The sequence below is a fragment of the Periplaneta americana genome, chromosome 12, assembly GCF_040183065.1.
Source record: "Periplaneta americana isolate PAMFEO1 chromosome 12, P.americana_PAMFEO1_priV1, whole genome shotgun sequence".
Taxonomy (NCBI): Eukaryota; Metazoa; Arthropoda; class Insecta; order Blattodea; family Blattidae; genus Periplaneta; species Periplaneta americana.
This window is the reverse complement of record NC_091128.1, coordinates 76,766,486-77,054,843: the sequence shown is the minus strand read 5'-3', so window position 1 is coordinate 77,054,843 and position 288,358 is coordinate 76,766,486. Positions and strand designations below refer to the sequence as shown.

General features: G+C 35.8%; 2 protein-coding genes across 12 annotated transcripts in view; both read left to right on the top strand.

The window, feature by feature from the left end:
• Positions 1 to 145,416, top strand: part of Tmem131 (Transmembrane protein 131) — a 178,636-nt gene extending 33,220 nt beyond the window's left edge. For both annotated transcript variants that reach the window (XM_069841568.1, XM_069841567.1), the window contains exons 4-24: positions 41,846 to 41,929; positions 50,189 to 50,312; positions 50,398 to 50,511; positions 55,663 to 55,785; positions 62,542 to 62,705; positions 68,674 to 68,854; positions 68,982 to 69,090; positions 72,334 to 72,590; positions 75,636 to 75,812; positions 81,778 to 82,002; positions 87,874 to 88,065; positions 107,133 to 107,382; positions 115,208 to 115,592; positions 119,465 to 119,820; positions 123,372 to 124,516; positions 127,436 to 127,835; positions 130,490 to 130,798; positions 134,118 to 134,263; positions 138,632 to 138,764; positions 143,625 to 143,911; positions 144,304 to 145,416. In XM_069841568.1, the coding sequence (XP_069697669.1) occupies positions 41,846 to 41,929; positions 50,189 to 50,312; positions 50,398 to 50,511; positions 55,663 to 55,785; positions 62,542 to 62,705; positions 68,674 to 68,854; positions 68,982 to 69,090; positions 72,334 to 72,590; positions 75,636 to 75,812; positions 81,778 to 82,002; positions 87,874 to 88,065; positions 107,133 to 107,382; positions 115,208 to 115,592; positions 119,465 to 119,820; positions 123,372 to 124,516; positions 127,436 to 127,835; positions 130,490 to 130,798; positions 134,118 to 134,263; positions 138,632 to 138,764; positions 143,625 to 143,911; positions 144,304 to 144,393 (5,251 nt within the window). In that variant the 3' untranslated portion in view covers positions 144,394 to 145,416. The remainder of the gene's footprint in view (positions 1 to 41,845; positions 41,930 to 50,188; positions 50,313 to 50,397; positions 50,512 to 55,662; positions 55,786 to 62,541; positions 62,706 to 68,673; positions 68,855 to 68,981; positions 69,091 to 72,333; positions 72,591 to 75,635; positions 75,813 to 81,777; positions 82,003 to 87,873; positions 88,066 to 107,132; positions 107,383 to 115,207; positions 115,593 to 119,464; positions 119,821 to 123,371; positions 124,517 to 127,435; positions 127,836 to 130,489; positions 130,799 to 134,117; positions 134,264 to 138,631; positions 138,765 to 143,624; positions 143,912 to 144,303) is intronic.
• Positions 145,417 to 159,778: 14,362 nt separating this feature from the next.
• LOC138710572 (uncharacterized) lies at positions 159,779 to 284,415 on the top strand. Of its 10 annotated transcripts, none has more exons than XM_069841561.1 (3): positions 159,779 to 159,935; positions 276,722 to 276,849; positions 282,177 to 284,415. In XM_069841561.1, exons 2-3 carry the CDS (start codon positions 276,730 to 276,732, stop codon positions 282,447 to 282,449), a joined length of 393 nt encoding a protein of 130 aa, XP_069697662.1. In that variant the 5' UTR covers positions 159,779 to 159,935; positions 276,722 to 276,729; the 3' UTR covers positions 282,450 to 284,415. The 10 variants fall into 10 exon arrangements, with proteins under 10 accessions (XP_069697662.1, XP_069697665.1, XP_069697659.1 ...); XM_069841564.1 differs by having other exon boundaries at positions 159,781 to 159,935; positions 276,725 to 276,849; XM_069841558.1 differs by lacking the exon at positions 159,779 to 159,935 and adding an exon at positions 159,956 to 160,001 and having other exon boundaries at positions 276,725 to 276,849.
• Positions 284,416 to 288,358: the final 3,943 nt, after the last annotated feature.

Here is a 288,358-nt window from a genome sequence, read left to right as displayed (position 1 = left end):
CCTGATTAAGTCCTCATCATTACGAATGGAACATGGGTTTTCTCTTAAATTGTTAAGTGTTCTAAATTTTCTCAGACCTTGAGAAGTACTTCTATTGATTCCACATGCGGCAGCCTCACTTGTTTGCCTCGCTGTGTCGTTCTTTTGGTAGCGAGGTACGAATGCGAAGCAACATGAGCCCCCAGGTAGTGCGCGGAAACTGAGGCAGTTAACATCGGGTTACGTGTTGGCAGTTTTACTGACGAATAGTCCACACGGAGCGAGTTAATCACTGCGAGGCACCTCTGATCGCTTCCAATAACCGACCGGAATTGGATCACGAGTGAGATTCCTTGTGATGCTACCACGCATTATTGCGAGGCAAGGTATCCACCGAGAGTAGCAAGCATCATGAGGCAGCCTCGCTTTGTGGGCACGTGGTTTAACATTCAATGATATAATCTGAACCATGGTTTGAAACTTATTTTAGAAATACTTGCAAGTAAAATGATTTAATGCAAATCAAGCTTTCAGGTATAACTCCCTGTAAAGTTGATTTGAATAATTTCGAGGGAAAAAATTGTTCTCGGGCTGGGCATCAAACCCGGGACCTTTGGTTAAACGTACCAACGTTCTACCAACTGAGCTACCCGGGAACTCTACCAGACACCGATCCAACTTTTCCCTCTATACCCACAGACCTCAAAGTGGGCTGACAACATACGTTTAACCAAAGGTCCCGGGTTCGATACTCGGCCCCGGAACAATTTTTTTCCTCGTAATTATTCAAATCAACTTTACAAGGAGTTATACCTGAAAGGTTGGTTTGCATAATATACGTCACTGTACGTTACAGAAAACAACAATTTAAGTCACACACAGTTAGTGTGCACTCAATCTTTGTTGCTTGACGGTTGTCAGCCCACTTTGAGGTCTGTGGATATAGAGGGAAAAGTTGGATCGGTGTCTGGTAGAGTTCCCGGGTAGCTCAGTTAGTAGAGCGTTGGTACGTTTAACCAAAGGTTCCGGGTTCCATGCCCGGCCCCGGAACAACTTTTCTCTCGAAATTATTCAAAAAGGTTTAGTGTTTCAGTCAACAAAATAACAATTAAGGAAGTACAAAAATTAACAAATAAAAAACCCCATTGTTCATCCAGTGATATATGTTTTTCTACATAAAATATTGTAATATTGTATACATAATGTTTTAAAGTTTGAAGTGACTTTTGAATTGCTTATATGTATATAAACTAGTTTCTAGTAATTATCGTGTTTTGACAAAACTACTCAAACTATCATATTGCGACAATCCTAATACGAAATTTGGCATTTCTTCTGTATTGCACAGCAATAGGGAGTATGTATAGCAGTGATGTAAGTTTTAAGCAGTTTATGAACCACAGGCGTAGCTCAGTCGGCAGAGGCGCTTGCATCGTGATCTAGAGCTGCGCTCCGATTCCTGCTTGGGCTGATTGCCTGGTTAGGTTTTTTTCCGAGGTTTCCTCAACCGTAAGGTAAATGTCAGGTAATCTATGGCGAATCCTTGGCCACATCTCGCAAAATACTGTCTCGCTATCACAAATTCCATCGACGCTAAATAACCTTGTCGTTGGTACAGTGACGTTATATAACCGACTAAAAAAAATTAGTATTTTGCCTGATCTGAGAAAACTCAGACATATCTGCTTCTTAATTTTGATACACTATTTGGGGTGGGGGAAGGTCTCATATTAAAGGAAATGCTATTTTGCACGTGATTAAAATTCGAAAACTTGCCTGTTCTGTTTCTTTTCCGTGACATCTGAGATCTATGGAAGAGGAAGCTGGAACACACGTCCTCTTAATTTGCATTGAACGCCTATAAAAATCCGTAAACAAATCTGTGACATTGATATGATAATTTCTCCTTGTTCGTGAATGTGTGTATTAGCAACTGTACAGTCTTAGACAAAAAATTATCATCTCTTGTAGCGTGCCACTTCGAGCAGCATCTAGTTCACACGGCTAGGGAAAGTATGTTTATTTTGGACCTAATTTATCCCTTGAATGTATCTTTGTTATAGATTAGTTACAACTAGGGAACGGATTTCTAGGTGCTAAAAAAGAGAGATTTAGAACTCTGTAAAATCCAGTTTGGGACTTTTAGGAGTTTATATAAAATTAACAATAATTTTAATGTTAGTAAATATTTAATTTTAGGTGGAATTTAAGTACAAAGAAGGACTGGTGTTGACAGTGAGTACTACTGAACCAAAGACTCAAATTATATCAGTGGAAGAGACTTATTGCCGACTGGTCAGTTTCATTTCGCATAACATGGTTGCGTTGACGTGAAAACTAATTTCTAAGCTCTCGCCTAACACGAACAACCTACCACCCCTTTTATGCTAGATGGACTTTTCCAAATCAACTTCATTTCAAGGAAATTAGGTAAAATCTTCTCTTCCCTTCTAAAACCAATATGGGACGAACTTGTCAAACCAGTGTTTGTAGAAGTACTGTTACACGTCGCTACTTTTGCTGCGCAACTTTTGTACTGCAACTGCAAAAGTTGCGTGTCGTGTTCACACGTAAGCCAAAAGTAGCGCGCTGCACGCTACTTTTCGTGCTGAGCAACCCGAGCGCTGCAAATGTTGCAATTGGAGGTTGCGAGTCTGTTCACACACAAGGCGCTACTTTTGCAGCCGCAGTCTAGCTGCAACTTTCCATCTCCGTGTTGACTTTTCAACATACATTTTGTGGTTATGTTCGCATTAGAGTTTCGGATTATGAAACTCATGCGATAGCTTACTTATCTATTATTTGTTTTCGTGTTCTAACTAGTATTCAGAAATTGGCATTATTTTTTTCTATAAAGCTATTAAAAACACCTATATACGTAAATGATAACCAACAGCATATTCACGTAATCAATGTTGGCAACTCTCCTGTTTGAAACTACGCTACATAAAATTAATAAAAATGAATTATATCGTCAGAAAATATACTCAGACTGTGTTGTGCATTTAGTAACTGTTACAAATCATTTATTTTCATCACATCTAACATTAAAATATATCCAAACAATAGAAGTATCATTGGCACATTTTGGTGGCAACACTGGTCGCAACCGCAGCAATAGTTTCAACAAATCCAATATCAAAAATGCTGCGGCTGCAACCCTGATAACCCTGTTCACACGTCGCTACTTTTAAGCTGCGCGCAGCATGAAAAAGTAGCGAGCAGTAGGTTCGGCAGCCGCTACTTCTCGGGTTGCACCATTGTTCACACTTCGCAGTACGAGATTTGCCCAGTTTTTTGTACTGCAGCGCTGCAAAATTAGCGATGTGTGACCATATCTTAAGATGTTTTTTTTTATATTTACATTTTGAATAACATTTTTGTAGTTATCTTGGCATTTTTTTCATTTTTGATACCGGCATTTTTATTTTAAATGTACGCAAAATACTAAAAAGGCGCTTTTCAGGCATAAACATAAGTATTAGGCATTTATAGGAGTTTATGGTTCATTTAGGTATTTTAGACCCCATAGAATTTTAATAAGGGGGTACTGTGTACATGAAACCCCATGTATCAGATTGATCAGCCTTATAGGCTTTGACGGCAACAATTTTTATCATTTTCACTATGCTGTCATCTAGCTACTGCATAAGAAGTCACATAACTCTTATTTGAATTGCATGGAGCAACTGTACTTCCATCTAGCGGTCGTTCCCAGTGGACTGTGGCGATCCTGGTGGTTGTTCTGTTCCACATGTTAATGCTTTTAATATGAAGATGGCTAATGTGTTATATAATGTGATCAGGGATGAAACGTAGAAATATCTTGAATAACATACGTCTAGTACGTAACAAACAAAATATGCACAGAACTAGAAATACGTTCCCTAGTTATAACACTTGATCTATAAACGGACAGAAAAAGCAACAAACAAAACAAATCAAACAGAGCGGAGTCGTGCGTAAGAAATTCGTTCACGTGTAAACCTAAGCTAGGGTTGCCAACCCTCCAATATTTCCCGGGATCTCCCGTATTTAGCCCTAATTTTTAATAGTCTCCCGACTCCCGTATTTTTCTTCTCTACGAGCATTTTTCTCCCGTATTTCCGCATAATGTAAAAATGTATTTGAAACATTTCATTTCCAATGATTGAAGGTGATTTACAGGATGGATTCTGTTGTTCCAGAGATGCACTAAAAATGTGCAGTCTCTGTAGAAGCTAATATAGTCCGGGTCAGCTTACTTCATACCCTAAGGGTGAAACCTAACCATTTTCCCCCATTACTACATATGCCAGTGAATTGTGGTTATTTTATAGTTTGTAGGTTGAACTTTCTTTTGCCAACTTCGTTTAGAATTTCAGTACTGACAAGTACTACAAATGGTAGTGATTTTGTAACTGGTATGTTGGCAGCTGAGACAGACGTTGTCGGTACTGGAGTTCCATGAAATTAAAATTGTACTAGATTTCTGAGCCGGTTACTGGAAGCTAGTGAAATTTTAACATACTAATAATTAATTAATTAATATCAGTATTAATATTAATACATAATAGTTATTTTATGTGTTGCGTTGTGGTTATAGTTCAAGACTATAGTCAGGTAAGTTTTTGGAGTTAGTACTAATAATTTCATGTGGTCAAACAAAATACATTTTTTGGTTAGGTCTCGTAAATCAATTGTTTAGTCAAACCAATGAATTTCATATTGCCAGACAAAATACCTAACATGTTGATCTCTTTCTCGTATAGTTTGCCTACGAAAATGTGTTACAAATTATTCAATTATTTAGAATAACCTTCCAACATGAAGGTAGAGTACGGTAAGTAAATAAGTCATTCAATACGTAGGATCGTGTGATATCTGGTAACAGTTGGCAATACTGACAAGACGGCAATATTTGCTGTTAGGAACTGTTCTTACGTGACCCTCACTATACTTGCCAAAAATAGTTTCAGGGCTCACTAGTTTAAAATCGAACAATGTTAGAGTTACAAATTTAGAAGAAAAAAATACTATCCAGGTAGTTTTGTTGTAAGCACACTAGACAGCAAAGCTCATGTAGAGAGTATTTTCTCTTATTGACAGTAAGTGAACAGATGTTCGAAACAAGAGCAAGACAATCTAATAAAATCAGAACTGCAAATCACAGTCAACTTCAACTGCTCATTTTGTTTGAAACTGTTACGTGAGGCAGAAGTCTCAAAATACTTTTAATTTAAGCCTAACTAGCTAAGTGTAGAATAAAGTTGTTTTTAGACCTACCGCAAACTGAATTGAATAATTTGTCAATTTTCTATGTGAAATATTTTAGATCGTTTAGTCTCTCGTATTTTCTTCAAAAACAGTTGGCGACCCTAACCTAAGTTCTCACGGAATCAATCGAAGTCTTCCGAAGGGGACTTAGCGTATGGCAGCCGGCCATTTTTTTCTAAGATTATATAATCTTAGTTTTTTTTAACACGAAATGTTTATGCACTTGACATTCGAGAAATCTGGTGACAGTTTCTGTTAAAACGGTGATATCACAGTCTACACCAGGGGTTCTTAACCTTTATTGGCCAAGACCCAAAGTTAACTGGCCAATAAACGTGCGCGACCCATGGGTCTGTTTTGAAGTTAAACAGTGCTATTGTAGTAATACGTAAATAAGTGTAGCAATTATTTATTAAGAGAGTTGTAATATTTCATAATAAGCAATAATTATAAAAATATAATCATAATAACGAGTACTTTTTCGGGAAGCTACGGGGACCCATCCCTAAAGCCACGGCGACCCTTGTTTGGGTCGCGACCCATAGGTTAAGAACCCCTGGTCTACACTGACGTGGACTGCAGGAAGAACAGATAGCTATAATAGTATATCCCGTGTTTGATTTTAAATAGGAGCTTCCGGCATTTGTTTCTGTGTATCCATGAGGTCATCATCACAGAGCGAGTTCAATCGTCAAGACACAGATAGAAAATCTATTTGCAGGCCCTCATAGTTATTGACATTGGGTATTATTCTTTTATTTTGCGAACAATTGAATGCAGCCGTGTATTCAAAACAAGAGATAAATGTCATCCATGTTATTATTGCAACCAAACTTCATTTAATTTTTAAAAATATTTCTTAAGGGTGAAATAATTGTCACAACAGAACATTTCAAATTTATTATTGAAACTTACTTCTGCACGGGAGTTTTAGTTGAAGTGCAGTATTGTTATGATGTTGATCATTACGTGAATGAATTTCTGGCCAATTGAATATAATTCTAGCAATTTTCTCGACGAAACCTCAGAGGCTAAATTCAATATTTTCTTGTTCACGTGACAAATAATACATGCTCCTAAAAAGTACGCAAGCCTAATTACAAAAATTAAAGTACACTACTAAGTGGGAAACTCAGACATTCGAAAGTACCACAGATCATTAAATCTGTAAAATCGGCTGTTTTTGGTTAGGCTCGGCAAACGAACCTGTGACATCATGAACATATAAACAAGTGTTGGAAACTCCCATTCAAAATCGAACATAGGATATTACCGGTAATAATTTTATTATTAAATACATCCAACATCTGATATCACCTTCTCATTACTTAGGCAGGGCGAGTGATGTGGCTGACGGGCGAGTGAAAAGTGAGCCACACTATAAGAATTATTTGACGAGTCCACTTAGACAAGGGGAGTATGGGAATAAGCAGAACAGTCCTTTTATGCATTAATAAAGTGAATTAATTCTTAAAATGAACGAACCCGCTATGCATGCAAACAGTGGTGTATTTATAAAAAAAAAAGTACTGCCCTGGCTTTCGGATTTCGATAGTACGAGCGTCCAGTAGTAGTGGTGGTGGTGGTGGCGGCGGCGACGGCGACGGTGGCGGCAGCAGTAGTCCCCACCACCACTTCCAAAGGACTATCTATAGAATGTCAGAAAAAATCTAATCTAGATAAAGAGGTTAGATCTCACCGTGAAATTTGTATAAATACGAATAAACCATATGTTTTATACATACAAAATTTGACGATAATATGAAAATAGAAAAGTGCTCTGCACCGCCCGGCCTCGAAAAATAATTCGTTGACCACGCTAGGCGTGTAATACACAACTGCATGCAAATGTAAGTCATTGAGTTTTAATGATAGGTATATGTACAAATTTCACAACAACAACACACTGAAATAAACGTTTGATGTAATTACAGAGACTTTATGAATCCCCGTTACTTTTTGAAAGCATTATTACATTTTTATAAACGATTTTCAAGGTTTTTTAAGATTACAAAGATTTTGAGGCGAAATTTCAAATGCTTTCATGGAATTAAACAATGGTATACAGTGACAGTCGCAATCTTTGTAATGCGTATTTAACCCTTGTACTACTAGATATTTTTGTGACACTGAATACCATGGGGTCAATGCTGATCCCAGTATTAAAAAAAATAATAAAAAAAAGAAACTTATATTTTCAATACTGACATTTATGCACAGAATTGGATACTTTAAAGTAGAAGGGTGCAAAGTGCCAAAATGAAACATTGGAGCTAAGATAAAAAAATGTAGCTATAAGAATAATTGTACACATATTTGTGTCACTTTTTTTTACTGATAGAAAACAGCAACAGTACAGTGTTTACTCATTAATAATAGTGGTATGTAAAGACATTATTTCTCCATATTTAATTATATAACTCAGATTGTGAAAAGGGTTAAGTAATGGGTACAGTTGCAGTAGAATGGTGCAAAGTCCAATACCTATTTATTCCTATTCTGGAGCAATTTTTACTCACAGATCTGCCTGTAGAACTGCCTATGCTCCTCATTTGGAAGATAGGGAGTCATTGCTATTAAATCCCCCTTCTTTTCTTCAGTAATTTCCCTATTTTATGCTTTAACTTGAAACAATGCTGACTGAACATCTTTCATATATATATTTTCTTCCTTTTTAAGCACTTTAATGGTATCTACTGCTTCATTATCATAGGACTGTTTCACAGAAACACTACCTGCTTTACTAACATCATACTGAATGCAACATGCCTTAGAAATATTGAAATTCTTGATGGAAATTAGTTGATCAGTAACACCTTGCATATTAAGGAAATATGACTCTAGCATTGAAACGGTTTGAAATGGTTTTACAACTTTAGAGTCGTGTGCGATTTTAAGCAGGTCACTAGGAATGAAGGCTTTTGTCACTTTCTATCATTTTTCAATCAAAGCGAAATCAGAATCGCATTGCAAGAAACTGTGGCCGCTGAGAAGGAAACGTTGTTCTATGTGCTCAAATAAACCAATGGCAACTAAAAAGAGACACATGAAAATCATTACACGATTTGTTTTCAGCTGCACAGTTATCAGATTCTTCTTGTTTGTTAAGTCCATATTCATCAGTTTTTTGTACACACGAGGAAATCTCATTGGCACCTCTACTCGCGATGCTTTCATCCCACATAAACATGTAAGACTGCATTGTATCACATACACAAACTCCAAAGTTATAACGCGAAAGCTGACATCTGTAAAACATTTCGCTGTGTGTAACTTTGGGCACAAACATAACCTGTTGAAGATCCATTGCATTCTATGATGCAGCTCAAGAGGGCGCTTACCGTCTGAAACTGCATGGTGCTGGCAACGTAACATCTAAATATCTCGCTTAAGAAACACAACTGGATGTAGCCTCTTTCATACATCATCCTCCTAGGCACATTGCACTTTTCTGCATAATAATTTCGTTTTCTATGATTTTGGCACTTTGCACCTTTCTACTTTAAAGTATCCAATTAGTCTTCAGCCATTGTTTTCATCATAATTTATTCTTAAAATAATTATTTAACTACAATATTAACATTTTTATTCAATTATTGATTCTGATGTGTAGAGAGGTAATACATTTTTTCAAACATTTTTCATATATGCTTCGAAGGACTTCTCCAATCAATTACTACATTGTTTGCATATCAAATGGTCTTGACATGTAATCTTTGCAGAACTTGAGCAGAAGTGTCCCGATAAAAGCCTTAACCTTCCAATTTTATCCATCACAATTAGAGAGAAGGACAGTCTGTCAGCTTTCCCAATAACGGGACTGCCTTATTGGACAAAGCATAACAAACACACAGAGTGAAAACAAAAACAGACCACAAAAGAGAAATGTGGAGAACGAACAGAAAAAAAGGGGAATTAAGTACAGATAATAGCATACACATAACAGGCCTAAACATAGTAAACAAATAGATTAGACGTTCAAACAAAAGTTCTTCCTTTTTAGGAAACAAAGTACAGGTGGTATTTTAAAATGGCAAGTGATCCTCGGAATTGAACCCTAGAGCACCTAGTGATAGGGACACGCGCTAGCGTTGATAAACTGGAAGGCTTTGTTCTATTTTAGGATATTTTACAGTAAGGATATGACTAACTTGTTTGTACTAGGTTATTTAACGATGCTGTATCAACTACTGGGTTGCAAATCTAGCTTTCAAGTATAATTCCCTGAGAAGCTGATTTGAATAATTTCAAGGGAAAAATTGTTCCGGGGCCTTTGGCTAAACGCACCAACGCTCTACCAACTGATCTATCTAGGAACTCTACCAGACACCGACTCAATTTCTCCCTTTATATCCACACACCTCAGAGTGGGCTGACAAACGTCAAGCAACCAACAATGAGTGCACACAAACTCTGTGTGAGTTATTGTGGTTTTCTGTTAACGAACAGTGACGTGTATTATGCAAACCTACCTTTCAGGTATAGCTCCCTGTGAAGAAGATTTGAATAATTTCAAGGGAAAAATTGTTCCGGGGCTGGGTAACGAACCCGGGACCTTTGGTTAAACGCACCAACGCTCTATCAACTGAGCTACCCAGGAACTCTACCAGACACCGACTCAATAGAGTTCCTGGGTAGTTCAGTTGGTAGAACGTTGGTGCGTTTAGTCAAAGGTCCCGGGTTCGATACCCGGCCCCGGAACAATTTTTCCCTTGAAATTATTCAAGTACTGGGTTATCTAGCGTCGATGGAACTTGTGATAGCGAAATGATATATGGCGAGATGAGACAGGATTCGGCATAGATTACCTGACATTCGCCTTAGGGTTGGGGAAAACCTCGAAAAGAACCCAACCAAGTTATCAGCGCAAGCGGGAATCGAATCGACGCCCGAGCGCAACTCCGGATCAGCAGGCAAACGCGCTACCGCCTGAGCCACGCCAGTGACCATGACTTGAAAATGCGTTGGACAGCAGCAGTCAAAATTTTCATCCTCACCGTCAGACGAGGACTCGATACTTGATGCACAATAACTACTCGAAGTATCACCGTCTTCAAGACTTTCAATGGCGTTAATCTCCCCATCGTCATCAGAAAGGTTCTGGTCATCGTTCGTCAACAACGTAGCATCACCATCGCATCATTTTGTTCTAACAAAATTTTCATACTTCATGATCGAGCAGATTTAGACTTACAGCAGCCGTAGTGTAGTCGCTCAGACCGCAAAACAAAGACAGTAAAGTTAAGGCTGGTTCACAATAAACCGGGAACGGAAACGAGAACGAGAACGGAAACATTGTTAAAATAAATGTAATGTAATAAATGTAATAAATACATTTATTTTAACAATATATTCACAATTAACTATTGTGAATGCTCACATTTAAATACATTTATTTTAACAATATATCCGTTCTCGTTCTCGTTGTCGTTTCTGTTCCCGGTTTGTTGTGAACCAGCCTTTAATTGCTCAAATATTAGTGAAATCTTGCCGAAAAAAATAAGAACTTAACTAAAGAGTGTCATAATCTGCCACTATGTAGCATCAGAGGTAATTACGAGTGGTTTGTCCGCAATAAATAATTATAAACCACACAAAATGCCGTTTTAGGGTCAGTGTTGACCCCGCGATAGCCTACTATATGTAATTAGATCAGTATTTCAGAAACTGAAAATGGTAAACGAGAAATAATTTACAGGAGTGTCATTAACCTAAAATAAAAGTCAAAAAGGGAAAAAATATATAATTTTTTTTTAAGGAGATACGAATGCCTGGAGTCATCTTTGACCCCACAGGAGGGTTAAGCGATTAAAAACGAATAACAGTGCATCCGTTTTTGGTGATCTGATGACTGCCAGTTAGATCTTAGGTTTGCAGGTTCAGACTTAGCTGATATTAATTTTAAAAGACATTAAAATCCTAGGCATGACATTCTCTAGGAGGGAAGTAAAGCTGAGAGGTCTGTATTAAAGATTTATAGCACGTAGAAGAAACCTGTTTCTGAAAGAGGGCTCCATGTAGAATTTCCCAGCCATATCTCATTCAAGTCAAAAGTTAGAGGTAGCACAGTAATCGGATTACTGTAATCCCATATCAGTGACCTAGATAGTTCACCTTTTGCTGTCTGTCCATGCAATTCAGTAACAGTGGAAGTGATAAGAGAGACATAATGACTCAGGTTGATTTCAAGGCGATTCCATGTAATTCGCCTAGTTATAAAAATGAGTGAAATGTGAGAAAATTAAATTCAGAAGTTAATTCGAATAAATCCTTTCGTTTATGATAGCATGTACACACTTTGACACGAAAATTGGTCGCTGTTCGAAAACTATATTCCACTCCGGAATAGCTCGGGGATCATTGCGTACATTGTGTTCACTCGCGTCCAATTCTTTAATTTCAGTGTCATTTTACTTTCAATACGGCCGATGGAAAACGTGATTTCAGTGAAGGATGACACTCCATAGCTGTATGCCGAGGCCACACAAAGCGCGATGTTCGCTACGTTTGGAAGAGAAATATCACAGTTTAGTGTATAGAGTTGCGAAGCTCATTACTTAATAAATAGTCCTATGCATACATAGATAGTTGCTGACCACCAGGATCGCTACTATCGCCTCAGCAAAGACCCTTTCCCGAGGAGACGATAATGTATGTTCGGGTTTTCTATTTCAGTGCATGGAGCTCAGTGAAATATTATATTATAACTTTATTGCGTAGACTATCATTGCTAAGTTTTATTTAGTGTAATGTGTCCATAAGTTCCGTTTACTTCTTATTGCATATAATTTGTTGCAGAAATAATTACAGAACTGTGTTATTTTAATATGAAGAGAATTTTACATGTTAACATAATCTATTCGCATCAACATTTTAAGATTAGAATGGAAGCTATTTTGAGGTTTAATAAAAAAAGAATTTATATTGTTATTTTAATTTAGCACATCTACCTTCCTTAATTGTAGATAGAAAATTTACCATACCACTCCTATGAAAATAGTGTACGTACGATTGTGTTACTTCGTCTCTTAGGAAGTAGATAAATACAATAATTCAGTACGTTGTCGATTGTAGTATTAAAATACAGACAAATTGAATGTGCGGCGTATCATACATGACATTATGCTTAATTATAATGTATAATTGCGAATATATGAATATAAATAATAACCTATAATTTCCATATGACATAACATAGGCCTACATATGTAATGGCAGGGCATTGGAGACTTTGTAAATCTAGTTGCTCTAGTAATAGCGCTGTGAGGTTACCGTATTTCAATATAGTCCAGTGTCCGAAGGCCAATAAGGCAGCACCTGAGAGGATAAAAAGAAAGGAGAGAGCGATCCAAGGGGAAATGCTTGAAAGCGATGGGACGGATGTGACGTCAAATTACACCTTTTGTCCCATAATTCTCCGCGAAATACCGCCAAGTATTTAATTTTGCTACAGGCGTTATGTCACATGGTGAAATTTAAATGTCTAACTCACATTTTAATAATGGTTAGTTGTTGCGTTTGTGGTGTAACAGCTAAACCAAAATCTTCAGGAAATGCCGTGACCTTTCATATCTAAGCATTATATTGTTATATTTATGTATAATGAATGGAATTGATATAATAGTATGTAGGCCTAACCATTATGGCTTACGTTCTTTACATATTTCCGAAAGATTTAAGTCGTAAAAATGAATGGCTAAAATTTATAAATAAGCCAAATTGGCAGCCAACGGCAAGAAGCGTTATTTGTTCGCAACATTTCCTGGAAGAATGTTTTGACAGGTCCTCCTCCTGCTCTAGTGTTAGACTGAAATCATATGCAGTTCCAACTTTGCATGTGGAAAGACTTAAATATGTAAGCATATCATCCACCTATATATATTTAGAATTAAACGATGATAAAGTACAGTGCATTTAATTATGGTCTATAAGATTTCATATACAAATTAGCCTAGTTTTTTTCTCTTCCCTTTGAGGTTCGGTATCATAATCCAGAGACTCTAAAAGAAGTTCCTTATATAATTTCAACATCATCAGAACTGCCATCAAACTCTGACACGCCAAGAAAGTTGGGCGAAAAGGAGGTTAAAAACGACACTGGATAGTATCACCCCCCAGTCTGTTATAATTCTACACAGAATTCCAGCACTTTTTTCTGCAGAAGAAAAGCACTGGCTATAGCCTATGCAACAAATGCACACTTTTCTCATTTTTCTGTAAATTTAGGCATGGTAAAGTATAGCTATATAACTTAGTACTGTGTTAGACCATATATTGATCCACCTATATTCAAGATAGGCCTACTACATAACCTATATAAAAAATGTTGCCTACACTTTTCTGAACATTTAATAAAACAATTGATCATTAAAGATGTAATTTAGCATTATAATAGGACTGTATATATTCTTTGTACTGTATATAAAAATGTAAAATATTTTAGCCCATATTTAAAAAATAATGTAATTTACCAGTATTAGGCCATGTGGCAACTACACGATAAAAATAATAGCCTACACTCTTTGAAAATACTTTATTGTCGAACAGCCTTACGTAATTATATTTGACATGGTTGACCTTCAACTTGTACTATAAAAATGTACTTTTCTGTATAGTAACTTACGGTATTTTTAAAAAAATTAGACTCAACAGCACAATATGTCCACCTATGCTCTATCTAACATAATATGAAGCTTCAAAAATTATATTTTGTCTTACGTAAATGGCTTAGAATGGATGTGGAGAGAACAGGAGTAAATTAATAGATTATTATATCAATGTACATTTCACTGTAGCTTTATTAAACGTATTATGGTTGTTACATGGACTGAACACTTCATTTCTACTTTCTTTTATTGCTGTTCACTATATTCACCAACAGAAAAGAATATTAGCTTTTATAAAAATAACACCCGCTTAATGTTACTAGACTTTCAAAATATTCACAACACAAAACAGAAGTCGTAATCGTAATACTACGAACATAACAGCTGTTTAACACACCGGAAAAAGATGTGAACTATGGGTAATTTGGCGGCCATACTAGTACACCTTTTTGGTTCCACCGTTTCAAGCTTACTGCCCGGGGTTGGGCAGCACTCATAAAGCGGTGGAACTAGCGCTGATACACCATGCACTCTGATCATGAAATCACTCACTACCGCTGTCACCTCTCGCCGCAATTAAGCTGTTCGTGTGATTCCTGACGCACGTGACGTCATTAAAATTCGTTATCAGAGATCGGAAACAACCATGTATAACCGGAGATAGTTTGATCGAAGGAAGTGGTGCACGCGATTTTTCGAAAATTTCGTAATTTAATATCTGCGGAAATACTGATTTTTATAAAGAAGAATATGAAGTAATATACACGGGTTAAATTTATTTTAGCGTTAAACATGTCCGAAAATGTTTAAAAAAAGAAATCGGAATTAACAATGTCAAATCTTAATCTTTTGGAATGGAATGGCTCTTATGCTAAACAAGAAACTAATGACGAATACTTGACTTTTCGTCATTTACCCATATGATACCAGTTCTGTAGACCAATTTACTGACAGAGTCGATGCCCAGGGTGTGCCATAGGAGGCCGGTCTACGTTACATCTGCGATGAGATGAGATGATTTTGGAAATTTTTATTGGAATATCACAGAGGAACCGGAGCTCCCGGAGAAAACCCCTGTGTTACCTGGACCACGAGCTTGCCCAACACAAGTTTATAAATCGTGGGTACGCTGGGGATCGTACTTGGATTCACAGGATTATAAGTCCAGCGCTCTAGCTACTAGACTAAACCACTGTGGCGACGATATGTTCATAATATTGAAAGCATCAGAAAATATTTTTTATGTTTAAAAATTAGTAACTGGAGGATTTCTACATGTTGTACATCCTATAAACTTCACCACAAAATCACATCCCTACTTATACAGCTGGAATACTCTCAGAGAATAAGAGCTTCACTGAAGTAACTAATTACTTATTCATAATCTGTATAAGAATGTCTTTCCTCACTTCCTTGTGCTTCCATGGAAAGTTGATTAGTAGTAGGAACTTCCCAGTGACTTTTGATAAGGAATATAAGAGTACAGACTGTGGTTAAACAGTCTTCACTGCAATGTATGGGCTTTCCTGGTTGCTATTTATGTGATTGACTTAAAATGTTAACTGCATCATGGTCTTCCGACTTTGAATGCAGGAAGTTGAAGAGAAGCGAATAGAAGCACTTGAAATGTGGGTATGGAGAAGAATGGAACATGTGAAAAGGACAGACAGAATAAGAAACGAAGCTGTGTTGGGAAGAGTAGGGCAGAAGGAGACATCAAATAACAGACTACATTATGATACATGGATCATATTTATGCAGAGACTAAAAGGAAGGCAGAAAATAGGAAAGATTGGAGAACGCTGGGTTTGCAGTGTTGTTCTCGAAACGCAATGTTGGATTGTTTCTCATGTTTTAAATTTAGTATAAGTTTTAATGTTTCTTGAAAAATGTGGGGAAAGGCTTCAGTGCGTCGAATCCCTCTGCTTACGCTACTGCCAGTTAACCTCACTGAGAATTTTCATAATTGGTTTTTAGTGATTCTAAGCAAATTGTGGGGGAGAACTTTAGTAGAATATGGCAATCTTTATATTTTAAATTCCTTCCTTTTGCAGATTAATAAACATTTCATTTCACCAACACTGCATGACCTCTGCACTTGAAACATAGATTATTAATTTATCACGTTTCACATGTTAACAGCTTCCTGTGTTCCTTCAGTGCACTAAGGATTTTCGTAATTTGTCTTGATTATTCTAGACAAATTTCTGGGATAGTACTTTGAAATAGTCCATAACCTTCTTTCAAATTCCTTTTTCAAATTAATAATTATACAAAAATGGCTAGATCACGTAGACAGAATGGATGAGAGAAGATACCCAAAGAAAATATTAAATTATATACCAGAAGGGAAACGAAACATAGGAAGACCAAAAAAACGATGGAAAGACCAATGAACTAATAATTTGGAGCGCGCAACAAGCCTTTGTAGGGCTTAATGCATGAAGAAGAAGAAGAAGAAGAAGAAGAAGAAGAAGAAGAAGAAGAAGAAGAATTAATAATTATTGCATTTCATCAATAATGATGAACTTTTGAAGTTCAAAACATCATAAAGTTAATGTTTTATTATTTTCCTCTTTCCTAGCTGTTCTGTTGCACTTCTTTATGTTTCTGTTCTTCTCATCTGAAGGTGGATTCAAAACTGTGTTACATAATCCTGAAACAGTTTTACAATTAAAGCTGCTTCACAAATGTATCGGTAACGGTTTCATAAAGAATGTCCCTGTTTTGGTTCAATGGTTTTAACTCTCTTGTTCAAGCAATCATTCCACAACATTTACAACAGACATCCATTCACTGTTCCATAGCTGGCAAAGGCACGACCCGACATATCTATCATTTGAGCATTTTATAACAATTCGCAAAATTCTTTTAAAAGAAGTTGAACCAATCACAGTCCTTTCAATGCTAAGTAATAGTACGAAGTCAATTTATTACCTTCAGGTCAATAGTATTAAGTCTTCAGGCAGCAAGGTGGTTCTTGTTTAGTCAACTTCCGAAGACAGGTTTGAGCCTCGTGACACCAAGAAGGTATCACTCGTGAGGCAATTAAGCTAGAAGATAATAGGGTAGGGTGACCAGTTCCTTTCCCCCCTCCATTGCATACGTCACTGACTAATAACTTATACTAATCAGACTTCAGATGTGTACAAACAAATTGTTCTTCCTCTGACACATATCGTCAAGTGAGATGTACTGCCTCTGTGCGGTGGCTGAATGGTGAGACCTTCAGACTGCCACGCAGGCGGCCCGAGTTCGATTCCCGGTCAGGTCGGGGATTTTTGTATTGAAAAATGCATAATGACACTTGTGGCGGACAAGGCCGCAGTTTGGGGTTTTCCGGGGTTCTCCCGTTTTTCTCCAAATTAGGCATTTACATCATTCCGTCACCATTTCTCCATTTCATTATCATTCCGTAGCATTCCCTAAACGCCGGCCGGCGGCGCATGGAGGGTGTTGGTCTAGGGTCGAGTAGAGCGGCTGCTCGAAACCTGGACCAGAGAACCTTAGTGTGGTCGGCCGGTGTGTGTTTGGGAATATATTGTGGTCGGCCGGTGTGTGTTTGGGAATGCGTCACCAGAGGGCTAGAGCAATAGATTTGCACAAGGCCGCAGTGCTGGATCATAGTGCCACCTTCCATTAAATTCAATTCAGTTCAATTCAAAGAGATGTACGGCTTGATAATAGGTGTATTTTTAAGTAGGTCATTTTACGACGCTTTATCAACGTCTGAATGAGATGAAGGTGATAATGCCGGTGAAATAAGTCCGAGGTCCAGCACCGAAAGTTACCCAGCATTTTCTCATATTGGGTTGAGGGGAAAACCCCCGAAAACCCTCAACCAGGTAACTGCCCCGACCGGGAATCGAACCCGGGCCACCTGGTTTCGCGGCCAGACGCGCTAACCGTTACTCCACAGGTGTGAACTAATAGGTGTACAGTTTCCCAAAAAATGAATGAGACGACTCTTGGTCGTCGAAAGTTGAAGTTCTACAGCGCGATTCACGCGATATCGACGTAGAAAGGAAGACATCTGGTCGTGCATGCGTAAACATATTTTCATCCTACTCCAAAGTATACACCTGTGCAAAAGTTATCAGTTGTCTGTTTATTTCTGGTATATGTTTTTCTTTACGTCCTTGATCGTGTACCTTTTGTGAAAGTTTGAGATATACCGTATAACACGAAAGTCATTCGCCAAAGAGGGAGAATAATATTAATTTCGAAATTATAAATGTAGACCCACGTAAAACACAGCAAGGAACATTGCAAGGACCACGACAAGGACCAAGATCAGGTCCACGATAACATATTACAAGAAACACCACAAACGCCACGACAAGGATTATGATAAATACCACGACATGAACCACGATAAGGATTATAAGGACGAGAACCTCGAAAAGGACTATTAGAAAGACAAGGACGATAAGAATCATGACAAAAATATCAACGACCTTCATAAGGACCACGAAAAGGACAAAGATATGAATGACAAGGACCACAATAAGGACCACGACATGAACCACGGTAAGGAAAGCGATAAGGATCACAACGTGGACGACGACAAGGACGATAAGGACTACGACAGAGACCATGGTAAGGATCACGACATAAAACACAAGCTTCAAAATAAAAATCACAATAAGGACCTCAATATGGACCACGATAACGATCACATCAAGGACCACGATAAGGATGACATCAAGGACCACGATAAGGTCACGACAAGGACGACGATAAGCATCACAACATTGACCACGATAAGGATCACAAAGACCAGGATAAGGATCTCAGCGTGAACCGCGACAAGCACCATGACAAGGATCACGATAAGGACTCCGACATGGGCCACGATAAGGATCATAAATATGGACCACAATTAACACCACGACAAAGATCACGATAAGGACCGCGACATGGAAAACGACAAACAAAACAAGGATCACGGTATGAACCACGACACGGACTACGATAAGGACTTCGAAGTTTACTAAGATAAGGATCGTGACAAAAACAAGAAATACCACTATAAAGACCATGACAAGGACAAGTGGAACGATAAAGGACATTACAATGGCAACAAGCACTATAAGGACCACGGAGAAATCAACTAACAAGGACCACGATAAGGATCAAGACATGGACCATGATAAACACCACGACAACGATTACGATAAGAATCACGAAATGGAGTATGATAAATATTACGATAATGATCACATCAAGGACCACGAAAGGACTATTATAAGGACCAAGAAAGAGCAATGAAAGGACCACGAAAGAATCACGAAAAGATCGCGGTAATGACTGCGTCAAAGATAACAAGGACCACGACAAGGACAAAGCAATGACAAATACCACGATAAGGATGCCGATATGGGACACGAAAAGCATTTTGAATGGGATCAATGTAAGTACCACGACAGTGATCACAAGGAGGATTATGATAGAGATCACAAGGATCACGATTGCGATAAGAATTATAGGAACGACGAGCATAAAGACTAAAGACAAGGACAACGATAAGGACAAAGACAAGGTCCACGATGAGGATCATGACATGGGCCACGACGAGCACCACGAGAATGATCGTGAAAGGCACCACGACATTGGGCCACGATAAGGATCACACGGAACAGGATTGCGATAAAAACTATGAGATTGACAAGGACCAATATATGATCACGACAATAACAAAGACAGGGACCACACTAAAGATCCAACATGGACCACGACAAGCACCACGAGAATGACCACGATAGGTACAACGACATGGCTCATGATAAGGATCACGATAAGAACCATGATAGGGACAATGACAAAGACAGATACCTAATAAGGACCATGACAAAAGCAGCAAGAAAAACGATAAGGACTGTTGCAGTGCCAACAAGGACCACGATAAAGGCAACAAAGATTGCGATAAGGGACGTGTCAAAGACAGCAAGGACCAAGGCAAAAGCAATAAGAATCGCGATAAGGACCATGACAAAGAAAACAAGGACGAATATAAGAAACCCGACAAGGACAAAAATAAGGGCCACGGTAATAATTACGAAATGGATCACGATAAGGACAAAGTTCACGATAAGGGTCATGACATGAACCACGATAAGAACCAAGACCACGATAAGGAGCAAGACCACTATAAGGACCATAACATAGACAACAAATACCACGATAAGGATAATGATAAAGACAACAAGAACGATAAGGGCCATTGCAGTGGTAAGGATAATGATAAGAACCACAACAAAGACAACAACGACCACGATAAGAAACATGACAAAGACGACCGTGACCACGATAAGGACCGTGGCAAATACAACAAGGACCATAAGATATACCATTACTATCACGATAAGGACCATGGCATGGATCACGATAATGATCACAAATATCAAGACACGGATTATGACAAGGACCGTTATTCACGTCGTGATACTTTGGCCTATCGTGGTTCTTATCGTTGACTTTGTCTTAGTCCTTAGCGTGGTCTTCGTCTTTGTCAGGGCCCTTATGCTAATCCTTGTTGTCTTTGTCGTGGTCCTTACTATGATCCTTGTCTTTGTCATGGTCATTATCGCGACGTTTATTGTGGTCCCTACCATGGTCCTTATTTTCTTTGTCAGGGTCGTTATCGTGATCTTATTCATTATCATGAACCTTATCGTGGTTCATTTCGTGGTCCTTATCGTGATGTTTGTTGTAGTGCTTGTCACAGCTCATGTTGTGATCCTTGTCGTCGTCCTCGTCTTTGTCCTTGTCATGGTCCTTGTTGTTTTTATCATGCTCCTATAATTGTCATTTCAAAAAATAATAATGTATTTCCCTTTGGAAAGTGACTATTGTTTCACACGGTAGATAATGTCGTCCTCAAAGCGGTGCTGTATGGCAGCCTGACCGATCACAGATTTACTCAGGATATTTTCTACAGAACACCATGTAACTAATTTTGAGGTGAGCTATACTATAATAGAGGAGGCAAGACCTGCCCTGTAACCTTATCATGTGCCGTGGCTATGTCACCAATGAGTATAGAGTGGGAAGACAGATGAACTTTCGTGTTTTTATTTTATTGGGTTATTTTACGACGCTGTATCAACATCTGAGATTATTTAGCGTCTGAATGATATGAAGGTGACAATGCCAGTGAAATGAGTCCGGGGTCCAACACCGAAAGTTACCCAGCATTTGCTCGTATTGGGTTGAGGGAAAACCCCGGAAAAAACCTCAACCAGGTAACTTGCCCCGACCGGGATTCGAACCCGGGCCACCTGGTTTCGCGGCCAGACGCGCTGACCGTTACTCCACAGGTGTGGACACTTTCGTGTCAGTAGATTCGTATAATATATATTAACCATCATAAAACAAACTCTTTTTCTGATATCTCATTCTTTCCCCTGCCACACAGCCCATATGCCATATCTCGCCCCCTCATCTATATAGTACAAAAAATTGTGCAATTGTAATCTTACAAAATTGTGACTTATTCCACATCTTAAAGCTTCGATGCTAATGTAGGCTAAGATCTATAGAAAACAGTAAATGAAATGAAATTTAAAAACTTGATGTAAAGCCTTCTTGAGGTGGGGAAGTCAGCACTCTCACTCGCATGTTTCCCCTCTTGGAACGCCTTCCTAAATTGCCAAGGCTATAATATTCTTTGTCAATATTTTGAATGGGAACCCTGCTGTGAGACTAGAAAGCTGGATAAATGTCTATCCGTCTTGTCTCCGTGGCTGATACGGTTAATATTTAAATGTAGTTACGTATTTAAAACCAATTTCTTAATCCTTATTGTTAGAGTAGTTTACAGTTTTCAATTTCATTGTAATTGTTAGTTTTCAGTATATATATATATATATATATATATATATATATATATATATACATATATATATATATATATATATATATATATATATATATAAATTGGTTAAGGCGCTTGCATGCCGTTCTGAAGTTGCGTTCGAGCGTGGGTTCGATCCCCGCTTGGGCTGATTATCTGTTTGGGTTTTTTCCAACCGTAAGGTGAATGCCAGGTAATCTATGGCGAATCCTCGGCCTCATCTCGCCAAATACCATCTCGCTATCACCAATCTCATCGACGCTAAATAACCTAGTAGTTGATACAGCGTCGTTAAATAACCAACTAAAAATACACTGTATATAGTTGTAGGCCTATAAGTGTGTGTGTATATACATATATATATATATATATATATATATATATATATATATATATATAGTGTAATTAGTACATTCATTAAATTAACGTTTATAATATTATAACTTGTAATTTTGTATTGTCTGTGATCATTAACACTTAATCTCATGACTCTGTAAAACTGTATTTCAACGTTAATCAGACAAAAAATGAATCGTTGATACAGACTAAGAATCAACCTGCTCTCTTCTGTACAATACGCAGAAGACTTAGCGTCTGGGCTATTGAAACGATACGAAAGTTTTGATTTCTGCGCGGTGTGTCGATCTAGTCATGAAGTTTCAAATGTCGATTTAACTACACGATTTATGTATATATTTATCTATTATTTACGCCATATTACCATATTTTTTTGCAGTTTTTGAAGTGAATTTCGGAACGATGCCAGCAACTAACCAAATAGCAACCAGCAACTAACTCAAATATTCGTTATCTTGTGTATCAGTGCTCTGGACTCCGATCATGCGCAGTGTTTTACATCTGAGACTTAAGAATATTCCATCGTCTCATTCAGAAATATTCCATCGTCTCATTCTTTTTGGGGGAACTGTATAAATTAGCCAGAACCGCAATCAGAGGTAGCAGCAAGGTTATAATCGCATAATGTAACACATTCTGCTCTGTTGTAGTGTTGATCAAGTGGTTCCAATGTGATTGATCGTAATCTGGTTATCTAGTCATTGTGACTATGTAATTATAATATGAGTTTTATGAAAATAGATTTATCAGTAGTTATTTTGGTATCATGACGAGGGATAGTGAAAGAACATTATTGCCGTACAAACTTCAAAGTACTCTTTTGGAACTATTATTTCGGAACCATTTGAATACCGAGATTGCAACATTCGGAAATATAAAAAAAAAGAAAAAAAGGAAATAAAGAAAGGAAGAGGGAGAGAAAGAAAGAAAGTTAGGTCTTCATTAAATTGTAGTCACCATCTTCAAGATCTTCTCTCGCACCATTCTTGAAATCTCTTCCATTTATTAGTGTTTGATCTCTGTTTTTTACTTTTTCGAGTTCGAGTTCATTAGATTACAGTACTGTACTTCTCTTGGAGTTTTAAATCCAATTATTTATTCTTTTTATACGAAGTATAGAAAAAAATTGTGTTGCGAAATATCGATATGTTCATGGAAATAGTCGGCCTTGGTAACGTAGTTGGTACAGCGCTGGCCTTCTATGATCGAGGTTGCGGGTTCGATCCCGTCCAGGTCAATGGCATTTAAGTGTGTTTGAATGCGACAGACTCATGTCAGTAGATTTAGTACCATGTAAAAGAACTCCTGCGGGACAAAATTCCGGCACACCGGGGGCGCTGATATAATCTCTGCAGTTGCTAGCGTCGTTAAATAAACCATAATTTAATTTAATTGTATGGAAATACGCGTTTTCAACTTGTTATCGAAAAAGTTGTTTTGGATATGCCATCTCTCTGTTTGTCCATAAGCGATTTGTTTAAAACTATTAGGTTTTGTTCATTGTCAGTATCTGCTAATAAATTTATCTGGAAGTGACTATCATTAAAAATAGTCATTGTTAGTAAATATTAATACGTCTTTATTTCAAATGAAAATCACAAAAATGACAATGAATTTTATTTTTATTTATTTTAAATTTTGTTCCTTGCGTAAGATCAAGAGGTAACTGGAATGAGCATTGCAGTATGCCCCACTTTTTTTTCATCGTTCATTCATAGTTTTGTGCTCATAGCAGGTCCTTCTTGGTAGTGTTTTGAAACAAGTTGTGACCACACTTTCGATAGTTATGAGACTTGGGAGATGGCAGAAGATTTGACTGCGTTGATAGTGTTATGAAACAAGTTCTGACCACATTTTTAATATTTATGAAAAATGGGGGATGGCAGAAGGATTGATATTGTTCTTAAACAAGTTCTCACCACACTTGTATTTACGAGAAGTGGGGAATGGCAGAAGGTTTGACTGGGTTGATATTGTTCTGAAACAAGTTCTATCACACTTTCGATATTTATGAGGAGTGGGGGGATGGCAGAAGGATGGACTGGGTTGATAATGTTCTGGAACAAATTCTGACGACACTTTCGATATTTATGAGAATGGGGGATGGCAAGAGGTTTGAGTGGGTTGATCGTGTGGGGTTGATAGTGTTCTGAAACAAGTTCTGACCACACTTTCGATATTTGTGAGGAGAAAGGGGATGGCAGAAGGATGGACTGAGTTGATAGTGTTCTGGAACAAGTTCTGGCCGCAATTCCAGTATTTGTGAGAGGTGGAGATGGCAGAAGAGTGGTTTGGGTTGTTTGTATTTTGAAACAAGGTGTAATCGCAGTTTAAATACGTATTTGCATTGTATGTGGAGTTGCTGGAAGTGGGCTATATTCGTAGTGTACTGAAACAAGCTTTTATTGCAAATTCAGCATCTTGTATGTAGTGGGGAAGTGGCAGATAGTGTTAATGGTTTCCTGAAACTAATTTTAATGGCATTTCACTATTTATGTGGAGTGGATTGGCAGTAGGGTAGTCTGAATAAATGTTTTAAAACTACTTTGACTGTCTTTCAATATTTGTGCGAAGTGATAGGGTGTCAGTATGATGAGCTGGTTAGAAGTTTTCTGAAACAAGTTTCGGCTGCACTTTTAATATTTGCATTTAGTGGCTTGGTGATGGAGGAATGAGTAGGGTTATCTTTCGAGAAGTCTTTAAATCTACTCTGTCTGCATAATAACTAATCCTGACAAATTTTCGGTTTATTTTAATTTACAGGTACTGATGTTTGCTTTACGTATTCTTTGTTACGAGTTGCAGTGTTGACTCTCCTTCCACATTTACAGTTAATGATAATTAGGCTATACATTTGTTATCTCATCACTCGATGGAGTCTTTGTTAACTTGCTGCCCATGTTAGTTTCATTTAAAATATTCCGGAGGTCATTCTGCACAGCAGTTGTTAAACGTTGTCTCGACATTTAAATGTGTGAAGGTTCGGTTTTTATGTCACTTGTATATCATGACCTTAAAACATAAAGCTCATTTTCTGTACTCTTACACAAACTGAAGATAAAGACAACGTAGAAGAGAAGATGATTTAAAGGAGAAAGATTATGTATGAGATGGATATAATGTAGAAGATAAAGTTGTTGTATTTGTGTAAAAGATGAAGTCAATGTAGATTATGATAAACATAGTGTAGAAGTTGACAGTGTGAAGGGTGAAGATAACACAGAAGATGAAATAACGTAGAAGATGAAGACATTGCAGGATATGAAAATGTAGAAGATGGAGACAACGTAGAAGGTGAAGGCACTGTAAAAGATGAAGATAATGTGGAGTATGAAGACAAAGTAGAAAGTGAAAGAAATGATGAAGGTGGGGGTACTGTAGAAGATGAAGGAAGACACTGTAGAAGGTGAAAGCACTGTAGATGATGACGGCACTGTAGATGATGAAGATACTGTAGAAGGTGACAACGTAGAAGATGGAGGCACTGTAGAAGACGAAAATGCAGACAATGGAACACGATGTAGAAGTTTGAGACAACATGGAAGATGAAGACACTGTGAAAGACGACTCTGAAGAAGACAATGTAGACGATGGTGGCACTGTAGAAGACGTAGAAATTGTAGAAGATGCCAACGTAGAAGATGAAGGCACAGTAGAAGAGGAAGACATCGCAGAAAATGAAGGCACTGTTGAAGATGAAGAGAACTTGGAAGATGGAGGTACTGTAGATGACGAAGAAAATGTAGAAAATGGAAAACAACGTAGTTGAAAACAATGTGGAAGATGAAAACACTCTAGAAGATGAAGACAGTATGGAAGATGAAGACACTGTAAAAGATGACTTTGAAGAAGATGACATTGTAGAAGATGAAGAATTGTAGAAGATGGAGAAGAGATGAAGACGTAGAAATTGTAGAATATGCCAACGTAGAAGATGAAAATACTGAAGAAGAAGAAGAAGAAGAAGAAGAAGACATCGCGGAAGATGGAGGCCCTGTAGAAGATGAAGACATCGCAGAAGTTGTAGACAACGTAGAAGATAAGGGCACTGTAAAATACGAATAAAAGTATAAGATGAAGATAGTGTAGAAGATGACAACGTGGAAGATGAAGACATTGTAGAAAGCAAAGACGTTAATTTAATAAAAATATTGTTATTTAAACCAAAAATAAGAGATGTCTTTTGAAACTTTGGAGAGAAATTGATGTAGAATATAAAGTCAATAGAGAAGAGAAATATGATGTAGATGAAGATAGTGTAGAAAATGATTATGATGAAAATGATGACGGTGTAGATCATTGAAGACAATTTATGGTTTCAGAAACAATTACATGAGTGTTACGAAGGTGACACATACTTTCTCATTATACAGGGTTTCCATAAATTATCCGTACAACTTCAACACTGAATTAAAAAATAATGAAATAAGATATCGATGTGAGGCTTTTGCATTTGACAGAGAATCTCTCCAAGTTTTTAAGATAATTTTTGTTTTGTGTCAGGTGTGACTACTAATTGATGACTGCAAATTAAGCGAAATGACTACTTCAGAAGACAAAACCCAGTGCGTTTCTTGGTTTTTTTGAGACGAAATTAGACATACAAATGCAAATAAATTTTTTCAGGACCAGGTGTGGAAAGGATCCATCTTCGTTATCCTCTGTCCGGGAGTGGCACAAGATGTTCATGGAAACTGGCAGCGATCTGCAGCTGGAGGGTGCTGGTCGATCAAGCACGAGCGCGTGCGTGATGTGTACCTGCGTATCCCTCATAAATCAGTTCGCACTCGTACCAGACAATTGCTAGTACGATCGGCGATTCACATAGTTCTCCACAAGCATTTGAGTCTTTATGCCTCCAAACTGCAGCTGTTGTGGGCCCTTCAGACAATAGACCACGACGCGACGTACAGAGTTTGCTATTGAAATGGTGGTTCAAATTGACAATGATGAAACATTCCTCAAGCGTGTTCTCTTCACTTATGAAGGAACATTTCATATGTCCCAGTTACTAAACCGCCATAATGTTAGGATCTGGGGCTGAGAAACCCCCATGACTCACGTGAACTAGTGCGCCACAGCCCAAAGGTAAATGTGTGATGTGAAGTCATGTGCAATTGAATCCTTGGCTCACTCTTACAGAAAAGACAATCACAACCAATGTGTACCTGAACATGCTCATTGAATTTTGATCCTGCAACTGGAAGACGTTCAGCTGGTCATCCTCCAAGAGGATGGAGCAACTGCACGCCGGGGTTTGGCTGTGCGTAAAGTTTTGAATGAAAGTGGATTGGCAGAAATGGCCTATTTCTATAGCCACCTCGCTCGCCAAATTTCACCCCTCTAGACTTCTTATGGGGTTATGTCAAAGATGTCGTGTACCGAACACCTGTTAGCGCTTTAAACGATGTAAATCAACGGATTGAGGCAGCCATTACGATTGTCTATGAAGGAACGCCTGCGCGAACTGTCAGGAACTGGAGTATCGCTTGGATGTCCTACTTGCAACATGGGGTGCACGTGTAGAGGTGTAGTAATTTTTGCTTAAAACTTGAGATGTCCTTTCAAATGCAAAAGTCTCACAGCGATACAATGTTTGGTTATTTTTTAATTATGTATTGAAGTTGTACGGGTAATTTGTGAACACTCTGTATATTTTACGCATATCTCAATACTTCAATTTCTTCATCTTGTTGATGACGGTATTACCGTTTATAGTTTCTTATTTAGAACTGTATTATTCAAAGAGTATATCTAAACAATCCATTTAATATTGCTCCCAAATAAGGTTAACTTTCGTTTGTTGGATTACAGGCGAAATGTTTTCTGCCTAATATATAAAATATAATATCTTTTACTTCATTTCTGAATTCTCGGTTTAAAGGAATATTTGTAATTAATATTGTACAAATTTTATATAAAATAACTGTACATAAATTGTAATCGTTCTTAATGTATATATTATATTCACGGAAATGTTTATTTAAAAGTGCATCACTCAACCATAACAAAAGTGTGTAACAAGGGATGCTAATCCTGCAGATATGAGATCTGCTTGAATTGATGAAGTGCGGGAGCTTTTGAAATTGTGACAAAATTCGCAACGAAAAGTAGAAATAATTCTATGTATAATAATTAATTTCTTGAAACCTAGGAGTCTGGGGACACAGCGAACCTTAACATTGACAGCTGATGTGGGTAAGAATGTACTTAGCCGGAGCCAGCATAATAGTTTACTCTGCTGAACTAACAGCTGCTAATAATTTAAGAGAAAGGAGTATGCTTAGAGTTGCATTATAAATAGCTCTTTTAATAATAATATTATGTCACATCTAAATAGAAAAATAATATTAGAAAACATGTTTCCCATGTATATGAATATCTGATTATGTAAAATTGATATAGGGCTACATCTACTAAAGCCACACAGTTTATAAAGTCAAATATCTTACTACTTTAGCAATATAAAATAATACGTTTTTTGCGGTTCATTAGGAAAGTACAACGTATTTAAGAATGATTCTATTTGCGTTTTTTCGTGGTAAAATAGCAGTGGAACCAATGGTTTCAATATATATATATGTTTTTATTCACAAGTTAATTTAAGGAAATAATTTGTTATCAAGGACAGCCATGGTACTGTTTCCACACAGGATGATGCAACACTCAAGCTATTATTGTTAACAAGCTGCAAGCCCTTTATAATTAGGCTATATTATGCCTGTAATTTCCAGACTATTTTCCCAACCTAGAAACTTATTACCTACAATTTGATCAGCAGTGACCAAACTGAGTATCGTGATTACATCGTGTAATCAAAGACATTCATACTGGTAAGGGGAGTTTCCTGTACATTTTTTTTATTGGGTTATTTTACGACGCGGTATCAACATCTAGGTTATTTAGCGTCTGAATGAAATGAAGGTGATAATGCCGGTGAAATGAGTCCGGGTCCAGCACCGAAAGTTACCCAGCATTTGCTCTATTGGGTTGAGGGAAAACCCCGGAAAATACCTCAACCAGGTAACTTGCCTCGACCGGGATTCGAACCCGGGCCACCTGGTTTCGCGGCCAAACGCGCTAACCGTTACTCCACAGGTGTGGACTTACTGTAAATTGCTCTCTGTCTCGCTCACGTACTGATGGTGAGCAGTGTCGGTACCATGTCGCTCTACAAACCCTCTGTCTCTACGAGCAGGAACAGAAGGTTTCGTACAGAATGGGAAGAGGAATTTATTCGCTGTTCTGTCGGAGAAAATGTAATGCGTTGATTTGTTCAACGGTTCAATTAGTAGTAGTATATACTGTAGAAGCGACATTACAGGGCATTACTCTGAATACATGGGCATAACAGGTATTATTATTATTATTATTATTATTATTATTATTATTATTATTATTATTTATCAGCAAGTGTTACCATAATTCTTATATACGTACCTGAATATATAGGCCTACATCTTCCCTTGAAGGATAAAATAATTACTACGCTATATCCCCATTTTTATTTATTTTTTTAATCTTTTGATGACTATTATCATTTATTTACTAGTTATTGATTTAATAATAATAATAATAATAATAATAATAATAATAATAATCATCATCATCATCATCCTTCATGCATTAGGAAATCGATTCCTGTAGCAGCTACTGAAATAATAATAATAATAATAATAATAATAATAATAATAATAATAATAATAATAATAATAATAATATAGAGAAATTAATTGAATATTACATGCTAGTGTAATAATAAAACGAGCTATTAAACTGCAAGAACTAAAATCAGCCTTAAATCATCGTGATGAAGAGGAAGATGACATAAATGAATGTGGCGAACGAAATAGCTCGTTCTCTTAAGCCTTCCAACGAAGGAGAGTTTTATAAAAGCGTAATGATCAAGGTGGCTGAAATAATTTGTCCAAAGAAAGTTGTTAATTAATTAAAAAAAAAAACTGCACGTCTCGACTAAATATCCAGAAGGGAATTCAGGAAATTTATTCTTTTATTCATGAGGAATATTTAAAAAAAGCAAGAAAATTTGTATATATTTTTTATTGGCTCTTGATGACAGTAGTGATATTACTGATACAGCAAAGCTTGCGAGTTTTATTCGCGGGGTTGATGAAGAACTCAATGTTAGTGCACGAACAACCACTGGTTGTAGTTTTCATGCCATGTACAGTAGTGGCAAAAAAAAAAAAAACTGGAGCGACCCTTGTAGCTGATTTCAGAGCTTTGTTCACTCCAGAGGACGATAGGCTGGTAACTAAGACTTTCGTGGTTCTTATCCTGCCTGGGAAGGAAACTTTTTTTGTTCCTTATTCGAATTTATTCCCAATACTTTTTGATTGCAGCGATATTTTACTAATTAATTAACTTATTATTCTCAGAACATGAATTTTACCAGCAATCGAAAAGTATTAGGAATAAATTTGAATAAGGAGGGGGGAAGCAGGATTCGAACCACGAAAGTCTTAGTTACCAGTCTGTCGTGCTCTGGAGTGAACAAGGCTACAAGGGTCGGTCCGATTTTTTTGCCACTATTATACCTCTCCCAGTCTCCTTACTTCTTAGACTTTCCTCGCGTGTAATGACTGCCGTTCGAGTTTTGGTCACCGCTGATCTAGATTCATCTCATATCTATAGAGATGAACCGTAAGTAATGTCATTAATTTCAAGGGGCCGTTGTTTGAGATATTTCAAACAAAAAAGTTTAATACTGTTTTGCTCCTTTTTACTTCCTTTTCGAGATAAAAATAACTTTATATTAAACATTGCATAGCGTGTTTTGGGAAAGCCATTGATTGAATTCGCAATATCCTCAGTCAGTTGAAAGAGTGGTGTATTTATGCAGAAATTTGATCTGAACAATAGTAATATGCGTTACAAGAGTGGTATGTTGAAGTTTTCATGTTCGAGGAAAAGTTTGAAAAAGCGAAACGTAGTTGAGCTTTTTTAATTTCCGGGAATTGAAAGAAAATATACCGGTCGTGTATCGTGCATTATTTTGTGCGGAGATAGTTTATTACATACCTAAAAGAGGAATTTCTAATTAGTTGCAATGAAATCTTCATCTTGGTTTCTGTTCAATGACGGCAAATTAGCAAAACAAAAATATCTACAACATTGTTGCTTTAAAATGTTTTCTGTGTTTACTATACTCCAGCAGGCCGTGATATACGTCTGTCTTTTTTTTCCCCCAGTCTATAAATGCGAACTTAAAACAAACGGTAAGGTTATGTAATGATTTATTTTTCATTTTAATATTTTAACAATATTATTTATATAACATATTGCAGTAATAACATCGGCATCTGGAATCTTGTTGATTTTTTCACGGCTTCCTTAATGTTACTGTCACGAATGCAGTAACTTTAGTGGAGTTGTAGAGTTTACTTAATTTTTGCAAATATTTAAAAACAATAATTAACAGTGCAATTTAGGTGAAATTGCAGTGATAAGTTTCCAATTTATAATTATTACTATATTGAACGTCTCTAAAAATAATATGTTAAAAGCCTAAAGCAGTCAAATCAATATGTCACTTAAGCGGTAAGAAGAGGGAAATTGTTATGTGTGTTAGGTTGGGAATACTGAATGTGGAATTTTAGACTTTCCGCGGATTGGTTTTGTGTGGAAACCAAGCAAATACGCACAATCTCGCACAAATATTAACTTTTCGTTCTTCAAAAAAATTTCAGAATGCTACATTTGTTTGAATCAAATTTCTGCACATTTAAAGAACAAAGCTAAAATTCTTTCACTCGTTTGTTATCATAATACTCCACTCTCTTAAATTTACTGAGCATATTGGGAATTAAATCAATTGTTTTCCAAAAACACGCTATGAAATGTTTCATCTAAAACAATTTTTATCTCCAAATGGAAGCAAAAACAAGAAAAATTGTATTAAACTCTTTTGTTTGAAATATCTCAAAGAATAACATCTTGAAATTAATGACATTGCTTACGCTTCAGCCTGTAGTGTTCTAATGGCAGGTACTTGCTGTCCATCTCCATCTCTAAACGTGATTTAAACATGATTCACTGTGCATTTCTTTTGCATGTTATATCACAATGACAATAAATGTTATAGAAGTTTACATTATGAAGTACATAGTTTTAAACATCTCGATTTTGCATTATAGTTAGTTATCCTTCCCTTACCATTTTTAACTTTCTGCGAGGTCCGCCGCATGTGACATTACTGAGCAATTGACAGTAAAATTTGACGAATCGCTGCATCTTACACATTTTCGTGGCTTATACTTCCTCTCGTCAGCATAGACGTATTTACGTCAGAAAGAAAAATGATTTAAGCAAGAGTTTCTACTTGTTGGGGTCGTTACAAACAACTTCATTGCCAGCAATGGAAAAAAGTCCACTTTGTGTCTCCTCTATACAAAGCTTATTTATTTTGAGTGCATAGTAAATGAATATATTTACTGTATATATGAAGGGTATTGGGGAAAAAACAAGGAATATCCATTGTAGCTATGTTATGGTATGTAGCGTATTTTATAAGTGGCAGTTGTGCTGTGCCTACAGAACTGTTCAATCACAAAGAGTTTAAAATTGGACGTGTCCGTGTAAGACAACATTAAACATCTGGTACACAGGTTAAAAACCAGGCACGTTAAGTATTACAACTTGTAATAAACTATAAACGGTAATGCCGTTGGCAATAGAATATCATAATTGTTGCAAAACGCGTGAAAGGCGTAACCGGAAAATGTGTGTCACCTTCCTGACACCAACTTTTATTTTCGTTTGAGCTGAGCAGTATTAGTACTGTTGAGTTTCTAACCGAGTTGAAGCAATTGCTCTTTATCAATGTTTTTGAGTTATGTATCCTTAACTACACACTATGTAACATATTATCAGCCTTCGTAAATCAATGTGATATAGCTTCAAGGCACTGCGCTTAACCTTCTTCTGTAAACTGGAAAGACGAAGCTATCTCATTTAGAGGCCCTAAGAGGCTTCATGGGTTGTGGGACTTTAAGTCTTCCAACTCGTGAGTTAAATGGCATTGATTAGCAGTAGGGATGTGTCAGTTCTATGTGCTGCCCACCATTGCCTCCAAGGAAGTAACCCTGCTATTTATTTCTATTTGATGCTGAGTGAATCCCATAGCCGTAATGAGGCCGAAAGGATTAAATCAATGAAGAAAAAGTCTTGACTGCATTAGGTATCAAACCCTCGACCTTACGGCTTAATAGTTATGCCTTAATGCCTTAATAGTTGTGTTGTTGCACGTCCCCGAGTAAACAGATAGCAACAAAAGTAGCAGTGGAACCGTCGATGTAAAAATACGCTTTTGTCCGTAATTTAAGGAAATAATTTGTTATCAATACAGCCATTACACTGTCTCTACATAGGATGTTGCAGCACTTAAGCCGTTATTGTTAAGAAGCTGCACGGTTAGCACGTCTGGTCGCGAAACCAGGTTGTCCCGGGTTCGATTCCCGGTCGGGACAAGTTACCTGGTTGAGGTTTTTTTTTTCCGGGGTTTTCCCTCAACCCAATATGAGCAAATGCTGAGTAACTTTCAGTGCTGGACCCTGGACTCATTTCACCGGCATTATCACCTTCATCTCATTCAGACGCTAAATAACCTAAGCTGTTGATAAAGCGTCGTAAAGTAACCTACTAAAAAAAAAAAAAGAAGCTGCAAACGTCCTTATTTGTACAATTATATGTCTGTAATTTTCAAACTATATGCCCAACCTGCAAACTAATTACGGACTTGAAAACGCCATGGTTTTTCACATATTTTGTACACTACATATCTAAATTCTTTGATGGGCGATCATAAGAGTACAAGTCAAAAAACCTTATTTTACAGGAGAGCAAAAAAACTGTTTAACATCGTACATGATTTTGAAGATACTGTTATGTGTATCAGAGAATGCGGCGTTCTACAGCAGGTTTTGACTTGTACTCTTTTTACCAGACATAGATATCGAGCTGATGATGACAAAACTGTACATATCTCAATTTCGCCAAAAATTGACTTTTACTCTTATGATCGCCCATCAAAGAATTCATCTCTAATATTTAATGGTATACATTTAAACACAATTCAACATACTTTTTTTTTGCACCTAATATTATAAGGACAATACGAGGTGCGTTTGAAAAGTTCGTGGCCTGTATTTGTGGCTTGTATTCAAATTTAAGTCTTTCCCGTGAGTGGCGCCATGATAGCACTTCTTCAAGATGGCTGCTGTGCTTGACATTTGTCAGAAGCAATATGCTGTTATTGAGGTTCTGTTCTGTGAGAACGAGATAGTGGGAAATATTCACAAGAGGTTGAAAAAGGTGTATGGAGATGCAGGTGTCAATCGCAGAACAGTCAGTGAGCAAGCAGATTATCTGGTGAAAGAGGGCACACCAATATTCGGGATGCTCCTCACAGTGGCAGATCTTGCACTGCACGGTCCTGAGAATGTGCAGCACGTTAACAACATGGTTGTGGCTGACAAACGCACAACAGTGAAAGAATTGTCACTCCAAGTTGAAATAGGAGAAGCAGGTACTGTATGTGCAAAATATTGAAATAGTTGGAGTTAAAAAAGGTTTGTGCCAGATGGGTTCCGAGGATGTTGACAGAAGCCCACAAAGAAGTCGAAAAACAGTCTGCAGCGAACTTTTAGACCAGTATGAGAATGGTGGAGATGACTTTTTTGCAAGAATTGTGACAGGAGATGAAACATGGCTCCACCATTTTGGACCTGAGACAAAGAGACAGACAATGGATGGCATCATGCAGATTCACCAAAGAAAAAGAAATTCAAAACTGCGCCTTCGGCAGGAAAAATTATGGCTACTGTGTTTTTCGATTCAGAAGGACTCTTGCTTGTGGACATAATGCCACACGGAACCACCATTAATTCTGATGCATATGTGGCAACTCTCAAGAAACTTCAAGCTCGACTGAGTCGTGTTTTACCACATCAGGAGAAGCAGGATGTTCTGCTATTGCATGACAACTCATGACCACATGTCAGTCACAAGACCACAGATCAGATCTGAAAACTTGGTTGGACAACACTGAAACATCCACCGTACAGTCATGCGATTACCATCTCTTTGGTAAACTGAAGGAATCCCTTCGTGAAACGAGGTTTGAAGATGCCAACTCCCTCGTGCACATTGCTAAAGAGTGTTTGTCCAGACTTTCACCGTCCAAGGTGGCATAAGGCAGTTGAAAGGGATTATGTGGAAAAGTGACTTTTGTTCCTAAATGATGTATCTACATTCTGTGAAAATAGTCAAGCTGTACGATAAAAATGTAATTTTTAAATAAATGTTGTGCATTACTTTTGGAGTGACCCTTGTATATATGTACATTGAGATTCACTAAAAGCATACTTTTGTCTGTCAGTTAATAGCTTGACCACTCATTGCTTTCGGCCTGTATGAACACAAAAGAAAAATTTTAACGTTACTTAGTACAATTTGTGAAACAAATCCGCATATTTTAACACAAAAGAGAGAATTTAATGATATTGTACGTGTATTCCAGGCAGTGAATATTTGCAAACTATTTTAATTCTATTTGGTATGTTTAATAATTAGTTCAAAATGTGAAGCGATGGTGTGAGAATGGGATGAAAAACCGAGAATTATCTGAATTGGATAATTTCCATACATGCTCAGACTTACCTTCCAGTCTTATAGTTTACAAAGTAGTCGTAAGAGGTCATTAAAAGCAATAATTTCTCTTGGAGAAACCGCTGACTCGAGAAATACTAGGCTTACTCCATTGTTCTACATTGATAGAAATGCGTGAGAATAGTTTCTTAAATCTATACTGTACTCTCATAGTTTGCCACCATTTCAGTACAAGAAACTGCTTGAAATGAAACAATGATAAAATCTCGATAATCCATGTTGAATCTTTCGTACACTACTTTTAACACTTGAATATATATAATTGATTAAATGACATGTGTGGACTTTAGTCCTACGTTCATAGACATCTATGACGTAGTGCAGAGAGCGGCCACTAGAGGGAACCCAAGAGTTGGAACTTAAACTGAGACGATTCTGTCTGGTGCTGGGGTGGGTATCCGGTGTGGCTTAGTGGATAAAGCATCAGCACATAGAGCTGAAAACCCAGGTTCAAATCCCGGTGCCGGAGAGAATTTTTCTCCCTTCCATTACTCTTTCATCATATGATGACGCAGAATATCTGCATGGAAATATCATAATATGTACTTCAGTACATTAAAATAATATATATGATATGCGTAAATCACTTCGTGATTTAAGACGGCGCTTATTCCATCGGATCCCGGCCAACTAGTCACTCATAACGAGTGCACCTCAGCACATGTGTGGACTTTAGTCCTACATTCATAGACATCTATGACGTAGTGCAGAGAGCGGCCACTAGAGGGAACCCAAGAGTTGGAACTTAAACTGAGACGATTCTGTCCGGTGCCGGGGTGGGTATCCGGTGTGGCTTAGTGGATAAAGCATCAGCACGTAGAGCTGAAAACCCGGGTTCAAATCCCGGCGCCGGAGAGAATTTTTCTCCGTTCCATTACTCTTTCATCATATGATGACGCAGAATATCTGCATGGAAATATCATAGTATGTACTTTGGTACATTAAAATAATAATATTATTGGTCCTTTCTAGCCTCTTTTTAGGTCCTAATGGCTTTTTTATGCAACTTCATCTTCTTTTGACTACATTTTCACTACCATTTTTACAATTCACCACGAGATCTCACTTACTTCAAGTATGCACCAATGACATCTGTTGATGTGGAGAGAAGTTTCTCAATGTTTCACAACGTGCTGTCAGAAAACTGACGATTCTTTACACCTAAGAACCTAGAGAGGACTGCTGTGATATACTGCAATGCTAACTGAGGTAAAGTTTCCGAAGTCCAATTTCTGTAACCCTAGTGTGGTTAAGCCAGATATTCTAGTTATACTAATTTCAATTTCTTTCTCCAGGATGTCCATCGCGGGTTTGCTGAATTCATTCTAGGTGGCAAAAATCGTTCATTCTAAATTCTCCAAGTATTTTTTTAACAAACACGAAATTCCTTTTTCAAATTATGTTAACCTAAAAAAAAATATATAATGTCTAAAAGAAGAAGCATTTCATTCACATAATGTTTTTCTCTTTTTAAAGGTATTTTTAGATAATTTATAGGTCTTCAACTTCCGAGCCCTAGTAACAGCTTTAATTTCATGTGAAATCTCATTTTTAAATCACTGGTAGTATCAAGTCAGTTCTGTAATAATAATGTGTTCTGTTGGACTGGATAAACTTGTTGATGTGTTGTTTGCAATAATATTTCTGCATCTGATTCTGAGTTAATTTAAAAAAAAGTTTGTGCTTTCACTTTCGGCACTGCGATACTACTATCTTTGTTCTCAATACTCTGTAAATTCTCTGCCAGTACAGGTGGTTTCATCGTGTTCAGTCTATACAAAGTCATGCTCCATGTCAAACTTAGCAGTATGATGAAGTAAAGTGGTTATTAGGCATATTTTGTTTGTAATAATACTATATATAAAAAACTTTTTGTGTAAATATGTCTTTGGTGAGGGGACATTTGAGAGAAAGTTTAATACACGAAAATATGTAAAATCCAGAGCTATGCCAACTTCAACTGTCAATAATTGCTCAGTAAAGGGTCCCATACACACCTGAACGTAAGTTTGTACAAACTTAAATCCACAGGAAAATTTCTTTGTGTGTGGGCGAAAAATATTACGTATGACTTTCGGTCTTTAGATAAATTTCAGAGTTCAGTGTCTGCTTGAGTTTTGCCAACTGCAGCGCTCTCCAAATTAAGAGGGAGAAAAATTAAACATACAAATAAACGGAACAGCGAGCATGTGGTCGAGATTTTATCAATAATTGATTAAATGGCGATCTTACTCGTGTTAATTATGTAAGCATGTGTGGCTTACAGCTGTTTCAGTGGTACTTGACACCATCCTCAGAGCCTATGTACTAGATCTCGGCGCTATCTCAACTTCGCTGCCTGTTGTGTGGGTGCGTTCGTGTGATGAAGAGTTGTGTCAAATAGTGTGTGTGTTCTGAAATTGATCTGTGTGTTGAGAATTTGATTAGGGTGTGTTTTAGTGTGTCTGTATATTTCATATTGTTCTAGTGTGTTGAGTTTTTGGTTTACTAGTGACTAGTTGGCCGGGATCCGACGGAATAAGCGCCGTCTTAAATCACGAAGTGATTTACGCATAATATATATATTATTTTAATGTACTGAAGTACATATTATGATATTTCCATGCAGATATTCTGCGTCATCATACGATGAAAGAGTAATGGAACAGAGAAAAATTCTCTCTGGCACCGGGATATGAACCCGGGTTTTCAGCTCTATGTGCTGATGCTTTATCCACTAAGCCACACCGGATACCCACCCCGGCGCCGGACAGAATCGTCTCAGTTTAAGTTCCAACTCTTGGCCACTAGAGGGAACCCAAGAGTTGGAACTTAAACTGAGACGATTCTGTCCGGCGCCGGGGTGGGTATCCGGTGTGGCTTAGTGGATAAAGCATCAGCACATAGAGCTGAAAACCCGGGTTCATATCCCGGTGCCAGAGAGAATTTTTCTCCGTTCCATTACTCTTTCATCGAAGGACCAATAAGCTGAAAAATGTCGAAAAAAGGCAAAAAAGGGCAAATGAAACCTACCATTTTCTGGCCTACAATGACCCAAAATGATCATTTATTATGTTGGGTCTCGTCTTTGGAACCTGGAAAAAGAAAGTATTTCTCCTCAACTTCCGAATCCTAGCTATTACATTAGCCTCTCCAATATGAAGAAGAGAAGAGTAGCCGAGAATATTTACAATTGGATCTGTGGGAGTGACTCAGGTGCTGTGTTTACTGCAGAGAATTTACACAGTACTTAGCACTGTATAAAAATGCTAATCACTATGACGAGTTAGAGGCAATTAGAACAGCATTCCATGATATTTTATGTAATCGTTGTGTACATTAGATATGTTTTATTCTTGTTTGTAAATAAGACAGATGTTGAATCTCCTATGCTTAATTTACTCTTAAAGTGTTGTTGAAATTATTCAAACAGTAGACTTATTGTTCTGTATCATGGATAGAACTAAGGATGATATTATGTTCCAGTTAAGATTGAAAAAAGAAAAGGTTATATTTGAAGTAGTTAAAGATGATATGTTTCTAAAGTATCTGCTGGGAATTCGAAGGGTTGCATACTGTTTCTTTGTAAAAATAAAGGAATTCAAGGAATTGATAGAATTTAAACAGTCAATGTATTTCAGATCTACACGAGGGTTCACAAAAGTTTATATCATAATTATAATTGAAGAGTATAAATAACAAAGATTGTTTAGTGTGTAAACAACAAAAGTCACAGAACAAAATTTTTCAGGAGAGACATTTTTGTCTATCCAAATCATATATGTACTGGTGACAACTGTGATTGTCTAGGACCTACTTTCACTTAGAATTTCAACATATGACTTTTGCAAGTTATCAGGCTTCACACATATGTACAACATGTTTTTACAATCACTAAAAAAATGACAAAAGTGGCTGTTACAATCTTTGTTGTTTACACTCTTCAAATTGTACAGATATGGAATTAAAATTTGGAGGGAGTCTTAATGGAGTCCACCTGCATGTAGCAACAGTTTCATACAACTGTCCACAAGTAGCATATAGGGTAGGCTGACCAGATTTTTTATGGTCCAGCAGGGGACATCGGCAATTTCAAGAAAAACCATAAACGCTTATCTAGTCACTCTCCGTTGAACTGTTGCACAAAATATATGTAACAGTAGATACAATAATAGAACTTTGCGCACTAAATTTTTAGAGTATCTTAACTTTTTTAACTAAATGCATAAACACACTAACTCCTATACATAATTATAGCCACTAAGAATTCAGTTTCAGTACTGACGCATGCATGGAAGTCTTTCACATAATATTGTACACACAGAACTCTAACACACATTTTACAAGTACTTGTCTGAAGAATAAATCTTTTTAAGGATCTGTTCATTCTCATACAGTTTCACACTAAGTTCTTTACATGAGAAATGAAAGTTTGCTTTAACTGTTTCAATTTTTATTCTTGATTTTTCATCAGTTCAGATTGAGTTCATTGTGTAGAAAAAAAAGTCTTTCAAATGATGAATTACTGACTGAAAGACACATGGTTAATGATACTATTTTGAGAAGATTTTCAAATGGAATGGAATTTTTTTTGAAATGCTGAAAAACATCAGACCACTTCTCACCTGTTGGTTTGTCACAAAACTCCTAATTTTTAAGTACTTAAAAATGACACTGCGGCAGTTCTAACACTTTTGCGCAACGCAAATAAAGACAAAGATGCTATGTTCTTCTCAAAGTGTGCAGAATATCTCATCCTGTGCTCGCTGGTTCTTCTGTCTCATACTGAGAACCGTTCAGAAATGTGCATGAATCGCAACAGTTTCAGCACGATACTTAAATATTTACATGTAAAATGTTATTGAAACAAAATCAAAACTTCTGGGACGAAATTAATTTCCGGGGACAAAAATGAGGACATTTGCTCGCCAGGGACAGCAAGTCAAAACCGGAAATTGGGGATGGTTGGTCAACCTAATATAGGAGCTGTTGTTTACTACACATGCGCAGTGTGTTGTCTGTCCCTTGGTCACTGCAGTAGGGTTATCAGACTTCCTAATGGCAGGAAATAATGATATGTGTTAATCTCTTTATCTAATTTGCAAGAAAACCGTCCATTTTATTTAAAAACCGCAAAGGGATAAAACATTCCTTGTCACTTTCTCTGATAATAAGTGGAAAAATCTGACTTGTGTAGGTAGTACCCATGAAGTAAAACATGGTTAACATTTAGGGGAAAACAATTATTTTTTCTGATAAAAATATTCATTTGGGACTAATATGGTATGGAATTTTTTGTTGTACTCTCTCCGAGGAATAAGCTGTTAAAATGTTCACAGTCATATTACTTCCACTGTGTACACTAATCTACATTGGAAAGAGTACAGTAAAGACAAACTCCAACATATAAATAAAGCAGATTCTAAGGTATTGTGGTGAAATGGTATTAATTTCATCAGCTCCTAAAAATAGATACTAGAAAATACGCAAAATCAGTCTTTGCATTTCATAACTCATGCAACTAACTATTTGACAACTGATAATTCAAGATAAGGTGTCCGTGGTTTGTTCTGTATTCATTAACATTATGATCCATAACAACCCGGATTGGAACACAGGAAACTTACTGAGGCCATTGGAAACAAATTTAATGAATTTAATTGTGACAAGATAATAATATGATGTTTCCATTATTGCCCTGAAAGAAGGCAAAATGCAAATTGGAAATTAGCAAACTTTCCCCAGACTAAGACAATTTGTCAAGAATTGTAAGAAATCAAAACAGTGGTAATTGATAATCTTTGTTTATGATAGTGATGGAATTGTGCCCAAAGTGTTCGTATTGAGTGGCTAGATCATTACTACTGCTGCCCACTATTTGGACATTTTTGGTATTGATAAGAGGACAGTTGGTTCCTGTTCCATGTGATTTCACAGCAGAGAGACAGAAAAATATGGACGATGGGAGATTACAATAAATTAAGTGAAAATACAGGAAATATAGGAGAACTGGTAGCTCTGTTTATTGAACTAAAAGGAAGACTTATTCGAATTTCTTGACATTGGATGTATAAGAGGAATAACTATTACCATTTACACTACTTAATGTTTTTGTTTGTTTCAGGGTGCCAAGTTTAGAAGAAAATTCTATGTATAATAATAAACTCCATTTAAAATTTGATCCGCCGCTTTTAGACTTCAAAGAAAGGTTAGTATGAATTTTATTTTGCAATACTTTTTTTTCTACAACTCTTAATATTTGTATTTCAATGCTATAAGGAAGTGTACAGTCCCATGTTGAAACTGTGAAACATCTTGTAAATACGTAAAGATAATTTTTTGGTCCTACAGAATTATGTGTTATGGTTACAATTGGTTATTAATGGAAAAAAATTCGCTCCGGCACCAGTGGTCGAACTCTGGTTCTCAGTTCTATGCACCGAGCTCTCTAACCATTGAGCTATACCAAGACTCAATCCACAGCACCGGATCGAATCTTCCTCCTTATTAAGGGATTATTCGCCAACAGTGCATATACTGTGAAATCCCAGCCACTAAGTTACTCAAATGAGTGCGCTCCTTGTATGATGATAGTTGACTTAATATATGTGTCAACCTATGCCACATCAATAAATTTAGGAATGCAGTTATATTGTCAGACTCCAAAGCAGCTATTCTATCAATCGTCTCTAAGCACACACCTTCATCTCAAACAGCAGAAATAACTAAAATGCTCTCTCAATTAATATCACTCAATAAAAGAATTGTATTCCAATGGATACCATCCCATTGTGGAATCCTGGGAAACGAGAATGTGGATGCTTTAGCAAAGAAGGGCAGCACTGCTACTTACAGACCTGTTACTAAATCTACGTATTACTCTGTGAAGAGATTTATTAAATCTACATACTTAGACTTTAACAAACAAAATTTGATAACACAATTCCAAGGGGGAAAATGGAACTCTCTGCATCAAAATCCACAGTTAATTCCCGATTTACCACGAAAATCGTCTGTAGCTGCATTTAGATTGGCAACAGGCCATGATTGTTTGGCTAAACACCTGCATAGAATTGGAATATATCAGTCCCCTAGCTGCCCATTGTGCAACTCAAACCAAGAAATGGATTCGGAACACCTCAAAATCTGTGCTTCATTGGCTGGTCATGATAATATCTTTGAAAAATATTGGAGTGCAAGAGGTCAAATGACTTTATTGTCAAACGCCTGGCATTAGAAAACAACAACATATATGTGTCAACATACATGTCGAACATTGAGTAAGGTCACAATATCTAAGGAGAAAGATTCGATCTGGTGCTGTGGATTGAGCCTCAGCGTAGCTCAGTGCTTAGAGCACTTGGTGCATAGAACCGAGGACCTGAGTTCGATCCCTGGTGCTGGAGCGAATTTTTTTCCATTAATAACCATCTTGTAAATAGCCTGTGTCCCAGGAATGACATAAGAAATAAGAATAATAGTGTAATAGTACATATGAAATGTTGTTTGAAATGTTGTTCGAAACGTACTATAAGGGATTGCAGTTTTAATATAGTGTACTCAGGTTGCGAATTAAGATTTCTGATGAGGGGGATAGAATCCTAGATAGAAAATACTATACATAAAATTATTATTATCCTCATTTGATACCGCTCAATACTTGGTCACACTGAGTTGCTCGATTATTTTAATAATATATCCATGAGCAGGCTTAAGATAAGATGTGTAATTCCTAAGTTATTGATTGTTGTCATCTTGCTGTGATGATAATTTATCAATATTATTTTATTTGCTTACTTTATACTGTACTTTATTAAGTATACTCGTATTAAAATAATTATATTTTGTGAGGGGTGTAGAAGTTATCCCTGGCAGGGATGTTAATATGAATTTATGAGAGGGGGATGACTTTCCAACAGGGGGGATATCCCCCCGTTAATTCGCACCCTGAGTGTACTGATTCCTTTTACTAGTATTTTGTCTCCCCTCGTCCTCTAGCAAAAAGTTGAACAGGTTTCAGCAGTGCCACGAAATTTCTTCTGTTGGGATGTAGATTTAACAAGAAGATATAAGATATTACTTTGTGGGGGGGAGGGGAGGGGGGGGAGAATACAGTTCTGCACTTTACATAAACTTTTATTTCTAGCTTGTGAGTTATGAATCCGTAATTTTGTGGAATAGGGCCATAGGAGAGTCCATTCAAATGCCATTTTAGAAAGCCTACCATTTGTCTTTTTTTTCTTCTTCTTTTTTGTATGAACATACTAATTTAATTGTTTATATTTGTAAAATTCACAAAAAATATTTTAATATTTTGAGCTTTGGAGTTTTGTATAATCACATTCTTCCTTGTTTTGTCTCTCTTAAGAGATCATCAGTGATGAGTTTTGTGGAACATATGAAGTCTGATCAACATTTTAGAAAGCCTACCATTTGTCTTTTTTTTTTTCTTCTTTTTTGTATGAACATACTAATTTAATTGTTTATATTTGTAAAATTCACAAAAAATATTTTAATATTTTGAGCTTTGGAGTTTTGTATAATCACATTCTTCCTTGTTTTGTCTCTCTTAAGAGATCATCAGTGATGAGTTTTGTGGAACATATGAAGTCTGATCAACAAGTATCCAGATTGTTTTCATTGTTGATAATAATTGATGCAACCTAGCGGGAAGCAGCTTGTCACATGTTGACCTTGGTACTTACTATGCACTAGCCTTAAGTCACCTCTCGTATTCTTTTCTGTACCTTTGCAGTAGTGTTTTTTCTCTTACATGTTTAGCTGTTTATCATCAGATTTGTCATGAACTCATGATCAACGAATTTGCATCAGTTTTTGTAAAAAATGTGGCCAAAGATACACACTTAAAGTTGCAAAAAGTATATTGGGGGAGGATTGTATGGATTATGCACAAGTTTATGAGTGGTATAAAACGTTTCAAAGATCATTTTGAAACTGACGAGAGCGATGAATGTTCTGGGAGGCCTACAAGCCGTAAATATGAAAGAAATATCAGAGCTGTGCACACATCTTTGCTTTAAAATCATCTAATCACGATTCGTTAATTATCTCAAGACTTAATATTAGTTTTGGTTCAGTTCAGTCGATTCATACAAAAGATTTGAGCATGAGACATATGTCAATCAGATTTGCTCTCAATTTAAAAAGAGGTTCGTGTTTCAGCTGTTTGTGATCTGCCTGACTGTGTCGAAAATACTGGAAATATTTTTAAAACTATTATAATAATGATAAATTATGAAACTTTATGGATACAACCCAGAAACGTAGGCTTGGTTTTCATAATGGAAGACATCACATTCTCTCAAACTGAAAAAAAAAAAAAAAAAAAAGTGCCAGAACCAGAGCAAAAACGATGCTCATTGTTTTTTGTTATAGGGAATCGTGCATTTTGATTACTGTCCACCATACCACACGAAATAACTACCACGTTATTTTGTGGCATTTCAGGGATGCAGTTCATCGCAAAAGTCTGGCATTGCATGAGTTGGAAGTGGCGCCCTGAAAACACACCTACACAAGCACAGTAAAACTCCTATTTAACGTTTTTCAGGGGACAATTTTTTTTACCTTAAATGGGGATTTACACTAAATTGAGATATTATTATTTTCAGTCAATAAGATACACAATTTTTCTAGAAATCTCTCCATATAATTAACATAGGTAATAGCAGCTCGTAACCTCGGAAAAATTATTATTACATTTATTATTATTTTATTTTTTTGCATTATTGATCTTACCTTAACTGCACAACTGTAGTTTTAGAATGCGGAAAGTATAAGCCATTAGGTAGTAGTGTGATTATTTTGTAATCAACGAAATACGCGAAATGTTTGTATTAAAAAAAAAAACACGAATCTCACGAAGGTAATCTAGAAAATAAATGTCATTTAACTGCGAAATGTAATGAAGTCAACGAAATAACCTCATAATTACGAAATTGGTACTTGGATTTTTTCACGAATACTCGCGAAAACAAACAATCATCCTTTTAAATAAAATAAAAAATTGAATTTGACTGTCTTCTGAAGCTTCATGTCAGCTGTAAACAACAGTCCTACAACGTCTTTGCAGAGACCGAAGAGTTTGCATACTGGTTATAATTTACAGTCTCTTTGAATCAGACGAGGAGGATCCAAAGATGTCTTATTACTCCACAGAGTGATAGAACATCATTGCAAGGATCACAACAATTTTGCTTCAACATGTCTTCGAGTGCTATAATTTTCTGTCTCAAACATTGATAGTAAGAGAGGATTTACAACACATAAAGATATTTTATCTGGTCGACTAATTAGTTTGTCATGTTCAAATGTTGAAACTAATTTCAGCCTTTACATTCAAGAGCAGAATAGTTAAATGCTGTAAGCCGATATACAAGATTTGCTGCTTCAGGTCAAATAGAACTCCCCCCCCGGTTTGTGGATTGGTAAGAATACTATTCAATACTTTTTCGAAATATGTGTAACTTATGTTAAGCAATGATTAGAAGTAAGTCAACTTTTCAAGAAAAAATGGTATTTATGTTCTTGAATATTCGTAATATTGAATGTATCAGAAAGTTTGCAAAATTAAAATTACTAACTGGATTTCTACAAGTTGTACATAATACAGGATTATTCTAAAAGATGGACCCAATTTCATTAATTTGTATTTCACGACATACAACTTGGACATAAACAGTCTACATACCGAACGAAAGAGGAAGTTCCAAAGTTTTGTTTTCCACCGCTTGGGCGGTGATAGTTGCGTAAACGGCTGCTAGGGTACTCGCGCCAATAGGCAGGCATTTCGTGTCAGTTGTGAGTAAGATGGCTACTATGCAGCATAAGGTTTTCTGTGTTCTTGAGTTTGCACGAAGTGAGTCGGCAGTTACAGTGCAGCGGGTGTTTCATCTCCAATTCAGCATTGAACCACCAACTAGGAAAAGCATAAACCATTATGGACCATTCTGTTTTTCGGGAAGCACTGTAAGTGAAATAACGTACCTGGACATATTGGAACAATGGCTTTTTCCTCAACTTACCGAAGATTCACAAGACTTCATTTTCCAACAGGATGGAGCTCCGCCCCATTGGCACCGTGATGTTCGAGGATTTTTAAATCAATCCTTTCCTCAATGATGAATAGGTTGCATGGGAAATCAAGACCTGGCTCTACACTTCTGGCCACTGAGATCTCCTGATCTCACACCATGTGACTTTTTCTTGTGGGGCTATGTTAAGGAGGCTGTTTACGTCCCACCTCTACCAACAACTCTAGCTGAACTGACTGAGGAACCGTGTCATTACTGCGGTGAATGCAGTAACACAAGACATGCTTCTTCGCGTGTGGGACGAGTTTGGCTACCGCTTAGATGTTTGCCGTGCAGCAGAGGAGGGACACATTGAACATTTATAACCTGTGTTAAAAGAACTTTGGAACTTCCTCTTTTTATTAGTATGTAGATTGTTCATGTCCAATTTATACTTCATTAAATACAAATTAATGAAATTGGGTCCATCTTTTACAATAACCCTGTATTTTGTGTGCTGTATCCTATTTTCACGAAATATTAACTCAGATCTTGATATTTCCACGAAATATTCACCAAAATCAAGATAAAATAAGCACCAAAATAGAGGTAAAATAATCATCACAAAGTCACATTCTATCTATAAGGCTGAAAAAGGTAGAGAGGGACTCAGTAGAAAGAGACGGAGGGTGCAATCGCCGCCCAGCAGTTCAGTAGGAATTTTCACTCCTGCCTCTGCCATCACTACAAGTACGTTTTAGCTACTTCACTGTGTATAATAGCCATATAACACCATCTGACTCCCCCATCGTTCTGTCTTTAAAACCAGTTGTCAGGGTGTTCAGTCCTACTTCTGCCAGTTCCTACTTGGCAAGTAACTTGCACATCAATATGAGCACAACTCAACCAAATTTTGGTATGCATATTAATGCTAAAGCATGTATATTCTCGGTTTTTACTAGTGAAAGAGAATAAGATTTTTTAACAAAAAAATTATAGGGGGTTCAGTAAACCATTGAACACACAGCACGAACTGCGTCTGAACATAGGCAATTAATATTTGGCAAAATTGTAATATACCAGGCACCAAAAATGTACTCAAGTTAATCTGGATATTTACGAACAAAAGATAGGTAGGCTACTTAACATACCTCAGTTTATTAAATAGTAGTCCAAAATTGTTGTTTGCTTGTCCCTTTCTTATTGGTTTACCCTGGCTACAGAGTCATCCACTTTAAATGATGTTACATAGTACATGGTTTCTGGCAGTGCCAATACTGGCAACAGTTTCACTAATTGTTGAAATAGGTTTTATTTCTGTATCCTCTTCCTCTTCTTTGTTTTCATCATAATCACTACCATTCTGTCTACTTCAATCACCACAGATTTTCTGTACATCAGTGATACCTGTTGTGATTACATTATCATCACAAGCCACAAAGTCATAAGATGTATTGTGTATTTGTACCCAATTTTCGGTGTCCATTCTTTCACAGTCATCCTCTTCATTTACTTCTTTACTGAATCCTTATTAAACATCATCTTACTGAAACATACGAACCCAAACTTGAAACTTTCACAGTTGCTATTGTGAAGTGCATAATAGAAAGTCAAGTCCAAAGGCCAAGCAGCCTTCAGATTCAAACCACTTGAAACATTGTCATACTTTGGCTCTGCTCAGGTATGTCTGCACTGAAACTTTCAGGTACCGAATGACAGCAAGCTTGAGCATTCTATTACATTTTGAAAACATTGAAATGAAAAAAAATTCGGGAATTCCTAAATTTTTACACTAAATATTGGTTTTATTCTAAAACAATTTACATTAAATCAGATATGAAAATATATTTCTTTTATGGACTCATTTTTGGGACCTAAAATTTCTTACGATAAATTTGGGATTACCAGTATGTTAATTCGAAGTCACACAAAATCGGGGTTTTGCTGAATTGCAACTTTAGTAAATTCTCGTTAAGCATTGCATTTAATAGGTGTACCAGCCGCCCGGTTTGTCAGATTCCACCACTTGCTAATTTTTCTCCTGCCGAAGAACAAATTCAACTTGAAAGGAAAATATTTTAAGATATTGAACAGAAAGAAAATGGGTCGAAGAAGCTGTTTGCTATTTCAAAAGATGGTTTCAGAAAGTGGAAACACTGCTATGCTATGTATGTGGCTTTGGAAGGGGACTGCTATGAGGGCAATTGAGTCCAGTCTGGATACTTCTTGATCAGACCTCGTAGTTTTGGTTCTGTCTTTAGAATCTTTTAATTATCTCATCTGAGATGAACATAGGATATCCAAATAAAAGCTTGGTCCACCTGCAAAACATGTCTTGAATAGTGATTACTAGGGGGCGGATGTTGATGACCTAAAAATCTGCTTAAAATGATCATTAAAATGCCCTTAAACTAATAGAAAAATGATATGAAATTAAAAGAAAATGGCATTTAAATAGGCCTATTATCCACCGTACTCGCACCACAACTTCTTAAAAATTAGTCACTTTGTGTCAGTGACTGCCCTGAATATCTCGGAGAGAGGAGGCAACTTCCTGGAATTTGGCTAAGATAAAGGAAAAGAACATGCAACAAAATTAAGGTTTTAAGAGAAAATTGTAGATTTTAATGAGGGTTTATAATGTGTTTCAATCAGGGGTGGTCCATGTCATTGCCTTCATTCTCTGTCTTCTCCTCCTTCCGCGCTTCACTTTTGTTACCAGATCTTCCAGATGAGGGAGTGTGAATGACAAAACAAATTGTGGCCACAGCGTGCATTCTTGAAATCTTTATGTTAAAAATACTGTCTACTACAGTAGATATCCCTTTCAAACCAAGTTGAGGACACAACGTTCAGTCCAGGACATGGTGAAAGTTTCTCTTCTTTCAAACAAATTCTAAAGACACCCTCGTACCAACAAAAGAACAGTAGCGGTCAAAGTCCTCACTTAAACAAAGCTGCTGTCAAGCATTTTATATTAATTCCGTTGTATGAAGTGAAGCCTTAGTGGAATGAGTGATGGACTTTAGAGTCTGTTCCAAACTATAAAACTCAAACTTCACTGTTATTCACTTATTCAGTAGGTAATTACTACTGACCTATTTGGTTAGAAAATGATTTAACAAACCTATCCGTAAAGAAAAAGTAAAATACATTCAGAATTATCTAAAAGTTCTTCAAAGTATTAAAAATGACCAAAAAATGCCGAAAAAAAAATATAAAATTGACCTATTAGTTCAAAAACGTCAAAAAACTTAAAAAATGCAATATAAGAAATTACTTTTTACGTTGATATTAACACAGAAAGGATTTCTATATTAATAGGCATCGTCTTAATGTGAAAAATAAGAAGATGACTTTTCATCATCTGCCCCCCCCCCCAGACTGATTACAGTGCTGAGTGTAATATATTGAATGTTTCTGGTTTGTTTCAGACATCTTGGGATGCCCCATCATGAAAAGGTTACTCTCTTCAACGTGAATAATAATAAAACAATACATATGTCTTCAATATCGGGCAACACAGTTCATTTTCACAGTTCATTTTTTGAAGACAAGGTAAGACTTGGAGCTCTTTATGTATGCATTGTTCACAAAAGCTTTTTGCATTGAAAAGGAATGATTGTCATTCTTTGACTTGCAGATCATCCCTCCCCTTGGGAACACATCATTTAACGTTGTTTTCCTTGGGAGAGAGGAGGGCGAGATAGAAAGTAACCTCTTCATACATACATCAGAAGGAAGCTTCAAATATCAGGTGAATATTTTTAAACTGGCTGTACAATGCACCATTAGTTACCCATAAATGATTACAGGATTGGATTTCCATGTTGGAGAACGAGGTTCAAACCCCAGTATGTCAAAATGAAATTCATGGTGAACAAAGATAGTATTATGCACATTTTCTTGAGTGTTGCTATCATTACTCTTCTTTCTTCATGAAGTCCCAATCAAACTGTTCCAGCTCCTACGTTCTATTTCGAAACTTCTTACTGTTTAATTTGTTATATATGAACACAACCTGTGATCAGTGTATTTCGGTTAATCTACATGTTCACCTAATGCTGTGAACTATACAGGATGTTTCATAAAGATTGTAAAAATCTTCTTGGGCTTGTACGGCAGAACATTTGGACCTGTTTGAAGCAGGAAATGCATATTTGCTGAAGCCTCCTTTCAAAGCTACGTTTTTCAAATATTTTTTTAAAGTAAGTTATTTTACGATGCTTTATCAACATCTTAGATTTATTTAGCGTCTGAATGAGATGAAGGTGATAATGCTGGTGAAATGAGTCCTGGGTCCAGCACCGAAAGTTACCAGCATTTGCTCATATTGGGTTGAGGGAAAACTCCGGAAAAACCTCAAACAGGTAACTTCCCTGACTGGGAATCGAACCTGGGCCACCTGGTTTCGCGGCCAGATGCGCTAACCATTACTCCGCAGGTGTGGACTCAAAGCTGCGTCATTGTAAAAGTACTAATCAATGCAGAAAAGGAAGTTGCTTGAAATTAAGGCTCTTTAGTGTGTCCATGTAGGAAACAACAAGCAAGCAATACTGTAGTCGGCAATTAGGTACATTTGGGTTATTGTAGTAGGCAATATTGCTCTCCATGCATCAACAGTAGGGGTAATATGTCCGTATCATCTATTACCCTGAGTTGTAGTCTATGCTGACAGTGCATCATTATTGCTCATTTCTCCCTCAGGCCTATAAACAGTGAAGTGGCGACAAGAGAAGAGTGAAACATTGTGAGTTGTTTACCTTCTACTGGGTGTTCATTTCAAAATGTGTCATGACGTCACTGTTGTTGGGTCACCGATTTGAAGCGAGTTTCAGCTTATATGTTACAGAAGTTGCCTATTATTTAAGGCGTTCTTCAATCTGAACTTGAGAACGTGTACGGTATAACTTGAACGTCGTAGCAACAGATGGCGGTCTGTACGGTCTGTGTGCTACCATAACCTCTTTCGAACTGTGTTTTGCGCCGGCAAGTCGTACGCAGGGTATTTGTTATCATCGGTTGCGTACGGTAACATTCCACAACACAAATCAAATGCTCCGTGTCCATGTTGACCGTCGAAGTTAATGTCAACAAATACGTAAGTAATCGTCTTAACCCTCTCCCCATATCCCGACAGTACGTATTTCCAAACAGTTCACATTCCTGCCACTACTGGCGTTACCGTACGTATCGGCACGTACTCTTCAGAATGAACGCCGTACTTGCTAGCCAACTTCTCTGCCTCTTAGGTTATACACCTGAGCTGCGGAAGTGTAGGAAGATTGAATTCTCTAGGCTCATCAGCTAGCCACATGACGGCATACAGCGAGCCAAGACACATTTTGAACTGAACACCCAGTATTTATTGTGAACTGAGACACTAAACCTATTTCATGGTGGGATTGTTGGTTTTATAAACACAGTACAGTGTTAATTTATGTTTTGGCGAACATGCATTCCTGTCTCAAATGGCTCAAAATATCCTACCCTACCAGCCCACGGAAGCTATTTATAATATTTTTAAAACATGGACACAGTTACCATGGACCAAAATGCCCATCAGTTTCAAGAAACTCTGCTACCTGCAAAGATTAGCACTTTTTACAGTGACATAGCTCTGATAGGAGGCTTTGGCGGACATATATTCTCTTTCTCAAACAGCTTCAAATTTCTTGCTGTAGCACCCCACTAAAGTTTTTATAATGTTTATTAAATATTCTGTATACAATAAAATCTTGCTTAGCCAGATATCATTTTTAACCGAAACCCATCTTAACTGAAAGGGAATTAAAAACGCATACTGTAATTTTGGACCATAATACGCACTTTTTTCTTAAAAAATACTGTCTTAAAATTTAACTGCGTCTTATGTTCTGAAGGTCTGCCAATGCTTGCCAATGACACAGCTACCATCTTGTTTCACCCCACAGCAAGGCTACAAATAAGGGTGAATGCCCTTTAAGGAGTGCAGTAGGTAAAGAAATATGCTTTGCATACCCTCAGTTCACTTTGTGTTCGGAGCGTCTAATGGGTGTACATTAGCTCCCATCAAGTGGAAGTTATTCTTTGTTTACTTTCATTTTGTCAATCTACCCCCTTCCCCTACCTTGAGAATTGTGGAACCAGTTACGGCTGAGTAAGAGGTGACAAGAGTTCCCGTGTGTGTGTGATGCTGTTTCTGTTAAGCAGTTAGTACAATATCAGTACCAGAAATAGTAGGCTACTCTTGGATTATCTGAAAAAAAAAAAAAAAATTAAGTTCTCCGAAATGGCTCTGCCTCCTTTGGTTCAGATAAATGCATCTGGTCCTCCCTACTAAGTGTGTTTCCTTCTACTCCCACATCTTATCTCAAAGTGTAGAAACTGGGTGAATAGATTGTAGAGAAACCACAGTGCGGTCACCTGGTTCATGGCTGATCCTCTTGCAGACTCCAGTTAATGCAGAAAGCTTGCTATTGCTGATATGCAGTGCAGTATCGTCAATTCGACACACCAAAAACTTCTTCTTCCCTAATTGTGCCGCTAATGCAGCGTTAAGGGATTGCTTCGGATCTACACACCAAAAACTGTTATAAAATATTACTAAATGTAAGCAGTTAAAACATCATTTACTCACCAAAGTAAGAAAGATGCTGAAACTATCAGCCTTCTTGTTCTAAAGATTTGTCACACCTGTTTAAAAAGTGACACGTCACTTCCTACAGTTCTCATTGAGAAATGGAAGTGATATTTTTCAGATGCTATTTTCAGTTCATTTAGGGTGTGTGAACTGTTTTTATATACTTTGCAGTTTCCTAGATATAAAAGTCGATCAAGGGGCTGCACATTTCTTCTGATAATTCCATCCTTGAATAATATAATCTGTGAAGTTCGTCCATAGAATAGTCACCTGTATGTTCTGTCACAGAGTCTTGTTGGAGAGGAATGTGCTTTTGCCTTTTTTTTGCAACATACAGCTGACTATTTAGTTATTTGTTTAGAGTCTTTCAGTCTATAGTTTGCAGTTGTTTCTGGTTTCAAATAACTTGTGATGGCTGAAAAATGGGAGAAAATATTTCTGGAAATAAAACAAAATAGCCTAAGTAGTTGAGAAATTCGAGAATGGAGATCAGCTTTGGAATAGAGATACAAATATACTGCGACATTAAGGAAAGCAGAATGAAAGTGGAGAAATTTATGTAAAAGTATGATGGCAATGGTGGCCATTGAAATTGTTAATCAAGGCTAACCTATGAAGAGTTAGATGTATTCCTTCTACAGTGATTTAACAAAAAATAAATTAGATGAATTATTACTTGTGTATGTGTGCTGAGAACGCCAAGATTTTTCACCATGCATTGAGATTAGTGGGGGATTCTACAGGGTGTTACTCATCTGGAAAATCAGGAGAATTTGGTAAATTATGTAAAACCGGGAAATATTAGGGGATTATGGAAAAAGTTCTAGAGATGTTTTCTTCTTCCACTTATTATTATTTTAACTACTTCGGTTGATAATGATACATGTATTCGTTGATACTGTAACTTTAAATAATCTAGGTGCCTAGTTTTTTTTCTGTTTTAACCCGAAGAATACAGAATATGAGAGACACATATAGGCGTACCAAGCAATACATTAAGTTTAAGTCAGCCACCATTCAGTGAGGAAAGGCTGTTATATTTAGTTATTAAGACAGTTTTGACCAATGAGGACATTGGTTTTGTAGGTACTTACATGGTGTAGCACACATTCTTATTGTAGTTAATTTCACAAAGATCAAGATACCAAGCGATTTGGCTCAAACTGTAGCATTTGAGACTCACATTTGGGAGATCCTGAATTCAAATGTCGTGACCGACCAATCTGACTGGGGTTTTCCATGGTTTCCTTCAGTCATAAAGGCAAATGCCATATTGGAAATTTATGTGCCACGATTCATCACTGCCTCAATTACCAATATCATAAACATAAATAAAAAAAATCTATAATCAGTTACATGAACACAAAGCCATCTAGAACACATAATAGAAATGGAACTGAATAATAGTAAATATTGCCTATTGGTATACCCACAGATCCTAAATACGCTATATGATTACAGATGTTTTTAACATACAATTGAAAAAAAAAAAAATTATATATACTGTCATTTCCCATAACTATATTCCTGGAACTCAACCGTGGTCCATGATACAACCATTCAAATTTTGTACTCCATAACTTAGTACCTTGTATATCTATATTTTTGTTGTACTGTAGTTTGAAGTCAAGTCACTGCAGCTATCTATGAACGGTCTATGTTACTTCTACAATGTTCTTTGAATGGTTGTATCATGGACCATAGTTATGAAAAATGACAGTATATATTTATTTAGCTAGCAAAGTGAGTACAAATTAAATTTATAAAACAAAAATGTTTCTAGCCACTACCATAAGAGCCAGGCTCATGTACGATGTGATCTTAGCCAATAATATAACGTATATAATATATATATTTTTTTATTATTTGAAGGGTAGGTACTTTGTTTTCAGCTTAGCTTCATTTTATAAATTGTAACTCACAGAAATAAGATTTGTGTCTGGAAAACAGAGAAATGTAAGGGAATTTAAAAGTAGAGTTGGGTGAACATCCTCTTCATGGGATTTTTTATTTCCTTCCCCTGCCCTCACCGAGAATCGGTGAAACTCCTCCCCTTCATTAATAATGCTTAATTGGTGGTTTACTGTCTTAAAAACGTGTATTTACATTCATATTTCAAAGTCTATCTTTTGTTCTAACAGAATCATCAAAGAGCTGTGGTAGATGTTGCTACCACCACTTTCAGTGAATATAATCTTTCAGTTTTCTGGAATTTTATTCAGGTTTGATGTAAACAAACTGAATAATTCATGGGATTGTTGGTCATGAATTGAAGTTTTGTTACAGGTGAAGGGGGCAAGTGTGAGCAGTCCCTATCGGCTGAGGCCATTGGTGGGTGTGCGAGTGCCTCTCAACTCTACATACTCTCCACTTATTTATATGCACAATCCTCACACAACTCCTATGCAGGTAAATCAAATATTTTTTTTTATTTTGGTTTACATATTTCTTATCGTGATAGATGTTAAATCTTTGAAAGTTATTCATTAAGAAGTACAACTTAATTCTCTGTGTTTTTTTTTTACACATTGTTTCCTACTCTGTGATAGTTAATATTTCTCTCTTTGTTATCTATGTAATGTAGTGTTGCTCATATAGATGATCATTCTCAGCTAATATTTCTTCAGTTAGATATTTGATGTGCTAACGTGTTAATTACCAGGTATTAATTTATTTTCCTCCGAACTTCTGGACAGTACAGACTGATTATTTAGTCCTGACAGCTCAGCGACGCGAAAGAGGGGAAGTAATAGGAGTAGTGGGGAGAGTTCTGGAGTTGAGATAAGGATGAGCATCGGTAAAGGAATGCAGTACATCTTAACTGTACTGGAAACACAATGCTATACTGCATGCGTGACATCAGATCGCTCTGACTGCAGGCGACAGCCTAACTTTAACATCCCTTGGTGTAACTTAATGGACTCGCCTGACCCAGGCGCACATTGCCAGTGACTGTCAGGACTAAATAATCATACTGTACATTTCAACTTAGTACGGGACTTCGAATCTTGAGCCCTCCCATCATGTGCTGGCTGTTTCCCAATCTTTTGCTAGTCTTTTGCCCCAGATCACACATATATTACTTGTCTGAAATTTCTTTGCCACTGTTGAGGGAGTGCGCTGTCATTTGTTGACATCTGTATGTAGGCATTGCAGGGACTGTGCGGAGCAAGAGGGAGGGCATGTACATTCCGCATCAGAGAGTTATTAGCACGACTATTGTGTCAGCACATATAATCACATGCTGTCCTGCACTTGGACACAATATAATAATACCAATACAATAATAAAATTACTATATTGATACAAACACCTCTTTTAATGTCAATTATTACTTATAATATTTCAGTTTATTTCATTTTACAATACTGTAATATATCTTATTGTGAACCTTTGGGGAGGCTGAGATGTAGATGGGAGGATAATATTAAAATGGATTTGAGGGAGGTGGCATATGATTGTAGAGACTGGATTAATCTTGCTCAGAATAGGGACTAATGGCGGGCTTATGTGAGGGTGGCAATAAACTTCCGGGTTCCTTAAAAGCCGTAAGTAAATAAGTAATTCTTATTGTGAAATCATTCATATAATGTGCTCCATTAGCTAATTGAATTATCTCTTATCTATTGTAATTATAGTCCTGTGTTCATCTTATCTATTGTTATATATAGTCTTGCAGTGAAAGTGTAATAAATCATGTGTTTACAATATTCAGAATGTGTACTGTCGAGTGATTAAGCTAATTAAGTTGAATGTCGATGAATGCTGATAACGAGAAATTACATCATAGCTTCTATCTCTGTTTATTATTTCGAGTCACGAATTGCAGTTGAAATGCCAATTGCAGTTTCTTTTACCATCTCTCAATCTGCCATAAATTACCATAAATACTTCTTACTTCCTACAGCTGCTAAATCAGATGTTTCTGGTGTACTGGTTTGGTTGGTTTACGCAGTGGAAGCAATAATTAATAAATGCAGTAATAATAACGTAATAATATAATCTGACTGAATGAGTAACAATTACAACAATAATGTACAATGAGTTGATCAGTGAATAACAAAGGTGCATGTAACTGAACGATGAAAAGGTTAACATACAATAATACTAAATCTAATATACACAATGGCCACCACTCTTACAAAAATTCGTTTCAATTAACTTCTATAAAATACGATCCTCTCATAATATTCCTTTCAGTTAAGTTCCTGTACAATATGATCCTGTTACAGTATTCTTTTCATATAGATTACTGTAGAATACGTTCATACAATTCAATTCTTTTGAAAGTACTTCTCATACAATACGATCATACAGTATAAACTTTAACTATCTCTCATACAATATGGATCATACTATTTTAACCACAGCCATTCATAAACTTTGTCCACAGATCTGTACAATAAACTTTACAACTCTGGTTTATCATGACGAGAGGAGGAAGGAAATACTCATACTTCCAATCAGCTAGTCAGTCTGTTTTCCCATTTTAACTACTCTTTCAAATACAATTACTTCGTTGTGATCTAGAAACTTCTATATCATAACTAACAGTATTCTCGTATGTTCCACCAATTCTCAATACTACGTAGCATTGTCTAAACTCCGCGCAATTCTACTCGCTACGTTATACCCATACAATCGTCGAACCTCAAAATATTCTGCAATCTAACCTCACTGACTACAACCATTGATATACCGACTCACTGGTCCTCAGTATACTATACCAAAACACAATTCCACGACAATAATATGCACCAAATACCACAATATATCTTCGACCATTATCACCAATACAACTATGTTCTCTCATATCACGACGACTATTACTTTACTAGAATGCAACCATATTCGTATCCCACGAATTTAACTTAACACACAATTACGCGAGTCAGATTTCTAAATGACCTCAATGCTGTTTCCCAGGTCTGTTTTCTATTATGATTTCCGTTCTCTTTTCACCACTTCACAATAATTTAATACATGAACACAACCATTACAAGAAATGTTCAATGGTATTTGTAGCTTCAGCTCTAATTAACAGTAACAACAATCGAGGTTGCCAGGCAATGATATAAAACAAAAGATGTGAAATAAATGAATGAGTTGTATAAACAATTGAATGCTCTTTCATATTTAACACTGCCTGCTGAATCACATTCTGTGGCTGCTTACACTGCCTGCCCAATCAATGCTTATATGCGAGTAAATGCTAGGTGGCAGGTAGTGACTTTGCATATACTGATAATGTTAATGGCGGTGGGTACTGCCTGCCACCTAGCGGCAAAATAACTTTGATTGAGAAGGCAGTTTATGCAGCTGTAAGATGCGATCAAGCAGGCAGTGATATTCAAGTATAAAAATATGGTGGTGCTATTTGAAATTTTTAAAGGGAAGTGGCTGGAGGGTGGGGGGTGAAATCTAAAATGCAATTAAGCCTGGTTTCAGATTCCCCATCAATATCTAAATTGACTTCATTTAAATTGAATTCTGGGCTTTTGCTCCATTATACTAGGACTCAACTTAACAGTGAAATAGACAATAGAGATTACTCTACAATGTTTTGATCAAACTATAAAGTAATAATGTATATTAAATGCTATCATTATGTTCAATTTTACCTTAATTGATAACAAATATTCGAAATAATGTCCATATGCTTATAGACAAGCTATGGATTCCTTCAATAAATTGTTGAACACTAGGTCCAGTTCCTCTTGTGTAATGTTATGAAGAATCTAGCCTCACTTCGTCAGTGAAAATATCAGTCCTGGACTCACAATTCCGTAATTTATAGATTGCAGAAGCCAGTTACATAACTGAATTCTGGTGTCACTACTGATATGTCAGTCTTTGAACCACTGAAATCTTACATTGTCACAGTTTCAGTTATTTTGTTGCTGTGTGAATCTACTTAAAAACTGCACACTGTACTGCTAGATGATTGACAGATTCTCTTGGATTTCTTGTTAATGATTCAATTTGTGTAGTTTCTCTTCTCCTGTTTCCTTTCGTGTCCAACATGGAACCAGTAGTGCAAAATGACTTATGAAGTTTCTTTATCATTAATTTACTTGGGGTACTTACACTAGGAAATTTTCTCGTAAATTTAAATCTTCACTCACAATTCGATCTATACCAAGCAGAAGTATGTACTAATAACACACTCTGTTCCACATTATGCTTCATATTTTAAAGTCTTCCTCGAACTCAGATACTATGGACTGGAATAAGAATAACTGATGATCCAAGTAACAGGTTTCATATAGTAAACAGTAAGTGTACCATCTGTTTGATCGTCTGAGTGTTGGGAATCATGGATGTACTTCCCCATATGAAGTTTACAAGAGAATGGGGCACTCGAAATTGGTAGCTCTATAAAGTACAGGAGAGTATTGTGTGTTTTGATTTATGAAATTGAGGTTACTGAACATTTTTTCCTTTTATAAAATTACTATTTAAGAATTCTATAAAGCCATGATCACGTTCACAATCATTATAGGAGATGAAGTGTGAACATTATTCTCATGCTAGGCACAGTGTGAAAATTTATTGTTATGACCAATTGAACTCCTTCGAGTGTAATTCAGTCAGTATGATGATTGACAGGTGGCAAGCTTTGAGTTTAATGCAAAGAAGGCCAAGAGGCCTTTAAGTTATCCTGTATCATTCCTTTGTTTTCCAGTGGTCAAAGTTCAAATACTGTATGTTGCTGCTTTTCTCACTCAGTTGTCAGTTGTGTTTTTATACATTGTAATGTCTTGTGATATTTCCTGTCTAGAGCAAATGTGGCAGCTACACTATTCCTTTTCGTATTCCTAGAGCATGTGCCAGCCACATGGAAGGAATGTGGCAATTTATTTTAATCTCAACTGTCGTCCATCATAATGACCCAATTATGACTACTGTTATTTTACACTTGCATACTGCAGAGAGTATTGTGATGTCAGTTGTTACTAAAAGAAATTACTTTATTAGGTGGGATAATGTGGCTTAAGTAGGGTGACCAGATTCACATCGATAAAAAGAGGACACAAAGCTTAAAAAAGGAGGACATTTTTCGAAAAAAAAAAAAAGAGGACAGAAAATATGTACTTAGATAGGCTTGGCCTATATTATACTTTAAATTACATCAATATCTATTCTGTTACAAAATATTTACAGTACAGATTTAGGCTTATATCATGCTTAAAAGTATGTTAATATCTATTTTATTACTAAATTACAAAATAATTACGAAAAAACTTAATAATAATGATTTTACAGTTAGGTACATACGAAAGTTAAGGAAACTATAATTATTAAAGAGAACAGAAAATATTTATTTCTCGATTTATCAGGTATCTGTGAGCAACGACCATAACAAGGAGCAAAGAGAGTTATGATCGTTGGCAAACAGTATATTCCATTGATACTGCTGCCACCTACAGGCAAATTACTTGAAAAAAGGCATCAAATCAGATAATTTCAAAATATCAGGCATACAAGTTACGAAACGGAGGACATTTCTTGATTTTTTTTAAATCTGCCCGGACCCCAGACAAAGGCCTAAAAAAAAAGGACATGTCCGGACGAAAGAGGACGTCTGGTTATCCTAGGCTTAAGTAAACAAGTAATTAAATACTCATATAAGTTGTACATTAGCATATTATTTTATCAATATTATTATTGATATTATAATTAATTTATTATCATCAACATATTCATCACCTGTGGAGACCTCAGAAAGGTGAATTTCAGTTGTCCAATAAAAATTTACGAAACACAATCTGTTCACAGGAATTTTATTATGCACTAGGACTGAAATTTCAGTTCAATTTTTTTGTTCCGTGATTTTTAATGTTTCTATTAAGAGTTGAATTGAAGTTGTGAAACATGGGTAGATTGAGTTGAAAAGGATAGTCGGTTAAAATGTATGGAGAAATTCGGTTTTTACTTTCTTTTTTCTTTCTTTTAATTTAGTATATGTTTTTGCAGGAATCATTATGGCATTATTTTTTTTTTAATAATTTGAACGGACTCAACATACCTATCTTGTACGGATAAACTTGCTAGAACGCTGTATGTATTAGGAAGAGAGTGAGATAGAGATATTATATTTCACTCTTTCTTCTAATGGAGGCATCTTGCGGCAACAGTGTACTAGCCAAGACCTGTAAGACTAATGGTTTTTTCTTAAACTGGAATATTCTATACAGCTACATACTAATTGTCATCATCACAATATCATAGTACTCATCAACCACAATCATATCTTCACTGTAATAATTCACCAACCACCACTACCACCCACCATACTATTAGTAAGCTACCCCAGCAGTTACCATCACACCATCATGTAGTACCACTGCTGCTGTTACTGTCATTGCTACTGTCACTACACTAAGGCGGATAAAAGAATGACCCTTACAGCTCCTTTGAAGATTGGTTAAAAGAAGTTTCAGAATTTGACCTGTCTACCCATTACAGAGTTTCGTTCATTCATTCATTCATTTATTATGTTCCATAGATCTTACATGAGCAATGAAGCTTTAAGATGTGGAGCAAGTAAAAATTTTACAATATTACAGTTACAATTTTTACAATATTTGATAATTTTTACAGTTTTACAATTTAGTAATTTTCTACAATTTTTTATAATATTTTGGCGAGATGTAGTGAGATGAGATGAGGTCCAAGGATTCGCCAAAAGATTACCCGGCATTTGCCTTTTGGTTGGAGAAAACCTCGGAAAAAACCCAACCAGGTAATCAGATCAAAGGGGTGAAATGAAGTGATGCCGAGGACTCGCCATAGACCATCCGGCTTCAGTCCCATGATTATGTTACTGTGGAAATTCTGCTGTGTTGTCATATTTCTATGAAACAGAAGTATGTGTTTCATTCATCTTGATCTTACAGTGTACACAAGGAAGGCTTTTGTGCTTTTTTAAATGTATTTTTTTTATTTGTAGATTTTATAAAGTCTCACATTTATACGAAGTGCTGACTATTATCAGTTGACAACACAACAGAGAACTAACTATAAGAGCCGTTCTTCTGGCAATTTATTATTAGTGTATTCTTATCTGTAGTATGCAGTAACCAGATTTATGGACTACTCTCATTTTAACATACATACTTACATAATGATCTCACAATTGGTACGATTTTGTTTACCTTGTAGATTGTGGAGGTATACAGCAGTGGAGGTGAGTTCCACTTGGAACTTCCATCTGGGGAACTGGAAGGCCCCAAACATTTATGGGAGATACCACCTTTTCATACAAAACCTGTCATCAGGATTCGCTTTGTTGCAAAAGCAGAAAAAAATCATACAGCATATATCAGGTATATTTTTCAGTAATAAATATAATATTCATTCTTTAAATTCTAGACAGTGTTATAGGATTCAAATTCTTCACAAATATAATACATTTAATATCAATATACTTGATTTGATAACTTTTTTACTTATCAGTAAATTACAAAACTTTCTAGTTTTAATTAATTACAAATAGCAGTTTTATGTTCTTCTGTTTTCTATGTATTCAGAGATTTAGCAATTAATATTAATGTTTCCTATATAACATTAAAATAAATGGGTAATTCAATAATTAAAGAGACAAATTAATATAACATGAAATAATGTGATTGGCTTTGTATCATATTTTGTGAACATAAATTGGCAGACTTGGCCATTCTTGCACAATACAGTATCTACCAAGATAAGCAATACATGTAAAATTTAATATCCTGGACTAATTGTAAAAGCTGATATGACAATCATAAGAGTTATGGTTTGTTGTAGCAGAAGGTATAAAACCTACACAAATCCATTCAAGAATGTGCGAGCAATGCAGTATCACATCTGTGAACTGTGCCAATTTCTGTAAGTGGGTTGTTATGTTTAAAAATGGTAGGATGAGTGTTGTCTAGCAAAACAGAGGGGGTTTGGAATTGAATGGGTTACATCAGCTACTTGTTTATGCAGATGACGTGAATATGTTAGGAGAAAATCTACTAACTATTAGGGAAAACACAGAAATTTTACTTGAAGCAAGTAGCTTGGAAGTAAATCCCGAAATACAAAATATATGTGTATGTCTTGTGACCAAACATAGTATGAAATGGAAATATAAAAATTGCAAATTTATTCTTTGGAAAGGCAGAAAAATCCAAATACCTTGGAGCAACAGTAACAAATATAAATGATACTTGAGAGAAAATTAAACACAGAATAAATGTGAGAAATGCCTACTAATACTCGGTTGAGAAGCTTTTGTCATCCAGCCTGCTTTCAGAAAAACTGAAAGTTGGAATCTATAAAACAGTTATATTACTGGTTGTTCTGTATAACTGTGAAACTTGGACTCTCAAGGCCCATTCATAGTGAAAATTAAACATAAATGTAACAGCTACATGATATGTAATATAATGGAACCGTTCACAATGGAACATGTAAACAAGAATGTGAATGTTCAATTAAACATTAACATAGAAGCTTGCAAGTTCCAAGCTTCTGCATTTATGGTTATGCGAAACATAGGAAATCAGCCAATCAGAATGCACTTTGTTGTTTGCAGTTGCATAATGGCGTTTTTGGATGAAATGTTACGTGAATTGAATTGTGAAGTAAATATATACTTTATATTCATATATGAGGACTTCGCCATCTTCATTGAATAATCAATGACTAATATGTAATCATACATGATGATATATATTATTGGAGAAAAATAAAAATATGTTTTACATTAATGTTAACTAATGAATGAAATTAATGTATGCACATAATCTATTTCATTTTGTTACATTTTGCAACGATTTAGTTATTTATTTTTATTATTGAGTATTGTAAATGCCGCAGAATCAGAAAGTACTTTGAAATTGTAATTTTTATTTTATAAAGAAATTCTGCATTTTTTACAGTTGATGTTTGTGAGTCAAGAATGAAACTGTAACAAAAACGATACAAGTAGCCATTTTGAATCAGCTGTCATCCTTCCACTTCTTTCTCTTTTCTGATTGGCTAATACATTTGTGTCTTTCATTGTGAATGCCTACATCGCAGTAATTTTACGCGTTTAAGTTTTATGTTCTTACATTTACATTTAATTTTCGTTGTGAATGCGCCTTCACTTTGAGAGAGGAACAGAGGTTAAGGGTGTTCGAGAATAAGGTGCTTAGGTAAATATTTGGGGCTAAGAGGGATGAAGTTACAGGAGAATGGAGAAAGTTACACAACACAGAACTGCAAGCATTGTATTTTTCACCTTACATAATTAGGAACATTAAATCCATACATTTGAGATGGGTAGAGCATGTAACACATATTGGTGAATCCAGAAATGCATATAGAGTGTTACTTGGAAGACCTGAGGGAAAAAGCCTTTTGGGATACTGAGACGTAGATGGAGGATATTAAAATTTATTTGAGGGAAGTGGAATAAGTTGCTAGGGACTGGATTAATCTTGCTTAGGGTAGGGACCAATGGCGGACTTATGTAAGGGTGGCAATGAACCTCCAAATTCTCTAAAATCCATTTGAGTGACTCAGTGTCAGAGTTACCTAAACCGCAATTACACTGAAAAAAAGTTACTGAAGTCTAAATTTAGATGTCGTTTTTTAAACAATTGGAAATTATTTCTCCTTTACCATAATCTAATATTGGCACACACATTAATGATAATTTACAGTCATTCTATGCAGAAATCAGGGGCTTAAAAATTTGTGGGTTAGGCAACTCTGGCACTGACGTGAGTCACTCATTTGTAAATAAGAATTAGTGTTGTGGATGAAAAAGACCACAAAGATTGGTCAAAGGTTCAACACCAACACTTGAATAGAATATTGGTAGGATGATTCGTAAATATAGGAGGCTAACTGTTCAAATGGCATTGAAATTCATATAGCTATGGGAAATGTGTGTATAATTACATGCATTTTTAGGCTTTTACGTGAATATGATCAGAAATAGACTTCTGGGTATTCTGATGTTTCAACTCTATCTGTGGCTCAAGTGCTAGCATGCTGGTCTTTCATTCAGAGTTCCGGGTTTGATTCCAGACTAAGTCATGATGAAACTTGTAGTGTGCAAAGCAGACATTATAGAGGGCTTTTCTTGAAGTTCTCCCATTTCTCTGTGTTATTTCACCAACTGTCCCCACCTTCCCCTCATTTCATTTATCATCTGTAATAGTTAAAAATATGGTGAAGTGAAGTTTTGGGGGTTGTATAGGTTTCCAGTGCTGATATAGGAAGGGCTTGGGGCTTGTCAGGTACTCGGCTGAGGATGAGATTTGGCTCTGTCAGGGCTGAGACAGGATGGCCCACCTGTAAGCATCATATTCACGAATACCATCCAGGCCACATGTCTGACTTGGACAATCATTGCTTATATAGAGTGCACATTGGACCAAAACAGGCCTAAGTGCAAGGATCTGTTCCAAGTCTAGCCTTTGAAAAGCCAAGCCACATTTCACCATGTCCTGATTTAACATTTTTAACATTTCTGAACTATGTACAGGCTCCATTATCAGGGTAGAAAGATATGAATATCTGTTGGACTTATTTTGTCTGACTATTCCAAATAATTGAGTATATATTTTTCCATAGCATTCACCCTTACCTGTTATGATATCAACTATCTGCAGACAAAACAGTGATAGCATTGTTTTATATTTTGTAAACTAATTTTATGTTGTCAGCAATCAGCTGGATAGATTAAGAAGATTGATTGATTTTTTAACTAATGGTAGGTATTTGATTGTTCGCCATTCACCCATATGAAGCCAGCCAGTTGTGTAGACTAATTTACCGACAGAGTCATTGCCCAAAGTGCATCGTAAAAGGCTGGTGTACAGGGTTGTTTCCGATCTCTGATAACGAATTTGAATGATATCATGTGAGTCAGGAGTCACACGGCAGCTTAACTGTGGCGCGAGGTGACAGACCAGTAGTGAGTGATCTCATAGTCAGAGTGCACGATGACTCACAGCAGAAATTTCCAAGAAAATTGAGCCTTTTTGAGATGGGTAGAACAACCTTTTCTGATGCCAAGTACAATTAAGTGAAAATAAAAGAAGCCTGCAATAAACGAGGTTTCGTTATTTCCAAGAAAGGCATCTTCTGTGTACTTAATACGATTGGTAAAGCTCGAATGGAATTAATTTGTATCATCTCATGGGGTGCGGCGACTTGTGACAGGGGGTGGATTTGCTTTTTCACTTTGGACTTAATCCCATCCGAGCTTTGCCAGTCTTATTAGGTATACACAAGATGCCTTTCTTGGAAATAACGAAACCACGTTCTTTGCAGACTCCTATGATTTTCACGTAACTGTACTTGGCATCGAAAAGAGTTATGTACCCCTCTCAAAAAGGCTCGATTTTTTTGGACATTGCTACTGTGATACACCGTGCACTCTGATTATGAAATCACTCACTACTGGTCTGTCACCTCTCGCCGCAATTCAGCTGTTGGTGTGATTCCTGACACACATGATGTCATTCAAATTCGTTATTAGAGATCAGAAACAACCTTGTATGCTACTAAAGGAGTAACTTACTGTGTCTTAGGAAAATCAAAGAAAAGGGAAAAGACTTCTTTTCTCTCAGGATAACGTTTGTCCCCACTGTGCCTATATTACTCTTAAATGCATTGCCTAAGAGATTCTGCCATACCTTCTTTATAATTCAAGTCTCGCACCGTGAGACTTGTGTGGTGTTAAGTTACGAAAAAGAAAACAAACTAAACAAATTCGGTGGTAACGATAAAGTTAAAACAAAAAACTAACTGCAATAACATATAAAGATTTTTTCTGTATAGTAGTTACAAAGCTTATAGAGTGACAAGACAGATGTCTTCTTGTAGAGGAGGAAGGAAATACATTATATTGAAAAGTGACAAAAGTTAAGGGTTTCTAAAGTAAGTACATACTCATTTGTTCTGATTTTTCTCTTTATTTATTGGATTATCTAGTATTTGGATCAGAAAAAAGTATTACAGTAAAATTTCTTTCATACATTTCACACTTATACACTTTTTCTTTAATTCTCAGCAAAATTCCTATACTTTCCATGTCAATTTATTTCGGTTATAAATTTTTCGTTTATAGTTTTTTTTTTTTTTTTTTTTTACACTTAAACGATCGTATTTTAAACTCCAGGAGATACGAAACGTAATTTATATGTTCAAATCAATTTTGCTTGAAATTAGGTTTGCCATTAAAATGTAAGGATGCGAAAATACAATACGTGTTATTGTTAAAAAGATGCCCACTTTGAAATTCGTGGAAATTCGAAGCTGCCCATGCTTTCCATGTCCTTTTAATGATGCTGTTACTGTTTTAGAAACAGTGAAACATTTTGTAACACCATGATGCAACTGAAGAAAATGTGGAACAATTATCACAATTTGAGAGCATTGTTTATTCCTTAGAAGCAGGCAGTCCAAAATAACTGTCTTTTTTCTTTTTTAAATTAATCAAATGTTATTAAATGAAGATCACATGGTAAGCCAGTGTAGTAAAATTTTCTGGAGTGCAGTTTGAAATGTAATTATATCAGCCAGCTTTGGCTGTAATCAGCTAAGATTTTCTACAAATAATCTTACAGTTCTCAACAATGTGTGTTATAAATTTTAGTACTATATTATAAATTCAAATATGGCTTAACTGTGAAGTTATAAATTTCTCTTGTGAAAAAATTTTACTAAATTGACTTAACTAGTTCTCCCCATATAGTCCTCAAATGCTATTTCATAAGTATGTTATTAAATGAAATTTCAGTTATAAGTTTTTCTCACTTAATACATTTTTGTCTTCAGACCTCCATAAAATGTATAAATGAAGTTTTAGTACATATTAAAAAATTAAGCATTTTCTGAGGCATGAAATCTTTGCTTTATTATTAAGGGCCGCCTGTTGAATGTAATGGGTATCAATTTGGAAGAATTTAAGAATTTGTGTCAATGAGTGTGTAATTTTCGTTTTGTTTGGAATTAAAATTGTGATTCATCTAAGAACATTCCTTATGAAATTGGCTAAATATTTACTGGGTGGACAGATTAATGGTAGGAAGACAGGAAGACTTGGACAGTCAGACAAACAGATAGACACACTGCATGCCAAAATCCATATTTTGATATGAGAAATACTGAAAATATGTATTTCTCTAAAACTTTCAAAATTGATTTTCATATCAAGATTATATTTTGTATTTTTTTATGAAGTGATAATTTATAAAATGTAAACAGTGTAAGTGATTGATAAAGAGGAGACACAAGTCATTGTGTTTGGTGTTTGTTTTCCTTCAGAATCAAAGTAAACAAAAGTGAAGAAGTGCTGGTTGTGCCGTTGGAAGTGGAAGTAGCACCTCATGCAGGACTGTATTCACCTGATGACGTGCTGGATTTTGGCATTGGAGGAAGCAGAGATAAACCAAAAGAAGTCAGACTCCTACTTTATAACTCGTGGAAGAAAATGATTCGAATACAAGTATGCTCTAGAAATATCTGTGGGGATATTTTATCTTGTACTATCTTCAATATGTTGTGATAAATGTCTTAATTTTGTATTTTTTGTTTTCCGAAATATTACTGTCTTTTTATTGTTTGCTTTTTAGAATATTATTACCACTCCAGTGTCAAAAGCTTTGAAAATTGATTTTCAACCTGTGAAAGTTCCTCCGGACTCAAAATCACCGACACAAGTAGCTGTTTTAACATTTGATTGTGAGTATTACTAATTGTCCATATATATTTTTATAACAATATGTATATATTCATATAAGAAGCCTCGCCAACCTCATTGAATAATCAAGACTACTTTTTATAAGCAGTCAACATGTAGATACCTATTATTGAAGATAATACAAAGGAAGAGAATTTGGCCAGCACCATAAGTTGGGTCTCGGCATAGCTCAGATGGAAAGAGCACTCAGCGTGCAGAGCTGAGAGGTCCTGGGTTCGATTCCTGGTGCCAGAACGAATTTTTCTCCAATAATAGGTTTCTATAATTTTTTTATTGAAATGGAATGTGATTCAATTTCCAATTTATATTTTGCTTGTGAAACATAAATTGATTAACATTATGGTACTGAGACACCACTTCATTTCTTTTGGATTAATTTCTTCGAGTTTTATGATTCATGTACTTACAATTTATTGTAGCTAGAGGATTCAGTTTTCGTCATTATGACTAAAATGTTTGTTCTTATACAGAACATTCAAAAGAAAGACAGCTTTTGAGAGATATTTGTGTTTTTGTTTGTGTGTGCATGCACATTCACTTCTGTTTGGGCTGTTATGAAGAAAGAATGAACCAAGAAATATAGAGAAGTAAATCCTACAATTTTAGTGTTTGTACAGACACAGAAAAAAATTTTGGGCCACTGAGCATGCACAGTATGTTATAACTGGAACTTCAGGTGATCCAAATTTTGTTTCTGGGTCTGAACTACTTGATACAGCAATGTGAGCATTTTGTCTGCTAACCATAACTTTAAATGAAACATTAAATAGATTCATATTTGGTCAGCATCCTCTTCTTTATTAATTACAGTTGTTTTTACTGCTCTTTGCTGTTCAATTTCCAAGCATTACTGTAGATCTAGTTTACAGTGTACTATATATTCCTTCTGCTCTATGTCTAAACATTATAAAATGGTAAATGTACAGTCCAACACACATAGTAACAAATGTTAGCAAGATTCAAGAAAATTCCGATTGTAGTAAATTTTCGTCATATGCGAATTGGTTTACGTAAGAGTCTATTAGTAATTAAGTAAATGTGTGTATACATAAATTATTATCTCTTCTCATTTGTCTGGAAACAGGCTAGCCGCATTGAAGCTTAACTTTTTTTACTGTAATTATTAGTTTGATTATGTATTGCTTTTCTGCATTGGTAGAGATGTGTGCTAATATTGCTAATAAAATGTTAAAATAGCTCTGAAATATGAATCACATGATAGAATTAAGTTAAATCTGTGAAACAGCTCATTTAAAAACTCTTGGCTTAACCATGGTCTTATTCCAACTGTGACCTTGTCTCTATTATTGTGGCATGTAATTGAGGGTTGAATGTAATTACACACAGATTGGAAGATCATATAAAGGGGGGGGGGATTATAATTAGAATTCAATTTTTATATTTAACATTTAATTCTGATTGTAGATTGTACACCAAAAGCCTTCTTAATCTTCTCATTGGTCTCCGATTGAATGCTGCTGAGTTTGTGGCAGAACTTTGTGTAGATTCTCTGATCAGTGTACTAGAACATAACAAGCATTTATAGACCATACAACAATAAATATGCATAGTAATTTCTAAGGGCACACACCACAAAGTCCTGCATTCATATTGTAATTATTTTAGGAGCAATAAAATATAGTCCGATACTTTTGATCATGCCTTATGTATGTATCCTTTCCAGGAAAGTCAAAATGATATGAACAAGGATCTCCTGCCAACATGTGAAAGTTTAATCAGAGATATCATAGTAAAACAACAAACGAGAGTCGTAAATGTTGTATTACTTAAAGTGTAATTTTCCTTATAGACAAATAAGTTGCTTGTCTTGTATCTTGATTATAATAATTATTATATCCATGAGCAGGCTTAAGATAAGATGTGTAGGCCTAATTCCTAAGTTATTGATTGTTGTCAGCTTACCGGTGATGATAATACATCAATATTATTTTCTTTGCTTACTTTATATTGTACTTTATAAAGTATACTTGTATTAAAACAGTTATATTTTGTGAGGGAGGATAGAAGTTATCCCTGGCAGGGATGTTAATATGAATTTATGAGAGGGGGATAACATTCCAACAGGGGGGAAAATCCCCTCCCCCCCATCTTCCTCGTTAAGTCTCACTCTGTGACAGGTACTGTACAACCAAGTGGTGATCAGTACTGGCTGACACACAGCAAAACATAAAAATATTGTTTTCTGTCGCATCATTATGTTACGTAAAATGAATCATGCACAAAAGTAATTCATAAATGATGACTGAATCAAACGAAACAAGATTTATAACGATACTTACTGAATTGCCTTGGTTTCAATCGGTTTAGGTTTAGTTGAATCATGGCACAGCAAACAGAAAAGAGTTCCAACTGACTTTTTTAACGAATGAATGCTGATTTAAGTTTGAATTAATTATCAGTGATTGTTGACTGCTAGAAGCAACGAACACTACTACATTGCACGTCCTGCTAATTGTTGTCGGTATTTACAAACAAACTGACCACTATTGTATGCTGACCTGTACTGCAAGACTTCCTCCTATTTCTCATATTTCTCCCTGAAGGAGCACGTAACGATTTATCAGTTAAATGAAATGTTCAACCCCAATGCATACCACATGTTACGGTTTATGGTTTAAAATATTCGTATGAATATAATGTTTGAACATTGAACTGAAAACCATTGACAACACATTTCTCTGCTACCCAATCTGTTCACAACAATAGCCTGTGTTTATTAGATTCAAACCTAACATTATTGCCAACATCTAATTACTGACCAATTAAACAAATGTGACTAATACTAACTGAAATTGTAAATCAGCTGTACTGAAAGACGATTTTATAATTCAGTAATATTATCAGTGTTATAAAACTGACGAATTCTGTAAATTATGGATATTTATAATATACCGGTACTTAAAATAGTCAGATTGGCAACATTAATAACCAGTTTCTTCATTTATTCCCATTGTCACACAGCTAACACACTGTGTCCACAAAGCAGCAAACTAAGGAACTTCTGTGAGAATACATCTTAGATCATAAGAGTTAAATTCCCCTGAATTTTGTTCTCACTTCATTGAAATTCTTCTATATAAACACTGTTCTTTATATTATGATTTAAATTTGTGCACCTTTAATAGGTAAATTTTAATGTACAAAATATATTGTTGGCATTTTAGAATGGTGTTATTTTAATTACTGTTGTTTCTTGTTCCCAGGGAAAGCTTCATTTGAAAGTAAACATTTCAGTGGTAAGCTTGTGATAAAAAGCAAACAGAGTCAGCATAAGGTAGTGATACCTTATATAGCGCATGTGCTGGAAGGTGGTCTGGAGTTTAATGCCTCAGTCACGCAGTATTGCTCTGACTTGGGCTTGAATCTGGGTGTTAGAAATTTCACCGTCACAAATGCATTCAAAATACCAGTCGCCTTGGTAAATGTTTCTCTTCCTAAGGAAGCACAAGCTCATTTCACGGTAAGAAAACCATTTTAAATTGTTGCTCTATGTATATGTAGCATTTACCTACGAGATATCATCAAGCTGACATATTCAAGTTAATAATAAAATTTCTCCTAACTGTTGTCACTATCACCACTATATTTAACTCCAAGGTATGATCAAACAAATCAGGAGTAACTGTATTGGCTTGGTTTTGTCATTCCTAATTGCAATCAGTTGTGACTGATACCAATAATTCGACAGTACAGTAAAATTCCTCGTAGCCGGCAACTGTGGGATAAAGCCAGTGCCGGCAACTGATTTTGCCGGATAATTGGAAAATACGTTTATAGGTTATGTAAAGACATATCGTACTGCACAGACATTTTTTCCCATGTTGAAATTTAGTAATTTTCATATAGATATTTAAAAATAAAGTTTTGAAATATGTACAATGTTTATTTTTAGTACTGAATACAGTAATGTACATTAATCAGTTCATAATTATTGTAATACAGTAATACATAACAGCGTAAAAAATACTGAAAGTTTCGTAACCTTATGACAGTTTTAAATGGCACTCATGTGAGTCATGTGACGTTAAGAGCAATGTAGCCAACATTGAACTATGAAGACGATGAAGTAGCACTCAATGGTTTGAGTGTTAAGAACATTTTGCAGAATCCATTGTGCAGCAGCAGCAGCAGCAGCGCTTAGCGGTAATAGCCATGATATTATCTTTCACTCGAATGAAATTTTTGTGCTCTGTAGGGACAGAGAATTTTACATTTTCCTATTTAGACTCATCCACCCCTTTGAAACGGGTGCATTGTTTGCAAGGTCGAAGTGACAGCTTACCGATGCTACCCAATATACTCCGGGACATAATTAGTTTTTTTGTCTATGTTTTCACAATGAACAATATAAAGAGTACACAATATGCGGCATGTGTGATCCACGAAAACCACTCACATCTTTGTCTGACACTTCTCTTTCACATGAATGACTATTTTTTTTTTTTTTTTTTTTGGCTTAGCCAAAAGTGCCGTTGTTTTGGTATTGTCGGTTATTTGGGTGCCAGATACGAGGGATTTTACTGTATTTGATTGTGTGTTCATAAAAATGCAATGTATATAGGAAAAATTTGTTACAGAAGGAAGATAAATCATTATTTAATTCTGTTGTTCTTAGTTGTTATTCTTGTATTATTTTTATTTTTGAACAAAAGACACAATTTAATACGGTATAATTCTTGTATAATTTCTATTTTTTATCCAAAGACGTAATTTAATATAGAAATTATTTAAGTTTCGTGTAGTATACAGAATGAAAAATATACAATTAATTTTTATTGAAAATTACACTTTTACTACGTCATACTACTTTTGACCAGTTAAAACGGTACAGAACGACATGTTTCGACCAATCATGACTGCTTATCCTACAATTGTTATCACTTCCCTAGCATTTGTTTCTTTATTTGCCAGCATTGTACTTTCAATAATTGTACTTTTTAAAATGATTCATGTTTATTTCGTCATCCTTAATTAAAACTTTTCTATCATTTATCTTGTTTATAGTATTTAGGTTATGAGATTATGGATAGTTACGTATCAGAGATTGTTTAATATATATTGATAATTGAAGTGGAATGCAACTGTTTTAATAAAAATGAAACCTGAAAGAACAAAACCTTCTTGACTAGTAATCGTTCATAGAGTTCAATGAAGATTGTATAGTTGGCACAACTCATAACAAGAGAATAGCTAATTACAACACACTACTTTCATCTAGCGGAATATAGTACAATAATACATTTTCAAGACAGTTTATTATTTTAGTAAGTCAGTTAATATTTTATTGTATTAGAGTACTTTATTTCTTCTAATCGTGTAGTAATCAATTAAATCCCACTCGAGTTTTGATTTGCCCTAGATAAATCAAAACCTCTAGTTAGATTACTTTGGGTAAAACATTTAAAAGACGAGAAAAATGTGAAGTTGAGCACAAAATGTGGTAAATATAATGACAAGTCAGAACGATCATAAATATTATATTACTTTATCCTTCATATTCTTACAGAACATGTTTGTTGTTTAGTCAACTGTCCGAAGACATACCAGCATGCCATCACTTATAGCCCTAGCTAATTCATTAGGTCACAGTAAGGAGTAATGTAGGCTATGTGCTCTTCCGAGTAAAAATTTAAATGATTTCCGGTTACTTGAAGCGAATCTCTTTTTATACGAGCATAGTTCGCTCATTAACATGGTTTAGAGCACTCTTTGCTTGAAGGAAATGCCCTCCAATGCAGAACCTTCGAACCAGTATGAGCAAGCGGAACATTTGCATTGCAGTACTCTGGTAGTAAGGATGGCAGTCCTCTGTGCTAGTCACCCTCCCCACAGTAAAATGTCCCAGGTACTCATTTCTGTTAGAGGCTATTTTTTTTCTTTCAAGAAGCATTGTTGATTGCAACACTCAAATAAGCAAGTTTCTGCTCACCTATCCCTCCAGATCTTCAACTGAAGACAGGGAGCTTGCCCTTGAAATTCTCTCTCAACATTTTGTTATGCAATACCAATAAAAATGATGAAGTGTTTAGATTGAATGTTGTATTTAATTCATAGCAAATACTTTTCATTGTCGTTCAGGAATTGTTAAATGGTAGGTATGAATATTGTAATATACTGTGTGCTTTCAAGCTGTGAAAAGAATATGACGTGATTAATTTGTGTTTTGTAATAAACATCAAATTATTTCCTTCTCCTTATAAAAGGTGTGAGATAATATTGGTTTTGACATGTGATACAATAACACAAGTTTTAAACATAATGGCACACTAAAAACTTTTTTCTCTTTCTTTTTTCCTTCCCCTCCCTTCCTTTCTCTCTCTCTCTCTCTCTCTCTCTCTCTCTCTCTCTCTCTCTCTCTCCCTCCCATCTCCCCCTCTCTCTCCCTCCCTCCCTCCCTCCCCCTCCTTCCCTTCCTCGAGCTCACAAAACCAAAAAATTCGGGTGTTAAATTAGAAATGGAAATCTTTACAGAAAGAGTTTGGTGATCGTGATCTTCACTTTTCAGATTCAAAATTTTTCACCAACAATCCTGGCTCCAGGAGAAAAAGTAGTACTCTTCCAATTAACTATCAAGAAAGAAACAATCGAATCAGAGCTAAAACTTGAGTCTAATTTGCTTCTTCATACAAATATTTCTACAGTTTCAATACCACTTCTATGCTATAATGGGCGCTTAATGAAGGTAAGTATGCATTTTGGTACTAAAATAGTGAATGCACAAACCTTCTGGCACTAAGATATTTTTTATTGTCCAATTGTCTATGTTATTTTTCTACAAAAATATTGCAGTATTGTCAGTATTATGTGAGAGAACGTAGATTTATTGACATTAAATTACTTATTGAGACGTAAATTTTGTTATATCAGAATATTTGTAGACTATAATGAAAACTAGTGAAAATGGTGACATCCGAAAATAATATCAGATAGTAGTGAAGTATAAAGCTATTGTGAATTTTGGTACAGCAACAAATATTCAAAGGACCTATTGTTCCCTTGCAAAATATCAGAATGTTATGTAATGTTTTGTTCTTAAGGTAAATGCCTTTTCCATCACCCTGGTTGTTTTTATGCTGTAGTAGAGACATTCTTATTTTCGCCATAGCCCCGATTACTGCATTTTTTAGGTTAGATACGACTTCTCCACACAATTGGATATTCCATATTTTTCCAGTCTCGTCAGCTGGTTGGCAAAAAGTCATTGTCAACCTAATCTTCTGTGTTAATTGTAAATCATAGTAAAGAGTTGTCAGTTTATGTGTGTTATAGTTTGTATTATGTTGTGTTATAACTGCTATAGTATTGGATTTCATCATAAAATGTCACTGAGAAGTTGAAAAACTATCAGCATGCAAGGCAGAGAATACTACGTGAACGGCTGATCACATTAAATGAGTAGACTTGACAACGCTGGAACATTTACTGTGAGCATAGCATCATTGGCAGCCAGTGTTAGTGAACTGTCATGTTGCTGTCCAGAACTGTTCTTTGATTTGATGCCAGAAATAAGGTCTGTACTACATATAGCAGCTCGTCGAGTTTGCACTGATAGTCTGAGATGATTTTTGTAGTATGCAGAATTATTGTCTTTTTTGAAGAAATTAAAAGATGCGCCATATATTTACATTTAAATGAGCCAAAATGTCATCCATTTCGAGGATCTTTTCCTATTCTCACTCACCAAATCATTTCATAAATCTTAACTTTGAACTCGAGCATCATAGAATTTTTGTTTTAGAAATTTATCAACACAAGTATTGAGTGACATGATAATGGATTCTAGCTCATTTTGCTGATGATATTGCAGTGCTCAGCAAAGGTACTGCTGAAATGGCATTTAGGCAACTTCAAGACTCTTCTAATGAAATTTGTATTTATTGCAACAGATAGAAAATTGCCATGAAACTTTGAAATCTGAAGTTGTAACATTTACATGCGAGAAACATATTCTCTCTTGTTCACTAACTTAGGAACAGTACCTCTTTGGAAACCTCAGTCTGTTGGATATTTTGGCCTCACTCTTGATGCCAAACTAACGTAGCAGTTACACTTATCTGAAATATTAAAAATGCAGGCCTTGTATCCACCAGCTGAAAAATTTATCACAGAAATCATCACTGGCTATGCAATATAAATGTGTTGTATATTTTTCTCTGATCAGGCTAATCTGGGTTCTTCTATATGAGGTTCTTCTATTTACATCAGATCAAGGGAATTGAAACCATTCAAATTAGGTACCTCAGACTACTATCAGGAATACCCTGGTCCACCCTACATGCTGATCTAGGCTTTACAAAGTTGTCCACAATCCTCCATATAAGCTATAGAAGATTGCACAACACTTTTGACTACAATGATTATCATCTGGTTTGCCGAATTCTTGAAAATTAGCCTCCTGACCCATCAATAAGAAGATTAAAAAAGGAAGAGTCATACTGATTGATTTAAGACTGTAAACCTCTTTGTTGATATCAGGACTATCTTCACTGGATGGCTCCCTGAATATATGTTTCATATTTTAGTAATTTATATTAATTTGGGCACAACTATAATGTATAATTTATACAATAAAGTTCTTGCTATTAAAAGAAAAAAAGAATTGTGAATGAAACCCAGAAATTAACATGAAGCATTTGAAGACATTGTCAAATTTGCTTAACATCAATCACTTGAAGCTACTAAATAGGAGGCGGATGTTGATGAAAAGTCATCTTATTTTTCACATTAGGACGATGCCTATTAATATAAAAATCCTTTCTATGTTAATATTAACGTAAAAAATTAAATTCTTATATTGCATTTTTTGCATTTCTTACATTTTTGAGCTAAGATCATTTTTATATATTTTTTTGGCATTGTTTGGTCATTTTTAATACTTTGAAGAACTTTTAAATTATTTGGAATGCATTTTACTTTCTTCTGCAGATAGGTTGTTAAATCTTTTTCTAAGCAAATAGGTCAGTAGTAACTACCTACTGAATAAGTGAATATCAGTGAAGTTTGAGTTTTATAGTTTGGAACAAACTCTAAAGTCCATTCCCCATTTCATTGAAGGCTTCGCTTCACACAACGAAAGTAATACAAAATGCTTGACAACAGCTTAGATTAAGTGAGGGCTTTGACTGCTATTGTTTTTTTGTCAGTACGAGGGTGTCTTTAGAATTTATATTTGGAAGGCGGGAAACTTTCACCTTGTCCTGGACAGGACATTGCATCTCTAACATAGTTCGGAAGAGATATCTACTGTAGTAGACAGTACTTTTAATACAAATATTGCAAGAATGCTCACTGCGCTCACAATTTGTTTTGTCATTCACACTCCCTCGCCTGGAAGATCTGGTAACAAAAGTGAAGAATGGAAGGAGAAGGAGACGGAGAAAGAAGGCACTGACATGAAGCACCCCTGATTGAAACACATTGTAAATTCTCATTAAAATATATAGTTTTCCCTTAAAACCTTTTGTAAATTCTCATTAAAATGTATAGTTTTCCCTTAAAACCTTCATTTTTGTTGCATGCCCTTTTCCTTTATCTTTGTCAAATCCCAGGAAGTTGCCTCCTCTCTCCGAGATTTGCAGGACAGTCATTGAAACAAGGTGACTAATTTTTAAGAAGTTGTGGTGCGAGTACTTTGAATAATATTTAAATATCATTTTCTTTTATTTTATGTCATTTTTCCATTATTTTAAGGGGATTTTGATTATCATTTTAAGTAAATTTTTAGGTCATCAACATCCGCACCCTACTAATAAATTAAATCCCTCTAAGATCAGCCCTTAATATCTTATATTTGTGACATAATTTTTTATTGTCTTTAGCTAAAGTGCTAGCTAGTGTACTGGTCTTTCATCTAGGCGACCTCGGTTCAATCCCCAGCCAGATTGTGATGGAATTTGTGGTGGACAAAGCAGATGTTGCAGAGGGTTTTTCTCGGGATACTTCCGATTTCCTCTGATTAGACCAATATTATCCATCTCCCCCTCATTTGATCTATCATCTGCAATAGTAGAAATAAGCTGGGTTGAAGTCATGGGGATAGTATGGTTTTCTGATGCTAATATAGGAAGGTTTTGGAGCTACTCATTGTGGATGGGACCTGGCTCTATCAGAGTGAAAAGCCCACCTGTCAGCATCCAATTCACGAATGCTACCTGGGCCATTTGTCGTATTTGAGCAATCATTATACATATAGACACACAATGGACCAAAGCATACCTAAGTGTAAGAACCCGTCCTGGGTCCAGCTCTTGAAAAGCCAAACCAAAGCCTAGCAAAGACATAATTTGTCCATTGCTGTGGAGTAATGGTTAAGCCTGTCTGACCGTGAAATGAGTGGGCCTAGGTTCAAATCCTGGTTGGGACAAGTTACCTGGTTGGGGGTTTTTCCGAGGTTTTCCCTCAACCACTTGAAGCAGAATTGCTGGGTAACTTTCGGCGTTGGACTTCGGAATCATTTCGCCTTCATTAGCATCATTTCATTAATCATCTTCAATAGTTAACAGGTTGACCAGGAGGACGTGGCGGCCATGATTCCAGGATCTCCTACAGGTGGCTTCTGTCTGCAGGAGCTGCACATCCAGAGATACTGCAGGAGCTTCAATCAGTGGACTGCAGTAGACAGGGGGAGTGTAGGTCCCTCGGATAGATGGCACCTTGGTGAATCATGGAATCGATGGCAGCTTGTCCCTCTGTTTAAGGATGCAGCAGATTCAAGCATGTGAATTGCGAACAGATGCCATCAATCTGAAGAGGCTGCAGAGGAACGTCACAGGGAGGTGGAGGGGCGTTACTGTTCATGTGGACTCTGTCAGATCTGGATGCTGTGGCTGAATCGTTAAGATGGCACCAGGCAGTGAATCATTTGCTTGATGAACCATTCTAAGGACTTCAGAAATCATCCCAATAAAGGAGATTGCACAATAAGCCTAAGGCCTATATTACACTATCAAATTTCTGTATTACAGAAGTTTGATAATTCATTCATTCATTCATTCATTTATTTTATTCCATAGATCTTACATGAGCAATGAAGCTTTAAGATGTGGAACATGTCAACATTTTACAATATTACAATTACAATTTTTACAAATGTTTATAGTTTTACAATTTAGTAATTTTCTACAATTTTTACAATGTTGTACAATTTTTTTACATTTTGGCGAGATGTAGTGAGATGAGATGAGGTCCGAGGATTCGCCAAAATATTACCCGGCATTTGCCTTTTCGGTGGGGGAAACCTCGGAAAAACCCAACCAGGTAATCAAATCAAAGGGGGATATGATAAAATCTTTTACAGTGTAATATAGCATTTTTGATCACATCTAGCTGTGACATAGTTCTGTGATAAAAGTTATGGTCATCATCATACCTTTGATAAAATCTGTGATTGAGAAGAAAGAAAATGGCGGCCATAAAGTACACATGCTCTGTGAAAACCACAAGATTTTTAATATCACATTATAAGTCACATGTAATGTTTCATCGTCCATTATTAAATACTTAGTATGTATAGGATTTCACATCTTCACATTGAAGTTCTCTCAGTAGAATTTGATGGGTTCCTTTTGTATCTTTTCTCCCTACCCCAATCTCTAACCCAAATCGTCGACTAGAGTGTAAACCTGCTAACTAACAAAGAGAAAATTTTACAGGAGAAACAAAAAACTGAGTATAAATTAACTATGAGCATATTCCAAGTCTCAGGGCTGAGCAATCTGATGGCATCACGGTGTTCCACATTTCAACAATGACGTCACTGATGCTCCACCAGTGTCGCACTGGTGCCATCAGCTTGCAGAGGTGGTGGCAGTCTCCATCAGCCGCCATCAGTGAATCTGATTGGTTCTTGTACAGGGCAGGAATTAGCAGACGAATGACATCGTGCACTGTTGTGTCATGGCGGTGTGTTCTGCTTAGATTCTGGTATATTGTTTGTAATGAGCACAACGTACAAACAATATGTTAGTGGCTTATAAACGAACATGTCAACAGACCAGTTATTACTACTGGTTCAAGAAATAAATTGTTTATGCTCTCTTTTCTTTGAACGAGATGACAGTATGGAAATTTCGCAAATTCTTGCTAACGTAGCACAGACAACAACTAGTACAGCCGCCATGATAGCCATCGAACCTTCCAGCAGTTTTATTCCTATTTCACTGCAGCATGACATCATTGTTGTCCACCGGTCCGTGAGATTCGGAATACGCTGTCTGAAACTTTAGGACCAAGTCTGTAAATTTCCATTTTATTAGTTAGCAGGTTTACACACTAAGCCGACGAAATATGTCTTTTCTTTGATTTCTTCTCTAGTATTAATGCAATATACATTACTGCATTTACAGTTGCAACAAGCATAGAACTGTTGTGGATTATTATTATTAGAACTGTGATGAAAGATATGATAAAAGCTTTGACATAGTGTAATATACTCAAAATCTTATATCTGATCAAAAATTTTATCGTATTCTGTGACACAGAAATCTGATAGTGTAATATAGGCCTAAGGCTGCGGTGCTTGCCTATGGGCACTCCTCCAAAGGGGGGAAAAAAAAAGACAATTTTGGGAGTGAAAGCTACTGAAGTAGCTGATTGTGTGTGTATGTAATTGAGTGTGGTTATGCTTAATAATGAATATTAATTTACAGGTGATTTTATCGGGATTCAATGAATCAGAATTAAATTTCGGGACAGTAGGAAGCACTAGTCAGAAAGAAGCTCATTTTGCAGTTGTGAACAACAATCCCGTTGCAGTACTTTTGAAAAGCTGGGGTACAAATATGACTGGTGCATTGGTGGAGTTGGTAGGAGTGGAAGAAGGAAACCGTTCAACAGTGCTGCAGCGCCACAGTTTTAGTAACATGAGCACCACTGTAAGTATTACTACACTTATGAAATAAAATATACATACAGTAGGTCCCCGTTTACCCGAACTGAAGGGAGTGGGACCATTTCAAATAACATGTTTTCTCGGATAATTTTGTGCCTCCAAGGTAAAATGTGATGTCATTTTTTTTTTGTAGTTTTCCAGGAGTGAGAATTTAAAGTTTGAATAACTGTATAAAATCATACATAACAACGGATTTGAGAGAAAAGTAATAGAAATTTGCATATTATCTTTTGCCACAATGAAGATACCTTCTCGATGCACCACAATATCACAAAGTTTCAATTTTTGCCGAAAATTGATCTGTCACCTCTTTCCTTGCAACCGCAGAATTCATGGATACTATTTTCAGTAGTGAAAAGAAGACTCTGCAGTGTTAATACGTGTAACAATGTAAAGCAAAGCATGCACTTTATTATGACAGACGCAGAATCAGCTATCACCCCTCATTCAGCCATAATAGTTCCTCAATTCATAGGGTAGTGGTAGGTAGAACATAAGGTATGTAAACAAGGAATAACTTTCACTTGACATGACTAACGTACACCTGGTGCTTGCTACTGAACACAAATGACCTGAGGTTGTGGAAAGCAGATTTCTCGACCTGCTGCATTCCTTAAAGGGCATTCACCATTATTTGTAGCCTTGTTCTGGGGTGAGAACAAGATGGTAGCTATCTTATTGGCATGCGTTGACAGATCTTCAGAACATAAGATGCAGTTATATTATAGATAGTATTTTTTTAAGAAAGAAGTGCGTGTTATGGTCCAAAAACTACTGTGTGTATTTTTACTCCACCATTTCGGTTAAGTGTAGCTTACTTAATAGAGCAACTGGCTAGACTGAAGCTCTGGTGACTGAATTTTTTTTTTTTATCCAATTTAATAAACCCTATTTCACCCTAAAGTATATTAGGGTTATAGTTGGCATCAAAATACATATTTTATAACCAATAAACAATAGTAAAGTTATAATATAAAATAGTGGTCACAGTTAAAATTCACATGAATTATGTAGAAGAATGCACCTTAATAAAAAATGGATCCTGTTAAAGACTGACTGAATTTTTCTCATTGCCAAAACTTCCAGAACATTCCCAAGGTTCTTTCAGCCTATCAAATTGAATACTAGTCTTTCCCAGGAGTAAAAGGCAGTCAGAATGGTACCAACTATATCACCTCATTGTAGTGCTGAGGTTAAGAAAGCATGGAGCTGTACCTCCAATGTTCCCGCAACACCTTCATTGCGTACATAGGGAATAGGCCTATTTTTACCTTTTTATTTCGGTTAAGCCAAGTTTTAATTAAATTAAGTCTGGGTAAGCAGGGTTTATTGTACTTAGAAAATGTAGAGCAATTACAGTAGAATTAGGCTGATAATGTAACTTCTCAGTCCTTATTAGGTAATACTGAATAGAATCCATCTTGAAAATCGTTTGAGAAAAATCAATTGTGAAATTCCTCTTTGATTGCTTACGAATGTTGAACAAGGTTAGGTTAGTGAATGGAGTTTTTGCCATCTCAGAGCTTCTGTTCGCCTTATTTGCGTACACTGGTGTTTAAAGGTACCTGATCCCTGCTAATCGATAATTTGTTCGTGTAAGTGTGGCTTCCTTAGTTATTATATGAATAGATGGTGAAGATAATAGTCAGTGTCACCAGTAGTACTTAAAATATATCTGCACTGTAGAATTCAAAATTTCACCCCTCTCTAACGATTGTGAAAAACATTAGGTATAGTGGGAAACCGATGATACTGTCAATTATGAGAATAATATACTTACACTTATACTAGAAACCAGTCAAGAAAAAACCTGCTGTAAACAAAAAGACGGACATGACACAGCACCTAAGTTTATGTATATATATATATATATATATATATATATATATATATATATATATACAGGGTGTATCAAAAATACGTGTACAAACTTCAGGCATGGGTTCCTTACACCAAAAGAAGGAAAAAAGTTCATATGAACATATGTCCCATAATCCTTTGTTTCCCCGTTAGGAACTGTTCAACACATTGGTACACTCATAATGTGCCAACACACAAAACTCATAACCAATGCTCGAAATGTCCTCCTCTTGCTTCTAGACATGCATGCACTCATCGAATCATGGACTGTCGCACCCTTTCAAATACTCCGGGATGATGTTGAATGGTTTCGCAGGCTTCCGTGACACGTCGATGAAGAGTTTCTTGATCCGGGATGTCTGCTCCATAAACCAATTGTTTAAGGTGCCCCCAAAGATAAAAATCCAAAGGATTTAGGTCGGGAGAACGTGCTGGCCATTGAACTGGTCCTCCTCTGCCTATCCATCTGTCATGGTAGACACCAGTCAGTGTATCTCGAACAAGGCGACTAAAATGTGCTGGAGCCCCATCATGCATGAACCACATGTTTTGTCTTATGTTCAGAGGCACATCTTCGTACAGTAATTCTGGAAGAGTGTTTTGGATAAAGTCCCTGTAGATAGCACCTGTAAGACGTGCTGGTAGAACGTATGGACCTACCAGACAGTCACCTACAATTCCAGCCCACACATTAATCCTAAATTGTTGCTGATGTCTAGCCTGAAATACAGCACGAGGATTCCGATCTGCCCATACGTGTTCATTGTGGAAATTGGTAATTCCATCTCTCCCAAACGTTGCCTCGTCTGTAAACAAAACTGATGAGACAAACAATGGATTGGCGAACCAACGCCGAGAAAGCCTCAAATCATACATACAATGGATTGGCTATTTGTGCTAGAAACCATCGGCAAAAGTTCTCCCGTGGTGGATAATCGGCAGGCGAAAGGCCCTGCACACGTTGCGGATACAAGAGCTGCTCGTGAAGTACCCTCCATGCTGTACTGTGTGATGTACCAGTTACCACAGCCAATTGTCTTGTACTGATACCTGGATCGTCTTCGGCACAGTGTAAAATGTCTTCTTCGAGGTTCGGCGTACGAACAACTCTTGGTCTTCCTCGATCACCAGTCTGTGGTGCAATGGTTCCTGTCTCAGCAACGCGACGATACACAGCAACAAAGGTTTGATGATTCGGTTGTCTTCGGTCTGGAAACGCCATCTGATACAGCCGTACAGCCTCGCGTCCATTACCATTTGCGCGACCATACATAAAAATGATGTCAGCCTGCTCACGAAATGAATATCGTCCTGCCATGGTTGAACGAAACACGTTAACTCACTCCACGTTCACAATTGCAACGTTGAAGACAGACTAATGACAAATGACACATGTAAACAAGTTTCCATGGCAACACTTCGCCATCTGCAGTCCATTTCTGATACAACGAGTCACAGCCTTCTATGAATGAGTGCATAAAGAAATGAAGTTTTGAGGTTGGACCTCGAAGGCCGTTGAACGCAAACTTTTAGTAATAAATGAATAACGGGGAAACAAAGGATTATGGGACATATGTTCATATGAACTTTTTTCCTTCTTTTGGTGTAAGGAACCCATGCCTGAAGTTTGTACACGTATTTTTGATACACCCTGTATATATATATATATATATATATATATATATATATATATATATTTGTTTACTTGATTATTTAACGACGCTGTATCAACTACTAGGTTATTTAACATTGATGGGATTGATGAAAGCGAGATGAGGCTGATGATTCACTACAGATTACCTAACATTCGCCATACAGTTGGGGAAAACCTCAGTAAACAGTCCAAGAGAGAATCGAAACCGCACCCAAACACAACTCCAGATCAACAGGCAAATGCCTTAGACGACAGAGCTACTGCAGTGACCTAAGTTTATATTAAATGTTAAATGTTATGTTTTATTTAACGATGCTAGCAACTGCAGAGATTATATCAGCATCGCCGGATGTGCCGGAATTTTGTCCCGCAGGAGTTCTTTTACATGCCAGTAAATCTACTGACATGAAAGCACACTTAAATGCCATCGACCTGGCCCAGGATCGAACCCGCAACCTTGGGCATAGAAGGCCAGTGCTGTACCAACTCGCCAACCAGGTCGACTAAGTTTATATTAATGTTATGATTGGCTAATGGTGACATAATACACAAAAAGTAGTCCTAATTAATCTACTGGATATTAAGGAATCAAAGAAAAGAAGTCAAAGGTTTGTATATTGAGAACTACTTTTATAGAAGTTATAATGTCTAGAAATTCGTCTTTCCTAATAAAATCACCAAGTTTATTATTAACTGCAATATTTTAAACAGTACTGCCGCATCCAATAAAGCTATACTATAATTCTGCCTCTCTTTGTAGACTAATAACTTGTTCTTTGTATTATACAGTCATCTGCACAGCAATGAAATATGATATGAAATAAGCCCTACATGTACAACACAACGAAAAATGAACCATTATTGGACATATATTGTAAAGAAACACATTTTTCATCCATGATGCGAAAAGCAAAACAAATCGTAGGAAAATTCGCATTCTTGTCAACTATGACTTGCTATTGTGCAATGAAACAGATCCGGTTTATAGTAGTTCGAAATAGAGAATGCCTTTCATTGTTTTAATAAATCATGAACTCGTGCGTCCGAAATTGCTATCTGTAACATGAAAAATGGATTAATTGTGATCTACAAGGCTTTCTGAACTATAGGGTTTTGAATATTGGTAGTACTGTACCTGTCTGTTGTTAAGGTGGAGCAGTACTCAGAATAAGGACATATTTTTCTTCGTGTTTATAACTGTATACTTCATCTTGTGTTGTATATGATACAGTATAGTGAAAATGAATGTTGCACCTGGTCCTTTGTCTCTTGTTAAAAACAAAAAGAAAAAGAAGTAACCCAGAATGATTTTCAAGACAAGAAACAATATTTTAACCTAGTGTTAGGTCTGAACACACCATATTATGTCATTAAACCAGACTATACAGAATGCACGTGCTAATTCGCGCATTATGATTGTACAAACCATGTTCAGAATTTTAGCAGAGTAATACACTTGCCATGTTTGTTGACATTAGGTTTTTTCTTCGGTGATTTGTAGTATAATCTACTTCATCATTTTCTCCAACATTTCTTTTTACGCATCCCAATAATAGTGCCACCAATTGAGAACTAGCAGAACTATTTCGAAGTTTGTAAATTTGTCATATCTTTGGTTCTGATATCCCATGATCAGAAAGTTCGCTTACACGATCAGCAAATTGTAGATGAGATCTTTGAATGCCAGTGTACTAGTCCTACTTTTCATACAAGTGATAGTGGACGTATAGTATAGTTCTTATCATTTTGACTGTTGCTTAACCAGCTAGGCCAAAGGTTTTGCTCTTTGTTGTACAAGAATAGAGAAATTTAATTCCCAACACTAAATTGAATTCCCATTACTTAAGATTTAATATTTTACAGGATCAGAAAGATATTTTATAGAACCTCAACCCCTATTTAATTTGTTTTATAAGTCTGTGAAGTAGGCTGTTAGGAACTAGATGATCAGAAAATGCAGAAAGTATTGGAAAACTCGAAAATTGCAAGTATTCAAAGCTCTGATTAAGAAACCAAATAAGAATAGAGCTTTTACACTACTGGAAGCAAACAGAAAACTGCTAAAATAGATAGTTAGCCTGCTAACATATACTTGGGTGAAATATCGTGTATACAATCGTTAGTAAATTAATATTAAAAACTAAAGGTAATTCTAATTGACAATTGTTCATTTCCGTAAATACATTTCATACATAACATTAATTTTCAATTTTCTTTCATATAAAAGCAGTCCCTTGACTATATGTTTGTTAATCTAAAATACATTTTATGACTTTTCCTTTGCAACATCGTAATTGGAGAACTACTATTCATTTGAATGATTTAAATTCTTTTTTATAGTTGGTGCTGATGCCAGGGCATTACGCTGTGTTCAGAGTGTTTGTGGAAGCTCCAAAGACAGAGGGGGCAATATTGGCAGAAGTGTTTGTAAAGACACAGTTCGAGCGTGTGGTAATTCCAGCTAGGATGACAGTTGCACACGGAAATCTTGAGGTTCTTCCAGAATCTCTTGTATTAGATGACTGTTTTCCTGTAAGTACCCATAATTTTGTTTCATTTATGGACAATCTCCTTGGTGTGTGTGTGTGTTTAGTATATTTGACCGAATTTAGCTCAGTCACATGGGATGTTTTAATCCCAAATGTTGCCAGTTCAATAAAAATATGTTTTTTTTTTTTTGTCTCTCTGAATGTTTGGGGTTATGTATGATGTTTTTACAATTGAGGGTACTATTTGGTGTGCTGAATTATAGAATTTCTCTGTAGAAATGGTAGCAATTATTACAGGTTACAAATGTAATTAGAATTCTGTTATGTTAAAATCTTCGCAAATTTTCACTTTGCACTTTTCAAGTTCAGTAAAGAGAAGTATTTTGTGTTTCACCACAAGACACAAAGAACTCTCAAACCCAAATTTTTGTATCTCCATTTTGTGAAGTCTGCAGGGATTACTGTACTAATGTTGAGAAAGATTTGTGTACTTTCATATCTTTAATTGTTTACAATTACTTATTTACTTCTTTATTAATACATAACTATTTATTAGCTATTAATTTGACTGTTTATTTCTGCATGATTTTTTATATTCTTTTTTAATTTGTTTATTATGTGAATAATAGAAGTAATTTATTATTTTATTCATGTGTCTCCAAATGAATAACAAGTTTATAAAATTTATAAAATTTATTTTTAGGTTCTCCACTACTTAATTCAGTTTTAAAAGATAAGTTGCATATAACACATTTTAATTCTCTAGCTATATTCTCTATAAAATTTTGTATAATTTATTCCTATTTAAATATTGCAAAAACTATTGCTTCTTAAAAGAATATAGTGTAGTTAGTTTTCAACTGTTGGTTGCACTTTGCAATATTTTATTTCAAAAGTTTGAAAATTAAAGAAAATTATGAAAAGTAATGATGGAACAAGATCTACAGTGAAAGTTCGCAAATTTTATGGGTGAAATACGAGCTTGGTCATTAACATACTCAAGTACAGGACGTGTGTAAATGACAGCAGATTTTAGGTTTAATAGCAGATAAATTACAGATTACACTCAAGAGACAAAAAATTCGATATTGTCTTTTAGCACCTGACTTTGGTAACCGTATGTTTAGGATCAAGGCTTAAGTGAATCTATAAGGACCGTTACACACTATACTGAGAGATGTTAATGTGAAATGTGCATCGAGAAATGCGCGAAATCGAAAGCATTGTTTTAAATGGAATGTCACACACTACAATGAGTTTGTCGCTCACCTCGCATGAGGTAAACACATTTCTTGCTGTGATTACCAGCCCAGCGAATTTTCAAGACACGTTTGGCCTCTGTCAATGATTATAATTACACACAGAGATCAGGAGAACATTTTTCAGCTGTTTTAAATTCATTATTCAGAAAACACGAAAGACCACGAAAGCGCTGGCATGAGACCGTAACAGATCCTGTAGGGTCTAATACGTGATGGATATGATGATGATGATTCAGAAAACATAACAAAATGGCTTCTAATGTGTCAGAGCAGCTCATTGAAATTATTCGGTATCATACTTCTTTGTATATAACTATATATATAAAACTATAAAAATACTAAATTAATTAAAAGAAGAAATCTGGAAAAAATAAATATCGATTGATTTAAATATCAGATATTAGGTTAGGCTTCTGATTTGCAATGTTAATCAATATTCCGGTGGCTATGAATGAAATTATATGACTTTATTATCAAATAATATTTAGCAATGAACATATAATAAGATTATTTTATAAGTAGATATTACCGTATGTATTACATACTAGTTAACACGATAATATATTAAGGATTCAGTTTTCTTCATTGTACCCATGATACAGGGGTTGAATTATTGGACCGGAGTGAATGTTGTTCCTCTTCATGAAAGAAGTGAACAGTATCATTCCGTTTCGTGATAAAGTAAGATACAATTTGCTGAATACTGTTTAATATAATGAGGAAATAACGGTATTTCTCCAGAAAAGCTACACCGAAGAAGATACCATTCTCTTTTGCTTCACTGACTTGTATGAGATGTATGTAGGGGTAAAAACGTGGTTTTAGTTTGCAGTCAAAAATACTTTCAGTTTAAAATCTTTTGATACTTTTATATTGTAATGCTCTGTTGTAACCCCCAACTTATTACAATATAACACTCAATAGTTCCAAGATGCAATACTATGGAAGCTGGCCATTTTTCTAGCAATTTGTCCTGGACCTCTCGCATGTTATGTTGATAATTTTGCCAAATATTTTATATAATTGGCATCATGAAAAAACTTCGCCTCCTCTTATAACCACATAGTCATAGTTACTGAAGGCCTTGAAACAACTGAAAACACATAGTTTGTATTACAAATTTCTCGGTGCAGTGTGTAGACAATGCTCTCTCTCCTTGCTTGCGCATTTTTTGGCATACATTTCACATTACAAGTCTCTTGGTATAGTGTATAACAGTCCTAAGAAGAGATAAAATGCTTTGTTTGAGAAGAGAATTAAAGGTCGTTTAGATTTGGGTCATTGAAAGGAAACTTTATCCATATTGTAAAAAGGATTAGACATATTTTACTTAACATTGTAAATGAGGGATAAAGCAATGATGAGTTATTCAGATGAGATTTCAGTTGAGCTTTTTCCATTGCTGATGAATACACACATGCATTGAAAGTAATTTAATTCTAAGGTTCTGAGATCAATAATCACGTGTTTTTCAATTACAAAATTGTAAGAGACCATCCAATGATAAGTCTGAAAAAGTTTACAGTTACTAGACTAGACGGCAGTTCGGAAGGCGGTCGGCTCCTACATGCGCTGTAGCATTTCTGATACGTGACATCACAAGCTTGTACAGTAGAACCAATCAGAATCATTCCATAATAAGTACTTCCAGAGTTCGTTTGTTCACATGTAAGTGTTTCAATACATTGAATAATTAAAACTAACATTTACTGTGTGTGTGTAAGATAAATAAATGGAAGAAGAGATTGTGAAAAGACAAGTATTGCACAGGCAGGCGCAGAAAGTATTGTTTAAGGTGTATAATTATTTTAAAAACGTTGACGAGCAGAACGCTGCTGGCCATCTTGATGCTGGCTGCAACATTGCCAATGCACAAGAAACGACTGCAGAAGCATGTGATGTGAGATTGAGAACTGTGCAAAGAATATTATTAGTGAAGGAAAGAGTTTATATTTGATGTCATGCTTACATTAATCAACGGCTAAGGTCATTATTGTATTTTGATAATATTTGCACTATTTATATTGCACATGGCATGAAGTATGATGTGGCAATGTTGTACGCTGCCTTGCTCTATCTGTCTCTCTTGATGCAAATGCTAGCAGACTACCGCCTTCCCAATTGCCGTCGACTCTAAACAATAGAAATTAGCCAAAGTTATGTTAACATATTTATAACGTCACTTTTTAATTTTAATTTGCTGATTATCTTAATTTACAGTAGTTTGAAAAAGAAAATGAAGCTTCAGAATTAATCTCCTAACTGCACATGTTATTCAGTTCGTTTCTATATCACTGTATGTGATGCCCCTGATTGCTTTTTTTATTTATTCTCTGTTACTTCTTATGCTTGTATGGCATTACAATTTGTCAGATAAATAGAAAGTGTAGAGAAAATAATGCCATAGAGTTTTGGAACATCTGTTCTAGATTTTCCTATTTTGTCCACTTTTCTAATATCTCCGAAGATTTTCACATTATGTTTTTTTTTTTAATATGTTCCTTTTCATCCATCATAAAGATAGGAGTTTTGAAAAGAATATTAGAATAAACGAAAATTGACAAGACACCGCACTGCATGTGAAACAACTTGAATGTATTCGAAACTCGAAGACTCACAGTAAATAAGTCTGATTTGGTAATTATTTTGTATAGATAATTTCATTGTTACAAATATGAATACACTTCAGCAATTATACAATAGTACATGGTTTTCAGGTGAGTTTGTTACAAAATTTGGGAAGTGATCATAGGTGTCAAAAGGAATAAGTATCGTTCAGAGAAAGTTCTGAAAATGATGTCCATTCAGCTCGTTGCACACAAAGCATTGTTCATTGGATTCATTCTAAAATTAAATTAGTTTTGATTTCATCAAAAGTGGTCAAGATTTTCGTCAAAAATTCCTCGTTGTTCACTAATATTTCGTGGATTAGGCTTTTGACAAAGTCCTGGAGAAAAAATTTCAAGTCTGGGGAGCGTGATGGTCAACAAACAGAATTTCCTCTTCAGATCGCCTTTTCAGGATATCCTTGATTCAGATGTGACACTTTCATACTGAGTCCCGCACCGGGGCGTCATGGTCTAAGGCATCCTGCCTAGGACTCGCACTATGGAATGCGCGCTGGTTCGAATCCCCATGGGGGAAGAAATTTTTGCATGAAATTCCGGCCAGTGTATGGGACCAGCTTCTATCCAGCACTGTGATGCACTTGGGGAGCTATGATAGGTAGCAAAAATCCAGTTTCGCAAACCAGCTATAATGGCTGGGGGGATCATCGTGCTAACCACATGATACCTCCATTCTGGTTGGATGATCGTCCACCTCTGCTTCGGCATGTGGACGTGAGGCCAGTAGCCAGCTGGTCGGTCTTGGCCCTTCAAAGGGTTGTAGCACCATGGATTTACTTTACTTTAGTGTCATACTGAAATGCTGTTGGATGTGGGTTCATATTCAGAAGCTTTTCCTTTTGATACCTGCTATCACACTCCAAAGGTGTAACAAACTCACCTGAACACTTTGCATATATCTGTATAATTTCAACAGGGTAATAATGAATAATTTGAATTATATGCTACCTTGAATTGGCAATTTCGAAAAAAAGAACTTTTATTGTGTATAAGTTCACAGTGTCTCGAAGGTTGGTTCTGTCTTTGTCTTAAAGTGAAAAAATTGTTGAGAGGAAAAAGTACCATATTTATTGGAGTCATCACACATGACTAAATACAATTGACTGAATGACTAGTGAGAATAGAAGGCAAGATTTGTTACACAAAAAAAAAATCAAGGGATTATATATATGAAATGAATGTGAAAGATAAAATTAACGGAAAAGAATCATCGAAAAGTAAAAGCAGATTCAGAGTGCAGCAGAAAATAATACAGGATGAATCTAAATTCAACCAACAAACTTCCAGGAGTTGCAGAGAGGACACCCAACTAAACAATAAGAGATAGGAAGCCAGTGGTCAGAAACCAATTGTTCACAAGATACAGAGTGTTATTTTATTTGAAAATTAATTTATGCTTTATCACCTTACTTTTAACTTTACTTGTAACAAGCCGCAATTAGTTAACAAAAATTCAAATTGTAGTTTTTTTTATTATTATTTTACTAGGTTATTTTACGACGCTTTATTAACATCTTAGGTTATTTAATGTCTGAATGAAATGAAGGTGATAATGCCGGTGAAATGAGTCTGGGGTCCAGCACCGAAAGTTACCCAGCATTTGCTCATATTGGAATGAGGGAAAACCCCGGAAAAAACCTCAACCAGGTAACTTGCCCTGACCGGGAATCGAACCTGGGCCACCTGCTTTCGCGGCCAGACACGCTAACCGCTACTCCACAGGTGTGGACTAAAATTCAAATTAATATTAATACTGTAGAATTGTACATACAAAAAGCAAAAAATTAACATGCACAACAAGCTAAGAGAAACAAATTAGTGCAGATTTTGTTACAAGTGTTATACTCCTGATCTGATGGAGTCTCTGCACCTCATAATTATTGACCCCCTGACCATCGCAAACAAATCAGGAATTTCTCTCAACTCATGGGCTAAAACAACGAGCCATGCTACAAGATCTTCAGTTCATGCAGCTAGAGTACGATAAACTTTGGTCTTCATGTGATCCTATACAAAAAAGTCTTAATGGGCTTAAATCAGGTGACCTAGCAAGGGAGGATACTGGACCACCACACCTAATCCATCTATCATGAAAAGTCTTATCTAGGTACCTACCTATGCCTGCCTAAATATGTGCTGCACTGTTTCGGTAATGGACTAAGTTGAAGTACAGTGCAAGTGGATACATCCTACAGGAAGTAATTTTATTGTTGGATTCTTTCCTGGACACTTTCACGCCATGCTTCTAAGAAACAAATGGTTTCGGACATGTGATTACTACTTCAAAATGCTTTAAATGATGTCTTCTATCAGGCAACACAGTTTATCAGTTGAATTTAGATTCACCCTATATAATGAATCACAGGTTGCGAAAATAAAAAAAAGTAGAGAAAGTACTGTCACTCTAGTGAATTGAGTAATGAATTAACCAATAGGAACCATAAGTTTTTCCTGGTTTTATTAATTTCATCTTTGAAGTGTAGTAGCTAAATATTTTGAAAGCCACTGACGTGGCTCAGTCGGTTAAGGCACGTGCCTGCCGGTCTGAAGTTATGGTCGGGCGCGGGTTCGATCTCAGCTTGGACTGATTATCTGGTTGGATTTTTTCCGAGGTTTTCCCCAACCGTAAGGTGAATGCCAGGTAATCTATGGCGAATTCTCGGCCTCATCTCGCCAAATACCATCTTGCTAACACCAATTCATCGACGCTAAATAACCTAGTAGTTGATACAGCGTCGTTAAATAACCAAATAACAATAAATATATATTTTGAAGATTTAAACTAGATTCCTGTTGAGGCTATTTGTGCAGCCTCTTCATCCTGCTTCCTCTGCCCACTTGAAGACGAAGACAGATCTAAACTTTAAAACTTGGTGAAGTTACATCAGCAGAGGAAAAAGTGAATATTATTAGCCGTTTCTTTTCCATATCAAAATTAATCTGTGTTGACCATCGTTCTAATGCTAGGGGTAATGAATTCTGCCTTGCAGGTAGCTCTACCAGAGATGTAAAATTCTTCATTCGCCAGGCTAAAAGAGACAATGTTTGGAGACGTATAAATAAGCTGGTCATATTGAGTTAAGGGTTAGAGCAAGAAGGGAGAGAAAAAGGCGGGAAAGTGATAAGAATGAAGGGAAAAGAAGAAGAATTTAGGTATTTAAATTTGTGTAACGTGTGTTGTTACAAAATTATTTTGGTTAAATGAATATGCGCAATAGTGTAAGGGAATTCTTTCAGAAAGAAAATGTGTTTCTTATTGAGAAACGAAAATTATTTAAAATAATCTGGTTTATTGTGTTTTCTTTTTCCTTGAACATAAATGTAATAAATAAAGTGAATGGTTTCATTATGCTCTTCGTAAAAAGAGACAAACGTTGTACATTTATTTCCAAAGTAATTACAATTAAGGTACAACTCATTTAGTTTAGTAATGAAGAAAACTGTTAAAAATGTTCAGTAATATTCTTTTTTGGTGAAAAGGATAGAAACTGGAATACTGCAAACATGTATATTTGTTTGTCACTTATTTTTGAGTGGCGAGAGGATAGTGATTAGAATAGAAGTGGGTTCACTAGTCTTAATGTTTCATTTAATGCTTTTTGTGATACATTTATGTAAATGTGAGCTCAGCAAAGGAAACTGCTTATTTGATCATGAGTGAAGCACTTAATTTTATTTTATTTGAAATGAAAAGTTGTATTGTAAAATCATTGGATTTTGTTTCTCATGAAAAGCATGTTCTTTTATTGAGAAATATGATACAATCTCATTATAGATACATACAGTACTCTCTCATAATTAATGTCGGTTTTGGAGCAAAATTGTAGCTGGAGTGTGTTGTGATAAGAAATTAATCTAATCTTCAAAATAAAGGCCATTAGATTCTATGGTCATGAGCCTTGTTTAAGCGAAGTTTGTTATCTTGCAATGTTACCGGTTTCTGGTTTTTATGCAAAGAATTCAGTGATAACTAGGGGGACAGATGTTAATGACCTAAAAATCTACTAAAAATGATCAATAAAATGCCCTTAAAATAACGAAAAAATGACATGAAATTAAAAGAAAATGACATTTAAATATTATTCACAATACTCACACTACAACTTCTTAAAAATTAGTCACCTTGTTTCAATGACTGTCCTGCAAATGTAGATAAAGGAAAAGGACATGCAACAAAATTAAAGTTTTAAGGGAAAACTATAAATTTTAATGAGGCTTTATGATGTGTTTCAATCAGGGGTGGTCCATGTCAGTGCCTTTATTCTCCGTCTCCTCCTCCTGCTTTTCACTTTTGTTACCAGACCGTCCAGATGGGGACTGTAAATAGCAAAAAAAAAAAATTGTCGCACAGCGTGCATTCTTGCAATCTTTGTGTTAAAAATACTGTCTACTATAATATATCCCTTCCAAACCATATTGGGGACACGACTTATTGTCCAGGAAATGGTGTGAGTGATGAGATAGACAGTTATAAATTATAACAACAAAGATGGAACAAATACAGTTTAAAATAAAATAAACTTACAAATGGCTTTTATGGAACCTGCAGGTTCATTGCCACCCTCACATAAGCCCACCATCGGTCCCTGTCCTGTGGATAATCCAATCTCTACCATCTTATCCCCCTCCCTCAAATCCATTTTAATATTATCCTTCCATCTACGTCTCGGCTTCCCCAAAGGTCTTTTTCCCTCTGGTCTCCCAACTAACACTCTATATGCATTTCTGGATTCGCCCATACGTGCTACATGCCCTGCCCATCTCAAACGTCTGGATTTAATGTTCCTAATTATGTCCGGTGAAGAATACAATGCGTGCAGTTCTGCATTGTGTAACTTTCTCCATTCTCCTGTAACTTCATCCCTCTTAGCCACAAATATTTTCCTAACCACCTTATTCTCAAACACCCTTAACCTATGTTCCTCTCTCGAAGTGAGAGTTCAAGTTTCACAACCATAAAGAACAACCGGTAATATAACTGTTTTATAAATTCTAACTTTTAGATTTTTTTGACAGCAGACTAGATGACAAAAGCTTCTCAACCGAATAATTATAGGCATTTCCCATATTTATTCTGCGTTTAATTTCCTCCCGAGTATCATTTATATTTGTTACTGTTGCTCCAAGATATTTGAATGTTTCCACCTCTTCGAAGGATAAATCTCCAATTTTTATGTTTGCATTTCGTACAATATTTTGGTCACGAGATATAATTATATACCTTGTCTTTTCGGGATTTACTTCCAAACCTATCGCTTTACTTGCTTCAAGTAAAATTTCCGTGTTTTCCCTAATTGTTTGTGGATTTTCTCCTAACATATTCACGTCATCCGCATAGACAAGAAGCTGATGCAAAATAAAATAAAACCAGAATTAAATTAACAATGTACACTACTGAAAAATACTTAGTTCTACAGAAGAATCGAAAGATTCTTTAATATTAAAAAAGTGTTTTCTATTAGTGAACATTGCACAATGGACTTACATGTACTCATCCTAGTACACGACATAACTCTCCACAGAAACACATCATGCATAGTGTGGCCCACCAAAGTGGTGTGCAACTTGAAAATGGGTCACAGTCGTACCATCTATCTGCAATATGCGGAACCCGAATCTTGCAAGTGAAGTGGGTAGGCATTAGATACACACACATTGCAAAATGGTTTTAAATCTGCAAAAATATACGTGTCCCTACTGTGTCAATTTATTGAACATAGAAACTGCAGTCGAGCTAAGCAATTCCTTGATTTGTTCATTTGGTTTGTTGCTTTAGTTTTACACTTAAAAACTAACAAATCACCATGCAGCCAACAAAACAAGTTTAGTCTCAATCATGGTCAACTAGAAAGAGTTAAAATACACTAGTACATGAGATGAAGAGATACAGACATAAAACCATGCATATTATCCCTCTAATTAAGATTAATATAGGCCACCGGCATAGCTCAGGCACATTAGCCTGCTGATCTAGAGCTGTGCTCAGGCATGAGTTCAATTCCCGCTTGGACTGATTATCTGGTTTGGTTTCTTTCCGAAATTCTCTCCAACCATAAGATGAATATGGTGAATCCTAGGTCTCATCTCGCCAAATATCATCTCACTGTCACCAGTTCCATCATTGTTAAATAACCTAGTAGTAATATAGTGTCATTAAAATAATAACGAACTAAAAATAGGATTATAGAATCTGTTTAATAATAATAATAATAATAATAATAATAATAATAATAATAATAATAATAATAATAATAATAATAATACATGTTCCCCATTACCAAATTTCATGAGTGCCTACAATAACAATATTTAGCTTTGCATGCAGGAGACTTGGCTTTATTTCCTGGCAAGTCCAAATAGAATTTGTAGTGAACAGGGAGGATAATCTCATTTCCTTTGCTATTAATATAGCTAGAGCAGCTGGCTACGGACTGGAAGGTCCGGGGTTCGATCCCAGGTGGTGACAGGATTTTTTCTCGTTGCCAAACTTTCAGAACGGCCCCGAGGTTCACTCAGCCTCCTATAAAATTGAGTACCGGGTCTTTCCCGGGGGTAAAAGGCGGTCAGAGCGTGGTGCTGACCACACCACCTCATTCTAGTGCCGAGGTCATGGAAAGCATGGGGCTCTACCTCCATGCCCCCCAAGTGCCTTCATGGCATGTTATGGGGATACCTTTACCTTTTTACAATTCTTTCATTCACTACCATTCAGGTAATGAAATAAATGAACAGAATTTTAGAACACACTGTGGTGTGGCAGCAGTTTGTGCGATTGATGATGGATTCAATAATTACACATGCATGATAGATACTTGTAAACTTGTGTATTGAACCTCATAATGGCGACACCAAACTGTGTAAACAGAACACATCCTACCCTCTTGGTTTACCATTACAAAACAGACCATAATTTTGATTTCTTTCCTTTATGTGTCATATGTGCAGTTTCCTTTGCTAGTTTATAATTTACATCCTTCTGTATTTCTTTCTTTTTAAATTTTTATTTGTGTATTGTGAAGTGAAACATATGTACTTATTAATATGGTGATAAATTAATGCAGTTTTATCATTATTATACAGAGTTCGGCAAAAAGATCTGATGTTTTTAAGTTGCCTAAGACAGTCGTGCAGTGGTGGGAGAATAGGGACTGAACGCCATTATTGATGCCATTTCAGTTGCAATGCATCTGTGGAATGCATCACATCGAGCATTTGCCGTGGAGATGTTTTTCAAAACAAATGATTCAGTAGTTCTTACGCAGTTAGATTCCGAAAAGATTTCAGTGTGGGTCGACATGGGCGAGTTCCCAGCCAAAACATAATTTTATTGTGAGTAAACAATTTCAGAATGACTTCTTCAGCATCAAAACGTAAGTCAACAGGAAGGCTAAGAGACATGGTAAGGCAGTGCTGAACTTCAGGTTTCGGGAGTGCATTAGAAAAAAATGGACATCATTTGGATGGTGTAATTTTCAAAACCTAATTTTGTTCTTTTGCGTCAGTAAATAGCAATAATCATCTCTTTTCGATAAAAGAATAAAAACCAACTTACATTAAAATACAACTGTGTTGTTTCATTTAAAAAAAAGTCGGATCTTTTTGCCAGACCTTGTACAATATATTATGCACTCATTAACAGGTTAGTGTGTGTATTAGTCATTGCTGTGTGCAGTTGGGCTGTGCAAAATGTTAGATTGTGTGTACCAATTACTGATGTTATTTGTGTAAAATTTACTTACTTGAATCTGAAAAGATTTATTGATGGAGACCTGAACATAATATCTAGGACACTACTCATATAGACTGGTTTAGAGCACACTATAATGTGCCCACAGTTTGTGTGATTATTGATAGATTTAATTTAATCGTACCTGAATAAATGTCCACGTTGTATTAATGAAAGTTTATTTTTATAATATTATGTTTTGTAGTATTTAGAAGATGTGTGCAAAATTTTTGAACCATACCTTATTCATTTCTAAAGTAATAAGTAAAAAATGTAATTTAAAATTTCTTACCTGACATTTAAATGGGCGCGACTTATTAAAAAGACAATTTTAAGGCTTAAAAATACTTGTGGCAATATGAATTCTATATATTTTTAATCTACAAGAAAATTCTGAATTTTATTGAAGTTGAAAACCGAAAATGTAGTTTTTGGTCATCTACACTACCCACTTTCCTTAATTTGTTTAAGGTTCTAGTTCTATATTTTAAAGACTATACCTCCGGGTTTCTTAAAAGCCATAAGTAAGTAATATTCATGAGTTTACTCCAAAAGACAAGAGGCATAATCAGTGTAAAGCAATTTATAAAGAAACAAATGCAATAATCTCTTATATAGAGTAATAGTAATAATGTTTAGTAGGACACATCAGCAGTTATTACTATCACTGTGAGCTAAGTTGTTAAAAACAAACAAAATCTCATGTAGAGCTCCATTTGAAGTTATCGCAGATGTATTTGGATTATCAGTTTTAAATTCACAACTTCATTTCTTGTAGCATGTTAGTAAAGTTACTGAATTCAGATCACTGGGCTTATAAATCTCTTCATATTTAGATAGGCTTAATTTTAGAATTTATTTTTTGTCATATAATATGTGTGTGTCCTGGTTTAACAACACTGCAGTACGTGTATTGCACATTTTTCATTTAGTAATTGGCGACTATGTAATTTGTGGCAGTAATTTCAAGAGAAGTGTTCTTAATTTGTGTGTGTTTATGTGGGGGAAAAGAAAACTGTGGATGTGTATGTATATGTACAGTATATATGCGTGTACATACATAACCACAGCACTTTTTAGATTGTTTCGGGATTTCTGCTGGTTGAGGACCTGCCAGAACATTTCTCCCTCTTAACTGACGTTTGGCCACCTTTGAAACAATGATAATACCACAGTCTAGTATATATAGTCACGAAGCTCAGTACGTAGTAAATATGCATCCATATATAGTTGCTGACCACTAGGATCGCTAATATCGCCTCATTACAGACAATGCGAAATAGTACCGACACAGTCTTTTGTTCCTAGCACCCTCACAACTCAAGCTTTGTGACTGTATATACTAGACTGTGATAATTCTCAATCTGCATAACACCTATAGCTTCATTATCAAAGGCCTAATTGCTTGTCATTGAATTTTTTACAAAATTTAATGTTAATATACTTTATCAGATCTCTTACATTAATTTACAGTATTTATTTCGAGGATTTTTCATACATATGTGTGTACGGGGTTGGTCTTATCCTTTTCCTAGAAGTCCAACATAAAAGCAAATCCATATAAACACACTTGGCTATTATCTTCTTCTTCTCTTCAAGTATTAGGCCAAATGGCCTGTTACAATCTCACAGTTGAATTTTCAATCCAGCGCTTCTTTGGACGACCGAGAGATCTCTTCCCATTTGGACTATAGTGGAGCATGACTTTTGGGATTCTATCTCTATGCATGCGATGCAGATGATATATCCAGTTGTTCTGATAATGTTTTACGTGATTAATTACAGGTTCTAGTTGTAATTCTTCCATTACATCTTCATTGCGTTTGTGATCCCATTTCGTATATCCTGCTGTATATCTCATAAATTTCATTTCATTAGCCGTTATTCTGCTTTCGTCTTTCTTCCTCAATGTCCATGCCTCACTGCCGTAACAAAGTACAGGTCTCACTAAGGTCTTGTATAGGCGAAGTCTAATATGCCTTTGTACTAGGGAAGGTTTCATAATGTTGTTAATTATTCCCATTGTTTTGGTGTATTTAGAAATTTTCTGTGAAATGTCTACTTCATCGAAAAAAGATAATGTGTATCCAAGATATGTAAAATAATTTACTCATGGCTATTGTAACTTCTTTAATTACTCATTCCACATTAGTAATTTGTGTGTCCATCATTTGCCTCCCAGACAGCACGCAATCTTTAGGATAGAAGCATAATATTGTGACAAAAATATCTGTATCTCATTCCACGTCATTTAGAACCACTGTAAAGTGAGCAATCAGTTCCAAGAATATCTATGATGTCCTCATTCCTGCATCATCAGAGTCTCTACTGCATGTTCCCGAATAAATCAATGCCGCTGTTGTGTTTATCTTAAAGCATAGTGCTTCATCATGCAAGAAATAAACCTCCTGAGAATCGAGTTTGCCCCCCCCCCCTCCCTTATTGAGGAGGGCCCGAAAACTTGCACTGCAGCTTGAAGCTTATTGTGCCAACCTCCTTATTATGAGGATGATTGTTGAAGTCCTCAGGACCACATTCCTGTAAGTATCGTGATTCACTATTTGGTGTCATCTGTTGATTTAGCTACAATGCCCACATCTAACGGAGCCAGACTCCTTTGCCCCCCTCTGGACTTCTGTAACTTCCTGAGATCAATGCCATCTGTATTTAAGTTATGATACTACATCCCTGCTGCATCCTATATTTTGACCTGAAGATGGTATTACTGTATAATGATTAGCTATTTGGTGCCATCTATTGATTCAGCTGCACATCATCCAGGTCCAACACAGTCCACTAAGAAAGCCCCTTCATTCTCCTGGTACTTACGCAGCATCCTTAGATGTCATTTGTGTACAAATTATGATACTACATCTTCAGTCGACTCGGAACTATTAAGAGGTGATAGAATAAGTTGAAATTAATATGAAGAAATGAGCCCAAGATTCAACGTCAGAAGTTATCCAGAAATTCTGCTTCAATTCGTTGTGGGAGGAAAACCTCGGAAAAAACCCCAACCAGGGTTTAAACCCAGGCCCGCTCGTTTTGCAGTCGGACATGACATTACTCCACAGTAGTGGACAGTCAAGGGTGTTACCAGAATCCCTCAGAAATGAAAACATTTTGTTTTCTAAAATGATATTCTTGAAAAAGTTGTCATTCCATGATGCACATATGTAGTCGATCTGAAACTACTGAAAGGTGACAGATGAAGTTGAAATTATTAATGACGAAACAAGTCCAAGATCCAATGACGAAAGTTACCCAGAAATTCTGCTTCAATTGGTTGAGGGGGAAAACCTCGGAAAAACCCCAACCAGGATTTGAACCCAGGTCCACTCGTTTCACAGTCGGACATGATGTTACTCCACAACAGTGGAAAGTCAAGGGTGTTACCAGAATCTGTCAGAGACGGAAATACTGTGTTTTCTAAAATGTTTTTCCTGGAAAAAAATCGGTATTCCATGAAGCACATTATTGTTTGATACATAACATTGCATGCTGCCCGAAAGGCAAATGATGGGTACACAAATTATCGATGTGGAATATGTGTGAAAATGAATAACTAAAGATGTTACATTAGCCAAGTGTGTTTATATGAGTTTACTTTTGTGTCAATGGACTTCTAGGATAAGGTTGCCTATAAGTTACTAAAAGCCAAGAATGCCACTGAGTATACTAGAGTGGACGTGATGACCATTGGGAGAGCTTTCTATAGGTCTGATTCACAGGTCTCCGAATTCTAGCCGTAAGTAAATGAGCCACATGGACATAGGGTGACCAGACATTCTCTTTTGTCCGGACATGTCCTCTTTTTTAGGTCTTTGTCCGGGGTCGGGTGGATTTTTAAAAAATCAAGAAATGTTCACCTTTCGTAACTTGTATGCCTGATATTTTTTAATTATCTGATTTGACTCCTTTTTCGAGTAATTTGCCTGTAGGTGGCAGCAGCATTGACGGAATATACTCTTTGCCGATGATCATAGCTCTTTTTGCTCCTCCTTGTCATGGTTGTTGCTCAGAGGTAGCTATTATGGTCGTTGCTCTGAGGTAGCTATTAAAATCGAGAGATTGAGATGCTAATGTAAATCTAAATAGTTATTTTCTGTCCTCTTTAATAATTATAGTTTCCTTGATTTTCATATGTAGCTACGTAACTGTAAAATCATTATTATTAACTTTTTTCATAATTATTTTGTAATAAAATAGACATTAACATACTTTTAAGTATGATATAAGCCTTAAGAACCATAACACACTACACCGAAAAATATGAACTATGTAATTTGTGTGGAGACAGCTAGCAATGCCTTGTCAGGTAATCTGTGGCAAATCCTTGGTCTCATCTCGCCAAATACCATCTCGCGATCACCAATCCCATCGACGCTAAATAACCTCGTAGTTGATAGAGCGTCATTAAATAACCAAGTAAAAAAAAAAAGCTAGCAATGCTTCTCTCTTCACAATATAGCGAGAAATATGTTGCTACACAGTGGAGTTATCTCTATATAGATAATTAAAACACGAATTTTATTATGCCATATGGAAGGCAGTTTGATCAAAGACCTTGTATATAATATTATTCAAGGTCTTTAGATTTGATTTGCGCTGATAGAAATAAAGTTACATAACATTGAACACCTGACTTTCTATTAATTGTTCAATTTCATTCACATAATATAAATTTTATAAGCTTCAATTAGGTCAGGTTACCTGTGAGAGCAGGAAACATAGGTTTTCAAAAAATCGCTAGCCGACCAATGTCAGCTATACCTTATTTCAAGCATTACCCGGTGCTAAAGGAAAGTATTTTCCATAGCTCGACAAATGCATTACACATTTCTTGCTGTAGTTTGCTATGGGCTTAAATCTGTACTGTAACTATTTTGTAATAAAATAGATGTTGACATAATTTATAGTATAATATAGGTCTAAGCCTAAATCTAAGTACATATTTTCTGTCCTCTTTCTTCGAACAGTGTCCTCCTTTTTAAAGCTTTGTGTTCCTCTTTTTTTATCGATGTGAATCTGGTCACCCTACGTGGACTGCAGCATGAATCTTGTAAACCATATGCTGACGTATAAAATATGAGTAAGACTAATGGTGTAAACAAAAATACAGACACTAATTGTTAACAGTCTTAACTGTTACATACACATCATCACGCAGTTTAAAAGATGCATGCTGCATTACATGTGACTCATTAACCTATTATATCAGACTTCGGAGACTTGTGAATCTGGCTTAGAATTTCCCAACTGACACCACGTTGACCCTAGTATACTTTGGTGACATTCTTAACTTTTAGTACCTATAAATTCAATGTCTAGTTATGAGCAGCCATATATATATATATATATATATATATATATATATATATATATATATACACACATACATACATATACTAGGTGTTTCAGATCACCCATATCAGCCTTTTTTCTCGAAAACTAAATGATACTGGTTGTTCATGGAAAAAATTTTTATAACCAAAACCTATGTAAAGAATCGATTGGTGGCAGTACCATTTCCCGTAACAAACCGGTAGTAGGTGTACCTGTAGTAAACTTCGAAATTTCAAATGAGAACATGGGTCATTAAAGGTGCCATTGGAAACTACTTTTAAAAAGAAACAACTTTTACTGAAACTTTTTTTTTTTCTAACTTTTATTGTTTACTCACAAAATGACTAAAATGGTATTTTCTGAGAAATGTTGTATGTTGTTTATGTACGTACACTCTTCATAGTAAGTGTTAAAAATGTCCACCATCCTGTGCAAAACAATGTTCTGATCTCCTCCTTACATCTGTGATTGCACGGAGATCTTCAGCACAGCTGAGAGACACATATGGTGTGGCTTGTCTAATTCTTTGTTTCATATCTTCTCTAGTTATTGGGCGCACCTAGTAGAACATGTCTTTAATTCTCCCCCACAAGAATAAGTCATTTGGAGCAAAGTCAGGAGATCGGGCAGGCCAGGCTACTGGTCCTCCTTGTCCAATTCACCGTAGGGGAGTAACTGGTTAATAACTCACTGAGTCCTACGTGAAAAGTGAGCCGGACAGCCGCCTTGCTGAAGCCACATTGTTAACCGGAGTGCAAGGGAACATCATGAAGCAACTGGTGCAAAATGTTTTGGAGGAAGCGTGCATTCTACCATTCAAGATCTCCTCAAAAAAGTATGGTCTTATGACTCGGTGGCCGAGGAGGCCACACCATGTGTTGAGGCTCCATACGTGTTGGAAATCCACTTCACGTAGCCAGTGTGGATTAACTGGAGACCAGTAATGGGAATTGTAGAGATTCACCTGACCATTCCTTTTGAATTCTGAGGTCGAAATCACAGTCCATGTTTAGAAATCAGTTGCAGATATCAACACGAATCTGGAAGTCAAGTCGCTCAAGTTCCTGATGGAGATGAATATGGTATAAATGAAATTTGTTGTCTTTGAGAATTCTAAACACTGTATTATGATGCAATCCTAAGTCATGTGCAATCCTTCTTGTGGGGAGAATTAAAGACATGATCTACCAGATGCATCGAACAACTAGAGAAGACATGAAACAAAGAATTAGACAAGCCACACCATGTGTGTCTCTCAGCTGTGCAATCACGGATGTTAGGAGGAGATCAGAACATTGTTTAGCACAGGGTGGCGGACATTTTGAACACTTACTATGAAGAGTGTACATACATAAGCAACATACAACATTTCTCAGAAAATACCATTTTTGTTGCTTTGTGAGTAAACAATAAAAGTTAGAAAAAAAAGTTTCAATAAAAGTTGTTTCTTTTTAAAAGTAGTTTCCAATGGCACCTTTAATGACCCATGTTCCCATTTGAAATTTCGAAGTTGACCACAGGTACTCCTACTTCCGGTTTGCTACGGGAAATGTTACTACCACCAATCGATTCTTTACATAGGTTTTGGTTATCAAACTTTTTTTTAATGAATAACCAGTATCATATAGTTTTCGAGAAAAAGGCTGATACGGGTGGTCTGAAACACCCAGTATATATATATATATATATATATATATATATATATATATATATATCTCACTATAGAATACTAGTAAAAGACAGAAATTGTCACTGTTCCTCCAAAATCTGCTATATGCATTTAAACAGATTTTTCACGAAAAAGAAAAAATCATCACTTTTAATTCTCTTGATTTTCAATGGTACAGTTCCATCATTTTTCATGTAATGTTTGAATTTATACAGAAAGTAGCTTTGAAAATCAAGAGAATTGAAAGTGATAATGCTTTTTCTTTCTCCTGAAAAATCTATTTAAATGCACATAGTGGATTTTGGAGGTGCAGTGATGAAATTACATTTGCTGCTACTTTTTCCTGAAAGCTGGTAGGGTTGTGGGACTGCACCTTGGGAGTAGATATTCGTGCACCTTGATGTAGATTTGCACAGTTCTGTTGTACACAGTTAATTTTTTTAGTGTGAGTAGTCTGATTGTTGATGTGTTTTGTCCCAGGGGAAGTTATGCATGCAACAACTTCAGGTTCGGTCACTATTCAATCGGGAGATGGATGTGACCAGTATTACAAGTGTGCCACCAGACCCTCAAGTGAGCTATGAGTACAGGAAGGAACGCGACATCTCCTCCACCTTACATGTAGCTCGCATATCACCACTAAACACCAGCTCAATCGGCGAGCTTAGGTTCAACCCAGCCATTGGCTGCAGGAACCAATGCTATCTTGGCATATCACCAAATTCCACAAGTAAGCAGTGGAAGTTAATATTGTCAGAAAATGATAAATATATGCATGTTTTTGTGTTTTTTTTTTTTTTTTTTTTTTCCTACATCAAAAGCATTTTATGAGACACTATTATCTTCCTAACTCTTTTTGCAAAAACTGTTCCCTCAGTTTTCTAACTAAAAGAAGTGGCTTTGTTAGTTTATTATATATTTTATGTTCTTATATATTATATATATAATTTTTTTTTCTTTAGAAATTTTGATAATATAAACGATAATTAAAAATATATTGTTTAATTTTTGTAACTCTCTTAAAGTTTGCACCTCTAATGTTATAAGGACTATAATTTTCATATTTGATATATTTCTCTGTGTGTCTCTCTGTCTCTCTCTCTCTTAATCTGCATCAGTTTCAAGATGCTGGTTACATATTATGTCTTTTGTGAGTCACAGTGTATGTTCTTGTGCTAGATGTTTGACTAGATGCTGATGTAGAATTGGTGGTATGGTTGCAGTGAACTTCAGCAGTATCTGTCTGTGTTCATTGAGTAATTTTATTATATGTCATATTCCTTTTTGATTTTCTCAGCAATATGTAGCTACATAAATGAGTAGCCTAAAACATTATTATTATTGTTATTATTATTATTATTATTATTATTATTATTATTATTATTAATCATCATCATCATTATCATCATCATCATCATCATCACTACAATAGAACCTCGATTATATTGGCAGATTTTCCGTCTGTCTTTCCCGTCCTTTTTTGTTGCAGAAAAAATATCGAGTAAGCTTTTACTCTTACATAGTAGGCCTATTGTATGTTGTTCAAGTGGCTGTACTGTATAACCTGTATGAAAATGTCTTCCACGGGTGTTAAAAGAAAACTGTTGTGCTAAGTATAAAAAAAAAAAAAAAAAAAGGCAAATAATTGAGTGGTTTGGTAGAAGGAAAACTGTGGTTCATCTCGCATCAGAATACGAGATTCAAGTTACAACTGTGCGAAATGTAATAAAGAAAACAAGGATAAAGTGTATTAATTACGTAAATCTACAACGTGACACCTCTACTATTCTTATCTTTCCACAAACAGCCATCATAAGGAGTTTCTTTTGTCCTTAAAATCTTGACATTGACAACCAGGCTTAAATTAGTGAACTTCTGATCCATTATCTAGCGTGTTGAAACACAAGATCATGGAGAAAATTACGAAACTGTGTTATGCACTTCATTTGTAAAAGTCATTTCAATTAACTGTTCAACCCACCTCTTCATTACCTTGGATAGTAGAGGTTCTACTGTATTATTATTATTATTATTATTATTATTATTATTATTATTATTATTATTAATATTATTATTAATTTTTTTCAGTGTATGTGTTTTTGAAAATTATTTATACCATATTTACCCGCATATTGGACACACCTCAATTTTTCGCGTTAAAATGAAAAAGAAAAAAAATTCCCTGCATATTAGACACATAGAGGAATATGAATCTGTGACAAATGATAGCAGTGATGTTGAACCTGACAGTGAATGAGTTAAGACTAGTGTTAATAATAACAATACTGTAAAGTGTCTTGTCTTATTTTTGCTGCATTCATTGTTACAAGTTATCTGTTTATATAATTGCTGCTAACTATCGATCGTCTTAAGTGTGACATAGTCAATATATAAATTAGTCACGGTCCATATATCATTACATATTTTATTAATTACTTCAGCATTTGAACTTTTTTCCTTGTATAAAGGACGCACCCTAGTTTTTTGTTATAAAAATCGAAAAAAAAAAAAAGTGCGTCTATTACACGGGTAAATACGGTATATTTCTCCTTCCATTTTTGTTTATTGTTGATTTTTTTGTTCTGTTTTTGTCACTTTGGTGAGTAAATAATGTTCATGGTGGAATTATTATGATACAATTAAATGTATAATAACTACCGGTATTTAATGTAATTGTACTAAGAATTTAAAGTTGATTTCTTAGTTGCATGATTTATGCAGTATGGTGTGATATATGCAGTGTCCAAGGTTAAAAATCGAAATTCAAGATTGTGAGCATTTTTGTGTTCTTTGTTTATACATTTTATAATGTTTAAAACAACTTTTATATGTGATATTAGAGATTTTTATAACTTTATGCTGTATTCAAAACATACTTTGTTAAAGCCAGTTCTGCTATCCATTATTGCATACAATGAGCATACATCCTAAAAACGTAACAGATAATAAATTATGAATGGAATGTTTTTACAAAGTAGTAGTGTTTAAGAGTAGCATATGCTGTGAACTTGGATAAGATCATTTTTTGTTGTAGGTGCTTAAACATACAAAAGAATGGGATTGTTGAGAGCCTGATAGAATCAAAAACCCATAAAAATTTCCCTTTTTTATGGCTCAGTATTTAGTTAATAATTTTAGCAGACCTGGGACACAAATGATCAATATGGTTGTGTAGTCACCTTTTTCGAAAATCATCTGAAAGGCTGTCTCAGAAGTTCTATTTCTACAGGTTTGCTACTTATTCGTCTTTGAATTGTTAAGCAACATTGAATGTTAATACTGTTCTGCAGCATGTTTTTAAAAATAATGTGCAGTAATTTCATACATTTTGCGATATAAGGGGCATACCTCTTTTTGGGTCTTCTTTCTATCATCATAGCTGATCATCATCATGATTATTTCAATTCATTCTCTGTTTGTAAGATTTGCCATGATTAATAACATATTATTCAATAGTCTTTGATTAGCTTTTTTGTCTGTGATTATTTACTTCATGGCATCCTTTTTCCTCATAGTGATAAATTTATATACTGAAGTATTTCTCTTTGTTATGTACACATACATTGGGATCATACATTTGAGGCAGTTTTACATAATAATAGTTTTATAAATAAAAAAAAACGTGGTAAAACATACATCACACTTGGAAAATCAAATAAAGAAAGGAAGCACTGGCTTTATTCAGACTGGGTACAGGTCATGATTGTTTAGCACAACACCTTCACAGATTAAAAATCTTCAATTCATATCATTGCACACTCTGCAGTAGCTCATGAACACACTCACACCACAGAATGCTTTACAAGTCAGACTCTACACTTGTGGTTCACTTAAAACAAAACAAGTAACTTAAAAAAAATAAACATTACTGTAAAATTAGCTGCAAACATGAGGGAACCGAGACTAAGTCAGAGACAAGGCAAGCTGACTGAAGTTGTCTAGTATCGCCTTTTCACAAGTTTCCTATCTGCATTCTTCTATGTTTCCATCTTGTTTTGTAACTTTCTGTACATTCTTTTTGTATGTCAGGGATTTTACTACTCAAGCCACAATCTACATATATGTGATCTACATATGTCAATCAAGATCTGTCTGTATTAATTATATTTATAGGAAATGTATTGAGAAAAATATTGTAAACATTTTGCAGTGTAATTCACAAAGTGTTTTTACTGTTTTATTAAATCAGTAATAATGAAATTTGTTGTATCACCGCAAGGTATTTGAGAAAACTTTGCCTCTGTGTCCTGTCATGCATATCTTTCATATGCTCACCATCGCAATTTTTTTCCTTATTTTTCGTCTTCTTCTTCTTCTTCTTCTTCTTTTTCTTCTTCTTCTTCTTCTTCAGAATGAAAAAGGTTTTTATGTCAGGGTTACCACCCGTTCCTATTTTTTCGGGACAGTCTCGACTTTGTTGTCCTGCATTCTTCCATGATGTCAGTCAGAATGCTAATTGTCCCGATTTTTGGGACTATTATAATTTAATTCACTGAAGTATCTTTCCCCGTTTTATCACATGTAATTTATTTGCATTTTCTTCTTTATAAGGCACATATACTCACGAGCAGAAGCACACCTCATTCCAGTGTTATAATATCATCAAAAAGTGATTTTTCTTAAGGTTTATGAAAATGGTATCTTGTATCGTCAGAAGAACTTCGATTTCCCTGAAATAGCCTTTACAAAAACTTGAATCATTACCATTAAAAGGAAACAATGAAATGTCTTTGAAAAACATTCAAGAAGAAGCTATTGCACTGGGAATTAGTGTCAATTTAATGCTCTGTTTGTAGATTATTGTGTCTTAAGAAACACACTGCCAAAATTTTTAGAAGGATGAGGGAGCAACAAGAAATGGGTGAGGATTTTTAAACAAAAAGTCTAAGTGGAAGCACTCTTAAATGTAATATCATTGTGTCTGATTTCTTTGCATTACCTGCTATCTTCAGAATTATTTTAGAGTGTACTATTTGAGTTTTATTTCAATCCTTGTTACTAAGACAGGATTAGTAGTTATATTTTGTGTAAAAAGAGTAGGTAGATATTACATATTAGGAAAAGCTTGGTACTTATAATTCTTAATTTTTTTCTCTACTTCTGAAAAATGAAAGGTTGCAACCCTATTTTATAGCCGTGTTATGTATTTTCCTTCACAAGTATTTTAGATTTGGGAGACAATATGAAAACAGAAGTCATATGAACCAATCAGAGATCTGTGTTGTTGATTAAGTAACATCAGAAAGAAATGCAGTACTCTGCCCATACAAAATTACAAAATCCTCACTGGACTCTAATATTCTGATGCTTGAGGCAGACAAACACAAATCATAATATATGGCTAGCCAGAAGTGTTGAATAGTTGGGGATTGCCGTCCTCAGTGTGTTCCTTATTTATATTGTTCTACTTCATCCTTCACCAGCTCTCTACTCTATCAAAACTGCTGTCTTTACTTCTGTATTTCCTGCATGGAATGTTGTAATGAGGGTTAAATAGCCATGGGTTACTTTGTAACACTTTCTGTTCATATATTGCAATTTTTACATGGGCTGCAAGACACTTTCTCACTTCACTGTTGCTTCTGTTCGTGGTTGTTGCATGATAAATCACATGGAAATAGTGCATGGGAAATAAATGGTTGTAGAAGAAATGTCTTTTGTTGATGGTTGTCAGAGGTAGGAATAGAAACTAAATGTATATAAAGGGAGAACTGTTCTCAGCTAACAATCCACCACCTCTGGCTAGCATGGCTATAGTAGTATTTTTGTTTTTGTTTTTTTTTTCTGTTTTTTTTTTTTTTTTTTAGTTCTGAAAATTTCTAAAAGTCCGTTAAAATTTGGAAAAAAAAGCAGAACTGGTTTGAAAATTTGCTATATCAGATATATAGAGAAAGCAGGATACTTCATTGCATATGAGATTCAGAGACAGATTCAGGATCTAAGAATTTTAAAACGTTATGTAATTTTATGGCCAAAAACATTTAGATTCTATGTTATGGTTGTTTTTGTGCTTCAGCGACAATATTGTTGCCTTTGAGGGAAATTCTTAAAGTAAAGCCCTACCACCCCTCATATTCCAAGTCATGAACAACAAATTTATTAAGCATTAATATTACATCATCCCAAAAGTTTTGACTCATTTTTTCAGTAAAGGCTGGTCCACAATAAACTGGGAATGAGAAAGGGAAGTTGGGGACGTGAACTTGAAGTTATTTGATTCACAATAAACTGAGGTCAGAAACGGCTATGCATATCAATATGTATGTCAATAACGATATGTACAGTCGATATTACACATTCTGATATTATTTGTGTATAATTGACCAATAGCGTTCTCTCATAAGTACAAGCCAGCCAACATGAATACAGGTTATCCAGCTTGAAAATTTATGACATGGAATATTTAAAAATTCAATTCACGTGATAATCTGATCACATATACATATAGCATATATTGAAAGATCCACACCTGTGGAGTAACGGTCAGCGCGTCTGGCCGCGAAATCAGGTGGCCCGGGTTCGAATCCTGGTTGGGACAAATTACTTGGTTGAGGTTTTTTCGGGGTTTTCCCTCAACCGATACGAGCAAATGCTGGTAACTTTCGGTGCTGGACCCCGGACTCATTTCACCGGCATTATCATCTTAATTTCATTCAGGCGCTAAATAACCTAGATGTTGATACAGCATCATAAAATAACCCAATAAAATAAAATAAATATATTGAAAGTGATTCCACTAAATTTCTGAATTCGTTATAAGCACTGGATGAAGAAGAAATACGTCATGGTCTCCTTGCTACAAAATATATGATGACCAAATACCTTTTTGATGACAACAGAATAAATCTAGTAGGCTGTGATCGGAAATGAGAATGACAAAGTTAAAAGTTCACCAACCTTCATGTTCCCAGTCCTGGTCTCTAGCAAGATTCTCGTTAATTGTGAATGCTCGCATTTCAATACATGTATTTTAACCATTTTTTTGCTCTCGTTTCCATTCCTAGTTTATTGTGGACTAGCCTTTAAACATAGGTATGCAACAATGCTATGAAAGTTACAGACAAGACTTTTTTAAGTTTACCGTTGCTTTAAAAAAAGTTTCAGCACTCTGGCACCAGATGGCTTCATTGCATTAATTTTTTAAATGGCTGCTGCACTGAACACATGCCAGAAGCAAAGAGTTGTGATTAAATTTCTCACAGCTGAAGGTTGTGAACCTATAGTGATTCACAATTGTCTGAGGAATGTGCATGGAGAGGAAGCTGTTAAATGTGGGACTGTTAGGAGGTGAGTAAATCATTCAAGAAAGGAGAAACATCAATTACTGATAAAATGTAAAGTGGTCACCCCACACCTACAGTAAGAGACATGAACTAAGAGGAAGTTTATGATTTGATATGCGAAGACCTGCTAATCACATAGTAGGAATTTGGTATTGAGCACCGTGATGTTCAGAAGATTATTGCTAATGTTCAATACATAAAAATTTGTACAAGATGGGTGCCAACATTCACAAAGCTAACAGGAAATGCATCTGTGAAGAACTTGAACATGGGGAACATGGGGAAATCTACTTGTCACAGATGATAAGTGATGAATCCAGGGTGCACTACAATGAATAAAAACAGGAACAAGAATGATTACCTGAACATGACAATGCATCATGCATTCCATGCATTCTTTCATGATGGCATACTGAAACTGTTTCATAGATGGCGGAAATGTGTGCAGTGCAGTGGCAATTATGTTGAATTCTAAGTGCACAAAAATGGTCTTAAAAGCATTATGAGTCTATACTATAATTTTTGTGATCATTCAGTAAATATATAAAAAAAATCAGAGTAAAACTTTTGGAGTGTATGTGCAGGAATTTTAATTGAGCCTGGCATTCAGGCTGGAATTTAATGAGAGACAACTTGAACGAGTTTCTGGCTGAAGCCCTCACTTGGTATAATTCATTGTATGTAGTTTATGCATTAAAATGTTACATCTCATTTTAATAAAGTTTCTAGAAACTTTTTGGATAATAAATTCCGAAATAAATGGATTGGTTTTGGAGGCCAGACTGTGTGGCCTGCGTGTTCTCCAGACTTTAATCCAATTAATTCTTATCTGTGGATTTATTATAAATTGTTAACTTAGTATTCATTGATACCATTGCATTAACAATATGTTGATTAAGATTTCCAACGAATTTGGCACACCCATATTTTTTTAACACATGTTTTTGACAAGGCATTATGTCGTCCATATTGAGGTAGAAAAAGCTCATTTTCGACACTTCTTATAAGGGTAAACTTATTGTTGCTGAAATTCAAAAACATCGAAGTTTAAATAAAGAGATTTAAACATAAATTATTACGAAATTGTCTTGAATATGTCCACGAAGTGAATCACATACTATGAAACATTCTGTATATGCATGGTCACTGCTTACACCAAACGTAATCTGAAACTGAATAATAATAATAATAATAATAATAATAATAATAATAATAATAATAATAATAGTGATAAAAACTGAAAATGATAGTCATTTTGTAATTGTGTTGCAGTTGGCAGTCAGTGGCTGCATACATTAGGGTTGCCCATCCATGCACAAGATACAGATCTGACTCTGCTGAACACAAGACACAATCGTTACTTGGCATTGACAGATGGGGCATCTTCAGCTTGGCATAACCTCACTCTGCGCATGGATACTACAGAGGTGCGCGGCCACACGTTCCAGACCAGAGTGCGCCTCACATGGCCCAGACTTGTGTCAACACCACAAATTGGCAATACCAGTGTTGTTACTTTTCCTCTCACACAGATCGGCAACACTACATACAAGGACATTGTCCTGCATAATCCATCGTCGAAAGCGGTAGTGATTCAACTGGTCCTAGACTGTGTGTATCCTCAGGGCAACCGACTCCTGGATAACCTTCCAGATAGGTTAGTGATGTGAGATGTGGAAAGATTAGAATAACTGGTATTTATTTTAATCAGTAATTAAGTATTAAAGTATATAGGGTGGAAGTGAAATAACCTTGCAGAGACGATAGGGTACACATAAGTGAATAGAAAACCTATATTACGTTTTGTGATTAAGTGCATGGTTAATTAGAAAATTAAGTTTGAAGTTTCAGCAGTCCGGCAACATCAACGCTAAAAGACAGATGTAAGAAGTCAACGAACTTGGTGAGTCTCTCTCTGCCAAGACATTGCCAGTCACACACTTCATGCAATGGCTTGAATTTAGGGGAATTTTTAATTAAATTTACACGAAAACCATGCACACTATTGAAATATGCCAGAGAGATAAGTTATTGTTTGCAAATTAAGCTTTCAGGAATAACTCCCTGTGAAGTTAATTTGAATAATTTCGAGATTATTCAAATTAACTTCACAGGGAGTTATTCCTGAAAGCTTAATTTGCATAATACACGTCACTGTACGTAACAGAAAACCACAATTTAAAGTCACACAGAGTTAGTGTGCACTCAAATGTTGGTTGCTTGACTGTTGTCAGCCCACTTTGAGGTCTGTGGATATAGAGGGAAAAATTGGATCGGTGTCGGGTAGAGTTCCCGGGTAGCTCAGTGGGAGAGCGTTGGTACGTTTAACCAAAGGTCCCGGGTTCGATACCCGGCCCCGGAACAATTTTTCCTTCGAAATTATTCAAGTTATTGTTTGTTAGATTTCCTATCGACATAGACAAAAATCACGAACCTACTCGCAATAATTAACAAATAAGATATTGTTAAACATTTGGGAAAAAAACCGTTTTTTCTGAAAAACTATGAACTTAACACCAATATGATATTATAGCTTTTGTTACATACAATATGAGCTATTCATTCTGGAAATCTGCAAGGCTATTTCACTTCCACCCTGTATAGTTTAGATTATTCCAACCTTACATTCATCAGTTGATCATGTTGAAGATTTTTGCAAGTTTTTTCATCCATTGTGTTTACATTTGTTTAGACAGTTTCTTATGAATTGAAGTGACCAGTGCTACTGATGTATTTGTTCTATCGCTGGTGATTCAGGAATACAACTTGACTTATTTTCTAAAAATAAAAAAAAAGTAAATTAAATAAATAAATTGTCGATGTTGTTACTCTAGACCTAATTATGCTAATAGAGTAATTTCATTATGATATAACACCGTTGGCATAGCTCAGGCAGTAGGCATGTCTGCCTGCTCATCTGAAGCTGCACTTAGGCATGGGTTCATTTCAGCTTGGGCTGATCACCTGACTGGATTTTTCCTAAGTTTTCTCCAACTGTAAGGTGAATATCAGGTAATCACATGGCGAACTCTTGGCTTCATCTTACCAAATATCATCTCACTATCACCAATTCCACTGATGCTAACTAACCAAGTAGTTGATATTGCATACGGTTTCCATAATGGTTTTTCCAAGCACTAGGATATAGGCAAATTTTTACTTTAAAAATGTGCAACATGTTAAAAATTAAGAAAAGCGAAAATAAATCATTATGTGTTTCATTTTAAATAAGGCAGTACAGTACTGGTATAAAAATATAGGTACACATTAATATAAATTATTTTAAAAAAAAATAAGTATAAATCACAAATATACATACAGTACTTAAAAAATGTGCTTTTAAGAATACTGCCAACAGAATCATGGATAAAAAAATAGCGTCGTCATAAGTATTGCCAACATCGTAATAGAAATTGATCAACAGTGTTCAGGAATTGGCCTCCAGGAGTTATATTTAAAAATGGAATAAAATCTATGATTGTCATTTATTATACCAACACTTATGGAACTTATTCTGATAGTGTGTGCTGTTGTTGATTTTAGTGTGACATCAATGGACAAGAAGATAAATAGAAAAATGTTTACATGTATTTATTTTCAGGTACTTTCAATTTTAATATTCAGAGGAATATGTTACAAATTGTGTCATTTAGAATCCCCACCCCCACCACCACAACCACATTTAAGACCCTTTAATCCTATCCTATGAAACTCTAATGTTTCTTTCCTCTACATATCCTTTTGGTTCTCCTGTGATCTTGTGTTCCTTTAGAATTATAATGAACAGTTTTCAGGTAGTTGATCATTATTCGTCTGTCATTGTGTAGGAACCAATTGCATTGATATGTTGTTGTTTTCTAATGCTAGGCGTTTGACAATAAAGTCATTTGACCTCTTGCACTCCAATATTTTTCAAAGATATTGTCATGGTCAGCCACTGAAGCACAAATTTTGGGGTGTTCTGAATCCATTTCTTGATTTGAATTGCACAATGGGCAGTTAGGGGACTGATATATTCCAATTCTATGCAGGTGTTTGGCCAAATAGTCATGGCCTGTTGCCAATCTAAATGCAGCTACAGACGATTTGCATGGTAAATCGGGAATTAGCTGTGGATTATGATGCAGAGAGTTCCATTTTTTTCCCTTGAGATTGTGTTGTCAAATTTTGTTTGTTGAAGTAGTGAACTGTGGGCATGTGTACAAGCAGCCTGGCAGGCCATTCCCCAGAAAGAGATCCAAAGCTTCTTTGATTCAATGCCACGATTATTGCAGCTCGTGGATGTTTCACAAAATAGTGATGTACTCATGTGTATTCATGTGCTCTGAAACTTTAATCATTTCTGTACATCAATATTAGTAATTTGTAAAATAAATTTGATTCATTTCCCATGATTCCTTCATGGTTTTGCAATTTTCACAGACAGTATTGTATTACCATTATTTCTTTCATTTCATCATTATTATTATTATTATTATTATTATTATTATTATTATTATTATTATTATTATTTTTATTTTTATTACTTACTTACTTACAAATGGCTTTTAAGGAACCCGAAGGTTCATTGCCACCCTCACATAAGCCCGCCAGCGGTCCCTATCCTGTGCAAGATTAATCCAGTCTCTATCATCATACCCCACCTCCCTCAAATCCATTTTAATATTATCTTCCCATCTACGTCTCGGCCTCCCTAAAGGTCTTTTTCCCTCCGGTCTCCCAACTAACACTCTATGCATTTCTGGATTCGCCCATACGTGCTACATGCCCTGCCCATCTCAAACGTCTGGATTTAATGTTCCTAATTATGTCAGGTGAAGAATACAATGCGTGCAGTTCTGTGTTGTGGAACTTTCTCCATTCTCCTGTAACTTCATCCCGCTTAGCCCCAAATATTTTCCTTAGCACCTTATTCTCAAACACCCTGAACCTATGTTCCTCTCTCAGAGTGAGAGTCCAAGTTTCACAACCATACAGAACAACCGGTAATATAACTGTTTTATAAATTCTAACTTTCAGATTTTTGGACAGCAGACTGGATGATAAGATAATAAGAATAATAATACACATTTCCCATATTTATTCTGCGTTTAATTTCCTCCCGAGTATCATTTATATTTGTTACTGTTGCTCCAAGATATTTGAATTTTTCCACCTCTTCAAAGGATAAATCTCCAATTTTTATATTTCCATTTCGTACAATATTCTGGTCACGAGACATAATCATATACTTTGTCTTTTCGGGATTTACTTCCAAACCGATCGCTCTACTTGCTTCAAGTAAAATTTCCGTGTTTTCCCTAATCGTTTGTGTATTTTCTCCTAACATATTCACGTCATCCGCATAGACAAGAAGCTGATGTAACCCGTTCAATTTATTATTATTATTATTTATATTTATTAAATGTCACATACCGTCACATTTTCAGTTGTTTCTTTACTCTGCATGCATGCATCATTGATTTCGTATGTATGAAAAACAAACCTTGAATGAATGAGTTATGAATTGAAATTTTATTTTGGTTGCAGATTTCGCCCAGATTGCAAGGAATGCTCAAGTTCTGTACCTGGAGAATTTACATGGGTAGAAGGTGCGAAAGCAGGTGCCATGTTGCAAAATCAGCTCGGTGTTCCAGTGCACCGGGACAGCTTCTCCATGCTTCTTCAGCCTGGGGAGACAGTTCACACCAAGTTGGGTTTGAAGCCTGTGAAGGCAGGACCCATCTCAGCGCTGATCTATGTCAGAAATAACCTTACCATACTTGAGGTGGTACAGGTATCGGGGCAGGCTGCGCATGCACAGTTCAAGTTTGGGAACAGGAAACCGGGTTCTGGAACTCCTCTTCTCTTCGAGTTGGCCGAAAAACATCTTAAGGACTGTGAAAGTGAGTTGCTTTTATTTTATACATATTAGGATATTACTATACGGAAAGCTAGTTTCGTCATAATTTTTTGAATACAGTATGTGGCTTAACAGATGTTAACGAACATGATATTAGTGGCCTAACATTCTATTATAAATAATGTATTTCACCAGTGTCTGTTAGTATTTTATTAAGTAATGAACTGTTACTGGTATTTGTATTACTGGGAGGGATCATTATGACAGCACTGCAACCTTTTAGGTCTTTTGTGCTAACTCCCAGCTATGTGCACTCCCAGCCACAGAGTATCCAGGTTTCGAGCAGGCAGTGCTGGTTGTCCATAGACTAGCCTCCTCTATACATCGCCAGCTGGCAGTTGGGGAATGCTATGATGGAATGTGAAATAAGAGAACCCCGAGAAAAACTCCAGCTTCGTTTTTTTCCTCCATACATGTTGAAAAATCCCAGGCCCGATCAGAACTCAAACCTGGACTGCTTGTGCGACAGACTGATAGGTCTAGACAATGTCCACAGATGTGACCGGATGATCTTAGCAAATTCGAAATCTAGTACTTCAATAGAAATTATCTCGCTGCTAATAACCAAGGCATGGAATAATCACTCATTTGCATTCTAGCAGTTTTTCTACAAATTAATAGTTAATTTATATATTTAGACATTACTTGAAAAGAAAAACTTCATGACCTCAAAATTACTGGATTCACAATGTTTTAAGTAAATTCATGACATCCATTGACATACCATGTACACGGATGTGACGGTTTATAAACGGATATGACTAAACGCTAATTTTAATAAACTTGAAATTTATTTGAAATTATGGAATATTATAGAGGTAGATTTACAAACAAACAACATAAAGCTTACATGTAAACACCTGTTTTGTGTATTAAATTTTATATTATTTTAGAGTTATATTTCTTGAGCATGTTTCAGTATGTTTCAAGAGTGAAACCTGGCCTGGTTGTGCACAGGACGATTAGTTCATATTAATGAATATGGTGATGTAATTTACCACGCAGAAGTAAAGTGGCAAGGTTTCTTGCTCAATGACACGAAATCCGCAATTTTTTTAAGGAAAGGATCGCTTGTGTGAATTAAGTGACCACGATTGCTTATCCTGCTTAGCATTTCTTGTTGATTTAACAATACATTTGAATGATTTGAACACCATATTACAAGGTAGAGATGAAATAATAAATTATGCATATTGTGCAGTGAAATCATTTCATGTAAAGTTGAAGTTATTAAAGAGGCAAATTTTTGTGATAAACTGGGAGAATTTTTCTACACTTAGTGATCTATAAAACGAATATTCTGGAACATTTTTCATAAGCAATTATTTTTATTGAAAGGTTTGTAGATTTTATGAAAATGGATTCGGAAATTTCTTTGTTTCCTTCTCTATTTGCATGTGATATTGATTGTGCACTGGAACAACTGCTATTGGAGTGGCTAGATTTGCAGTGTGATGATTTAGTGAAAGGAGTCTTTGATCCTAAAGATCTGATAAAATCCTGTAAATTTATACCAAATGGAAAGCATCCAGCTTTGAAAACCAAGCTTGGCATATGATCTCCATATTTTTATCGACAAATATAATGTGAACAAACATTTTCAAAAATGAAAATTTGAAAACCAGAATTGAAATGGTGCTTGAGTGACGAACATCTTCAAGACGTCTTGCTCCTCAACACCATACTTACTTACAAATGGCTTTTAAGGAACCTGGAGGTTCACTGCTGCCCTCATATAAGCCCTATTCTACAGAGTTATAAGTAAATCGGAAGGAACATGTTGTGACATTAAAATGAAGTCCTTTTTGTAGCAATGAAATGGCATGAACTAATGTCCTATGACACATTCTTAAACTGACTTGCTGTTGGCTAAAAGTGTGCACAGAATGAGCTGGTAAGAATGCGCGAGTTATATTCAAGTTACAAAGGATTTGGAGCATTTGTATGCGACTATTGTTCTTGAGCCCTTTTTTGTAATCATTGTCTATTATGTCTCGTTTCTACAGTTGTAGTTAAATTTATTACTAAATCTCATATTTCTGTTGTGAGCATTGTACTCTAGAATAGTTATAAGTACGTATTAAAGGCCTGAAAATTTCTGTCTGCCTCAAAAGTCTTCTCATATAAAACAAATTGTTTTGGCGTGAATTCAAATGTTTGTTTCATAACTTAATCATTGCAAACTCATGCTTACTCTTACCTGCCTGTGCGGCTAAGAGTGTGCATTTGCCTTGTTTTAAATAAAAATCAAATTTACTGTCTTCTCCTAAAGTTCGTCTGCTGAATTTATAATCTGTATAATACTGTCATTCATTAAACAGTTTTTCAATATTTCATCTATAATACAACAGCTTCCACAGACAATAAAACACTAGGTGCGCACACTTACCCTCCTTTACCTTACATTTATTTTCTTTGTGTAATTAACAAATTAATCTTAATGCGAATTTTTTATTCTCGAAATTTAACACCATCATTTGAGATTAGTTAAGATCAGGGTACCTGTGTTGGAACTGACAGGGGTACAAAATAAACGCCTCAAAGTTTTTCATAATTACGACATTGTACGAGGCGCGTCCATAAAGTAACTTTCCCACTCGTCGCACAGCTAGCAAATCAAATGTTGCGCGAAGTGACTGCGTGTATGTGATAGAGTAATGTCCTAGCATGGCGCATGCACTAGCGGAACTTCCCGAGTGCTCTCAGTAGCTTCGTTGCATTGGTTGAAGATGGACGCTCCTATTTCAGCTCCAGTGCAATTAGTGATAAAGTTTTTGAATGCACAGGGCATAGCGCCGATTGAAATTTATCATCAGCTGTTCCAGGTCTATGCGCCTAATGTCATGAGCAAGCAGATGGTACGTTGCTGCTGCAGACAATTTTCAGCAGGACGCCAAAATGTGCATGACGAGGAGCACAGTGGGAGGCCAACCATCATCACAGACGACCTTGTGGAGCAACACACCATCTGCTTGCTCATGACATTAGGCCTATAGACCTGGCACAGCTGACGATAAATTTCAATCGGCGAATTGCCCTGCGCATTCAAAAACTTTATCACAGATCGCACTTCACACGCGGCGGGAGCTGGAATAGGAGTGTCCATCTTCAACCAATTCAACGAAGCTACTGAGAGCACTTGGGAAGTTCTGCTAGTGCATGTGCCATGCCAGGATATTATCCTATCACGTACATGCAGTCACTTCACGCAACGTATGGTTTGCTAGCTGTGGGACGAGTGGAGAAGTTACTTTATGGACGTGCCTTGTATGTATATATTTGTAGTTATTCATTATTGAGCATTGATTTAAGTGGGACATGAATTGTGTGATATTATTTATGACCAGATTTTACTCGTGATTTTTGTAATCCTCGCGTAATTTTCCCCCCTTCTCGATTTTTTTGCCTCCCAATTTTCAGAAGAATGAAGGAAATTACGCGAGTAAATACGATATCTTACCTAGGATTGAGTTTTTATTACCAGTGAATGTAGTACGAACTATGTTACTCATTTGTATTTTATTTTATTTTCAGGAGAGAAGCATCGCAAATTTCCAGTACCAAACCTAACAGTAAAAAGATCATTTACTGCCCGAAACACTGGCGACTTGCCGATACATGTAACAGGCTTCAATATTAATGGTCTGTCTTGTGAAGGTTATGGTTTCCGGATACTGAACTGTGTACCATTCCATCTGCCACCAAATGGCACCCGCAAGATTGACATAGCATTTACACCTGACTTCACACTGGCACGTATCCAGCGCACTCTAAGCATAGATACGAGCCTTGGGATCCCTGTGAACTACACACTCATCACAACCCTGCCGCCATACTTCCTGGCATCTTGCTCCAGTGTGTTAGGGCGCCCAAGTTGGGAGCCATTGCTCTATTACTCTGCTATCAGCTTCATGGCATTCCTCCTATTTTGTGTTCTAGCTGCTGCATTCCTTGAGTCAGATCGTATACTGAAATGTGCTCTCATGGCAATGGCAAGAGACAGAGCTGCCCGTGTGCCACCTGATTCAAAACAAAATTCTCCAGGTCAAAAAGGCGCAGATAAGCCCTGCAGCACTAAACAAGATGGAACAAGTGATTGGAATCTTGGTTCATCAGTTCAGCATACAGAAAAGCATATAAAAGGATCACATAGCTCAAATGTTGGTATATGCAGCAAAAATAACAGTTGTACAGTACCTGATGATAGGAATATCAGTGAAACTGATACAAAAGATAGGTCAGTTTGTACAAAATACGATGAACCCGAAGGGGGATATTCAAATTCTTCAACTCCACTTTTAACAATAAAAAATAGGAAAAAGCTAGGTAAACGAAATAGCAATAACAGTGATGCATCGTCTCTTTCTGAGTCGTTGCATGATATTCCAGTATTCAAGAAGGGCTGGACCAGTATGTTCTCAAGGTCTAGCCAGGGATCGTCTTCTGTGAAATCTAAACAGGTAGAAACAGAAAATAGGCCAACAGCAACGGCGGCAAACATTTCACATTCAACAGATACAGAGCCAAGCTCTAAGAAAAATATAGACAGCAGTAAGGATGGTAAACGGATCAATCGGGCATTTAAAAAGAATAAAAGTCAACCAGAGCCTATAATATGTTCAGAGGAAGAGACTTCGTCTACTACAACAGAAAGCTCAAACAACGATGAAGTGGACAAGGTAGGCATAAGTAGAAAGATCTTTGGCTGACTTCTTTTATTGCTAATTCGAATAGTCATGAGCCATGCTGTTTGTGCAGTCATGTTTTGGTTTTAAAAATTAACAGTTCTGCTGTGAAATCTTTTTCTTTCACATTATAATCTCGCAGGTTATGAGATTTGGTATGTGGAATGTAACTAGTCTTTATAGAACATTAGTAACAAAAGAACTAGCTAGATATAGAATAGACTTCGTGGGAGTACAAGAGGGTAGATTAGATGGGAATGGCATATCACAAATAGAAAATTGCTTGTTGTATTATGGGGAAGAAAACAATAATCACTAATTAGGAACAGGAATAAAATCAGCAGTAAAAAAAGGTCGAATTTATCAGTGACAGGTTATCATATTTAGTACTTAAGGGTAGATGGTGCGATATCATAGTTACAAATGCTCACGCCCCTACAGAATAGAAAGACGACCATATAAAGGATAGCTTCTATGAGGAATTAGAACATACTTTTGATCAGTTATCTAAATAGCACATGAAAATTTTATTGGAGGATTTCAATGCTAAAGTAAGACGGGAGGATATTTTTAAACCAACTATTGGAAAAGAGAGCCTAGACATAACTAGTAGTGACAATGGAGTTAGGTTAGTCAACTTTGCCACATCAAAAAATTTAATTGTCAAAAGTACAACATTCCCCCATAAGGATATACATAAATATACTTGGACTTCTCCAGATGGATTGACACACAACTAAATTGATCACATCTTGACAGATAAACGGAGACATAATAGTATAGTAGACATTCGAACTTTCAGGGGGGCAGACTGTAATTCTGACCACTGTTTGGTAATTGGAGAATTAAGAGAAAGACTATCAGTAGCCAAGCGAGTAGAGCAACAAGTTAATATTAGTAAATTCAATATTCTGAAATTGAAGGACGGGGAAACTAAGCAATATTATCAGGTCGAAATTTCGAATAGGTTTGCGGTATTAGCAAGTTCCGATGAAGTTGAGAAAGAGTTAGATGTTAATAGCATGTGGGAAAATATCAGAGATGGTATCAAAATTGCAGCTGAGCAGGGCATAGGTTATCATGAAACTAAGAAAAAGAAACCATGGTTTGATGAAGATTGTTCCATTGTAGTAGATAGAAGGAAACAGGCAAAATTGAAATTCTTACAGGATCCAGTTGAGGAGAATAGAGGTAATTATTTTAATGAAAGACGTGAAGCAAGTCATACAATTAGGAATAAAAAGAGAGGTTACTTGAAGGAAAAACTGAATGAGGTAGAAACGAATAGTAAGAATAAAAACATCCGAAACTTATATAAAGGAATTTAAGAACAGATATCAGGCAAGGGTAAACGTGATCAAGGATGAGAATGGTGACTTGCTTGCAGACTCTCATTCAATCCTGAACAGATGGAAGAACTATTTTGGGCAACCACTAAATGTACATAGCCCAAATAGAAGTGATCGGGACAAAATTGAAATACAAACTGCTGAGCCATTTATACCCGAACCCACACTTTCAGAAGTTGAAATTGTGATAGAAAATATGAAAAAGTAGAAGTCTCCAGGTATCGATCAAATTTCAGCAGAATTAATATAAGAGGGTGGAAGCACATTATCTAACGAAGTTTATAAACTTGTACTTGCTATTTGGGGAAAGGAAATTGTACCAGAACAATGGAAGAAGGCCATAATTGTACCTATTTTTAAGAAGGAGGACAAGACTAACTGTGGTAACTTTCGAGGAATATCACTTTCGTTGACGTCGTACAAAGTTTTGTCCAATATTCTTTTGAGAAGATTAACTTTGTACTAGATGAAATTATTGGGGATCATCAGTGCGGTTTTAGGCATAATTCATAGATAGACTATGGATAAGATTTTTTTGTATTCGACAGATATTGGAGAAAAATGGGAATATAAGGGTACAGTACATCAGTTATTCATAGATTTCAAAAAGGCATATGACTTGGTTAAGAGAGAAGTTTTATATAATATTCTTACTGAATTTGGTATTCCCAAGAAACTAGTTCGATTAATTAAAATGTGTCTCAGTGAAACATACAGCACAGTCCGTATAGGCCAGCTTCGATCTGAAGCTTTTCTAATTCACTGCGGGCCAAAACAAGGAGATGCACTATCACCTTTACTGCAGTTCTGCATTGTGTAACTTTCTGTATTCTCCTGTAACTTCATCTCTCTTAGCCCCTAATAGTATTTTCCTCTTATATTTTCCCACATGCTATTAATATCTAATTTCTCCTCAACTTCATCGGAACTTCCTAAACCTATTTTGAAATTTCGACCTGATAATGTTGCTTAGTTTCCTCGTCTTTTAATTTCGGAATATTGAATCTCCTAATATTAACTTATTGATAGTCTTTTCTCTTAATTATCCAATTACCAAATATTAGTCAGAATCACAGTCTGCTCCTCTGAAGGATTGAATGTCTTTTATACTATTATTACTATTATTATTATTATTATTATTATTATTATTATTATTATTATTATTATTATTATTATTATTATTATTATTATTATATCATTAGTTACTTCTACCAGTGTCCTGTTGTTTGTAATTTATCAATTAAACTATGTCATATATTATCGAAAAAGCACTTATTTACAGTGTTTGCTATTATTCGCAGTGTCGTGTTTCTGTTGTAGGTTTTGGAACATATTCCCACGGATATGAAAGGATTACTGTCATTACCATTTTGTTGATGCAAACATTACATTTTTTTTTTTTAGTAATGTTCAAGAATTTTGAAGTTTTAGGCCATAGTTCTGTGATTAAATATTAGCATACAGCTGTCCAATTCTATTATGAAATCAATACGAGTCTTTCTCAAGGCCTGAGAAAATTCTTTCATTAGATATTTTTGAAGTAAATTTTTATTATTTTTTTCAGGAAAGAGAAACTTCATGTGAAGTAAATCCATTAGACAGGCCACATAAAACTATAGTGAAAAAAGGAAAAGATAAAAGCAGTGCCGACTACCGGGATAATTATGAAGGAGACTGTGATGACGACGATTACGAGCGTGATGCTCACAAGAGGAAAGACTTCAGCAGCCGTTGGAAGTCGACTCACAAAACAACCACTGTCAAGAGCAATCAGCAGCAACAACAGCAGCCACAGGCCGAGTCTGTAGCAAATAAAATGTCCACAGTGGGAAGCAGTGAAATTTCCAGACCCCCCAGCCTTGAGTTACCATACAAGCTTAAGTCATCCAAAAGTACTAGCCGTGATCGCAAAGACAAAAATGTACTTAAAAGGCGCACAACAGATAAAACCGGAAATTCAAAGGGTAGGTGCTTTCACGTACAAGAAAGTGAGCAATCAGATTTCCATTTGCATATGAAAAAGTTGTCTTCTTTCACCTAATCTTTCATTCGTAATATTCTCGCCTCTTTTTGTTTGTGTATGCTGAATTAAATTATTCTGTCATTATATCAACTCTACCACCACACCCTCTCATAATTCTTCTTTAGAGTTGCATGATGTAAAAGAGCTGTTCTTTGTGGTGCATGTAATGGAGGACAGTGTCTTTAAGCATTCGATCTAATATTTATGACATTAATGTCAGTAAAATGCTTCATCAACTTCTATGTCTTGTCTTTTATTGATGTAGGTATCTCTTGTCTTATATTCTTAGATAATAGTTTAATGTTATGTCTTTATTGACATGTTGGTTTCTATAAGTTAATGAATAACATCCATTGGCTTTATTTGAAAACCAAATGTAACTTATCATATATGCATTTAAATTATAAAAGATATTATATTACATAATAGGAAATTACAAACGTTTTCGACTTGTAAAAAGTCATCTTCAGATCAAATTGGGATCATATTTAAACTTTAAAAGTGTTTAATTGCAGCAATATCTGTACATGGCAAATACAGTAAAACCTCCCTAAAACAAAACATGATCGTTTCTGAATTTTTTTCCACTTTCACAGGTTTTCGTTTAACAAAGGGTTGAGTTTTGGCAAAACTAAGAATAGACTACTGCAATATGCTCACTGTAGGAAGAACACAATGAAGAAATAATTTGAAATAAAATTTACTACAATACATGCAAAAATGAATTTTATTTTTATAATTATTAACTTACGTAATTACAGCCCCCCCACTCTCTCTCTCTCTCTCGTTTCTTGGCCCCCACATTTCTTTTAAAGTGCCTTTTGCTGCGCCTTTTTTTTTTTTTTTAAGGCAACGTTGTAGGATTTCCTTCGCGTCCTGCATCAATTCAGAGTGTAAATTGCGCCCTGATCCATCAGTTGTGTAACTGAAGTTGTGTTTGATGGAAAACAGATTAACTTCACATTAGACAAATCAGTCCTTGGATGGTAGGTAGCATTGTCTAAAAACGGTATGACCTTGACGCTTCATTGCTCCATTAAAATTATGAAGCCACTCTTCCATGATAGAACTGGTCATCTAGGCTTTTGTATTAAATCGCACAGTTCTACTTTATTCCCACTGTTATTTAACACTATTGGCATATTAACACAAAACTCAGAATAAAGGGAAATGTCAAACTAAATTGACACTACAGTACAATTATTCACAGTTTTATTCTACTCCCACTGTATTGGCTTGTTAGCACAAAACTGAGAATAAATGAAAGAAAATGCAAGAGGGTTGGAAGAAGTAACGGTACAGGAGGTCAATAACCTGCTGGGGTCCTTGACAGTAAGCACAGAATAGTGACATGGTTATAAAAGCTTCACCCCCAACGCCTGACAAAGAATAGCGAAAGTCTTCCAGATCATTCATGTACAGTCACACAAAAAATTATATCATGCTTCGTACAGTATTATCGCAGAATTACAAATGGTTTGAAAGAATTTAGTAACAGTTACGCTTAAAATTATCTGTTTTAGTCAGGTTTTTTTTTTTTTTTTTTTACCTAAATGGTGCCCAAAAATGGTTCCGTTTTCGCATTAGGCAGTTTTCTGTTTTGAAGTATTATTTTACATAGGAAATCATTCCGTTCTCAAATCTATTTTTCGTTTATGCAGATTTCCTTTTTATAGAGGATATGTTTTAGCAAGGTTTTACTGTATCATTTTTAATAATTTTAATATTTTAATTCTAATTTTAATATTTTTCTAAGATATATATATATATATATATATATATATATATATATATATATACATATATATATATATATATATATATATATAAATGTCTGTTAACTTGCTCATGTTATATACTTTTAGATTGCACAAATAAGTCTTCATTTCATAACATTTATTTGTACAATGCCATAGTTTACCATAATCATGTGCTCTTAAATGATCCCAATTTGACTGAAAGATGACTTTTACAAGTCGAAAACGTTTGTCATTTTCTATTACGTGATATAATATCTTTTTAATTAAATAAATCTATGTATAATAAATTAGAGACGTTTTCAAATGAAGCTTATAGATGTTAGTTTTATATTTTTACATACAATTTTTTTTCGTAAGGTGGGGGGGGAAGTAATTTCTCAGAGATTTGTTAAAAAGGGGTTCTGCTGTGTTTCATATCTGCTTATTATAATACAATCATGTAAGTGTAAAAAACGCATAAACGAATTCAACTAACACGGAAATTGTAGGAATTTTGCCGCGATCTCAGAAAAAACGTATTACCGGTATTGTAAAAAAATGCATAAGTGTGAAACGTATAAAAGAAGTTTTATTGTATTTAAATGTTTTAATTTTCTTAAAATTGTACTCCTGAATATGGAATTGAATTACATTAGTATCATCTTTTGAATAATAATTCAAGGTGATAATATCACTAGTATGTACATGATGAAAGGTGAAGTTCTCGAATATATTTTTAAGCTGTGTTGATTAGTAGTTGCTTATATTTTGGCAAACAAAATTTTGAGGGCTTTACAGAGGAGTCTGAACTTCATAGGCAGAGTAATTCAGTCATACAATTTGTTTGTGAAACCAGGACCAACACTTGCAGCCGAGTCCAACAGCCTGGGTAGCAGTAGTGTAAGAGTGTCGCCACCTCTCCGTTCGAGCCACTGCTGGGGTGAGCAGCGGGCTTCATTCAGTGATGTGGTGGCCCGCAATGACAGCCCACTATATTCGAGCATAGTGGCCCCACGCAAGCGTACACAGCAGTCCTCGCAAGTCCCGGTATCTCTGTTTGCTGACAGCAGCAGTAGCAGCAGCAGTACGAGCAGTAATAATGGTGGAAATAATTCCAGGAAGCTTCCAGAGCCAACTACACCAACCAACACATCTACTGGACTGGGTGTGTTGCGTAAAGTGATTTTAACATTGCTTGCTTATATGAAGCTGTACTTGAATAGGGATTACATGCAGTACTGTATTTACTCGAATATAATACGCACCTGTGCTAAAAACCACTCATTATTAAAATTATATTATCAAGACAAGCTATAGAGGCATCCTTACCTCTAGTTATACATCATATTCATCCCCACTTTTAATATCAGAACCAGGGTTGGCAAAAAAAAAAAAAAAAAAAAAAAAAAACAGTTTTATTGAAGAAATAAAAATCTTTTTTTTTTTTTGTTTTAAATTGTTTTTATACTGTTTTAAACAGTGCCATGAAATAGTGCGTTTTTAAAAGTTGTTGTCATTAACTAATGCTAAATTCTTGACAATAAAGCCATTAACTCGCTTGCCCTTCAGTATTTCTCACACACAGTGGGTGTAGAGGAAAGGGCTGGATAGATGATCCTGATCCATTTTTTTCTGAAGTCTACATAATGGACAAAGTGGCGAAGAGAAAATTCCAATTTTGTTCAACTGTTTTGACAAATAGTTATATTCTGTGAGTAATTCAAAGGATGCGACTGCACTCTTCCTTGGATACTAAGGAATTTTATTTTGTACATTGAGACTGTCCCATCTCTTATTATTTGAAATTTCGTGGAAATGGTACACCTTGATATTTTGAATCTGTCAATATTTTAAACTGTTTAAAAATCTGGCATGTTTTTTTTTATATATATAAATTTACGAGGGGATCCAGGAAATAACGACCGTTTTGTTGTAATAATTAAAAAAATATATATTTATTTGAAAAAACAAAGTCTTTTACATAACTGAAGCTTCCTTTACTTCTCTACATAATCACCACCTACATTTAAACATTTGTCGTATCTGTTCACTAGCTTTAGAATTCCCGTGTTATACTCCTCTGCCGCCAGTTCATTAAGCCAGGTGTTCACTGTCTTCTTCAACTCTTCATCACTTCCAAAACGATCCCAAAAGACAGTAGCCATGACTTTTTGTGTTGAGAGAGTCTGTTTGAATTTTCTCGGTTTCTTGGGTGATGAGGGATGATGCCACTGACATGATTGGCGTTTGGTCTCTGGGGTGTTGTGAGACACCCAGGTCTCATCACCAGTCACAATTTGATCAAGAAAGGCGTCTCCATCTGTGTGATATTGCATCAAGAATGTCAATGCTGAGGCCATTCTCTGAGTTTTGTGTTGGTCACTCAGTTGCCATGGAACCCATCGTGCACAGATTTTGTGGTAGCCAAGATGTTGCGACACAATTTCACCAAGCAAAGAACGAGAAATGTCAGGAAAGGCAATATGCAATTCGTCGAGTGATGTGCGCCTGCCTTGCAAGATTCTGTCGTTCACTTTAGTCTTCAGGTCTTCTGTGATGAGTGATGGGCGTCCGGGTCGAGTTTCATCGTGGACATTTGTTCGCCCATTGTTGAACATTTCGCACCATTTTCTCACATTTCTTTCATTCATTACAGTATCACCATACACTTCTTTCAATTGCCGGTAAATTTCTGCAGGTTTCAAATGTCGGGCATTCAAAAATCGAATCACACTCCTCAACTCACAGTCGGCGGGATTATCAATCACGTCGTTCATTTTGAAGTAACACAAAATGCACAATGGCGACTTGTTGCAACCAGTACTCACAACATTATGAGAAGACATGTTAAGGAAGCCAGTTGACCTTCAAACAAGGAAGGGGAGTCAGATGCGCGGCGGGTATGTTCGAACGGTCGTTATTTCCTGGATCCCCCTTGTATATATCTTCTCACCATTCATGAGCTGCCACAAGAGTACTTAACCATAGCAATTTTTACAAGTTCATTGAACCATTGATTTTGTTTTAACAATGAAATTCCTACAAGTACGTAGCTGCAAATATATATATATTTTTTTGAGATTAGTGGAAATATACCTATTTTTAGAGAGGTGTTACAAAAAAGTAAAGAATGCTACTGAATTTAGTTTGATTTCGAATATAGGTGATTCTTCAGGAGAGCAATTGATCCTTTCAATGCAGCTAAGGTTACAATCGGAATAATAGATGTAGGTATTCCAAACCTCTTAAACACATCTTTCATGAAGAGAGTAGCGGTACCTCTTGCTCCAACCAGAAGTCCGATTATTCAAGCTCTTTTAGCTGGTACTTTTGGACGTAATATGGAATGGTAGGATTGTAGATATTCTTTTTTTCATTATCCACATCTGCTGGCTGTTCCTCATCCGTTTCGAAACGCACAGTGGGATCAATTATGTATCCAGATCTTATAGATTCCTTGAAAGCTATTATATCTATGTGCCGTGTACTGCCAGTGACGGAGAGACCATGTACTTCTTCAAAGGTGTTGTAATGCGCATCATTAAGGGCAGTGGCTATAGGGTTGCCAGATGGGTTTTATAAAAATTAGCGAAATTACCTATTTTTTAAATAAAAATTCGGGAAACTGGTATTTTAGACATTTTAAATTTATCATGCTGTTTATTAAAAATTGATGTCCTACTAACTGAAAAATAAATTATGAATAGCGAGTTTCATAAAAAATAATATTTTAAAATTTACCTCAGTTTGATTGCTTATATTTCTCTGAAGATCTAGCATCTATTAACAGTGAGAAATAATTTTTTACAACATTATAAAAAAAGATTTAAACATTGTGTTTAAAACTTATTTTAATCGACTCATGTTGTTTTAAACAATTTTGAACACTTTGTTTAAAACTTTTTGTTTCAAAACATGCCAACCCTATTCAGAAATGAAACTTCTGATCAACTGATCTAGATTGATGATTGATAATGACTCATATTATACCACTTTTTCTTCAGTAGTTATTGGTAAAGACTTTTGGTTTATTTAAAGACGCGCAATTGTTAAAAGTTGTATATACTTAAAATCTCGAAATAAAAGAAGAACTTGTCGTTAAGTCATTACTCATTAGTCATTGCCGTAGTTAAAAACATTATTCGTATTAATAAGGATTGTTATCAAAAATGGACGTGAAATTACAAATGAAAAGTGCGCAAAAGATGAGAAAACATGACTATTTCATCAGCTTTCCCCACTATATTTTGAAGCATAAATGAAGTGTTAATTTAAATTTGTTCAAGTCTGAGTGTTTACATGTGAATATAATATGCTATCAAATAAAATAAGCACTCCAATTTTCAAGATGACATTTTGTCAATAAAGGTGCATATTATAATCACGTAGATATGGTATGTATAGTTGCAGATACCTGCTGTTGTTATTCTTTGAATACTATGAAAATCTAGAAACTTTCTAAATGCCAGTTGTACTGTGTTCAGGTCCAATAGGCCCAAAGAAGACTTCTTCATCTTCTTCCTGGGAGGTTTTTGGTGAAGTTCCATCAACATCTTCGCAGTTTCTATCCCAGCAAGATCCCTCCAACTTGTTCATCAGTGGATTCCCCGACACATCTCAGTCATTGCAGGTTAGTACATGGGTGATCAAATTATATGTAGACTGAATAATTTCGAGGGAAAAATTGTTCCGGAGCCGGGTATCGAACCCGGGACCTTTGGTTTAACGTACCAACGCTCTACCACTGAGCTACCCGGGAACTCTAACCGACACCGATCCAATTTTTCCCTCTATATCCACAGACCTCAAAGTGGGCTGACAACCGTCAAGCAACCAACTTCGAGTGCACACTAACTCTGTGTGACTTAAATTGTGGTTTTCTGTTAACGAACAGTGACGTGTATTATGCAAATCAAGATTTCAGGTATAACTCCCTGTAAAGTTGATTTGAATAATTTCGATGGAAAAATTGTTCCGGAGCCGAGTATCGAACCCGGGACCTTTGGTTTAACGTACCAACGCTCTACCACTGAGCTACCCGGGAACTCTAACCGACACCGATCCAATTTTTCCCTCTATATCCACAGACCTCAAAGTGGGCTGACAACCGTCAAGCAACCAACTTCGAGTGCACACTAACTCTGTGTGACTTAAATTGTAGACTGTATTTTTTCCTTGGATTAAAACAATATTTCCTCATAATAATTGAGGGGGTCAGAAGCAAAAGGGTATAAGTGCACTTAAGTTATTTTTTAGAAAATGTGGTTTAAAATACTTAAGCTTTCGTAAATTCCATGAAATTTTTAATTTAAATTTTAGTGTGTGATGTGGTTGCCACTAGATGCTTTAGCTCGCCCCAGATGCATTTAACTCATGTTCTTAAAAATGTCACTTGTACCTCTTTGCTTCTGACTCCTCAGTTCTAAATAGGTTTAGTCTGTTATTTTTTCATTATATGTTGTTTGGTTGTCAATAGCAGGAGAAACATAATTTAAATTTGCACCTGTCACTTCTTGTGACGTAGAATGGTCATTTTTTATTTACTGGAATATTTTGACAGATAAATGTATTTTGAACTTTCCCGCTGGAAGTTTGGAAAGACTGTTGGCAAATTATCAAATTTGTCTGTGTGGAAGGAATCATTGATGTTGATTTCTAGAAGACTTTTAGGACAGTTTCAGGAAAACTGTTTGTGGCATTCGGTAGTTTTAAAATAGTGCAAATTACTGTGTTTATACATTTAATATGCAGTAGAACCTCTATTTTCCATCTCCCAGTTATCTGGTTTATGGATTAACCATCTGTTTCCCCCTACTCTTTTTTTTAAACAAGCAACCATTATGTTATAAAAAACTATAAATCACTCAAGAAAAGACGTAATGTCAACAAGGATGGCAATACAAATATATTACTCCGCTGAAATATTGAATGTGATTTGCTCTACTGTTAACAGCACGCGATTTAACATGTACATGTTGTATAATCTGGTTAATGACATATGTTAGGTTAAACACCGAGATTAGGTATTGCGCCATATTGATAGATACAATACTTACAATATTCAAAATCATATAGTTCACGAAGCAGTACAGATTACGATTAATGCATTTTCATGTTATAGAAAACAATTTCGGACATACAAGCTTATGATTTATTAAAATAATTGAAGGCATTTTCTACTTAGAATTAAAGAGAATCTGTTTCATTACAAAAGAGACAGTCGTAGTTGGCGAGAGTGTGAATTACACTACGATTTTTAAAATTGGAGTGTAAAATCTGCTCCAATAGCAGCTATGGAAATACTAACAAACCAACAACCTCTTCAGTACGAACTAGAAAAGACTGCTGTTATACAGTATAAAACTTACACTCCCCTTCAACACCTGACAGACAAAAAATTTACAACAAACCTCGAATTACAGGAAAGTTTTCTCTCTAAAGTTCACGATATCAAAAAACAGATAACTCTCCCTACTAACAAAGAAAATCTACTTCTTAAAGTAAACCCGTTACAAATGCTAGATATTGAACATTATACAGATCTACTGGAGGATGTCAAAAAAGATGACACTCTGAAAGACATACTGAAATCATTAGCCTTAGAAACAATCCATACAAGATTCCCAGAACAACAATGGTTCCATTTCTTTTACTGACGGCTCCTTGCTAACAAATCAAATCGGAGCAGGTGCTGGAGCTACATGCCGTCTGTTCTCATTTTACAAACCCCTTGGATTTGGTACTACAAATTTTGATGGAGAAGTCGAGGCCATATGTACGACACTTCAAAATCTTCTATACCAAATAACTCAATTCCAGCAAGCAGTAATTTTTTCTGACTCAAAAGCAGCCATTTTAGCTATAACATCTACTTTTAACACCAAAAAGGCAACAAATTCTTGAGTAGTGGAAATGTCTATTTCACCTCAACAACCTAAAGAAAAAATAGTTTTTCAATGGATACCAGCACATTGTGGATTGACTGGCAATGATGCTGCTGATTATCTTGCCAAAAAGGGCTGTGGTAGTATTCAGAAACCTGCTACACAATTATCCTATTATACAAAAAAAAGAATGATTACTTCACAATACCACAAAATTATAATAAATCATCATCTCCAAATTTCCAAAAATAAAAGGTGGGAATCTGTCTCAACCGAAAACGTCCCTGGATACCCAAGGAAGAATGTAGTTGCAATTTTTAGACTGTTTACGGGCCATGACTGCTTGGCCAAGCATCTCCACAGGATTGGAATATCCCCTTCACCACTCTGCCCCTTATGTGATCTTCAAGAGGAAATGGATCAAAATCATTTCAACACTGCCCAGCCACTATCAACTTGGCGTCCTTGAGTGAAAAATACTGGAGAGTGAGAGAATTAATGATTTAATTGTCAGAAATTTAGCATTAGCAAACAACAACAACACTACGATTTGTTTGACTGTTCGTGTCATGGATGGAAGGTCTGTTCCATTACGACCTGTCTGATAATGGTTCATTGTTCGTTACATTGTAAATGTAGGGCTTATGTTATATTAATATTTCATTATTTGTGAATATATGTATTAGGCATTAAACAGCACAGTTAGTCTACAAAGTGAGAAAAAAATTCTTTACAATTTCATTGAATGTGAACAGTACTGCTCAAAGAAGTCCACCTGTGTTGCAATTGATAATAAATTTGGCGATTTTATTAGTGAAGACGAATTTCTAGATGTTAGAACTTCTATAAAAGTAGTTCTCAATATATATTTATATCTCTGATTTATTTTCTTTAATTCATTGACATTCATTAGATTAACAAGGACTACTTTTAGTGTACTACATCATCATTAGCCTTGAAATCAGCTGGCTTGTTGCTGCGTTTTCTGGAATAGAAAGGATACCATTCACCCAGATATTCTTCACATGAGAAAACTAGAAAAATGAACATCAATAAAAAAACTAAATGCAGCCAAAGTACAAAAGAAAGTAACAGACTTTTTAAAATGGCTCATGATTAGTTCTTAATTGAAAAAAATATATATATAATATTGTAAAATAACATTAAATTATGTCATGTTTTTCACTCTAGTTTCCAATATAGTGTATGTTGATAACATAAGTTTTAGCCAAAATCTCGAAATTAGTTCTTTGCAGCCTCAGAAATCTATAATTGAAGTTTGTTTAATGAAAGTGATAAAATTCCACCCATCCTTCCCTCCTCCCATTCTCCAACAAATTAAATCTCTTTTCCACCTCTTGCCTTCTAGACCTCGTGCAGGGTGATTCATGAAGATCATGTAATACTATAGAATCCGAGTTCTGATAAAAATTGTGATGAAATGTCATATAAACATTTGTCATAATTTTAAAATTAACCGAGTTACAGCCTTCTGAAAGTTGGACATGAACGTGGAAGTTATGAAGATATAAGCAATTAAGATATGTAGAAAAATGGTACTGGATGTATTATAAATTTATTGGAGTACATTCACATGATTACTCACCAGAACAATTTGTGTTAAAGCTGATTTCCAAAGACATCAGCTTCTACAGCAGTGCGTGTAGTCATCCAAGAGTAAACTGCACTTATCAACATTGTATTTACTAGTAATAAATTAATCAAAATTATCAAGAATGGATCCAGTTCGTTGTGAATTTTTATGGAATACACTGTTCATTGTTCCAAGCAGTGTGAGTTACCTATAGTATAGTATAATTCTAAATGCTCCAGTGAAGTTCACAAGACTTTGTGTTACAGAAGCAAGGACTGTGATTATTTCCAAAACTATTGAAAATCCGACACATGTATATATGAACTTTTTCCTTCACAATGATATCAGGAATTAGCTACTAGAATATTGCATATTCTTCTTGAATCACCCTGTACAACATAACAAAAGTTCCGAAATGATGGATAAATGTTGTGCTACTCATCAAAATTATATTTTTAATTAGGGTGGCTGATCACAAATGATGTACTTGAAAGAAGTTCAACATGCTTCTGTCTTACAGGTGGATGAAGCTCTGGAAACGCCACCATTTGCAACTGAGATTGTCTGGGAACAGCAGGGTGCGATGATGGGGAGGATGCAAGGAAAGAAGCAAGCAGAGGACTACCAATGTCAGCAGCAAAATGCATTCCGGGGTATGATATGTGTCATTCAAGCTATTTGGTGCCTTATATTTCATTGTCAAAATATGACAGGCCACTTGTTATTTTAAGGTATAGACAATGTCTACATAATCAGTATTTATAATTAGAATTAGAATTTAAAAAATAGTATTCAGATGAGATTCACTCCATATATTTTAATGTCTATCATCTGATATCTTCTTCTGCCCCAAATTCTTCTCCCGTTCACCATTCCTTCCAGTGCATCCTACAGTAGGCAGTTTCTTCTCAATCAGTGATCCAACCAAATTTTTTTCCTCTTCCTGATCAGTTTCAGCATTATTCTTTCTTCACCCACTCTTTCCTTTACAGCTTAATTTCTTATTCTGTCTGTCCACTTCACATGTTCCATTCTTCTCCATATCCACATTTGAAATGCTTCTATTCTCTTCTCTTCACTTGGTCGTAATGTCCATGTTTGTGCCCCACACAATGCCACTCTCCATACAATGCACTTCACTAGTTCTTTAGTTCTTTTTCCAGAGGTCCACAGAAGTTTCCTTTGCCATTGTTATACTTCTCATGTTACTGCTTATAGTACATCCCAAATATTTGAAGCTGTCGACTTGCTCTACTGCCTCATTTAGAATTCTCAAGTTTACCTTCTTTATTTTTCTTCCTATGACCATGGTCTTCGTCTTAATTGCATTTATCTTCATCCCATAGTGCTCACAGCTGTCATTTAGCTCCAGTAGCATATTCCTGAGTATCATCTCGTCTTCTGCCAACACCACCATATCATCAGCAAATCTTATACACTTATTCTTCTTTCTCCTGCTATCACTCCTCCTATGTTCTGAAAACAGTTCTTCACTAAATCCACCAAGTAGATGTTGAACAGGGTAAGTGATAAAGAGCATCCTTGACGTACTTCTCTCCCTACTTCACTTCCTTCTGACATTTCTTCTCTTATCCTGACTTTGACTTTTTGTTTCATATAAAGATTTCGGAACAGCTTTCTATCTTTTCAAGCCACACCAATTTTCTTTAGGATTCTCATCAGTTTATTCCAATCCACTCTGTCAAACGCCTTTTCTAAGTCTACAAATACTACATACACTTTATTTTATCTTCCTAAAGGCTAACTGCTCTTCTTCCAATTGTTCTTCCATCTTAGAATAAGCCAGTGACCCAGCCCATTCCTCTTTCTAATCATTTTCAGCATAATTCTTCCTTCACCCACTCTTTCCAACACAGCTTCGTTTTTTATTCTGTCTGTCCATTTCACACACTCCATCCTTCTCCATATCCACATTTCAAATGCTTCTAGTCACTTCTCTTCACTTCGCACCAGTCTCTTCCTTAGTTCTTTTTCCAGAGGTCTGCAGAAGATGCTCTTTTTTTCTATTAAAAGCTTCCTTGGCCATTGTTATTCTCCTTTTGACTTCTTGGCAGCAGCTCATGTTACTGCTTATAATACATCCCAAGTATTTGAAGCTATCCACTTGCTCTACTGCCTCGTTTAGAATTCGCAAGTTTACCTTCTTTACTTTTCTTCCTATGACCATGGTCTTCATCTTGTTGGCATTTATCTTCATTCCATACTGCTCACATCACGATACTGTGTTACTATATTTACAACCTTATCCCTTGACAGGTGCTGATCGTGCTAAAGAAACGGTAGAATTGAAAAGGAAGTTTTACAGTAAAAATAAATCCAATATAACCAACAAAAAAACAAATACAATAACTGTGTCGTAATTCATGAGGAAAAACATTTTTTTTAGGCGAGCTACAAAGTTACATGGGAAATTGCTAAAGCAAAATCCATGTAAAAAAAGTAGCACAACGTGTATGTCCTCAAGAAAAGACGAATTTTGGAAAAGATCACCATCATTATCATTGTCACCATAGATAATATGTTTAAGTTTCTGGTGAGCTCATTATTAAAAAAAAATATATATTTTAGTTTGCATAAATTTGAGTTTTAAGTTCCTATTGTTTGTCATAAGTAAACTAGTTCTGTTTTCATTAAGGATCACAATGAATTCGTATTGTCACCACTGAGTAGTAGCAAGGAGGTGAATCAGCTATGTAGGTTTGCTGCGATCATTGTGGGGCGGCTAGTGGTATAAAGATGCCTAACACTGCATTATAGGCTGCAGTACTCTATTGAGTTGTTCATAGGTTAAATGCAGCTCAGGGCATTTGGTTTTAAAGAATAGTGACATTCATGGCATGGCATCTTCTGGAAGTGAAGTAAAACTGGGAGATCTACGTCATAGATTTATGGCATGTAAAGAAAACCTTTCTCTAACAAAGAGATCCAGGCAAAATTTGAAGACCTCCCTCAAAGAAGCTTGTATATCATATGATAAGATATATGATATACAACCTTCTTTAAGGGAGATCTTCATTAATTTGTTGATCATTTCTTATCCACTTTGAATGATGCTGAATAATCCCTGTAGTTGAAACTTATAGCAGAGTCCGTATAGGCCAGCTTCTGTCTGATGCTTTTCCAATTCACTGCGGGCTAAAGCAAGGAGATGCACTATCACCTTTACTTTTTAACTTCGCTCTAGAATATACCATTAGGAAAGTTCAGGATAACACAGAGGGTTTGGAATTAAACGGGTTACATCAGCTTCTTGTCTATGCGGATGACGTGAATATGTTAGGAGAAAATCCACAAACAATTAGGGAAAACACGGAAATTTTATTTGAAGCAAGTAAAGCAGTAGGTTTGGAGGTAAACTCCGAAAAGACGAAGTATATGGTTATGTCTCGTGATGAGAATATTCTACGAAATGGAAATATAAAAATTGGAGATTTGTCTTTCGAAGAGGTGGAAAAATTCAAATATCTTGGAGCAACAGTAACAAATATAAATGACACTCGGGAGGAAATTAAACGCAGAATAAATATTGGAAATGCATGTTATTCGATTGAGAAGTTTTTGTCATCTAGTCTGCTGTCAAAAAATCTGAAAGTTAGAATTTATAAAATAGTTATATTACCAGTTGTTCTGTATGGTTGTGAAACTTGGACTCTCATTTTGAGAGAGGAACAGAGATTAAGGATATTTGAGAATAAGGTTCTTAGGAAAATCTTTGGGGCTAAAAGGGATGAAGTTACAAGAGAATAGAGAAAGTTACACAATGCAGAGCTGCACTCATTGTATTCTTCACCTGACATACTTAGGAACATTAAATCCAGACGTTTGAAATGGGCAGGGCATGTAGCATGTACGAGGCCTGTCTAAAAAGTATCCGACCTTTAGCCAGAAAAATTATTTCAAATACCTGACGGGGTTGGGACCCTACTCCCCTTCAAAGTAGGCCCCTTGTGCTTTCACACACTTAGCCCACCGATCCTTCCACTGCCGGAAACACCTCTGGAAGTCTTCTTTTGGAATGGTGTTCAGCTCCGTCGTCGCGTTCCGCATTATCTCTTCTCTACTCTTAAAACGGGATCCTTTCAGTGGTGTCTTCAATTTTGGAAACAACCAGAAGTCGCAAGGAGCCAGGTCTGGAGAGTAGGGAGGTTGGCGAACGGTAGTAATTCCATGTTTGGCCAAGAAAGTGTGGATCAATTGGGATGAATGTGCGGGGGCGTTGTCGTGATGCAAGTGCCAGTTGTTTGCCGTCCACATGTCTGGTCTTTTGAGCCGAACTGCATCACGGAGTCGCCGGAGAACATCGTGATAGTACTCCTTTGTCACCGTTTGTCCTTCCGGTGCGTATTCGTGATGCACAATTCCACGGATATCAAAGAAAACAGTCAGCATCACCTTGATTTTGCTTTGCACCTGCCGCGCTTTCTTCGGCCTTGGAGACTCGGGATGCTTCCATTGCGACGACTGTCTTTTTATTTCTGGGTCATACCCGTACACCCATGACTCATCTCCAGTTATCACGGTGTTCAGAAACCCAGGATCAGTGTTGGCGGTGTTCAGAAGGTCCTGTGCAATGTCACGACGGAGGTCTTTTTGTTCCGGGGACAACAACTTGGGCACGAATTTCGCAGCCACTCGGTTCATGTTCAAATCATCACGCAAAATTGCATGTGCAGAATCTTTACTCACTCTAACCTCTTCGGCAATCTCCCGCACGGTCAAACGACGATCTGCCATCACCAAATTTCGCACCCTCTCAACAACAGCTGCACTCCGAGCAGTTTGGGGCCTGCCACAACGCTGCTTACTCTCCGCTGATGTGCGGCCATCTTTGAATCGGTTGAACCACTCCTTAATTTGTGTTACACCCATCGCATCTTCCCCAAACACCTGCTGAATCTTACGAATTGTTTGACTTTGAGAATTACCAAGCTTTTGACAAAATTTGATGCGGTATCTTTGCTCAATTCGTTCAGTCATCTTGCGAGAAAACTAAATCCGACAAACACTTAGAACAGCACCTTACTTGGCGACCACCAGCCAGTGACTGGCACAAGCGAATGCGGTGAAAAAATTCAAGCATGCGCATTACGGTTCCTCCTTCCACCGTGCACAGTGGTGCCGCCTTAGAATCACTACTTTGCGCGGGAAAATTTAAGGTCGGATACTTTTTAGACAGGCCTCGTATGGACGAATTCAGAAATGCATATAGAGTGTTTGTTGGGAGGCCGGAGGGAAAAAGACTTTTGGGGAGGCCGAGACGTAGATGGGAGGATAATATTAAAATGGATTTGAGGGAGGTGGGATATGATGATAGAGAGTGGATAATCTTGCACAGGATAGGGACCGATGGAAGGGTTATGTGAGGGTGGCAATGAACCTTTGGGTTCCTTAAAAGCCATTTGTAAGTAAGTAAGTTGAAAGTAAAATACTACTACTACTGTTGCTGCCAGTGTATTGCACGCTGTTTATCATTTTGTTTATCACCATTGCAGAGTTGTGGCCTCCTTCTTTGTGGGACCCGTTGTACACACCAGCTGTAGCAGACAACACACTTTACCCCACTGCCACCACATCAGAGGAAGTTCCAGCTACCTCCGGATCAGTGTGGGGCTCGTTTATGAACTCTGTGTGGTCCTCATCTCCGTGGTCCACTGGGACAGGCTCTGTGGCTCCTTCCATCTCAGCTGCACATGTGCCCATTGTGCCACCTGCACCCATACCCACACCACGACATGAGGTGCCCAATAACATCGAGGAAGACAACGCTGCCGACATTGATGTAAGTGTTAACTCTTAATAATATATGTAACTTTCTTTTTTCATGGTTTTCCTCAACCCAAGGAACATGTACAGCAGAAAGAATCTATACAATCTTTCAAATGGAAAGTAGTTTGGCCTTGATAAACTTTTGGGTGCAAGGTCCTTCCATATTCCTGCTGTAAATGTACGTTATTATAAAAAGTTAGTGTTAAATGCGAGATTTAATTTAATTTTAAAATTAAATTCTGGACACATGTTCTATGGGTTGAGAACATTATCTGATGATGTGATTGTAATTTTTTCCCTTATCATAGTCATAGTAATTATCATCTTCTTCAAAGAAAACTGGTAGAATCTTCATTAAATGGGCATATTAATAATAATAATTTCACCATTTTCTCTTCTTTACAGCAAGGTCTTGGTTTCGATCCATTTCGGTCACTGAACAACATCTGGTCACCACGTTCTACTGAGAACTGGAGTCCTCCGAGCAATGAATAAATAGTCATGGGTAAAATATCTCGAGTCTTTGATTCATTTTCTTCTTCAAATCTTCATTTCTGTAACAGATCTTCCTGCTTTTTGACAATATCTATCAGCCTGGAAACAATTTTCACTTGCTTTGCAAAATACATTACTGGTAATAACGAAACATGTAGCAGTTTTGATTATGTGTGATGTGACAAAAATATCGTTTATCTCTTGACTTCTGTGTGCGCCTGTAAAATCAACACGGCAAAGTCTAGTAGTTTGTGAGAATTGTTTGAGAATTTTCCTTTTTCGAAAATCTGTTACACAATGAGTGCATATTGTATAATAGAGTGATAAACGTTTTTGTTTACATATACATAGTCCATTTTACAATTGAAATTCTTACATTGCAACTTGACGAAGATGTAATTCATCTAGCTTCTGGTGCCATTTTTGTAATCACCTTGTTTAAAGACACAGGATTTCTTTTCGAGATCACATACTTGCAGGTAAAGCTGCTGTCTAGATTTTAGATTGATCCGTAAAAACGAATTCTCTTGTTGGATTCTATCTCGTTGATGGAAAAGCTGTGAGACTTCATATTCTTTGATTCTACTTAACGAAAGATGCTATCCTCTTTAACGATCTCGATTATTTCATTTCATGAACAAAAAGGGCGCCTACCCTTTGTGGTTGTGCATCTTTGAAACTTATAATTTATTATTTTTTGATTTTATATTATTTAGAATTTTAAAGTGTACAGAATGCAGATAAGTTTGTAACCCTCCCCTCTGTATGTTTTAAATTGTGTTTGATGTACAGTGTTGTGTACCGAGCCACCAAAGAATGTACAAATGACCTGTACTCTTATATTCTCGACTGCTCAATCCCACATCCTGTTGGCCGGCACTTTGGTATCTTTTATATGGATAATATGTCACTGATGTTCGATGGATAAAAAATGACGAAGTTTGACGCAACAAAGGAAAAAAGAAATGTCTGGGGGAGAAAACGAGTTTTTACTGTAATAAAAATATCTGATCGTGACAGCAATACCTTTGTTTTCGTTTCTTTGCATTTCCTTGTCAAGACATTGAAATCCCAACCATCCTTTCCTTTTTGTGGATATTTTAAGTATATTTGCTAGTAAAAGGAGCAAAACATTTCTGCTTTTTTATGTATAGAGTATATATGTTTATGTTACCGGGAAACATACATATAGAAGGTATGTTAGTACAACTACAATGAAACTTCGATATAATGCTCTTCAAGAACCAGATGAAAAGCACGTTATAAGCAGGAAATGAGATTTTCTTAAATGCATGCTTTCAGAATGTAACACTTACTGAATGTTATTACTGAGTGTAAACACGAAAGATCGATTCATGTCAAAACAATTATTACTGAACGCTACTAAAGTGTTCTTTTTAATGACGACATTGCATATCTCGTCTCTGTACGTACCTCTCCGTTCTCAATTTGGCAAAGATTACGAAATAAATTTTCCGACACATCAGGGCAAGAAGTCAAATATGCTCAGATGGTGGACAATGCATCCAATGCAGCTGACATTGACAGTGGTGGAGGTGGCACATCATCATCGGCCTCTCCGTTGTTGTCATTGTGTTGTTGTTGTTGACCGTCAGTGTGATTAAAATGATCTTCGATAGTGTCTTGTTCTGTAGTAATGAGATTGTTGTTAACAGAGACATACTCATGGAAATCTACACTCAGATGCTTTTTTACTCAACTTTCCATCATGATATTTTTCGGTCTTGTGAACAACAACGAGAACCAAAATAGAAAAATTGTTCAAATATATATATTTAAATGTGAGCATTTACAATTTACGACAAGCTTGCCAGAGCCCAGGAAGGGAACGTGAAAGTTTGCCAAGTTTTAACTTTGCTGTTTTCATTTCCTATTACAGCCTACTAGATTCTTTCTGTTATCATAAAGCTATTTGGTTGTTGTATATTTTGTAGCAAGAAGGCCGTGATATAATTTCTTCTTCATGCATCATTTCTAACTAACTCAGAAATTCAGTAGAATCATTTTCATTATATGCTGCCAAATTACCACGTGAATTGAATTCTTAAATATTCCGTGTCATAAATTTTCAAGTTGGTTAACCTGTGTTTATGTTGGCTGCCTTGTGTTCATGAGAGGATGCCATTGGTCAATTATACACAAATAACATCAGAAAGCATAATATCGACTTTACATATCGTTATTGACATGCATATCGATATGTATAGTCATTTACATTCTCGGTTTATTGTTAATAAAATTTTTCACGTTCACATTCTCCACTTTCCGTTTTCGTTGTGGTTCTCGTTCTCGGTTTATTGTGGACCAGCCTTTAATGTTAGCGAGTTTATAATGTGTGACGAAAATGTGGTGATTCAGATGCATAAAAATAATGTATAACTTTGATTCAAGCATCTAAATGAAAGATAATAGCAGCCTGACAGAAACCCTGATGAGAGTGGTTATCTGACGAAGATAGGGCTCTGTGAACTGCACTGGAAGAAGAACTGCAGTCCTGCATCCAGTAACTGTCAACAATACTTGTTCTTCTGCTATGAATTCTTTTTAATCACTTGCAGAATCTTCAGTTTATGAGTACTTTAACCATCTTCTGTAAATGCTGATTAACTTTCGGTGCTGGACCCCGGACTCATTTCACTGGCATTATCACCTTTCATCTCATTCAGTTGCTAAATAACCTAAGTTGTTGATAAAGCGTCGTAAAATAACCTACTAGAATAAAATAACCATCTTCTATAGTGTCAATACAAATTAACAAATATACAAACCAAATGATGGATTGAGATACGCTTTCAGCTGCTTCAAAATCTGTTGAGGACCAATTTTGGAAGAGAATCATCACATGCAATGACAATTTTTTTATGCATTCCAAACAAAAGAAAATAGTGAGTGCCTTATAATAAAAAGGCACAACCTATGATTGAACACAAGACTGTGTGGGGAAATGCTGAAGTTGTACTTCAATTCGAACTTATTCTGGATGGTTAGGCTACTGCTGAATTGTTTTTTGAACTGGCTTATGGTACCTATACAGTTTTTGCATAATCACTATCCTTTATCAATTGAAAGCAAGTTTTGTACCAGTATAACATTTCAGCCCATTAATTATATTTTTCATGACTCAGGAACTGGAATGCTTTACCTCTCAAGTCTACAGAATGGTGTCTCTGTCAAATTAAACTAGCCTACTAGTAAAATGATGGCAGATTTTCTATTTTAAAGAATGATCTTTCATTGTTATTTAATTTTCTCTCAAATGCTATAGGCTACTCTTGTCTAAGAATAATTGTTATATCATTCTAGTATTTCGAAATTTTTTACTTAACTAACACATTTCAGGATTGTTTTTGTATAATTTCTTTGTTTTTTTTTTTTCAATTCAATTCAGTTTAGGGCATTTCAAAACCTAAGTGGTTTTTAGCCTCATTCACGATATATCACCATTCATCTCTGTTCTCTGCATCTTCTTGTCGTCCTCCCACTGTACAAAGATTATCATATACTTGGTCCTACCAACGGAGACGAGGTCTACCAAGAGGTCTCTTACATCGTGGAGAATAGTCTAAAGCTTTACGAAGGAGAGAGTCTTCATCACGCCATAGAACATGTCCAAGCCAACGTAGTCTTCGACTTTTTATTAAGGCTATTACGTCCGAATCTTTATAAATGTTCCTTAATTCCTTGTTCTTCAAAATTCTCCATGTGTTATTTTCTTGAATGGGACCAAAAATCTTCCTCAAAATTTTGTTCTCAAAAGTAAAAAGGGATTTAGTTGTTGTTGTTTTTGTTAATATCCAATTTTCGCAGCAATATAGGAGAGTTGGTAGGATTATTGTTTTATAGCACTAAATTTTGATAATCTAGAAAGGGGTTTGGAACTAAGCAATTTATGAAGGGAGTAATAACATTTATTTGCCGTAATGAGTCTGTGTTCAGTTTCTTTCCCAAATAAGCCTGTTTCATTAATTATACTTCCTAGGTATTGTGTTGTTTTACAATTGCAAAAATCTACCTCAAGTTTAGCTGCTTGTATGTCTTTCTATACATATTCCGAAGTGATATAGAGTTAAAAGTTGTGTAATCAAGATGTATGTCTAATCATTAGCTTCCTAAAAATGTGTAATATTTAGACCTACAATACATTACACCTGAGTAGCAGTGTTCTTGGTAAAGTTAGAATGCTTCCAACAGGAGGGAAAATTGTATAATTTAGTGAATAAAATTCAAATTGCAGGTGGAGATGACAAATCTATACCTGAGAGGTAATGTATGATAAGTCCAAATTTGTCAATTTTGAGATTATAGCACTACTGAATTCCTTAGGGTGAGATCTATCTGAAGATATATTGTGTTAAACCCTAGGACGACTGATTCGGATTTAATGCTTTTTTTTAAAAGAACATGATCATAGGGGTGTACTACAGTAAATCCCATATAACTCTGTTAACTTGTATGTGCATCTTGTAATTTTCAAAGTTAAAGTGTTACTTGGAAGACCTGAGGAGAAAAGACCTTTGGGGAAGCCAAGATGTATAGAGTATTCGGACCTTAAATTGCAGTAGAGCAGAGAATGGAATCTATTCGCCTCTTTCCTTCTCATGAATTTCACCATAAGCGGTATCCTTTTCTAATTGAATGAGGTTGCCACATTTCCATAAAATATATAGTAATCGATAAAAACACATGAATATATAGTTACGTACAGGATTTGAAGCTGCATCTGTTGGCGTTAATGAAAAATATCGTACATAGTAATTAAGGGTTAAAATGTCAATATAATGAAAATTTACCCTACATGCAAAATCTTCGGTACACGAAACATATCACGTCATAAATCCTATATTAAATAAGTTAGAAAATTTTTCTTTTTACTCTTGTTAAAGAAACATTCACTCTCCACGTACGAAAGTTTAAATCTACATTTGAATGATAAGAAAATGCAGAATGTCTCTTTCTTTTCAGTCATAGTCAGAAATTTTTACATGAAAACACGAAAAATTCAGCCAGCGGAAAACTTTTTTGGTGTTGACTGGTACAAGGGGTCAAAGTGGGAGAAATGTCCTTTGAAGATGGAAGTTAGTTTTAAAACAAACCCCAGGTTTATACCTCATTTAGTGCTAGGATGATTTAGAAAAGGGTGGATATCTGTTCTGTTTCCTTCTGACTTGCCGTGTTAGCTGAAGTTGCAGCTATCGCACAACATACACACATTTGGTAATCACGGAGTTACACATTTTAATCTTGAGACAGTTATGTGCATTGACGATCGTTAGTAACTTTTATAGTGTAATATATCCAATTATATACAAGTGAGGAGAGTAATTTTGTGTCAGTGTGTACATTTGTGTGTGCGCATGTGCTTGAAATTTCTTAAAATAAAACTTGTGCAAGATAAAATAAGATATCAGACTGTAAAATGGATTCTCAAATTAAGAAGAAATGTTCCATAGGTAAGCTTAGATGGAAGGAATGCAGCACTGTTATGAACATCCTGGGCTATTTTTTTTAAAGACAATGAATGTCAGTAACTCTGTTAGAGACATTGCTAAAGGGACAGGTTATTTTGAGTGAACAATATATGCTATAAGGAAGGGACTAAAACAGGGTCCAGCCAGCAGCGTGGCTCAGCCGGTTAAGGCATTTGCCTGCTAGTCTGAAGTTGCGCTCGGGCGTAGGTTTGATCCCCGCTTGGGCTGATTACCTGGGTGGATTTTTTCCGACGTTTTCCCCAACAGTAAGGTGAATGCCAAGGTAAACTATGGCGAATCCTCGGCCTCATCTCGCCAAATACCATCTCGCTATCACCAATTTCATCGACGCTAAATAACCACGTAGTTGATACAGGGTCGTTAAATAACCAACTAAAAAAACAGAGTCCTTTGCGAACTCTCTCCAAAAAAAAAAAAAAAAAAGGACGGAAGAAAATCACGAGACAAATTAAATATGATGCTATTGTGCAGACTGGAGAATGTCGAGTGGTTTATTCTCTTTTATTTGCAAACATACCTCCGACATTGAACGTAATTCTGACAAGGGTAAGTGCAGACGATTCTTTGGCACAATTTTCCAGAACTACGTTGTATCATTTCTTGCATGACATAGGCTTCCAGTACCTAAGAATAGGTAATAAAGCTGCTTTCATCAAAACCAATGAAATTAATACTTGGAAGCACAGATACTTACGGGAGATAAAACGTTTAAGGGCATAAAATAAATCTATAATTTACACAGATGAATCTTGGGTAAATGTCAGTCTGGATTTAACTTTAATTTTTAGATATTTAATGTGTAGGTAGTTGTGACGTTCCGCTTAAGCCACTCTTGCGCGCACTCCTGCAGTTGACATCGCAACAATGCACTCAGTAAGTGCTAAGGTCCGAATACTCTATAGATGATATATGATTGATATTAAAATGGATTTGAGAGCCGTGGGATATGATGCTAGGAATTGAATTATCTTTCTCTGGATAGGGACTGATGGCAGGCATATGTGAGGATGGCAATAAATCTCCGGATTCTCTAAACACCATTTTTAAGTAAGTAAATACTCTGGTTCCATTATGCCAAAAGTAAAATAAATGAGTAGGGTTGTAAATTTACCAGCTATGAAAGAAAAACACTAATGAAATTTGTTTTTTGCTTGCATCTTGAAGTTGATAAAATGGACTTAACATACAATACCTTTGAGATACAGAAATGTACTACACCACAGCATATTCTTTCAGTAATTATACATACATACATAAGCACACAGTGTTCTGCCCAAGGACAGGTTCTTCACTTCAAATCCAGCATTCTCCAATCTTCCCTATTTTCTGCCTTCTTCTTAATCTTCTCATATGATCCATATATCTTAATGTCGTCTATCATCTGATATATTCTTCTGCCTCGAACTCTTCTCCCGTTCACCATTCCTTCCAGTGCATACTTCGGTAAGCAGTTTCTTCTCAGCCAGTGACCCAACCAATTCCTTTTTCTCTTCCTGATCAGTTTCAGCATCATTCTTTCTTCACCCACTCTTTCCAACACAACTTCACTTCTTATTCTGTCTGTCCATTTCACACACTCCATTCTTTCCCACATTTCAAATGCTTCTAGTCCCTTCTCTTCACTTGGTTGTAATGTCATGTTTCTGCCTCATATAATACCACACAAAGCACTTCACTATTCTCTTCTTTAGTTATTTTTCTAGAGGTTAGCAGAAGTAGTTCCTTTTTACATTAAAAATTTCCTTTGCCATTGCTATCCTCCTTTCGATTCCTGACAGCAGCTCATGTTACTGTTTATAGTACACCCCAAGCATTTGAAGCTGTGCACTTGCTCTACAACCTCATTTAATATACGCACGTTTACCTTCTTTATTTTTCTTCCGACAACCATGTTCTTCATCTTGTTTGCATTTATCTTCATCCCATACTGCTCACAGCTGTCATTTAGCTCCAGTAGCATGTCTCTTAGTGTCGTCTCCTTTTGTGCTAACAACTCCATATCATCAACAAATCTTATGCACTCTGTATATATACATAATAATCCGTGGCGCTACAGCCCGTGAAGGGCCTAGACCGACCAGCCGGCTGCTGGCCTCACGCCCACATGCCGAAGCAGAGGTGGACGATCATCCAACCAGAATGGAGGTATCGTGTGGTTAGCACGATGATCTCCCCAGCCATTATAGCTGGTATTCGCAACCAGATTTCGCTACCTATCGTAGCTCCCCAAGTGCATCACGATGCTGGGTGAGCACCGGTCCCATACACTGGCCGAAATTTCATGAGAAAACTTCTTCCCCCATGAGGATTCGAACCAGCGCACATTCCGTAACATGAGTCCTAGGCAGGATGCCTTAGACCGCGACGCCATGGCGCGGGACGTATATATACATACATACAAATAAAATTATTGAGAGCACCACTACATCATCTAATGGTAAGATCAGTTTTCGATATACTATATATATTTTTTTCATTTAGTAATTTTCATGATATGAGCAAATGCTGGATAACTTTCAGTGCTGGACCCCGGACTCATTTCACCAGCATCATCACCTTCATCTCATTCAGACGCTAAATAACCTACTGAAAAAAAAAAATTTCGATGGTATTTGACTAAAGTGAGATAAGTCATAAAAATTAATTTTGAGACAAATGAAAATTAAACTTGAGACCCATATTGCAAATAATTTTATACACAAAACACAACAAATGCTAGTATTATTTTGTTTTTTGTAAGCTCACTTGAAGAAATTAACTTGTGTATTAACCTGGGGAACAAAACTCCATTTGCACAAAAAATGATTTAACTCCCTTTACCTAAACACCATCGATTTAATGTTAGTTAACAATTTATTATTATTAAATTATTGTTACTGTATTATTTATTTATTTTTGTGGTGAGATAAAATAAAGTAATGTGAATTTACTTTACTTTAAAGTAAAAGTTCTTATGATTAAATCTGAAATACAAATTCCTTTTAAAATCATTATTCCAGTGGACTGCAGCCAAGATACAAGTTATGGCGGTAGTATTTGGACACCTCAGAATTTGAGTTGTGTGAATATAAAGGGAAAAATTGTGACGGTGTCGTATATGGTTCCCGGGGTAGCTCAGTCGGTAGAGCATTCGTGCACTAAGTGAAGGGTCTCGGGATCGATACCCGGCACCGGAACAATTTTTCCTTTGAAATTATTCAAGTCTGCTTCACAGGGAGCTTCTACCTGAAAGCCATATTTGCATAATATATTCGTTACTGTAGGTACGTTAACAGAAAGCCACAATTTAAATCACACAAAATTGTGTGCACTCAAAGTTGGGTTCTGGCGTCTTGTCAGCTCATTTGAGTTGTGTGGATATAAAGGAAAAAATTGTGACGGTGTCGTGTGAGATTTCTGGGGTACCTAGCTCAGTCGGTAGAGCATTCGTGCGCTAAGCGAAGGGTCCCGGGATCGATACCCGGTCCCAGAATAATTTTTCCCTTGAAATTATTCGAGCTTCTACCTCAAAGCCAGATTTGCAAAAAAAACAGGAAACTTGTTGTCGAGCAGTGGTAAGCAAGCTAAGAAAAGAGTTTCTGAAGAGAACTTGAACTCGTACGAACCTCCTTTACAAGAAGCCCGAGAAATTCAATCCGAAAAGCAAATTTGCAACTCCAGATTCCTCTCAGTACTGTTCATAATGTGCTCCATCTTCGATCAAACAGCAGATCAAACCCGGTGATAAAGATAAGAGGCTAAATTTTGCTGCGAGTGTTTTGGACAGAATTGACGAAAACAACTCGTATTTAGATCATGTTTGTTTCTCTGACGAGTCAACTTTCCACGTATCAGAAAAAGTCAACAGACACAATAGCAGAATCTGGGGAAGTGAGAATCCGTCTGTTGTGTTTCAACGTGAACGCGATACACCCAAAGTTAATGTCTGGTGCAGTTTATTGAAAGGTCGTGTGATAGGTCCCTTCTTTTTTGCTGAACTACAGTGACTGGTTCAACCTATCTAGATATGTTGGAGTTGTATGTAGTGCCACAACTTCCTGCAGGAATCATTTATCAGCAAAATGGCGCTCCTCCTCACTTCGCATTGGAGGTACACAAGTTTCTTAATGACAATTTTCCCACACAGTGGATTGGCAGAGGATCCGAGACAATCCCTTGGCCGCCAAGGTCACCAGATCTATCACCCTGTCCATACCTGTAGAGTAACGGTCAGCGCGTCTGGCCGCGAAACCAGGTGGCCCGGGTTTGAATCCCGGTTGGGGCAAGTTACCTGGTTGAGGTTTTTTTCCGGAGTTTTCCCTCAACCCAGTACGAGCAAATGCTGGGTAACGTTCGGTGCTGGACCCCGGACTCATTTCACAGGCATTGTTACCTTCATTTCATTCAGACGCTAAATAACCTAGATGTTGATACAGCACCGTAAAATAACCCAATAATAATAATAATAATAATAATAATAATAATAATAATAATAATAATAATAATAATAATAATCTATCACCCTTGAACTTTTATCTACGAGGATTCGTCAAGGATCAAGTATACAGAACACCAGTGGCTCACCTCGATGATTTGATGTTCAGAATCCGCCTTGAGATTCAAAATGTCACTATTCATATGCTGAGAATACCTGGAGAGAGGTGGGGAACAGGCTCGATATGTGCCGTGCTATAAATGGTAGTCATGTTGAAGTGCATTGAAATTGCAACTCTTTAGGTATTAGAAAATGTTAACAGTTTCAATTAAATAAGTTTTTCATTAGAGCTATGGACTTTTATTTTATTGATATTTTAAGTGGGACACGGTGTATTAGCCTTTATATTATACATTTTGTAACATATTATATACGAAATTGAAAGCATCCTAATATCTTACATTGTAAAATTTCACAGAGTTGGATTTATTTATGACATTATAAGAAATTTTTCTTGGGTCAAGTCAAACTTCTCATCTTATTTATGTCCATAGTATACGAGTAATTCCATTTTTACGTCGCATACCTTTTGAATGACAGTTCAAGAAAATGAGATGTAAACGGAGATTTAATTTATAACAGCATCATTGCGAAACGTTTGAAACATAGACCTATAATTTGATTGTATTTGCCATTTTTATACTTGGTACAAATTAAACGTAAAGCTTGATTCTTTTACTATGATAGAGATAAATGTACGAGATGTACAGTACATACATGATACCCGTCAAAAATCACTGTTTTGTGTGGCGTTATATTTTTATACAACTAAATATGAGTTCTCTGCTAGTAGTTACGTTGAAGATGTCGATTTTCGGAAGAAACCTGCAAGTGAATTTTTCCGCAGCATCACAGGTCGAGGTTGGAGTAGTGAGGGCGCACTACCTCGAATGTTGGTCCAGCGCCGTGCTGGCTGCAGCACCCCGGAGGTCCACCTCCCCGAGATTTAAATTTAGCCCAGCACGCCGCGTCACTTTCTTGGGAAGCTGCCCACTCGCTCGTGCGTTCAGCTGCTCATGCGGGTGTCAGTATCGGATGCTCGTCCAACTGCTCTCTCTCATCTGAGAAGCGGATTTTTACGGAAATATCATCTAGTCGTGCTATAGAAACTAGCTGATGGCTGGACCCAAAACGTGTCCGTACATTTAGGCATGCTTTGGTCCATTGTGCATTCTATGTATATGGTGATTGTACAGGTGGCCCGGGTGGCATTTGTGTAGGCTATCCGACGCTGACAGGTGGGCCATCCTACCTCAGCCCTTGATATAACCTAGTTCTGTCTGCATACGTTAGTCTGATAAGCTCCAGGAGCCCGGAGTCCCAAATCTTATCTATAGCCTATCAGCATCGGAAACCCGTACTACCCCCAGACTTCACTCCAGCCCATCCTTACTATTGCAGATAATGAAATGAGGGGAAGTGGAGAGTGTTGGTGGAATGATAGAGGGAAATGAGAGTACCTCGAGAAGAATCCTCAACAACGTCTGCTTTTTCTACCACAAATACCATAAAAATAGGCCTATAATATAATATAATATAATATAATAGACACTCACTTAATTCTTAAAAAAATTATCTACATTTTTTAGTACCGGTAGGTTATTTTACGACGCTTTATCAACATCTTAGGTATTTAGCGTCTGTATGAGATGAAGGTGATAATGCCGGTGAAATGTGTTCGGGGTCCAGCACTGAAAGTTACCCAACATGTTCTCATATTGGGTTGAGGGAAAACCCCGGAAGAAACCTCAACCAGGTAACTTGCCCTAACTTGCCCCGACCAGGAATCGAACCCGGGCGACCTGGTTTCGCTGACAGACGTGCTAACCGCTACTCCACAAGTGTGGACTTATCTGCATATGTATGTATCAAAATATTAAATATTAAATTCTGATAAAATTTATAGGATAACTTACTCTACTAGCTGTAACATGTACGGAAGTGATAAGAACTCTAAATTTTTCGCGAATAAATGCATTACTATCTAAATTACGTTGACATTATGTCTTTTCTTCTTCTGACCAAAATAACCAAATGACCTATTAATATTGTTATTATTATTATTATTATTATTATTATTATTATTATTATTATTATTATCAGGCCTATTGCCTATTATTTTTATTTTTATATAGTCTTCTACCCAAGACCAGGTCTTCCACTGCAAATCCAGCATTCTCCGATCGTTCCTGTTTTCTGCATTCCTCTTCCAGTTGTTACTGGAGACCCAGATTTTCTCGTTTCAGTGCTTCACCCAGAAGATAAATTTAACTTTAATTATAAAACGATTCATTAACTTTAAAAAAAATCTGAATCATAAGTAAACCAATTTTTATGTAGCTAGCCTATATTACATAAATATCATAAGATAAAATTATTCGTAATTTACAATGTGCAGACAGGTATTAAAATCACATAATATTACTTATCTAGGAAATACATATTCATTCATAAGCCATAAGATATTTTTTTACGTTGTGCTGATTACACACCGCCATGACATAACAGTGCACGATATCATTCGTCTGCTAATTCCCTCCCTATACAAGAAGCAATCAGATTCACTGATGGCGGCTGATGAATACTGCCACCACCTCTGCAAGCTGATGGAATCGGTGCGACACCCGTGGAGCATCAGTGACGTCATCGTTGAAATTCGGAACACCGTGATGCCATCAGATTGCTCAACGCTGAGATTCGGAATACGCTCATTGCTCTGGAGATGTCAATATGACGTAAGCCCGCCCCTCTCCCCCTAGTAGAGTACTGAGCATCGAATGTAAGACAAAGTAAGCTACTTTATATTACAATGAAGTCACATGAGTCGTTCATGCATTAAATGGTGAAGATTCAGCTGCTGTTACAAAGAAAAAATCCCTGATTTCGGAAACTATCTATGACAATCTGCAATTTATAAAGACCAATTATGGAAACTTGCCACAAGTTATACAGCATCTGGAAACGTCTGGTCTACAATTGTCCGAAGGTATTAAAATGATAGAGAACGTATCGGAAACAATTATGAAGGCACCGCAAGGATCGTATCGATGGCTAAGACAAAAATAACTACACTATTATTTAGATTAACTATGTTGTTATTATGTTCACAAAATTGGACAGTTGACTAATATTTTGTCCTCGAGTAGAAGATCTTGGGAAATGCCTGTTATTATTCGGTTGAGAAGCTTCTGCCATCCAGTCTACTCCCAAAAAAGCCGAAAGTTAGAATTTATAAAACAGTTGCATTACCGGTTGTTCTGTATAATTGTGAAACTTGGACTCGCACTTTGAGAGAGGAACAGAGGTTAAGGGTATTTGAGAATAATGTGCTTCGGAAAATATTTGGGGCTAAGAGGGATGAAGTTACAGGAGTGGAGAAAGTTACACAACACAGAACTTCACGCATTGTATTCTTCACCTGACACAATTAGGAACATTAAATCCAGACTTTGAGATGAGCAGAGCATGTAGCACGTATGGGCGAATCCAGAAACGCATATAGAGAGTTAGTTGGGAGGCTGGAGGGAAAAAATCTTTGTGGAGGCCGTGCGTAGATGGGAGGATAATATAAATATGGATTTGAGGGAGGTGAGATATGATTGTAGAGACTGAATTAATCTTGTTTAGGATAGGGACCGATGGCGGGCTTATGTGAGGGTGGCAATGAACATCCGCGTTCCTTAAAAGCCACAAGTAAGTAATAAGTAAGTAAGTAAGTAGGTAAGTAAATAAGTAAGTAAGAAGATCTTGCAGAACAGAAAAATATATACAAAATATGATCTATAACTCTGCCTTACTTACAAATGGCTTTTAAGGAACTCGCAGGTTCATTGCCGCACCCACATAAGCCCGCCATCGGTCCCTATCCTGTGCAAGATTAATCCAGTCTCTATCATCATATCCCACATCCCTCAAATCCATTTTAATATTATGCTCCCATTTACGTCTCGGTCTCCCCAAAGGTCTTTCTCCCTCCGGCTTCCCAACTTACACTCTGTATGCATTATAACTCTGCCAGAGTAAATAAATAAATACATAGGAAGAACCGTAAGCAATATCATTAATTTCAGGGTTTTATCTTTGGAGACATTTCAAACAAAAAAATTTAATACAATTTTGCTCGTTTTTGCTTCCTTTTCGAGATAAAAATTGTTTTATATGAAACATTTCATTGCGTGTATTGGGAAATATGCTCAGTAAATTTAAGAGAGCAGTGTATTACGATAATAAATTATTTTGGAAAACGTATTATGTGTCTTTCACGTGTTAAATTGTATGTTCCCTTGTTAACATAAAATTTAACACGTGAAAGACACATAATACGTTTTTCGAAGTGATATAGTGTTAAAAGTTGTGTAATCAAGATGTATGGAATAAATTATTGATAGGATTTTAGTTTTGTCCTTTAAATGTGCAGAAATTTGATCAGAATAAATGTAACTTTTCGTTCTGTAAAGGAATTTGATATTGTAGCATTTGTTCGGATAAAATTCTTTCAATCGTTTATTTTCATAATACAGTACATTGCTCTCTTAAACTGAAAGAATATTGGGAATTACATCAATGGATTTCCCAAAGCAGGCAATAAAATGTTTCATATAAAACAATTTTCATCTCGAAAAAGAAGCAAAAACGAGCAAAACTGTATTCAATTTTGTTTGTTTGAAATATCACAAAGAATAACCCTCTGAAATTAATGACATTACTTACGGTTTACTCTGTGTACTTAGATAGACGAACGGACAGACAGACAAGACAGATAAATAAGCAAGTTGCTGAGTGAGTGAGTAAATGAATGGGTCTATGTAGAGTATCCACCGCCCACTGAACGAATATTGGTTAGACGAGCGTTGAGCGACTTCCGCCGATTTTGGAATAGACACCGACGCACTTAGGTTAGGTTAGGTTAGGCTTTTATTATCCCGTCAAGATGAAGGTGAAAGCGATTGAGTGTGATTTTTTGTTTTCTATTTTGGTAGTTCAAGTGCGTCGGTGTCTATTCCAAAATCGGCGGATGTCGCTCAACGCTCGTTTCACCCGAATATTTCACACTTTTATCATTGCCAATGTTGCGCTGTAAACCAATTTCCGCAAATCTAATGTAAAAGACTACTAAATGTTTAGGATTAGTGTAAAACTGGCCTATGTCCCCTATAGTGGGCGGAACATAAGTAATATTCACCAATGAATGAATGAATTAATGAATGAAAAAAATAAATAAATGACTGAGTGAATGAATAGGCCTACTACAAATGCGTAAATTAGTTGACATGAAAGCCAAGAAGGGTTGAAGCCTTTATCTGGTTAAGTTGGGAACACTGCAGGTCCGCTAGAATGAAAGAGAGGGTAACACGGATAGCGGCAATACCTGTGAGAGCAGCGCCAGCAGCGGACTTAACGCAGGCGGAGGTGTGTCAGATGACTGACTTAACGCCGCGAGGCGGGAGGAAGCGGCCACGAATCTAAGTGGCGGTGGCGCGTCCGAGGGGGAGGCCATGCAGAGCCTGAGTCGGCGGCAACGCAGCGGCCCGGCGTCGGCCCCCGCGCCTACCTTCCAGGTAAATGCTGTACACCCCTCGCACCAATACCACGAATGTGTTGCAAGTGCATTTACAGGTTAACCAGTGAGTTAGTGCAAGTGTAATAGTATTAAAAGTTAGTTATAGAATTTTTAACTTGGCTCTTGATATCGTACGTAAATTTTATGGCTCGTAATTTGTGAAGTGAAAGGAGTGAGTGACAACGATGACTTGTGAGTATGTTTTCATTGTTTCACTAAGTTCATAGAGGTGCGAAATTAGGCCAATCTTCGATATCGCCCCACATCACACAGTGGACTGACATCTGATTTAAGTTTCTTTATGGGTTAAATGAGTGTATAGCTAAGTGACATTATGCCGAGGTATTTGACAACTTTAGTGGGTTAGTTGAGGGGATTATTTAAGTGATATGAGGCCGAGAAAGGATGTAGTGTAGGGAGATACCAAAGTTTCACTCGAAATTATTTAGTTTTTGCAAAATGTTTGAGATATCTCAAACAGAAAAGTTCAATATAACTTACTGTAGTTTTGCTCATTTTTTTTTTCGCTGTTATTTTTACTCACTTTAACATCTTTGGTCATATCGTGAGTTAATCTTTTGGGTGAAATCCGAAGGCTTGTGTACTATTGTTGAGACTGGTTCTATTGTTGTGAACTAGATGGCGACTGTATAGGTATTATTGATTTGTTATGGATATGATTTCGGTGATGAATGAGGCGGTGATATTCAGGGATGTTGTGGCCCGAATTTCCTGGCATTTGCCTTCGGTTGAGAGAAAACCCTGAAAAACCTCAACCAGGAAATTCAACCTGACCGGGAATCGAACCCGAGCCCTCTGAGTAAAAGACCAGCATGCTGACCCCTACACCACAGAGATGGCTTCGTTTTTCTTATGTTTCGAAAAAGAAACTTTAAATGAGACGTTTAGTAGCATATTTTAGGAAAACTATTAGCTTTATTCCCAATGCCCTTTGCCAGTTTAAGAGAACAGTGAATTCTGATAATTATTGAACGAATTTTAGTTTTGTTTCTTAAATTTCTAGAAACGTGATCTGAACAATTGTAAATTTTCGTTCCACAGAGCAATTTTATATTGTACGGCATTGTGACGATGTAACTATTGGCTGGAGTCAACAGAAACGCACTTCAACTGGCATGTACAGTGAGGGACATAATTGTTGAGCGGGCGAAACTGTTTCAAGATCTGTAGCGCGGTTCATATCAGGCTATAATTTTGATTCCTTATCAGCATAGATATATAATATTTAAACAGAAAAGCGAAGCGAATATCTCGTCAACATATGATAGAAAACTTTCTGCTCGGAGTATGCGCAGTGTGGCGCTCAACTGTTATTTCCGTCATTGTACGTTTGAGAGATGGAAAGAACAAAAACTATAATACATTAAATGTTAACATGAACAATTGTGCTTAAAAAGAACTCTGGAAATTAATTTTCTCTAATACAGGGACATCATTTTATTTTTACTTCAATTTTTATTGTATCTGAGTTTTTGAATGTACTTCACTCCCACCCCCTCTACTACTAAACTTCCAACCGTTCTCCACACAACCGAGGCCGCGTATGCAGTAATGAGTTAGTGAGTATAGTAGGCTACGTTCCAGAAATATGTTCGCGTTTTCCAGTGAAGAAAGAGCTTTCAATATTGAATCATATTTTCGCACAGGTACTGTCGTCCGTTTGACTACGTCGCATCCCGGTTTCCCCCACCAGCTTCTGTTCACCCCTCTGTAAAGTCTAGTAGCTGGGCTGTCTTAGCTCTTTTCTGAGAACATTAATTTCTGTTAGGAATTGGACGTCTACGTAATATTATACAACTGTTTAAAATAACTTAAATAAAAGGGCCTCGTTAAGTAATTAAATGTCACGTGATCCCCCCCTTTCTACGACCCTGCGACAAAACCACTTGAACGGACAGTAGATAGCATTTCTGAGTAATTTTATCTTTTCGGATCGGGCAGAAGTGAAGATTAAATTTACAGTACGTAAGGTACTTTTTTATAGAGTATTTATAAAATTATTTCAACATGAGTTACTCGTAAGAAGGACGAAACTGGTAATTGGAATTAGGTACAATAGTCTATAGTGCGATAATATGCACAAAAGAACTGAAGCCTGTATCGAAATGAACGGCCACCATTTTAAAAATTGTGTTCAAATATCCATATTATGATTATTTTTCAATTTAACTTCATTCTTTATATTGTACGCTAATGTGCTGTAACAGAACAATATAAACTGCATAATTAATAAGTCCGAATGGATAGCTCAATTCGTGAGTAAAAACTTTAAGTGTTAATACAGTACTGTATTTTGATTAAACAAAAACCTAATGAAAATTATCAAACTCAAAATTGCGATATTTCCTAGTTTACATAAATAGATGAACTACTTTCTTCCCTCCTATACCTAGTAAAGTGGTTTGTTTGTATGTTACGGCAGTATCATCGAACTCCAGTCTTGGAAGGGGGAGCAAGCGGTGTTTCCGGTTCTAGACTTTTAATCCAAAGATATAGACAGGTTGATATTAAAAATGTTAGTAAAAATAAAATGAAGTCCCTGTATAAGTTTACCGATTAACTGCTTTAAAAATTTTAGTGGGAGGCAACTATTTCTAGTTGGTTGAAGAAAACAACTGCTTGCAGCTTCTCTCTAGGCGTTTAAACAGAAAAATTAAACAATACATCATCTAGGCCTAATTTTGTCTCACCACATTAAAAACAATCTATAGTGTATACATTTTATCTTTCCTAGTTCGCGGAGATAGAGGGAAAGCGTCAGTCCACAGCGCAGCTTTACACATACGAGAGTGGAAAGATAAAATGTATGCACTGCACATGGCAATGACCTCCCACTCCCCCATTCAAAACACGTCCTATGAAGAGGTTTCTCACCGGAATACAAGAGACTACGGTGCATTCGGCCACTGATTGCAATGTTGCACAATAACAAAATTCACATACATGTTTAAAATTGCATGTTTTTTTCTGGAAAAACGAAAAAAAAAAAAAAAAAAAAAAAATAGAAAACACAACAAAATGGTATTTCACATTTTTTTTTTTTTTTTTGCTCTCTACTAAAGGTATCATCCACTAACATTATAACATAAATGACATGACTTCTGGGTAACCTGGTAGAAACATTCAGAGTTTCGGCGCTAAATCGGTTAAATTCTAAGGAAATGCAAGAAAAGGGGGGACATGTGACCTGGGTCTTGTACTGACAGTTATTCTCAAAAAGATACAGCTCCTTGACTGTTATATTTTTTCCTTTCCTCTTCTTCCTCCTCCCCGTTCTCCCCACAGTCTTGCAAGCATTTCTATTTGATCCTCAAAAGAACCATCAGTAAGTTTCACTTTGTATTTAATAAGTTTGGTAATCTTTATTCTTTCACAATTTCGCTTAATAAATACACGGTCCTCAATAGGACAGAAAGATACTTATTATCAGACCTGCAGAACTGTAGCTCCTCAGAGCGACTGCTTTACTACCCTTTCTTACCCCACCCATCTTTTCTACCAGTCCGGTCATGGTATTCTAGTTACGCTCGGCTGCATCAACATTCATTCTCGCGGCGGCAGGTATACAATACGCTATCAAGAATTACAAATGAACGGATAATAAAATCCTTAGGAACATACCTTTAGAAAGTAAGAGAAAATGAATGAGGGAAATAAATAAGTTAAAAGACATGTAAAATAAATTTTAAAATGTATGTGTGCATATAATGTAAGAATGTCTACCTATGTATATATCGTCCTATTAATAGTAAAGCCGATTAAATCCACTTTTTATGTAAAATAAGTACAGTCCCTGACTTGTCTTTCCGTGCTCTGTAATCTATTAAAATGAAATAAGTCCGAAATGTTGCATGCAGGCAACAAACCAATTACTTTATTTGAAGAATGTATTATGATTTTTCGTGCATTAATAGAGTTTTAATTCCTGTTTTTACAAAACTTGTATTACTGGTCTTAACTGGTTTTATTAGTAATAGGGCGATAAATAAATTGTATGTTGTTAAATGAGTGATAGCTATATGACCGATGTCAATGCTGTCATTCAACATTGTAACGCACTCCAGCTAAATAAATAAATATATACATAAATTAAATTAAAAAATATATATACACAAAATACGCGTACTGCAGTTTAAAGATAACTGGAACATGGCAAAATCTATACCCGTGAAGAAATACTACTTCCAAAGGAAATGGGAATATGATTATTTTGTTGTTGAAGACGGAAGAATTGCTTGTTTACTGTGTCCCATCCAATTTATTTCTACTCGTCATTTCAACATTAAAGCACATTTCAACAAAGCCCATATTAAGAATTATGGAATGCACAAACTTTCGAGTAAATTCATTATTACGAATTGTATATTGATTATTTATTTATATACTGTTAAATTAAGGACGTGACTCGTTGTGTTCATTTTGAATTGAAATTAATAGTGACTTTCAAGGTTCATTGCTTAAATACTATACATTTATGTTTTCGTAGGTGATAACAGGAGGAAAGCATTTGAAAATCTAAAGCAGGTTAGGTGCAAAGAAATCTCAAAGAAACTACCGACAGGAAATCTAGCATAATTGTAAACCTTGAAACGAGATAACGCATTATAAAAACAATGAATTTATTACAATCCTTTTTTAAAATTACATGCCGCCACTGATGGACCTTTGCAAGGACAGAGAATGTAAACAACTCTACGCGGAAGTCGATCATCCCCAATAGAAGTGGAGTGAGGCTGACGTCATATTTCCCCTACTTACGGGTTCTGCAGGCCTGCAGTATTGAAAGTGCTGATAGTTTCCCGGTAATTTAATTGAGCCTAACAAATGTTTGTCGTAATAATTCCATGCTAACGTTTTACAGCCATCACTAAGCTTATTGATTCTCAGTACTGACCAATGAGAATCGAACTACAGTGATAGTTTTGTGCTGCTCAAAACTATTAAATGATAGTTTTTTTTTCAAAGCGTTCAATAATATTGTTCTGTTCCAACATGGTGGAAAATTTAAGAGGAATTGCTAACAATCAAAGCTTACATCAAGCACAAGGTCAATATGGAACGTAATTTATAACAATTGTATTGCATACTATCAATTACTATATTAAAGTGAGTTTGCAATTAAAATGTATACGTTAATGTATAGCTTTCAAATACAAATATACAATACATAGTTCAAAATAACGCGTTATAATATATTCATAATCTTCTTCTTCTTCTCTTTCTTCTTCTTCTTCTTCTTCTTCTTCTGCCTTTCCAAGGATTGGGGTTTATCCCGTTCCGCGCATTTTCAAAATAAACACATAATGAGCCTAAAGGGTTATGATTAGACTTCGAGACTTCGGACCCAATAGAGCAGTTCAGTGGGAAATCCGCATAACGGCGTACTGAGTATAGTGGTAAAGCGTACAGTGGGTGGGGGTATTGTAGAATGAATGCCAACAAATACGCAAAGGAAAACGCTCTGGATTTGAAGGTTGTGACGAATAATTTGGTTTCCATACAAACCCATTTTCAAACTGTGTCTGAAACTATTACACGGTTAGGAAAATCAGAGCAAGAGATGTCAGAAGCCCTCAAATTAGTTGAGGGAATTACAAAGAGAATTAATGAGACACCAAGTACACCGGTTACTGAACGTGTAAAACAGAAGTGGAAATCAATTTTATGTAAAAATAACGGATATGGAACATTGTGTAATATAAACAGCAAATTAGTGGACATAGAGTCACCGAGATAAAGGACTGTCTCTTAGAGACTGCAATGTTAGATTTTTTCGTTTTGCTCCTATCACGTCATGCGACTTAGAGCGCAGCTTTTCACAGTACAAACTCTGTTTGGCAGATAACCGAAAAAGATTTACGTTTGAGACACTGAAAATGTATCTTGTAGCTTATTGCAATTTGGTACTGTAACTGCACTTCCTAAAGACGACCAATAGAATAAATGAAATTAAAATTGTTACATATTTATTTCCACCATTAACAGTGTGTATAATTAAAAATAAATGCTTATAAAAGACAGGAGAACAAATGCTTTTTCACATTCTTTTGGCATTGTCATTGTGTAATGTATATTTACTTTCAGAATGTACATGTGTGTGTTTCCCTATACTACCGTACTCTAAATAGCAACGTTGTTACCTCAACACATCTCTACCTTTCACTACCTGCAGCGAGTCAACAACCTATAGTATATGCACAGTAAACTTATTGTATCGGGTCCAAAGTCTCGAAGCCTGGTTATGATGTATTAATCTCAATGTTGACTTGTTCTATTGCTTGGAGTCAAGGTATTTATTTTCTGAAATATTTATCAACGAATTTCATATTCCACAAGGCTTAGATAACCTCTGCTCTCTCAAGAAATAATGGAATGCAATCATACAATAAGATTAATTTTTCATGTGGGAACTATCTAGTCGAATACCTCTTGAGGTGATATCTTTCTGTGATGAAATTATTTCATTTCGCTTTCAACTCATGATAAGAAACAGTTATCTGAATGAAAATGTGAGAAAACCAGCATCACTCGTGGTTTATTACAATTATTGATTTCGAGACCGTAGGTTCATAAATAATTATCTAATGGCAAGAAACGCGAGTTTAAAAGAGAAATTAAATTACCGACGATAATACAGGGACATCATTTTATTTTTACTAACATTTTTAATATTAACTTGCCTATACCTCTGGATCAACGCCGTTCGCTTCCCCCTTCCACGACTGGAGTTCGATGATACTGGCGTAATATACAAACACATCACTTTACTAGGTATAGGAGGGAAGAAAAGTAGTTCACCCATTTACGTAAACTAGGAAATACTGCGCTTTGGAGTTTGATCATTTTCATTAGGTTTTTGTTTAATCAAAATAGAGTACAGTATTAACAATGAGTGTTTTTACTCACGAACTGAGCTATCCATTCGGAAGTATTCATTATGCAGTGTATATTTTACTCTCTACAGCACATTAGCGTACACTATAGAGAATGAAGTTAAATTGAAAATAATCATAATATGGATATTTAAACACATTTTTAAAATGGTGACCGTTCATTTCGATACAGGCTTCAGTTCTTTTGTGCATATTATCGCGCTATAGACTATTGTACCTAATTCCAATTACCAGTTTCTTTCTTCGTACTAGTAACTCATGTTGAAATAATTCTGTACCTTCTCTATAAAAGAGTATCTTACGTACCGTAAATTCAATCTTCACTTCTGCCCGATCCGAAAAGATAAAATTACTCAGACATACTATCTACTGCCGTCCAAGTGGTTATGTCGTAGGGTCGTAGAAACGGAGAAAATCACGTGACATTTAATTACTTAACGAGGCCCTTTTATTTCAGTTATTTTAAACAGTTGTATAATATTACGTAGACATCCAATTCCTATAGAAATTAACGTTCTCAGAAAAGAGCTAAGACAGCCCAGCCACTAGCTGGCGGATGAAAGCTGGTGGGGGAAACCGGGATACGACGTAGGCAAATGGATGACAGTATCTGTGCGAAAATGATTCAATATTGAAAACTCTTTCGTCACTGGGAAACGCGAACATATTTTTGGAACGTACTATTTACTATGACTGTACGGCTACTATGACTGTATACTGGATCTGTGTGGAGGACGGTTAAACTTCATTAGTAGAAGGGGTGGGAGTGAGTACATTCAAAAGCTTAGGTACAATAAAAATTGAAGTAAAAATAAAATGATGTCCCTGTACAAGCCAGATTATTCCATTCGAATAACATGATTCATTATAGTAGGGTCTATTTTCCTATCCTATTACATTATACAGGGTGTAAGGGGTATAAGTGCCATTATTTTAACTGATGATTGTTCATGTCATAAGGAAGAAAAAATATCCTCACAATTTTGTTCTAATTGTAATATTTAACTAATTATTGAAGTTTACAATATTAGGCGTTTGGCAACGTTGCTGTTCAGAGAATGTAAACACCTCTACGCGGAAGTCGAGGAGGGAGTTTAATACAGTACAGCTCGAACGGATACAGACATACCGGTACAAAACAGATGCTTTGTTCTAATGCAGGGGCGGACCATTATTTACATAAAGCTTGCAGCAAATACAAACTTTCAATCTCATTAATAGAACTTTATGATTAAATTTCCATTTTATTTAACAATATTGGCAATATTGGTCCATTTTTTATTGTACGTCCGAAAAATAAACAATAATGGTTTACTGCACAAAATCACACGAACTTTTTTAAATACAACATTTTAATCTCTCTCGCTTCGATAAAGCAGTACCATTTTTAAAGAAGTTTCTATTTGTGTGATTTTTGAAACGAGGTAAGAGATTTCCAGTTTCTAATAATCGTTGAGAAACCGCTACAAAAGTTCGCCGATTAGGTAATCTTCATTGCGGAAAACATTGACGGTACATCTTCTTGCTCACTTGAATTACAACTTTCTCCATAAATTAATAACATAAGATATTCCTAAACTGTGAATGACATTGTAAGTTGTTTATCGAATACCTGGTACTGAACTGTCATCCTTTCTGCAGTAGACCTATGGACAGGGAGCTTGAATTCAGCTGACATGTACGTACGTAGGTACGTCTGTGCAGAGTTCTGCCTGCTCAACACATTGCCACGTCTCTCACGCCAGAATATTACGTGAGCTTACAAGGAAAAGGTATTAAGTCTAAAAAGATAGTATTGAGATAAATCAACTTGAAAGTTTGAATGTTTATGAAAAATCTGGTTTTGCATTTAAACTCATCTAGTCCTTCTTGTTAAATAATATTGTACATGTATTAAGCTATATATTAGCATGTTTTGCAGATTGAATTATGGTTTTAACACAGCTTGAATTGAATTGAATGAAACTATATATTCACAGATTATGAACTTCATGATATAAAGAGTGCGTTAAATGATCGATCTTTTTTAGAGGCTAAATCACAAGCTTACTAAGAATCGTCTTCAGAATCATCACTTATTTCCGCTGTCATCCACAGCAGGTACTGAAACCTTGTCAACTGCAGTGTCACATGTTGGCAGAGTGTTGTACCAGCCATGCAACTCTTCAGGAATGATACTTGCTCGACAGATTTTTAGAATATTATTTTTCTTTGCTGAGCTTATTGGCAGTGAATTTGAGTATTCTACTAACGGTTGTTTTAGACAAATAAATGTCGTCCCTTTCCACGAATTTTGATTGCTCTATATTCATCAGAATATCCACACTTATATTGTGTACCCCGATTTATAACATGTTGGACAAGCCCGTGGTTCAGGTATCACAGGGGTTTTCTCCGGGAGCTCCGGTTCTCCTGTGTCATCCCGACAAATCTCAATCATCATCTCATCTCATAGTGGGTGTAGCGTAGACTATCGCAACCTGAACAGCGAGATTCTGTCGGTAAATCAGCCTGCAGAAGTTGATACATATGAGTGAATGACGAACAGTCAAGTACCCACCATTAGTTAAAGAAAAATACTTTTATTTCTTTCTTTTTTGCTAATAATTGTAACATAAGATATAATTATACACAGATACAATTTTATCTCACCCCTGAAAGAGTAGAACTTGTGCTCAGGGGCGGATTCCTGAATTTAAATTAAGAAGTATATAATACAATTTGTTTTATGTCTACTACACATTAAGAATATATAGGATGTTTCAGAAATACTTTGACAAATCTTGGGGGTATGTTCCTCGCACCAAAACAAGAAAAAGAGCTCATATAAACATATGTCCAAAAATCCTTAGTTTTTTAGTTATTAATGAAAGAACATAATGAAACATCTGTTAGATACTGTCAGCTTGATAGCAAGTGTTGCAACTTTAATCAATTCAGAAACTCGTAAACTCTCATGCTTCATTTGAAACAATAAACATGTATACATACAGTAGTTATTCATTGTATTGCTTTTCAAGTGAAAATTTTAACTTTATTGTAAAGTTTCCAAATGTTATTGTTTTATTTTCTTCAAAACAGTACAGTCAGTCATTTACTTAGCTTTAGATGCTAAGTTACTTCTTACTTGTTAGATACTAAGTGCATGTATATTAGGCAATTAATACTTGTAATTTTTACATTTGTATCAGTAGGCTACTATTTTTTTTCTTATTTAGACTATCTATTTGTTCAGTTAGGCCTATTTATTTTTCTCTGCATTTCTTTTTTGTATTTATATTCCTGGTGGTATTGAAAATAACGCTTGATGATCATAACTTCACTGAAATAAGTAAATAAATAAATAAATAAATAAATAAATAAATAAATAAATAAATAAATAAATAAATAAATAAATAAATAAATAAATAAATAAATAAATAGGTAGGTAGGTAAGTAAGGTAGATAGGTAGGTATGTAGATAGACAGACAGATAGGTAGGTAGGTAGATAGATAGATAGATAGATAGATAGATAGATAGATAGATAGATAGATAGATAGATAGATAGATAGATAGATAGATAGATAGATAGATAGATAGATAGATAGATAGATAGATAGATAGATAGATAGACAGATAGACAGACAGACAGACAGATAGTGCAGTATATACAGTAAGAATTAAAGCACTGTTTGCAATATTGTATACAATTTATTGTGTCAACCGACTGTGCCCGCATATAAGATACACAAGAGACGCAAGTACATAAACGCACTCTCCGTGCCGGAACGCAGTCTTGGGCATGGCCTACGGCACAGAGAAAAGAGGGCGAGATAAGGAGAAACAAACAAATTATGCTTTAGTGCGGATTGTTATGCGTGTATGTTAAAACTGAAAACATCGTCTACTCACCTTTATCGGTACGTTTTTTTCACTATCCCTGTGAAGTAATTGAGTCTGACAGTGAGAGTGAGCGGATATTTTTAATTTCAGTGGTGCGAAGGATTTGTTTTCATATAAATAATGTCGCCACACCCGTTTCTTACTCAAAAAAATTCGTTTCCAGGAATTGAAATCGTTATCGTAATGGTCTTCAGGCTCTGAGATATTCCGTGACCAAATTCAGTTTGGCAATGACAGTGAACGGATATTTTTAATTTCAGTACTGTGAAAGATTTGTTTTGATACAGATGTCGCCACACCTGTTCCTTCCTTCAGTAAATCCGCTTCCAGGAATCGTCAGGCTCGGAGATATTCTGTGAGGAATGTACAAATACGGAATTCAAATTTGGAGCGAGATTTGATGGGAATCCACCTGTATGTAGGCAACAATTTCACACGACTGCCCACAAGTGACATATATACAGGGGTGCTTGTTTACTGCACATGTGCAGTGTGTTTTAAGAAAACTTATACAATGATATTAGTTTCATTAAGTGAAAGAGAGTGATAGTGAAGATCCAATTACCAAAAGTGTATATATATATATATATATATATATAAACAGCGTAAATAGAACAAGTATAATTAACTCAAAAATAGTGATAGTGATAGAGAACATTCAACAGTGAATAACATAAAATAATACAACACAATAATGAATATCAAAAAAACCACGAAACAGTGAAGCAAAAGACAATGGGACACCTATGAACACAAAATTGATAAACAAGTTTCAATAAACCATGTAATATGACTACGCGTCATGGGGTATGGTGATAATTAAACCGGAAAGAAAAAAGAAAAAAAAAAAAGAAAAAGGGAGCTCCAAATTTTATTTCCGTATTTATACATCTATCTATTACTTTCTTTGTCTGACTGCAAGATTTAACTGTTGTCACTGCCTAGTTATGAGATCAGTCTTTTTGAGTTTAACTGTAGCACTCAGTACGACACTATGGCCGACCTCATCCAAATGTTTCTGGCAAGGTACTTCATTTTATTACAGATAAACTCTACTAAGTTCCTACTCATTACAAACTTAAAAACCGCCATAAAACGAAACATTGTGATCTATATTATACAGCATACTTCTTAATGGATTTAATTCTGGTTTGTAAACAACTTTTTATACTCTCACTTAAACAGATTATGATGATTGTGTTGTTCTTTCGAGTTAGTACTCTGTTTCTCAGTAGCTTTATTTCATTCTCTGACTCAGTCAATTCTTCCCCATGATTTTCTGCCTGAATTCAACCCTGAACAGAATTGCAAACCTATAGTTTTTATATCACAAGAGAAAGATCGTGTTTTAGTATTGTGTTATGAGTATTATTCTAATTCAGATTTAGAAACTCGCCGACAACTTGTTGCGTTGATAATGTTATTCACTCATAGTTTTTTTGCCAAACGGCAGATCTTTCACTACAAACTCAGCATTCTCCAGTCTTAATTATTTTTCAATTTCCTTCTAATCGATACAGGTATCTTAATGTTATCTATCATCTTGTATCTTCTATTGCTCCGAATTTTTCTCCTGTTCACCATTCCTTGCAGTGCATCCTTCAGTAGGCAGTTTCTTCTTAGCCAGTGCCCCAGCCAATATCTTTTTCTCTTCCTGATCAGTTTCAACATCATTCTTTCTTCACCCATTCTTTACAACACAACCTCATTCCTTATTCTTTCTGTCCATTTCACACACTCCATTCTTCTCCATATCCACATTTCAAATGCTTTTAGTCACTTCTCTTCACTTCATCGTAACGTTCATGTTGCTGCCCCATACATTGCCATTTCTACACATAAAGCACTTCACTAGTCTCTTTCTTAGTTCTTTTTCCATAGGTCTGCAGAAGATGTTTTTTTTTCATGAAAAACTTCCTTTGCCATTGCTATCCTCCTTTTGACTTCCTGGCAGCAGATCATATTATTGCGTATAGTACACTCCAAGTATCTGAAGCTGTCCACTTGTTCCATTACCTCATTTTGAATTCGCACGTTTACCTTATTTATTTTTCTTCTGATAACCATGGTCTTCGTCTTGTTTGCATTTATCTTCATCCCATACTGCTCACAGTTGCTAGTTAGTTCCAATAGCATGTTCATTAGTAACATCTCATCTTCTAACAACTCCATATAATCAACAAATTTTATGCACTTTATTCTTTTTCCTCCTACTATCACTACTCCCGTGTTCTGGAAATAGTTCTTTACTAAATCCTCCAAGTAGATATCGAAGAGAGTAGGACATCCTTGTCGTACTACTCTCCCTATTCGACTTCCCTCTTATGTTTCTTCTATCTTGACTTCAACTCGTTTCATATAAAATTACTGAATAGCATCTCTCTTTCAAATTCACGGCAGTTTTCTTCAGGCCCCCGAAGATTATTCTAATACATTATGTCAAGCTTTTTATAGATCCCTATTCAACTTCCCTCTGATATTTATTGTCCTATCCTGACTTTGACTCGTTGTTTCAAATAAGAATTACTGAGTAGCCTCCCTCTTTCCAATTCACACCAGTTTTCTTCAAGATCCCAAGAAGTTTATTCCAATCCACTCTGAAAAGCTTTTACTGGCTTCACAAATACTACACGCACTTCTTCATTTTCTCTATATGGCGTTATATTAGCCTACATTATTCTTAATGCAGTAGGAGCATTGAGTTTATTTTCTGACTGTACGAAGCATAAAGGGAAAAGTATTGTGATGGCTTAAAGAATTTGAATTTTATCTCGATGTTTTCAAAGAGATGAACATTTTCAGCATCCGGCATGCTTAAAAACTGGTTTTAAGCACACGGTCTGGCTGTCTCTTTGAACATAAATTTCTCCTGAGCCATTGGATGAATTTTCTTCACATTCAGTATGTAATAATAATCAATTTATCCGGAATTAATGCACATGCCGATTAACTCGCAGCGGAGGGGAAGTTGTAATTCTACCCCAGGCATGGGCATGAGGGAGGGGAGGTAAAAATGATCGAATTCACTCCTTCCACAATATATCGGACGTAGTTGCTGTGTTTACATTAACGGGTAACTACTGTACATGAACTTGGCTTCTCTTGCGCTTAGGGATGTACTGTACAGTAGTGGCAAAAAAACCGGACCGACCCTTGTAGCTGATTTCAGAGTCACAGGTTCAAATTTTGCTAGTCATAAAACACATCCATCTTGTATAATTAATTGTAACAATGAAATTTATTGCATGTGTTCGATTTTTACTGTCTTTTGTTTCCTTCAGTGCCTCAAACTTACAGACGAAAAAACTTTGAGAGTTTTATTTTCATCTGGCATCAATATTACATTTCTACCTCTATTCGGCAAAGATAACTGCGTATTTTTACATTAAATAGCAATACATACCTCTGGCTTCACTATCCATATTGAAATTATCACAGTTTGACACAATACACAGCACAGGAGCCTTTTATATCAGCTACAAGGGTCGGTCCTGTTTTTTTGCCACTACTGTACAAAACTAATGTCATTACATTAAACATTTCAAAGCATGTCAAGTCCGTAATACAGACATTCACACGGTCACTATCGCTTAACACTCTTAAATAATCACTTATAAACTCTAGATCGCCTATACTGTTGGTCAGGACTAGTCTGTCTATATTAGGATAAATAAATTTTACTACATAAACGTAAAGCAGTTACGAGATGATGGGCTGTTACGTGTTCGCACGATATTTTTCATCAGGTTCATTTTAGAAAAAAATGTTCGCAGACATAAGTGGATTCAAAGATTGCTAGTCTCTTAGCTGCGAAATTATGTAAGTTATGACTTACGAGACATGTCAATAGGTAATAATTCATACAATTCCTTACCGGTTTTACCAGATATTTGGAATAATAATAGTAATAATAATAATAATAATAATGACTTTATTTAACCTGGCAGAGTTAAGGCCGTAAGGCCTTCTCTTACACTCAGGGTATAGAGAATAGGGTATTCCGTATTGTTCTCTCTGACTCGCCTATGTGTTTCAAATGCGATAAATTGATCGATTGCATTTTCAACCGATAGTGACTGTGGGTTGGCTTTTCCATTAACAAATGAATTATTCTTATAGATTCTTGAAAATTATCTCACTATTTCAACCCGCACAACAAATTACATTAAAAATAACCCATCACTTTATTGCATGTAACAACTATTTTATTAATGTAAATAATTTTAACAATCTATTTTAAACTCTTGCCTATAAGTTTAGTTTGCCAGAATCCATCTTATATTCAAGATTGAAGTAGGGTACCGTCTGATATTATGTTTTATATTAATCTCAACTGAATACTTGAGGCATTTAATTTTACCTTTATTCATAATAACAAAATAAACTTGTTTCCATATTTCTTGGAAATTAAAACGAAATCTACAACTTATACACCTTATGACACCATTTTACACACCTCTGATTAGAACGCTATGATACAGAGTTCCCTGCCGGTCTGAAGTTGCGTTCGGGCGCGGGTTCGATCCCCGCTTGGGCTGATTACCTGGTTGGGTTTTTTCCGAGGTTTTCCCCAACCGTAATGTGAATACAAGGTAATCTCTGGCGAATCCTCGGCCTCATCTCGCCAAATATCATCTCGCTATCACCAATCTCATCGACGCTAAATAACCTAGTAGTTGATACAGCGTCGTTAAATAACCAACTAAAATTAAAAAAAAAAATACAGAGTTCAATCTCTTCTTACTATACGTACACGCAGACAGGTCGAATATTTGTGGAGGGAGATAAGAAGGGATGGTGTGTATAGTGCCCGCGCGGGAACATAGTGCCCATGCCTGTTGTACCCCTTCCCCAATACATGACTTGAAAATTAAACATTAGCATAACGTAAGCATGGAACCTTGTACCTGTGTTGTTTAATAAAATCAATGATAATGGAATTACATAAGCGTGAACTTAAACGTAAAACATCAACGTGAAAACCTGTAAAATTCAAGCATTTAAGTTTATTATTTACCAGAGTAGAGCAATCGGCCGCCATTGTTATTTCATTTCAACACGCTTGGGATATGAACATTTAAAGTAAAATTCAATTTAGGCTAATCTCCGTGTCCCTTAAAGTTAAGAATATTTGACTCTGATTTAGACTACATAAACTACATTCATTCCATATATAATTTTAACTGTATACATCAAATAGCTCGTGCTGGAATAACAACGGCTGATTTGTCGGCATTTCCGGCGCAAAGGATTGCGGTACTCTGAATAGCCATAATCATAGAGCGCTGAAGTGGACAACAGAACATGACAATGCGATATCGTTGTTACATTTCCATGGTTACAAAGTATCTTTACGATCATCTTTATGATTCCATGAATGGCGGTATGACTTCCTAATTTTAAGGTAAGGTTTACATTCTTAAATTAAAGATTATGTTTTCATTGTGAATGGGGTATAAACACCGATTCACTTTGCATGCCTGTATGCGGACTTGATTTTTGAAGAAGAATTAGGTCCTTCCCCGACTGTGGGTGTGGGGTTCGAACATTCGTAAAGAATTTGCAATTATTCCACTGGAATTTGTTTATTGTATTAGCTTATCAATATTTATATGAAATTATTGAGGATAATCAGTGCGGTTTTATGCATAATAGATCGACTATTGATCATTTTTTTCTGTATTCGACAGATTTTGAAGAAAAAAATGGAAGTATAAGCGTACAGTACATCAGTTATTCATAGATTTCAAAAAGGCAAATGACTCGGTTAAGAGGAAAGTTTCATATAGGCTTATTCTTATTGAATTTGGTATTCCCAAGAAACTAGTTCGATTAATTAAAATGTGTCTCCGTGAAACTTACAGCAGAGTCCGTATAGACCAGTTGCTCTCTGATGCTTTTCCAATTCACTGCGACCAAAGGCAAAGAGATGCACTATCACCTTTACTTTTTAACTTCGCTCTAGAATACGCCATTAGGAAAGTTCAGGATAACACAGAGGGTTTGGAATTGAACGGGTTACATCAGCTTCTTGTCTATGCGGATGATATGAATATGTTAGAAGAAAATCCACAAAGATTGGGGAAAACACAGAAATTTACTTGAAGCATGTAAAGCGATAGGTTTGGAAGTAAATCCCGAAAAGACAAAGTATATGATTATATTTCATGATCAGAATATTGTACGAAATGGAAATATAAAAATTGGAGATTTACCCTCCGAAGAGATGGAAAAATTAAAATATCTTGGAGCAACAGTAACAAATATAAATGATACTCGGGAAGAAATTAAACGCAGAATAAATATGGGAAATGCCTGTAATTATTCAGTTGAGAAGCTTTTGTCATCGAGTCTGCTGTCAAAAAATCTGAAAGTTAGAATTTATAAAACAGTTATATTACCGGTTGTTCTTTATGGTTGTGAAACTTGGACTCTCACTTCGAGAGAGGAACATAGGTTAAGGGTGTTTGAGAATAAGGTGCTTAGGAAAATATTTGGGGCTAAGAGGGATGAAGTTACAGGAGAATGGAGAAAGTTACACAACACAGAACTGCACGCATTGCATTCTTCACCTGACATACAGTAATTAGGAACATTAAATCCAGACGTTTGAGACGGGCGGGGCAAGTAGCACGTATGGACGAATCTAGAAATGCATATAGTTGGGAGACCGGAGGGAAAAGGACCTTTGGGCAGGCCGAGACGTAGACGGAAGGATAATATTAAAATGGATTTGAGGGAGGTGGGATATGATGACAGAGACTGGATTAATCTTGCACAAGATAGGGACCGATGGTGGGCTTATGTGAGAGCGGCAATGAACCTCCGGGTTCCTTAAAAGCTATTTGTAAGTAAGTAATATAGAATACGTCTTTATCCGCAACGAGTATGGACATCCGTTCCGGGATCCATGGTAAAACAAAAAAAAAAAATGACAATGTCAGTTGCTTACTGTAACAACATTGTGAGCTACAGCCGAATACTAATGCTGTTAATAGTTAGGCCAAGGACCAATATCACTTGTGTGACCACGCCCAATGACTCCACTTCCCCTCGCTACTGGCATGAGGACGCCGAATTTGTGTATAAAATAAGCCGGGCTCGCTCAGTAATATCTCGGTACCGACAGCAGCTACAGACATGTGAGTGAACCACCGTGAAAAATGTGTTGTGAGCTGGAATTAATTTCGGAATGTCGCTTCGTATGAAGAGAAAATATATTGCATGTCCTCCATTAGTTACTCTTGGGTCTGTTCTCCGTTTTGTAGGCAGAAACAAATATAAAACTTTCAAACCAACGTAACTCTGTAGTTTCATTCCCGAAACAGTGTGACGTGTTGTTCTGCGTGGCGGTGTAGCTCTGATACAGCGCAGAAATTTGTTTTAACACGCATTGATGATGTAATTATAGAAAATAAATATAACAGTAATCTCAGCGGAAAGAATGTTTAGTGTACGTCGAAGTTAGTTCCAAGAAACGTTTAAATTACGTCATACGTAAGATAGGAAGGTGAAATCGTTTACTCGGAATTAATTATGCAATGTGTTTAACAGTACGAAGAAGTCTTTAGCTGTAAATTTATATTATTTTGACCATTTTGCTTCATAGGCAGATGCAAGTCTTTGAATTAGTAGGCTTACTTTCGGGTGTGCGATTTGTTGCCTTCCCAGAGAGGCTGGACTGGCCCACTCGCTTTCCGTCCCTTCCTTTCCAACTCATCTCTTTGGTTCTCTTTCTCTGGGTAGCGTTGAAAAGCTGTATTTAAAATTGAAAAAGGACTCTTTGTTGAAATGTTACACAATAGCGAAAAAATGTATACAGACTCTACATATTCGAATTTAATTAAAAATTCTTTCGACATTGAATGCCTCTCTATACTGCAGAAGTCCTCAGTGTTCTGGCGGTTACCGTGCTGGAATACGACGTTCATGGGTTCACACCTGGCCGAGAGCGTTGGAATTTAAAGGGCGATAAAATCCTTAGCATGGCGGGGTGATGTAAATTGCCATCGATAGTGGTGTTTACTTTTCTGCAAATACGTAAATTGCCTCCTGTTTACTTGAGAGTCTAAGCTGTCGAATCTTGAAATCCTCCACTTTCACGCGATACTACTATCCATCCGTCAATATGACGTAATAGTGGGCATAGTATCGGTATTCATCCGCGAAGGTAGTAGTAACAATGTAGACATTTTAATATAAGATGTCAGCTTGAGCAAAGCATGCAAAACAGCTAATACAGATTGTTATTTGTACATTGAAGTTTATAAAGATATCTGATCTGACTAATCGATAGTGGCAGCCACCGGCGTAGCTCTGTCGGCTAAGGCGCTTGCCTGCCGGAGTTGCGTTCTGGCGCGGGTTCGATTCCCGCTTGGACTGATTACCTGGTTGGGTTTTTCCCGAGGTTTTCCCCAACCGTAAGGCAAATGTCAGGTAATCTATGGCGAATCCTCGGCCTCATGTCGCCGAATACCATCTCGTGATCACCAATCCCATCGACACTCGTAGTTGATACGGTGTCGTCAAATAACGAAGTAAAAAAATCCAGAGTGATCAATAATTTACTTCTCCGAGCATAGTTTTCTCATAAGGGAAGTAAAGCAGTGATTTCCATATCTTACATTGGATTTGCGACATTTAAAAGATAACTTACAATCAAGAATAAAGAAACAAGAAAATAACTCAACATGAATTCATTAATTTGAAAAAAAAAAAGTGACAGGGATTTGGGTAAGTCTTTATGATTGCATGCAACCTCACTTTTTTAAGTTTTCGGGAATTGCTATTTACTGCAGAATCTGTATTCTAGTTTTTTCTTGTTGTTGTGCTTCTCTTTCGTTTAATGTCGCAGACTTTTTTTGTCTTGCCGCAGTTGTAGTATTTATTTTCACCGCTAATGGGTTGCACGCTGTAGTAAAGAACATTGTCGGGATGCCAGTCTCCCAGGTGCGTGGGATGGACGCGGCCGCAATCCAGCAGGCAGTCGCTTGTTTTTCTGTTCGTGCTGCAACTGTTTCAGTTTGTTACTAAAGATCCAAGATTATACGAATTTTATGAATCCATGAGCTTGAAGGGAGAGGAAACAATCTAAAACCTGATGTTACGTAATTTTATTTCTCGTATATTCTACATGTTTCGCAACATTAAGTTCATTTTTATGTTGCGAATGATATCTCGTTTATAGTTAATTTATTTGAACTATTGTTATAGAATTACGTCTTATTCAGGTCATATGGTGCGTAAACCGAGGTGCGCAGTGGTTGGCGAATGTGACGAAATCTTGTTACCGCGGTTTCATGGTCGAAACAAAAGAAAGTGGGGACAAGTTATATCATGGTGTGAAAGGTCTCCGCGAGTACTAGATCGTGTGTGTGATTGAAGCGGAATTTGGTGAGTGTTTTGAAGTGAATGATGGGAAAATTACATGTAAATTATGTAATACGAACATACGAGGTGACAAGCGATATTATATACAGAGACATTGACGTTAAAGTTGGGCATAACAAAATGGCGGCACCATCTATAAATGGTATTGGTGTTACCTATTAAGGGCTAGATCTCCGGAACTAGTGAAGGAACTAAAAGCGAAATCGTAGACAATATCACCGGTATCACACAAAAAAAAATTAACATTCGAGTTTACAAAAAAAAATAATAATAAAAAATAATATTCAGAAAAATTTTAGAATGCTGAGTTTGCAGTGAAAGATCTACCCTTGGGCAGAAAGAAAACTGTGAATGAATGAATTAAGAAAAAATAATTTTCAGGGGGTCACAAAATCAAAATTCCTGAAAAATCGGCGAAACAATAGCAGCGAACCTCCTAGCAATGTGAAGAAGAGAACGAAGGGAAGCCAGAGAGAGACAGAGAGAGAAAAAAATTCTAAGTAAAAACATTAATAAACAGTTTTTTGTCTCTCTCTCTATACACACACACACACACACACACACACACACACACACACACACACACATATATATATATATATATATATATATATATATATATATATCTTTTTTACAGGGCACGATTCACACCACAACGATTTAACAACGGTTTCTAACCAGTATTAGGCCTATTTGAATAGTATTACAGGAAGACATTTCACAACTAATACAAAAAATCACGAAATTAATCTGAAAATAAGATAAAATTAATACCTAAGGGCCGTATTCATAGACATTCTTAGCGCGGGCTTCCGGTGGATGATCAGCGAACTAACGTTTTTCGTATTCATAAACCAGTGTTAGCGATATACTGTATGTTATGAATCCTGTACATAACCAGTCGTTAGCCGGGGCTACTTTAGCACTCTCGCAGCGCGGGCTAGCGAAATGTCTATGAATCACTCCCTAAGAGTCATTATTAAACACATACGAAACAGTACAACAACCCCGGGAAATTCATACCAAAAAATGTTATTGTTTTCAGGTTGAGTGCAACAGCCTTATGACTTAGTCACTGTATTACAATAATATGCACAGTAGAGAAGCAGTTTCTTTACATACTAACGTTCGCAGTGCAGTTGTTCAGTTTAATGAACGTTTTTCAATGTGACAGAAGTTAAATCCCCCAATCACAAGAAGTTGAATGCAATACTTGAAGAATTTTCTGATAACCATAGTAACAAATGGAGAAATATTTACTGGGAATTATGTAATGTGGACTTATTTAATCTATAAAACGAATAGTAGCCTAGCCCAGGGAAAGTGTGCTACGAAAAAAACACGTGAACACCTCTCTTTACTTAGGGAACAAGCAATAAAGAGAAACCATTTTCTTCGAAACCTAAGTCAAGTGTACATAATTCTTTTTCGATATAGGCCTATGTATAATATTGGTATGTTGCAATATCTATTCAAACAATTGAATTGCCTATAAAATTATTCTGCTGCAGTTCAGAAATATGGAAATGATCGAAGCCGTGAGATATGTGGATGAATAATATATAATATACCAATCCACACAAGGCCCAACAGTCACTAAAGCAAATATGAAAAGTATCCTTGAAAAGAATTATGGGTTTAATATAATGTGCCACATACGAGATGCAATATTAGATTCACAAGACTATTGTTCAATTTATGATATAGTAAGAACATAGACTTGCTACAGTCATGTCCAGGGAAAGGATTTATATGTAAATACATATTTACTTATAAAGCTAATATAATTTATATTTTGCATTATCTTTGTTTCACAATGTGTAGGGTTGAAAAATCCTACTTTTATTTTCCATATTTTTCCATATTTTAGAGTTTAGTACATATTTTCGTTAATTTCCATATATTTTCCATATTTCATATAAAACAGTCCATATTATATTAGGTTTAACAATAAAACAAAACAAAATTCCATTAACTTTTAAAAATACATTTCAACAATAGAGATTTAAACACATGTTCAGTAATCCCTTTAACATCAGAGTTATTTGAAAATTAGCAGTCCTATCAACAATGGGAAAGTAAGTTACAAAACTGTATTAATTTAATTTAAAATTTTTAACAGACTTCAGTTGTGCAGCTCAACAGTTAAATGCCAGTCAGAGTACACATAGGTTCAGTTTTGTAAATCATACTATAAAGACGGTAAATATGCCAAAAGTACGTCATTCAGTCAATTTAAAATCAAAACTAACAAGTTACATTTCAGAATTTAAAGAAGATGGTTTATCAACTGACAATAAAATATTATTTTGTAATTTGTGTCAGTGTGCAGTATCATCTACACAAAAGTTCCTGGTGCAACAACACATTACAACTAGTAAACATCAGGCCAACAAACAACTAAATTCCAAGCAGAGACAATTGTTTTTAACACAACCAACAACATCGAATGTAAGATCTGAGTTTAACATCGACCTGTGCCGTTCTCTCATCTCTGCTGATATTCCTCTCTACAAACTAAAGAATAAGGTCTTCAGGGAATTCCTTGAAAAATATACTCAACATACAATCCCGGATGAGTCAACACTTAGGAAGACGTATGCTCCATCCATCTACGATGAGACAATACAGAAGATAAGAGATGAAATTAAAGATAGTTCAATTTGGGTTTCCATTGATGAGACTCCCGACAAAGAAGGTAGACTTGTTGGTAATGTAGTTATCGGTTTGTTAAGTGAACAATATTCTGAACGAATTCTTTTACATTGTGATGTTCTAGAAAAGTGCAATAACAAAACTATAGTTAAACTGTTCAACGAAGCTATGGGTATCCTGTGGCCAAAGGGTATTATGTACGATAATGTGTTATTCTTTATTAGCGATGCTGCCCCTTATATGGTCAAAGCTGGACAAGCATTATCTGTTGTATATCCTAAATTGACTCATTTTACTTGTGTGGCGCATGCATTTCATCGTGTGGCAGAAGTGGTCAGAGACAATTTCCCTAAAGTAGATTTGTTGATTTCATCAGTGAAAAAAGTATTTCTCAAAGCTCCCAGTAGAGTTAACGTGTTGAAAGAAATGTACCCTGAAATTCCATTGCCACCAAAGCCAATTTTAACTAGATGGGGTACATGGCTAGAAGCAGTTGAATATTATGCCGAACATATAGACTCTATTAACAATGTTCTCCTTGCATTGGACTCTGAAGATGCAGTCTCAATTGATACTGCGAAAACAGTTACCTGTGACATAAGTGTGAAGAATGACTTAGCTCACATTCAGCATACATTTTCATGCATCATAAAAACGCTCAAAAGTCTCCAAAATAGGCACCTTTCACTATCTGAAAGTTTTGAAATTATAAATAGTACTGTGGAACAACTGAATCGTGGTAGAGGTAAAGTTGCAGATGCAGTAAGAGCTAAGGTGGACACTGTACTTTCAAAAAACCCTGGATATGAAGAACTACAAAAGGTTGTTGCTGTGATGAGTGGTGAATCAACAGTGAAGATTAACTTGGACTTATCCCCAGCAGACATTGTGAAATTGAATTATGTACCAGTTACTTCTTGTGACGTCGAACGCTCTTTTAGTCAGTATAAATCTATCCTCAGAGACAATAGAAGAAGATTCACTTTTCAGCACTTGAAAGAAATGTTTGTAACCTATTGTTATGGTAACAGACAATAAAAATTGTGTTTTGTTGAAACTACATTGGAAGATAAGGTACGTCCATTATATTTTTTGTTTAGTTTGATTAAAATGTACCAATATTTAACGTACATAGTCATTTTTTTATAATTTTAAGTCCATATTTAATTCCATATTTTGGTAAAATCCATATTTAATTCCATATTTTGGTAAAAATAACTACATATATATTTACATATTTCATATATTTTTAGTCCATATAAATCCGTTCCCTGGTCATGTCTTATGACGCAGAACGAATATTTTCCGCATATGGATAGTTTTTCTGAACATAGGAGGATTTCTTTGATAAACTGAAAATGTACATTATGAAGTATTGTAAAGGTTAAGAGACTTATTACTAGGTTTGTAATGTTGGAGATCGTTGGGCGGCGTTACGGTAATTTTAAGTTGATTATCCGTTCACCAGTCAGTACTTTAGCATGTGTAAACAGTGTATCAGTTGAATAATAATGTCGAAGGTTAAAGGTTCTCAGGCGCATATTTTTGCAGCGGAATTTGTTGATATTTTTTAAGTGAATGACGGAAACATTACATGTAAATTATGTAATACAAACATACGAGGTGATGAGCGATGTTATATACAGACATATTGTAGCACAAGAAAAGAAAGGAGGAAACTCAAACCCGTGAATAATTCTATGATAATTCTTCTGCACATAACGAAAGATACCTACATACGTAAAAAATATATTTTTGTAATGCTATGCAGCCTATATTTACTTTTAGAGCTAATTCGTAATCCAGTATTGCTTCACAAGAAGGAGCCGTTGATTTAATGTGTACTGCATTTTCAGTGACTAAAACTAAATGTCGAAAACAGCTGCCAACAATAAGAAATAAAGATTAAACATCTGCGTCTCTCGTGACAGGGAATCAAAACTCCTGCTTAATTTGACGTTAAAAACTGGTCATTAATGCCCGGTTTCTGGTACACCTCAGTTAACTCTCATTTACTTAACTGCTCTTATAAATTTAACTGCACTGATAACTTTAATGAGTTTCCGGAAAGTTAAATGTAGATTTATCAGCGCTTGTAACTAACAGTTGAGGTAACTTCAAGTTCAGTATCTATTGTCATCCATAGATGTCTCCACTAGTATTTTGTTAGTGATTTTTTTAGTTATTTATAGTTACTTTTGTTTGCAGAAGTTTTCAGCAGTAATATGGCTGATAGGTACACACTAAGCTCTGAACTAGTAGCTGTAAGGCTTTTTAATTAAAAAACCGTGTGATAAACGATAGTGTACATACGATGAAAGAGTAATGGAACGGAGAATATCTGCATGGAAATATCATATGTACTTCGGTACATTGAAATAATATATGATAGTGTACATGTACACTTCCGTCTCAATTGTAATATGATTAAAAAAGCAATAATTGTTGGTACCGGTATTTGGAGTGATCAAGGTAAATAATGCTAGTGGAGAGAGCGCTAGATGTAACTTCTGCCATAAAACTGCAACCATATTCAGCTGTGGTGGCTATGGCAGCCATACTGATAAACATGTCAACATATTTTCCATTCGTCCATATGAATGCTTTCATGGACATTTCAGAGTCCGAAATACAATTGGCATTGGTAGGACACCCAAGAATAAAATATTCCTCGACTGACGACATAGAATCTTTAGTTGATGACGAAAATTAAGCTTGAGATGTTCAAAATTGTTTTTGCAAACACACATTATTATCCTAATATGTTATAGAAAGTAAAACACTTACCGTAAGTTACGTAAATAAAACGCCAAATGTTTAAAACTATACAGATAATATAGTAAATCAATTTATTGTGGTTTATATTATTATTCAATATCAATTATTGTCCACACCTATGGAGTAACGGTTAGCACGTCTAGCCGCGAAACCAGGTGGCCCGGGTTCGATTCCCGGTCGGGGCAAGTTACCTGGTTGAGGTTTTTTCCGGGGTTTCCCTCGACCCGATATGAGCAAATGCTGGGCAACTTTCGGTGTTGGACCCCGGACTCATTTCACTGGCATTATCACCTTCATCTCATTCAGACGCTAAATAACCTAAGATGTTGAAACAGCGTCGTAAAATAACCTACTAAAATAAAAAAAATCAATTATAGTTTACGAAACAGTAATGCAGTAGCGCCGCATGTCAGTATATTTTGTTCGAATCAGTACTAACAGCCAGGTAACTACAGACCGTGGTATAGTTACCAGTTGAAGCACAGATAACTGTACAGATGACGATAACTGTTGTTTCGGAAACTCATTTTAAACATATAAATACGTTAAATAATAGATAACTCTGTATGTACAGATAACTGTCTTTCCAGAAACTGGGCATTAGTGAATTTCCAGCCGAATAAATAGAGAATTTTCAACATTTGCTATAGAGATTAGTAATCTCCCAAAGATACTGTACAGTTGAGCTATAACTAATTGCGGCTAGCATAATTCGTTTTGAAATACATAAAGAAAGAAATGTGTTCTATATAAATCACTCTGTATAATATACTACAAACCCTACAGGTATGTATCATTAATAGATTCTTAATGATATTTGTACATTTTAACAAAACTGTAAGTTTTGTATCGGCACGTACCTGTTGTGTAGATAAATTTGTTTAACAGTCCAACAGAAATAAGGTATAATATTTGGGTGGATCCAGGCTGACATTGTCCAATGGCAAAAATCATGACTTGAATTTTAATCGTTTTAATAGTATTCATTGAGAAGTCTGTGTTATCATTGTTATGACGTTGCCCAGAAACAGTGATTTGGAATTTGTATGGAAATTATTTATTTTCAGACACGGCAGAAACAGTATTTCAAAAAAAGAAGCTTATGTTACTTTACATTCAAAATTTATATCACTATCATTCTCAAAACCGAAACAGAACGTCGAAATATTGTTATAATAGGAGAGTCTGCAATGCAAGGTGTGTTTCAGATTCAGATCTGAAAAGTATTGTCGTAACTAAAGATGGTACCGGTACTAAAGATACAACCTGCGTCCACTGAATGTGGTTGATCCACAAGTAAGACAAATTATTATTATTATTATTATTATTATTATTATTATTATTATTATTATTATAGTAAACAGTGTTGGAACAAGGACTCGAGGAAACCCAACAGTGTCTCAAGCAATGTGGTTCGTAATGAAGTTGAACAAGTGCAAAATGAAGAAGCTGTGTTGCTTCAGAGAAATGCTCTTGTTAGAATGATGCCTTACCATCAGGATAAAACTCGATTACATCTTCCGACATCTCTTCAAGGCGTGGTTAACGGAGATCTGTACAAAAAAAAAAAAAAACACTTTGCAGATGACTTATTTTTAATCTGTGATTCAGGTATGAACGTTGTAAACAGAATATTGACGTTCCATTATATTTAAGGGCCGTTTCGTGTCACCTTAAGCTCTACAGCAACCCAAGACTCCTCCTGAACAGTCAGATGAGGGCTGTCCTTCTATTACTTATATTTGTCTGTGTGTAGAATTGCTTTTGAAAATAAGTACACATTGTATCGAAAAGATGGACTCAATTTCAAGTAATTGGAGTCTTCATGAAGCTGTGGGAAAAGCCAGCTTTCCAACATTTTGAGGTAGGTTTGCCCATTAACTCCTCGAAAAAGAAAGGACTGTAAATCTTTCTTGCAGAAACAGCATATATCACGTTCATATCTCAAAAATGGTAATGAGTTGTAATTATACAAAAAATTGCAAATAGTTTAGTGACTCACCAAGTTCTACTGTACATGTTATAAGTGCTCTATGTGCCCTCCACCTGCTGCACGGACAACATCCAGGCGATACTTGAACCACTCTTCTCAGAATACCTTCTTCCACTGAATTCACTGCCGCTATGATTCTGTTTCTGAGATCATCCATATTACTTGGTAATGTCGGCACAAAATATAGCTCTTTGACGTAACCCCACAAGAAGAAGTCTGGGGACCTTAGGGACCAAGAATGTAGTGCTAAGTCTTCAGGCCCAGTGCGACTTATCCAACGTAGAGGCAGTGTGTCATTGAGAAATTGTCGAATCTGCCGGTGCAAATGTGGTGGTGCTCCGTCTTGCTCAAAAATGAAGTCATTGGAGTCTTCTTGAACTTGTGAGAAAACCCAGTTTTCCAACATTTCCAGGTAGGTTTTTCCATAAACTGTGTTTTTCTTGAAAAAGAAAGGACCGTAAACCTTTCTTCTAGAAACAGCATAGAACACGTTTACTTTTACTCAGTAAAAAGGTTTAGTCTCATTTCAATGACAATTTCTTGTACAGCTGCAGTCAGTAAATTTAGCAGGTATTATTGCGTTGGAAGAGACATCTAGCAACGATCATTAGAAACTCTATGACGTGCCGTTTCAAGTGATATGCATGTCATTCGCGGGCGACTCTTGATTTCAGAGGAATTGGGTTCATTTTTTTTTATACACGGCGTATTTTGGTAAATTTATCATCTTTGCTAGTATACAATAAATTTCTGTCTGGGGTTTGGAAATGAGACATTTCCAGATTTCTACAGGGACATCATTTTATTTTTACTAACATTTTTAATATTAACCTGTCTATATCTTTAGAGAACCGGAAACACCGCTTGCTCCCCCCTCCAAGACTAGAGTTCGATGATACTGGCGTAAAACACAAATCACTCTACTAGGTATAGGAAGGAAGAAAAGTAGTTCATCCATTTACGTAAACTAGGAAATATCGCGATTTTGAGTTTGATAATTTTCATTAGGTTTTTCTTTAATCAAAGTACAGTACTGTATTAAGAATAAGTGTTTTTACTCACGAAGTGAGTTATCCATGCGAACGTATTCATTATGCAGTGTATATTATACTGTCTACAGCACATTAGCGTACAATATAGAGAAAGAAGTTAAATTGAAAAATAATCATAATATGAATATTTAAAAACAATTTTGAAAATGGTGGCCGTTCATTTCGATACAGGCTTCAGTTCTTTTGTGCATATTATCGCACTATAGACTATTGCATCTAATTCCAATTACCAGTTTCGTCCTTCGTACTAGTAACTCATGTTGAAATAATTCTGTACCTACTCTACGTACTGTAAATTCAATCTTCACTTCTGCCCTACCCGAAAATATAAAATTACTCAGACATGCTATCTACTGTCCGTCCAAGTGGTTATGCCGTAGGATTGTAGAAAGGGAGGAAATCACGTGACAGTTAACTACTTAACGAGGCCCTTTTATTTAAGTTAAATTAAACAGCTGTATAATATTACGTAAACTTCCAATTCCTAAGAGAAATTAATGTTTTCAGAAAAGAGCTAAGACAGCCCAGCTATTACAGAGGGGCGAACAGAAGCAGGTGGGGGAAATCGGGATGCGACGTAGGCAAACGGACAGTACCTGTGCGAAAATATGATTCAATATTGAAAGCTCTTTCGTCACTGGAAAACGCGAAGATATTTCTGGAACGTACTATACTCAGTAACTCAGTACTGCTTACTATCTGCGGTCTTGGTTCTGTGTGGAGTTGGAACTTCCTTAGTAGAAGGGGTGGGAGTGAAGTACATTCAAAAACTCAGGTACAATAAAAATTGAAGTAAAAATAAAATGATGTCCCTGTATATGAACAGTATGTAAATTGGACTTTTACATAATATATTGGACCTTTTATTCATTCATTGTTCCTCGCCGTGGCGTCGTGGTCTAAGGCATCCTACCTAGGACTAGCGTTACGGAATGCTCGCTGGTTCGAGTCCTCATGGGGAAAGACATTTTCTCATAAAATGTTTGCCAGTGTATGAGACCGGTGCCCACTCAGCACTTGGGGAGCTGCGATAGGTAACGAACTCCGGTTACGTAAGCCAGCTATAATGGCCGGAGGGATCATCGTGCTAACCACACGATACCTCCATTCTGGTTGGATGATCGTCCGCCTCTGCTTCGGCATGTGGCCGTGAGGCAAGCAACCGGCTGGTCGGTCATGGTCTCCTTCATGAGCTGTCGTGCCTCGGATTATTATTATTATTATTATTATTATTATTATTATTATTATTATTATTATTATTATTAATTTATTCATTCATTCATAATGTTCTGTCCAAGAGCATGTCTTTCCCTGCAACAAGAGGGCATTTTCAAGATGGATAATCTGAGAATTGGGCAATTTAAATAATTGAACATTTTGTACACTATCTGCCAAAAAGTAACTGGGCACTGTTTTTGTTCCTTTAGAACCTCGTGGTATCGGCTCTTGTGTAGAATATCCACTGGAATACGTCTCCATTCCTCTTGCAACATGGCACTCAGTTGGACAGTGGAAGTTGGCCGCATCTCGCGAGACCTCAATCGCCGGTCCAATTCGTCTCAAAGGTACTCAATGGGATTGAGATCAGGACTCTGTGCATTCCAGTGGATATCCTAAAAACTAGTGGAGAGCATGCCTGACAGAGTCGCTGCTGTTATAGCAACAAGAGGTTGTACCACGAGGTTCTAAAGGGACAAAAACAGTGCCCAATTACTTTTTGGTAGATAGTGTATATTGGACATTACAGAGATATTGACGTCACCATTATCGGGCTTTAACATGAAGTTTAGACCTTTTTATTTTGGGCATTAACTCTGATAAGCATCTCACCGTTTATCTTACTTTGGTCCAGTAATCATAGTTTAGAGTCTAACATAGCACGGGCTCTGTTAAAAGTGATTTGTTTCATTTTTAAAGTTGCTTTTATTGTATTGCTGAGGTTTGCTTGAAAAAGATACTTCCAGGAAGGGGAAATCAGATGGTAACTCATAATTCACTTTAAAAGCTCTCAACTAAGGAAAGTTGCCAAGCTGAGAACATCTGGACTGCACAGCTAGCGAGCAAATTCAGCCTCTCACCTGGACCTTATTTCATCATAGTTTTTATGAGCAGAGATGACAACTTTATTTTCTGCATTTTAAAATGTGGAATCGCTGAAGTCATATCTTATTATTCATCTGTTTATCGCAGTGCGGATTACTCAGATCACAGAACGTCTGACTGTGGTCTGGGATATAGCAGATGCAATTCAACATACCGTACTTCATATCTGAACCCTGTAATCCTGTAATGCAGACCATTTGGTGCTGGCTTGGCGGATAGAAGTGACAATTGATCTGTTCTTTATACATTCACTTTTTTTCACACTACCTCATACTAATTTCTCCCATAGCTCGATGGCCTTCAGGAGAGTAGGACCTACTACTACATTAATACTATTATTATTACTACATAACAATACTACTACTACTACTACTACTACTACTACTACTACTACTACTACTACTACTACTACTACTACTACTACGACTATACTACTACAACTATACTACTATTACTACTACTACGACTAAATTACTACTACAACTACTACTACTACGACTATACTAATACTACTGCTACTACAACTATACTACTACTACTACTACGACTATACTACTACTACTACAACTATACTACTATTACTACTACTACGACTATATTACTACTACAACTACTACTACTACGACTATACTAATACTACTGCTACTACAACTATACTACTATTACTACTACTACGACTATACTACTACTACTGCTACTACAACTATACTACTACTACTACTACTACGACTATACTACTACTACGACTATACTACTACTACGACTATACTACTACTACGACTATACTACTACTACTACTACTATACTACGACTATACTACTACTACGATAATACTACTACTACTACGACTATACTACTACTACTACTACTACTACTACTACTACTACTACTACTACTACTACTAAAGTCACTGTCAGTACAGCCCTTCTACACGTTTAGAATTTCTTTCGTCTCTAAAATTTTGTATAATCTTCCTGCAACACCTACTCCGTCATTTGGAATCACAAGGTCTACGCTGTGCGAGCAATAATGTATCTTACTGCCTAACTCTATAAATTCTACTGATAAATATTAGGATTGAAAGAAGCTGACCAATACTTCTGTTTTTACAGCATGGGAAAGCTCAAAGTTGAGGGAGGGAAGCTGTATTTGTACTGTTTACTGGGTTTCTTTGTGTGTTGTGCGAAGACTATACACACCAACATGAGCTTATCAGAGTATCCAAGTTTGTTTTTATAGATCGCCATCGGCGCGGCGTTGCTGTAGTGAACGCACAATATCAGAGGAACAAACGAGTTTAAAAGGGAAGCATACGGACGATGCAATTTGACATAATTTATAGGGAGTGAATTTGTTTGTACCAGGTCGTGTCTTTAGGAGCACGCCCGCTCTGCTGTCGGGAGAGACTTCGAAGTAAACAATTCGAAAATAGCTTCTCGTGGGCAAACATTTTCAATTGTGCTCAAAACAAAATGACTTTCCCTTTATACCGTCTGAGCTAACTGCATTCAGTTTCATACTAGCATTCTGATGAGTAGTGAAACGACATGGTATTATCTGAATTGCTGAACAGAGGTTCTGGTTCTTACTCCGGCAAATTGAATTTTAAGGTTTTCTGCAGTTTCTACCGTTACCATTGCTATCGCTATACCATTCACTAACATTCGCCATCAAGACGGAGGAAACGCAGTTTTCTGGGACAGAGATTGAATAATCGTTAGGGATCTTATTACGGTAAGTAAAATTATTAAATTTCGATATAAAAATTTGCCTAATTTCGGAGCTATTTCGCATAAAATAGCGAATTTGGTGTTGTTTCGCATTAAACAAATATTTTTCTTTCACACTCGTCATGCAAAATACATTACTGAATATACAGGGACATCATTTTATTTTTACAAACATTTCTAATATTAACCTGGCTATACCTTTGTATTAACGGTTGAGACACGGAAACACCGTTTGCTAACCTCTTCCACGTCCGGAGTTCGATGACACTGGTGTAAAACACAAAGAAATCACTTTACAAAGTATAGGAGGGAAGAAAAGTAGTTCATCCATTTACGTAAACTAGGAAATATCGTGATTTTCAGTTTGATAATTTTCATTAGGTTTTTGTTTAATCAAAATACAGTAAGGTATTAACAATAAGTATTCTCACTCACAAACTGAGATATCCATGCTGACGTATTCATTATGCAGTGTATATTATATCGTCTACAGCACATTAGCGTACAATATACAGAGTGAATTTAAATTGAAAAATAATCATAACATGGATATTTAAACACTTTTTTTTAAATGGTGGCCGTTTATTTCGATACAGACTTCAGTTCTTTATTATTTATTTTATTTATTTAACCTGGTAGAGATAAGGCCATCAGGCCTTCTCTTCCCCTCTACCAGGGGATTAGAACTACAATATTAAGAATACAATTACAATTTTGTGCATATTATCGCACTATAGATTATTGTACCTAATTTCAATTACTATTTCCGACCTTCGTAGCAGTAACTCATGTTGAAATAATTCTGTACCTACTCTATAAAAGAGTACTGTAAATTCGATCTTCACTTCTGCCCGATCCGAAAAGATAAAATTACTCAGACTACTATTTACTGTTCGTCCAAGTGGTTATGTGGCAGGGTTGTAGAAAGGGGAGAAATCACGTGACAGTTAATTACTTAACGAGGCCCTTTTATTTAAGTTATTTTAAACAGTTGTATAATATTACGTAGACGTCCAATTCCTAACAGAAATTAATGTTTTCGGAAAAGAGCTAAGACAGCCCACCCACTAGCCTTTACAGAGGTGCCGGCAGAAACGGGTGGGGGAAACCGGGATGCGACGTAAACAAACGGACACACAGTACCTGTGCGTAAATATGATTCAATATTGAAAGCCTTTCTTCACTGGAAAACGCAACCATATTTCTAGAACGAACTAGACTCACTCACTCAGTACTGTTTACCATTATATGACCGTAAGACGACTTTGACTGCATAGCGTATGCGTCTTTGGTTCTGTGTGGAGAGCGGGTGGTTCTTTAGTAGTAGAAGGAGCGGGAGTGAAGTACATTAAAATCACAGGTACAATAAAAATTGAAGTAAAAATAAAATTATGTCCCTGTACCTACTACAAAGAGATTCTTAATATTATTTGTACATTTTAGCAAAACTGAAAGTTTTGTATCGGCACTTATCTGTTGTGTAGAGAAATTATTAGTGCAGTAATTTCCCATACTGTGTGTGAATAATATAAACTAATAGGCACCACAAACCATTCAGGCTATTGCTGCTTATTTAAAATTGAAGTCGCTTGAAATACAATTTGAATATGAAGATTAGTTAAAAAAATTCGAATACTGAAATAAAGTTTGAACATTACATTCAATACTTTGAATATCAATGGCTAAAAAGTGATACCTCGTATCTATAAAAATGGTAATTTAATTTAACTACATTATTACTTAGAATAACTACGTTGTTATTATTATGTTCACCAAATTGGACAGTTAACTAATACAGTATTTTGTCCTGAAGTAGAAGCTCTTGCAAAGCAGAAATATGAAAAGTTTGTCAATTTTGAGAGAAATCAATTTTTATAACGGTTTCCTAATTCACCTGCAACTTCAGAGATGCGAGGTATCACTACTTAGCCATCGATACAAACATAAACCGTTGACAGATTATATTTTATTCACATACAGTTTTTAAGAAAATTCCACTATCTAATAATAAAACCATAAATTCAGTAAAGTTTGATCACTCCGATGCCTGCCAACAGCACAGCGCGCAGGGAACTTAGCTTCACCAAAGCTCATTGTATTAATTTACAGACATGTTTATGTGACTTCCAGTTAATAAGTTTTGTTATTTTAAATTACAATTTCGTAAGAAATTCAAAATTAATCTCGAAAAGCATTAATTATAATAAATTTGTGCTAAAAGCAAACATTTCGCTTATACACAAAATTTTGCGAGTTTAACTTACGATATTTTGACCTGGAAGGACTCGAAACATAAAATTTTGACTTTTATCATTTGAAAACCTTTTTTTCGCGAATGCGTGGTTTCAGAAAACTAGATATTTCTCATAATAATTATGAAAAAAACATTTATAAACCAAACTTTGGGAAAAATTGTGATAAAATTTCCAAACATGTGGCGTTCTTGCATTCCACACAGTCTCTGATTGCATTGCAAAATATTGGAGGAGTTGCTGATGTCGAAAAAAAATATTCTAAGATAATGTAAAATTATCAATGTTAGGCTAATAACTTGTCAATGCTACCTCGTAGGTTGTTATTATTTCTTCTGCTCCCTAATTTCCTGTGTTTATTACTTTTTTCGGCGATTACTAGAGTGTGTCCCGTAGAATCACTACCACAAAGAAACCTGAATATCTCCTAAACTAATAGTGACAGAATAACCGGACTTAGATTTTATGTTAGAAAAACTCACCAAGTTTCAATAGAGCTCCACATGTGCGCCTCTGGTGGCCCGAACAATATCAAGACGGCATTCTATCTCCATCGATGTGTTCCACAGCATTACGGGTGTGACGGAAACACAAGCGTCTTTTATCCGCCTACGGAGGTCAGCCAGGTCCTATACTGGAGTTCGATAAACAACGCTTTTTACATATCCCCAAAGAAAGAAATCTAGGTGGGTCAAATCTGGTGACCTTGAAGGCCATTCAATGGGACCTGATCTTCCGATCCACTTGTTTGGAAATTGTGTGTTGAGGTAGTCTCGAACTTGATTGGCGTGATGTGGAGGAGCTCCATCTTGCTGGAAGAAGAGCTCATCCGGTATTTGCGGAACTGCATAGTTCTCCAGCATATCTCGGTATGCTGTCCCTGTCACTGTGCTTTCAGCAAAGACGAAAAGTTCGATCACACTATCATAAGTCAAAGCACACCATACGTTAACTTCGGGGCTATCACGTTCATATTCCATTACGACACGTGGGTTTTCTTCTCCCCATATTCTACAGTTCTGGCGATTCACTTTACTACACGTGTGAAAGGTTGTTTCTTCTGAGAATGCGATGTGGTTGAGGAATCCATTATCATCATCAATGCGGGATAACACTGCATTAGCGAACTCGATCCGTCTGGGTCTATCATTTCGCTGCAGCTTTTGCACAAGTTGGATTTTGTATGCTCTAATTCGCAATCTTTCATGGACAATGTTGTGAACAGTCGACTTCGGAATACCAGCTCTGAACTGGCCCGTCGAATTGATTTCCTTGGGCTGCGCTGAAATGCTTGCCTAACATCTTCAACTGTAGCTGCGGACGCTGCTTTTTTGCCGCTTCCCTTCTTCCTTAACACAGAGCCTGTTTCCAACAGCTGATTATACAATTTCACAATGGTATGACGCTCTGTAGCTTTTGCACCATATTCCTGCCTAAATCGTCTTTGCACTGCAATTAGGAACTTCAATTCGGCTAACCAATAACAACATTTCACTTTCTGCTGTACCGTGAATTCCGCCACTTTAACTCTGTGCGTTATCATACTCGCGCATGCGCACTAGAGTCATAATTTTCATTATTACCAAACTAGGAGGGTTTCTACATGAACCAAGATGAGAAACATATTCATAAACTCACTGAGTGACGAGATATTCATATTTCTTTGTGGTAGTGATTCTACGGGACACAGTGTATTGTTTGTAACACAGTTTACTGTACGGTACATAGGATTTAACATGGAAAGTCAATATTATTTGTAAATACTATTTTCCCCATATTTTTAAAAGGAAAATGTTAGAAGGACATATTTTAAGGCGTTAGGTACAGCTTACAGCAGTAAAAGTTTTGGAAATATTCAACATTTTTTCCTCCATTACTGTATCTTGTACAGTACAATAATGAAAATTGAGGACGTAGCTGCAATAAGAGCCCATACTCCAAAATGCTGTTCTGAGATATATCGATTTGAAATTAAAAAAAACAGTGCAGGGCCTATAACATATATTAAAATAAACAGGTTTATCAGCATTATTGTTGAACATTTCTCAACAAACCATTGTGGGTATAACAAAGAAACTATGGAGAATCGATTTATGCATTCTCCGGGAAAAGGACCTATGGGGCTATGGGCCCTTATTGCAGCTACGTCTTCAATTGGTATGTGTAAAACACTGTCCTTCTACTGTATGAAAAAGAATATTGTTACGATTGAAAAAATTATGTATATATATATTTTTTTTTCAAAATTCTAAATGATGGCAATTCACTGTGCAGTGATGAAGCTTTTCCCTCATAACTCATAAACGTGTTAACTTTTTCATGTTCTCTCTCTTTTATTTCATTGCTGAAACTCATATTTACAATATCATGCTCTTTCAACTACATTCCTTAATAAATAATATTTTTTTTTTATTTTGTGTTAGAAGAAAATACTGATATTTGGTCATATTTCAAGTAATTTACTTTTTATCAGACAATCTATCAAAGGTAGAAAAGTGATCTTGCATCATATTGTAGATATGATATGCATAAATACAAACAAAAAATTTAATCACAGAATGTTGGATAGTTTTTGAGTTATGTGGGAAACTCTTCATCACTGCACAGTGAACTGAATTTTGAAAAAAAAAAAAAAAAAAAAAGGAAGTAATTTTTTTTTAAATCGTAAAAATTTTTTTTTTCACATAGCAGAAGGATAGTGTTTTACACATACTAATTTTCATTATTGTACAAGATACAGTAATGGAGGAAAAAAATGTTGAGTATTTCCAAAATTTTACTGCTGTAAGCTGTACCTAACCCCTTAAGGGTCTAAGAATACAGCAGAAGAAACGAAAATATATATATATATATATATATATATATATATATATATATATATATAAAATGAACAGATTAAGTTTCGAAGTTTTTAAGTGTTTGAGAAATATATAAGCAAGGAAAAGCCGAAAAGAATTGGAAAAATAGGTTTGCATAATCCGATTCTTGTCTTGCAGGTACAAATCCATTAGAAGTTGGGTGGTATCCACTGGTTTCGAATAAAATTACCGTTGTTTTAGATTTTATAGGGATTTGTATTTTTCGAATGGGTTTAGGCACCGGTGCGATAGTACGGAGGAGTCGCAAATAAAATATTTTGCCCAAAAGTGAGTCGCGCATTGAAAAAGATAGGGAACCACTGCTGTAGGCTAGTCATGTTTCTCGTTTTGTTGATATAAATGTTATATAAGATACCAAGTGAAAATAATTAAGGTGACAATTCAATTTATATAGGATCGGGTCTGTACGAATTTCGCTTTCCGAAGCATTCGCATGTGACCGATCTGTTCTCGCAATCGGTTTATGATAGCCACGAAAATACCTCCGCTGTCTGCGGCGGCGTTGCTCTGTGTCTCTCAGCGTCCGTGGCGCAACAGAACGCAATCCACGCCTACGTCTTATGCACAACAGCGAGCTCACCCTCAGGCACAAGTGAAAGAAAAGTATGTGTTTGACTCGTATTGTTATTTACTTCTTCATACAGGGCTCCCACCAGAGATGCCAACCCTGCGGCTTAACTGGATCGCCCAAGAGCTTCCAAATTATCATACTTTTCATTGGAGGATCGTACACTACATATAAAACTAGGCCTGTTTGGATTATTTTACGTAAACCGCCTTGACAGTGTTCTCTTCAAACAATTTTTTAAGTTCTTATAAGTAAATAATTTCTAAAAATTAAATATGGGCGCATAAAATGATTTTTAAACACTCTGTTTAGCTTATAAGAATGCTAAGAAATGGAAGACCTAATCTTTCTCCTCATGAGGAACAGCAACAGCAGCAACAGAAGAAACAGAACCCCTAATCACATCCCGAACCTACATCTACTCCTTTCACAGTTCGTTTCATCACCGCACAACCAATCTTTACGTAAATTTAAGGGTAGTTTACCATAATTTTCTATATTTTTTCCGTCTCTTGTATCATCTTCATCATCACCACTCATTCCAGACACTATACTTACACGAACACTTACACATATGCTCACCCTAGTACACGACATAACTCTCCACAGATACACATAATGTAAAGTGTGGCTCGCCGAAGTGGTGTACAACTAGAAAATGAGTCACAGTCCTGCCATATATACGAGTACGTAACATGCGGAACCTGAATCACGTAAAGTGAAGTGGGTAGGCATTGCCTACATGCATGCATGCATACATACATACATACATACATACATACATACATACATACATACATACATACATACATACATACATACATACATACATACATACATACATATTCAAGTAGGTACACTGGATGTAGATTCGCGAAAATAAGACTTACTAGGACCACCATCACTTCTGATTCCACTGCCACTGTATCACGTCAGAATTTTTCACAATGACACTTGATTTCTTAACCCGTACACTACCACAAAACACGAATGACACAAGGGAGTAATGTTACAAACTGTTCCGTGTTTCTTTCTATGTAGGCTATAAACGAATATGTTTATTCTAGTTTTCTGTTCCGAAGTTCTCAAAACATTATTACCAACTTGTTATAATAATACGTATATGCTTACATGACAAAAGTAATTATGTAACTAATGAGAGGATTGGAGAGACCATTATATCTGAGACGTTTGGAAATAAACGAAGGAAGAATCTTTGTCCGCATCATTTTTGAATAGTCACAAGTAATACTTGACTTATTAACGTGTCACTATAATAATAATTAGTTTACGAAAATCATTTTATCGCCTAGCTTGGAGACATAAGAGAGCATTGTTTATAGAAATATGTGCTGCGCCAATGGAGTGTATAGCACTTGTAGCACAGAAGTGCTGCTACACGCAGAAACTACTTTGAATGCATAAATGAAATATAATACTGCAGAAATGTCTAATACGCCTATAAAATTCCAAATGTTGTAAATTGTAGCAAGTTTTAAAATGCTCTCTTTTTTTCCCTATTTGCCGATAGGCTAGTACATTGTGCGTACTATGTGTGGGTTGGATCATACGATCGCACATGATACCAAATTATTGCACTTGTACGATTTTCAGATTTTTGCTCTGTTACATAACTTTAATAATGAGACAGCAAATAATAAAATCTCCGATATGTAATTATACTTTTTTGTTTGGAAAATGTAAGAATTCACAGTCTCCTATGTACGGCTGCCATAGGGTGAATAAATGTGTTTTTTCTTCCTACTGAAAAATGTTATATTTTGCACATAGGAGCTACTGCAGGAACAACGACGAATTGTAAGAGGAAATCAACCGGATGTCAATCAGTCAGCGGGAAAACTATTGATTGAGCGAGTCCGTCAAAGTTTCTCACGTAATCCGCGAAAATATATAATCAGAGCCAGCAGTTGCAAATACCCAAGTAGACTCTGTGGAAGATTCTGAAGTTTGCGCAGATCCTAAAATCACAGGACAAACTGCTGCGACTTTCTTCCTGCGAGAGCAGGCACTATGATTTTCTGTCCTCCATAGCAGCCATTTCGTTTCAACATTGAACTAATGTTATTGCACAGCATTCTTACCACGTCATGTTGTACTAAGACAAAACTTTCTGATTTCTCTTTCTATCGCTAAAAATGTTAATTATCTGAGTTTCATTGAACGTAAGTTGTACGTGTTCGAAGCCGGAAAGGTTAATTGTGAGAGCTCATTATATTATGACAGAAACAATCTAGGCGTTGAGTAATATTCAAAGATGACAAATTCGCAGCTGAGAGGAAGTGCGAGGGTTGTTTGAAACGTTCATGACCTGAGAAATTAAACTAAGATTATTCTGAAACAATCTTTATTTCTCAACATAACCCCCTCCCCCTTCCCCCGAGATTCACATACCTATAACCTCCTTGTACACAGATTCCTCGATGTCTGCAAAAAAGCCTTCTACTGCTGCGATAATCTCGTCATTTGATGAAAATTTCTTCTCATCCAAGTGAGTTCTGAGCTTTGGGAAAATAAAGAATTCTGAGGGTGCGAGATCTGGTGAGTAGGAGGCTGCGCCAACAATTCGGACCGTAGTTCGTGTAGTTTAGCAACCGCGATTGCAGATATGTGAGCAGGCACTTCCAGTTGCTGCAGGAGATTTTAATAATATTCTCCGATTATTGTTATCCCCTCTGCTAGATAGTTATAGTTATCCTCTTAGAATCTCACAGGACTGACGCCATGACTTTCCCAGCTGCTTGAACAGTTTTTGCTTTCTTTGGAAGCGGAGAATCACTGTGCTTCCATTGTTTGAACGGCTGTTTAGTCTCTAGTATGTAGTAGTGGATTCAGGTTTAATCAGTCGTCACAAACCACCCCCCAAAAAATCGGGCGTTTTCTTTTCGAATAGAGCCAGACAATTCCTCGAAATTTGACATTGGACGTGCTTTTGTTTCAATGTTAACAAACGCGGAACCCATCTTCCGGAGACCTTGGACATGCCCAAGACATTGACTAAAATGTGGCGCACCCGTTCAGTTGAGATACGCATAACCTCGCTAATTTCCCGATCATTCAACATCATATCGTGGAGTTTAATTCCATAATGAGGACGTAAGTTTTAATAAATGTTGAAAAAATTACAAAAATCGCCACGTCAGAAAACCAGGCAGATTAGAGAGCTGGTCAACATATTTGAGGAAAATGATGCAGAACGATTATTTCTTATTAAATAATACGGTGGTAGTAAAATTTCACTTTTTTCTTGTTTTTTTGTTTTAAGAAGCCTAAACTCCGATTTCTTTAAGAACAAATTGGTGTTTTCATTTTCGCAAACTTCTAAAAACTTAGCGGAGTTATGACCATTTGACTCTAGGAACTTTCTTTACAATAACATATTGTACATATAAATAAATTTACAAGTAAGCCTATATTACATATTTGTATCAATAATAAAAATACGCATAGCCTATATAAAGTTATACATATATTATACGCCCTATTTTTATGATTTAGAATAACGTAATATTTTGTTACATAAACAGTTATTCCAAAACACGTAAAGATTTTAGACACGTGTCTAATTTATTTAACTTAATTTAATTCTAAATAACTTATATTAATTGAAACTGCTCTGACAAGAATTGCGATAATTATACATATTTATGTAATTTTTTTAAAATTATTAGTAAAAATTAAATATATATTATATGTACAGTAGTGGCAAAAAAAAACCGGACTGACGGAATAATCAAAATCCCCGAAATGAGCCACTGCGCATGCCACGCCCGCATTCACAAGATAGCGAGTAATCTATTGAAATTGTTGTAGTTTCGACTGCTGACGTAGCCCATTTCGAAAGACATTAGAAAATAAGCTGGTAAAATTCATGTTCTGGTAATAAGTTAATTAAGTAGTAAAATATCGCTGCAATCGAAAAGCATTGGGAATAAATTTGAATAAGGAACGAAAAAAAAAAAGTTTCCTTCCCACGAAAGTCTTACGTACCAGTCTATCGTGCTGTCACTGTGAACAAGGTTCTGAAATCAGCTACAAGGGTCGGTCCGGTTTTTTTCCACTACTGTACATATAATATTCTGTATAATGGACTTACATAAGCTGATCACCACCTCAAGGTAAGTAATTATATCAGTATACAGATTGAATCAAGTAATTTCGTTAATTTGAGAGGGTTATTATTTGAGATGTTTCAAACAAAAAACGTTGAATATAATTTTGCTCGGTTTTTGCTTTCTTTTGGAGATAAAAAAGTTTCAAAATAAATATTTCATAGCGTGTTTTGCAAAGCCATTATTGAATTTTCAATAAGCTCAGTCAATTTATGAAACTAAAACTATTAGGCGTATCTGTTCTACGTACAGTAATAGTACATTGTACCAATGGCGAAACTATTGTTTGGATACCGCAGTTATTGTACGACTGCCAACACTTTTCTTCCCACCTCATATTATGTTGACAACAACAGGAGTAAACACTGATTCAGTCTGCAAGCTTGTCTCTTGTCAGCGGTGGATTTGTTTTTTGTTGATAATTATGCGTGCCACTTTATTTCATTCAAGTAACATACTGTAAATGATATTACTGACCGATGAAAGGCACATTATGAACACAAAAGGATATTATTATCTACCTTAATATGAACTACATTATATTAATGTACGAGTATATCTTTCATTTCATAGAAAATCTAACGTAGCATTTAAATTATGGTATTGTTAAAAATGAGGGAGATTTTCCTGTGTCTTTGAAATGAATGAAGAAATAACTAAGTAAATGAATAAATGCATTAATGAAAGACTGGATGAATGATTGAATGTATGAATGAAAGAATGAATGAATGCATGCATGAATCATTGAATGAATGTCAGGGGATTTTTAAAATCCCCACAACTATTGCGTGGAAGAAGTGGTTGTTGGTGGTGAGGTTTCAAATAGTCGTAGGTCATCGTTTGATGGGAATCGTCTTAGCATAATCATAAAACAAAGAACTTGAACTTTTAATGAATATCGTAAGCAGTGCAAGAAAATAAATACAGCATTCGTTGCTCAATCCATTAGAAATATTATATTTGACGTAATATATAGGATGCGGCAGTGGGATATGACGGTTTTTATAGCCTTGTTGTGGGACACTCAGGACGAATTAAAAGAAAACACATATACTGGAAGTAATCTAGTACAATGCAATTTATTAATGTATGGTTACTTTTTAAAAACTACATTTCGTAAGTAGCCTCCACGCAAAGATTACATTCCTACAATCTGCTATCAAAGCGGTGTGGCATAGTTGCGCCCCGCGGTCAATTGGAAGGCCTAGGCATGGCATAGTTGCGTCCCGGAGAAATCAGGTAGCAGAATGGACATGGCATAGTTGCGCCCCGAAGAAATCAGATAGCAGAATGGACATGGCATAGTTGCGCCCCGAAGAAATCAGATAGCAGAATGGACATGGCATAGTTGCGCCCCGAAGAAATCAGGTAGCAGAATGGACATGGTATAGTTGCGCCCCGATGGGCATAGTACACACGAAAGTGATTGTCATAAAATAAATAAATTAGCCCTACGTAAAAATATTATAGTGGTAGCTGCACTGAAATCAGATAGCTTATGATCAATTTTGCTGTTTAAAATAACACTTTTTTATCGATCACACACAATAAATGAACTACATTTTTTGTTTGCACACCGATATCTTAACCCTACGGTACAAGGTTTCGCAAATCGAAACTTAGAACCATTGTGAATTATTAACTCTTTACCCTTTTCACTAAACTTAACATTCATTTTAAATTAACCTCACTATACGCCACAGACGGTGTGAAAATCACTAACAAAATGTTAAGATTGCTAAGGCCCCATATCCCAACGACTCACTCATTTAAATAGGCTATGTCAGCTAATAAAGTATTGCCAACTTCATGGTGTTCATTTTAACGATAGACTATCGATAATCACTGCATAAACAGTAGAAAAACAGTTAATAAAGTGCTGCCAACTTCATGGTGTTCATTTTAACGGTATCGATAATGAGTATTAAATCGAATAAGAAATCAATAAGATTGGTTGATTACGAGTCTCCAGTTCCTGTAAAGTCTTTTTCTCTACTTATTTCATCGGGGCACAACTATGCCATGCCCCTTTTCTCTACCTGATGGGAACGGAGCGCAACTATGCCCACAAAACAGGGACCCTTTTTTACCTGTTGCATCTTACCTGACCGTGGGGCGCAACCATGCCCTGCCCTATCAAAGTTCTGTATAACTCGTCCCAAAAAACAGGCTCGATAGCACTAATTTCGTTCCTTATGTTTTGTTTCAGCTGGATGATGGTGCGAGGCTTGTTGCGATACACCCTACTTTTGAGATAACCCCATAGGAAGTAATCGGCGTACACACTACTCATGGTTCAATTAACTGTCTGCGAAACATGTTTCCAGGACGAATAATTTCACGATTTGGAGACATTGCCTGGCCTTCAAGATCTCCTCACCTGACTGCAGTTGATACTTCCTATGGGGTTATCTCAAAAGTAGGGTGTATCGCAACAAGCCTCGCACCATCATCCAGCTGAAACAAAACATAAGGAACGAAATTAGTGCCATCGAACTTGTTTTTGGGACGAGTTTTACAGAACTTTCATAACAGATTGCAGGAATGTAATCGTTTCCATGGAGGCTACTTACGAAATGTAGTTTTTAAAAAGTAATCAGACATTAATAAATTGCACTGTACTATGTAGATTACTTCCAGTATATGTGTTTTTTTAATTCGTCCTGAGTGTCCCACAACAGGGCTATAAAAATCGTCATATCCCACTGCCGCACCCTATATATGCGATGATATTCAAATTCTCTGTTTTTTTTCCAATCATTATATTGCAGATTGCTAAGGAATAAAATGCGCATAAAGTGTTACAGAAATAGTAACGACATTTTTCGAATAAGTGCCCGCATAAACGCTACACGTTAAAATAAGCACACACACACACACACGCACGCAAGCACGCACACTCTGTTGCCACTCTTGAAATACGTGCAAGACTTAATTGCGTTTTTCTGTTTTTCTGTTTTATTAGTTATTCGCACATCTCAACCTGTTTTTCATCTGAAAGTGTTTACCTCTCCAATGAACGCAAACACGTCATCTTCCTCGACTCAAAAATTTACAGCGAAAAGAAAAGGGGTTTATTAGTGTTGTGATTGCCTATTAGCTGCCAGACCGCACAAAGAAATGTTATATAGCAGGCGGTGGCTTTCTTAATGATGCGCCGAGGATTGTGACTAGCATGTGGTGGGCGGTCGCCGAGGGCAAAAATAGCCGCGGGCGAACCACTCTGCTTATTGTTGGACGAGGCTGCTTTGTGCTCGCTGCCTCTTCAGGTGGTCGGCAAGAATTTAAGACTCGGTTAGAAACATTGTCATTGTGAACAAATATATTTGTTCTTTCTTCTTCTTTTTCTCTTTTATCTTTTCGATGTCGAGGATTGTATTTTATATGACAGAGTAATAGGTAAATACACATCGCGAGCCTCCCTGGTAGTGTGGTTAGCACGTAACAAGGCACCGCGGAGACAACACAGGACATCACAGAATAAGGGAAGTTTACTCAGTCCTATGGTCGAAATAATCTCCGGGATTTAGAGACGATGATATAACTTTCTTGTTTAAGTTATGCTTTCATTCGATTGCCATTATTATTTCAAATGCCACATTATTATTATTATTATTATTATTATTATTATTATTATTATTATTATTATTATTATTATTATTATTACAGTATAAGTTCGATATCGCGAATTGCTTCCGCAAACTGGTAATGCTTAAATTTATCGACAATTCGAGATATAGAGGGACATCATTTTATTTTTACTAACATTTCTAATATTAACTTGCCTATACCTCTGGATCAACGCCGTTGCTACCCACTTCCACGACTGAAGTTCGATGTTACTGGCGTAATATACAAACAAATCACTTTACTAGGTATAGGAGGGAAGAAAAGTAGTTCATCCATTTACGTAAACTAGGAAATATTGCGCTTTTGAGTTTGATCATTTTCGTTAGGTTTTTGTTTAATAAAAATACAGTACAGTATTAACAATACGTGTTTTTACTCACGAACTTAGCTATCCATTCAGACGTATTCATTATGCAGTGTATATTATACTGTCTACAGCAAATTAGCGTACAATTTAGAGAATGAAGTTAAATTGAAAAATAATCATAATATGGAGATTTAAAAACATTTTTTTTTTAAATTGTGGCCATTCATTTCTATACAGCCTTTAGTTCTAATGTGCATATTATCGCACTATAGACTATAGTACCTAATCCCAATTACCAGTTTCGTCCTTCGTACTAGTAACTCATGTTGAAATAATTCTGTACCTACTCTATAAAAGAGTACCTTACGTACTGTAAATTCAATATTCACTTCTGCCCGATCCAAAAAGATAAAATTACACAGACATGCTATCTACTGTCCGCCCAAGTGGTTATGTCGTAGGGTCGTAGAAAGGTAGGAAGTCACGTGACAGTTAATTACTTAACGAGGCCCTTTTATTTAAGTTATTTTAAACAGTTGTATATATTGCGTAGACGTCAAATTCCTAACAGAAATTTTTCTCAGAAAAGAGCTAAAACAGCCCAGCCACTAGCTGGCGAATAAAAGCTGGTGGCGGAAACCGGGATACGACGTAGGCAAATGGACGACAGTACCTGTGCGAAAATGATTCAATATTGAAAGCTCTTTCGTCATTGGAAAACGCGAACATATTTTTGGAACGTACTGTTTTTCTATGACCGTAAGGCTACTATGACTGTATATGCGGTCTTGGATCTGTGTGGAGGATGGTTGAACTTCATTAGGAGAGAGGAGGTGGGAGTGAAGTACATTCAAAAACTCAGGTACAATAAAAATTGAAGTTAAAATAAAATGATGTCCCTGTAGAAAGTATGAAAAAATTTCAGGTACCATAATTATTATTGATAAATATTACCGCTTAATTATCAACGAAGGGAAGTCGAGTTTGTCCATAGACTCTTCCTTTGCTTTTCAGATGACGATTTTATTAATTTATAATAAAGTTTGAGAAGAATAATATTCAAGACATATCCTCGCAGTGGTACTCATTATGCTAAACGGTTACGGTACAGATACCTGCCTGTAGTGATAGACAGGCGTAGGATTAGTACTAATGGGTTCAGTTTTGGATAAGGACACTTTCAAAGAAAGAAAAATACTAATGTACAATGCTTGCTAAAGTAATAGTATTTCACCACATTCCTTCAATTTTACTTACACATGTGCTACGTAACTTTCATTTTCACCCTAAAATAAAGTTAAAGAATATATATATATATATCATATTGGGAATAGAATTAATCATGGAGATCGAAAAAAATAGAATAATAAAACTTCGAGATACAGAAAAAGTATTACATGTAAATTATACAGGGACATCATTTTATTTTTACTTCAATTTTTATTGCACCTGAGTTTTTGAATGTACTCCACTCCCACTCTTTCTACTAGTGAACTTCCACCCAAGGCCGCATGTGCAGTCAAAGTCGTCTTATGGTCACAGTATACAGTATTGAATGAGTATAACACGTTCCAAAAATATAGTCGTATTTTCCAGTGAATAAAGTGCATTCATTATTGAATCATATTTTCGCACAGGTACTGTAACCGTTTGGTTATGTCGCTTCCCCGTTTCCACCACACGTTTGTGCTGGTCCTTCTGTAAAGGCTAGTGGCTGGGCTATCAGATCTTTTCTGAAAACATTTGCTGTCAGGAATTGGACGTCTACGTAATATTATACAACTGTTTAAAATAATTTAAATAAAAGGGCCTTGTTAAGTAACTGTCACGTGATTTTTCCCCCTTTCTACGACCCTGCGACATAACTACTTGGATGGAAAGTGGACAGCAATCTGAGTACATTTATCTTTGTGAATAGGGTAGAAGTGAAGTGATTGCAATACATAAGTAAGGTACTCTGTTTATAGAGTAGGTACAGAACTACTGTATTATTTCAAGAGGCACAGGATTATGGCCCCCCATGTGGACTGATGCTTTGCATTATTTCTTTTGGAGTTACTGTAAAACAGTTATGTTTGTTAAACATCCTACAACAATAGAAGAATTAAATAATTACAATTCCAGAAACAATATATTCAGTTTTAGAAGATATGCTTAAAAAGTTTTCGATAACATGCACACAAAAGAACTGAAGTCCTTATAGAAATGAACGGCCATCATTTTCAACAATTTGTTTAAATATCTAGATTTTGATAATTTTTCAATTTAATTTCACTCTCCATATTGTATGCTGATGTGCGTAGACAGTATATTCTACATTGCATAATGAATACGTTCGCCTGGATGGTTCAGTTAGTGAGTAAAAACACTTACTGTTAATACTGTACTGTATTTTGGTTTAAAAATATCCTAACGAAAATTATCAAACTGAAAATCGTAATAGTTCTTAGAGGGCAATTCGGAAGGCGGTAGTCTGCTAGCATTTGCGTCGAGAGAGACAGATAGAGAGGGCAAGGCAGCGTACAACATTGCCACATCGTACTTCACGCGCACGTGCAATACAAATAGCGCAGGAGAGAATTTAAACTATCAAAAGACAATAATGACCTTAGCCGTTGATTACTGTAAGCATGACACCAAACAAACCCTCTTTCCTTCTCTAACAATATTCTTTGCACGTTTCTCAATCCCACACCACATGCTTCTGCATGTCATTTCTTGCGCGTTGGCAACGTTGCAGTCAGCATCAAGATGGCCGGCAGCGTTCTGCTCGTCAACGTTTTTAAAATAATTATACACCTTAAACACTATTTTCTGCGCCTGCCTGTGCAATACTTTTCTTTTTACAGTCTCTCCTTCCATTTATTTATCTTACACATACACAGTTAATGTTAGTTTTACTTATTCAATGTATTGAAACACTCACACGTGAACAAACGAACTCTGGAAGTACTTGTTATAGATAGATTCTGATTGGTTTTATTGTACAAGTTTGTGACGTCACATACCAGAAATGCTACGGCGCATGTAGCAGCTGATCGCCTTCCGAAATGCCGTCTAGTCTAGTTTACGTAAATTGATGCACTACTTTTCTTCCCTCATGTACCTAGTAAAGTGATTTCTTTGTATTTTATACTAGTATCATCAAACTCCTGTCGTGAAAGGGGATAACGTAGTGTTTGCAGTTCTCAACCGTTAATCCAAAGGTATAGCCAAGTTAATATTAGAAATGTTAGTAAAAACAAAGTGATAACCCGGTACTAATGTACAATGCTTGCTAAAGTAATGGTATTTCACTACATTCCTTCAATTTTACTTGCACATGTGTACATAACTTTCATTTTCATCTTAAAATAGAGTTAAAGAACATGTATTTCCTACTATGAAGAGAAATAATCATGGAGATATCGAAAAAGTATAGTAATAATACTTCTAGATGTAGAAAAAGTATTACATGTAAATTATATATGATTCTGTGGAGAAATAAAATTTATTTCGAGGTATCGAAAAATCGAACTCCTGAGAAATTCACGCCATCATAACATCCGAAAACTAATAGCACAAGCCCTTAGAAACAAATCCTTCGAGGTCCATGAAGAGGTGCACTGCGTTGCGTCTGAAGGCGGCGGAATTAGAAGAGCGGACATCGTGGCTCTAGACAAGACTAATAGTAAAGGCTTTATTATTGGACCCAACTGTTAGATTTGAGATGAGCCAGACCCAACCATCCGAGGTCAACAAAGAAAAACAACAAATTTATGAGCCTACTATTCCGTATTTTCGAGAAAAATATCAGATGGAAGGCACCTGGGAAGTACATGGTTTAATGATCGGAGCGAGGGGCACCATCCCACGATCAACTGTAAACACTATCAAAACATTTGGAATCCATGACATCATTCCAAAAATAATTACTTCAACCATTAAAGGGTCTGTGGCAATTCTGAAAAATCATTTATACGGAATATCATAATCCCCCCCTTTTTCTATTCGTTAGTGTGTGATTGTTACATATACAGTATATGTACAAATTTATTATTTCTTAAACTTAAGCTCCTAGTTCACATTTCAATTTGACTCGTCTATCTTACTGTAATCATTACTATTCTTATATGTGTGTTATTCTGTGTTTTTTGGCAACCCAGGATGCCTGGGCAGGCTATTTCTTGAAATAAATTATATATTATTATTATTATTATTATTATTATTATTATTATTATTATTATTATTATTATTGTTGTTGTTGTTGTTGTATTATGTCCTTAATCTGACTTCGCAAATCCCAATTTCCCTATCTCAAAATGTTCTGTACATAATCCCTTATTCCTACTTAATTTTTGCACTCTTCTACTGCATCCCCCTGTATGTAGGCTGCACAGTGGGCTAATTGCAAGCCTAAGGACAAGAATCCTTTCCGGATCCAGCTCTCGAAAAAGGCGAGCCAAGCCATACACACATTTATTACGCAAGAGTTATCCAAGTAAAGAGTAATACATCCTAATAATCATACCATATGAAAATTTCTTCCATCACGAGAAAGTATTTCTTTTTCTTCTTGTCGTTCTCTTTTAGAGATTATCTAATGAACAGAAGTGAATTATTACATTTCCATAATATAGGGTTTACACATACCGTATATCAGTACTAACTTTTGTTGTCGGATTATATTATGAGACTTCCCTTTCAATTTTAACGCAATTTTCATTGTCTTGTGAAGCTTCACTCCACTCATTTCTGTATTCATAGACCGTATAATTTATCTAGATTTATTTTATTTTTTTATATTTTAGTTGGTTATTTAACGACGCTATATCAACTACTAGGTTATTTAGCGTCAATGAGATTGGTGATAGCGAGATGATATTTGGCGAGATGAGGCCGAGGATTCGCCATAGATTACCTTGCATTCACATTACGATTGGGGAAAATCTAGGAAAAAACCCAACCAGGTAATCAGCCCAAGCGGGAATCGAACCTGCGCCCGAACGCAACTTCAGACCGGCAGGCAAGCGCCTCAACCGACTGAGCCACGCCGGTGGTTAATTTATCTAGATTATTCGTAGACTATATAATAATAATAATAATAATAATAATAATAATAATAATAATAACAATAATAATAATAATAAAAACTTCGTAAACTAAGTAATTTATCTACTGCTATTATTATTATTGTTATTATTATTATTATTATTATTATTATTATTATTATTACAGTCGAATTTCGATATCTCCCCTACTCATGTTCAGCATTATCTGTGAGTCCCTTATCAGGATCTAGTCTCCAAGAGAGTAGATAGCGTTGTAAACACCCAAAATTTCGCGCCATTGATCCCTATAATGAACTCGTCTGTCGTGTGACTGTGAAATAACCTTCGGCTTATTTTGGCCAGCTGTTGACCGAGTCATCTCAACTCCAGACTGCGCAATGTATTTCCGTCCTATTCCAGGAATCGAGTCGACAGCCATGTTGTTTCGAACCTTACAATCTAATGACACAACATTTGGCTGGTGTTTATCTTTGCGTTAGAGATAATACTGTGTACACCATAAGGCCCATTCCATACACACAGACAGGTTTCTGTTGCTTTATGAACGTGCTGCCAACGCTCAGACAAACGTATTTATGAAATACATTTTTTTTAATCACTCTCTCGATGACAACCAAGAAATTAGCAACGATGAAATTCACACATTCATTCATTTATACATAACTTCTTCTCAAACAACACATTGCAAAGAAAAGGCCTATAATTTAAAATTAAATTGAGATACCAGTAATGGATAAAACGTTGTATAGCACACGAGAGTAAGCAGATTTTATGCGCTCGTGGAAATGATCTCCCTCGCCTTAACTCTGGCGCTAGACTTTCCACTAGCGGATAAAATCTAATTTTACCATATTGTACTATAAAGTACTAACATAGTCATTGATGTTTTTATTTATTTTCATTCATCATGTTTCAAAACTTTGAACCAGACTATTTCCAACAAGATATTGGGAATCGTTGAAAAGATAATTATTTTCGATCATTGGTCATAGTTTGTATACAGAATTTGAACCATTCCGAACTTAATGTTAGTATTCTGACAACAAAACCTCATATTCATATTTAATATTTTAGGAGAAATATTCGCTCCGGCGCCGGGGATCGAACCCGGGTACTTGGTTCTACATTCCAAGCTACGCCGAATTCAATCCATAGCATCGGATCGAACCTTCCTCCTTCGATTTTTCCCTTTGTGGCCTGACTCCAAGTTAGGCATATATATGTTGACGTGTATTCAATGTCAACTGCCATTATACTAGGAGCGCACTCAGCTGAGTGACTTGTTGGCCGGGAATCCGCAGTTATTATGCACTGCTAGCTGAGAGAATATTATAGATGTATTAATTTGTCCTATAGAATTTATCTGTAATATTGACACTTAATATTTTAGGAGAAATATTCGCTCCGGCGCCGGGGATGGAACTCGGGTCCTTGGTGCTACGTACCAAGCGCACTGACCACTGAGCTATGCCTATTCGATCCCCGGCGCCGGAGCGAAAATTTATCCTAAATATTAAGTGTCAATATTACAGATAAATTCTGTAGGACAAATTAATATATCTATAATATTCTCATATTCATAGTTTCCGTTGTCAATTTGCTACGAGTAGACTGCATGATACTATATGCATGATACTATATGCAGATTAAAAAATATTTACCACGAAATCAACTCGGCTAGCATATGTAGGTCTACATCATACACTGTGTAATTTATCTAGATTATTCATAGACTATATAATTTATTCAGATACTTCGTGAACTACGTAATTTGTCTAGTCAATTCTTAGACCATACAATTTACCTAGATACGTAGTAAACTATATATAATTTATCTGGACACTTCGTAAAATATGCAATTTATCCAGAAAAATCGCAAGCTATATAATTTATCTAGGTAAAAAAAAAAGGTAAAGGTATCCCCGTAACATGCCATGAAGGCACTTGGGGGGGGCATGGAGGTAGAGCCCCATGCTTTCCTTGACCTCGGCACTAGAATGAGGTGGTGTATAATTTATCTAGACACTTCGTAAAACACATAATTTATCTACACACTTCGTACACTATACATTTTATCCAGACAATTCGCAAAATACATTTTATAATTTATCGAGACTCTCCACAAACTATATGATTTATCTAGACACATCGTAGACTATGCATTTTATCCATACAATTAGCAAAATACAGTATATAATTTATCTACACTTTTCATAAACTATATAATTTATCTAGTCTATTCGTAGACTATGCAATTTATCCAGACAATTCGCAAACTATATAATCTATCTGTACACTTCGTAGACTTTATTATGATTTATCTAGACACATTGTAGAACATATAAAATTTATCCAGAAAATTTACAAACTATGAAATTTATCTAGACACCGTAAAATATATAATTTATCTAGACACATCGTAGACTATGCATTTTATCCATACAATTAGCAAAATACAGTATATAATTTATCTACACTTTTCATAAACTATATAATTTATCTAGTCTATTCGTAGACTATGCAATTTATCCAGACAATTCGCAAACTATATAATCTATCTGTACACTTCGTAGACTTTATAATAATTTATCTAGACACATTGTAGAACATATAAAGTTTATCCAGAAAATTTACAAACTATCTAGACACTTCGTAAAATATATAATTTATCTAGACATTTCGTGGACTATGCAATTTATAGAGTCAATTCGCAAACTATATAATTTATCTAGACAGTTCGTAAACTATATAATTATTCTAGAAACTTCGTAGATGCAATGTATCCTGACAATTCGCGAAGTATGTAATTTATCTAGACACTTCGTAGACTATATAATTTATATAGATACTTAGTAGACTATGCAATTTATCCAGACAATTCGCAAATTATTTAATTCATCTAGACATTTCGTAGACTATTAATTTATCTAGACACTTGTTACACTATGCAATTTATTAAGTAATCCGCAAACTATATTATTCATCTAGACACTTCGTAGACTACGCAATTTATTTAGACAATTCTAAAAATATGTAATTTATCTAGACACTTCGTAGATTATATAATTTATTTAGATACTTCGTAGTCTATGCAATTTATCAAGTAATTCGCCAACTATGTAATTTATCTAGATACTTTGTAGATTATTCAATTTATCCAGACAATTCGCAAAGTACGTAATTTATCTAGATACTTCGTAGACTACATAATTTATATAGACACTTCGTAGACTAAGCAATTTATCTAGAAAACTCGCAAACTATATAATTTATCTAGACACTTCATAGAATATAGAATTTATCTAGACATTTCGTAGACTATGTAATTTATCCAGACAATTCGCAAATTATGTCATTCATCTAGATACTTCGTAAATTATGTAATAATATTTATGTAGACACTTTATAGACTATGCAATTTATCCAAACACTTGGCACACTAAGTAATTCATCTAGACACTTCTAAAGTACTGTACTCCAACCACGAGAAAGTCTTTGGGGAATGAGACGAAGCGGGGTAATGCTGTGAAAGAATGTTGATGTCATAAGGTCACACACGTGGGTACTCGTATCTGTATTGGCTAGCTCTCACAGCACAAACAATAACATTGATACATATTGATACTACCACTGCCGTCGTGATCTAATACAGGCCGTAAGGCAGACCACGTGACTCGCTTAACAGCTGATCGCTAAGGGCGGTCTTTCAACCATATCAATTAGTTGCAGTACATGAAAAATAACATATATTTCTCTGAAATGCAGTGTAATTGCGTCAGTAAAATTTTAAACAGTGACTGTGAGACACTTGAGACACAATTCACTTGCAACTTAAGGTATATATTATTTTTGGTGTGAAAATTACGTTGTTGCAGGCAAAGTTCGTATGTGTGATACCTGCCTTTATTTCGATTAAATATTGCGCCCTTATGTGGTTAAGTGAATTTTTGGTGTTATAAACACTAAATATGTGTAATAATATACACGTGAAAGTGAAACATTGACTGGGATGTAAAGTAAATTATGATTAGGCCTAAGTGCAGCGTTACTGATGTTACTCTTGTCTAATCCATTTTTGTTAGTTCACCGTATTTGTTTTATTAAATTTAAATTATTGCGCCCTTCTTATGTGTGAATAATCTACATTATAAATAATACGTTTGATAATATACACAATTTGAACTAAAAGCAAGATACATATAGTATATTATGAAAAATTATACCTTATACTTTTCATTACTGTTACAGTATCTAGTATTGTAATTAATTGAAATAAAGCACGCTCGCTTCATTACGAAATTCTTGCACATTCATTTAAGCACGTTTCAACAATTTTCAGTTGCATCGCACGCATATTTTGATGTGTTGACATTATAGGTTATGTTTACTCTATCAGTACTTGCCTTATTTCTGTATTCGCAATTATGCATAATAATTAAGATAACGCTACGTATAACTTGTAAATGCAATTTGTCTACACTTCAATTGTATTTATTCGTTTCATACGGTACTCCAGTCTGATTAGTTTAATATGTTACCAGGGCTAAACTAGCGCTGAGGTAGTTCCCTTCGTATTCATACACCTTGCATATACTAATTAGTTCGGTTAGTTCAGGCTTTTATTATGCCTTGCTTAGAGGATGAAATGCGTCTCCACAAAAAATAAATTCAACTGTTTTCAGTTCAGAAGTTACCGGAATTATATCTCAGCGCTCGTTTAACCCTAGTTAAGTAATATAACCGTATGCACATTTCATAGGAGGGACTGTGGTGAATTTTCTACCTATAAGTAAGGAAGATAACCGTGTTCTGAAGTTTATCCTAAATATATTTCTCTTTACTAAATCTCACAATAGCTTTCGTTCTCAACTTAAAATGTTGGCGCAAATAGGTTATGTTGACATGGTGAATTCTCTTCACATAAAAATAACACAGTTTTATAATTATTCCTACCACATTATGCAACAAATAAATGGAACTAGCCGGAACTTATGCACACATTACATTGAATAACAATTTAATTGTATTATTTATTTGTTCCCTACTATACTGGGTCGTATTGAATTCTATTTATCTAACCTACCAGATGAAGTAACACACAACCGTACGTACCAACACTAATTTCATAGGAGGGACTGTGGTAAATTTTCTACCTACAAGTAAGGAAGATAGATGTGCTAAATTAAAATCACAATATAAATAATTCTTCTTTATTAAATCTCAAAATAGCTTCCATTCCAAACTTACAATGTTGATGCAAGCAGGTTATGTTAACATGTAAAACTCCGTTCACATTAAAATAACACAGTTTTGTAATTATTTCTGCAACATATTATGCAGTAAGAAGTGAACGTATCTTATACACACATTACACTAAATAAAATTGAGCACCGACACGCATTAAAGTAATATATTTCACTCAGCTCCGTATACTCAAATAGAAAAGCCCGACCCATCGAGTGACGTCACACATCCTGCATTATGGCCTGGTTTAGATCACGATGGCAGTGATACTACCCTAGTTACAAAATTAGATCACAGTTAATCTCCTGGTCTTTTAATCTCTCCATACAGGAAATAACATATGCAGGAGAGCGCATGGTTTTTAAACTGACGTTATAACGGTAATATTATCTACCTACTTCGCTCCAATAGATGACGCAATAGTAAGCACATTCCTTTCACGGTTGATCTCCTGGTTGGAGAACAGTATATAATTTATGTAGACAATTCGTATACTACGCATCTAGAGTCTAGACACTTTAATGGTGCTATTCATTAAACGCTACGAGCGTGCTAAACTAGCCCCGGCTATCGACTGGTTATTTGTACAGGATTCATATCATACCATATCGCTAACACTGGTTTATGAATACGAAAAATGTTAATTCGCTGATCATCCACCGAAAGCCCGCGCTAAGAATGTCTATGAATACAGCCAACAAAGTTTATTTATCTGGACAATTCGTAGACAATATAATTTACCTTGACAGTTCATAGTCTATGCACTTTAGATAGAGTTCATTCACTGAGTAATTTACCTGGGTAAGAGAAACTGAAATGCCGGGAGTAGGTCATCACTTTTCTGATTACAAATCTTACAGAATCTGTAAATAATGGAACCCAAGTCCCCTCTGCAAGGAGCTGTTAGTTGGGATGTGGCCGAGCCATGTAAGTTACACAGAACAGCGTTCACAAGTAATGATGCCAGTGATCCCAGATGGGCTCGACTAACCTTCCCTGTGCATTTTTATGGGTGTATTCAGGATCACTGCCAACTCGTGTTATTGTTTTTAACAGCTGATCTTCGCGCCTACTTCAAAGGGATTGTTATATCTAAACTTAAAACACAATTGCCTTTACACTTCTCATTTATAAAATCACACAGAAAATATAGTCGACCTAGTGTACGCAAAGGTTAAAGTGCAGCTATGATGCTGCGTGAGGCGCAGTACCATTGGTTCTAACCTCGCCTCTGGAATAATGTTTATTCGCTATATTATTAACTGTGTTGTCTTGTTTCTTAAATGAAGTTTTATTTATGTCACAAAGCTTTATACAAATATAGCAATAATAAAAATATTGATAAGCAAACAATGCTTAATAAGATATTGTCCCCAAAACAATGTTAAAATATAATCTTGCAAAAAAAAATTAAATTACTGTACATAGATTGGTGCATAATTCCGTAGCGATTTTTCATAAATTTCTTTCACTATTTACAACAGTCTGCCAACGCTGGAGCAGTTTTTCAATTTCACGCCTGTAGAAATCGCGTGGTTTTGAGTTAAAGAAGTCGTCAAGTGATGTTCGGAGCGCATTTTCATCCAGAAAGGAAGTTTCTTGAAGGTTGTTCGATAGAGAGCGGAAAAGGTGAAAATCTGAGTACGCAAGATCAAGTGAATAAGGTGGGTGCGGAATGACTTCCCAACCCAACTCCTGGATAGTGTTTTGTGTCAGGTTAGTAGAGTGCGGGCAGCCGTTATCGTAGAGTAACATCACTTCACGCAGTCTTGTTGGTCTTTTTCTTGGATTGAATGTGCAAGACGTCTCAGTTGGTAGCAATAAATGTCGTCAATGATGGTAACACCTCGGGAAAGCAATTCATATTACAGCACACACTCACAGTTTCACCACATGCATAACATTATCTTTTGTGGATGTACGCTGGTCTTTGTACGGGGAGTTGCTTTTTTATTCGGGCTCAACCATTTCTTTCTTTTTCTTATGTTAGCATAATAACATCATTTCTCGTCACCAGTAACGATATTGGATAGGAACGTTCGATGTTGTTCACGAGCTAATCGATGACGAGCAAGCAAACCTGCTGATTTTTGTGGTTTTGGATTAGAGCATGCTGTACCATACACCTGATTTTTTTTTACCTTACCCATTGAATGCAAATGTCGCACGATGGTGGAATGGTCACAGTTCATCACTTGCCAGTTCTCGGGTACACTGACGTGGATCATTGTGGATTAATGTGTTTAAACGGTCTTCATCAAACTCCGAAGGTCTTCGTGAACGTGGAGTGTCACTAATGTCAACACGATCCTCCTTAGAAGGAGAAAACGATTTTCCTGCTGTGCTCTCTTGGATGGCATTGTCCCCATACACGGCACGAATGTTTCTGGCCGCCTCCGCTGCTCTCGCCTCTCTGTTGAACTCAAAAAGGAGAATATGTCGGAAATGTTTCACTTTCTTCACTTGACACGCCATTTTGTAACGTCTACGGCTCCACTCACTATCTGCAGAAATGAAAACTTCAACATGTAAACTCAAGCATAATAATTGAACTTCAAATAAAAAATGACAACCGATAAATAAACCCATAGCAACCGGAGTACCAACACGCGAAGCATAAACGTTACAAACTTATGCACAACTCAATATTATAACAAATATTATATTTATTACATATTAAAATGCTATAAAAAGGAACAAGATACATTTTGACATTGTTAACATTCAGTTGAATATTAGTTCAATACTTCTACTAAATGTTATCAATTATCACACAACTATGTTAAAAAACCAGTAGCAAAAAGTTAAAGGATCTTAAGGGGTTAGGTATTGCTTACAGCAGTAACATTTTTGGAAATATTCAACATTTTTTTCCTCCATTACTGTATCTTGTACAATAATGAAAATTGGTATATGTAAAAGACTATCCTTCGGAAATATGAAAAAAATATTTTTACGATTTAAAAAAAATTATTTATATATTGTTTTCAAAATTAAAAATGGTAGCAGTTTACTGTGCAGTGGTGAAACGTTTCCCTCACAACTCATAATTTCATAAACTTGTTAACTCTTTCATGTTCTCTCTCTTTTATTTTATTGCTGAAACTCATATTTACAAAATTATGTCCTTTCAACTACATTCCTCAATAAATAATACCGGTATATATTTTTTTCTATTTTGTGTTAGAATGAAGTACTGATATTTGACCATTTTTTAAAAGAATTTATTTTTTATCAGATAATCTATCAAAGGTAGAGAAGTGATCTTGTATCTTATTGTAGATATGACATGCGTAAATACACACAAAATATTTGATCACAGAATGTTGGATAGTTTTTGAGTTATGTGGGAAACGCTTCATCACTGCACAGTGAACTGAATTTTAAAAACAAAAATGTAAATATATTTTTTTAAATCATAAAAATATTTTCTTCTTCATATAGCAGAAGGACAGTGTTTCACACATACTAATTTTCATTATTGTACAAGGTAAAGTAATGGAGGAAAAAAATTTTGAATATTTTCAAAATTTTACTGCTGTAAGCTATATCTAACCACTTAAATACTTAGTAAAATAGTAATAATTTACCTCAAACAATATTAAATTACCTATGATCAGATACTTTAACACACACAATTGCTGTACAAATAATACAAAAAAATACCATTCTTATATATTACAATCACATAAAAATTCTACATTTTATGACATTTTTTCAAAATGTGTGTACATTGCTTAAACATTTAGTCAAATATTGTTTCCATAGAAAGTGCCAATCACTTCACAATAGCTACCTGTATTGTCTTTTGTGCATAATAAAAGCTTGGCTTCAGGATAAAGTTTATATCTATTCGTATATACAGTATGTTACTGGGATATGCGCTATGTCATTAATATATTGAATTGTATTTTCCCAATATTATTCAGTACTCGGGCACTCAAGAAAGCGATGTTGAAGATTGTCCTTTTCCTGACAATAACTGCATAGTGATGTTCGTGATAATCTAATATTGCATAATATATTATTAGTGGGATATACAGAGTTAACCGTAAGTGATGTCATTAATTTTAGAGGGTTATTCTTTGAGATATTTGAAACAAATAGTTTAATACAATTTTGCTCGTTTTTGCTTCCTTTCCGAGATAGAAAATTTTTATATGAAATATTTAATAGCGTGATTTGGGAAAGCCATTGATTTAATTCCCAATAAGCTCGATTAATTTAAAAGAGTAATGTATTATTAAAATAATGGTTGAAAGAATTTTAGTTTTGTTTTTTAAATATGCAGAAATTTTATCCGAACAACTGTAACTTCTTAAAATTCCTTTTCAGAGCGAAAAGTTACATGTGCTCATATCAAATTTATGCACATTTGAAGGACAAAAAATAAAGTTCTTTCAATCATTTAATATCATAATACACTGCTCTCTTAAATTAACTGAGCATATTGGGAATTACATCAATGGCTTTCCTACTACACGCTATGAAATATAAAACAATTTTTAACTCGATAAGGAAGCAAAAACGAGTAAAATAGTATTCAACTTTTTTGTTTGAAATATCTCAAGGAATAACCCCCCTGAAAATAATGACATTACCTACAGTTCACTCTGTATATATCATTGATCACTCGAAATCATAGATCTTGCTGCTTGAAGGTCAAAACTCTATTTCGTATATTTTTCCAAATTCGTTTCCAATTATAGACTACATAGGAAAACGGAATACAATAATTTTAGGAGCCGGTAAACTTTTTATATTTAGCTGTGACTTCATGAGCCTGTACGGTGGCTGAGAGCTTTCGCCTGTCACTCAGGCGGCCTGGTTGAATCCTGGTGAGACAGGACATTGTTTATTTAAAAATTCTTACTGACACATGTGACGGACAAAATCAGAGTTGGTAGTTTTCTCAGTTTTCCCGTGTCCTAACGTTAGGCATCAATACAAATTCGTCTGTTCTCCATTCCGTCATAATTTCATAGCATTCCCCTAACGCCGACTGGCTACGCATATAGTGGACTGGTCTGCTCGAAACATGGATATTTAGCGAACCTTAGTGTAGTCAGCTGGTACACGTTTTGAATGCTTTATCTGGGGTTAGCATAGAAGTTCTCTCAGATGGAAGTAGCGCAAGGGATCACCATCTTCTTTCAGGATAACATAAAGCAGGACTTTGTTGTCAGCCAGCGGACGTGGAACAGACGGTAGAGCGTACGCCTATTATCAAGAGCTGAGCGTGGGCGTGATTTCGATCCGTACTTGAACTAATTATTCCGAGGTTTTTCCCAACTGTAAAGCGAATGTCAGATAATCACATGATGAATACCCTGCCTCATCTTGCATAAATTACGATCACAATTGCCAATGACGCTAAATAACGTAGTAGTTGATACAGCGTCATTAAATAACCAACTTAAAAAAGAAGACAGCAGTGGCTCTCTACTGAAGCGAGTCGGAGAGTTCATGGAGGTAGAACGAGGGCGGTTCTGGGCGTTCCCCGTTTGGTGTTATACAGTGCCTGAATTCACAGTTTGAGCCGATATAGACGGCTGCTGTGACACGTCTCACCGTTCTACATCCAAAAAGATCACGGAGCTCGCGTGCGCCGCCCTGCTCTCTTACGCTCTCTGTGCTGTCTTTTGTACTCCGCAGTGGTGGGCTTGGGCTTATTTGATTTGTCTTGGGTTCTTTTCTCTTTTTATGTTCTTTGCTTTTGCATTCTCCCAACGTTTGAATTTCGAAGCATCTCAATTTTTTTATATTTTAGTAGGTTATTTTACGACACTTTATCAACATCTTAGGTTATTTAGCGTCTGAATAAGATGAAGGTGATAATGCCGGTAAAATGAGTCCGGGGTCCAGCACCGAAAGTTAACCAGCATTTGCTCATATTAGGTTGAGGGAAAACCCCAGAAAAATCCTCAACCAGGTAACTTACCCCGACCGGGGATTGAACCCGGGCCATCTGGTTTCGCGGCCAGACGCGCTAACCGTTACTCCAGACGCGCTAACCGTTGTGTGGCCAGGATCTTAAAAGTTCACAAATTTTTGCGACAACTTTTCAAGACTAAGGGACCATATTACCCCGATCACTTTTTTCACGTTTATATAATCCATCTTGTTGCGCTCTATCGACACCTCAAACGTCCTGATCGGTTAAGTCTCACGGAGTTATGCGCATAAATGGCCGCCGGAACACAGTTTTCGAGGCATGTTTGCCCAACCCTTCTCGCCAGCCAACCGGTTTCTTTGCAGAGTGGGACACCTTTCCCTATATAATAAATGTTATTGCTAGAACAAAGATATATATTTTTTATTAAAAAAAATCTCTTTAGCACTCCCAGAAAGAGTAGGTACATACTCGTGCTCTGGGGGCATTCCACAAAATTTTAACATAAATATTTGATTAGTCAGCAGAGTAAAAAGTGGTATACATTTCGTTTCGTTATATTTATTTGTCCACAGTTATAGACGTAAAGTACTTCTACGTCAAATGGACTGTGCTCTCTTATAAACCCGACGTTGTCTTAGCATCATTTGATCGGAGTTTCACAATATAACTACAGCTGTCGGAGTCAAAAATGCAACTTTTGATGTTTCTAGTGAAGCACGCGGAAGGTATACGGCTAGAGCGTGGAGCTGAATCTAGCAGAATTTCCCTCCTCTCTCTCTCAGGGGTAGACAGTAGTCGCAAATTCTCGGCTTAACTCAGCATACTATGCAGAAAGCACGTCGTGACGAGTGCCAAATACAAAGTAACAGGTGACGGTATATCCCGTAGATTTTAAATATTCCTCAGGATACCATATTCCCATAGCATTGCCACAGGATTCTTCTATGTAGCGAATCGAAAGCCTTCTCAAATTTAGTGAAGGCAAAATACAATTATAGCTTCAATATAGTACGTAGATTCAATTGCTTTGGTTTTTCCTAAGGTAACTCTGTGTGTTGTTCAGATTAATACAACTGCTATGTCTTACTAAAACCAGATTGCGCTTTAGGTAGGCGTGTTTCAACTCCATCATTAATTCTATTTCAAATTATTTTTTATTTTAGTTGATTATTTTACGACGCTGTATAAACTACTAGGTTATTTAGCGTCGATGAGATTGGTGATAGCGAGATAATATTTGGCGAGATGAGGCCGAGGATTCGCCATAGATTACCTTGCGTTCACATTACGGTTGGGAAAAACCTCGGAAAAAACCAAACCAGGTAATCACCCCAAGCGGGAATCGAACCCGCGCTCGAACGCAACTTCAGACCGGTAGGCAAGCACCTTGACCGACTGAGCCACGCCGGTGGCCTATTTAAAATTATTTTTGATAACATTTTACTAGGGGGTACTGTGTAGTGTAATTCCTTACCAGTTTGTTAGTCTGCGATATCTTTTTGAAGATATTTTGACAGTGATACCTTTTTTCAGTCTATGGAAATTGGTATTTTTTTCTCGTATATCAGTTCATGGGAGGTGAAATAAGTAGATAGAAATTTCAACAAATATTTTAGTAGGGCCTATTTCTGGGTTTATATTTATCTGTTTCTAGTGTCTTGTTGAATTGAATTTAGTGTATGGCATTTTGACCTTCAAACGTATAGGAGGATGGGATTAAAGTAATTGTGAATTTTGTAAATTAGTTTTACAATGTAAACAGTTTAATAGTTACTATTAATGTGCAACGTTTAAGTGGATAGGCCTACCTATTCGAGGAAAATATCCGTCACCATTTATTGTAATACTTTACGTCATCTTGCAGCTTAGCATTACTGGAAAAATAAATGAAGTACTAGTATGAATATAATCATATTTGTATTAACCTACATTCAAGATCACATTACTAACGGCTTGAGCAGCTAATGTTACATTTATTTTCTTCCACTGGTTACGACATTCATTAAAAGTTCAAGTTCTTTGGTTATACTAAAATGATTCTCATAAACGGTAAACTACGATAATTTAAAATCACACATCCACCAACCACTTTTACATTCCAAGCAGTTCTATGGATTTTACAAATTCTCTGCCATCTTTTGTTTACGATAATTTAAAAAAAGGCCACATCAACTCAACTTTGTAACTGTATACCAGAAAACAGCTCGTAAATGGTACAATTCACGCAGAAACAGAATGTTTTATGACTGTTACCCAAGGCACAATAATAAATACTAGAACTCATACAAGTTTGTTTTGAGAGGAAATATACTGTAAATGATTAATTTGTGCCAGAAGGCATCCGATCTATGGCTCGTGGAAAGTACAGTCTATGCCAGAGGTGTAAAAATGTGACACGCGGAGCTATTTCTCCTCATTACCTCCCCCTACCGATTTAGGTGCGCGGGATGGAATCGCAACCCCTCCCTCAACGATTCCTCAAGTACATCTGCACTATAGGCTGGGAAGGAGGGGAGAAATACGTCACGCGCGATTTCTCCTCATTTACATCCCTGGTCTATGCAGAAACTAAAGACTTTATAACAAATCCATGACAGAATAATTGACACCAGACATTATTTCCAATTAATACTGAAATTTCCTGCTTCGTAAGGCGTCTCTGAGGCGCCATGTCCGAAACTAGGGACATGGAATGAGGGTTGGTTTGAGTCCTCATGAGGCAAGAGATTTCTCATAAACTTTTGGTTGTTTGGGACCGGTGACCACTAGCATCGTGATGAATTTGTGGAGCTCCATTGACTGGTGAAATCCAGTTTCGAAAGCCAGCTATAATATTGATGAAGGGATCATCGTGCTGACCCATACTAGTGAGGTGATCTTTTACTTCTGTTGAGGCATATGTTAGAAGTCGGCTGGTCGGTCTTAACCCTTCTTGGGCTGTCGCGCAACATATTTTTTATTTTTATAACAAAATAATGTATAAACGATATAATTATTTAGATAAGAAACTATCCAATTTATGGCATGTGAAACATGCAGTATATGCAGAAATAGAAGACTTTATGGTAATATTCAAGATTTAAATTTACAATAAGCTACATTGAGTTGTAGCCCACGCCGAACCGACCTAATCCCCAATACTCTAACGACCAGTCCCGCCATCCCTCTAAGTCCGTGTACCATTCCATCCCAACAGCCCCCCCCCTCACATTCCCCCCTCAAACGGTCTGAGGTGTACGCCACCCCTCCCGTCTGGCCAACGGTCTGAGGTGTAGGGCACCCCTATCATCGGGAGGTGAGTGCGTTCCGCTGCTGGATCACCAACTACCATGCTTTGGCATATCCAGGGAGGCCGGCCGAGAGCGTCAGGAGCTTCGGAGGGCCGCCACAGGCGCCATCTGAAAACCAAGAAGATAAGGAAAGGATGATGAGGGGAGGAAAGGAAGTGGCGAGAATGAGTGGGGTTCCATACGCGTGATATTCATCCATAGGAGTGAGGGGAAAAAACCCCGAAAAAACCTCTCCCGGGCAAATTTTCCCAAGAGAGGAATCGAACTCCGGCCCGCTGGGTTCGGGAGCGAACACGCTACCACGAGACCACAGCGCTGGACTTGTACTGGCATTGCTTATTTCGCCAAGAAATTAAAAATATACGAATAGCATAACGTAGGCCTAATATTCTTATTAAGAATGTAAGTGTTAATAATTTCTCAGACTCGGGATTTTGACCTTTATTTTTCAATTTCGGACTGGATATATCTTGAATTGGGACCTTTGATACAATTATTGACAATCGTAGACGAAAGGTTACCTCGTCATCAAGCCATCTTTTGACGCATTCAGTAGAAAATACTGAGTGTATGAGATCTGAATACTGATGCAGGACAGCAGAGAATTCTTAAAATGCGAATGACCTCCACATATGTCCGTGCCTGAATGGTTAGCCTCTCTGTCTTCCACCATGGCAACCCGGGTTCGACCCCCGTCTGGATTACGAGTGAATTTATAATGGACAAAGCTGATGCGAGGAGTTTGTCTCAAGGTTCTCCCGTTTCCTCAACCATTATCACTAGTATTGCATAATCACCCTCATTCCGGTTCCGGACAATTTGTCACAGAAAATTAGAGATCATCGCATAAATTTTGTTTGTCATGTTTTTGTCTCAGTACTTTTATTATTATTATTATTATTATTATTATTATTATTATTATTATTATTATTATTATTAAAAAGGACATCCCATTGTGAATTCCAATCTCCACGCATTTCATCTCTCTTAGGTTTGAAGTCTGATGTTACATGCGTTCTGCGATTGTCAAGTATGACGTAAGACGTTTAGTTCAATATTGTGCTAATATGGCTGAACACTTGGTCACATAGCAGATAATATAATTTGTTTTTATATTATCTACTATCATGAAGAATGTGTTTATAATTGAATAAAACGAAAAGAATACCATTACTTCACAGTCTTCTGTATCTGACTGTGCCTGCGTATAACAATGATCGTCAACAATTTTTGTGTCAGATTGGGCAGGCACCTCGTCGCAATATACCATAAACGTTGTTTGCAGAGTATTAAAATGTGTAGTCCCGCAGAACAGAAACATGGATCCAGAGCGATGACCCGACAATTGTAACTATTTCTATAGCGCGGGCATTCAACTGTATCGTACATTGAAAAATGGTTTAAAAATATGCACCATCACAGACACATTGTCATACACGAAGCAGCCGACAACTGTGTGCGCAAAGGATAAGACCCAGCTTTAGTATTGCGTGCAAAACGCGGTTGTGGATATGAATCGCGAATGGATATGGAAGTTTGTCTTTCTGAGGTCTGTGTCCTGTAGGAAAAATATTGATCTTAACAGTAATCCAGTGGGAATTTCTATCTTGGGGAAAATTGTTCTCAGTCAAAGACAATTATAATGGAATACGATTAAATATTTAATCTTACGTACATAGAAAATGTACTAGCCTATTATTTGTACGGATCGATATATATTGTAATTATTATACCGTGCATTTAAGAGTGTATGTACACCTTTCGTAGTATGAATTTAATAAAATTCAACATTTAATTTCTACATATACTAAATTAATTTTGTGCTGGAATTTGATATAGTGATTAGACAATACTTTTAGACTAACAAGCAATTTTTAGAATCAAAGAAACTTTTATTGTTAAGGGTAGGGGGAAGTTGGGTATTATCGGACATCGGGTAATATCGGACAGTGCGTTTCTTTAATCTACCAACAGATGGTAGTATCTGAGTGATATGGTTACTTTTCTGTATGCGACATCACAGAAACCTAACCATGTCATTCAGGCACTATCATCTGGTGGAAGATGAAAGAAACTCACTGTCCGATATTACCCGATGTCCGATACTACCCAACTCTCCCCTAATTATATTTTTAAATGACGTGGGTGCAATTTGTAACGAATGGGCTAGCGCGTGGTAGAGGGCTGGCCTTGCATTCGGGAGGTCCGGAGTTCGATCCCAGAGGCCGGAAATCCTAACTGAGGTTTTGCATGGTTTCCTCAGTTATTTATAGGCAAATGCCGGGATTGTACCTCTTGAAAGTCCGGCCATGGACGGTGATTCTTCCCGTAATTCTTTCATATGTGTGAGTGAATGCAGTTTAATGTCTTAAATGTTTGTGTTATTTCGGAGGTGACCCTGGCATTGAGCTGATCCCTCATCCGGGGAGGCCCTCCATGTCCTTGTGTGGTCAAAAAAGTATGTATGTGATGCAATAGATTTTATTCCTCTCCCGACAGGTCGCGGCCCTGTAAGGTCCGTGTGACGTGGGTCGTATAAATGAACCTAAAAGGGAGAGGTTAAACTAAGGTAAAGAAAGAAAGAAAGAAAGAAAGAAAGAAAGAAAGAAAGAAAGAAAGAAAGAAAGAAAGAAAGAAAGAAAGAAAGAAAGAAAGAAAGAAAGAAAGGGTGCAATTTGTGTAGAGAAAATTGATTTCACTGATATCTTGTACAATATTTTTTTCTTCTCTGTTTTGTTCATAATAAGGATGTTAATAAATCCTGCTATTAGCCTATTAGTTGAATATATGAAGAATACTTATTTTTTGCGATGAATTGTAAAATTTAACAATTTTACAAAGGAATTATTAATAAAAATGAACTTGAAATGATGAAACAGTGCTAAAGACAGGGTTTGTTCTCTATGTTCTCATCTTGCATGCAGCATTTCATAAATTTATCTAAAAATGGAGAAGTTATGAAGAAAACGGATTTTGAAAACTTAAGTTACGGGAAATTAGCAACAAACTTACCGAACATGAGAAGTTCTGTCCGTATTTAAATGGCCAAGTCAGTTTACACAGTCTCATGTTTTAGGTCATAATCCTAAGTATTAGAGGTATTTAAAAATTTTTACACCAGATCATTGAAAATAAGTCCGTTAAACACATATACTTAATATAAGAACATTATTTAAAATGATAGCAAAAATACAATTATTTTTCTGGGTGCTACTTCCATCTCCCCTATACGGCATAGCTATTAAGATCCCGCCTCACAAAACAAAATCATTTTATTTTGAGAAGTTGTAGACCTACTGTTTTATGTTGTTTTTAACAAGTTAGTTAACGATTGGTTTGGTGATAGCGAGATTCTATTATTGGTAAGACGAATCCGAATACTTGACATTCGCCTTCTACTTGTGGAAAACATTGAAAAATCCACCTAGGCAATCGACCGAAGCGAGATTCATTCACGAGTCCAACTCCACTTGAACGCAGGAATTTCATTTCTTACAGTTCATTCTGGTTTTGTCATGTTCACAAAAAGTTCAACATTCACTTCCATAGATAAGGACTGGTATATAATTTGAGATTATTTTCTCATCTGTTTTCCAAAAAATGTGTCCAAACTCATTAAAAATCCGCGGCGGCGCAGCAGCCAATTAAGAGCCAGGGTCTACCAGTCGACCGCAAGCTTAACGTCCACATGCTTTCGCAGAGATGAATGATTACACAACCAGAACGGAGGTATCGTGCGGCTAGCACGATGATACCCCCAGCCGTTTAGCTGGTTTCGTAACCGGATTTCGCTACCTGTTGGTGCTCTCCAAATGCACCACGATGCTGGGTGGATACCGTCGCATACACTGGCCGAAACTTCATGAGAAAATTTCTTCCCACATGGGGACTCGAACCACCTCGCAAGTCCTAGGCATGACGCCTTAGACCATGTCGCCACGTCACGGGACATAAATATATCTGTTATATTTAACTAAATTTCTCTCGTCTCTTTGGTTTTTTAACTATTTAATATGACTTAGTTTACTAAGACGTCATTCGTGGTACCATGGAATCAAAGTGTATTTGGTTCTCAACGTGGTCCGTCTGGCTCCATTCTCTGTTTAATACTCCTCCAGGTTTAATGATCACTTATCTCTTAGTAAAACCGCAACCGCTGCTGAAATAACCTTGTTCTCAACTCGGGCTATTACAATAACTAACAACCATTCTTCCCAAATAATGCTCTCAGAGTCGATCGAGTCACACTTCTATAGTCTCAACAAAGCCAATTGGCTAGTCTCCTAAATTGAGACGCTCATCCTGCCTATAGTTATTCGCGCTTTTCCTAAGGCTCTAAGACAAATTAATGCCGGGATGAGCCCTTAAAGAAATGGGCTACCCCTTTCCACAAAAGTTTTGGCATTTCCCCAGATAATATAGTCTTACAAATTTATTTCGCATTCCGTACATGAGTGCGTTAACTCGATTCCCACTTGCACTGCGGAAGGACTCGGCACCTTTCAATATGCAGGCGTTGTAGATCTCCCAGCGTTCCTGTTCTGTCATGATTCGCTCCCCACTTTTATGTGGCAGTTATTACGTTATGTCCATTTCCGTTTTCCCCCCAAAATTCTCTAGAGTTTCTTCAGTGGAGCGGTGAAACTCGGAGTCCGACAAATGGCGAACAGCCACAAACTCCCTTGAAAGGACATACTGTTGTGTTTAGATAGCTTGGCCGGTATTGGAGTAGGGGAGTTGTGGAGTGAGTTAGTTTTTCAGCAGATTCAGTATGGCAGGAGGGGGAAGAAGGAGAACTGCATGCATGCTGACTGACGTTATAGCTATGTTGGAAAGCATTGGTTACGTACCTGCATTCCATGGGTGATCAGTAGGGCTCGGAAGTTGAAGACCTATAAATTGCCTAAAAGACCTTTTAAAAAGACCTAAAGATCTCCTAAAAAGGACCTAAAGACTGGAAAAAGGACTTAAAAAGGTGATCCAAATTAATTAATAATTTCAGTTTCAATTACATATGTAATGAATATAATATTTCAAAAATACAAAATTCTGGCGGTGTGCAGTGCGAAAAACATTATATGAATGAAATGCTTCGTCTTTCAAACAATATATATTTTTTGGATTAACATAATTTGAAAAAGGAAATCCGTGTTTGTTAAAAAAAAGTACTTGGAGGATTTAGAATGAACAATTTTTTCCATCTAGCATGAATTCAGCTAACCCACAATGGACATCTTGGAGAAATAAATTGAAATTAGAATAACTAGAATCATATTTGGCTTAACCACACTAGGGTTACAGAAATTGGACTTCGGAAACCTTATCTCAGTATTGCATTACATCACAATAATCATCTCTGGGTTCTAGGTGTAAAGAATCATCTGTTTTTTTGACAGCACATTGCGAAACATCGAGAAACTTCTCTTCATATCAACAGATATCATTGGTCCATACTTGAAGCAAGTGAAATCTCGTGGTGGATTATTGATTTGTAAAAATGGCAGTAAATATGTAGGCGAAAGAAGATGCAGTTAAAAAAAAAGTCATTAAGACCTAAAAAAAAAGGCTAAAATAGGACCAATAAGCCAAAAAAACGCCGAAAAAGACAAAAAAGGACAAGTAAAACCCACCATTTTCTGGCCTACAATGACCCAAAATGAACGTATATTATGTTGGGCCTCATCTTAGGACACTCGAAAAAAAATTTTTTTCTTCAACTTCCGAGCCTAGTGATCAGTTTTGCCACTCACTGCTATCCAAACACTCGTACTTAATACAGTCTTCTCTTTTCACTCTTCCACTCACAATAAAATAAGCTAAAAAGTCTTTAGGCCTATAGGTTCCATTACGGTGTTTTTGTTTTTGCAATAGTTCGTATACTCCACACTTACACAAGAAGCTGAACAGAAACTAACACTTTTCTGTTTCAGTATCAAATGAACTTGCCTGGTTTATTGCGCATGTCGTGATCGACCGAGCTATCTAAACACAACAATGCCTTTTAATGTCACTCACTCACTCACTCACTCACTCACTCACTCACTCACTCACTCACTCACTCACTCACTCACTCACTCACTCACTCACTCACTCACTCACTCACTCACTCACTCACTCACTCACTCACTCACGTCCCCTCATATGGTAGTTGTTAGATTACGTACATTTTTGGCTTTTCCTCTTCAGAATTTCCCTATGTTCTTTCAAAGAAATGGTGAAAATGGAGTGACACGAGTGGTCTATAGACATTGAGATCACACAGATTCTTCATAATAGCCCCAAATTGCCTTGCACGTATGCGAAAGTGCGTACCTTTGAATTATTTCTGCTCTCATTTCACGGAAATATTGGCCATATTGATCATGTAATCGTATGTCTATATCAAATAAAGTGTAATACGGTATTAAAGAAACCACGTTACATTTTAATTTCGTCAAGTCGAGTACAGGCGTTTCACATAATCATTGGGATTTCGTTAAATCTATCAGTTTTGTTCCTAAAATTATTTTATTAGGCTATGGAATGACAATGTTCCTCTGAAATTCATTTTATATTTTGTGAGAATGTATTGGAGTTTGAAAACAGATTTATTCTATTGATAGAAACCTGCAAGTCGTCCCTAAACACTGTAATTATCACACCGTTTAGAACCTAAAATACCTTCGCCTAATGACATCTAGCAATAATTGAAGTCTCCCATTAAAGTCACAATTATATTTACAGCTGATTTTGTCTGTGTATTCAATATCGACGTTGATCTTTCCGACTGATCCTCTGTAACATGAAACATGCATAGATGTTAACACCACATTCGAGGAAACTTGTGACGTCATGCAGCACATGAAACGTGCATAAACGAAGCAAAATCGCCCTGACATTTCCCTGTGGCACACTTCCTTTTGGGTGGCTACATTAACAAACAAAATGCCAGATTTTGGCCCTCAAAGATTCCAAGGTTTACTCCTGTGTACACGGATTATAACAATCTGCTGCGTGGGTATTTACATGGTTGTTCCAAGCGTACACAATTGAAAAAAGAAGGAAATACACATTTCCAGAATCCTAATACCGCCAAAGGAGTAACTGCAGTTGTAGCATACCTTCTGTCTGCGTGATCAAGCTCTTATACAGTATTTTACAATTTTTTTCTTCATGTGCGAATATTCCAGATCAGTATCAAAATACAGAAATACCTAGCTGCAAAATTAAAATAAAACATTGATGAGGCATTTAGGAAAATATCAATGATTGCATAGCCTACTGGTAAAACGTATACACTGGATTTAAAGTAATAGAATAAAATATGCATTTTCTGTAACACTATATTTTACACCTTTTCCAGTTGTATTTCATAAAATATCAATTTAATATCAGAAGTTATCAATTGTATTTGAGATTAGTCAATTCAATTTCAGACAGTATCAATTGTATTTCAGAAAACATAAATTGTATTTCAGATTTGTCAATTTAATTTCAGAAGTTATCAATTGTATTTCAAATTAGTCAATTCAATTTCAGATAGTATCAATTGTATTTCAGAAAACATCAATTGTATTTCAGATTTGTAAATTTAATTTCGGACAGTATCATTTGTATTTCAAATTAGTCAATTCAATTTCAGATAGTATCAATTGTATTTCAGAAAACATCAATTGTATTTCAGATTTGTCAATTTAATTTCAGATAGTATCAGTTGTATTTCAGATTTGTCAATTTAATTTCAGAAGTTATCAATTGTATTTCAAATTAGTCAATTCAATTTCAGATAGTATCAATTGTATTTCAGAAAACATCAATTGTATTTCAGATTTGTCAATTTAATTTCGGATAATATCATTTGTATTTCGAATTAGTCAATTCAGTTTCAGATAGTATCAATTGTATTTCAGAAAACATCAATTGTATTTCAGATTTGTCAATTTAATTTCAGATAGTGTCATTTGTATTTCAAATTAGTCAATTCAATTTCAGATAGTATCAATTGTATTTCAGATTTGTCAATTCTATTTCAGAAACTATCATTTGTACTTCAGAAGTTGGTGGTGATTGTGCTCGTGCACTACAACATAGTACAATTAATCAAGCTGCAGCTTTATAGCTATGGAAAATATGCCTGTCGGACGCTAAAATGCAATATAGTTGAGAATTTTTAAAATCCATTTTTCATTTTTTAAATATATATTAAAATCTCAGTACTTTACAGTACAGTACATTTTTTAAAATTCTTATATGAAACCCAATATACTTTATAAGAATGAAATAAAACAAAGAATTGAAGATACAAAATCTGAAATACATTTGATACCATCTGAAATTGAATTGACAAATCTGAAATACAATTAATAATTAATATCTGAAATTGAATTGACTAATCTGTAATATAATTGATAATTTCTGAAATTAATTGATATTCTCTGAAATACAACTGGAAAAGGTGTAGTGTGTTTTATTTAAAATTCATGTAAGTTATATACATAATCCGACCAAATATTTCCAAGACTATTGTATGGATGAAGACGATGATTAGGGACCATATTTTGTCCCAGGTTATACGGAGATAAGGTTAGTTGTTCATAGACTATATTGACATGACGTCATTATTTGGTGCGTGACACGGGTACTATCAGGGAACACTTGCATCTTGTTTGTTCCGTGTCCCGACAATTTGTCCCAGACGTTTGGTACTGCGACAATTGGTCCCAAGTTTGTAATTCGCACCAAACAGTTCGTACCGCAATAATAGTTAGTACCACAATAATGGTTCGTTCCATTGTATATCGTTGACGAGGCTAGAACACTTTACGGAATTGATTTGACACCGAGTCATATTTCCACGGATTATGAAATCATCTCACAGAACGCTATCCGAGATCTACATAAAATGGCAGTTGGCTTAATATTTATGTCAATATATGTCGAACTTGGAGTCAGAACACAAAGGGAAAAATATTAGAGGAGAGGAATTCGAGCCGGTGCTCTGGATTGAACTTCGGCGTAGCTCAGTGGTTAGAGCACTTGGTACGTAGAACCAAGGACCCGGGTTCGATCCCGGTGCCGGAGCGAATTTTTGTCCTCTAATAATCGCCATCCGAGATGTTTCCCACACTGTAAGCTGGCTGGATGTCTTTTTCACATTTTGTGGTGTTAAGTCCAGAGTGAAGGTCTAGCACCACTTCAAATGCAGGAAGAACGAGTGGGGCTACGGGACGAATTCCACGCCGCTATAGCATTGGCTTTTATATGATGCGGATAATGATGAACAGGACATTAAAGAAGCCTTCTACTTGCTGAGACGGAACAGTTCACTTGATCTACAGATTACACCTCAAGGAGAACTACGTACTTGGTCGTCGCAGATCTCTAGTCGCCGGACTCCTCTTTTCCCTATGGAAGTGTGGAACTGCTATCAACGTGTTGTAGCGGGATTGCCGAGAACCACGAATCCCGTTGAAGGTTGGCACTATAGGCTAAATCTCCTAATGAGGAAGTCACGTCCTTCCTTTACAGAATTTCTGGGTAAGCTACAGAGTGAAGAGGCTGAGATTTGCCTTCATATTGGTCCACTCGAAATTGGCGCCTCTCCAAGGAAGAAGAAAAGAAAACAGCTGAAGTGTACCGACGAATTGAGCGTGTTGTAGATCGTTATTATAGATATAAACATAATGGTACTTGAAAGCACTGGGTCATAATGTTATATAAAATTATGAAAAAATGAATTTGGGACATAATGTAATCTGAAATTTTGATTAAATAAATTTGGGACATGTGACGACATGCTTATTGGTGACAAATAATGTGGGTACTAATTGTTTCATGATACCAATAGCCTGGGACAAATAGTTCTGGTACGATTTTCTTGGGACGAATAGTCGTAACTTCGTTTGTGCAGCAGTTGGCGTTCTATTCATGATTCAAAACTAGACCTCGATACTGTTGAAAATGCATTGATACCACGATGACCTTTTCTACAATTTAAATTATTTGTGCATTTATTTATTTCATTTATTTTACTAGTACTGGCAGAATTAAAGCCATAAGGCTTTTAAGAATTTCACTCAAGCAGTACAAAAATGCATAGCAAATACAAATAAAATCAATATAGAAAATAATGGAATAATAGTAAGAGCAATAATAATAATAATAATAATAATAATAATAATAATAATAATAATAATAATAATAATAATAATAATAATAATAATAATAATAATAATAGTAGTAATAATAATAGTAGTAATAATAATAGTAATAATAATAATAGTAATAATAATTTATTATTATTATTATTATTATTATAACAATAATAATAATATAAATATCTTAGTTACATCCTAGATCATATATGTAACAGATAACTCCTCGCTACGTTAAAATCGGCAGCACTTTGAAGAGAACAACCGCCAGGGTCGCCACCCGTCCGCTGTAAACGAACACGAGATGGCAGCACAGTCGCTAATGCAATTCAAATGGGAATTATGACGTGACTCCTTATGTAACAACTAGATGGCAGCGTAGTAAACCTGACAAAAGTTGTTAGCCACCGGCGTGGCTCAGTCGGTTAAGGCGCTTGCCAGCCAGTCTGAAGCTGCGTTCGGGCGCGGGTTCGATCCCCGCTTGGGCTAATTACCTGGTTGGGTTTTTTCCGAGGTTTTCCCCAACCGTAATGTGAATGCAAGGTAATCTATGGCGAATCCTCGGCCTCATCTCGCCAAATATCATCTCGTTATCACCAATCTCATCGACGCTAAATAACCTAGTAGTTGATACAGCGTCGTTAAATAACCAACTAAAATAAAAGAAACAAAAGTTGTTAATCTCAAAGCCTATAAGCCCGACATATCTGTTACATATATGATCTAGGGTTACATGTAAGAGTTAAACCAGCAATAGACAAATGTTTAAATAAACGGCCCAACATAGCTAGCAAAAGATTAAATGAGATTTACAGAGCCATGATTGAAGCAAAGATATTATATAATGTTGAGATATGGGGAAATTACTTATCAGAAGTAAATATAGACAGAACAAGATCTAAATTTTATAAGAAATATTCGGGGATCCCGTGGAATGCCTCAAATATAGCAGCCAGATTGGAAATGGGGATGGAGGGTAGTAGGGGAAAAATATTAGTTAGGATAATTAAATTTTTGGGTTATATCGTAGAGAAAGAAGAAAATGATACCTTGTAAAGATGTTTAAGGTGCCTACAAACGATGAAAACTAAGTCAAATTGGATAAAAGAATTAGAAAATAATGTAAGCAGTTTAAGACTAAATTGGTTATGGCAAGAAGGAAATTGGGGAAATTAATATAAATTTGATAGGGAAAATTATAATGGAGAGGAGTAATGAGATAGTGAGACAGGAAATGTTTAGCAATTTAAATAGTAAAATCATTAATAGATTACAAAGAAATGAAAATCATTTGGGGACAGGAAGAATATACAAAAGTTAACAACAGGGAAGAAAGGATGAGACCAGCGTGGTGATTAGAAATTTGGAAGCTAAAAAAATAGTTGAGGAGACATAGGAAAAGATATATGTCTTTTATTTAATAGAAAAGAGGAGGCATTACACATTTTGCTACCTTGTCCAGAAAATGAAAGAACATGAAACATTTTTATTCAGGAAGCATTATTAAAACTAAATATAGAAATACCGTATAGTAAATTGTATAGAACAGTAAACGGAAGAAAATTTAGGGAACTCGGAAAATTTTTGTATATAGTAAAGAAAAAATAGGAAGAGAAAACTAAAATATAAACATATGTTTATAAGAAATGTTAAATGGAAAGAGTTTTGTTAATAAATAAATATAATGATTACATGTACTATAGAATAGTGATAGTTGTGAAGAGTAGAGTGTAGTTGTATGTATGTATTTATTCACATTGCAAATGGGTAAATACCCGGTGGCAGTTGCAGGAAATTGGGGAAAAGGGTGGTTTCTTTGAAAACAGAAATGTAACAGGATCACCATTAAGAAATTATACACAAATTCTATATTATTTTGGTGGCAATAAATATACACATACACATAAAAGTTAAACAATTGCAATTTAGTGTTAAATAAGACAATCTGGATCGAAGAAATGATTAGCATAATGAAGGAAAATTGACATATTAAAGGGAAATATTCTACAAAAGTAATCATATCCTAGAGACGAAAAGCTGTCTTTCTGACATTCGGCGTTTGAAAGTGGTCAAAATCTGAAGCCCTTTAGGCTGTGTACACTAAAATACGCTATTTTCACTATTTACACTGTTATAAAGAATGAAGGCTTACATTGACCAAATATTACTTGCACTATTGTACACAATTTACAAAAAAAAAATAGACCATAATATTATGAAATAAAACACTTTGCATTACAATACACAACACTGTACAGGAGCTTAATAGTGTAAATCACGTGTGTTCAATGTAGACTTACATTCTTTATTATAGTGTAAATAGTAAAAATATCGTGTTCTAGTGTACATAGTTTAAATAATTGAAATTGTAAATATTTGTGTAATTGTTAAAGTTGTTCATATTTTGTTCTGTCCCATTTTACGAAACAAGAGTCTATGAGCCGTTAGTCAAGTACTTTGCTTGCTAGATGGACGTGCGGCGTCCATTTAAAAACTCAGTAATACTTAATCTTGTAGCCTCCTGGGATAAAGTACAATCCATGATGATGATGATTATGATGACTATGATGACGATTATGATTATGATAAATGGAAAGGGGAAGAGAACCACTTTAAAAGGTATGCAACTCTGCAGCCTTACAAGGGAATTTGGGGCTGTGAGGAAGAATGTATGTGAGCTCCAAATCTGTTGGACACCTGTCTCAATTTTGTTTGTTCACTGTTACGTTGAAGAGTGTGAAAACCTTAAAAAATATAAATAAATCAATCAATAAATCAGTCAATCTATCAAACAATCATTCAATCATTGTCAAAACTTCAAGGTAGAGTATTACGAAGATAGATGTTTTCAACATGTACATATCTATTATTGGAGAAAAATTTATTATTGGAGAAAAATTTGTTCCGGCACCGGGAATCGCGTGCAAAGCTGAGAGGACCTGGGTTCGATTCCTGGTGCCGGGACGAATTTTTCTCCAACAATAGGTAGCCTATTTACATGTTGACTGCATATAGCCTTGGTTATTCAATGAGGATGGCGAGGCCTCATATATGAATATACAGGGACATCATTTTATTTTTACTAACATTTCCAATATTAACCTGACTATACCTTTGGAGATTGAGAAGCAGAAACACTGTTTGCTACTCCCTTCCACGACCGAAGTTTGACGACACTAGTGTAAAATACAATACAAATAACTTTACTGGGTATAGGGTGGAAGAAAAGTAATGCATCCATTTACGTAAACTAGAAAATGTTACGATTTTGAGTTTGATCACTTCCGTCGGGTTTTTATTTAATCAAAGTACAGTAGAGTATTAAGAGTAAGTGTTTTAACTCACTAACTAACTATCCAATCGGACGTATTTATTATGCAATGTATAGTATTCTGTCTACAACACATTAGCATACAATATTTACAGTGCATTTAAATTTTAATAATAATCAAAATATGGATATTTAAACAAATTATTGAAAATGGTGGTCGTTCATTTCGATACAGGCTTCAGTTCTTTTGTGCATATTATCAAAACGTTTTCAAGCATATCTTCTGAAATTGAAAGTATGGTTAATTTTTATATTTTTGTAGGATGTTTAGCAAACACAACTGTGTCACAGTAATCTCAAAGAAATAATGCCAATCACTCAAATCAGGCGACATGAGGGAGCCATAATCCTACGTCTGTTGAAATAATTCTGTACCTACTCTATGACAGTGTACCTTACGTACTGTCAATTCAATCTTCACATCTGCCCGATCCGCATAGATAAATTTACTCAAATATGCTATATACTCTCCGTCCATGTGGTTATGTAGGAGGGTCTTATTTAATTAATTGGACCCTTTTATTTAAGTTATTTTAAACAATTGTATAATATTACGTAGAAGTCCAATTCCTAACAGCAAATGTTTTCAAAAAAGAGCTAAGACAGCGCAGCCACTAGCTTTTACAGAAGAGCCAGAAGAAACGGGTGGGGGAAACCGGGATGTGACGTAACTAAACGGACGCACAGTACCTGTGCGAAAATATGATTCAGTAGTGAATGAATGCTCTTTCTTCACTGAAAAATGCGATCATATTTCTGGAACATACTATACTCACTCACTCTGTACTGTTTACGACTTTGATTGTGTGTGGAAGTTTGCTACTAGAAGGAGTGGGAGTGAAGTACATTAAAAAACTCAGGTACAATAAAAATTGAAGTAAAAATAAAATGATGTCCCTGTATAATACAATTTTGTTTAAAAAAGAATGGGGTTTATTGAGGTATAAACTTAAATAATTTCCGTATATTCAGATAATATGGCCTTCATTTTTTCTTTATCTAGTCTGTCTTCCAGACAGAGACTGAACAACGTTCTTGTGAATTATGTTCCAATTTTTCACGTGTAATGTGTATATTCGGTCTACATTAATGGGAAATATGAACGAAATTGTTGGAACGGAAATAGCACCGGTCGCCATGCAAATATTAAGACAGCGGTTCCCAATGTGTGGGTCTCGACCCTCTGCGGAGTCGTGTAAATAGCTGAGGGGATCGCAAGATTATTTACAAAAAAAAATTAGAAAACACATAATTAAAAAACAACGTAAAATACAGAAATAAAGTCCACACCTATAGAGTAACGGTCAGAGCAGGCCTGCACAAGGTTTGCGCTCTCCGAGCCGGCTCACAGCTCATGAGCGGAATGCAGATATTAGCTGCGCTCTGTATAAGGGTGGACTGGAAGAAGGAGTGATCTCGTACAAAATATACACAAAAGGAAGTACTATTACGAGTGCTTATGAAATGAATTCCCGTTCAGTGTTTGCAAAACTATCTTGGACTATTATTAATTAATACAGAAATATTTATTTCACAGAAGTAATAGAAATTCTATAGCTACTTAAATGTACAATATCATTTCGTTATATTTTTATTTATCAGTACATCAGAACGAGGTTTTATGCTGTTGGCAGCTGAAAGGAACAGTAGCCTACTGATCGTAATGAAACATCAGTTACAGATGTTCGATGTCTGCCTTTATTAAAGTTGATTATAGAAAACAGTTGCTCATAAATACAGGGACATCACTTTATTTTTACTTGCATTTTTATTGTACCTGCGTTTCTGAATGTACTTGGCTCCCATCCCTTTCACTAATGTTCCTGCTCCCGTCAGCCACACAAACTTACGGCCGCTGTTACATTCGAAGTCTGCTAGCAGTGAAGTAAACAGTCCAGAGTATAGTGTGTTTCAGAAATATGGTTGCGTTTTCTATAGAAGAAAGAGCCTACCTATATCATTGAAGCTTATTTCCAAGGGCAGGTATTTATGGAGAGTAACTTTATCATTTGTGTTTTTTAATACTGGTGTCGGCGGAGATTGTTGGAGACTGATTTGCACTCTTGGGGGGTATTAATGGAAATTTTGAAAAATACAATTATTTTGTAATTGGAGTATTAACTCAGTATGAATATTACTTTCCAGATAATTAATATTAAAGGTTCGTTGGATTCTGGTAAAGGTGTAGTATGGCCAATAGACAATATTTGTTGGATTGAGACTGTATTTAACACACAAGCATTAAACACGAAAAAAAACTTTCAGCCCTCAAATTAACACTTTCACATTATTAGTGAAATGTTGAATTCTCCGTCTTTTTTGTTCACTAATGTAATCAGAACACCTGGAATACCACTTCGCCTGGAATGCCTACTTCGATATTATAACAAATTCAAAAGAAAAAAATAGTCCGAAAAAAGAACTCGGAATATGAAATTCGCTATAAAACGACACAATAATAATAATTCGCGAATGTGTTCATATTTCGCTATTAGAACTCTATTTCGCGATTTGTCGTGATTATTTTATCCGCATATTATTAATCAGAATCACTTAATTCGTAAAGATTAGTAAAAATATATTATATATCTATTATGTCGTTATTTTCGCGATCTCTATAAACACCTGGTCCTGCTTATTTCGCACAGGTACGGTGTGTAGCATGACTGAATAACTTTATCTGTGTGCACTGAGCAGAAGTGAAATTAGAGTTATCGAAAGTACGGTAATATGCTGAATAAAGTAGCCATTATATAATAAATACAACCGCCTGAAGAGTTGAGTTTGTGAAAAAAAAACTGTTACTACTCTACTGTATTTTGATAAAATACCGTAAAAGTAATAAACAAACTGAAAATCGTAATATCGCATTTTCCTGCAACGTAAGTGGATACACTACTTTATTCTCCTCCTATAGCTAGTAAAATGATTTGTTTACATATTGCACTAGTAACACCAAACTCCTGTAATGGAAGGGGGTAACAGTGTTTCCGAGTATAGCCAGGTTAATGTTAAAAATATTGGTAAAAATAAAGTGATGTCCCTGTATAAGTGTTGAGCCAAACATAGCAATCATTTTCACAGTCAGCCTGTGTAGTCGTGGATATTATTACTAATGTTTAGTCTTGTAAAACTCAACCAGGCTAGTAGTATTATTCAAACGATCTTTAGCCCTTAGGTCACATTGAAGATCAATAAGTTCGAGCTGTACATCGTTAAATGTTAAATGTTATGTTCCGTCTTTTAGATTCCTCCATACTATACTGTAGCAGTAGGTAAGCAACGTGAAACAGTTATTGAGAATAGGCCTACACACTGCACTCCAGTAGATAGCTGAGTGGTCGTTTCCCTCTCCTCTACGTAAAGAAAGTCTATGTCATTCTGACGTATCTTCCTCTCCGTTTCGGCGAGCGGTAAACACCGCTCTCCCGCTGCGAAGGAGCGCGCGCGGTCGTTGAGCGCTGTTTGTGCAGGTCTGGGTTAGAGCGTCTGGCCGCGAAACCAGGTGGCCCGGGTTCGATTCCCTGTCCGGGCAAGTTACCTGATTGAGGTTTTTCCAGGGTTTTTCATCAACCGAATGTGAGCAAATGCTGGGCAATTTTCGGGCTGGACTCCGGACTCATTTCACCGGCATTATCACCTTCAGCTCATTCAGACACTGAATAACTTAAGATGTTGATAAAGAGTCGTAAAATAACCTACTAAAAATATAGAAATTGTAATTACTAGTTATAAAGTAAATATTCATTAGTGCGATAAATATGCCTGCTTTTCGGAAAGTAGCTTGTCAAACCTGGACTCTGGATTCGATGCACACACACGGTGATATCAGGTACACACTTCGATGCGGAAATTGATCGCAGTTCAGAGACTGTTCCACCTCGGAATAGCTTGGGAATCATCATGTGCGCTGTGTTTACACGCGTGCATTTACGTAGAAAGAGATTCGAAGCCCGATCTTTGTAACGAGAAGAATGAGCCATAAAGGCTTCGTAAGAAATATGTCATTCCATGACATACAAATACGTCGCTGCTACGAATCTCGCATTAACCCGAACGACACTTACAAAAATTCAAGCTACAGGAGAGCGATCATTTTCCGAGTCAAAGGATGTAAAAGTTCAAGGACATACCTCGCTTTTGCTTTGATGGCAATTATAAACCAGAAACTTATTTTGCATAAATACGAGATTAAAAATACGCAGTACAAAATATTTAAGAGCTTCTTTAGCAAGCTCGAGGTATTCTTGCATTCTTTTCATCCAAAAATAGTTGATGCAAAAAAAAAAAAAAAAAAAAAAAAAAGTAATTTCCACATTACCTCTGATTGAACTTCTGGCTAATATGTAGGGGAAATCAGCCTAAAATGACGTACCATTTTGTGTTTGGTCTATAATGATAGCCTGAATGATGATGGTTCTTAGATTATTTTATGTGAAACATTTGCCTCATGTAGTTATTTATCTCCTGTTCTCATGTTAATGTTTTTACATTGATATAAATCATGATACAAAGTACATTCGTGAAGTGCCTGATTGAGTGGTATAAAATCAAATAGGATGGAAAGTTCAGCTGTAATCAATGTTTATGGTACAAATTGTAGCTGCCCATAGTGGTAATTATACAATGGACAGCTACAATTGATACCGTGGGAATACTGGTCACTTTAGACGGGGACAAAAGTAAGAGATTACAGTAAATAGTGAATGAGAGTAAGGGAAAGAGGAGGATACAATAATGAGGGAATATAAGTAAGAGGTATGAATCTAAATTGTAAGAGCGTCTACGAAAGGCATATCTGTAATGAATGAAATTGTGGCACGAGATAAAAATTGTGAGGTCCACATTACATGGATGTAAGTAAATGTTGACATCAAATATATATATATATATATATATATATCATTAGGCCTATATCAATTAATTAGGGTAAAATTACTATAATAGTTTCATTATTAATACAGAAAAGTTAAAAGTTGTTTAGCAAATTAAACACGTTATTTTATGTAGATCTACATCAGCGAATACAGGTTCACCATATTCAATGCCCCGTGTTGAGAACGTAACTGTCTGCTAGCTAGGGTTTCAGACCCCTTGCACATGCTTCCTGTTTACGCCCGCTTCGAGGAAGTGTTGATGCATTGGGCCGGTAATTAATCGCCGAGCCGCGTGTTGTGTTTAGCCGAATCTTGGCGGCCGGCGGCGGCGGAGTGCCCCAGAATAGACACTAAAAAGCGTCATAATAGAGCGACGCAGTCAGTGAGTGGCCGCTTCGTCACCGCGGCGGACGCATTCTTCAGTTACTGGAACCACAGAAATACCGCAATGACTAACAAAAGACTTGTTACTAGGGATTGCACTCGAACCTGTGTGCCGTGATCCAGTTGCCAGTAGTGAAACGTTTGTGTAAGTGTTTGTGAGCATCAGTGTTTAGTGCTTTAGTGTTCACTCGCATCTCTTCCGCGAGAAACGCAGACAGAGATCTGTAGGACAAATATCAGATCACCCCTCTACTGTTGGTAAGATTGGAACTGTGATGAGGAAACAAAAGTCAAGTGTAGAAATCGCAAGGAAGTATTAAAATCAACAGAAATTCAAGCGAATGTTGGGTAAACTTGATGAATATGGGTGATAAAATTGCTCTTTTTCATCACAAGTACCTAAAATATATTTTTTCTCAGAGTCTCTAAGCATCAAAAGAATATTATTGAAAACATTTGTTTGGGCAACAAACTCTTAACTTACTAACCAGTGAAACTTCCAACTACATTGTTTCAATGAAATGTTATTAACTGTTAACGAAAATTAGTATTATATATTTTTCCCCACAAATATCTGCCCGTCACTAGGATCCAGAAAACAGCAACACAACAATTTTTTAAAATAATTACCAATATTGAACTTACATAAATTAATAACTTGAAGTACATTGGCTGTTTGTGATAGAGTTTGTATAGTATGGACATTCATGATATATCTTGGTGTGCTCAGGGGTTGGCCTACTTTGCAATTTTTCATGTTTGGAGTGTAGATTTAGTGAAGTGAAACGATGTGACTCTAGCTCCGAAAGGAAGACCCTTTACTTCCCACGCATATTTAACAATCATAGCTCTCACTTAAGTGAGGAATGTAGGGTTCATAAATTTCCTTCTTTTCTTCCTGAAATACGAGTTTGATTTCTACTGCAAATATTCGATCCACCTATGTTAAAATTACAAAAGTCTATTTTTATTTATTTATTATTTTTTTTTTGTTGGTAAACTGTTTCTATGGATATCATTAAAACTTACACGCACTGCCTTCTGGAAACGTATCTAAGTATGGGGCTTACAGCTAAGTTGTCTCTGTATAATTTGCACAACTAACTGAAATTTGTACCTACATTTAAAAATTGTATTATGTTCTTTCTGCAATTATTGAAGTGGTTATGAAAAAATAACGTATAAGACTGATCTCGAAACTGTACTTTTCTTTGCTCTTGTCCTAATTTAAGCAACTCGTAAAAAAATCACCCCCTTAGCACCTTGTTATATAAATTATTAATTTCTCTACGAGTCTAAGAATACAATATTTCTGTAAACACTTCCAATTGTTTAGTGAAAAATGAAATTATTCTTTTCTTTTATAAGTTTTCCGTGGCAATATTTCAGTTGTAGTCCGGGGATTCTTACTTTATAGACTACTCTAAAGATGAAACCTAGCAATTTTCTCCTTGTTACTACATACACATCCTAATGAATAAAATTATAGTAATTTTCTAGTAGTCACTTTGAATTTTCTTTTACTAACTTTGTTTCGAATTTTGGCAGTTACTTTGTAACTGCATCGTTTGCCCTTGAAGAAGCTGCAAACATTTACGAAATAAAAGTTACTAGGGAATGTTATTTGAAATGTGAACGTAATTAATAATTAATAGTACTTATATTAATTAATCTTAATAAATATTGCTATAATAATTAATAAATAGCATACATTTTAAAGTGGTATTCGATTTTCAGAGATCTTACTAGTGATTTCGTATGGCCAAACAAAGTTCTCATGCATCGTAAACTGTTTAGTCAAACCAATGAATTTCATGTTGCCAGACTAAATACATTTTATAATAATAATTTTGTGTAAACAAAAGCCGCCCTAAATAAGGGTTCAATAGATCGACCTACTAATCAATTCACAATGAACAATGATTAAAACAATTATGTATGTGACAATTTGAAAGAAAAAAACATTAAGATAAATGATAAGAAAACATGGGAAATCATTTAAAATAAAGGTTTCTTGGGTACAAATGATTACTAATTATAGCTAAGGATGATTTTAATTCATGAGATCCTATGGCATCAATCGTTGCATCAGAAATTTTAAATAGTTTAAGTTGATTTAAAGTTTCTCGTGGAATCGTGCACCGAACATGAGTCCAAAAAGTGTCCAATGTATGATGTGGTATTGTGCTCCGAGATGCTGACGACAAGGCTCATATATGACTTGTTTTTCACGACACACCTCTTGTGGCTGTTGCTCATGCATCTCAAAACGGAATAATCAATTAACCAATGAATCAGTCAATTATAAATTATTACTATTATTATTATTATTATTTCCATCATCATCATCATTATTATTCGGTACATGGCATTGTGATTTTACCTGCTTTGGTGATATCTGGTAACAGTTGAAAACACTGAAAAGATGGCCGTATTAGCTTCTTAGGAAATAATTTTACATGAATCTCACTGTAGCTATTATTGAGAATTAAACTTAACTTTGTGTTTACATATCAGTATCTTTCGATAGAAATACTTAGAGTTATTTGGTTGGAAGCAAGTCCACTTTTGGTGCCTCCACAACATTCCGTTTTCATTTCGAATTCTCCAATTGCTTAGTGATATCTGGAATTGATTTAATGTCTCCGCAATAATCCATTTTCATAAAAAATTGCTTCAGGTTTTAGAGATCATTATAGAAAGTGCAAAGAAATACTAAAAACATTTGAAATCTACGCCGATGTTGAATAAACTTTATGAAACTGGTGGTAAAAATTATTGATCCATAGCCGTTAAAGCTAGTTGTCGGATCCTGATTTCGCTACTATGCTGATCCCCAGATTCATTACGATATCTGGGTGGGCGCCAGTCCCATACACTGGCCGAAATTTGATGGGAAAGTTCCTTCCCCATGAGGACTCGCACCGGTCTTCATTCTGTAACAGAAGTCCAGGTATGAGATCCTAGAGCAGATGCTGCTGTGCGGGACATTTCATGACATAGGCTACTTCCACTTGTTTATGGAGAACTAATAGGACTCGATTTATATGACAAATCACTTTATTTAGTAATGATTATTTATATGTCTTCAGAGCACTTGTTTTCTTAATCAGAATTTCTAGTGCTTTACTAAGAAGTATTTTATTTTTGTCTCTCTACAACATTTGGTTTCCACTTATTTCTGCACAACTAACCATATATTTTTGTGTGTCCAGAACATTCGGGTATTTAGTGGGAACTATTCATAAATTTGTGTCTCCAATACCCTCGGACCTCATTATGAACTTTCCACTTATTAAATGAGAACCAATCATACCTTTGTGTACCTTCAGCGCTCTCTAATTTAGTGAGAACCAATCATACTTTTGTGTGCCTTCAACGCTCTCTGATTTAGTGAGAACCAATCATACTTTTGTGTGCCTTCAACGCTCTCTGATTTAGTGAGAACCAATCATACCTTTGTGTGCCTTCAACGCTCTCTGATTTAGTGAGAACCAATCATACCTTTGTGTGCCTTCAACGCTCTCTGATTTAGTGAGAACCAATCATACCTTTGTGTACCTTCAACGCTCTCTGATTTAGTGAGAACCAATCATACTTTTGTGTGCCTTCAACGCTCTCTGATTTAGTGAGAACCAATCATATTTTTGTGTGCCTTCAACGTCTCTTATTTAATGAAAACCAATCAGACTTTTGTGTGCCTTCAACGTCTCTTATTTAGTGAGAACCAATCCTAGTTTTGTGTACCTTCAACGCTCTCTGATTTAGTGAGAACCCATCATACTTTTGTGTGCCTTCAACGCTCTCATATTTTAGTGAGAACCAATCATAATTTCCTATATCCACAACACTTGGTTACCTATTTAGCGAGAACTATTCATACTTTTATTTCCACAACATTTGTTTCTTTTTATTTTTATATCAGGATTTCTAATGGTTTAGTGAGAATTATTTAGGCTATGTGCTTGTTTGTCCACAACACTTTCGATCTTCATATCAAAATTTCTAGTAATTTGCTGACGCTTATTTTTATTTCTGTGTCTCAACAAGATTTAGTTGACCACCTCTGTGGTGTAGGGGCCAGCATATGCAGAAAACTCGGGTTCGATTCCCGATCGGGTTGAATTTCCTGGTTGAGGTTTTTCAGGGTTTTCCCTCAACCGTAAGGCAAATATCAGGAAATTTCGGCCACAACATCCCTGAATATCATTGGCTTCATTCATCACAAAATAATATTAATAAAAAATCAGTAATACATCTACAGACGCCATCTAGTCCATAACAATATAACCAGTACTCAACAATAGTACACAGGCCTTCGGATTTCACGGAAAAGATTAATTCGCGATATGACCAAAGATGTGAAAGCGAGTATAAATAACGGTAAAAAAAGATTTAGTTTTCATACCAGAATTTCATGTGATTTTGTAAGAATTATTAATAAATTTCTGTATCCAAAACATTTGATTTCCATAACAGAACTTACAGTTATTTAGTGAAAATAATTTATATTTTTGCAAGCTCACATTCGGTTTTCATATAATAATTTCTAGCGATTTAGTGAGCTGGGTTTTCATGACAAATTTTCCAGATGTTAATGAGAACTATTCATATTTTTATGTATCCATAATACCTAGTTTTCATGTGAAATTTTATAGAAGATTATGAGCAAATGCTAGGTAACTTTCGGTGCTGGACCCCGGACTCATTTCACCGGCATTATCACCTTCATCTCATTCAGACGCTAAATAACCAAAAGCGTCGTAAAATAACCTACTAAAAAAAATTATAGAAGATTAGTGTGAATTACGTATACTTTTGTGTTCACAACACTCAATTATTCTGACTAACTTTTCAGTTGCGTAGTGAGAACTATTCATATATTTGATTTTTGCACTACTCGAGTTTTCATATCAAAATATATGGTCACATTGTCATGTCTCCTACATTCTACTTTCATATTAAATTTTCCAATTATTTAGTGGGAACTATATTTTTGTATCTCACAACACTTGGTTTTTGTATCAAAATATCTAATTATTATTTTAATGAATGAAAATTTAGCCTTTTAGGTTTTCATAAGAAATTCAATTATTTAGTTGATACGAGGTTTATTTTTACAAACTTTCCAATTATTCATTGAGAACTAGGTAATTTTTTGTGTTTGCATAAACATTTGGGCTTTTATAAGACATTTTCAATTGTTTAATAGGCATTATATTTATTTACACCTTCAAAACAATAATATGTTAATATGACAGATTTCTCAATTATTCAGTGAGAAATAGGTACATTTTTGTGTTTCAAAAAGTTTCCAATGATTGTTTAGTTGGTACTTGATTTATATTTTACCTTCACAATATCTGGTTGTTAGTATGACAAACTTCCCAGTTGCTCAGTGAGAACTAGATTAATTTTTTGTGTTTCCAGAAGGCTCTTGATTTTCAAAGAAACTTTTATAGTGTTAGCGAGAACTGGATTTATATTTGGTCGTGACAAGTCTAGATTGTTTGTATGAGAAGGAAAAGTTTCCTTGCTATTTAGTGAGAAGACTTACTCGTGTGTTCGCAACTCTTTAGGTGTTCATAAGAAAACTTCCAATTGTTTAGTAAGAATTGTATTTATTTTTGGTCTCCACATCACTCGCTGCGTGTGATGAACCTTCCAGATGTTCAGTGAAATGTAATTTTACTTCTGTCTGCTTACAATATTCACTGTGTTTTATAAACTTTACAGTTATTTGGTAAGATATAGGCACGCACCTAGCGGGGTTATTTAGGGAATATATCCCCTCGAAACAAATTAAATAAACTGTTTCATTGGATAACGAATTCTTAGGTTTCAAAGAAAATGGTTGTGAGAATTCCAGTGGTCAAGTTGTACTGAAACATTTAAAAGTGTACTTTGTAGATTTTGCTATTTATTTGTTAGAAACATGAATGTTGGTAAAGGGAGTCATCAACACTTAGTGAACTTTGTTGTGAAATCATTTTCATATTGGAAAAGTGCCAACAGTGGATTCAGACGTCAAGATTCTTACTTACAAATGGCTTTTAAGGAACCCGGAGGTTCATTGCCGCCCTCACATAAGCCCGCCATCGGTCCCTATCCTGAGCAAGATTAATCCAGTCTCTATCATCATATCCCACCTCCCTCAAATCCATTTTAATATTATCCTCCCATCTACGTCTCAGCCTCCCCAAAGATCTTATTCCCTCCGGCCTTCCAACTAACACACTATATGCATTTCTGGAATCGTCCACACTTGCTACACTCAGTGTTTGGTTTCGTAATAAGCTGTTTTTTACGGTGATGGGTTGTTAGCTCTTCGCCCAACCCCCAAGCTGGAGGACCACTCCTTATCGGCTGTCCACGACTGCTTATTCAATATATTCGCAGCTACCCTCCATATCTGGAGGCCGTCTCCTCTATCCGCAACCTGAGGACGCGCCATGCCGTGGTGATAAGGACCCACAATACAAGAATCTACTATCACAAAATATGTCGTTTATTTGCAGACAATTTTATAATTGGTTTGAAAACAGACGTGAAAGTCTTAAGTTACAAATGGGTGCAGACATTTTGGACCAAATAATAAAAAAAACAGGCAGAAAGTAATTTCGACTGTCAAAACTGTTTGTCTATATTTTGTGGTAGACAAGAAATTGCTTTAACACTCGACGCTTACCTAAACAGCAACCAGAGGAAAATGGCAGAAACTTCTGTAAGCTAATTTACAATTCATTTTAATATATCAATATGCCTGGTAAATTACTAATAAGTATTTAATGAATTTCAATCTTAAGGCATATAAACTTGCAAATGTTTATTTGCTATTTAATAACAATATATGAACGTTTTCGCCGTTTAGGGCATCTTCAGATATAACAAAAACATTATCTGGACCTATGATAACATATTATGCAAATAACAAGGAAAATAGAGAACAATATATGTGGTACATGAAATTCATGAGCTTTATGTAGATATAACATGAAACAGGATGAATATTGAGATAATCTTTGAATTTGAACTTAGACTGGACGAATATTTTATTTTATACGTATAGCTCATGTTACAATTAATGTACAATGTTTAAAATTTGTCAATGATGTTAATTTTAAATTTAAAATGATGATAATAAAATATTTAAAGTAATCATGGCTGAAAGTTGTCGTAAGTTACAAGATAGTATGCGTAGTTAATGTTCTTGTGTTTTTGTAATTATTTCGCTTAGAGAGGCCGTTGGCATTTGAATGAATGTTGTTTGACGCTAATGACTACTTTACAATTGATATACAGTGATTAAATTAGTCAATGTTAAAATTTAATTTTATAATGAAGATAATAAAATATTTAGAGTAATCATGGCTGGGAAATTGTCGTAAGTTCAAGATAGTTTTCGTAGTTGATGTTGTGTGTTTTGTAATTGTTTCACCTGAAAATAGAGATTAAGAGATAATAATAAATGCAAAATATAGACAAGTTATTATATAGAGACGCAGATAATTATTATTATTATAAGATTACTCGTTAAAAATGTTGTTTATGTTAAAGAATTACTGTTGGGTATAATTAGTTGAGATATTGAATAAATGCTCGTTGATTGTGAATGTAGTGGAATGTACGATAAATTTCGTAATAGATAAGTCATGAGTTGGGTATGATTTTTAATCATTCATTGAAAATTAATAGAAAGATCAATATTATAATTCGTAATAATTAGATGAGCTATAATACCAAATATATGTAAAAGATTTTACGGCAGCAGTAATAATTATTATAAGATTACTTACTTAGAGGTCATTGACTTTGAAATGGCTACTCTGATGTGATGACATCCTATTACGTGTTCTCAGGTTTATTGAAGTATAAATGAAGAAGTTCTATAACTGAAAGAATATTAACTATTAATTTACTTTCAATTTTGATATTGGGATATAATTGTTTTAATGAATTTTGACGGCATTCGAATACTTACATTTGTGTGTACTGGTGTTGATGTGTTGGAGGTTTTAAGAGAACTGAAGCCTAGATAATCGTGTGTATTGAGGCATGTAACGGCGCAAGAATATGAAAGGAACTATTTGAATGGCGTATTAAGATCAATGTGAATAGGTCTGTTTTAAATTGCATACAGTGGATTTTTAAGGTTTAATAAATTTTCGTTGATTATATTTTGATCTTTATTATGGTAGTAGGCAATGAAGAATTCTTCTGCTGCATTTATGAATTTATTGTCATTGTATGTTTTTAGGATACTTAATTAAGTACTTATATGTAAAAGATTTTACCTCCAATTAAGTATCCTAAAAACATACAATGACAATAAATTCATAAATGCAGCAGAAGAATTCTTCATTGCCTACTACCATAATAAAGATCAAAATATAATCAACGAAAATTTATTAAACCTTAAAAATCCACTGTATGCAATTTAAAACAGACCTATTCACATTGATCTTAATACGCCATTCAAATAGTTCCTTTCATATTCTTGCGCCGTTACATGCCTCAATACACACGATTATCTAGGCTTCAGTTCTCTTAAAATCTCCAACACATCAACACCAGTACACACAAATGTAAGTATTCGAATGCCGTCAAAATTCATTAAAACAATTATATCCCCATATCAAAATTGAAAGTAAATTAATAGTTAATATTCTTTCAGTTATAGAACTTCTTCATTTATACTTCAATAAACCTGAGAACACGTAATAGGATGTCATCACATCAGAGTAGCCATTTCAAAGTCAATGACCTCTAAGTAAGTAATCTTATAATAATTATTACTGCTGCCGTAAAATCTTTTACATATATTTGGTATTATAGCTCATCTAATTATTACGAATTATAATATTGATCTTTCTATTAATTTTCAATGAATGATTAAAAATCATACCCAACTCATGACTTATCTATTACGAAATTTATCGTACATTCCACTACATTCACAATCAACGAGCATTTATTCAATATCTCAACTAATTACACCCAACAGTAATTCTTTAACATAAACAACATTTTTAACGAGTAATCTTATAATAATAATAATAATTATCTGCGTCTCTATATAATAACTTGTCTATATTTTGCATTTATTATTATCTCTTAATCTCTATTTTCAGGTGAAACAATTACAAAACACACAACATCAACTACGAAAACTATCTTGAACTTACGACAATTTCCCAGCCATGATTACTCTAAATATTTTATTATCTTCATTATAAAATTAAATTTTAACATTGACTAATTTAATCACTGTATATCAATTGTAAAGTAGTCATTAGCGTCAAACAACATTCATTCAAATGCCAACGGCCTCTCTAAGCGAAATAATTACAAAAACACAAGAACATTAACTACGCATACTATCTTGTAACTTACGACAACTTTCAGCCATGATTACTTTAAATATTTTATTATCATCATTTTAAATTTAAAATTAACATCATTGACAAATTTTAAACATTGTACATTAATTGTAACATGAGCTATATGTATAAAATAAAATATTCGTCCAGTCTAAGTTCAAATTCAAAGATTATCTCAATATTCATCCTGTTTCATGTTATATCTACATAAAGCTCATGAATTTCATGTACCACATATATTGTTCTCTATTTTCCTTGTTATTTGCATAATATGTTATCATAGGTCCAGATAATATGTTTTTGTTATATCTGAAGATGCCCTAAACGGCGAAAACGTTCATATATTGTTATTAAATAGCAAATAAACATTTGCAAGTTTATATGCCTTAAGATTGAAATTCATTAAATACTTATTAATAATTCTGTAAGCTAGTTTATTAAGATTTCGTGTGGATAGTGCCGATGTTATTAAAGAAACATGTGAAACTAATGCTTCATATAGGCTGCAAGTCCCAACGTTCAAAAAGTGATCTTGAAACAGCTTGTAAATGTACTTAATAATACACATTATTTAGTGTTTTGGCGAGAGAAATCACTTAATATTATGTAAGGTATATAGATTGTGTTACATCGTTATTTGTTGTTCGAGAAGATTTTCTGGTGCATATTTGTTTCCATGTATGATCGAAATTAATCATTTTGATTACCACAATCATTACTAATCTAAGAACTCTCGGCATAATTTTGCAATACATGAGTGGCCAAGGGTATGATGATACCACAGGAATGAGTGGACATTTGCAAGGTTGCGAGGATGTAATAAGTGAAACGTCCTTATACATTATACAGTGTGTTAATTAAGTATGGAATATTGCTAATAACTCTTTATATATTCATTTTATTAAAAATACCAAAAATAAAGTTGTTGGAGATCTCTAACTAAAACTTATGACAGTGGTTTCACAAAAAAAAAAAAAAAAAAAAAAAAAAAAAAAAAAAAAAAAAAAAAAAAAAAAATTATTTATGTACAGAGTGTAGCAAAAAATAACATTATTTTAAATTGCACTCTATATTAAATTTTACATATTTGAAATCTCCATTCAATTTTACATACAAATAGATGTTTGACTCAGCATAAATGATTAATACTCTCTTGTAAACGTTATGGTTCTTTCAAATGCTTTGGTAATGTAACACAAAATAAATGTGTGTATTCATATGGAGTAAGCCAGGAAACAAACAAAACAATAACATAACGGACATCTGAACTCTAATAAGAATTAACAGCTTCTGCATGGTGATGTTATCCCAGCTTTCAGACAGTTGTTTCGTGGTGTATGTCAAGGAAACATCTGGTTTCAAAAAGATGGTGCACCTCCACATTATGGTAAAAGAGTAATGGATTTCCTCCTTGGTAGATGGGTTGAAAGAACAGGACACATTGAATGGCCAGCTAGATCACTTGACCTCAACCCATTGGATTTCTTCCTGTGGGGTTACTTAAAGTCCAGGGTGTATCGTGATAGACCGAACAGTATTGAAGACCTAAAATTAAGGATTAGTAATGAGATGGAACTGATCTTTCATGAAACTGTGAGAAAGTCAATGGACTGCTTTCGTGATAGACTGGAGCATTGTTTGGCCGTGAATGGTTCTCATTTTGAACATTTGTTATAATTTTAAACATTCTTTGAAACAGTTGTTATTTTTTTTTTGTTTCATGGCCTACTCCATATAAATACACACATTTTATTTTGTTACATTATCAAAACATTTGAAAGAACCAAAACATTTACAACATTTACATTTATTCGTAATTTCTGCTGAGTCAAACTTCTATTTGTATGTAAAATTGAATGGAGATTTCAAATGTGTGAAATTTAATATAGGTTACCATTTAAAAAAGTGTTACTTTTGCCACACCCTGCATATGAATCAATACTTTTGTGAGACCAAAGCTATAAATTTTGGTTAGATATCTTCAACAACTTTTGTTTTTGGTATTTTTCCATAAAATGAATATATAAAGAGTTATTAGCAATATTCCATACTCAATTAACACACTGTATGTCTACTATGCAAATCACTTCTTGACTGTGGCACTGCGTGTCAAGTACAACAAATACGAAACTGTCTCGGGACAGTTCTGCAGTGCTTGGGAAAAGTGGCATAAGTCAGTTTCCACAAACATTTTTTATTAATTTATTGACAACTTACGGAGCATCTGCTCGCTTAGGAAAAGAGACATAAGTATTTCTCCCATTACAATAATTCATACAGAAGAAAACCAAATCGACATAAGCCAATGTGAAGACAATTTTTTTCCTTCTCCTTTAAAATTAACATTTTTTGACTTGTGCCACTTTTCCCGAGCACTACAGAGTTAAGGAATTGATTTTTTTTTTTTCAGACAAATATGAAGATATTCTAATTCCCACTGCCATGGAAATGAATCTGAGTGCTCGGAGAACAAGGCTAATAAAATTCTTTGAAGCTTGGCGGGTGGAACATTAGGGCGCATTATTTCCCCCCCCCCCCGGTGATAACTCATTTTCACATTTTTGTGGCTCAAGTCCTTTCTCTTTGGGACGATTCCCTTAGCATCCTTCATTCCCCCCGAAATTATGTTCTGACTACGCCTCTGATAGTCCCGCGCCGTGGCGACGTGGTCTAAGGCATCTTGCCTAGGACTTGCATTACGGAATGCGCGCTGGTTCGTGTCCTCGTGGGAAAGAAATTTTGTCATAAAATTTCTGACAGTGTATGAGACCACCCAACAACGTGATGCACTTGGGGAGGTAAGATAGGTAGCGAAATCCGATTACGAAAGCCAGCTATAATGGCTGGAGGGATCATCGTGCTAACCACAAGATACCTCCATTCTGGTTGGATGATCTGCTTCGGCATGTGGACGTGAGGCCAGCAGCCGACTGGTCGGTCATGGTCTTTCATGGCTGTCGTGTCTCGAATTATTATTATTATTATTATTATTATTATTATTATTATTATTATTATTAGTATTATTATTATTATTATTATTATTATTATTATTATTATTATTATTATTATTATTATTATTATTACGCCCCTGGTAAGATATATATTTGTATTTTCGTAACACAGAATTTTCATGACAAAATGTTACCAGAGTTGCTTAATATAACTCAACGTTTTGCCATTTATCTGAAAGACACTTAAGTTTTCATACATATCATGTTTGTGGGAACTACTATATACTTATTTTTCAAGCCTATCACGGTACAAGCTTAATGTTATAACATTCATAATTGAGTAAACAATTGGCAAAAGTCGTTATATCGACTTGAATTTTTTTGGCTAGAGCGGAAAGACTTGTATCGTTTTTTTTTCTCATTCATCATCATCATCATCATCGTCGTCGTCGTCGTCATCATCATCATTTACAGGTCTAGTATTAGACCCTAGTTATTTGTTTGGAGACTTGAATGTATATAGAATTTCCCTACGACATATTAGAAGCCTATCGATAGGTAGTCCAGTGGTAAAGATGCTACAGACTGCATATGGTATTTCCTCTATGTAAGATGAAATTATTATACCACCATAACTCGGTCCCCAGAACCTCATTGGTTAAAAACAGGTTACACCACGGGAAAGTGAGGATTGTATTTGGGTAGGAGCGGTGATGAAATACACTTCACTGCCCCTTGCAACCTTTTTCTCATTCAGGGTATCAAAAGATATTTTTAAGGATAAAAAAATTGTTAGTTAACAAAACCTGTATAATATGGCATGAGAAATACAAGTTACACTTATTAAAATAAAATTCACTTGTCTGGTTTGCGGCTGGACAAAGGATTTAGCAGATTTTGGAATTGAAGTGTCTGCTATTTTATTTTCTGTGTAGATGCTAATATAATTAAGTCTTGGATTTGGGCTATGAAACCAAATATAATTCATCTTGAATCTTGCGTACACTACTTTTAACACTTAAATATAAATGATTGATATAATTTTATAGTTTGAAGGATTTTATTACTCTATTAATATATACAAAATTGCATACTGTGTATTAGAAAACACCACTTTCTGTTATTCATTAAAAATATACAATGTGTTTTTCTCCTTTAGTCCAGTGTTTCTAGTTTAATAAAAAAGAACAAAAAATCAAATAGTCTTGTTAGGGTGAGTCTAAACTATGTTACTTTCAATCTCTATCATCTTATTAATCGCCTCATCCATCATTATTCTGAAAGTGAAACTGATAAATTAGAACAGAATAATGAGAAAAGTAACCGGTGTTATCAAGCTCCCCCAATATATATATTCAAACTCCGCAAATATGCTTCACGGTCGAAACCATAACAACGGGCGGTGGTAAATTGCACTGGGATTCACACTTTCTGTATGTAAACTATACTGATTTTGATTGTTGTAAATTGCACTTCTCATTTTATTAAGTTTTGGCCAACATTTTTGCCCGGTCTGTACACTCTCGACAATCGATACATCGCCTTGCTTGAATTTGATAGGGTTTGTCTTCGTGAACTGATTCCTTCATGACGTAGGCTTTTGCTGCGTATTGAAACTGATGTTTGTTTATGAACAGACTCCAGTCACTTTAGTTATGTGTACTCTAACGGCGGGAATGCCTGTTGCTACTCTTGCTACTAGTGAAAGAGGAAGAGAGTTACTCATTATTGACGATTTTAAATTTTACAAAGATAGTGAACTTAAGTCTGGTGAAGTGAAGTGGAGATGTACACACCGAAAGTGTAACGCAAAAAAAATATATACGGTAGGAAGCAATAACATTGTTAGAAGTGAGTTAGTTCATAACCGTGATAAAGAAGTAAATAAGTCAGAACGCCAAATTGTGAGTGCTATTGCAAAACGTAAAGCAACGGAAGATATATTTTCGTTGCCGAGTAAAGTAATTCGGACAATTCTAAGAGAACTTCCTTCCCAGAGTAATAATTCTCTTGACAATAATGATTTATATCGAATAAAAAGAAATGTGTATAATGCACACGCAGGAAGATTTATTCGAAATTATTAAGCAATCGAAATGAAACTCACGCTGTAATTCTTTCAAAGCGCGTTGTAACTAATAAAGGAGAAGAGTTCGTGCTCCACAAGCCTAGCGGTATTGTTATTTTTAGTTGTCATACAAATTTGGTACTTTCACTAAACTGTTTTTCAGTGTATGTTGACGGAACTTTCAATTATTGTGCTAAACTTTTCTGTCAACTGTTTACTATTCTAGCTCTATTAATAAATACACCATTTTAGTATTCTGTTTACTTCGCGATAAAAGTAAAGTTTCTTATGAAAAAGCTTCTTGCCATTTGTAGAAAATGTGAGGAGAACTTTAGTAAGAAATTTGAGCCTCCTGCAGTAAATTTCAGATCTCGAAATGACTATTCATGTTGCAGTAAAAAACGTGTGGGAAAATGCTGAAATGTTTCTGTGCAGATTTCATTTAACCAATTCCTGGTGGAACAAAATTCAGGGGTTAGGTTTGGCGTGTGAATACAAAAACAAGGATTCTATCATTGGACAGTGGTTACACTATGTATTCGGGCTGCTTTACTTACAGCCGCATGAAGTAGGAGATGCGTTTATGCATGATCTGATTCCCATACAACCTGAAACTGAGTTTGTAGTACAATTTTCTTCTTATTTAGTTGACAATTATATTGATGATGCACCATTTCCACTGAATATGTGAGCAGCACAGTCAACGGACACAGGTCGGACAATGCGAATCTTTCCATTCGCATTTCAACTCTTCTTTTAATTCTTCTCATCCTTCTATACATATTTTTGTGGACCAGTTAATCAGTCTTCAGACCGAAATTTACACAAAGATCAAAAGCATCAATACACCACATTTAGGCAAAATTTACACACTAAGAAGAAACAAATTTACGTTGAAAGACAAATTTCTGATTACCAGGACGGAAAAATTGATCGATTCAGATTCATAAAAATACATATTATAGCTTTGCCAAAGTACAACACAGTATTAGTGTTGCACAAGTGTTTCATAATTCGCACGCATAATAAACTGAAGAGCTAGTACAGTCTATGCAACAAATATCAGTTCATAGCTTCAGTGCAGTTTGTATCTTCTATTCCTCGGTCATTCAGTGCAGTTTACATGGTGAGTGATTAACCGTCCGGTTTCTTTGCAGTGCAGTTTACTATTTTCCAGTACAATCGCCAATAACAGGCCTGCAGAACCTGTAAGTAAGGGAAATATGACGTCAGCCTCACTCCACTTCTATTGGGAATGATCGACTTCCGCATAGAGTTGTTTACATTATTTTTCCGTGCAAGGTCCATCAGTGGCGGCACTGTAATTATCAAAAAGAATTGTAATAAATTCATTGTATTTGCAATGCGTTATCTCGTTTCAAGGTTTACAATAATGCTGGATTTCCTGTCGGTAGTTTCTTTACGATTTCTTTGCATCTAGCCTGCTTTAGATTTTCGAAAACTTTCCTCCTATCATCACCTACGGAAACATAAATTTATAGCATTTAAATAATGAACCTTGAAAGTCACTATTAATTTCAATTCAAAATGAACACAACGAGTGACGTCTTTAAATTAACAGTATATAAATAAATAATCAATATACAGTTCGTAATAATAAACTTACCCGAAAGTTTGTGCATTCCATAATTCTTAATATAGGCTTTGTTGAAATGTGGTTTAATATTGAAATGACGAGTAGAAATAAATTGGATGGGATACAGTAAACAAGCAATTCCTTCACGGGTTTATATTTTGGCATGTTCCAGTTCTCTTTAAACTGCAGTACGCGTATTGTGTATTTATTTATTTTTTATATATCTATATATTTATTTGACTGGAGTGCGTTACAATGTTGAATGACAGCATTGCCATGCTGTCATATAGGTATCACTCACTTATCAACAGGCTTCGGTCCTGGGCACAGAAACGCATGAAGTTCAGAACGCACGGATAATAGTGTTATGTTGGTGGAGTGGAGTGGGAGATGGAGAGTGCTGTTACTTCGTGTCTCAACATATAAACAGTCCGTCACAAAATATATTTCACCCTGTATAGATGCAGTATATAGGTACAGTACATTCCTAGTGTAGACAGTAAATGTCTACCATTAAAGTATTAACGTGAGTTGTAACCTTCAATCAGGTGTCCCTACGCCGAAACCTGTTACGCGTACCGCAGCCAAGCAGGAATACACACAACGGTAATGTACAGCTGTCAAAAGAAAAAGTGGCCGCTCTCCTGAAATTAAGTTCCCTTCGGGTATCTTCGCTATAATTCGGAGACAGGCGATGTTACATGTTGTTGGACCACGTTGCCTGATATCTACAGTTATAATTGAAGTATTCTCTCTGTGATTCGATAGCGTAATGGTAGCGTTCAGGCCTCTTATTCATGAGGTCCTGCGTTCGACTACAACCTCGTGCTTTTTATGTTCTTTTTTGTTATGTTTTTGAGAGATACAAACTATACATAATGGCTCCTTTCTCTTTTACGATTATTTTAGTAATTAACATCAGGTTCATTAATATATTATGCCATGACTTTATCATTATGATATTGTGGCTGCAAATGGAAAGAAAAAAGTTTTTATTCTCAATAAAAATATCTTTCGTTGCATAAACAAAACAAATTTACTGGCGTCGGCCTTAAAACATTCAAACAATTAAGCGTTCAAAAAACAAAAAAAAAAAAAAAAAAAAAAAAAAAGCCACAATTCAATATTTAGTCTATCTTCCTCTTATCTCGATCATCTTGCAGTCGAGTGGGCATGGAATCGACTAGTCTTTGCAAATAGCGACTGTTCTTAGACACGATATTCCAGGCATTCTGAACATACCCACATACATAAGTGTTCTGTCCATGGGCAGGTCTTTCATTGCAAACCCAGCAATCTCCAATCTTTCCTATTTTCTGCCTTCCTCTTAGTCTCCGTATATGATCCACATATCCTAATGTCGTCTATTATTCTTTTCAACCAGAGACTCAACAAATTCCTTTTTCTCTTTCTAATCAGTTTCAGCATCATTCTTTCTTCACTCACTTTTTCAAACACAATTTTATTTCTTATTCTGTCTGTCCACGTCACACGCACCGTTCTTCACCACATCCACATTTCAAATGCTTCAATTCGTTTCTCTTCATTTCGTCGTAATGTCCATGTTCCTTCCCCATACAATGCCACACTCCACACAAAGCACTTCACTAGTCTCTTCCTTAGTTCTTTTTCCAGAGGTCCGCAGAAGATCCTTCTTCTTCTATTAAAAGCTTCCTTTGTTCATGTTTGCAGTTTTTCTTGGGAAGGATAGGCCTAAATGCGGTAACATCCCGTTGCTTTCCGCACACCACTATCTCTTTCGCATCTTATTATATTCCAGGGGACCCAAGCGTGGAGATGAGGAGAGTGGATTTGACTAATTGGGCCCTCCGGACTTCACCGAAAGTCACGGCAAGGGTTAAATATTAATTCTATCAGGATGTTTGACCCGATCAGAGACCGGGAAATCTCAATTAGCCTTTGCCCCCCGCATCCTGGACTAGCTTCTACGAATCATCAGAAAATCTTAGAGTGTGATTGGGCCAATTTTTCCGAAAATGTTTCCACACTTTTGCCCTCGTAGCTCAGCGGACGAACGTCGAAATTTAGATGTCAACGTCTCAGGTTCAATTCCTCGTTACTCCTTTTCATTTTATTGTGGTTCAAGATAGTATAATGTAATAATACAAAAAGAAAAAGTAATACCAGTATTATGCAACTGGATTTTTCCAAACCTAATATTAAATTTATGTTATATATATCGCTAAAGAACGATTACAATATAAATAACTTGAATATTATTTATACAGTATCACTAAAGAACGATAACAGAATATAAATGATAAATATCGTTTTTTTAATTAATATAAGATATATAATACTTATTTAATTATCTAAATAAAATAACCTATTTTACAAAGAAGGATGGTTATTTGTGTTATAATAATTACTTACATAAAATACAGATTATTTATATTGCGAAAGAACAATAACAATACAAATAACTTGAATATTATTTTATAATGCTAATGAAGGAAAACAGAATATAAATGATAACTTGAATATTATCTATATCGCTAAAGAACGATAACAATATAAAAAACGTGAATATTATTCATATCGGAATTTCACAGATTTATTACAGATGTATTTAAGAAATTGTAGAAGAATAGTAATTAGTAACAGTGTCCTATTTATTCTTCTTGGAGCCAAATTTGTAACTTTTAAAAGTGTGGTTACTATGTTGAAGTGTATGTGTTGTAACGGATGCTTGATTTGTTATGTATGTGAGTCAGTTATGTGATGCTTTATGTCGTCGCAATGTCGTAATTATAGTTTGATTGTGTCTGTGTGACTATTGTGTATTAATTTATGATGTATGGTACGGAAAGCTGCGTATTTGTGTTATAGAAGTGTTACGTATGTGTGTTGTTAATGTTTTTGTATGTTCCAAATTGATACCTGATATTTATTTTGCAATCGCAATGCCTAATTTACGGTTTGTTTATGTTTTGTTTACATCGCGTAAGCTAATTTAATTTTCTTTTCCATTTCTCTTTATGCATATCTTTTTTGTGTATGAAACTATAGCCCTAACATACATATGTAAAATAGGGCTAACCACCATTGGAGATACAATAATAATAATTGTTATTCATATCGTTATAAAACGATAACAGAATACAAATGATGACTTGAATTTTATTCATATCTCTAAAGAACGATAACAAAATATAAATAACGTGATATCCATAAAGAACGATAACTAGATATAAATGATAATTTGAATAGCATTTACATCGCTAAGGAACGATTAAAAAATAAAATGAAAACTTGAAGAAGGCCCGAACCCACAACCTTTGAATCATTAAACAAGCACTCTACCGCTGGCCTACGAGGCGCAGACATGGAACACTTTCATAGTTCGAGAAGTGCTTGTACAAGCACATGCATCGTGTAACATCGCCGCGACCCGAAGTGGACTTTGAAAATATTCGCTGTTCACGAGTGCGGCCACTTTTTTTTTTACAGCTGTACATTACGGAACCACATGTGTTGTTGCAGTCACCCCTCCACCCGGGTCATGACGTCATTTATACTCCGTGTACTCTAAACCTCATACTGGTTACTCTGTGTCCCTAGGCCGAAGCCTGCTTATCAACATACAATTTATTTATCGTCCTATTACTCTCTGCCGCCTGAAGTCAAGGGCTGCCGAACATTGAAATCGTTCAAATCCAAGTTAGAAAATTATCTTATGACGAGTTGCCAAACTAACTTACTATTATGACAAGTGTTGTATTGCATGTTTCCACGTATTCACATTTTTTTATGTTCTAGTGATATTTAACTTATTTTATATTTTTGTTTTCATATTTTCCGATAATGGTATATCTATAATGTGATAAGTTGAGCTATATATAATCATAATTTTCCTTACTGTGTGTACTGAAAAATATTGTATTCATTGTATGCTTTGTACTGCACTATTTTATTACTATTATTATTATTATTATTATTATTACTATTATTAATATTATTATTATTATTATTATTATTATTATCAATAATTGTCTTATTTTTTATACTTTGGATGTCTCATTTATTTTGACCTGCTGTTCACATTTTATTATGATTTTTCCTTTCTTTCTGTATGTTATATATTATGTCTGATTTCTACTTACTCGTTGTTTACATTTCATTATTATCTTATTCAGTTTTGTGTGTAAAATTGTAGTGTACTTTGTAAATTTGTAGTGTTTTTTGTAACGCAGTTTTACTCCTGGTTGAGTGTTAGCGAAGGCTGTATGGCCTTAACTCTGCCAGGTTAAGTAAATTATTATTATTATTATTATTATTATTATTATTATTATTATTATTATTATTATTAAACCAGTTAAGACCAGTAATGCAGGTTTTATAAAAACAGGAATTAAAACTTTCTTAATGCACGAAAAATCATAATAAATTCTTCAAATAAAGTAATTGGTTTGTTTCCTGCATGCAAAATTTCGGACTTATTCCATTTTAGTAGAATACAGAGCACGGAAAGATAAATCGGGGACTGTACTTAACTTATTTTACATCAAAAATGGACTTAATCAGCTTTATTAGTAATAGGACAATATATACATAAGTAGACCTTCTTACATTACATGCACACATACATTTTAAAATTTATTTTACATGTCTTTTATCTTATTTATTTCCCACATTCATTTTTCTCTTATTTTCTAAATGTAGCCTATGTTCCTAAGGACTTTATTATCTGTTCATTTGTAATTATTCATAGCGTATTGTATATCTGCCGCCGCGAGAATGAATGTTGATGCAGCCGAGCATAACTAGAATGCTATGACCGGACTGGTAGAAAAGATGGGTAGGGTAAGAAAGGGTAGTAAAGCAGTCGCTCTGAGGAGATATAGTTCTGCAGGACTGGCCCATAACAACTACCTCTACCGTTTTCCCCTCCCCTACTATGATAGCTCGGGTACTATTTTCCGTGTGCGCGCGCAGCACTGGTTACTCCGCGCGAAGCTACGGCACAGTTACTCCTCCATATTTTGTACGTAGCCTACCTCGGTCTGCAGCAACTATAGGCAACATGATTAAAATGTACAATCAAAGAGGGAAGGAACTAACTGTAGTTGATGTATATGCTGTACATGCAGGAAGTATTACAAGAACAAAGAAGAACAGAAGTGGAGGTGCATAGAGAAAATGTGTAATGCCAAAATAATGACAAGCGGACAACTGTTGAAGGTGATATTCTTTTAAATACAGGAGGAAACCACAACCATGAAAAAGATGTAACTGTACACCGTCAGATGATTACAAATACCGCGAAACGCAAAGCCAGTGAAGAAGACTTGTTTGACAGACGTTCAAAATTAATCAGGAGAGAAATCTGCTCAACCCCATAAGAAATAAACGAGAATATAACGACCAGGTATATAAATCTTACAAGCACAAAAAGAAGAAAACTTCATCCAATACTACCTAAAATTAAGCAAGAGGTCAACACAGAAAGCAATAACAGTGACGATTGTTTTTAACATTAGTAAGTAATTTTTAAACAGGCAGAACTGATCGACATAAAGGCATATGCTGCTAGTCCTAAACAGAGCACACAATATTGACATGACTGATTTGTTTACTCTGAAGTGTGAAGGAAATTTGCTTAGTATTGATGTGAAAGAGCGGGGGTAACTGATGAGGGAAAATAGTTGCGCACTTTGATACAAGGTTGTCACTTTTTTTTTTTCTGCGGAGCTCGGTTTAAATTTTTGTGTACCAAACGGAGATCAGTGTTGTCAACTTGACGAAAATTCCGTCGAAATTGACGGAATTCAACGTAGCGAACGGGAAAAAAATGGCTTTGACGGGTGACGGATTTTCTGGCGGGAATTACGATTTACATCGTCTTTTGACATTTTTAGCTGCTGTCATTTTTAATTGTTTCATTTTTGGAGATTTTACTTTTTATTTGAATAGCCCTGCCTGTTCCGTACTATGTTTAAGAATGTCCTGTTTCAAATTTGCTCGTAATCAAGTCGATGTTGACGAATAATTATTTTAATAAGAATTAGTAAGTAAGTTGTTTTAAAATTGCTTGTGTATGTATATATTATTATTATTATTATTATTATTATTATTATTATTATTATTATTATTATTATTATTATTATTATTATTTTAATTTTGACGGATTCTGACGGATTTCCAGGTGTTATACTGACGGGGATATAATTTATGTGTTGGCAACACTGACGGAGATAGCATACAGGGAAGAGTTCGTTGCAAAGATTAACACGGCTGCATTGGAGATACACCAGCACGGACTGCATAATGTGTAGCGAGAGGTCAGACTGCGTGCTGAAGCGTGTGTTCGTGCGAAAGGAGGACATTTTGAGTATCTGCTCTAGACAACTGACAATTAGCCTACCTTTTCTCAAGAAGACAGGTCCATTAGGTCTGGAATCAAATGGGGATAGATACGGCACGTGGTATTCGTATAACTCGGAAACGGGGATGAATATTGAAAAAGTGTATTAGGATTTTTTGTCGCAAATAAGGTCCTGAATCACCTCCTTAAGGATTGACCTGACCTTTTGATACATCCTATATATATATAGATACGGGAAATTGCAATCAAAGTTTAGTGTCATTTGAAAACTCTTTGCACTAGAGCAGCGGTGACCAAAGCGGGTGTCGTGATTACATCGTGTAATCACAGACATTCAAACGGGTACGAGGAGTTTCCTGTGCATTGCTGTGTGTTTCATTCAAGTACTGAAAACAAGCAGTGGCGGTATCATGTTGCTCTACAAACTCTGTCTCTACAAGCAGTAAGAGGCGGTTTCGTGAAGAATGAGAAGGAGAACTTTTTTGTTGTTCTGTCCGACAAAATGTAATATGTTTACTTTGCTCAACGGTTCAATTAGGAGCATATACAAACATTAATTGCCACACTGAATAATGTATTATTATTATTATTATTATTATTATTATTATTATTATTATTACTGTCCACTAAGTATGTGTTTCTATAATTCTTCTGTACGTACATGAATATTGATATTTTTAGATCTTCTCCCTAGAAGGATAAAATTATTAGGTTTTGTCTCAGTTTTAATCTTCTTAATCTTTAGATGAGGATAACTATTTATTAGTTATTCATTTAATAGTAATAATAATAATAATAATAATAATAATAATATTGTAGAAAAACTGATTCAGTATTATGTGCCAACGTACTGTTACACGCCAGGAATTGACATGTCTTAAATCATAACCAGGAAGAGAAAGATGAGATAAATAAATGTAAGGAAGTCAGCTATCTAATGGGGTTTGAAATATCTCGTGCTCTAAAGCCTTTTAATTGAACAGAATTTCTCAAAAGAGTAATGATTAAAATAGCTTAAATAGCTTGTCCATAAGAAGTCTTCAATTTTGAAAAACTACGAATTTCTCGACCAAGTATCGATAGAAGAATTTAGAAAATTCCTGATTATATTAAAGAGGAAGGTTAAAAAAGGAGCAAGAAAAATCGTATATTATTCACTGGCTCTTGATGACAGCAGTAACATTACTGATGCAGCAATGCTTGAGATTTTTATCCGCGGGATTGATCAAGATGTTAGTACATGAACCACCACTGGTTGTAGTTTTCATGCCAAGTACCTTTGCTCCGTCTCCTTACTTCATAGGCTGTCTGTCGCATGTAATCACTGCAGTTCGAGTTTTGGTCACCGCTGCACTAGTGCTTTAAACATGTCATAGCAGCTGACAATGACATAAATGCTCATTAAATTTGATGTAATATACTTTTTCAGATATCAAATAGTATTTTAAAGCATTTTTTTAAATTCACTGGTTTTTCACCACATTTAACCACCTTCTTCCCTTAATTCAACATTACGTGATGATTTTTATATTTCCGTATCTGATGTAGAGATCTGTGTACGTAGTAGGAGGGGAGGACAAAGGTAAATAGAAATAAATTAACAAATATTAAGAATGGAAGCTATAATATAAACTGTGTGAGGAAGGAATACAAGATTACAGCACAAGAAAACGGATAGAAGCGTAATACGCAGTTCAGACTACTCAGAATGTCGTGACTCGAGCTCGTGACTCCGGGGGCGTCCCGACGCACGCATCCACGCACACACACATAGCTGGGGTGAACGTACCCGTGACGTCAGCCTGTGGCGCGAGGCCAGGTTGGCTCGCGAGGTGTTTGATGATGTATAGTAGGCTTACGCAATCCGAGTTCTCCGGCGTTGCAGGTCGAGTTGAGCGCTGTTGTCATATCTCAGACAATGCCCTTAGGTCAGTGCGTCCAACATGTCGCAACAGGTAGCTGGGTAACAAATGCATCTAAATGCCCTACTCTTCATTAAATTTCCACTACACGTCAGCAATACAGCCTATTTCGAAACTCCTCTACATAGTATTGTCATAGTATCAAAGCATAAATACCTGAAATGCAAACATCGCCTTTTTTATTTACTATTTTGTTTCAAATGTTTAAAGACTGCGTTTATAACGCACAACTATAATATTCTTTAATATTAGTTTGTGTTACTGCCTGGAATAACCTGTAAACAACTGCACTGTTCTGTTTAGATAGCTTGGCCGGTGTTATGCGCAAATGTCGAATTAGGGATGATGTGGAGTGAGTCAGTTTCTAAGCATATCCAGAGAGCAGGAGAGGGAAGAAAGAGAACTGCATGTAAGCTGACGTAAGTTATAGCTGTATAGCTGTAAGTTATAGCCATTGATCACATACCTGCACTCCATGAGCGACTACAGTTTTTCCACTCACTGCTATCTAAACACTCGTACCTAACACAATGGAGTCTTCTCTTTTCACTCTTCCACTCATAACAAAATATACTACAATGTCTTTATTGGTTTCATTACGGTACTAATGTTTTTGCACAAGGAAAAGAAGTGAACTATACAGGAGCTGCACAGCGATTAACCCGTACACCAATTTTTTTTCCTTGTCAGTACCAAATGAACTTGCGTGTTTTACTGCGCAGAATGTTATGATCGGCCAAGCTATCTAAATACAACAGTAGTTTTATTCGCTTTTGTTCTAATGAACAGTAACAACAATACAAGTTGCCAGGCGACGATAGAAAACGAAATATGAGATAACAAACGAGTATAAACAATTGAACATTTTTCTAAAATTTAACTATCATAATGTAGAGTGCCGATCGAAATTTTTAAAGACGGGTGTGGTGAAACCTGAAATTCAATAGACACTAGTTTTAAATTTCCCTCTCAATAGATACATTCAAGGGGACAATTCATAACACATTATAATTTCGTTACCGGGCGATTCGTATCACGTGACATTTTTATATAACAACAACTCCTTTTGTCACCGAACATAAGGCACTGCTATGATAAGACCTTAATGTAATTACCAAGAACAACAAACACCTTTGAAGCTTGGCATAGGCGACTCAACCTTTTAATGGGAAAAGCGCACCCCTCACTATATCATCTTCTGGGAGTCCTTCAGAGAGAGACGGCAAAAATCAGCGTGGAAATAGAAAGAATGGCAACTGGCAATCTCCACCCAAAAGAAAGATGAAATGCGTTGACGTAGATAAAAGAATTCAGAGAATTGTTGAAAAATATGGAGGGTACGAGGATAATGATAATATATTGGGGTACTTACTGTCTCTTGGACATAAGGTAGCAGGAAAATTTAGATTTTTATATATTGGAAACATAATAAAATTAATAACATTTTTAAGATTACAATATTCATTCATTCATATCGGCAGCAAGTAATACTGTGACCAAGTTGTCTTTGTAACGAACATGTCACATGTTACGAAAAAATACTTGTGACCAACTTATCATTGTGGAGAACTGGTATTGTGACCAAATTATCATTGTGACCGACAGATATTGTGACCAAATTTTCATTGTGACGAACTACCAGTGACTAAACTAGGTGGTGACGAAACATTTGTGACGAAATGTTCTAGACCCAAATTCAAGTGTTCTTTTTTGTTCAAATTAAATTTAATTTGAATAAATAGTTATTTAGACTGTAAAATTTTAAAATGAAAGCCCTATATATTGATAGGGAAAGAGATGTATTGCTTCTTTTCCTAATGAAATATCTTACCGTGAGCAATTGGTGTCTCAGCATTATTCACTACTACGAAATAATGATGATATTTGTTTTAGTTTTTATTATAAAAGTTTCATTTCCCTATTACAGGCCTTGGAGGTCCACAGTGTAGCAGAATGTTAAGGCTCCCCCCTTTCCAATAGATATTAGCAGCAGTAAGGATGTAAACCCTACATGCTTGCCAACTTTACTGCCGAAAAAAACTCCCTGTTACTCATTTCCATGAGAGGCTGAGTGAATCCCAGGACCATAGTGTAACCGGAAGGATTAGGTCAATTGATTCTATGGAGGGTATAACCCCTGACTTTTGACTTTGTACCGTAACGCTTAAGCGTTACACGTTACCCTTTTTATTTTAGTTTTAATTTAATTTTTATAACGACGCTGTACCAGCTTACTTTGTATCGATGGAATTGGTAATGGATGATATTTAGCGAGATGAGGCCGAGGATTCGCCATAATTTCCTGGCATTCGCCTTACAGTTGGAAAAACTCTAGAGGGGGGGAACCCAACCAGGTAAGTGGTATAAGTGAGAATCGAACACATTCCCGAACGCAGTTTTAGATCAGCACCTGTACTATGCTGATAATTACCATCTTATGTCATAAAACCAACTCAAGAGTACTAGTTGTCTAAGAACAGGGGAAACCGTGACTGTTGAGTTGTTTAACATTTTAAAGTCTTTTCTTCCCTCCATGAAACGGAAACATGCCTTTGATTGTAAACACAGGGTAAAGATAATGTAGAGTTACAGGATTCAAGAAGTAGACGAATCAAGAAATGGAGAAATGAGAAAAGAAAATAAGAAATAGAGGAATTAAGGAATTGAGAAAGAAAGGAAAGGAAGCACTGAAGATGAAAAAAAATGAACAGTGAGAGAAATAAAGAAATGGAGTAAGAACGGAAAATAAAAAGAAAGAAAATGCAATTTAGCAATCGAGAAATACAGAGGAAAGGAAACACAGAAAAGAAAAGAAGTGGAAAAAGAAAGGAAAGAGGAAATAGATAAATAAAGAAATGGAGGAAGAACTCAAGGGGGAGTAGAGTAGGGTAAAATGCGTGATGGGACCTGGACCGGTGCAGTGTCATTTTCTCAGGCCGCATAATAGCTACGTATACCGTATATGCGACAGCTATATATTTTAATGACTCTGTGTAGAGTATTGCTTAAAGCTTAAACTAAGGTATTGCGCTGAAGAAATAAATAATATCTCTCTTCTTCTGTTATAATAAAGATATGAATAAAGCACCATGTATGAATTAAAGCGAATATTCCACTTATAAATTAGTCAGAACAGATATACAGAAGGTCCGAAAGTCTTGTCACCCCCCTTGTTTGTATGTTGGTGTGCAAGAATTAGCACAATCGGGTGGAATTTATAGATGTTATTAACGTTTATACATATCGCGTTTTTTACCCAGAGGTACAACGATTTTTACCCACTTGGAAGTCATACAATAACAAATATATTTCTCGGCATGAGACAATGAATCTTTTGATATATATTATTGCAGACATTAGAATTTAAATTTTTTTTAAGAAATAAATCCAATGGGATTTGTAATTTTTATTCATGTTTATATAGCTTAAAATCTCGCGAAACCTAAATTTATAGAAACCATTTTTGTTTGAGTCTAAAATCGAAACGAGTGATAGAATACTGTGTAGACACGCGTATTAAACACTTTCCGAAAGAATTGGCACAATCAGTTGGAATTTATAGATTTTTATTAACGTTTATACAAATCGCGTTTTTAGCCCGAGATACAACGATTTTCCAACTTGGAAGTCATACACTAACAAACTTATATTTCTATTACTCAAATTTAACGTTTCTTAAAAGATTAGAAAAATCTGATGGGATTTATGATTTTTATGCATGTTTATATAGCGCATCCATTTTGAACATGTCATAGCAGATGTGTGACAATGGTTGATACTTTACGTTCCAGCTTGTTTAGTGATCCAGAACATCAGTATGGCACCATCATTGTCGCGGCACAAAATGATGAGGCGCCATGTCCTGTGTGAAATTTTCCGCAGCAAAGGCGGTGTGATTTCCCTGAATGCCTCCCTAACAGATTGCTTCAAACCTTCAATTGTCTGGTATCGATGTTTCGAGACATGCTGCTTAATTATTCCCCAAAGGGAAATCGATTGAAGTATTCAATTGTTTATACATCTCCTTTATTTGTTCTCACATCTTTTGTTTTCTGTTGTCGCCTGGCAACTTGGATTCATTTTATTGTCGGTTGAGTGTAGGATAAAAACACAGTTTATTTTTGGTAATTTCCTGAATTTCATTAACTCATTTGATCAAATTGAATATGCTGCATTCTTGTCTAGACAGTAATATAGCCTACTTCGGAACTCCTCTACATAGCATTGCTATAGTATCAAAGCCATAGACCTAAATACAGTATACAGAGTGTAACGGGTATAAGTGCCGTCCTTTTCACAGTCGTCGGGGACGGTCTACAGCAGTAGTGTCAGAGTTGTAAGCTCCAAAACCAGTTGTGGAGCTAGATCGGAGCTTGAACTTGATTATGTCTGTGGAAACACCGGAGCACGCAACCAGTCCATTGGAGCGCTCCGCTCCGTTTAGTCCCTGTCTGACAACGCTGGTCTACAGGATCAAAAAATGTCCATACAACATAGAGTCAAAACTTGATAGATTTCCAGAAAAAAATATTTATTCTATTATTTTATTCGCGTTATACTGCTTATATCGTTAGTAAAATTACGAAAACAATTACATCAATAGGTATATCTAGCAAAGAGTTAATATTAGTTCAAATAAATATTTGTGTGTTCTATTACATTTTCGTAAAATTAAATAAAATTGCATGCTTAAATTTGTTAATATTCTAGCGTGAGAGACGTGGCAACGTATTCAGCAGGCAGTACTCTGCATAGACGTACGTACAGTATATGTCAGCTGAGTTCAAGCTCCCTGTCCATAGGTATACTGCCGAGTGGATGACAGTTCGGTACCAGGTATTCGATAAACAACTTACAATGCCATTCATAGTTTAGGAATATCATATGTTATTAGTTAATGGAGAAAGTCGTCGTATTTCAAGTGAGGCAAGAAGATGTACCGTCAGTGTTTTCCGCAATGAAGGTTACCTAATCAGGGGAATTTTGTAGCGGTTTCTCAATGATTAATAGAAACTAGGAGTCTCTTACCTCGTTTCCAAAATCACACAACCAGAAATTAAAAAAAAAAAAAAAAAAAAAAGGTACTGCTTTATGAACGCGAGAGAGATTAAAATGTTGCATTTAAAACAAATTTCATGTGATTTTGTGCAGTAAACCATTATTGTTCATTTTTTAGACATACAATAAAAAAGTGGACCAATATTGCCAATATTGTTAAGTGAAATGGAAATTTACCATAAAGTTCTATTAAAGAGATTGAAAGTTTATATTTGCTGTTCGTTTTATGTAAACAACGGTTCGCCCCTGCATTAGAACAGAGCATCTGTTTTGTACCGGTATGTCTGTATCCGCTTGAGCTGTACTGTTTATTTGTAAACACCCTCCTCCCCATCCAGCAACGTTGCCAAACGCTTAATATTGTAAACTTTAATATAATTAGTTAAATATTGCGATTAGAAAAAAATTGTGAGGACATTTTTTCTTTCTTCTGACATGAACAATCATCAGTTAAAATAACGGCACTTATACCCCTTACACCCTGTATAACGTAAATTGAAACTTTCTCTTTTATTATCCACTATCCTACTCATATGTTACATTAAAAATAGGTTTAATAACACACAACCATAATATTCCTTAATATTAGTTTGTATTGCGACGAGAAATAACTTGTAATCAACAAAAATCTTCGCAGTTTAATAATTCTCTTCAGCTCTAATGAACAATAACAACAGTCCAGGTTGCCAGGCAACGATAGAAAAAGATGTGAAAACGAATGAGATATAAGAACAATTGAATACTCTTCCAAATTTAAGTATCATAATATAGTGAAATTTCAAAGGGATGAGGAAGTAAAGTGGTCTAACCTAAAATGCAATTAACACTGGTTTAGACTCCCCCCACCCTGTATCTAATTTGACGTGTTTTTTGTTTAAATTTAATTTAATTTAAGTATATAGTTACTTAGACTGGGAAGTATTGAAATGACAGCTCTATATAATAATTTAAAACCTAGAATATCGGAAGGAAAAATAAAACAGGAAAGAAAACTGAAAGTTTCTCACGTTTATGTTCTGAGTTACCGCTGTGACATGACAGTAGGGGGAAGATAAGTAGACCTATTAAAAAGGCGGTAAACTTCAGCTGTCAGTAATTTAACAACTTTTGATCATTGTATAATTTGGCTTTGCTATAGCCTATTATTTTTACCATTCGTAACTTCCATATACTCGTACAAGAATAATCCTCCATGGTCTGGTGCTTGAATTCAAGGTTCATGAGTTCAAACCTAGTGTAGGGCAATGTATTTTAAAAGGCTTTCTCCGGTAGAGGAGTAAAGCTGTGGGTGTAGGTTTACAGCACGTAAAAGAACCCTGCTCTTGATAGAGGGCTTCAGGCAAAATATGTCGGCCATATCTCGCCCACACTTATTTTCGACATTGACTAATATCTGCAATTGAGATCGTCGTTAAATGCTAGGTAACTTTCGGTGCTGGACCCCGGACTCATTTCACCGGCATTACCACCTTCATCTCATTCAGACGCTAAATAATCTAAGATGTTGATAAAGCGTCGTAAAATAACGTACTAAAAAAAAACTTCGTCGTTAAATAAAATATTACCATCAGAAGTATATCATTATCAGTGACTCCAAAGCATATCCTTTCATAATTAAAGGGAACATTGTTACACATCGAATTACTTCAATTAAAATGTTCTCAAGTATGTATCTTGTCTAATGACTGAAGACCGTTCCCTTAGTCCAACAATATTGGAATGAGTATAAGAGTGCACGGGATATACATTACGTCACGTGTCCTTCAGTAGACATCCTGCTCATAAACAAAAGTAACGCGCACTACAGGGTACTCTACAACAAATTCCTTCCTCCTGAACCAGTACAATATACTTTAGTTTAGCTGAAGTTAAATTTGCAGCAAAAGTTATTGTAATGTAGGTTTTAACATTATATTCAGGACAGTACCTGTGTTACAGTTGTACCGATGTTCTAAATTAAAATTTTACAACAAAGATTATCGTAAAATGGGCTTAAACCTTGCATTAAAAGCGGTACCTATGAGACAGTAACATTTTAAGTTAAAAATTTACATCAAAGATTATTGTAATATAGGCTTAAACATGTTAAGAGTAGTGCCTTTAATACACTAACATTTTAAGTTACACTTTTACATCAAAGATTGTTGTAATATAGGATTTAAACATTTCATTAAGAGTAGTAACACTAACATTTTAAGTTAAAAGTTTATAGCAAATGCTGTGTTTATTCTTTTGTAATACACAACACAGCACCGTCCTTGATGCGGGAGTAGCCTTACATCGTACATCACCACGTGCCACTACCCAGTAATTTGGTTCATTTCACAAACTCCGTACTCACTTAAATTTAAAGAGTAGTGGTTAGCAAGTAAACATTCTCATGGGGGCAAATAAAAAAAAGTTTTTTTTTCTTCCACCGTGTTAATAATGTCAAAACAAGTGCTTGTACAAATTTTGGCCACTCGAGAGCAATTACGAGGGCAGTAAAAATGTTTCCTGGGCCGTTTACAGAAAGAAAACACAATTTCATTGAGAAAATATATTGGAACAGATATACAGCAATTGATCGACAGGGAGTTGCAGCCGGCTGTCACACACTAGTTTCGATCCCAGGCGGCAGACTTCTACGACAAAGGGATACAGAAGTTGATCCCACGGTATGACAAATATACAATTGCGGTGGGGAATATGTTGAAAAATACCTCAACAATTTCTGTTCTAATAAATCTTTCCATTAAATTGTGTTTTCTTTCTGTAAACGGTCCCAGGGAAACTTATTTTTAAGGCCTATCTAATTCCTCTTGTTTTGATATTATTAACATGGTGGAAGAAAAGAAATAACTTTATCTACCCCTATGAGAATATTTGCTTGTAAAATTCCGGTCTCTACTAATGACTCAAAAACATTTTTCAAAATATAGTTTGGTTAAAATTGCAGTGAGCAAAATGATTAATGCAATATGTAGTAATGGAAGTTGCTTTTGTCTGCCAGCAGTAACCATGGACGCCGTTTACCCGGAGCCGCTGTCCCGACTACATCGCCGCGCCGTCAGAAAGCCGGTGCACAGGGGGTCAGGAGGGCGCTACCGAACACAACCCGTCACCTTCGCAGAAATAAAGGTGAGTGAGCCATAAAATATGAGAAGTTAACCGATGTACGCCTGGAAACAGGTTTCCCTTAATACGGTGCCGTTCGAAAAGTGACACGGGAAAGTAACAGCCCACTTACAAGGAAACATTCTGATGAGGGCAGATAAAAAAGTTAAATTTGTTTCTTCCAGCATGTTGATAATGTCAAAAGAAGTGCTTATACAAATTTTGGGCACTTGACCGCAATTACGAGGCCGTCCAGAAAGTGATTTTCCCTGGGGCCGTTTACAGAAAATAAAGCACAATTGCATGGGAAGATTTTATTGAAACGGATACAGCAATTTTTGTGCTGTTTGTCAACATATCCCCACTGGAATTGAGACATTTGTCATACCATGGGATCAATTTTTGTATCCTTGTGTCGCAAAAGTCAGCCGCCTGGGCTCGGAACCAGCGTTTGACAGCTGTCTGCGCCTCTCTGTCGATCCCATGATATGACAAATGTCTGAATTTCGGTAGGGAATATGTTGAAAAATAGCTCAACAATTGCTGTGTGTTCCAAAAAAGTTTTCCAATGAAATTGTGTTTTCTTTCTGTTAACGGTCCCTGGCGAACTTATTTTTTTACGGCCCTCGTAATTGCGCTCGAGTGGCCAGAATTTCTATAAGTACTTGTTTTGAAATTATTAACATGGTGAAAGAAAAACAATTTTTTTTTCTGTCCAGATCAGAATGTTTGCTTGTTAGCGGTGATTCAGCGCGTCAGCTTTCGGTAATAATATCTCGCCACTTATACATTACAGTACAGATGTATTCGCTTACCTTATAATATTTTCTTCATTCTTGAGTACACTGTTTTAACACTTATATTATATTGATTGTATCGAAAAGGGTATGTGTTCTGAAATTCAATTCAGTGTTGAGGATACGAAATTTACACCCAATTGAATTTCAGAACACACACCTCTTTCGACACCATCATGAACACACATCACCACAACAAGAAAACAGAAGATAGCGCTGGTACTCGATAGAATTCAGAGGATGATGCAAACAACATCGAAATTAGTCAATCAGGTAACATAACACCAAACATTTATAATTTGACACAGTGAAATCGTTAACTTTTATTCAAATAACTTAACAGTTCATAAGTCATTATAATAACTGCTGGAACTGACAATCATCCTCTGTAATGCACATTTCACAACTTTTGAAAAGATTTCTAGACGCATTCTCTCTATCGATGGAACTGAACAGTAGGCGCATAATCCATTTCCTTAAATTCATGAACGACTGTTGTCTTATGAGACTTCAACAACTTCGTCGCTTTCAAACTGATATTACCTTGGATAAATTTGTCTATTTAGCTAACTTTCTTAACGATTTCGTGGCAGATCGTTGTATTCTGTAGCCTATTTCATCGAGCTTTTCTTCAGTTGGAACGCAATTCATATGCCTTCCAATAGTATTTAAAAGCGAGCCGGTTTCTCTCACTTTTCTCACTAAATTCTGTATTGTTGAATCAGATGGTTGTTGATCGTAGGGATGTTTCCATAGAAATATGGTACGACACTTTTTTACTGTCTCTTCATAATATATTGTACGTATCATATGAAGATTCACTGTTCTGATATATACTGCATTGCTACGGACGAAACTAAACTGCACTGAATGTAAGTCAGCTGTATACTAATACTATAACTTTGATGTCCCTTCAAACTGTGTTATCTGTCCATTTTACACAACATAAAACCTTCCCACACTCGACCCAAGGGAAATGTACACATATTTTATTCGTAGTCTCGTTTGATCTATGACAGTAACAGGCTAAAGACATTTAACTGACAGAAACCTGTTTGCTGTACATAAAATACGATGTAAATTACTTAATTACAAATAGCTTGTAAGGAACCCGCAGGTTCTTTGTCGCCCTCACATAAGCTCGTCATCGGTCTCTATCCTGTGCAAGATTAATCCAGTCTCTGTCATATCCCACCTCCAAATCTATTTTAATATTATCCTCCCATCTACGTCTCGGCCTCCCCAAAGGTTTTTTTCCCTCCCGTCTCCCAACTAACACTCTATATGCATTTCTGGATTCACCCATACGTGCTACATGCTCTGCCATCTGGATTTAATGTTCCTAATTATGTCAGGTGAAGAATACAATGCCTGCAGTTCTGCGTTGTGTAACTTTCTCCATTCTCCTGTAACTTCATCCCTCTTAGCCCCAAATATTTTCCTAAGAACCTTATTTTCAAACACCCTTAATCTCTATTCTTCTCTCAAAGTGAGAGTCCAAATTTCAGAACCATACAAAATAACCTGTAATATAACTGTTTTATAAATTCTAACTTTCACTTTTTTTGACAGCAGACTAGATGACAAAAGCTTCTCAACCGAATAATAACAGACATTTTCTATATTTATTCTGCGTTTAATTTCCTCCCGAGTGTCATTTATATTTTTTACAGTTGCCCCAAGATATTTGAAATTTTCCATCTGTTCGAAAGATAAATCTTTAATTTTTATATTTCCATTTCGTATAATATTCTGGTCACGAGACATAATCATATACTTTTTCTTTACGGAATTTACTTCCGAACTTAACGATGTAAATTAATATTGAAAATTAAAAGGCCCATCAAGTAACCAGAAATGTTCGGTTCGTTTCTTAAGTTAAATTAGATGTCTTAAGAAACATAACAAAACAAATTTATTCAGGAAAATAATGTCCATTGTAATTAATTAACCAATAAAAGCTGACAAAAGTAAAGAATGAAACTTAACGTTAACTTTGCCTCTTGACTACTTCTAATACAAGTAGTTATTTAGTTTCAGCTGACGGCACGTTTTGTCGACGAAATATATTTGGAACTCCTTGATTTGGGGAATACGTACAACCTGCTGAAAGTGAGCGGAAAGCAATAATATATGATTCTAATCTAATCACAGTCCTCGGTTTCCTGTTACATTGTTAACTCATCTAACTCACTCCAATCTTGTCACAGTCCTCTATCTCATATCGCACATTTATCCCCTCATCTAACCCACTTTAATGTTGCCACAAAGCTCGGCCTTACGTCACTTATAAGCAAACATTCTCATGGGGACAAATAAAAGAGTTTTTTTTTCTTCCGCCATATTAATAATGTCAAAACAAGTGCTTATATAAATTTTGGCCACTCGAGCGCAATTACGAGGGCCCCTCAGAAAGTTAGATATCCTGGGGCAGTTTACAGAAAGGAGACGCAGTATCATGGAAAAATGTATTGGAACAGATACGGATATTGTTAAACTATTTTTCAACATATGCTCCGCCGGAAATGAGATATTTGACATACCGTGGGATCAAGTTTTGTATCCCTTTGTCGTAGAAGTCTGCCGCCTGGGATCGGGACCAGTGTGTGACAGCCGTCTGCATCTCTCTATTGATCTCACAGTATGAGAAATGTCTCAATTCGAGTGGGGAATATATTGAAAAATAGCTCAACAATTGCTGTACCTGTTCCAATAAATAATTCCATAAAATTATGTTTTCCTTCTGTAAACGGTCCCAGGGTACCTTAGTCTCTGGACGGCCCTCGTAATTACTCTCGAGTGGCCAAAATTTGTATAAGCACTTGTTTTAACATCATTAACATGGTGGAAGAAAAACAATTAATTTTTTCATCTGCCTCCATGAGAATGTTTGCTTGTTAGCCATCTCCTCATTTAACCCATCTAAATGGTCACATTCGTCGGTCTCACGATAGTTAGCTATCCCATCATCTAATCTAACCTAACCTAACCCAACCTAATCTAACCTAATTTTTAACAGCAATATTAACGAAAATGTACGCCGACGGAGAGTATGACAGAAGGTAACGTGATTTCCGCGTTCAGACATATGTGCCAAATACGGTAAACCCACAAACACCACCAACTTCAGTAACCCCTGTCAACTATACCGCACACAGAAGTTCACTTAAGATTATATATCTCAAGTCGTAAATACTAATTAGATAATTTCGTCCAGAAAACTCATCGTCAACTAAACTAAATAATTGCACAAGTTCTTGCCCTTTTCTTTTATAGCCTATTGTACATTATTATTATTATTATTATTATTATTATTATTATTATTATTGTTATTATTATTACTATTATTTTAATGGCAATTACTTGACTGTCATTCACCCATATGAAGACGGATTTATCGACACAGGGTGCGGTTAGCACGTCTAGCCGCGAAACAAGTGGCCCGGGTTCGATTCCCGGTCGGGACAAGTTACCCGGTTGAGGTTTTTTCTGGGGTTTTCCCTCAACCCAATATGAGCAAATGCTGGGTAACTTTCGGTGTTGGACCCCGGACTCATTTCACCGGCATTACCACCTTCATCTCATTCAGACGCTAAATAACCTAAGATGTTGATAAAGCGTCGTAAAATAACCAACTAAAAAAAAAAAGACACAGGGTGTGCCATAGGAGTCTGGTCTGAGCTAAACCCGTGATGAGATGATGATGGATATTTGTTGTGATGACACAGGGGAACCGAAACTCCCGGAGAAAACCCCTGTATAACCTGGACCAAGAGCTTGCCCAATACAAGTTATAAATGGGGGATATGGCTGGGGATCGAACTCGGGTCCAAAGGATTATAAGTCTAGCGCTATATAGCCACCAACCCACCGTGGCGACTGTAATGGTATATTAAGTTTTGTTATTTTCACCTAGGGAAAGTTTTTATTGTGAATATTGTTTTTAAGTAGGCCTAAAGAAACTATAATTTTGGTCAAAATAAGGGAATTTTGCATACCGGGTACGAGAAGTCATTCATTCGTAGTGTTCTGCTCAAGGGCAGGTCTTTCACTGCAAACCCAGCATTCTTCAATCCTTTCTATTTTCTGTCTTCCTCTTATATAATCCATACATAACCGCGAAAAGAGTAATATTATTTTAAAATATGGCGACACTGATTATTCCAATTTGCCAACTGTACGTGGGACCAGCAGCCGGCTGGTCGGTCTGGGCCCTTAAAGGGCTGTAGCGCCACAGATAATAATAATAATAATAATAATGATAATAATAATAATAATAGTGGTAGTGGTAGTGATAGTGATAGTGATAGTGATGGTAGTAGTAGAAGCAGGGTTGGTGGTGGTGGTGGTGGTAGTAGTAGTAAAAGCAGGGTGGTAGTGGTAGTAGTAGTAGTAGTAGTAGTAGTAGTAGTAGTAGTAGTAGTAGTAGTAGTAGTAATATCACTGGCCATTACTATTGCAGTTATCATTATTTACCAATGACGTTATAGTTACTTACAGTTATAGTTCTTTACAACCACTAAAATCACTGACTGTTATTGATGTGTTTTACAGGAGGTTGACGAAGAAAACATTGAAGAGAGCCCGACTGCAGAGCCGACAGCGGGAGCCGCTAGCAAGTCTGAACTCGACATCAATTCCAAATTCGAGGAATTTTGGAGAGCTGGCCGGGAGAAGGCCAAAGAGAAGAAGATGAAGCGAGTCAGAGAGGCTCGCAAATCCGAGTCCGACGCCACGATAGTACCGTCCAGTGCCACTACGAGCGCTGCTGCCATACCCTCTCCCTCTATCACATCCGCCAGCAGCGAGCCTAGGCCCTCGTTATGAAAATTTGTGCGTCCAGACCCGCAGCCAAGCAACGAGTCTATTGATGTTCAAGAATTTTATATTGACACTCCAAGTTGAGAAAATGTTTCTCTTGTATTATTTCTTTCATTGAAGTGACTTCTCAGGAGTCCTGGACGATATGGCAGACCAGGGAATTTTCTTATGAGACTGTGAGAATGTCAAAATTCAACTTTTGAACTAGCAGCTGATAAGGCAGATTATATCTAATGTTATAGAGCCATTGCATCAGTTAACAAAAAATTGGCTTTGGTTTGTTATAACAGAGATCAGTCTTCCAAACTGTAAAAGGCATGTGCACAATGCTATAGCAGCGACAATCCACGTTCGTGACAGTACGTTCAATGTTACTGTAAGGTTTTCTGATAGGAACGGTTTTTAAGTACCTATTAAGGGAATTTATGGTTTGTTTCATGAATACTTCAACAAAGACCAGCGCATTAATTAAAATGCTGCATTTTCCATTTTCACTTATTTCAGTGGATGAAAGTAAGGATGTTAGTAACCATTGAGGAAAGTAGAATTACAGATATCTGACGTTAAATTCATCACTATGTTGTCGTTGTAGGCTTACTGGAAGAGAAATCACAGAGAACTTGAAACTAGCCATGTATCACAGGTGCTCGTAACAAATTCTCTAACGTCTAACAAATCCTGATTCTTTGTTGAAACAAACCTCTTAGGCCCGCTATTCAAATGAAAATCCATTTTTACATTAACAAGGTTTAAATGAAAATTGAGATTAGAGATTCATTTTCGAGGATCACATACCACGTGCTAAATGACTTCAGGAAATATGAGCGTCTTCATGATGTGGACAATAGAAAAAAGTAAATTATATGCGTCGATTATTGAAAGAGGTTTCAAAATCAATAGGAATGAAGAAAACCAAAAAGTGTGCGGCTCGTAAGTAATCAGAAATTAATATAAGTTTACAATCAGAGTTGCCAGACGATCGCAGGAATTTTTCTCTTAACAGTGATTAAAATATCCCATTCTGTGACGCTGTTCGCAGTAAGGCCTGCACGTGTTTCACTTTCGTGATTGCACTACAAAAGACTTCTATTCCTATGAGAAAAGAACTACTAGTGTGTTTGTCTAACAAACCTCTTACTGATCGCTGATACAGAATTTCCCGTTATTAAATAAAATTTCCCTTATTTCTCTACAGCCCTCCATATGTTCAAAATATCCCAGGCCCGGGAAATGTTCTACCATCTGGCAACACTGTTTACAATATAAATGACAATTTTAATTAAATATAACACCAAAATAAAACTATAGGTATTATCAGTTCACTTGTAATTGCTTTGAGTATTTGGAGATAATTTAAGTCAAAATGTTTAACAATGGACTAAATCAGAATGAAATGATTATATTTAAGCAGACATGACGTTGTTGCTAAACTGCAGGGAAACCAGTTAACTGAGTGTTACTATAATGAATTAAAAGTGATTCATATATCGTGAACTTGTTGAAATTCCACGACTTTGCAGATGGGAATTCGGAGAACATTTGAAAACCGATGTGGTTGCTTATTACGAAGCTTTTTGTACCTTATATTCTAATATTTTAAGAGATCTGCATTTCATCTTTTTTTCAAGTTGTAAATTTGAACAAAACGAGATAAGGCGAGTTGTGTAGTGAGGAGAATTGATCGAATCGAATCGACTTCGAACGTGTTATTGTCTTGATTAATATTTTTATTTATTGTAGATGGTATGTGTTTTGTAGACTCCTTGTGGAAACTCACCCGGAATAAATGTGAACACCCTGTACCTTATCTCTGTATTTACTTGTAATTTTTGTTGATATCTGTTGTTTTTCTCTTCTCTAATTGATATTTGATGTTTCTGCTTCCATTCTTTCATAATAGAAAGCAGAGAGAGAAATATATATTTGTGCTGTACATAATATTTTTTGTAATTAATACAAACTGGAAATTTTTTATTGTTGTTTGCAGTCTGTCCTTGTCTACCTTCCGACATCGCAGTTGTCATATTTCACTTGATGTACACATTCGACCTGATTCAGTTCGAGAAACTTCTGCAGAGTAATGCAAATTTAACGTTCCCATAATTAAATTTTTTCTTCTTTTCTTCATTCTTTATTCTTTCTTTCTTTCTTTCTTTCTTTCTTTCTTTCTTTCTTTCTTTTCTTTTCTTTCTTTCTTTCTTTCTTTCCATTCATTCACTTATTCACTCACTCACTAATTCATTAATTTATTCTTTCTTACTTTCATAATTGAAGTGAGGGCTTTGACCGCTACTGTTGTTTTGTCGGTATGAGGATGTCTTTAGAATTTGTTTGTTTGGAAGGGGAGAAACTTTCACCGTGCCCTGGACAGGACGTTGTGTCCCCATGGAAGGGAAGGGGAGTGTTTTTAAAAAAAGGATTGTAAGAGTGCAAGCTGCACCCACAATTTGATTTGTCATTCACACTCCCCCCATCCGGAAGATCTGGTAACAAAGGTGAAGAACGGAAGGAGGAGGAGACGGAGAATGAAGGCACTGATATGGAGCAGCACCGATTGAAACAAATTGTAAACCCCCATTAAAATCTATAGTTTTCCCTTAAAACCTTTATTTTGGTTCATGTTCTTTTCCTTTATCTTAGCCAAATTCCAGGAAGTTGCCTCCTTTCTCCGAGATTTGCAGGGCAGTCATTGAAACAAGGTGACTAATTTTTAAGAAGTTGTGGTGCTAGTACGGTGAATAATATTTAAATGTCATTTTCTTTTAACTTCGTCATTTTTCCATTAGTTGAAGGGCATTTTAATGATCATTTTAAGTAGATTTATAGGTCATCAACATCCGCCCCCTATTTATGAGCATGGAATTCGACTAATCTGGTCACACGTTCTACTTATACGAATACATCGTAGCCTTTAAATGATTGAAATTATGATGTGTTTAAGACAAAGTAGATTCGAACCCAACTAACAGTGATGAAACATAAAGAGGAAAGAAATAAATGTGATGTCATAATGAAAATTTATTATTATTTTAATACAAATGGGTGTAATTAATAAATTCGGTGAATATAAAAACATGCAGAATGCTCCAAGGCAAATTCCTGGCCGTGCTCAAAAACAAATTTATCAACTTCTGAATATGTAATCGCTGTAAAAATGTCTTACAATTTATCAGCAGTATGATGTGTACAGGGAAGATTCTACAACACTACCCGTTGACGTTTTATTGCAAGCAAAGAGATGGAAACATCAGAGCATGTATTAAGATTTTGTCGGCAAACAGAATTACTCGAAACAACAGACATCATAAAACTAGATCCTGCATTGCCAACAACTTCATGAGAAAGTCGATTGTATTTACTCTGCTGATTTCCAACAGGATGGCGGACATTGTGGCCATCCATAAGACCAATAAGATCGGATTGTTCTCAGCCCTATTACCAGGTTTGAGAGGGATTCTATGCAATACAGCAGTTTCACACACAGAAGAGGACTGTCTCTTGCATATCTGGATGAGAAGTATAACATTTCGTCTCACCGATGGAAAGTGTTGGGCCTTCTTTGGAGTGCTGGGTGTTCTCCTTAAATTTACTTACAGTATCATCAAGAATGTATTGACCACCTATAATAATAACACTAGTCAACAGTGAGTCTGTTAAATGTAAATTTTCTGCTGTTTCCTATATAATTTCGTCTGCTGATTCCAAAGATAACGTCAGAATTATTCTACCACCCACCATTTTTGTTGTAATTATATAAAACCTTATTTATTTTTATTGTTATATATAGTCTTTAACATGCTAACGGAAAGAAAATATTTCAAATATTTCATTTTATTGCTTTAACAATTTACCTATAACTTTAGATCATTGTTGCCTGTGAAGTCAGAATTCATAAAAACAAATTTTAAACCTCATAAGACTTCGAGAGTTAGTATTAATTCTCAGTTGAGCTGGAACTTACAATCATGAAACAAGTTTTAGGTAATCAGATAAATATACAGATAACTAAACATTTTGTTAGAGGAACATTTGTATTAACAAGCATATGATTACATAATCAAGTAAGTATACAGATAACTCTATAATTTGTTAAAGAAACATTAATATTAACAAGCAAAGGATTAGGTAGTCGAGTACGAAAATAACTCGATTATATATATATATATATATATATATATATATATATATATATATATATATATATATATAGGTACGATTAATCATATATGTACGAAAAAAACGAAATAATTAGGTTAAGAGGTAAGTTTGCATGTAAGTAAAATTTTGTTCGTGAAATAACTTTACAAATAAGGAAATAAGTGTATAATATAAATTATATAGACAGATCTATAAGTAGATGAAGAGATAGGCTTAATTATATAAAAAGTAAATCATAAGGTAAAGAAATATTTATGGAAAAAATAATTAGTTAATTAAATAAGTCCAAAGTAAGTAAATAATCACTTAAATAAATGCAGCCTACATACAAACAAGCAAATTAATAAGAATATATGAAATAGAGCCAAATAATAAGCAAGCAGATAAATGTCAAATTAATTAATAAATGGTGAGAATAGATGTATACAAATATAACAAGATTAATGGAGAGGAAAGAAATAAATGAGTAAATAAATAATAGCTTTATTAAATAATTACAAATATTAGATATGAGACAAACACACGCCGACAGTTACAAGAAGAGGAGGTCATCATGGCCTACTGAGCATACGAGTAGTAATGTTTGGTTCAGCTCTTACCTTCCCAGTTGTAAGTTATTAAATATCATTTTACCTTGACTCCCTTCTTTGCTACAAATGAAAGTGGTCCAGTTTGTTCACACTCTTATAATTTATTAATTATTATTAACATCTATCACCCACACTTGACACTTAACAATATTGAACAAAAATCATACAATAGTGTATAAAACTGCAATGATATATTTTGATTCGTTGTCTTTCTCTTCTTCTATGAACACGATGAAATGTGACATTAGGCATTCTATACCAGTCTTACCGAAACTCTTCAAAGACGCCAGGTTGTAGAACATTTTCTTCACAAGACTGTGATATCAGAAACAGGGTGTCGCAATGTTACACAGTAGTGATCCGTGTGGAGCTGGAGATTTCACTCTGCGTTGAAGCCGTGGTGATTGGTTCGATTCTCACGTTGAACATGGATGTTTGTACGTTGGCATTATAATATCCTCTGTTATTCTAGATGATGACCCTATGTCATTGGTGTTTCACTGTGCACGCAAATATGTCTTAGTGTGAAAGGGGGGGGGGAAAGATTTCGGTAAAACGTTTCAGGAGGAAAGAAATTTGAATGAGTCTAATATTAGAAGCAAGTTTTAGACATATCTGTGTAATTCTTTAATAATTGAAACCGTGAGTTAACAATCATAATCTCTGGAGCTCTGTATGTTTCAGGCTTTACTTTATGCAGAATGTTCAGTAATTATGTACAGTTAAATGGTAAATAGCATTGGTGGTAAATAACATTGCTAAGCAAACAAATTATTTAATATAAACTATGTATATGGAATCGATTTCGTTTTCGAAATATGACAACATTGCTTGTTGCTCGTGATGTGTACCTGCAATAGCCATCAAGCAGCCTTACACCCACAAGAGACACGTTACACGGTACGCTAGCAACTGGTGTGACAGACAGTCTTCTAGAATAATGGAGAGCTATATCCCGGCAGATGGATTGGATGTAGCGGACCGGTTATATGGCCGTCGCGTTCATCCGACTGATACCATGTTGCATTTGGCTGTGGATTCACATGAAGGGTATTGTGTAATACCAACGTCATACAACTCGGGAGCATCTGTTGAATGTAAATTATGGATGTGGGAAATAGGATCCGGAATGCTCCGAACATTTTCAACCGCACACGATCGTCATGA

Coding starts and splice junctions, on each gene's coding strand:
- LOC138710572 (XM_069841557.1), top strand. CDS start 159,971: ATGTGTTGCAAGTGCATTTACAGGTTAACCA. Junction 160,002..276,721: donor GTGCATTTACAGGTTAACCA/GTGAGTTAGTGC, acceptor TTTGTCTGCCAG/CAGTAACCATGGACGCCGTT. Junction 276,850..282,176: donor TCACCTTCGCAGAAATAAAG/GTGAGTGAGCCA, acceptor TGTGTTTTACAG/GAGGTTGACGAAGAAAACAT.